Source organism: Cucurbita pepo, chromosome 4 (genome assembly GCF_057944985.1).
Source record: "Cucurbita pepo subsp. pepo isolate OVF chromosome 4, ASM5794498v1, whole genome shotgun sequence".
NCBI lineage: Eukaryota > Viridiplantae > Streptophyta > Magnoliopsida > Cucurbitales > Cucurbitaceae > Cucurbita > Cucurbita pepo.
Genome location: NC_141801.1, coordinates 13,345,467 through 13,616,005, shown reverse-complemented (window position 1 = coordinate 13,616,005; position 270,539 = coordinate 13,345,467). Strand labels below are relative to the sequence as shown.

The window sequence follows — 270,539 nt, the reverse complement described above, 5'->3', positions numbered from 1 at the left end:
ATTCACCAGAGACACTAGAGATTGTACTAAAACTGAACTGAGGACAAGAAAAGAAAAAACATGTGGTATGCGTTCAAGACTTTCCAACCCAAATGTGAACTTAATTGAAACACGTAGTTTTTGTAAGAGTCCAAGTCCATCGGTCGCAAATATTGTCTTCTTTGGGCCTTTCCTTCTAGACTTCCCCTCAAAATTCTTCTTTGAACATACATGGAAACGTCCAAAAAAAAGCTTCTTTATCGGTTTTGTCTCTTACGGGGTCTTTATCTCACAATTGTTTACAATGGTTAGATACCTATGAGTAGCTTTAAAATTGATTCAAATCGATACTATACATATCTCTCCTTTTTATTCTTCATTTTAAAAATTGTGCTAGGTTTCCATTTATCCTCGTTTACTCTTTCATACCCCGTCTAAATAGTAAATCTCGGCTCTAATGTATTGAAAAGAAAAAGAAAAAGAAAAAAAGAATATGGTTGGGTGAAAAGGGAAGGTCATGGTTGGCTTTAAACAGAAGCAGAATGGGCGGGCAGGTAAAGTCCTACTCTTCTTTCCCTTCCTCCACTTTCATTTCACTCTTCCTTCCTGTTTGTTTCAAGTTTGATGCATTCAGACCTCGATATATATATATACACACACACACACACATATATATATATTACCTAACCTACTCCCAAGAAAATGACCTTTTCCAACTCTCCAATTTCAACACAAATTTTGGATCTTGTCTCTATGTTCCAACTCACTCTTCCTGCTGTTCTTCCTGTTCTTCATGTTCTTCCTGTTCTTCCTCTTTCTCAGTGCGCATACACACACACACACATCCAAACCAACACAATTCACTTCTTTCTAAAACTCTAATAAATACCAACAATTATTCAATATCATAGCTTCTATTACATGTGACATATAGATACTACAACAACAACAACAAAACATAAAACCCATTACATTTGTCTGAATTTAGTTGTTGCACACAAGATTAAAGGACATACATAGATTTATACATATATATTGTCGGACCAGGGCGCTCGATTCCCCCTACCTTGCTTGGATGAGCTCAGGCAGCTGCTACACCAATTCTCCCCCGCCAAGCACCTCCAAATTCTTCAAACCATCCTCCATTGAGGGCTGGAAGAAGAAGAAGAAGAAGAAGAAGAAGAAGAAGAGGAAGAAGAAGAAGAAGAAGAAGAAGAGGAAGAAGAAGAAGAAGAAAAGGGCAGCGCTCCATTATAGGGTGTGTTTGAGAGAGAGAGCAGAGAAGGAGAGCGCATGAAAATGGGTTTATATAGTGAATGAAATTATTCCCGCATGCATATTGGGATTGGCTTTACATGTTAGAGTGGGTTCAAAAGGGATGGAGGGATGGTGCCCTAAAGATGTGCCTCTATACGCCCTCCTAAAACCAATACCAACTTTCCCCTTTTTCTCTTTCTGTCGCTTCTTTCTAATTCTTGTTGCTTTCCCTCCTCATATTTCAATAATTTCCTCCTCTTTTTTCATTCCTCTCTTGCTTTCACACCTCCTTCAATTTTGTCTCTCCTTCGTTCCTAATTCGTAATTCTTCAAGCTCACTGTGAGTACATATTATTCGATTTTGTCCATTACTATAGTCGTCACCCTCATGATTTTTGAAACGCATCTATTAGAGAGAGATATTTCATTCTCCTCACAATTCACCCCCTTGGGATGCCAGCTCCTCGTTGGCACACTGCTTAGTGTCTAGCTCTGACACCATTTGTAATAGTCTAAATCCACCACTAGTAGATATTGTCCGCTTTGACTCATTGCCCTCACAGTTTTAAACGCCTAAACATTTTTGTGTAGAAATCTCTCCCAAACAAACGCGTTTGCAAAACTGTGAGACTGATGACGGTATGCAACGGACCAAAACTGACAATATCTACACATTGGCTGACGGATGAGTAGAGGGTACGCCCTCTTCACGTTATAAGCTTACTATTCACACATATTGGCTGAATTAGGAAGAATGATGTTGTGTCATCTCCTACAAAATGTAGGGTTTATGATCAGAATCCATTGTGTTCCACGAAACCCTAAATCCAAAGACCAGAAGTGCGTCCAGAGCAATGGAAAAGGGACGCGTAAGAGGGGTGTCTGGCATGATGGGTAAGCATAGCCGTGTGTTAAACCAAGCTTTGCAATGAAGTCAATGGAGGTGGAGCCTGTTCGCTGACACATGTGCTGCGTATGCCGGCCACCAAAATTCCCCACTCACCGGAATTCCCTTATTCTTTTTCTCATTGCCTTTCTCTGTCTTTTTCACTTTTTCATCTCCCATGTTTTACCTTTCTAAGAAATTATACCAATTGCGAGTTTACAATACATCAACTTTAGTCTATCTTTTTTTTTCTTTTTCTTTTTTTTTTTAAAAAGTGTAACATATCGATCGAGACTGTAACCTTATAGGATCAACGAGCTAATTTCTACTTAGCATATCGTATCACGATCAAGTTTATACGAAAAGAATTGAGCTCCACTCACCGGGGTAGATTTCAATTAATTTAATTTGTATTTTTTTGAATAAAAATAAAGATTAATTAAATACAATTTACCCTTAAAATGTATATGAAATGAAAAATGAAAAATAAATAATAATAAATAGTGAACATACCCGAACCGACCCGACCGACCCGACCGACCCGACAGCGATAGTGGTGAAGCCGTGCCGTTAAACCCTCAAAGAACCCCAACTCGGAGATCTTCTTCATCTGAACATCATTTGGAACGCCGATTGGAGTTTCCCTGAGCAACCATGGCGAGAAGAAAGGCAATTCTGGCTTCCCTCACACTGGCAGACTCGCTCTTTTCGACTCGGTCGAGCTATTCCCAGGTGACTCGGTTTTTGCCCTCTTCTCTTTCTCATCAATCCCGCTTTCCCCCTTTCACAACAAATCATCGTATACTGTTTTTCTCATCGAAGCCTCATTCGCTTCTCGAGCTTGTTTTGGCCAACGATTGGTCGGAAATTTTAGAAACAGAGTTAGAGACTTTAAACCCTACACTCACACACGAAACTATGGTCTATGTCTTGAAAAGACTCGATAAAGAACCCCAAAAGGCCTCGGATTTCTTCAACTGGGCCTGCGGGAAAAATGGGTCTACTCAGAGTTCTCCGATTTATAGCATTTTGCTTAGGATTTTTGTTCAAAATGAATCGATGAAGCAGTTTTGGATTACGTTGAGGGTCATGAAAGAACGGGGGTTTTACCTTGATGAGGAAACTTATTTGACCATTTTGGGAGTCTTGAAGAGGGCAAAGAAGGCCGCTGATGCCACGGCTTTGACTCATTTTTACAATCGGATGCTGCAAGAAAATGCCATGGATAGTGTGGTGCAGAAGGTGGTTAACATTGTTTTACAGTCGGAGTGGAATAATGATGTTGCTGAAAAACTTGAGGGGCTTGGTATTGTATTATCAGATAGCTTTGTAATTAGAGTGTTGAAAGAACTTAGAAATTTTCCATTGAAAGGCTTCAGCTTTTTTCATTGGGTTGGTTGTAGACCGGATTATGATCACAACACAGTTACATACAATGCAATTGCTAGGGTTTTGGGACGGGATGACTCGATTGAGGCGTTCTGGGGTTTGGTTGAAGAAATGAAGAATGCTGGTCATGAGATCGATATCGATACTTACATAAAGATCTCTAGGCAGTTTCAGAGGAGCAAGATGATGGGTGATGCTGTCAAGCTTTACGAGCTTATGATGGATGGGCCTTACAAACCCTCATTGCAGGATTGCAGTGTGCTTTTGCGGAGCATCTCTGCTAGTGATAATCCAGATTTGAGCTTAGTGTTTAGAGTGGCCAAGAAATTCGAGGCGACAGGGTACAGTCTCTCCAAAGCTGTTTACGATGGAATACATAGGTCATTGACAAGTGCGGGAAAGTTCGATGAAGCGGAGAATATTGTAAAGTCTATGAGAAATGCAGGGTATGAACCAGACAATGTTACATACAGCCAATTGGTATTTGGACTTTGCAAGGCTAGGAGACTTGAGGAAGCCTGTGAAGTGCTGGATGAGATGGAAGCACAAGGATGCGTTCCTGATATCAAGACTTGGACCATTTTAATTCAAGGACATTGTACTGCCAACGAAGTCGACAAGGCATTAGTTTGTTTTGCAAAGATGATAGAGAAGAATTGTGATCCCGACGCCGATCTTTTGGATGTTCTAATTAGCGGTTTCCTTGGCCAGAAAAAGTTAGATGGTGCTTACCAATTGCTGATTGAGTTGGTGAATAAGGCTCATTTAAGACCATGGCAGGCAACATACAAACATCTAATCGGAAAGCTCCTTGAAGTAAGGAAACTTGAGGAAGCTATTTCTCTTCTTAGGTTAATGAAGAAACAGAACTACCCACCTTTTCCTGAACCATTTGTTCAATATATCTCCAAGTTTGGTACAGTGGAGGATGCTGCTGAATTCTTGAAGGCTCTGAGCTCCAAAGAATATCCTTCCATGTCTGCCTATCTTCATATTTTTAATTCATTTTTCAACGAAGGTAGACATTCTGAGGCCAAAGATCTGCTCTTTAAATGCCCACATCACATTCGAAAGCATAGTGAAATTTGTAAGCTCTTTGGATCTGCAGAAAGCAAAAGCACTACTCCTACTACTACTACTACTACTACTCAGTCTTCTCCCAATCCAATTGGAACTTAATCATCACGATTAACAACACATCGGATGCAGTTTCAGTTAGGCCGACGAGGATTAAGTCCACAGACTGGAGAAGTCCAAGCTCATGAATGCTTATATCTGCTCATGTAGCTGTTTTGGTTTGCAAAAAACTAGCAGGCCTGCAGTTGGTGGAGGGAAATAGTTGCCTCCTCGTCTTTGTCTTTTCGATTCTTCCCATCAGTTTGGATCATTCACTCATCATAGTTTATCTGCCTGCTGATATATCTAATTTCGTACCGCAGCAACAAATAGCGAGTTTTTTGGTTTAGGAATGAGAATAATGACTTGTCTCTCATCCCTTTTCTTTTGGTGCCTGTTCTTCTGTTTACATTCTTTTTGTAATCCAATGTTGCCATAAACGTGTGTTATGAATACTTCATATGCTCCTTAGCACATGATGTTAATGTATGAAGGGTTTGTCATTTTTTCTGTTCCTGTTTAGTTCATCCTATGCAAATATGCCCTGATGTTTGTTTTAGGCATAGAAATACTCTTAAATACGATGTTTTTAGCAGAAGTTCTTTGATGTTAGTGTTACGATTCCGCATGTCTACACTGAATTTATGTGGATCTTAAGGAGAATCCTTTGGCTTAGTTTCGTCAATCATCCATGGCCATTTCTTTTGCTCTGAACAGGACCATTTCAATACTACTTACAATTGATCCCTTGTTTGTCTGGTTCAAATTGAACTAAGCAGTGTAGAGGATTCCATTAAAGAATTCCTAGTCAATAGAAATGCGAATCTCTGTGCTGTTCTTGATCCACTGAATTGAACCATCCTATACGATATATAATCAAATTCATTGACAAGGATTAAGAACTATGGTTGCATGGTTGATATTCCTGGTCGAGATAGCCTACTTGAAGAAGCCCATCAGTTCATAGACTGCAGCCAATGATGTTGTTTGGAGGACACTTTTGGCTTCCTCCAGAGCTCATAGAAATGTCGATTGGAGCCTGATCAGTAGAGATTACATTTTCTGTCAAATCAAATACTTATACTTATTTGGTCACTGTGAGATCCTACATTAGATGGAGAGGAGAACGAAACATTCTTTATAAAAATGTGGAAACTTCTCTCTAGTATACGGGTTTTAAAACCACAAGGCTGACAACGATGCATGACGAGTCAAAGTGAACAATATCTACTAGCGGTGGACTTGGGTTGTGACAATCACCTATTCAAGCCACCATTAGAATTTCAAAAAGTCCAAGGATGTGCAGGGACTTGGGAAATATAAACCGATTATGTTTATTCAAGTATACCATTTAATAGATTAGGAAAAGAATTCTTATACAAGATTTTATTAGATCATGATATTGAGGGTCGAATCTCCAACATCATACATCCAAGCATCAGGATGCTCTTCTATTCCATCATGATGATGTAAGGCTTAGGCTGTGCTACAGATTGATACATGGTGGGGGAAGAAGGAAATCCTTAGTTGGATACAAAACCTGTTGTTACTCCGCCTACTCTCTTTCACTGCTGTTGTTTTTTTTACCACCATTCCAGAGCTTAGTAACAATCACTGGAGCAGAAGAAACAACCTCTGGCCTTATTTTCCATTTTAGCTTTTCGAGTGTCCCCCGAATCGTACCGGACTGCCATCAGTGAGCTTGTTCCGGGAGACTCGGGAGGAAACACCGTGTTCTCAGAAGTGAAAACTCGGGAAGGAATCATCGGCTCGGGGGGTGCAATGGTGTAAAAGTAAGTGAGTAGCATTTGGATGATTTGGGTGAAGTTTGGACGTGCATTTGCATCCTCTTGCCAACAAGATGTTAGAAGGATAGCCAGTTCCTCAGGAAGATTGTCTGCACTAGGCCTTACATTCTGAAACAATAATCATAACCCAAAATCCATCTTCCACAAAGATGAGATAGCAAACAGTTCGTTCATATGAAGGAGGGAGGAGGTATTACCTTAAAAGCAGCCGCATAGGCCGCTTGAAGATTTGACATGCCTTCAAATGGCAACTTGTTGTGTAGCAGTTCCCATAACACAATGGCAAAGCTAGAGGCATCCACTTTATGGTTGTAATGTTTCTTCAAATGGCAATTCTTGGTCCGACAAAGAGATGTTTGGGATCAATCAACCATTTGGTTTCCAATCTAAAGTCATCCGTAGCAGAGTAGAATGGAGTCCCAGGTTCCATAATTGTACAGAACTCGTAGCAGCTCCTATGGATAAGCTCTCAAACAATTGAATACATGATTGAAGTGGCTACAAAAACACATCAAAAACAGGCCTAGAAATGGACCGAAAAGTTGGAGGAAGAGAAAAGCCCCTCATATTCCTGAAAACCCACAAAGCCGCAGAAGGATTGGAGAAAGATCCGACTGAAATGGGATCTGCAGAGAGAGAGAGAGAGAGAGAGAGAGAGAGAGAGAGAGAAACATGTACAATGAAATCTTAGACTAGCATTTTCTGAAGGCTGCTACAAAGTGACTATATGCCTCAATCTACCACCACTATCAAATAAAGTAAAATTCCCCCAATTTCTCTCTCCAGACAAAATTAAAAACCATTCTTTTTCTTCCATGATTGTTGAGATTAAACAGAAACAGAAAGTGAATCGATCTCCATCGACCGAACCACGGCGACGAAGCTCAGGACGGCGGCGAAAGCAACAGCAACAAGCCCTCTTTCTTTAACCAACACGGCGCCCAAGTACATGGCTACATCAGCGGTGATCTGTCTTCCCTGTTTCACCAAAACCCGCCGTCGGTTTCCGGCGAACGCCAACAGCACCAACACCGTGATCCACGCCACCATGGTGGCTCTCGCGGCCACCACCGCCACTCCGGCAACCACTAACAACCCCACAATTGGAACCCATCGCCCCATCAAATCAAAATTAAGAACGACAATACACGAACCTGAAAGCAACAGAAATATCCCCGACAGCAAAACTGCCTCCGTCACCGGAGTCGACATTCTTCTGCGCTTTGCGTTACAGAGCAATCTGATGAGAGTATGTGCTTTTTATGCAAACTTTCCGTTTGTTATTTGTTTTTATATATGAATTATTATGACAACTCAAATGGATATTAATTGAATCTTGGATTTTGATTGATTATTTCAAAGTTGCTTCAAGATTGGTGCTTGGGAAAGGAATTGGCAGCCATGTGCTGCACATGGGGAGGTGCTCGACCTCATTATGTGGGGGCCAATATATCTTTTCAAGGTACAAAATTAATTTCTGCCTTCAATTCTTTTTTTTTTTCTTTAAAATATTCTTATAAAACTAATATTTAGTGAAAATTGAATACACACTTAATTTGACGAAATTTAAATTTATGATTAAATTTGATATAAATCCCTAAAATTAGGGATATAAGATGTTTTATAATAAGGTTGGTACTTGATAATGAGCTTTGATTGAAGTAGTAAGTCAACTGCTAATTGCATAATTTGGGGACTACTCTCTGCATGTGCCCACATATTTTTAATATAAATTTCATTTTTTTTTTTCTCTTTTATATCCTAAAGTTTTATATTAATGAAATCATATATTTATTGATTGTGACTAATTAGTGTTGCTAACTAGTATAACACAACTTAAATGGATAAATGATAGGAAAGTAAGTAAGTTGATCTGATCTAATAAAGAAGATCAAGTTGTTTAACGCTCAAGACATTTGTACAAATCAGCACTCAATTCTCATCTGAGAGGAAGGCTTGAGCCATACAATAGTCTTTCCTTTGCCTTGCTTGCCTGATGAAAGAAGATTTATATACGAGTAAATACAGAAAAATAAATAAAAAAAAAAAAAAAAAAAAAAAAAAAAAAAAAATAGGAAAGGAATTATGAAGGACCTGGTCCTCCCAGTTTGTGTTAAAAGTAATGAACAAAAGCAGAATGGATTGTAGACAACTTCCACATGTAATTCCCATCCATAGTCCCTGTCATTATCCATAATATCAAACTTTCTTTCTTTTATTTGTTACTTTTTAAAATATTAATTTTCAACCAAATTCAAACGAGAGTTTAATAATAACTATAATTATTTTAAGGTAATTAATAATTAAAGAAAGAAAATAAGAAATAGTAATATATATACCTTCCCTCCAAAATGCAACAGAAAAGTGAAGATTATAGCGCAAGGTAACCCAAGTAGGTAATATGCTCCAAGGTTCACCCATGCCCCTACCTTCTGCCATCCACATCCTCTAGCTATCCCTGAATACCCATCATACCCATTTATTAATAACAAATTACACCCAATATCTCTTACTAACTAGGTACCACAAATACAAAAAAATAATGTATTTATAGCACCTAGTTAATATATAGAAAAAACTGACGTGTCATATAATAAATACAGAAGTCAGATAAAAGAACTCTAGAAAATTTTTCGGGAATCATATCGTACCTGAAAGGACGCCTTGGATGGCATCCATAAAGTTGGAAGTGGCAAGTATTGGCATTATCATACTCAAATATTTCACCACCTCTGCTTCATTGGTGAACACATAACCCCATTCGTTCCTCAAAGCAATTAGTAAAATTCCTAATGCCATTCCTTCGGCGACCCCAAAAACCACCACTACCTTAGCTGCTAGCCTAGCTGCCGTTGCCTTCCCTGCCCCTAACTCATTCGACACTCTTGTGCTTCATTCATAACAGCAACATTACAGTTTCAGTTATATCAAACTATAAATTTAGTCTCCAAAACTTAAAGTTGGTATCTATTTGGTCTCCAAATTTATAAAAAAAAATAAAAAAAAAAAAAAAAAAAAAAAAAAATCATAAATTTTCAATTCAAATTTATAAACGTGTAATTTATACCTCACTACACTGCCGAAGCCATAGGTGATTCTGAAAACCAGCGAACTTGTGCTCAAGCTGCAACCAAATCATTTCACTCATAATAATTATAAGTCTACTTGATCATTGTGCTTACGCAATATGTTGACTACATTATCTAAGAATAACTGAGCTCAAAATTAACTTACAAAATGATGCTTTATTTGATAAACCAAGTGTTTAGTCGGTACATACAAAATTAAAAGTTTTAAACTAGCAAATATAATAGACCCAACCTGATCGACAGCATCGACGTTTCCAACTCCGGATTGGGAAGAAGCCCGGACATGAGAACTAAAAACTCGTACGACCAGTACTCCAAGCTGCCATTCATGAATTAAACAATATTATATCATGAAGTTTGGAAATGTTTATGTATGAACGATTAAAGAGTGTTCGAGTTGCAAACGATAAATAAGTTGGGAGATACCGACCGGATCAGTTACTTTACTCACCATACCATGAGTGAAGAAGGAATCGCCAAAGCCAAGAAGCCAACCAAATTCTTGATTCCATCAATGGAGAAGCCAGTCCAAGTCTTCTGACATTGAGGAGAAAACTTGATGTACAGACCCAAAACCAGCACATTGATCCAGTAAGTTATGGCAGAGGACAAAGCAGCTCCTCTGATGCCAAATCCAAATCCAAAAACCAAACCCCAACAAACAAAAAGATGGATCAAACTGGAAGCTCCGGTGGCAATCAGCAGTGGAGAAGTTAGATTTTGAGTCTGTAAGAATCTAAGTTGGCACTGAAGAAGGCCATAAGGGATGATGCTGGGGATTAGCCACTTGCCATAGATTCCAGCTTGCTCTGAAATGAGTGGGTCTTGTTTGAGAAGGGTGAAGATTTGTTGGATTGATGCCCACAAAAGGGCTATGAGAATGCAGATAATTGAAATGACTACCATGGCTCTTTGCATGTGGATCCCAAGCATGTGATATTGTTTTGCTCCATAGGCTTGTCCACATAGTGTCTCTAATGCACTGCCCATTCCTAGCTACAAAAATGTGAAATAAAGAAACAAAATTTTGTTGATTGTGAGAGTATTGATTGAACATTGGATTTCCATATGTTAATTCGAACCTAAAATGAAGAGGAGTTGAAAAGAAAACAATTGGCAATGGTTGGCAGTACAAGAAGGGAAGATGAAAGGAAGATAAGCAGCATACCAAGAGACTAAAGCCAGTGACTCCAGCAAAAGAGAATGCCATTGAAGCACCAGAGAGTTGCAGCTCTCCAAGATGGCCAATGAACATGATCGATATCAGCTGCAAACTATACTGCAAAAAACTCACCAAAACCAGAGGACCCGCCAGCCCTATCTGCTTCCTTATCTCAGTCATCACCTCCTCCCATCCCTCTCCATTATCCAACCCCTTCAAATCCCTCTCACACTCTGAAACCAAATGGGCTTCATCGAGATTAAGCAACTGTGTGTTGTAACCTGCATCCATCAAGATTAAGCAGCAGCAGACAGAAGTGTCAATTTCCAAAGAATGCAGAAGAATAAGCAAATAGGGCCACAAGAACACAATCCCAAGGCACTGCCTTTTAAATTGAAATCATGTCAGGTAGTTGCCAGTTTTAAATTAATAAGCAAAAAGGGCCACATGAACACCGAGGGGGATTAGTTTAATATAGAGAAGTAAACGCAATCACCACGTCATAAATAGCAATTGTTTATAGTGACAAACATGAAGATGGGTTGCGTGAGGAGGCAGAAGCTTCATTTATGTGACACTAATAAACTATAATAAAAGTTGAGTGAAGGAGACTTATCTGAGAAATGAACAGTAGAATCTCAGTAGCATTCACTTGGCGATATGCATGCAGTCGCAATGTGAAGCCTTGGATTGCAGGACAACGCAGCAAAGAAAAGGCTGAATTGTTTCATTTCGGTGGCAGTCCAATTTTGAAACGCAGACAGACTTGAGTGTTCAAAATTTCAAGGCACGCTCACGCCTCTGTTTTGAACACAGCGACAATATGATTAACCTTTAAATCACTCCAACCAGGATCAAGAAGCCTTCGAATCAATCACTCACATTTTACACCTAACTAAAAGTAGTTCATTTCTTTTATTTATTGGAAAGGCCAACCAAAGCAGGATCCGCTACAATGGATCTAATTATGAATGAAATCAACGTTTCCCTGTAGTTTATACACATACAAGATCTCTCTAGATTACACAAAAGTCAATCTGTGTTCAAACGTGACAAAGTGATCTAGAATATGTATATATACATGAAACTATCAAAAGACTAAAAAGTATATGTTTTCTTCTCTTCTTTCTTTATCCTTTACACGTACATATATTTCATACATGATGTGATAGTAATGTTAGAAATGAATAGCCAAAGATAATCGATGGCTTCAAAGTGTAAGGAAAAGAAGTTGATTTAAACTAAATATCGGAGTGAAAGAGAGTCATTCAGGTCAAACTGGATGGGAAAATATGGTTATTAGTAAGGAGAAATGTACAATGCGGCCAGTAATGAACCGGGGAGAGATGTAAGTAACCCAGCAAATTTCCCTCACTTTTCAATTGCCGTAGACACGCTACAAAAACACACAATAGCAAACTCATCCAGGCTTCAAACTCCAACAAAAATTGCTTATAATTGTGGCTTGTTATGAGTTCTCATGACATTATAAAGAATCTACTGAACCTGATCGAGGCCTATCATCAAGGACCCAAAATCAGTGTGGGGTGAAGGAAGCAAGGCCGTGATAGGTAAGAGGTGTAAGGAATGTAAAAAGGGGTGTAAGAGCTCCATCACATTATAGCTGCTGATCAAGAAAAGGGTCTTTCGGACTTTTAGGAGATCCAACAATTCCAGACACGGTTTCTGTAACCCCAGAAACGTAAGTCTTCACCCAAGAAGTGCTTCGAGTCAGCCATCCAGTCTGTCCTTGTTCTTCCACTGCAAGAGTTCTTTTGCTATCTTCCTCCTCAAGAATTTCTAGCCACCTCTTGGACATGAATGTCCTCACAGCATCCGGTCCTTTGTTTACGACTTCCATGGGTGGAGTTTCAAGAGGATTTTGCTCCAAGTTTAGTTTCTTTAAATTCTCAAGATGGCCAAATGTATCGGGTAGAGAGTGAATCTGGTTATTGCTAAGATCAAGTTCCCTAAGGCTGGATAAATCACCGAAGGTCTGTGGAAGTTCATTAAGGTCAGTAAAGTTACTGCTTAGGTTGAGATACTCGAGTTCAGTCAATTTCCCAATTGCCTGAGGAAGGCCATGAAGCTCGTTGAAATGAGCATCCAGGTAACGCAAAGAGCTCATACCACAAACAGAAGAGGGAAGTGAACGTATTTTGTTTAACTGGATAGCAAGCTTCTGCAAATTCACCAGTTCATGGCCAATATTTGTTGGCAAGTACGTTAGACTGTTGAAGCTCACATCTAACTCCACCAATGACCTACGGATTCAAGACGCAATAATAGAAGTCTTAACTTTGCAGCAGAGAATTCATAATAAAATCGCTGAATATATTTTAAAAAACGTGTGAAATGTGGGTACTGTACAGTCATGGAGAAATGCTAGAAAGATGACTTTTTGTTCAAAAACATGTAAAGTGAGGGATTTAAACGCTCTTGATCAAAGGAAGCAATTGATCTATGATCATATTGGCAAAATGATAGAAAGATGTTATTTCTTGCGTAGGTAAAATCTTGTACCTGCACTGGCATATTGTGTCAGGAAGGGCGTGCAACTTGTTCCCGGAGACATTCAGGAGTCTCAGCTTTTGCAATAAGCCAATTGAGTCAGGCAATGTACCCAGAAGATTGGATGAGGCATTCATCTCTTCTAGATTTTCTAAGCCGGATATCGAATCAGGGATAATCTGCAGTAGTTGTAAATGCAAGTGAAGAAGTAAAAAATATAATTGAAGAAACAAATCATACAAATAAATATTCGTGCATCTTCAATTTTTAATATGGCCAACTCAAATCCAAGTCCAATACTGACAGATCTGTGAAAAGCACATGCTAAGCATAGCAATGGAAGTTGAGAAGAGTATTATACAAAAAGCAAAAATAGCCCAACCACATATTTAAGATGCGAAGCATTAATAACTCAAATATTGATCTAACCTATACTTCAGGACAATCTCCTGCCATCTGCACCAATTATTTATAGACTTCTCTCCATAGATTTCAAATCATCATCATAGCAATGATGAATAATAAGACCATGCATAGTTTTCAAGTTGTTAAAAGTCCCTAGTAGACTTCTTGAGAATAATCTTTCTACCAAAGACCACCGTTCTTACATAGCGTTGTCCGTTGGATTCTATGCATCTTGGCATAAACCACCCATATCCAGCCCCCATCTTTTACAAGAGTGCTCTAAATGCCCTATAACTAGAGGACTATGACAAAGGGGAAAGAAATTCTTGGTCCTTAACATCCCAGTGTAAATTTCGATTGAAGGGCCTGCTAAAAGCACCATTGTACTAAGATCTAAATGGCCATCATTGACAGTAAAAGAATTTACAACAGCAGAACTTCAATGGAATGGCCCTCATCCATCTATCCCATCTCCAAACAGGAAGAAAATGATATCCTCAATATATTGAAATGTTAAACCAAGAGTCTAATAAGTGATTCAGATATCAACCTTAAGCACATCATTATTACAAAAGCAAACAACACTGAGGAGCTAAAAACCAGCCTTGAAACATACTGCACACAAGTCGATGTTAACGAAGACTTCTCAAACAGTCGGAACGATAAGCCATAGTTAAACCAATCGCGTGTTTCTAACAAAGATTCTAATCGTCATATAATCTACAAAAGCCCCTATACTCATATGAACTAATGAAGCCTTCAATTCAACATACTTCCACACACAAATGGTTCATTTCAAGAGCAGGAATTCATTATCGGTCGCTAGTATAATCTGTCACAGTGTGGTGATGATTCCACTACAGATGCAAAGAACAAGGCATTGAATGTAGTAAGCTAACCTTGAGTTGATTGCAGGAAATATCAAGCACAACCAATCCCCGAATACGTCCAAATTCTTCAGGCAAGAACCGCAAACGTCGGCCAGAGAGACTAACTCGATCAATTTGCTTCTCATTTGCCTCCTGAAGAATCCTCGCAACATCCTCATTGACCTCCTCGTTGACTGGATCCAAGCGTTGTTCCTCCGGCAGCCTTCTCTCCGCCGACTCGTAAATCTTCACCAACCTCTCCTCAGCTTCCTTCAACATCTTCTCATACGCCTCGTGCATCGCATCCAATTGCACAATCGCCTTATACACCTGCTTCTCTTTATCCGCCGCCTCCCGGCACTCGTTCTCTTGCTGAGCAAGATGAGCCCTCCACTCGAGCAACTCCACATCCGCCGGCCTAGACGAAAGCACGATTTCCTGGAGCTTAGCAGACAACTTGGATTCTACATCAGCAAGCTTAGCCTTAGCAGTATCGACAGCCTCATGGTCAGGTCTCTCCCCAAGGTTTTTGAGGACGGATCGGGTCTTAGCGACATCAGATATAGCGCTGGTCATAGAAGCCAATAACTTAGGGTCCGATAAATGAGGCATGTGATCGACGATTCGGGGGGAGGATGAGGAAGGATGGGAGGAATGATGCGGAGCGTTGCGGGACATGGGAGATGCAGGCTGTTCGATGTCGGTTTCGGTGCGCGGCGATCGAGGGCTGAGAGAGGGGATTCGGGCCAGGACATAGGAAAGGATGGGGAAACGTTTGGGGTTGGGATCCATCGCCATGGTGAGTGATCGAAGAACAATTGATCGGAGCAGAATAACAAAGAGAGTAAGAAGAAGAATAAGAAAAAGAAGAACAGAAACTGGAGGGAGCGGAGATATTACACTCAGCTCGGCCAAACCTTCACACCCGGATTCATCCACGTCATCCAAGTTCGTTACAACTGTAACAGCGGGTAATAATAAATTTCCCCATTGTCGAGTTATTGATAATTATTAATTTAAAACAAAATTTGACCATTTCTTTCATCGTTAACGCGTCCGTTGCTAATCCTTTCGCGTAAGATATGCGGTTATAGATTAGAGGAATTATGTGATTTTTATTTATTTTTTATTTGTTTGCTCTATTAATTATACAAATAATAAACACTAAACACTATATATCAAAAAGTAGAGTATGGGTTTCTAAATTTTGATAACCATATTGTATTATAACTTAAACATTAGGTTATATATGATTAGGTTATATATGATTAGCTTTATTGTTGTCATATTATTTATCCATCTACCGTTAAGAATGAGAGTGAGATACTATTAAGAAGAAAAGAAAAAACTGAGATACGGTTAAATAATTTGTTAATTGGTTGTTACCAACAAAATAGGGAAAAGATTAATATTTAAAATATACAACTAACTAAATATTGAAAATAAGATAAAATATATATGGTTAATCAAATAGTAACTAAATATTGTTAATCAAATCTTAATATAAAATATTCCGCTAACTAAATTTTAAAAATAAGATAAAATATATTGTTAATCAAATCCTAATCTAAAATATAATGTATTGTTAATCACATTCTAATATAAAATATACAACCAACTAAATTTTGAAAAAAAAATATTAACAGACTATTATATCTAAAATTTATACTATAATTAATTTTTATAATATATTTTTTAAATTTTATATCTATATAGATCACAAAAAGATTTATGATTTTTGTAATATATTCTTTAAATTTTATATCTAAATATAGATCACAAAAAGATTTATCGATTGAAATGCACATCAAATGAATATGGCTGTTAACTTTAATTAGTTGAATGAAAAGTTTAGTATATTTGAATTGTTATTAATTAAAAGCATTTTCGGAGAGTTCCATTATAAAATTCCAATAATTTTGGTGATTAAATTATTCAGAAGCCCCTCGGAGTGTATGAAATCATGAACCAACTTTTCGTGTTCTTTGAAGCCAAGTTGGACAAAATTTCATTGACCCCTCCGAATATGCGTCGACTCGGCACTCGTCGTATTAAAATAATTACACCTTAAAAAAAGAAAAAAGGGCATTTCCGTCAAATGACTCCCAAAGCCATCCCCCTTCCTTCGTCCTTGTGATGCCAACTAATATATGGCCAACCACAACGCAACTGACTCTTCTTATTTCTCTCCAAATTAATTTCATGACCCCACTTTACCCTCCTGCCTTTCTTTCTTTTAACAAATTTTTTCAATTAATTTTCAACGCCCGCCGGGTAACCGGAACCGCGACGGAGATTGAGATTTGAGAATACGAACTCCTTTCGAAAAACTTTCTGATGGATTAATCAATTTTCTTTTCAAGCAAACAATTAATGAATTCGAAAGCTTTTTAAAACTATGTCCCAATAATCAACCAATCACAAATCAAAACTAAAAACTATTTTGTTCTGTTTTCGCTTCTGTTTTCTCTTTTGTCATCATCTACCTAGGGTTTGTGCTTTATATGGAGTCTTCGCCTCGAGTTTAGGGATTTTGTATCAGTGCCAGTGAGCGCATGAGTACAGAGACCTAGGGCTCCCATGGCAACAATTTCTTCCATGGCAATTACGCTGTCCGACGAAGTATTTAGTTGGAGGCGAGGGGATCCGACGGATGTATCTGTACGAAGGAGAAGAGATCCGATCGTTGATTGCGTATTGTGGCGAGCTCGGAAGCGAATCCGCGCTGTAGCAGGGAGAATTAGGAAGATTGAAGTACACGCTCGACGGAGGAGAAACTTTTTTGAGAGATTTTGGAGGCGCAAGAACGGCTCTGATTTTAAGAGGATGCAACAACGACGAAGAAGCACGATCGTATTCCTCGACGATATTGGCCAAATCCTCGTCGGATCTAACGGTAATCAACGTTTCCAAGTCTCCGCCTGGCAATTGGCACTTCAACGTAACGGAAGAACCACAGAATTCTACAAGCTTCACCATTAACTCTGCAAAACGGAATTAAGAAAAAAACGAAATACATAAACACCTAGAGAAGAGAAACAAATTTCAAAAGATTAAAAAAAGAAAAAAAAAAAAACAGATTACGAACCAGAATACGAAACGGAATGATCGACGGCTAGAACTCTGGTAAGACCACCAACGTAACGAAGTTTACCGTCGGTTTGACGTGGAAGAATCTTGCCGCCATAGCTACAGAGAAACTTCATGGTTCCGGCTGCGGCATTAGACCTCATGGCTTCTATAGAAGTGTGAGTGAATTGAATTAATCAAGCTCTGTTGGTGGAAAGGGAAACGTAACCGAGGAGAGGTCAGGAGAAGAAGAAAAGGAGAGCGGGATGAAGACGAAGAAGAATGTGGGGAACAGGACTTCTCTTTGCAAACCTAAGGCAGTGATTTTGCCGAGTATTTAAAGGGCTAGAGGAGGTGGACTCTAGTGGGACCCGCAAAAGCCCAGTCCAAAATACGAATATTCTTTTCAAAATTCGAAGTCCACGTGTCGATCATACATTGGTCCACTGGGGTAAGTAAGCCCTCGTTTTCAGGCTTGAAATTTGGGTCAAGGTTCTCTTCTTATTATGCAACGTCTTGTTTCCTTTTTAATTTCCCCCCCTTTTTACTCTTTCCTATTTTCATACTAATTTTAATTCTGTTTTTAAAAAATCAAAAGTAAATATATTTTTATCAATAAGATTCCTTTTTCAAAATTAAATCAGAATTAGTTGCTAATTATATTATTTAAGTGAAATGTCATATTTGCCCCCGAGCTCACCATGAAACGTAAGCACAGTATAAAAAGAATTATGTAATTTTACGATTTAATTTAAAGGGCAAAATTCAAACCCCAAACATGCAACATGCCACCGGGGCCTACTTCAAACTGTTCTTTATACAAAATCACGAAAATATTGATTTTTTTTCCTTTTTTGTTGCAGATAAATAATCCAATCTTTAAATCATAAATTATAATTCAACTTTTTATTAAAAAAAAATAATAATAATAATAATAATATGATTCGAGGAAGTCTAGATTATTTGATTTTAAATTTTAAATTCAATTAATGGAATATTATTTATAGATTATAAACATTCAACTGTCAAAATTGGGATTTTGTGAAGGAATTGATTCGAAATCTGTAAGATATATGGAAAGTGGTGAGAGAGGAGAATAATCAAAATTAACGTAACTAAGTTTGTTTAATAGGACAAAGTAATATAATTAAAGCTGCTTTTTTTAGTTAATATATTAAATTAAAGAGGAAAAGAAATAAAGTGAAGGACTAATCGATCTTTCACGTAATTCCATCCACGTGGCACTCATGTAATGGTGCTGCCTTGTCAAACACTCTTTTGTTTTTTCCTTCTTGTTTAAATTAATCCATATATTTCAAATAAATAATAAATATTATTTACATTAGTCTTAACTAACATGTACGGGCTTTTTCCTATGAGGAGGATAGGGACGTTAACTGGCTCCAGAACCGACTATCCCCAACTACCCAATTTATACCATAAATTTTAGGTTGGATTACCTTTTACTTTTTGCTTTTTTTTTTTTTCTTTTAAGTTTGTGTCCCGTTTGAATTTCTGGAAAATCGAAAATTCAGTTTAGTTGCGAGTTGACGTTGACTCTCGACCAACTCAAAAGTAAAGTTACAACTCAACCCTACCCTACCTCTACCCTATTTTTAAGATTGTTATAAATATTAATAATATTTGACGTTTCTAATCAATATTACTGATATTTATACCCTACAACTCAAATCAATCAACCAAAAAATATATGGTTAGGTTGTGAACGGGTTACTTTCAGTGACCCAACTAAGATCTCTTTTAACCCAACCTGTGTACACTCTTAGACGAAAAATTTCAGTAAAATGTTGGAGAAACAAAATATATTAAATCACGAACATTAGCTAAATATGAATTGAGATAAAAACTTTATTTATAAATTATTTGATAAAGATTTGAACGTTCTGAGAAATTGTCCAAATTGACAGGAAAGAGTTTATTTGCACGAATAAAAAAAACCTATCTACAAAATTATATCATATCATATATGCATTAATTAGGAGGTTTGGTCTAATGAAAGTATTTAATTCGAAATTTGTGTAATGGATAGTTGTTAAAGCTTTATATATTGTAATGTATTATAGTATACTAATTTAAGACAAATAATTATATACACACATTTGTTGACTGTTTTGCAAATGATGTACACGTGATGTTCTCGGGTTTGTTTAAGTTGAATAAAACTTTTTATTCCCCTCGATTTTAAAAATACAAAATTCGTATACACAGATTCTATTCAATAAATATTTTGGACCCACTCGAAATTTTTTATTGCTGATTCAATCAATCCAAATAGATTGGATTGGTTGGTTCTCGACCAAAATTTTAAAAAAATTAATTCAACCCAATTTGAACACCTGACACAAATATATTTCTAGATGGGGTCGTTAGATTGAATTATATATTAAAGTATTGAATAAATTAAATAAAGTATTGAAACATGTGTGAATAGTTGGAGTATAATAAAGAATCTAATGCCACACGCATGGATGGAGCAAAATCAGCCAACGATGTTCGTTAGTGTTATTATAAATGTCGTTGGTCAAATAAATAATTCTATGATTAAATTTACAAATATATTGTATATATTTTCAAGATTATGATTCAAAGGGCCTCCAACTTTAGAAAAGCATTATTAGTCCCATAATCTTTTTTATGGTTAATAATGTTTATATTTTATTTTCCACCATCTTTTTTATTTTTTATGTCCATCAAAATAAGAAGATAAAATATTTTATCTTCTTTAATAACATGTGTTTTATGAGTTGATTTTAAATTTTGTATCTTTTTTATATATTTTATTTTCAAAAAATAATAAATGCCTATACCACCCTAGCGTCCAAAGCTGATTCCACGTGGGCTGGTCTATGACACGTGGAGGGGAAGAATAGAGTATAAATAAATATTATATTAATTAAATTTTAACTACGTAAGGGAATTGCATGTGCTGGTATGCAATGCATGCATCCATCACATCCACAGGAGTGTTTGTATTTTACTACTTTGTCCTTTTCGATTTTAATATATATATATATATATACAACAAAGTTATTATTTTAAATATAATAAAATTATGCATATATAATTTTATAATTTTATAAAATTCGTCATCAGTCATTATTTATGAGTATTTTAGGAAATAAATAATAATAATAAAGCGGAATTAAATTTAGAGGAAAAAGAAAAGGGTGGGTGGACTGGGGGCAAATTCGTCTGAACATTCGTCGGGATTTGGACTGAGTTTGGGGTTGAAAGTCTAGGACGGTTGCTGTTGGGCCCACGCGAAATGGTCAAATCAACACAATTCCAATACTGCCCTCCGAGGAATGCCTTTTCTGGGTAGCCTACGAGACTAGGACCATCGAGAGAAACAATGGAGGTGAGTGAACAAAGAGGACCATCGAGATAGTGTTTGTTGATTATAAACCCATGATCATTCCCTAAATTATTCGACGTGGGATTTTCATCCAATAGTATAGAAACCTCTTCTTAGCAGCGTCGTTTTAAAATTTTTGAAATGAAACTCGAAAGAGAAAGCCTAAAAGGAACAATATCTAGTAGCGGTTGACTCAAACGGTTACAAATAGTATTAGAGTCAGACACCGAGCGATGTACCAGCTAGGAGGTGGACACGAGTTGGTTGGGCTCGAATTTTAGATGTGATTGAACTCGTCGAACCTTACCGTTCTCATCCCATGCGTAATGGGCCTCAGAGCCCATCCTCATCGGCATCGACCCAACAATTTCATTACTTTTCATCTCCATGAACATGGGCTAATTCTTTGTGGTTCATTACCGGCAGTACAGTTTCAAATTCTAAATTCAAATTTAATATTTTTAAATTGGAACCCATAAAATAAAATAAAAATTATTATTTTTAACTCGTAATTAATATCAATATTTAGACTATTTAATACACATTTTTATTATTAATATTTTGATTAAAGCATGCTTAATTGCGTTTTAATTAAGTAATTAAATTATTTAATTTTCAAGTTAATGTTTAATAATGATTACTTATGTTTATATTAACTAGTTAATTCACTTTTTATTTATGATTATATTAATTTATTTTCTTACATTTAATTAATTAGTTAATTAGAGTTCTCATCAAAAGTATTTAATAGACATTAATTATTTTGCATTGATATTTAATACCCATACCCATATCCATTTACAAGGAAATAAAACTTATAATTCCAGGGTTATCTGTGTGCATTTTGAAGAGTACAAGGGTTTAATTGTAATAATAATTTGAGGAGTGGTTGAGCTAATAAATATGTGGTCGTAACAAAGACACAACTTAGGGTTTTTTATAATTTTTAAAAAATAATAATTATATTGTCAAACTCAAATGGGAGCATTAGAATCCCCTGTTTAAAAGTATTTTTTTAAAGATAAAAAAGTATTTTTATTAGACTAAATTGGTATAATATTATAGCCCTAATTGTCATTATTATTGATTTGAAAACTCTATTTTGTCCTCGCATGTACATATACTTTTATATTTGCATGTAGACTTATAATTAAATATCCGAAACTTTTATTTATTTTTCTTTATAGGTTTAAATAATAATAATATTATTATTATTATTTTATGTGTTATTTATGGTCAATCCGCCCAACCCAATAATTCATATATATATATATATATAAATTTATATCTAATAAGCGAATGCAAAATTTTCAAATTTACATTTAATGGTCGCTAAATAATCTATTCATTGAATAATTTTCTTTAAATAAAACATATTTTCTCACCACATATTTAACATGTCTTCGATCGACATCATTTTCAATAACAAATTTTGACTAAATGTCGTCGACAATATAATAATTAAATTTTTTTTCTAGATTCAAATCTCTTAATTTGCTCACGTCTCGTGCTTCTAGAGAAGTCTATAGCTGAGGTAGGATGGAAAACCCTTCCCTTTTTCGTCTTTGTCTCCGTCCTTACCTCTTAATTTGAATGATTGAATTAAAAAGTCTTTCCCTTTTCTTTTATATATATATATATATTAAAAAAAATAAATAAATACAAAAATATATGTATATTTCATATTTTAAAAATACAATTTTGAGCATCTACCATTATAAATCAAAACTATATCTTTCTTTTTTTTTTAAATCTCTCGCTTAAAACAACATTTATTAAAAATATAATATATATATATATATATATATATATAGCAAGTTGGCGCATTTGATATATTTAGGTGTCCAGTTCAGTATGATGTGAAAGGCATGTATCTTTCCACTGTCGAGGGAGTTCCTCTCCCTCGGGATTGTTCCTTATAATTTACAAAATATATATTTTAATTAAGTGGGTTTGGTGGCTACAAAATATCAACATTAAATCCAAACATTACAAATAATTCTAATCACCGCCACTTTGGGTTTAGGCTTTGTGTGTATATATAATAACATCTCAATATTTAAAATATATCTCATTTTTATGTTGCTTTCCTTATTTCAAATATTTATTATAAAGTTTTATTTCTACTCCAAACCCAAAACCATACAATATATCCCAATTTTTTTTTTTTTTTTTTTAATAATGTTCCACTAAATATCACCAATATAAAACTTTAATTTTTTTAATCTCCTAAATTATTTCAAACGCACCAATAATGTTTTATATTACGAAAAAGTTTAAGAAAGTAGAAACATACAAAACATTTGATTGTTAGTATCTATGTTATAAATATAAAAAGATAGTTGAAATTCAAGTGTTCAACACCAGAAGAGTCAACAAATAATTAAAAAAAAAAAACGAAATTACTAAATTGCACTTGGTAGGGCTTTGTGGGGATGGAGGTAGGTGGGTAGTGGAGATGAGTCAGCTTCGTAATTTAACTATTATAAGTGAGCCATCACAATCGAGTTGGAACTCAATTGTACTCCCAATACCAAATTATTATTGACTCATGGGTTCGTCTCGATGTGAAATTTAGGACGTCTCGTGAATTTCGAACGCTACCCATTATTTTCAGATCTGACTTATTATTGGTAACATATATCATTATTTTGAAAAGAGGGGAAAAAAATATTGGAAATAGTTGATATTATTAAAGATAAACTTGGAAGATTTAAATGATTGGATATAAAAAAAGGGAAAAAAACAGCGTGGGAAATGGGAGTGGATGCCAGCAAGATATTATAAATGACACGTCAGCAAAGAACTTAGTTCCAAAAGAGGTATCAATAATAGAGCATGAGAATGTATTATTAAATTTATTTAAAAAATATATAATAATAGAGTGTATTGGTGATGATGCTGCTGCTGCCCACTGGATTATAATTAACAACTCTTTCTCTCTCCTCTTTCCGATTCGGATTTGAGTTTGCTGCGTCTCGGTATCATCTACGCAAAGGATAAGACCCTAAACAATCTCCAATATTTCATGTTTTTTTCTCCTAATTTTATATTAAACTAATATTACTTAATTTAAAATATAAAAATTATTTTCCTTTTAGTTTTCAAAATTTTAAAGATTTTTTTTTTTAATATTGATAAATAAAATTAACGGAACAAATAAATTTATGGGTGGGAATAGTATTAAAACGCTTAGTATTGTCATCGTCTTATATTAAAAATAGTACTAAATAGCCTTTAACTTTATCTTTTATCTAAAAATTAATTTAAATGTTTTAATAATACCCACTAACTTAATTAATACACATATTTTCAATTGTTAATATTTTATATAAAAAATACTGTTAATTCTATATAAAAAAACGTTTAAAAAATATCTATTTTTAAAAATAAGTTTTGAAAAGTTTCATTAATATTATCTTTTAATTTTTTTCAAAAACTTCAAAAACATCTTTTTAAACTTTTTTTTTAACAACTTTAAAAATCTCTTTAAACTTTTTTATAATTTGAAAAAACAATTTAAAACTTTTTTTTTAAAACTTCACAAACACGTCTAAACTTTTCTATAAACTTAAAAAATACAATTTTTTTTTATAAATTTTATATATTTTATAAACTTCGAAAATACTATTGTCGTTGATACCATGTTTCTAAAATACTTGCAGACTTTTATAAGTAACATTAAAAAGTTTGGAGATAGTCTGTGAGATGTCGATAGACTATTTTTTTATTCATATATTGAGGGTAATAATTTTTTCGAACTTTTTTATACAAACCTAAAGTTCGAGGGTATTTATAAAATAACGTACTGTCAATTTATGTCTAAAACTAACGGTAAGGATAATTTTGATATATATATATATTTTAATGTTTAAAGATATGATTGAAACTTTTGAAAGTTGGTATTTTTTTAGACAAACTACAAAGTCTAGAGATATTTTTATTAATTTAGCGTGTAAGAATTTTTTAAACGTGGACCAAAAGTTTATGTTTTAAAAATACAAAACTAAAATAAATATTTTAAAAGTAGACCAAAATTGAAAATTCATGTATGAAAATAAATATTTTTTAAAATACGAAGACCAAAATGATGTCGAGAAAGAAAAAAAAAAGTCGGATTAATGAGATTTTAATTACTATTTCTATAAACAAAAAATAATAATAATTATTAGTTGGAGTTGTAGAGTATTATTTTTACATGGTATTTATTTTAGTTATAATATTATTGTATCGAAGCTATGGCTGAAAAAGAGATTATAAAATATATTAAAGGGACGACGTTACTACACGTCATAAAGTTATTTACAATAACTTTGCATTTACCTTATTAAATATTCTATTCGCTTGTTTCATAAGTAATACGAATTAAAATATTGAAATATTTTAAGATTATGTCAATTACTATTTTAGATTTTTTTTTTATTTTTTTTATAAATTGTATTTTTGTTTACACATTATTTCTTAAACTTTATTTTAAAAAATAGATAATAAAATACATTAAATTCTAGCTATATGAGTGTGGACCCATTTTTCATTAATAATCTTATTAAAAACTAATAAAAACATTTATTATGGAATAATAAATTAAACTAATACTTATAAATGCTGAAAATATTAATTTTCTTTAAAAACCATTTGACAGCTAAGAAAAATAGATCATTAGTGGCTACACAGCGTAAAAATATCTTAACAACAATTAAAAGGAAATATTCCTGAAACCATAATAATTACATGAAAATGTAGGGTCAAGAGTGTGATAATTCTAAAATGATGTCCTTATAATGCAAATAGTAAAAAAAGAAAAAAAAAAAAAATAATAATTGTGGTGACCCAATGCCCCTAATGACGAACTCTTTTGTCTATTACCAAAAGCTGAGGCCCCTATCAGCTATCACTTCCTCTCCCATTTCGCGCGCCACTTATCTAATAGACTTGCCCCTATCGCTCCTTTTATCAATTTTAAACTTTTAATGCGCATTATCATAATTATCGGTAATAATTAAAATTTCAATTTAATTATTTTTATTTTTATTTTTTAATCAAAATTGCTAACGAGAGGGGAGCGCACGTGGTGTCCACCTGTCACGGACGCCTATAAATATGCCCATTTCGCTTCCTTCTACTTCAGTAACAGTTCATATTTTCTCTTTTCCCCCTTTTTCTCAATCGGGTTTTTCTTCCCTCTCTCTTCTCAGAGATCGTCTCGTTTCGGTTTGCTGATCTGTTTCTTGGAGAAACCCTGGATTCGGGACGGGAATCTACTTCTTCTGGTTTGATTTTTCTCTCATTCTTTTTGCTTTGTTGATTGTGGTGTATTGAGAGGAGTTGGCATCGAAGAGAGTCTGTGTGTGGCGGCGGAGGAGAAACAGAGAAGGCAGGGTGCCAGTGATCTTGCTGTATGTCAGTGGATTGTGTTGAGACTTACTGTTGCGGAATTGGCAAGCTCAAGAATCCTTTGCAATGGCCTCAGCTTCGAAAAAAGCGACGTTTTCAACTGATGCTTGTTGCCATGCGAGTGGTGCCGGTTCTACTTCCGTTCCTCGAGAGGCTGCGCCTCTTGTTGCTTCCGCCAATGCCGTCCAAGATTGGAACGTGCCCTCGAACGATCGCGCCGACGATCGCCGTACCAAGAATGTTGCCATGCCGTCGTTAATTCGTCCTGTCGATGCGATTCCTGAATCTTCCACAAATGCTTCCGCCAAAGGCACGTTTCTTCTTCCCTTTCGATGATTTTTTGTTCTTCTCACGCTTATCTCCCTGATTGATGACCTGGAATCTCGACATAAAGCTGTGCTTGATATGACGTTCCGTGACTTTGATCTATTTTATTGTTTTTTCCTTGGGGGCCGAAATTGAGATTTTATTGTCATGTCCTTGTCGTTTAGAGCTCCGTAACGTAAATGCATTTACTGTGAGTTTATTATATTTCCGTCGGTGTAAGCATCGTTTGTTTTGTATGCTATTATTGAATCATTTGGGGGAAGGGAGAGAGACTGCGTGTGGGATTTCGCATTATCCTTTTCTGTGACTTTGGAGGCCGTAGTTACCACTTGCTTACCCTATCATACATTGTCTAAAATGTCGAAATTTACCACTTATGGGACCCTTCTTTTGCCTTTTCATTTATGGCCTCAAATTCACGACCTTTTATGAAAGTCAATTATGCAGGTGCCATGTGGAAATAAGAATGGGTTGAGCAAGGGAAGATAAAGTTGGATTGGTGAAATCTGACATTTTAGTAGCCACTTGTTTGTTTCTGTTCTTTTTCTGCCCATCCACCATAATGTTTTCTAGAAGCCACTATTTATTTTCTCCACTTCCTCGGTGCTTCTACTTTTTTCCGCATCCTCCTCTAGTTCATCTTATCATTGATAAATTACAGTACAGCTTACTGGATTTGTTCCTTAACCCTTGATTGTTCCCAGCTCCTTATTTCGTCCATTTTATAGGACGAAGTTTTTTTCACTTATACGTGCTCTATATTTTTTCTTACGTTTTCTTGATCTAATTTCTATGCTCATATCTCATACACTGTTGCTAGTCTGAATTAAAGGTACAGTAGATGATTGATGTTAGTATCTTCCATAGATTTGATCATGATTCCTTTTGTTCACAAAATATATTCCCCCACCCTTTTAATGATGGTACGAGCGTTTCTTGTAGATGATTTCTCATGCATTTCTGTTAATTGGTTGTACAGTTGTTCCCACTATGTTGAGGGCACAATCAAGACATCCTCTTGAGCCTCTGTCAGCAGCTGAAATCTCGGTTGCAGTGGCAACCGTCAGGGCAGCTGGAGCCACGCCAGAGGTTGTTACTGCTACTATGCAATCCATTTTATGGCTATTGAATTTGGATAATGGAATCTGTGGTATATTGCTTGTGATTGTGATGAGCTATTTTCATTGTTTCAGGTCAGAGATAGCATGCGTTTTATTGAAGTGGTGCTACTGGAACCAGAAAAACATGTTGTTGCCTTGGCAGATGCATATTTTTTCCCTCCATTCCAACCATCTTTACTTCCTAAAACTAAGGGAGGACCCGTTATTCCCACAAAGCTTCCTCCAAGAAGGGCAAGGATTGCTGTTTACAATAAGAAGTCAAATGAGACAAGCCTATGGATTGTTGAGCTGTCCGAGGTTCATGCAGTAACCCGAGGTGGACATCACAGGGGAAAAGTTATATCTTCTACAGTTGTTCCCGAGGTTCAACCTCCCATGGTATGTTTTTAACGCCTGTTATTTACTGCACGTATTTTCACAAATAGTGTCTTTATCATAGGAGTATTTGCTTTTTGAAAGCTCCAAAGCATCGTTACATTTACTTTTGCCGGTCACTTAAATTGAATGTGAAATATCAATAGTTGTTTGTTGCATTGCGGCTTTGTTTGGGGTGAAAACCTGTTAGGATTGAAAAATGAAGAACAACTTTTCATTTACAAATAATATCAGAATAGTTTTTCAATTACAAGGATATTGAGTGCTTGGATATTAAACTAATTTGCTCATTCCATCCTATTTTAGGATGCTGCTGAATATGCAGAATGTGAGGCTATTGTCAAAGAATATCCTCCATTCATAGAGGCTATGAAGAAGAGGGGTATTGAAGATATGGATTTGGTTATGGTTGATCCTTGGCAAGTATTATCAATAATCCAGTTCATTGTTTGTATTTGTCACGGTTTATCAAGTGCCACACCTTTGTGTCTAATATGATTAATCTCTCTTTGCTGCAGGTGTGTTGGTTATCACAGTGAAGTCGATGCTCCTTGTCGAAGACTTGCTAAACCTCTTATTTTTTGTAGAACTGAAAGTGACTGCCCAATGGAAAATGGATATGCTCGCCCAGTTGAGGGCATACATGTCCTAGTTGATATGCAAAATATGGTGGTTATAGAATTTGAAGACCGAAAGCTTGTTCCACTACCTCCTGCTGATCCATTGAGGAACTATACTTCAGGTGAAACAAGAGGTGGTGTTGATCGTAGTGATCTGAAGCCTTTACAGATAGTTCAGCCTGAAGGTCCAAGCTTTCGTGTCAATGGCTACTATGTAGAATGGCAAAAGGTGGATGTTACGGGGGTTTCTTTTCTTTAAAAAATTTATTATAAATTTTGCTTGGTTCATAATTTGACTTGATTTTTTTTTTTTGGGTCTTTTCTTTTCCCTTTTGACAGTGGAATTTTCGTATTGGTTTCACTCCTAGAGAGGGTTTGGTTATATACTCTGTAGCTTATGTTGATGGCAGCAGAGGGCGAAGGCCTGTAGCACATCGACTAAGTTTTGTGGAAATGGTCGTCCCATATGGAGATCCAAATGATCCACATTATAGAAAGAATGCTTTTGATGCAGGAGAGGATGGACTGGGCAAAAATGCGCATTCTCTGAAGAAGGTTTGAATTTATTTATTTATTTATTTATTTATTTATTTATTTTTGCTCCACAGTCATATCATGTGATCAAGCTATAGCAGTGTCTTTTTGATCCAATCCAATTAAATGTTGATAAATCATTGTCACAGGGATGTGATTGTCTGGGTTACATTAAGTACTTTGATGCTCACTTCACAAATTTCACTGGTGGCGTCGAAACAATTGAAAATTGTGTGTGTATGCATGAAGAGGATCACGGAATTTTGTGGAAGCATCAAGACTGGAGGACAGGATTGGCAGAAGTTAGAAGATCTAGGCGGCTTACTGTGTCCTTCATTTGTACTGTGGCTAATTATGAGTATGGATTCTTTTGGCACTTCTATCAGGTAAGTTGATGGCATTTCTTTCTCTTTCAAAATTGGTACTGACCAAGTCTTGCAAAATTCTTCAATAGCATTTTCGAATAAGATTTTAGCTTTATGTTTAAACAGATGACCTTAAATATACTGCTCGTGACCATGAAATATAGAATCGGGAAACACCCCACACAATGTTGATTTCCTCAAGTTGGGAAAATGAACGCCTCTTTGTTTTGGACAAAAGAACACCCTGGATTAGTAATGATTCTAATTTTCACCGGTGCTTTAAAAATTTAACCTGCTTGGGACAGGCAACTTTTCATATAGCTAAAGAATGTATAAAAATTGTTTCTACGGGAATTATATGTACAGGAATTTTGTTTGTGATTTCAGATGCTAGGCAATAGATATCAGTACAAAGTTTCTATTTTTAGTCTCTTGACATTTTCTCTACCAACGCTCTTTCTTAATTTTTTTCATTAGTGGAGGTTTGCTGATATGTAAATGATATTACAGGATGGGAAAATTGAAGCTGAAGTCAAATTAACTGGAATTCTCAGTCTAGGAGCCTTACAACCTGGTGAATATCGAAAGTATGGCACAATGATTGCACCAGGTTTGTATGCCCCAGTGCACCAACACTTCTTTGTTGCTCGTATGGACATGGCCGTTGATTGCAAGCCTGGTGAAGCTTTCAATCAGGTGCGTCTTTAACCTTGGAAAGTTGCCGAGTGTATATATACCAAATGCGCTAATGGTAAAAAGATATCTAATGGCTTTTGGATTCAATCATTCAAGCTAGTGTCGTATTAGTTTTCTATCAAATAATGTAGGATGGAATGATAATTTTCAGTTTTTTAACTTGGTGAATATAGAAAGATCACAGAGATTTTAGGAATCAGAAGAGAAAAGACCAATTGTATTTCATAATGAGTTACATCATGTAATAAGGCTTTCATCCATGGATGTTTTGAAAAAATCTTATACATAGTTGATTTCACTACATCGGTCATCGTTCTTCTTATATTAAGACTTTCCCACTTAACATGCTCGTAGGTAGTTGAGGTGGATTTGAAAGTTGAAGGACCTGGGGAGAACAATGTCCACAACAATGCCTTCTACGCTGAAGAGACATTGCTCAAGTCTGAAATGCAAGCTATGCGTGATTGTAGTCCTTTGACCGCTCGCCACTGGATAGTAAGGAACATTCTTCTGCTGGCTCAATACTTCTAGGCTATTGAACTCAATTTCATGAACAACATTAAGACTTTTGGAAACCAATGTTTTCTATTATATATTGTTCTTTCACTTTCTTTGCTTGTTCTTCAAAAAATGTTTAAAGAAATCATCTATTAAGCTAGAGACTTGTGCCTTCCAAATGTAGAGAAGACATAGATATATAATTTTATTTAGTTTTAAGATTTTCTTTATTGCTTTTAGTTTGACACTAAATTATTAGAAGGTGATTTCAATCTGTCTATCATATCATACGGTTGTGACTGAGTAAATATTGGTCCTTTTGTTCCAGGTGCGAAATACTAGGACTGTTAATCGAACTGGGCAGTTAACAGGGTACAAGCTATTGCCTGGTTCAAATTGTTTGCCATTAGCTGGTTCAGAGGCCAAGTTTCTTAGAAGAGCTTCTTTCTTGAAGCATAATCTTTGGGTGACTCAATATTCACGTGATGAGATGTTTCCTGGAGGGGAGTTCCCCAATCAGAATCCTCGCGTTGGGGAAGGATTGTCTACATGGGTCAAGCAGAATCGCCCCTTGGAAGAAACTGATATAGTCCTTTGGTCAGTTTCCTTTCTTCTTCTGTTTCCACGTAGACATATTAGCTGAGCTGCTTATTTAAGATTTTCTGTGCATGTTTTTGCATTCCTTCCTTGATGTCATGTTAATTTTCACCTGTTCTTTTTGTGCAGGTACGTATTCGGGATCACGCACGTTCCTCGGTTGGAAGACTGGCCTGTTATGCCTGTGGATCACATTGGCTTTTTGCTCATGGTATTTCTATCTATTTCTGTATCTTGTGCAAAGCATTAGTGTCAATTTGTGGTATAGTTTTCCTGATCCTTTTTGTTGTAATGTTTGTGGATGATGCAGCCACACGGGTTTTTCAACTGTTCTCCTGCTGTTGATGTCCCGCCCAGTACTTGCGAATTAGATTCAAAAGACGCCGACGCTAAAGAAAATGGAGTGGCGAAACCAATTCAGGCCCCCATTATGGCAAAGCTTTGAACTGTGTGATCATCACTGCTCCTTTCCTTTTAAATTTTATATTCTATTGTCCGTTCTTAAGTCCAGTGGGTTGCTTCCCCTTCCCCTTCCCCTTCCCCTTCCCCTTCCCCTTGTTAATAGAACAATATGTGTCTAGTTTTCTAAACACTTGAACGTTATCAATATGCATATTATGATGTTGACAGTAATGGCATCTACCTACAAAGTCTAGTTGTTTTGTTGAAAGTTTGTGTGAGGTGTCCTGTTTTTCTATGGCGGCAGGCAAACCACATATCCCTCTTCTTGTTTTCTCTGCCTCCATAAACCCATACAAGGACTATCTATCCTTCAAAGATTGATATCACTCAGGATTTTCTTTCCTTATCTTTGATCTCCATGATTGTTCAAACAAGGGCACAGCAGGCATCCTTTGCCTCGTCAATTAAAGTCAAATCTTAATTAGGATGGATGGTGTAACTTTTCTTCAACTTTGCCATTTAACTTTCAGGGGAATTTGAAGGAGCAGCCAGCCAGCCAGCCACACACACACACACCACCATCATTATATTTGTTGCGTAATCAGTGGCTCCTTGATTACAGCAAACAATTTGATTTAACAGTCCTTGAAACTTTGTGAAGCTTTACATATAAGATAAGAAGGCCGGAAAAGGCAGAGGCAGAGGCTTTTCCCTAAAGTTACGGACACCATCACTGTCAAATAGAACTCTCTCTTTTAGTGCCTTTCCTTACTGACTCATATTTAGACTATCTTCTTGTCGGCACACTTAATTTATTACCCAAAAAAGTTCGCATCGAATTGGGTGGTTGGATGGATGAATTTGACCAAATTGGCAGAGAAACCTTTTTGAAGACTCTTTGTTTCGGGACCAAACTTTAAAAGGCTTACATGAAAAACAGTTTAGCAGAGCATATGATTCTTATATGTAATGATTTTGCTTCTAATCTTGTATTTCAGTTGACCTTCAAAAAATTAAAATTTGAAAGAAAAACATATCAATCATTCATATGACGTAGCAAAAGTTGTGTGTGTGTGTGTGTGTGTTGAAAAGAGAGGGAGGGAGGGGGTCGGTTTGATTTGATTGGTTATTATTGAAAAGAACAATTAGCAGTTCCATCTTGTCCAACCCAAATTGTACCTGCGGTTGGTTCTGCCTTTTCTTCTCACCCATTTTTTCTCTCTTCATTCAACGAATCACAACCCATAATAATACCATCCTATCCAATTCACTTCCTTTAAGGATTCGTAGAAACAATTGTTGTTCATCTTATTATGATCCACTGAACCAACAAACCCCAACAAAATTGACACAAAATCAACGACGGAGCTCTGTTACGCTTACAGACAGAGTTAAAACATCTCTCTCTTACTTTTAAGTTGTAGTAGCAGCAGGTGTCTGTAGTGTACCCAGAAAATCAAAACGAAACGTACAGCAGAATCTCCTCCCTCTCTCCAATAATGGATCATACAATACAAACCAAGTATTACACCTTTTTGGAGGGCCTCATACTCCTAATTCATGCCCATCAAGATTCCACAACTAACTAACACATACTGTTTGTATGGAATGGAAAACAACCCATTATCGCTTACATTCATTCTTATTACAACAAGATGAAGCATAAGCAATATGGTTTTGTTTTCTTTTCACTCATTCAATCACATCAAATACCATTTCATTTCAAGCCTCTCTATGGGAAACCCTCTTTCACTATCAACAATCTCACTGTTAACAAAAATTATAAAAAAAAAAAAATACTGAAATGCAATCTCTGGTGGAAGAATTTACATTTCATATCTGATCGAACACTCCAAAGCTCCCTCCTCCTGCGTTTTCTGACATTGACATTAAGGGATAGCTTCCAAAATTTGATGAGTTATTTTGAGTTTGAATCATCTTTGTTTCTTCCCTTGAAGAACTTCCCTTCATCAATTCCATGTTTTTCACTTCATTTGTCTGAAACTGAAACAAACTCTCCAGTTTGTTCTCAGCTTCCCATGAATATCCCCCATTGTTCAGCTTCCCATGGAACCCTGAATAGTTGCTCACCACCGAGCTATTGCTTGAGCTCTCTTTCACTTCATTCATGAAGAATGAGCTCAACCCAGATGCTGAATTCTCTGAAAAATCTGTTCTTGACGTGTTCCCATGTTCAGAACTCGAATAACTTGGCATCCCAAAACTTGAACTTGAGTACAAAAAGTTTTGGTCACATGATCTGATGTTGGACTGGTGTTGAATTGGAGCACCAAAGTATGAGCTGAGAGAGTCGAATTCAATCTTGTTTACAAAGTGGTGCGATGAGTCTTCTATTTGTTTGTAGTGATGATTTGAATCATTTGAAGAAATGGTGAGGTTGGAGATATTCCCATGAAGATGATGAGGCGCTGCTCCCATTCTTGGCTTCTGATCTTGCATGCCTTCCATATTCTCCTCCAATGGCTTGTGGGTTGCCGGGTCGATTCCTTGCTTCATCAGCTTCTTTTTCAGACATGAATTCCAAAAGTTCTTAATCTCATTGTCTGTTCTTCCTGGTAATTGAGCTGCAATCTGAGCCCACCTGCAAAAATCCCACATAAAAAGGTTCAAAAACAGAGGCGGAAAGATCCATTTTGGTTCGTGATTCGAAATTCTTATGCACCTGTTGCCTAAAACTTCATGGAGACTGATAATGAGATCCTCCTCTTGCTGTGAAAACATCCCTCTCTTCAAATCAGGCCTCAAATAGTTTATCCATCTCAGCCTACAACTCTTCCCACACCTTTCCAACCCTGCAAAAAATCAATCAAACAGTAAGAAAAACCGATCAAAACCCAGAAATGGAGGAACCAAAGAAACCCAAAGCAAGGAGTTTTATATTACTTCTCAAAACCCGAACAAACCCAAATTAGAGAGAAAAGCTTTAAAGGGTTCAAGTTTTGGTCTGTTCTGAGGAGACGAAAGCAGGACGTACCAGCGAGCTTAGGGACAGAGCTCCAGCAGCCGACGCCGAAAGTGGCAATGTAATTGAAGAGCTTTTCATCTTCCTCGGGCGACCAGAGGCCTTTGCGGAGTTTAGACTTCAAGCAACAAGAATTGCGTCCCATCAGAAAGCGAAAAAAGCAAAAGGAAAAACAGAGGAATTTGGAAGTGTACAGAGTGAGAGTGGCAGTGGGTTATAAGTCAGGGATGTGGAATTTGATTTGAAGTTATATATTTTGTTTACATGTTTTTGGATTAGGAGTTGCCCAAATCACTCCACTCTAATCATACTTACCATTCTAAATCATACTTAAAGCAATCAAGTGGGTTTTACGCAATTCTGCCCTTCTTTTTTCCACATTTCTCACTTCCTTTCCTTTCTTACATATCAACTCATTCATAAACCTTCTTTCTTCCTTAATCCCTCTTAATCATTTAATCAATTCTTCTAATCTCTAACAAATCATAATTAGTATTTTATCTACCAAAATAGTATGTCAGATCCCACCTCGCCAACCATTTCTTGTAGGTTGTGAAACTCTCTCCCTAACATAAACCTCTTAAATAACTATATATAACGGGTCAAACCAAACAATGTCCGCTAATTTCTTGATGTAGTTTATTTTAGTTAGATGAATTTATTGGAAAATAAACTATTTTTTAATAGAAAAAAATGTCATGATGAATAAATTTAATATTATTTATCTCCAACTTTGTAAAATTACTAACACTTAAATAAATTATAAACTATACATATTTTATGTGGTTATGTTGAAGTATTAATAATGGAAAAATAAATTATTATTTAAAAATAGAGGATGAAAATGAAATAAATATATAAGTTCATAAATTACGGTATATTTGAAATCATAATCAGTATTTTAATATTAGAAAAATAAAATATTTTTCCCTCTTTCTTCTCTCGTTCCTATCATGACCAGCCGACATGTCGTCCGATAGTCAAAGATTAAATAGCAAAAGGGAAGCCAGAAAAACGAGCCACGAAGCGAAACACGAGTCGTCAGTGACTCAATGCGTGCCAGCTAATATTAGCAGTGCAAAACAATTTTAAAAAACATGTTTTTTTTGTTAAATTCTTTTTTTAAGAATAAATTTAAAACTATATAAATTATTAATTATGAAATGGAGCCGACCGACACTATTACATCAATCGATCCTGGGCCCACCCTCCTCTATTTTTCAATTTTGACTTCTAACATTTAATATCCACTAATCATTTTCCACTTTTATTATTATTATTATTATTTGCAATTTCTTCAATTATAACATACATACATCTCTTACAAAAATATTACATTCCGGAAAATAAATAAAATTACTTTTACTTATTCGCTTGGAGAAAAAAAAGTAGGGACCCACGTAATACACGTGGCAAGCAATATGGAGCAATAGATGGCTGAACACCTGGTGGTACAAGAAATTACAACGAAGCTTCAAACTCAATGATTGGTTGGAGGTCTGGTGATGGTCTATGAGACTGCCACGTGGAAGAGAGAAAATTAATTAAAAGATAAATCTTATCTCTCTTCCTTCACGAATCGCAGCCCACCACTCGTGTACGGCCGCCCTGCTCTCTACATTTTCTGTCGGTCTTTTCGATAGCAATCATTCCCTGCTCCGCTACTACATCACTACCAATATTTTACTCCAATCATCCTCTCTCCTTTCATCCGACTTTCGACTTTGACCCTCATCCAACGGTCACAAATACGTGATTGTATTCTGCCCATTATCTATTGCCTCGTTCACTCATCTTATATTAATATAATCATACAGAAAAGTTGGGATTTGTTTTGTTTTTGGATAAAATAACAATATATAAATTAATTACGCACCTAAATATTAATAAATAAATAAATAAAGTGAAGAGAGTTGAAAGATTTTATTTTCCAAAATTAGAATTATATAGCATATATTTTTCTCCCCTCAATAAATAAACGCATTGATTATGGGGCCACGAAAATCGTGGTTCACACGTGAAAAATAACATGTCGGAATATAAATGTTATGTACACGTACATTATATTCCAGCATTAATTGTTTCAATAATTTTTTTTAATTTCTTTTACAGATTTACGAGAAATCATTTATTATAAAATTATCCTATCCCAAAGCTTGATGTTTTTAATTTTTAAAAAGGGAAAAAGAAAGTTGCTTACAAAAATTAATTTGGTGGTTATTTAATGTGTATATTTTCCTTTAAATAAAATAAATATAAAGAATATAAAATTTAAATTTGATTAAAATGAAATTAATCATTTGATATAATTAAAAGCTGTACCAATCATGAAAAGTATATCATGATTTTGAAAACCCTTTGGCATAATTTTAATCAGTAACCCTTTTTCCTTTAATTTTATTTTTTATTTTTTATTTTTTATTTTGGACAATTTTGATTTTGGCCGAGAAAACTTTAAAAATGTTCTAGAAGAAATTGAACATCGTTTTAATTTTTAATTTATTTTTATTTTCATAATTTAAAAAAGCATGTAATTTATAAATTTTCAAGCTGCTCACCAAAAAAAAAAAAAAAATAATAATAATAATAATAATAATTAACTATAAATAATTTTAATTTTAAAGATATTTTTTTATTAATATGAGCGAAATATATATATAAATATATATCTTATCATATAATTGGAGTAAGGTAACTTAAAAAATAGGTAAAGAATCTATTGGGCTTTTAGGGTGTAACTAATCCCCACATTTTCCAATCAAAGTGGAGGCTTTAAATTACTTTGCCCTCACAACCAAATGCCTTCATTTTCAAATCACTATAAAAGTTTTTTCCCCAAACAAAAAGTAAAATAAAAATCCTAATATATCTCACGCTGGTTCAAACTCTTGAAGCTCTAACTTTTCAGGGGGCCCAAACTTGACTTCTTGTTTCAGCCCAGCCCAAACTTGATATGGGCCTTATGAGTTTCTTTATTTTGTGGGCCTTCTCGTTGATGGCCCATTAGTCTATCATGCATTAGGAATCATGGGCTACAGTTTGGGCCGATTTTGAGGCTTTGAACGTATTGATCCGGCCCATATTTAAACTGGTTTACTCACGCCTGTTGTCCGAGTTTTCGCTGAATTCAATCTGCTGTTGTTTGTTGTTGCAGGTTCTTCGTCTTAATTCTCTGTGTTTTCACTTTTCTTCAATCCGCAAGTGGAGTCGTCGACCGGGCGGCGGCGAAGAGAGGGTGGCTATGGCGGATGATACTTACGGCGGCGCTTCACTTCCGTCAGGTCCTGACGGCCGGAAACGTCGAGTGACCTATTTCTACGAGCCCACAATTGGTGATTACTATTACGGCCAAGGTCATCCGATGAAACCTCACCGTATTCGCATGGCCCATAACCTCATCGTTCACTACGGCCTCCACCGTCGGATGGAGATCAACCGGCCTTACCCTGCCGGTACGGAGGATATCCAGAGATTCCACTCCGATGACTATGTCGATTTCCTAGCCTCCGTGTCACCCGAAACGCTGTCAGATCACTCCTTCTCTCGCTATCTCAAGCGCTTTAATGTTGGTGAGGACTGCCCTGTTTTTGATGGCTTATTCGGCTTCTGCCAGGCCTCTGCTGGCGGCTCCATTGGTGCTGCCGTCAAGCTCAATCGTGGCGATGCTGATATTGCTATCAATTGGGCTGGTGGGCTTCATCACGCTAAGAAGTCTGAGGCCTCCGGTTTCTGTTACGTTAATGATATTGTATTGGGCATCCTTGAGCTGCTGAAGTATCACAAGGTAATTGTGTTCTCTTAAGCTTTAGTTTTGGCCAACTGTGCTGGATACTTAGTTCTTCGAGTTATATATTTTTCCAAGTTTTGAGTTTTTTTAGTTTATTTTCTTGCACTTCGAGTATGATTGATTGTTTAGCAATGAGGGACTTGTTGTGATTTGGCCGACTGAAATTTTTTGCTTGAAGAAGTCTGCTTTACAAATGAAGAGTTTGTGGTTGCTGGATTACACATTTACTTCATTTTTTTTTTTTTTTTTTTCTCTTGAACTTCGAGTACGATTTGTTGTTTGCGATGTGGAATTAAATGTGAATTGGCTGAGTGAAGAAAATTCTCTTCAATATTTTTGACCAACGCATAAGATCATCCTGTTAAAGCTTTAGCTAGCCTCAGCTGTGCTTCCACTTTCTAAATTGCTAAATATCATTGTGCAGCGTGTACTATACATTGACATTGACGTCCATCATGGTGATGGCGTGGAGGAGGCATTTTATACTACTGACAGAGTAATGACGGTCTCCTTTCATAAATTTGGGGATTTCTTTCCTGGGACAGGGCACATTAAGGATGTTGGAGTAGGGTCTGGTAAAAACTATGCCCTTAATGTCCCCCTAAATGATGGAATGGATGATGACAGTTTCCGTGGTCTGTTTAGGCCACTCATTCAAAAAGTTATGGAGGTGTATCAGCCTGATGCGGTTGTACTCCAATGTGGAGCTGATTCATTAGCTGGTGATAGGTTGGGGTGCTTCAACTTATCTGTGAAGGGCCATGCAGATTGTCTTCGTTTCTTGAGATCGTTTAACGTTCCTTTAATGGTGTTAGGCGGAGGAGGATATACTATCCGCAATGTTGCTCGCTGTTGGTGTTACGAGGTCTGTCTGGTCTTCCTTGTGTACTTAATTTTACATTCTTGTGGTTAAGATACTTCGTTACGAGTGGGGGGTTTTGTGTCAGCAGACAGCAGTTGCTGTTGGAGTTGAACCAGACAACAAATTGCCTTACAACGAGTATTTCGAGTATTTTGGACCTGATTATACTCTTCATATAGAACCATCCAACATGGAGAATCTAAATTCCCCTAAAGACATGGAAAAGATAAGGTGACTTGTGACTTTGTGTTGGTTTGATGCTTCTTTCATATGAACATCGTAAACTTAGTTCTGTTGGCAGAAATAGTGTGAGCAACGGATAACCCGTATTTACGAGAATAGATCATTTCTTGCTCATTCGTTTTATATATTAAGAACTTCTATGCTTTTGTGCTGTCTTACTGAAAATTTTAATATAGATAAGTTGCCTCCTGTATCACTTATTCTAGGAACACCCTGCTGGAGCAACTCTCTAGACTCCCACATGCCCCCAGTGTACCTTTCCAGATGACTCCTTCCTCAGAAGTTCCAGAAGAGGTGACACACAACCTGAACCATACTTTACCCTGCACATTGCTTCATAATTTCTGTTTTTCTTTTGTACTTTCTTTTTCTCTCTTGAGATTCATGCTGGTTTCTTTGGATGTCAGGTGGAAGAGAACATGGAACGAAGACCCAAACGCCGCATCTGGAATGGTGAGGATTATGATTCTGATGCTGAAGAAAACAGAAAGCGACCAAATAACAGTGAAGGGCCTGGTGTAAATAATCTGACGAGGTAAAGGCTTAAGCTCTATTTACTTTCTTGCACTATTTTACTGTTGCTGGGGAGGATGAGTGTAATAGCCTAAGCCCACCGCTAGCAGATATTGTCCTCTTTGGGCTTCCCCCCAAGGTTTTTAAAACGTGTTTACTAGGGTGAGGTTTCCACACCCTTATAAAGAATGTTTCTTTCTCCTCCCCAACCAACGTGGGATCTCACAATCCACCCCCCTTCGTGGCCCAGCGTCCTCGCTGGCACTTGTTCCCTTCTCCAATCGATATGGGACCCCCAATCCCCACCCCTTTCAGGGCCCTGGCACACCGCCTCGTGTTCCCCTTCTTTAGGGGCGTAGCCTCCTTACTGGCACATCGCCCATTGTTTGACTCTGATACCATTTTTAATAGTCAAAGTCCACCGTTAGCAGATATTGTTCTCTTTGGACTTCCCGGAAGGTTTTTAAAACGCATCTACTAGGGAGAAGTTTCCACACCCTTATAAAGAATGCTTCGTGCTCCTCTCCAATCGATGTGGGATCTCACAATGAGCGTGTCTCAACACTTATATTAAATTCTAAAGATGGTGTACTACATATATCTTGTGGTGTACTGCATATATCTTGTGCTATATTGAGGCTTTTCAATTTTTGCAAAGAACTTAGCTTTAATATCTGAATATCAGTACACGTGATGCAGGGACGAAGTAGATGGTATGGAGGAAGATAAGAACATGGACCATCAACCTCGTTGACAAATACTATGTGTAGATTTCTCGACGACCTAGAAGTCTCACCAGTTTCGTAAGAGACACTTAGGATCAAGTCATAGTTCTTAAAGCCTGGGTTTTGTCTTTTGATTAGGCATTGGAACATACCGATAATATTATTTTCTCGACATGAAATTTAGAATTTGTACACACAAGGAATACGTAAACAGGAATCAAGGGCATTTACATCGGAGACTTTTGTACAAATATTTTGGAGTTCATATAAACTTGGTGTTATTCTCTGGTGTTTATGAAATATACTGTTCATAATTAAAAGTTCTCATCACCATACACTTTAACTGCGTACATTTGCTGAATGATTATGCCTACTTTGCTGCATGTGTGTTTTTTCGGCATTATTGCCTACTTTGCTGTAATGTTGTCCCCTTGCCAACGTCTGCATTGCTCAACACTAATCGCCCTTTTCAAACAGCAGCCTTACCTTGCACAACACTCCATCTCACCTCACCAACATCATTGAACCTAGCTGTGCTGGTGTCCACATGATAGACACACCGACTGACCCGACTCGACCTCAACCCAAAACTAGGAGTGGTTAGCTTAGATTTTAATTTGGGGGCAAAGAAAAACTTGAAACTTTGTCTTGGTCATTATGGATCATGATTCAGTGATGTAAAGAAACTAGAGCTACTAAGAATAAGGTAAAACATTGGCAAAAGGCTCTGCAAGATTCCTTGAAATTATAGGTGTTTTCTGGCTAGCCTTGGAGATGCTACCACTGTTCTTCTATTCAATATCCGTCCCATCTGTATCTTAGCCTTTATTTGGAGGACATGTAATGAAAGGAGGGAAAAAGAAAGTAAGATAAAAAAGTGAAGACCTATAGAAAATGCCTGGCTTTCCATGCTGCTGATTCTGTCGCAATTGGCTTCACAATATAGCGCCCATTGTTTGAACTGCAAGAGCTTAGCCTGCCAGTTATAGTGCCATCAGAACCCGAATAGTCCATGCAAAATCTCCTCTCCTTTTCATGCCTCTTATAACCAGCTCTCTTCCTTAGACTCTGTTTCTTCAAAATAGAGCTCAACTTCGCTGTGCCATATTCAGCATTCACCGGCGTCGGCATCGCCTCGAGACCCATCAACTTGGCTACAACTCCTGGTTTGCGCCACACGACACTCTCTCCAGCTATCGTCGATGGCAACCGCAAGGCTGTTTCTAACGTCAAATTGAACTCGTTCTCATGAATTCTCCCTCTGAGAGCATACTCACAGCAAACTGATTTCCTCCCACCCTTTTCAGCAGCATCCCTAAATGAAGATCGATACATTGCATCCTTTCCATCGAGGGAAAACCGAGGGTACTGATTCAAGGCATTCCGTGCAGAGCGTAAGATATCCGAGTTGTTTACGCACGACATCCTGCCTCGCATCTCATCGTAGTTGCAGAGTTTAGTCCTTCTTGCCGTCTCCTCCTCCAGCTCCAGCTGAAGAATCATCTCCTCCAAGGATGGCTGGTTTTGTGTGCAGGGCATGTCGGGCGAGGCAGGGAAGGGATCCTGGTTGGTTTTGTGTTGGTTGAGCGTGGAGGTGGAGCCGTCGCCATTGCAGAAAGTTCTAAAGCCTTTTCTCATCTTTGCAGCCAGAGAGTTCTTGAAGAGAAAGAAGGATAACTCCTTCATTTTGGATCAAAACTTGGAGGTATGATCTGACTCTTCATTTACTTTTTTTCCATATTTTTTTTCTTTGTTTGTTTTGAAGATATCTTGAATTGTGAACACAAATTGGTATAGAACTGTGAGTTGAATGAATGAGAGCGGTGTGGCCTCATGTTCAAAGTGAGTACATAGTGTTAATTAATGGCATTCACGTTCCGTTTTGATTAAAGATGTTATCTTTCACAAGTAAGTTGATGTAGCATTCAAATGCCTTTTTCTGTAATCTCTCGTCAACTTTCCACTCTCATTCACTTCTCTTAATCCTTAATAATGAATGAGCTAGTTTGAATTAAATGCATTGCTTACATTAGTTTTTCAAAACTTTTATTAAACAAATAGAGAAAATTCACGTTGATTTGAGTTTTAATACCTCCAATTATCATAAAAAAATAAATGAAATTTCTTGTCGAGATCGAGATTGAAATAGGAGGAGGACTTTTTCATCCTCCTATCTCGTTCGGTGGACATCGAGAGGCCTTATATAATCAACTAACTAAAATGTCAAAAATTTAAACTCCCACGACTTAGTTAAACTAAAAAAAAAATGCTACCGGTTACATAATTCTCACGAAAAAGATGGAACTTTATAAAAGGGCTTATTGCCTATCTGTCAAAGAACATATAGGAGTAATAGATGGATGATTAGGTTCCTCCATGGAATAAGAATCAGAATCTTGTCTGGTGGGCCCTCATTGGGCCTACACTCATATATAACTTTGGGCTTACTTGCCTAGCATTAGCCATTAGGGTCTCTTTTTAAAACTAGGTTAAGCCCGATGACTCTCCTTCAAAATATCAACTATTCAATGGGATCCACATACAGACAACTCATTACTTCGTAGCCATAAAGCAATATGATTAAGATTTACATTAAACCTAATCAACCTTAATTAAAATATAATATTATTTTGTAATAATAATTCCCATGTTAGACTTGCTCGATAGAAAATTTATGAAAAAACAAAAAAAGAAACTTAGAATTGTACGATCCATGTGTCAATCTAAAATCACCTCAATCTATATCGTAAACAAGAATTTGTCTTAAGATATGAACTTGAGTATTGAATGAACACGTCAAACTGTTTACGGGGCCGAGACCATTCAAATAATTGGAAGGCATGAAAGAAAGGGAGTAACCCTAACCCATCCACATATATTTTTCAATATTGAAGTGAACATTAGAAAGAAAGAAAAATAAAAGAGACCCCACAGCCTCTGCCACTCTCACTCATCAGTTCTACAAACCCACCTCCCTCTACTACACTTTTCCAGGAGAGCCCGCCTGGACACCCACATCGCCCTAAAACCCTAACCTAAATCTAACATGATCTTCATTTCCTTAACAACACCCACCAAAATGGTGAAGATTTAGATTTGTACTTCTAAATCTCTTAATCGAGCATAAATGTCTTAATTAGTCGAATTCTACTTGAACTGACACAACGATAAATGAAGTAGTTTCTCCCGAATCCAATGAACAATGTCGATTGCGTGGGACTGTTTACAATAATCACGCCAAGCCAAGGAGAAAATTCAAAACCCAGTTACAATTTCATGATGGATCATCATATAAACACAAACAAGAGGCATATGATATTCTAACTAAAAACTCAGTCTTAACCTAAAATTCAGGTAAAGTTGGAGTATTTTCACTCTCACTCGTACTCGAAACGCTGTATAAACAATCATTTTTGGTCCAAGAGAGGGTATGTTTATGAATTGAGAATAGATATGAAGAGAGGGGAATGTATAGGAGTACTGAAAATACACATAAAATGGTAGCTACGAGTGTAATGGAGTGCATGAGAATAAAAGAAAGAGGAATAAAAAAAAGGGAGACAATCCCACATATCTGATAATATTATTGGATGCAGGGTCATAGTCATTCTTTAGTTAGTGTACCCACCATTTATTATTATCCTTGTCTTTTGCCTCCATTCTCTTCTCCCTGCTGCTTCTTCCCATCCACTAAATATACTCTTTCCCATCTTTCCTCCACTCAATGCAACCCTAAATTTCTCTATCTCTCTCTTTCTTTCTTCATCTTCTTTCTCCACCTAGGGTTTTGCTTCAGCTCCATCACAGCTTTGCAGAGCTCAGTGACTCATAACTTTGGTTTATCAAAGGGAAAGGAAGAAGGGTTTTATATCTCTATCTCTCTCTCTCTCTCTCTCTCTCTGGAAAGGTAAAAGGGACTTCCTTTTTTTGTTGTTTTTAATTGATTCTAAGGAAAAGGAAATGACCTAGATCACACAACAGAGGTAAGTTTATGTAGCTCTATTTTTTATATTATTATATATATATATATATATATATATATATATATATATATTATCCCCATAGGTAAGAAAAAGGCTAAACAGAGAAATTAATCTAGACCCTTTGACGAACATTGGCTAGGTAGAGCTTATTTAGGGCTCTTTCTTTCTTGTCCATTGTGTTATTATATATATATATATATATATATATATATATTGATGACTTTACTTTGTTCATCGGTCATGTCTCATCTTCTTCACCTGATTGCAGAAATGTGAAGCCTTTCTTTGTAGCTGCACGCAACCTTCTGCTTTCTTCTCAATTTACACTTTGAAAATAAAAAAGATCAGAAAGAGAGAGAAAAGGAAAAATAAAAATATAGAAAGTATATGCAACCAGCTGCTTCAAAAAAAATCCAGTGACAATAGAACTTATGGGGTCAATGAGTTGTAAAAATCTAGGTAATGGAAGAAGAATGAATCATAATTCATTCTTGGAAAACAAATTAGGGTCTAATCAAACGAATCTAACTATTTCTTTTATAATGATTGGATTTGAACCCCTAATCTCGACAATATCTAGTTAGGGTTGAAGATGGGAAGAACAGTAAATATATATATATATATATATATACCTGCAAATAGGCAGATATAGCAGAAGATGTTTGTCTGCAAATTTGATTAGGGAGTTGTACGAGTGTCTGTCCATGGGAGAGTTTTGTGTGAGTGCGCACGCGCGTGACAGACAGATAGAAGGTTTGGATCTTTGATTCTGCGCACATAAATGAAACTTGGGGATCAGCTACCAAAAATTCTCAATTACTTTCTTCTGAATTTCATCTGACTTGTTCTAGAAATTCCCTTACTTTTATCTACTCTTCACACATAGAATGAAATATAAACAAAAGAAGCAAAGGCTTTGAAGATGTTTTGATTAAAGAACGCAGAAAGATAGCAATGATTATTGGTATTGATGTTCTTACTTTGATTTGGTTAAGGAAGATGGCATCATCAAGTTGTTACAACTCTCCATGTGCTGCTTGCAAGTTCTTGAGAAGAAAATGCATGCCAGATTGCATTTTTGCTCCTTATTTCCCACCAGAAGAGCCTCAAAAGTTTGCCAATGTCCACAAGATCTTTGGGGCAAGCAATGTCACAAAGCTGCTCAATGAGCTTCTGCCTCACCAAAGAGAGGATGCAGTGAATTCTCTTGCCTACGAGGCCGAGGCTCGAGTCCGAGACCCGGTCTACGGTTGCATTGGAGCCATCTCCTTCCTCCAAAGGCAAATCTATAGGCTCCAAAAGGAACTCGACGCTGCGAATGTCGACCTAATTCGGTACGCATGCAACGAGATCCCTGATGGCGGAGCGAGTCATGTGGTTCAGCCAATCCCCGACCTACGCCCGAGGGCTTTGGATCAGTATCATACAAGAATTCTTGGGAATGAAGGGTCATCAAGTGGATATTATAATCAACATCCTCCTGCTTTCCCTATGGGCTATCCACTTCCTTGGAATGAAAACTCTTCTGGAAATAACATCAATGAAGGAGGAAGGGATGACAATATTTGAAGATAGCTTTTCCAAAACCTCTCAGCCCTTTTAGGGTTGAGTGAAAAACTTCTCTCTTCTCTCGTAAGTCACTTCCCCATATATATATATATATATATATATATGATGGGTTTTTCTCGCTAGATGATTTGGTTTCTAAAATCCCAAAATTTGTCCATTTAAAATCCTAAGCAATTTCGTATGAGTTTATGTTTTAAATTATGAGGGCGTAAATAAGGTTGCTTTGCATGAAGCTAGCAACATTAATGTTTATTATCGTGTGAGGTTCATTTTCTAGAGAGCTCTTTTAGCTTATTATTGTATCAATAATTTTGTATTGCAATTGTTTATGCTTAAGAATAAATGAAAAGAAAAGAAAAAAAAAACAATATTTTTATCTCATGTTTGTTGAGTGTTCTTAAAAAAGCAGATTCTCTTAGCCTCATGTATTTATATATTCATATATATATATATATATATGCATCTATGTGTAGCTTAGTCGTCCTATTTTTAACCCTATGTAATATTCTCCCCTTCCTTTTCTTTCTACTTTCTTTTGAGAGGACCAGGTAAGCTTTTCTTTTGTAATTGTCAAATGTCAATAACAATTTTAGCTAAATGATAAGGTTTTTAGCTATTTATTTGATTGAGCAAAAGACCTATAAAGAGAAATGCTTGAAGCAGCCCCAACCTTTGGCACCTAACAAATGAGCCTCTATGTTATGGCAAAGTTTTGAAAACTGAAGGAGGGTTGTGAAAGGAAGGATTTGAAAGGGCCATTTTGAAAAGAAAAAGAAAAAGAAATTTCCCATGGATGGGGTTTTCAGTTTCTTTTTATATTTCAATTTCTTCACCTACCTTTTTACTGTTTTCATCTCCCCATCACAAGTCCCAGACTTTGCAGTAAAAACCCTACACTACTCATATTCACAGTAAAAGCTTATCTTCCTTCTGTACTTTCTGTTTTGTTCTTTATTATTATGTTTTATCCTCGGGCTGATCAGAGTTTTCTTTTTTGTTTGTATATTAATGAAACTTTGTTTCTGCATGGGATTCATGAAAATAATACTAACAAATGAAGCAAAATAATGAGGCATGAAAACAAATTAGAGAGAAACAAATATAATGAATACTAAAAAGTACAAAAAAAAAAAAAAAAAAAAAAAAAAAGCCTTACTGATTCCTCTCTGAATGGCTTTCTGGGTTCCGGAGAAGAGCCCTAATTTGTTCATACTCCATCGTCCGAGATGTTTTTCTTCTAAGGAGTATAGTATTTGATTTTGAAGTGTGAAGAAAAGGGCACTGTTTGGGTTCAGAAGTTTGGGGTTTGGGATTTGTGAGTGAAACTGTAGTAATCTTAATAATCTTGTAGTCTGCAGACAGATGGGGAGAGACGTGGTGAAGAAGTAAACAGAAGCTGAAATTTGGCAGAAACTTCATAAGCCTTTCATCATATAAGGACAAATATCACCAGACCCTCCCTTTCCCTCTATTTTTGACCCCACCACAACAATTCTTCTTCATCTTTTTTCCCAATATTTTTTTGTTTTATCTTAACTTTTCCCAATTCCAAATTAGGAAATGTGTAATGGATCGTATTAATTATTAGTATATGACTAAAAGAATCAAACTACAACAAAAAAAATGGTATTATTAACACTAAACAACTCTTAATTTGAGATTGTGCAAGAACTAATACATATATATTATACTATCATTTTCAATATTCTTTTATACAAACTTAAAAGATATTGAGCCCAAAGAAGTAGCCATTTTGGGCTAACCATTGGGCCTATTGTTCCTTCCATCATTAAGGAAAATTGTAATTAAGAGCTCTGTAACAAAATGGCTCACATTTTCCCATATTTATGGGGTTTTAATCAAGATTCCCACTTAATTTTCAATTTTTTTCAATTTTAAAATTTGGTGAAATTTTGTTTCACACGTCCAAATCTTCCCACATTTATCTAACTACATCTTCTATCATTTAAGCTCTCACTTTTGTCAAATAAAATATGTAATAACTATTGTGTCCGTGTGCATATGAACCATGTTGATATCCATGTATTCAGAGACAAATAATGATTAATATAAAGAAGAACCTCTCACTTTTTTTTCTTTTTAGAATCATATTATAAATATTAGTATATACAAAGACATAATGTGTAGCTATTTTATCTACATCATTGGTATACATACCTTGATACGGTTCAATTATATCTACATCATTGGTATACATGCCTGATACGGTTCAATTAATGTATATATATGTATATATATATATACATTTAGATAACCTATCACATCATTTTTTAATAAGATAAGGTTAACTAATCATTATGTTTAATGATAAATAAAGCGTATAAAACTATTGATTAAAAAGAAAATAACTTTTAGACACTTCCAAAATGACTATCAAAGATTGTTCTTAATTTCTCCTTATACTTAATATCACATCATAATCTACGGCAACTGCTCTAAAAGTCAAACTTTTTCAGCCACTTCCAAAAAGTACATCCACCTTAGAAAATAGTATATAAGCTCTAAAATCTTTCGAATTAAAGGTAGATGAATATTCCTCAGTCATGAATAAGATATTTGTTACTGTCTCAAACATTAACGATTTAATTTAAAAAAAATTATAATACTATGGTAGACTTAATCCTTTTAAACAACATTAAATGGTATACTATTTTATTTTTTATCTCATACTATATTAATTTTTTTCTAACAAATAATAAATGTAGATAGGTTTTCAAACCGTATAATACTATCGATTCCATGCGTAATTATTGAACTTAGAAAAAAAGGCAAGTCTCTTAAATCCTACCAAATTGTGATAAGATTCAACCAACTCTGAAGCTAAGGATAGAGGTGGATACACATAGACCTCTATCTCACCTTTCATAATCTCGATTCACACCCACACAAAAAATATATAATATACACACACAAAAAAAAATATATATATATATATATATATATTATATATCAAAATCAAATCTCATATACAAAATATTTATTCGTCTTAGAATTTAGTATCACATGGGTGTAAGGCATTAACTAACAAGAACAATTATAATGAGCAAGTACCTGTTGTTTGTGCGACGGGGGGCACCATTCACTTTTTCTTTTTGTCACTGTAAGTTGGCCACCACAGCCCTCATCGCTACGCCAAAATGAACTAATTAATTACTTTAAGAATTTATGGGTCCGGTTGAAAATGAAGCAATTTTGAAACTAAGAAATTTACTCTTACCAGTTTAAGGCAAACACGTAGCCATCACAGCAGGTCGCCGGAAAGAAGCTCAAAATGCATTCTTGAGTGGAAGTTTGGTTCCATCTCACCATCAGTGCAGTCGTTTTCAGCCAAGGAATCCTATGACAAAATTAAACCTAATCTTTTATGGTTTGTCGGTAACCATCCCAATTCAAATTTGTCGTTATTTAGCCTCAGAAATGTATGCCCATTCTACTCTAAGTTACTGTGTTTAGTATTAACCATTAAACCAATCTATTCTTTTACAACTCATTCCCATTTGGTGCAGAGGTTGGTAACGCAGAATTTTCCATTTGCTAAAAGTGTGAGCAAAGGAATGAGAGTTTTTTTTTTTTTCTGAAGAATCGTCTAAACTAAAAGAAATTCTAGTTATTTCTTTCAAGTTCAATGATACGTTAAAGTGGAGACTCGAATCTTTAACGTTCGAAGAGAGCATACGACGATATAATAACTTAATAAATTGAATTTTGCTAAAATAAACATAAGAAAAAGTTCAAACGAAGTGTCCATCGGCTATGATATGTGTGGACAAGAGAAACTTACCTGTCATGCAATAAGCGTAGAAAGAATTAAAAATAAAAAGAAAAGAAAAAATGTCCAAGTACAACACCACTATTAATACTTTTTCCAAGTTTCAAAGCTTGTAGGCCCTCTTAAAAAGTGCCAGAAAATTACCTAAAGTTACCAAATAATACGAGCGTGATTAATTTTTTTGTAAAACTTTCTCATGTCAGTTAACACATATCAGATTCTTAATTCCAATGGGGTCACAGGTCAAATCTCCCTGTTTTTTCATGTATAAAATCATACAGTGACAGCCGTTCACGAGTCTCATAGACATTTCCACTAATCATTAACTCTGAGAGAGCTAGCTAAGTAAGAGCAGGGGATAAGCGAAGCCAATATAGATACCTCAAATGCAGCTCTCTTATGGAAGAGCTTTTGGACAGAGTTCACATCAAACACATCTTTGTCCCTCAATTTCTATCTATAAGACCAGCTTGAAAACTCACTCGGCAACCCAGAAAGGCTGAAGAAGCAAAGGCTTCACTAAGATGGGTGTGTGCTCAAGCAAGGGTGGGAGCAATATTTGTGATGATGATGTTGGAGGATTGAAAGAAAAGATAAGGCTGCTTAGGGAGGAAGTGAGAGGAGTAATGTCTGAGATGGATAAAGAGGTCAAAGCCCATGAAAAGGACATGGTGATGTTTGCATTTAAGGAAGCAGATTGGAAAACAGAGAAGAAGAAACTCAGAGAGGAGGTGAAGATGTTGAGGAAGAAGGTAAAAGAGAGGATGACAGAGATTGAAGAGGGAAATTTTGGAGAGAAGACTCCAACAGAATGGGAGATTGAAAGAACTCCAAATACCATCTTTGAGCAGATACAACAGGAAAGAGCACGCAGAGATGAAGCCATTGAGAAATGGAAGCAACTTTATCACGCTATCAAAATTGAGCTGGATGACCTAATTCAGAGAACACATAATGGTATGCCTATTCTAAATTTCCTTTTGTTTCTAAATTTTGTAGTCTATATATGTCTTAACTAGTTAAACTATGTTCAAGTTGAGAATTTAAGATTAGTCGAGCAGATTTAGATTTTCGATCACTAACAGGCGCTCAATACTTGCTTTGATAGGAGATGGATTGTACTGGGGAGCGAATGAGAGAACAGAAGCACTACAAACGGAATTGCTAGCAAAGGAGGAGACAATAAAGGCCCTCAAAGAACAAGTGGCTTCAATGGAGCAAGAAAAATATAAGAGAGACACAGAAATTGACATACTGAGGCAAAGCTTAAGAATTATGACCAGTAAGAAGGAAAAACAGATAGAAACCTTCCATAGCTGCGTTTGTAAGTAGCCTGCCAGTGAAGTAAGGAGCACGAAAACAGAAGTTCCAATGAAAAGCCAATTGAAAGTGTTGCTAGAAGCAAATGCATCCAGGAAGCTGTTACTTTTGCACCCCCACCCTTAATTTCAACCCAACTGTTATTTTCATAATCATTCCGTTGGGATGGTCCAATAGGTAAACTTTTTTGGTCTATAGACTGCAATGTTGAGAAAGTTCCAAAAACAATGAGAAAAAAGAGGCTTATCCTGACAGGAAGAGAAAATGGCGCATCAAATGTTCTCATTGAAATTCAGTGATAGATTAATCTCTTTCGATTCAAATTTACAATATGATGATAACTATTGGTCAAGTTCTACTCAATATCAACGATCTATCACACAAAACTAGAAATGTGAGACTATGGCTCTACCAATATCGTCCACGAATCAATTTTGGTGCCCAACCTTGTAACATAAGAATCATATTTCTCTTCGTGCAAAAATTTATGAGGCCAACTTAATTCTTAGGATCAATAGGAGAAATGCTTCAACTTATGCTAATGTCATCTGAATCATATGCACTCTAATCGCAGTTAACATGAATGATAAAATCCATCCGTAAATAGCATCGCAAGAGTTATTTTGGACATTTAGTCTAAACCAAACTCACCTTCGTTTCACCAGATCTGCAAAACAAATCGCTGGAGGAAAATGAAACTACCAAAGCTAGCTCTCGGCCGTCGAAGGATGCATCGCGTTCGAAATTGCTTGCGTCTATTGAGATATAATATCTAGAGTATATATTATTTATAGAATATATGTCAGTTATTATATCATAATATTCTTTATTTATGATTTGATTTATAGTATATTTTATTTTATTCTGGTATTTAATTATTTTATATTTTCCTCATTTGTACTAGTTTGTATCCTATTTAAAGGATATCAATATCAATGATAATACACACCTTCCCAATTATATTTTCTATCTCATTCTTAACATGGTATCAGAGCATAGATCTTGGTATTTTTAAATATCAAAATTTTCTCTATGGCGGAATCAGCCAAATACAGCTTCAAAAATTCGGATGTTGATTCAACACATCCTTATTATATTCACCATTCTGATCAGCCAGGATATTCACTTGTTCCAATCAAATTAAATGGAACAAATTATCAATCCTGGAATAAATCAGTTATGCATGCTCTCATTGCCAAAAAGAAAATTGGCTTCATTGATGGCACAATTGAAGAACCGTCTCAAGATGCAAATTCAATCGAATTTGAACTATGGAATCAGTGCAACAGTATGATAATATCTTGGTTAACTCATTCAGTTGAAGCAGATATCGCTGAGGGTATTATTTACGCCAAGACAGCTCGTCAAGTGTGGGTTGATCTTCACGATCAATTCTCACAAAAGAATGGTCCAGCAATTTTTCAGATACAAAGGTCTATAGGAATGATGTCGCAGGGAACCATGGCACTGTCAGTATATTTCACCAAGCTCAAAGCACTCTGGGATGAATTGGAAGCATACCGCACACCATTTACCTGTAATCAACGTCAAATACATATTGATCAACGCGAAGAAGACAAGTTGATGCAACTACTCATGGGACTCAATGAATCTTATAAAACGGTGAGATCCAACATATTGATGATGACTCCATTACCTAATGTGAGGCAAGCCTATTCATTACTTGTACAAGAAGAGATGCAGCGTCAGGTAACTTCTGAACCTACTGAGAATTTCTCGATTGCATCAGCAGTGCAGAAGAAAACAACATATTCAAAACTCGCGAAGGATAAATCATGTGAACACTGCAATAAAAGTGGTCATACAATTGATGAGTGTCGATTCCTTAAGTTTCACTGTAAATTTTGTGATAGAAGGGGACATACAGAATATCAATGTCAACAGAAAAATAATTCTAGAAGGGCAGTACGATTCAATCAACGCAACAATCGAGGATATCGATCATCTGCAAATATGGCCGATGTTTCTCAGTTGAATACAGAAGAACAGTCACCTAATTCCATCCCAAATTTTTCTTCTGGGCAATTACAACAGATTGTACAAGCCTTATCTGCACTCAATCATCGTCCTTTTGGTAATTCTGATAATAACATCAATGTTGCAGGTTTGTTTCGAGTATCTGCATTATCTGCATTATCTATTAACTCTACGAGTTCTAATCCATGGATTCTCGATAGTGGAGCTACAGATCATATAATATCCAAAGCTTCTGTTATGACTGAACCAAAGGCTACCACCATATCTACAATAAATTTGCCTAATGGAGGGACAGCACATGTGTCACATACCGGCAATGTTTCTTTTAATCCTGACCTTAAATTAAACAATGTTTTATGTGTGCCTTCATTCAACTTAAACCTAATGTCCGTCAGCAAACTTACCAATGACTTGAAATGTTATGTGACCTTTTATCCTGATTCTTGTGTTATGCAGGACTTGGCTACGGGGAAGATGATTGGCTCGGGTAAACAATCCGGAGGTCTCTATCATATTTCTTCATCTCCAATCAAGTCTTCAGCAAATCAAGTATCTCAGTCATCTGATTTGTGGCATTTACGCCTAGGTCATCCTTCTCCTTCTCGTTTTAAATTTCTAGCTGATCAATTGCACCTTAATAATACTACTCTTTCTCATAATTGTAGTATTTGCCCATTAGCAAAACAAACTAGGTTGTCTTTTCCAAAAAGTTCAATAACAACCCATTCTGCCTTTGATCTGTTACATTGTGATGTTTGGGGACCACATAAAATTCCAACCCATTCTGGTTTGCGTTTTTTTCTCACCGTTGTTGATGATTTTACTCGATGTACTTGGGTCTTTCTTATGCAACACAAATCAGAAGTACACCATTTGTTAGTAAACTTTGTTAAATTCGTTCAAACTCAATTTCATACTACTATCAAGATAGTTAGATCAGACAATGGGACTGAGTTCCTATCTTTGCAACCATTTTTTACTTCTTGTGGTATTGAATTTCAGCGCACCTGTGTCTATACTCCACAACAAAATGAAGTCGTAGAACGTAAGCATCGTCATATCCTAAATGTAGCTAGGTCTCTTCTTTTTCAGTCACAGGTTCCACTTAATTTTTGGGGAGAATGCATTTTAACGGCTGTTTATCTTATAAATAGAACATCATCACCATTGTTATCTAACAAGACACCCTTTGAAGCACTCTACAAACGACCACCTACATTTCACCATCTTAAAGTTTTTGGTTGTAAGTGTTATGCAACTGTAGTACATCCTAAGCAAAAATTTGAACCTCGGGCAATTCCTTGTGTTTTCATAGGATATCCTTGTGGTCACAAAGGTTACAAGTTGTATGACATGCAATCTAAAAAATTCTTTATTAGTCGTGATGTTAAATTTTGTGAAGATGATTTTCCTTTTTCATCAGCTTCACAGACTTTAACAGTAGCTCCTTCAACTCCCATTTTACCATTTCATGATCCACCCTACTCAAACATCCATTCTGATCCTTCGCCATCTCCTCCGCCTCCTATTCCTTCTCCAAATTCATCAGTTCCAGATTCACCAGATTCACCCACTAAATCTGATCTTATCCCACCTGATACATCAGTTCCACTCCGACGTTCTACTCGTACCAAACAACCTCCAGCTTATTATAATGATTATGAGATGTCTTCGGGAGCCAATCATTTAACCTCTAGCTCAAGTCTCAACACTGGCACCAGGTATCCCCTTCATCATTACCTTTCACTCTCTCGTTTTTCTCCTACTCAACGTGCTTTTCTAGCTTTTATTACAGCCCAGACAGAACCTAAAACCTATGATGAGGCAGTTGGCAATCCACTATGGCAGCAGGCTATGAACGATGAAATTGCAGCTTTGGAACGTAATCATACTTGGTCTCTCGTTCCTCTACCACCTGGCCATAAACCTATTGGCTGTCGTTGGGTGTACAAGATTAAATACAACTCTGATGGTTCTGTTGAACGTTATAAAGCTCGATTGGTAGCAAAGGGATACACTCAGGTTGAAGGTGTTGATTACAAAGAGACATTTTCTCCTACAGCGAAACTTACTACACTTCGTTGCTTACTCACTATTGCCGCTGCTCGAAACTGGTTCACTCATCAGTTAGATGTTCAAAATGCCTTTCTCCACGGTAATCTAGACGAGGAAGTCTATATGTCTTTACCACCAGGTATTCGCCGACAGGGGGAGAATACAGTATGTCGGCTCCATAAATCTCTTTATGGTTTAAAACAGGCTTCTCGCAATTGGTTCTCCATATTTTCTACCACTATACAAAATGCAGGCTACACTCAGTCCAAAGCAGATTACTCTTTATTTACTAAGAGTAAAGGTACTTCTTTCACTGCAGCTCTTATCTATGTTGATGATATTCTGTTGACAGGCAATGATCTCAAAGAAATTCAACATCTCAAGACCAGTTTACTCGAGAAATTTCTTATCAAAGATTTAGGGAATTTGAAATATTTCCTAGGTATTGAATTTTCTAGGTCTAGAAAAGGAATCTTTATGTCTCAAAGGAAGTATGCTTTAGACATTCTTCAAGACACAGGTCTTACGGGAGCACGTCCAGAAAAATTTCCTATGGAACAAAATCTGAAACTTTCTTCAACAGAAGGAGAAAAGTTGAATGATCCAAGTAAATACAGACGGTTGGTTGGCAGATTAATATATTTAACCGTTACTAGGCCTGACATAGTGTATTCAGTTCATATGCTTAGTCAATTTATGCATGAACCAAGAAAACCACATTGGGAGGCAGCTCTTCGAGTTCTGAGATACATCAAAGGTACTCCTGGTCAAGGACTTCTACTACCATCGGAAAATAACTTGAGATTACAAGCATATTGCGATTCAGACTGGGGTGGTTGTCGAACTTCCAGACGGTCTATTTCTGGGTTCTGCATTTTCCTTGGAAACTCAATTATTTCTTGGAAGTCAAAAAAACAAACAAATGTGTCCAGATCATCAGCAGAAGCCGAGTATCGAGCTATGGCAAATACTTGTTTAGAGTTAACTTGGTTAAGATACATTCTCCAAGACTTGAAAGTTTCACTGTCCGAACCAACATTATTGTACTGTGATAATCAAGCAGCATTACACATAGCAGCCAATCCAGTTTTTCACGAACGTACGAAACACATTGAAATAGATTGTCATATAGTTCGAGAAAAATTACAAGCTGGAATCATCAAACCGTGTTATGTTTCGACTAAAATGCAATTGGCAGATATTTTCACTAAAGCTTTGGGAAGACATCAATTTTATTTTTTGAAAGACAAGTTGGGTGTGATTGACATACACTCTCCAACTTAAGGGGGGAGTATTGAGATATAATATCTAGAGTATATATTATTTATATAATATATCTCAGTTATTATATCATAATATTCTTTATTTATGATTTGATTTATAGTATATTTTATTTTATTCTGGTATTTAATTATTTTATATTTTCCTGATTTGTACTAGTTTGTATCCTATTTAAAGGATATCAATATCAATGATAATACACACCTTCCCAATTATATTTTCTATCTCATTCTTAACAGCGTCGCTGGTTGTATTTTATCGACCATCATGAGAGAAGAAACGTACTGAAATCGCCAAAATGGATGCCTCGAGTAAGGGCATTGAGGCTTCGCGCCAAAAGTCGTTTAGTTTTGGGTGATTATAGTGGATTGCAAACTAGGTTTTATTTATAAATATGGTAAATCATTTTTTAAATAAGATTTTGTTATTCTTATTTTACCCTCTTTATATATATATATATATATATATATATATATATATATATATATATATATATATATATATGACTCTTGGCCTCGTTCTTGATTTTTCCACATGAGATCCTGAGCGCAAACCTTCGGTCCTGAGACTAACCTAATTACTTGAAAAACATGTAAAATATTCCGTAACAGCCTACCGCCTACTTGTAGGTTATTTATAGTGTCCATGGCTGAGGCTAAGGTACCATAATCTAGACTTTAACATAAGGCTTAAGTATAGAGTTGATTCTATAGAACTTGGTCCTAAAGGACCTATGTTTCGGGTCTTGAGCCCTTAAACTTGGTCAGTGTGTTACCTAGTTCGGGCTTATACACCTGTGTGATCCCTTGTCTTATAATGGGTTTAAGAGAGTGGACCCCAACCGATTATCCACCACAATGCATATCACTAGTCCTGATTCTAAAACACTATCCTAAAAGACCTACTAGGTCACACGGTCGGTAAACGACATAAGCTTAACGAAAAATCTATGTTCACAAGAATTTGGGAGATGAATTGGCCCACGATGGCTCCAACTTTCCCATGCGTCCCCCAATTAAGGGTGTTACAGTGAGTACCTTGAAGACAGGTTGTCCCACAAGGCAAAGGCATTAAAATAACCGTTGGGCTGTACAGCTTTTGAGGCGACATATCCAATGGCATTGCAGGTTTGTACATGAGCTGGGCTCCAATTACGGGTTGAAACTGGGCCCATCGGAAGGCCCAGAATCTGGGCTATAATGGATTACAGAAAACGTAGGGCAAGGGATTTGGAGTCCTATATTCAGAAGAATAATTTATTTTAAAAAATAATTATATTAATGAATATTTTAAACCTTGTTAACCCATTTATTGATTTCAACGGCTTCCAACTAACTAGATGAAGTAGTACAATATAAAATGGAACGATGAGCTGCAAAATAAAAATTAATAATAAATATTGCTCTTTTCCTTTTGAAATTTACATTTTGCAAGCCCAAAACCTTTTGTGTGAAGGGATCAGCAGAGTTTCAGAAGTCATGACCTGATCTGCGACAATCTTTGTATAAATAAATCATAGGTTTCTTCACGATCCATCATGCTAATTCGGACGTATTTCGGGCTCACACCGAAATGCTTCCCGCCTCGTGTGAGGATCTTATGGCGTCGGAGGAAGCTCTCGCAATCATCGACGTCAGCTCCATCGCATTTTAACCAAGCGAATGCTGCAGAGCAGAGGACAAACAAAGTCAGTCATCAAAGTTAAAACAACTAAAATGAATGTATTCAAACATTTAGTGGATGTTGTTCTTGCCAGGTTGAGATCCCAACTTGTTGTCAAAGAAGTTGCAATGTGCAGAAGAAAATTCAGGCAAACTAAATATGCCGCTACGTTTCACTGCCTCCCTTAGCATCCTCCATCTCTCAGTCATGAGGGCATGGCTGAAATGGAAGAATGATTCGACATGTTCCGAACCACCGGCCTGTTCGCAACTATCGGACACAACTTCGAGAACTTTAGCAGCTCGAATCTGCGAGTCCTTAGACACACCAATGGTATTCAGCTCAATGAATTTGGTCATTTTCTTAGCAACTTCAACATCCTTCACAAGAGCCCACCCAATGCGCATTCCAGCATGACCAGTAATCTTTGAGACAGTGAAGAGCGTCAAGTCGTTGTCAGCCGGGGACGATATAGGCGTATATTGCGGCCAATAATAAGCAAGGTCATGGACCAATATACCACCAGTTCTATTCACCATGGAATGTCGAACGAAGCCATCAGGATTGTTGGGGGAGGTGACCAATTCAATGTAGGGCTCGTCCTTGTTGAATACCTTCGCATCGCCAGCCCATTTGTGGAGCCCTGACTTGATGCTGTCGGTCATCAAAGGGTAACACTGTATGTATAAATCATGTGATTGGGTTAGGTTCCATTTCAATTATTAAAAAAGAACATTCATAAAAGCTCAATATAAAAAGCACAGAAAAACAACGTGGAGTTGATTCAGTTCACTTGACAAACTTTAATGGAAGGAACATGTCTTAATTCCACGACATTTCATATAAATACATATAAATTCCTGTTTCTCCGACCTCCCATTCATTAAAGAACATATCAGACAGTGCATGTGGAGTAAAAGAATTCAAAATAAATAAATCGCTGTTGACTTTATAAGATTCTTCTAATTTGTTTAAAAAAATAAAAAAAAAAAGGATCCAAAATACAAAGCAACAAACAGAATCAAACAGAAGCATGTGTCCCATCATAAACTCACCGAGTAGTATGGGGCTGCAGAGACCACGCTGATCGGGTTCGACGCATCTTGCGGGGCCAACGCATAGAGTGCAGCTGAGAAGAGCTGGGACGAGCCCGTCCCGACAACAATGTGTCGTCCCTCTGTCAGGGCGTTACCGACCACCTTATGCAGCCTCACAATTTGCTTGGCAAATTCAGGCTCCAAGAACCAACACAGGTTCTTCACATCAGAGAAATAACTCATTGATTGCCATCCAGGGATCACGATTGTGGCCTTGTCCCCCACTTGCTTCCAATACTTCTCATACATTGTCGGGTCACCACTGCATTTAAATCATATTACAATCCAACTTGCTCAAATCTTGATCAAATCTATTAAATTAAGATTAAATTTTCAGTTTATGTACCCTAAAACCTCCGTATGGAAGAGGGAACAAAACAGAGGGTCCGGTCCCGTCCCGTCCCTACTGGTTCTGCATCACTCGATCAACCATATGATCTCAATGTGGAGAACAAGTGGAGGGAAGTTAAAATCTAGATGGGACCCACAAAGTGGTGGAACAAGATACTAATTTCCAAACATCATCTTTCTTTTTTTTTTTTTAATTATTTATTTTTCTTTTGTAATGGGCGGCCAAAAGTTAAAAGAGAACCACAAAGATGGGGTTTTGGTGTTGCATGCAAGGTTGAATAAGCCACGTGGCTCCCACAAAAAACAAGAATCTTCCTCTTCTTATTCTTCTTATTCTTCTTATTCTTCTTATTCTCATTCTCATTCTCATTCTTGAATGGAGAACAATAAAAGTTATTTCAGTCCAAAAAAAGAACCACCATGATGCCATTTTCTGGGGTCAACTTCAAATCTCCACCGTTCATGGTGCATTCTCGAACTTACTAACACAATTATAATAATATTTTCCTCATGTAAAAATTTAAATTTAAATTTAAATTTAAAAATCGTAGCACAGCTTACAAAGAGCGAGGAGCTGTCTGTGTCTATGTTAGCAGCAAAACGGCATGGATCAAAGCGGCTTTTAGACAAATCCCAAAACACAGGGCAGCCTCGTTTCCAAGCCAGGGGGGCTTTAAATTGAAACAAGCCTAGCAGTTTTTTCTTTTTTTTTTTTTAGAGAACATGTTTTTTGTACGGTTAAATTAAATATATGTATTTTTTTTTTTATTTTCCCAAAATATCACTGACATCCCCAAACAGGTTCGTGGCTTTGACACCCCCAAAGCAAAGTCCACACCTAAAAAGCTGGGAAATTACGTGGAAATTACCCCCCTGCCCCTCCCCCCATCAGAAAAAATTTACAGTACGGTGGGGTTAATTCTGATGCAGGACGATGGTAAAGGTAAAACAGAATCCCATTAGATTTGAAACACAGAAGGTAAAAAAGCAGAAAGGGAAAATGGATTAAGAGTGAAGCGGAGAGTACTTACTGGTCAAGGTTTATAACTCTTTCTCTTCCATTTTGACCAAGAGGTTGAGTTGCAGGAGTGGCTGCTGTTGGCGATGACAGCAAAGGGAAGGACAAAAATGTCATTTGGGCAGCGTTAATTCCCTTCTGAACTGCCATTGGAGCTCTGTTATCCTGATTTATAGCTCTTAGAATCAAGCTGACGTTCAAAGCCATGGACAGCACGAAGAAATGCTTGAGTGAAATCACTTTGATTACTCTGCCCATTGCTCCCCAAAAAACAGAGCACAGAAGAGAAAAAAACAGAGCAAGGAAGAAGAAACACTGAACCAAAAAGGGCAAAAGTAAAAAAAGCAGGAGACGGAGAACACTTGAAGAAAAATAAAGTGGTAATCTCTTGAAAATTTGTAAAATCTTGCAAGGGTTAGGGGGAAAAGGAAGATGATTAGGTGAAATAGAAAGTGGAAATGAGTGAAACAGAGAAGGGGGGAAGTTAAAAAAAAACAAAGGTAAAGAGAAACAGAGGTGTGTGATTGAAAGAAGAAAGAAGTGATCAAATATTACTGCGTTTTGTCGCCATTTTTGAAGCTTGGAGGGAAGAGAGAAAACAGAGAAGAACAGTTTTCAAAACAGATAGAGAAGGAAGAGGAACAGTCTTGAAAACGCGTCCGACAAAAGATTTTTTTCTCAAGAATCAAGAAATCCCACAACGATTTTCAGGGAAAAGTTGCAGACTTTCGATGCTGGATCTTAAAAATCTCTCACACTTTAAAACTATAAGATTCACTGTTCCATCTTCAAATACAAGGGCTCGCATATATATATATATATATATATATAAAAGCTGCTCTCTCACTGCCACTACATGCTGTGCATTATTTTTTTGGGGTTTCCTCTGCTTTCCTCTGTTTTCTTTTTTATTATTATTACCTAATTTTCTTTTTATTTTCTTTCTGGGAATTTATTCTTCCATTTTTTCCATTTTTTCCTTAAACCGTATGTATTTTTCAATTGATTTATCTTTCCATTTATTACTCTCCCTGTCTCGATAATTTATAATACTTTCACATGATGCCCTAGTTTTAATAAATATTCTTAATAATGTATGGTAGTTTGGCTCTTTTCATATATAAGGTGGTTTTCTTTTTCTTTTTTTTTCTGGAAATTTATTCTTCCATTTTTTTTATTTTTATATTGACAATTATAATTAAAGAATATTCAGTATTGAATTATAGTTTATCAAATAAATATATATATATATTTAATCTTTTATTATAGACAAATATTTATATTACCATATATATTTTATTAAATTATAAATAGATAGCTTTATAACTTTCACACCATTTAATTTAAACGTGATTTTCAATTATTTTCAATTAGTGAGCAGTAGTTTTGGTGGCTCTTTGACCCCAACCACGTTGCCTTTCCTGTTTCAAAAATTTCCCACAAGAAATGGAAAAAATAAATAAAAACTTCCCTTCATTTTATGTCTCATTGTGTTATTATATGTTCCATTCTAGTGAATGAAGCTGACATTTTCAATCTAAATCACCTGTCAAGATCCACGGCAGAAAAAAAAAAAATTATATATATTGTTTTTATAATTTCATTAAATATTAAAATTGGTTTCTACTATTAGTTTATTTTTAATTTTTCTTAAAAAATTGGTCTTTATTATCTTTTTGTTAAATATAATATGTATTTTTTAATGAAATTTATTATTATTTATTTAACCAATTTTAGAAAATACCAACAGAGATTAATTGAAATCCAAAGTATATGGAGTACCAAGTTAGAAGATTTGAGGGAAATTACTAAGATGCACGAAAAAAAGCAATATTTTGTCAATTAAACTATTTTTTAGATTATTGTTAAAGCATATATATATATATATATATATATATATATATATATATATATATATATATATATATTATTTATTTATTTTGAATTATGACTTCCATAAAATTAATATAATATAAGAATTATCTGATTCTAGCATAGATTGACGTGTGATTTTAATATAATCAACTAATTTTTAATACATAGTATCTAGACAACTATGGTGAATTTAAAATGATTGAAATAAAATTGATTTAAATATGATGCAAAAATATAGAGACAAATATATAATCAAATTTTATTTTTTAAAAATATTATGCTTATATTACGTGTTATCACTATATTGGTCCATCTGTACCAAAAAAAATAAATAAATTCATGAAAAAAATTATGCAACTAAATTAAATCTTCCAGAATATTTATAGATATAAATGAGAAACAAATAATACGGTAAATAAGAAAACATATATAAAAAAGGAAATTAATGGTCACAAAAAGAAAAAAAGTCAGTTAAGTAATGCATTTCACCTAATGTCTCCACTTATAATTGTTATAATACAAGATTATTTAAATAATAACCTAATTCAAGTCAAACTAGACGCTTAATTTTTAATTGTTAATATCTTTGATATTTCAAAGGTCAAGGAAAAGAATGCCACGTCATCTCCTTCATCGAACGGACACGTAATTATAACTGTTTTTTCTAGGATTGACACGTAATTAATTAAACATTCTTAATTGGACACTAACTAGTGGAATTACTAATGTAATTTGACCCCTTATCCATTGATTACCTTCCAACATGACTGATTAACTGTATTTTACATATTTACCCTTCAATTTAGTCGCTTGTTTATGACCTTAATATGTAATTTAGCCTCACATCACAAGCAATAATGTATTATAAACTTCATATTATATGATTAATCATAGAGAGAGAGCGACATCATCATATGACCAATCCTAGAGAGAGAGCGACACCATCATAAGCTTACTTTTGCTCTAACTTTCGTATTGCATCTTTAACCACTTTGTTCAATGTTTCGTGTACATTTTTTTTTTTTTTTAATTTTATAGTTAAATGGTAATTATTATTATCAATTATTTTTTGCGGACACAAATAAAAGTAATATTAATTTTTTCAACATTTGAATTATTTGTTATTGCAGGTAAGATCCCAAATCAGCTTGACAGGAAAATTAAACATTGCTTATAAAAAAAACGAAACATTCCTTACCAATATAAAATAAAAATAGGTAGATATGATTGTTAATGCAGAACAAAAAAATGTACACTACCATGAAGGTGCATACTTCCTATAGTCACGATATCATTTCTATTTATAAATAATTGTTTAATTTTGTTGAACCTCACGTAATTCTTAAAAAAGACAATGAAGGTGACACAATTAATAAAAATAGTATCCATACCGAATTGTATTTTTATTTCATTAATGTCTTATAAATAAATATTTAGTCTACCCCAATAATCTACTCCTTCCTTAGGTTTAAATATTATTTTTCTTAATATGGGATGAGATAGTGATTGGTTTTTAGAGTTTCGACTTAAAGTAAGTTTTAATTTGAATTAGTTTACAAAAATTATTTATCTATGGACTATCCTATAGACATATTTTCCTAATACACTAGTCTATTAATACAAATATATATGTTGAGAGGCTTACTACACAAAATTTAGGCGTCTATTGAAAAAAAAAAAACGAAAATATAAGATCCTAGGTTAGGGAAGTCTAAAAAGTTATTATTTGTTGTCTACTTCTCGAACCTTTACAACTTGAATTTGGTTTTTTCGATGAATTTCGGTGCGTTAATGAAAAGCGAATCGTAGTGTGTGAATGAGAAGAGAAGAAAGAATGGAAAGAGACGGAATAGTCTAACCGTTTCCTAAGACACTCATAAGTAAATAAAGATGAAAAAAAAAAATATATAGTAAAAATAAAAAGACTAACACTACAAATTTAACGGTAAATAACTAGACGACAAGGGTGAAAAAGCAAGAAGAGGAGGGTTATTTGAAAAAAAAAATAAAAATAAATTGTGGAAAGTGACGGAACGTGAAAATTCCTTGGAAGGAATTAGAAAGGGGAAGAGGAAGAGATTTGGGTCCACAAAATCAGAAGTGCGAGGAAGAACAAGATCGGGGCTTTTATGTAAAGTAAAGTTTTATCGGGGACCATTTTAAAATTAGTATTATTTTTTTTTTAAATTTTTTTTTTTTGATTATTGTTGAGTTGTTGAGAGGTGAGGTGTGGCAATCTGCTTGGAAAACAAAGCCCATAATAAAGTCCACTTGGTCCAGCCTAAGTTGGTGTCTGCTTTTTAAGTGCAGTGCAGGTCACAATTCTAGCTCTTGCACAAGTGGTCCTTCCTCTCCTCCCTATTCACATTCAAAGCCCAATCAACACTAAACGCAATCATATAATATTCCCTTTCATTTTGATGGAAAGCATTTAGACTTTTAGTTTCCCATTTCCAAATTCACCTCGTCAATCTCATTTTTTATCACTCCAATTTCATACCTTACGTGGCAATCTCTTCTTCAAATAATTAGGGCTACGTCACTTTTTTTTTTATTTTATTTTACACTCTTTTTTTTTTGTTAAATTATAAATTATGTTCTTAAACGACTTTCCATACTTGGTCTCTAAATTTCATATTTAAAATTTTAATTTTATATCTAATAAATTATCTTTAAAAAAAAGTTTAAATTATAAAATTAAAGAATTATAAACCACTAACTTATTACTAATTTTATATTATCATTTATATGTCTAAAGTGAGAAAATTAAGGGGCAAAAGAAACGATGAATTTTTGTGGAGGGAATATTTGAAAGAATAAATCGAGAGTTTATGGAGGAAATAATTTAATTACATATTAAATAATATGAGGCCGAAAATAATGATAAGAAGTGGCATAAAATTGTGTGGAACATATCATATTTTGCAATCATAGAAGTTGTGTGTGGTCGCATTCGGAATTTAATAATAATTCATTATGGTGACACGAGCGTGGGTGAGAAATTCAATGATAAGATATTAATATATGAAAGGTACATGACACTAACCATTGCTTTGCTTTTTATTTAGGGGAAATATTGAAGTTAAATTAACATTATATAAGATAAAGTGATTGCAACAACTCGTTTAAATCAATTATTATAGGTCTTCTTTTGTTTCATCGATATCTTTTAGATTTTATAATTTTAGAATTGTGAAATCATAATTTATTCAGAGAATAAACAATATCTCCGGTCCAAACCTATTTTTATAAAATTGTTAAAATATAATTTAGTCGAAGGTTCAGTCCCTCAAAACGCACGAGAAGCGTCGACGTTGGTAAAGAAAGGCAAAGCCGAGAAAGAAGTGTGTAGATACGAGTTTCGGTAGTGATCTACTTGTTCAAAAAAAACTTAATAAACATTTTTTTTACTAAACGTTGCTAAATCTCTTATTTAACCGAATTATTAAATTTTAAACTATAAAATAAAATACAATCATTTTTCAAACTTAGGTAATGAAAAATATTCATCTTCAATGATTGAATCCTCAACATCATTTAGGGACAGAGGCACTAAAAAAGAAAATCAAGTACATTACATTTACATATGAATTTAACTAAAATAAAATCCAAAGTCAATAATATAATGGTCATTTAGAACATTTCCCTTTTAGGGTTTATCGTCATTATTATGTAAAACATATAGCCGCCGCCAATCATGATTCACAAATGCTTTTGATTCTCTTAAGTAAACATTTTTATTTTTATTTTTTTTATTTTAGGGAAACAATAATAAAATTAAGGGTGTAAAGAAGTCGTAGTTACCACAAAAAGACCGTGAAGAGCTCAAGCCCAATGAAGTGTTGGGCTTCTAACGGCCCGTATTTACAGGCCCATAATAGCCATGATACGGCCCAAAACTGGGTTGGATTTTGAATAGTATAAAATGCGCGGGGATAGAACAAGCCCGCCAAACAGAATGGAGCGCGCGACAGAGTCCGGTTCCGAGGAATTGCAGGACAGTCATTGCTCGTTCGTTTGGGATGAGAAGTCTCGGCTATACTTCCATTCCAGGTTTCTTTAACTAGTCTCTCATCTATTGATTTTGCTTTGCTGACTTTTCATTGTCAAATCATCGAACATTTGTACAACAATCTTTTGGAGAAGGAAACTTGCTATTTCTGAAGTTACAGATGATTTCGAAGATAATTGTAAAGATACAGGATCGAAACGAGCATTTTAAGATATTATGGAAAATGTTTGATTGAGGAGTAATATTATTGTTCTACAGCTTGGAATTACAATTAATTCGTAGTAATTTTGTTGTGTAATATATAACAATTTAATGTACTACCTAAAAACTTATATCGTATATCGCATTGTTAGATGATAAGTGTACCGGTACCTTCACACGATTTCTTCTATCCTCTGTGAAGTTTTTCATACTGTTAGTCTGTTATTTCTTTCTAGGAGGATGTTGCCGAATTTCAACAACTCTGCTTCTAAGTTGCCATTTCAAGTGCATTTTCTACTGCAAATTGTTACTTACTTGCATTACTTCCAACAGCAGTGGATTTTATCACGATCCTGTAGCCGATTGGTACTATAGCAGTCGAGATGGTTCTTATTACAAATTAGAAAATGGAAGCGATGTGCTTCTTCGGTCAAACGAGGTACTGTCTCTTGGTTGTTTATATGAGCATACGCCTGTCATAATCACTGTGGTCTTCTTTTGTTTTGATTTGAGATCACTCTAATTAATTTCTTGCTTTTTGGACATTGTAGCAGGTGAAGAATGTAAGATGTGTCGTGATATCCTGTTAAAGGCGAATCATGCAGATAAGTGTGTACTACCGGCAGCGAGGATCACTCTTCATTTGAGGCCAGTGGACTTGATAGTCTAAATGCAGAGGAACTGATGGAGACGGACTACCATTAGGTTAGTTATCAAAGCATCTAACACTCTTCAGCCTATTTTACTGCAGCTGCTTGTTTTCAATAGATTTCAAGTTTGGTCGTTGACAAAGAGCTGCTAATTATTTTATTGTTCTGGCCAATAGACCTAATTGATTACAGTTTCAAGTGAAGTTTCATATGCCTGGCTTGTTTTGGACCAGTACTGTGTATCCTTTCGATGATTGTTTAGATATTCCTCTTATCTTAATCCAGCCATGGATATTTATAAAATGCTTCCAGAGCCATTGGTTTTTAAATGCGAATATGCTTACTATTTTCGTCAAACTAGATGATTGGATTAGACTTTTCCTTTGTTAGATCCTCGACATATTCTGTATTTAAATTATATGTCAAGGCACGATAGATCTCTTTTTTGACAGCTGAACCAAAATCACTACTGTGCCCCTACTACTTGCCAAGTTTAACCTATCTCAAACGGAAGATATTTCTAAGCTTCTAAAACTCCACTGCCATTTTCTGCAACACCGTTGATGTTGTTGCTTCCATGACTATGCTTACTTGCAAAAAAAATTTATAGTCGGCTGTGAATTCACATTTGACGACTCTCACTAAATGACGAAGGATAGTTATATGACATATGCTAAGGAAGCTTTATTTTTTCATCAGCTCTTGATGCGGCCAATGTTGTCTTTTGTATTTAACTGACGAATATGTCCCATTTATTTTAACCGGAGAAACTGAGGTTGGCATTACTGTTCTTGAGCATAAGAATCATCCCACATCTTCAACGACTTATGATGCTAAAAACTGTTTGTTATCAAGTGTTTGTGTGCATTTTTATTATTATGTTGAAACCAGAATGACTTTTGCTGTAGTTCAGGCTATGGCGATACATAGAGGATAGAGGTGAATGTTACTACGATTAAAATCCTGCAATCATGAATTCTGGTCGAAGAGTGTTATGTGGAGGTAATGTGACTTCACTAGTTGAGAAAGTAATTTAATTACTATTGTGCAACTAATGACTTTGGCTGTGGTTCAGAGGATGATACTCAGAGGATGCAAGGTGAAAGGCTTCGAGACAAAAATCATACTATATTGAATCCAGGCGAAAGTGTATTTTTATGGAGGTAGTGTAACTCTACTAATTTGCAACCTAGCCTCAAGTTTGGGTTCTGTTGCATGCAATATTTTCGTTCTGTTGTGTCTTATATTAAAAGAAATTGGCACGTTTGATCAACTTTTAAATGTTACAGTCATTTACAAGTCTAAAATTCTTTTATAAAGTGTGAAGTAATTTGTAGTTCATTTAATTACTTGTACATTTTGAAATTAGAAAATATCAGCAACAACGTTACTAGATATATAGAAATATGCATAAATGATTCCTTTTACTATCAGCATCATACCTTTGATTTAATTAGTAACATTTTAAGCTAGTTAACAATTTTTAATATCAACATATTGTTTGTTCTTTTTCATTGTAGTATTAATTAAAAAAAGTTTAAGTCATGAATGATATATTTTCAATTATCATTCATTACACAATTAACTTTATTTTTATTCGATAATATATGTAATATAATTATTTGCTTGCTTTGTTTTATTTTTTGAAGTTGTTTTCTATAGTTGAAGATATTAAAACACTTTTCAATACCTCAAATATCATTTCTTAGTTTCACTCAATTTTAAATCTTGTGATAAGAAAATCAATTTTATATTTAGAATGTTGTTTTATCCCATGTATTAATTCGTTACAAATGACATTTGACAAGGAAATTAAGGTGATATACTTCTATATAGATTTGTTAGAAGTATGAGGACATTTTTATCTAAATCATAGTTCTTCTCTACTGACACTTTGGTATAACTTAGGTGTATCTATTTATTACTAGTAATATTTAATATTTAGTACTGAAATTAATATATTGACATTAGTTTAGAGATTTTCTAAAAGTAGGCATGATTATTCACAAAATGTTTTTTTTCACTAGCCATATATATTATGGATATACACATCTCATTATTCTATTACCAATTATCATGCTTCTGAAATCTAGCTACCTGATGATTGTACTTGAGCAAAAAAATAATTACCATTATACACGATTAATTATTGCTTCTTTACTACAGTCTACTCTATTGTCATATATGTAATCTCTTGCGAGACTTATAGAGGGATTAAAAGATGTTTGGATCTATAATATACTATATCGAATATCTCATCCATGTTAAAAGGTTTTCTTTGGCTTCTTTTGAAGGTGTTTCGATGGATGAAATAACTGGAAAGCCCCGTATGGTGAAGTCGCACATTATGGGAAATAAACAATTCCCAAACTCTCTGTTGGGGACATCTGGGACTGGTCGACAGTCTCAGAGTCCAGAACAGGGGAAAAGGGCAAAGCTATGAGGTTGGTTGAAAAACTGGTGAAAAAGTCTGCAAAGCTTCATCTTTCGGTTTCTCCAATGTTGCTCTTCTTAAAACAGCTCCAATATGTGAATCACATTTAGATTTGGTACATGTTGCAACAGGTGAGAACTGCCTCTTTTATACGGCTCATTTCTAAATTCTTGGTCATTCTCTACCAGTTTTTCTTTTTCTTACCATGTTATGACCACCCAAAATTTACTTTCAGGGAAAATCCACTTTCAGGGAAAATCTACAAGCTACAAAGTCCTAGTAAGAGGTAGTTAGGCTCCATGTAAGAAAAAGTCTGGAGTTTACTGATTTAATAGATAGGCCAATTGATCTTTGCTAATAGCGAGGCAAAATGTGCGGTTGCATCTACGTTGGTAGATAGTCTCTCTGCGTCTGCAAAGGTAAACTTCATATTTCAGATCAAATCAATAACGCGCTACGACTCTGTTTGACAAGTTTTGGACAAGTTTTGTTATGAGTTGGCTGAGCATGACCAAAACTTGTGTACAGAAGTTAAAAGCAAATAAATTAGCCGAGAGAAGAATCCTTCACGGTGGTTTAGGGGTGGATCTTGGACCGAAGAATTCATCGCGGTGATCAAACATCACCACCCCCTTCTGGCTATTCCGAGAGCACTGCAGCTGAAACCTTGAATATCTCATTTGGCGCGAAGTTACGCACGACAAATCTTAAAAAGCTTGGGGTGGAAAGAGGTCTGTTAAATCTATCCTTAGCACTTACTGCTTTGAAAATTTAATTTTTCTTTTTAATATTTCTACACCGTATTTTGATCCAAATTTTATTTCTAGTTTTTTTTTTTTTTTTTTTTTTTTTTTTTTGAAAATTGTATTTATTTGATTAGAATTTTGACTTGAATTTTGAAATTATATTTAAAAAGTAAAATAGAAAAACTAAAAATAAAAGGGTTAGAACTACTAGAATTCTTAGTCAAATTTTAAAACAAAATTAAGTTTTTAAAGTTATATTTTTTAGTTCAGAATTGACTTGGATTTTGAAATTATATTTAAAAAGTAAGACAACAAAATAGAAACAAACTAAAAATGAAGGGTTATCATTACTACAAATTACATCATGACAAAAAAACAAAGGCAAAAATTAAAATATGCAGTATTTTTCATATTGCTCTTATGGAATTTAACGATATTCATAGGCTAAAAACGAAATGTTACGATGTGGGAAATTAAATGTAATATACAGGTACAAAATTTAGAAAATCTATTTGATCTCAGCTTTCAGCATCGCCTGAAATAACCACCTCATCTTTGGGTGGCTTCTCGGCATGGGGTGAATCAACTTTATTCTCGACCGTTGGACTCCTCGGCTGCTGTAAAGCCTCCTTCAAGCTTTGAAGCTCCCGATCCTTCTCTGCAAGCTTCTCTTGCAATACGATAGCCTAGTTCATTGAATACGAAAAAAGAAACTGATAAATATAGAAATTGATTCAGAAAGTGACCAAAAAATATAACACGGATGATGCGCGTACCAATTCGTTTGACCTTTCAACGTCATTTGTCAGCCCCTCCATATATTTCTGCAAGGCTGCATAGATTTGTGGTGTTAACATAGTTTAGCAGTCAATATATCACCGTCCCAAGTAGTGAAAAATTCTGACCACATTATTTTAGGATTAACATTTGAAGTCAATTTTAGTGTTTTAAAAATCTTGTGTTTGATAACAAATTAAACATCGTGCAATCAGCTTGATTTATGATAATTTTTAAATAGTTGCTTTAAAGTCGGATTATGAAAAGAAAGTGACTCTAAACGAAAATTAAGGTGCTTAATAATTATTCATGAAAAAATCGCAATAACTTGAAGCATGCAAACTGTTCCAATTATGAACTTCAGAAAGTCGTGCAACAAAAATGAGTATTTAATGATAGATACTGACCTTCGTACTGATTTCTAAGTTCCGTATTTTGAGATTTCTGCAACGCAAGCTTTATTCCTAACTCATGCATCTGCAGTCGAGGGCGAGGGGAATGATTGCACAAACAAATGAAAGTAAAATTATCAGGGGGCACAATTTATCTTTCAAAACTCACCCTCCTAAAAAAAAACTCCATTTGAAAAAACTCCATAAAAGAGGTGAATGAACATAGAGTAAGTCACAACAGGTCGTAAATAAGGGACTATACCTTTCCTTCAGCAGCTTGATTTCCTATCTCTTCATTTTCCTCTTGCAGAGTCCTACATTTAGCCATCAGCATTTTACCCATCTTGCTTGATGGAGTAAAACTTACTGCGGCAATGTTATCTTGCAGCTCCTTAACCTTTTTGTCTTTCTCCTCAACCAAACTCTGCATGTCATGAGAAAGTCAAATAATTAATACTCAATTCACTAATCTTGATTTTGATTTCGAGTTTATGCCGTTATCATAGAATTCAAATATAATATTTCACTCACAAAGATGGCTCCTTGCAACTTCGGCTTTACTGTTTCACTCTTTTCAATCGGTCAAAAACTACTTTTCAAAACAGTTCTTGACAAACCCCCCCCCCCCCCGACTCTCCCTTGTAATTCACTCACAAAGTAACCCCTCCCAAAAAGTTTGTGGGACCGCCTAGGATCTTTTAGCATCCACCCTCCATTAAGTTTAACCATGAACGGAACATGAAGAAAAGATGGATAAATGACAAATGCTAAGATCTGGTCAAATTCGTATTCTAATTAAGCTTTTAAAATATCTGAGCTTGAATGAAAAGATGCGTACAAAGCGAGAGGTATCAACCATACATATCAAGATTGGTAGTTCATGTAAAACAGACCTTCAGACGAGTAAACTCTTCATGTATTGCAGGATCTATCAATAATCTTCTAGCCTGTTAAAGTTAGTTGTAAGAAAGTAAGTTAAACCTGGAGACATAAAGTAGAAGTTTTCTATAACTGACATTACACATCACAACTAGCACATTTGCAATTTATCCTAAATGAAAGGAAAATAGAAAACAATTGGCCCACCTCCACCCTCCAATAATTTTCAGAGAGGCCTTGACCCAAGGTCAGCAGATAACAAAGATTTTTCAATAATAGGGTTTTACGCCCAGAGGATTGAATTTAGGACCTCGGAAAGAATATCTAAACATACGAAGACCTTCGAACTAGGGTCACCTTGGGATTGTCAAAATGGTTGATCACCTTTCTCCTCACATTTCAGAGATTTCTAAGACCTTTAAGATATAAATTCACGGTTTCATAGCTTAACAATATATATAAAACAACAAGAACAACCATATATCATATTCTCATCAATCAATTCTAGCATATATAAGCAACTCAATGTCTTGCTTCGAACATTCTTTATATAAGGAAAAACTGAAAGGAAAAAACACATTAGAAATGTTTATAAAAGTACATGAAAAGTCAAAAAGTTGTGCTACGTTGTTCTCAATATCCAATCTTAGTACTATGCACTTCTACCAAACCAAAGTTAAAGCGTCATTAGTACCTGCATGGATGGTGGCTTCAACTGTGCTTTCAAGTCCCGGACTGCAGCCTGGATATTTGAACAATATTAGAGATGCCTGATCTTGAAAGTACTCAGAGTAATCAAAATTGTAATAGCAAATGAAGAGTTTCATAAATCAATCCGAAAGGAATTGTGAACCAAAATGCAAGCAGTAGAGTAATAACGATGAAAACATCTCCATTTCATACGTCACAAAAAGCATATCAGAATCATAAGTATCTCGGATGAAGCCATATTAGCAATTACAGACTTAGCAGTTCTGTTTTTGACTAAAACCTAGCGTCTTGTCTTGAATATGGATTAGGAAGCTTCAAGGTATCATGTTCAACTGCCTTTTACTTCGCGCAAAACTTTCACACAAAACTAAGGTTCCAAGTTCAAATTTTATTAACAACCGTATACCACCAAGGTTGATTAAGTCCTATAGGTTAATAAGAGCTGAAAATCATGCACGACAGATGAAAGATATTCCATTTTCATCATCCAAATACTTCCCGTATTTCAAAGTGGAAACAAATAAAATTTTCTGCCTCGAGTCTAAAAGGAAAAAGATGCACAACTTGCCTTCAACTCTGCAATCTCCTGCTCTCGTTTTGCAAATGTAACGATAAAAGCGGCTTCCTTCTTCTTTGCCTTTTCTAGCTGAAAGATGAAACACATTTTACATCTTGCATGAAAAAATATCAGATTCCTGATTGAATCTACAAAACCAAACATTAAAAAAAATATCGGCAAACCTGGTCTCTTAGAGACTCCTCCGAGAACTTCAGGGATTGCAGAAAGCTGATCACAAATTTAGGTTCTACATCGAAAGATCAATTGTTTTAAGGATGAGCAGGTCATAGAGGATGAACAGAAACGAGCATATCTCAGAGTTCAACAAACCAGGGGAAGCACCAGCAGGAATGAAATTCTCATTCTGAAATGAAGAAATCCACTTCTGAATCTCAGACTTGGCAATGTCAAGCTCTGTCTGAAACCAAGGTCAATCCAACAAGTAATTAAGCATCGCATATGAGCATCCTTGCATAATGCTTCAGTAAAAAGTAGTAGCTATCCAAACTCAAAGATAGACTGGTAGTAGGCAACAGATCATAGCGATTACAAAAAAAGTGTGAAACTAGACAATGATACCAGCTTTAACTACGGTACTGAGGATTAATTGATTAATACATAAACACGTTTTTTCAGCTCGAATAATAAGTTAATGGATTACAAGCCTCTTACATATCTAGTTTACAATTCTAGTTGATTATGACATTAGATTCAAGTAGGATTTTGGTTGTTATTCTGATTCTATAGAATTAATGTAGATTAGATCTCTCTACATAATCATAAACTATTAAACCATGTTAGGTTATGCTTTTCGAAAGAGCTAAATATTAGATGCACAAGGTGCCGTATATCAGGAACCAAAAGACAAAATAACAGAATTTCTAATGTTGGAAAGAAGGTTTCTAATACAAAGATTCATCGGACAGATGGATCTCCAAGCAAAACTAAGCCGAGAACTGACAAACGCTACGAATAGACAGGCAATGAAGAATGAAGACATGGAGATATGGTGAAATAACTAAAACCATACCCGGCATGCTGTGAGTGTATCCTCATAGCTTTTAAGACTGCACACGAGGTTTCAGAATATATAAATATACAAGGAACTTGAAGGATCGCTTCCTTTGAACAGTGCACGATATAGATATTCCGTAACATTTACCAATCACCGAAAATGATTCAATACCTCTCACGAAGTGACAGAATCATTCCTGTCGCTACACCTGGAGCAGTTTCTTCGACTTTAGCGTTAGCCTACGTTGAAGCAATTAGATTAAGCCGCAAATTAACATCATAATGAACAACAAAATAAGTAAAAATCGAAGTAGTAACTTAAGGTCAAATCAAAAACTAGAGAATCAGGTCGTATACCTTTTTGGAACCAAATAAGTCATCCTCTTCATCTTCTAGATCGCCAAAACCTCTCTTATTTCCTAAATTTTCATGAACATAGCACAAAATAAACATCAGTGAACAAATGCCAGTCACACACTAGCGATTAGATGCAAAGAATGTGAAATCAACCTGAATGACTATTGTTGTGCGTTCCAGTGAAATCGCCTCCAAAATCATCATCCTGAAAGAATTAAGAAATCAGAGAGAAACTCCAAGGAACAAACACCTAAAACTCGCGTGAAAAGCAAATCGAGCGGTGAAAATAAAACGGAGGAACTTACCTCCTCAAGATGACCGTGCGACGCCATTATAGCAAATTGCGCTTCTCACCAGAGAACTGCAACGCGCGAGACCACTATGACAATAGCGAGGGAAGCTAGCAGAGAGAAATAAATCCAAAAGGATGGACGATGTCACGCTTTATGAATCGTTCCGCTTTCGCAGCGAGGGACGGATTCCTTCGTTCTAATTCAATTTCCCTCCTTTTATCCAAAGGCCGAGCAACCGTCCACAATTAGGCCCATAATTAGAAGCCCAGTTTAGTAAGTCCACCGGCCCATTATAATGCCATAAGCCCAGTTTAGTAATTCCTTCGTTCTTCTTATATTTCCCTCCTTTTATCCAAAGGTTGAGTAACAGTCCAAAGCTAGGCCCATAATTTAGAAGCCCAGTTCAGTAAGTCCACCGGCCCATTATAATATAAAAGGCCATAAGCCCACTTTAGTAATTCCTTCGTTCTTCCATTCCCCTCCTTTTATCCCACTTCATACATGTTTTTAACATTTTTAAGAATTTCAATATAACGGAAATTCTCTGCAATGAGGGCAATACGAACTTGCACCGTCAAGCTTTCACAAGTGATAAATTAGCAACTGCACAATCTTTCATGTAAGTTCGAATATAATTATGAAAACTTAAGATGTAGACCAGATGGATACAACTAATAAAATCATAATCGTGTAAAATAATGCACATAAAAGCAAATCAGACACAACGGGCATACAACAGGTCATATGATTATGTCTTCTTCAACTTCAATTTTCAAATATGGAGCCTTCACACTTCACAGTAGTCAGAGAAGTTCTGGCAGATGTTGAGATCAGTACCCCATAATAAAATGTCAATTGCAAGGCATTCCATGTCATGAAGAAGGGCTATGCCCGTCAATCTAATGCATATTCAATCATTAGTAGCCTCCAACCTTATTTCCTCACCTGCCATACGTGATGCATTTGGTTAGGAATTCTCTCTTACATAACATTAATTGTGGTGCGGCGCATAAAATAAACCAAAACAGTAAACAGCTTGTTATGCATAGAAGTTAATAGTGTTATCTCATTATCATAAACTAGAGAATACGAAACATAAGCAGCAGAAACCAAACATTAAATTTGAATACCTGAAAACGAGGAGATCGACGCAAAGAAAAGGCAGATCCAGGGGATTGGATACCTGGTTTTTTTCCAGGTAAAAATTTCTTAGAACGATTGTTAGTTTCCTCAGGTTGAACATGGTTATCAATTTCTTGAGTTGAAGATTCACTTCCGTCAGTTGATGATGACAAACCAGGAGCTGACAAAGATATCATCGTTGAGTTTTGATGCAGAGACAATGCTTCGGCTCCAACTCCTTTTGAATAAGAAAAATATGACAAACAATTAGTGCAGAACAGATTGAACCCAACAAACTTCAAGAGGCACAACAAAAAGTGATCCGGGTCGTATGTATATTAACTACCAATGATTTTTCTGTGAAGTGAATAGCACCTTTCAAGCAGTAAGTTACAAATTCAGTGCGTACCTTCTGCTGCAGCCTCTTGGAACCTCCGTCTCATGACCTTAACGAACTTGAATAAACCATTTGTTTTATTCAATTCATGAATCAATTCTTTAATATCTCGCAAGGATGGGGTACAATCTAACACTGAAAGTTAAGAAAGAAAAAACTAGGGGTGTCAGAACTCAGAAGACGATGAGCATGACAAAACAACGTATTTTAAGTGCACAAAACTTACATGTATAAGTATCATTTGCATGACGAATGGTAAAAGAATATTCTTTATCAGGATTGTCCTTAATGATTTTCTTGAAAGAAAATGTTACCCCTGAAAGATCGAAATTTTTTTGTCAAAAACTTAATTTCTAGCTTTCATTCACTAAAAATGTAAAGATTCTTGAAGGAAAGAAAATTGAATTATCATACCACGTCCTCCTTCAATATGAAAACCCAAAACTCTATTGTACCAAGAAATAGCCTCTAGTAAATCACTTCTGCAATCGCTTTCTTGGGTTTCCTTGTGTTCAGAAGAAGATAAAGCTTTGATGGCATTGAAGAGAGAGGGAGAAGCAATTAGTTTTTGCATGAAAATATTGAATTTGGAGATTTCAAGGATGTGAAGTAAGAACTTGCAGTTACGTAGTAAATAAAGAATGCAGTATGCATTACTGTTGAGTTCCAAGCAAGACGTTTTTTTATCACAGGCAACAAGGTGCATGAAATTATTTTCTACCCAACATACTTGAGAAATAAACAATGCAGAGAAAAAGCATAACCAAGTCGCTGAATTCATCTTGGAGGAACCATGTGAAATTTGCACAAAGATTGGATTTAAGGGCTAGCAAAAACAGACCTAAGAGTGAGCATTCCAAAATAAATTAAGCTCACCAACATAGTTTACCTAAGGATTGCTGAGATATAATGTTAGAATATTTATCCCTCTTCGCTTTACAATCTTGTAAAGTATTCCTGAGCTTCTCGATTCTAGATCTTGAAGCTGCAAGGGAGTCTGTGATTGCCAGCCGTTTGGCCTCTTTGCGAGTCTTCACTACAAAAAATATGCAAGTATAAACGTAATCAGCCTTTACTGTGTATGCTAATTTCAAAGTAAGAAATGATACCAGCATCACAAACACCAACGTTTCGCCCATCACTCGCTCCAAATCCAGCGTTAAATGAAAGTAGCATAGTCTAATTCATACCTGCTAGAGCTTTAACCAATTCATCTTCCGCCTCCCTCAGCCTCGCCTTTAGTTCTCCCAGTTTCACTGAGAATTCAAAAAATTAAAGATCAAACAAGAAATTTCAGAGTAAGTTTTCGGGCTGTAGAATTACATTCATTTTGGGCCTTAAACGCTATCCCATTCCAAAGCCCTAATGATGACTTCACAAACACTTGTACTACCGACTAAATTGTTCCACTGGTCGCAGTGAAACGATTTCACACCAAATTCTTACAAATTCAATTGAATAGAATGGATGGCTCACCTTGACTTAGGGCATTTTCTTGCGACTTTGCAGAGATCGATTCCAGAGACTTGCGAAATGAATCGGCGAAGGACTCCATCTTTTCCAGCTGGAATGGAATTTCCTTTTCACGAACCATTCGAAGGGACTCCATCTTCGCACGAATTGAATCTTCCACCTTGTTCTCCATTCTTTTACAGAGAAGAAGAGTTACTGTACACACTCTTCGCCTTCGCCCGCCAAATTTGCTTCGAAGTTCAAATTCTTTTCATGAGAACCTCGACGACGATGATGGGTGTAAATGGGCTACGAAATGATTGTCCGAACATCTACAAGCGTGTCCAGTTGGGCCCTCGGTTTAGTGTAGCCCATAACAACTTTGGGCCGATATTTCGCCGGCCCGTTTCGTTGCTCTATGAGCCCATAAACCCGATCTCAACTTTCAATTTTATTTTTTTTAATCTCCAACGGTCGAATTTTTCCCTATCTCTTTATATATTTTATAGAAAAATAATTGAAAATAATTTTTATGATAGATAATTTTTACTTTTCAATATAATTTATTAAAAAATGTAATATATATATATATATATAAATGAGAAGGGTGGGGACATCATACAAATCATTAAAATGAACAAATCAAAACAAAATAAAAAGCTTTTAAAAGTAAGAAGCAAAAATTGACCCAATTATGTGACGTATAATGAAGAATAAAATAACTTAATTATTAACTATTCAAACAAAAAACTTTCACTTTGAATATTGATTAAGTGACAAAATAATTAATAAGAACATTATAAAAAGTTTCCATATCAACTTAGGAAGGGACATCTTCCGAATTTCGAGGCTTGTTGTGGAGCTAAAATGGGACATCCATTCTTTATTTTATCACTCTCACATTTCCTCAATTATTCTCCAAACAACCGATCTAATTGCACTTTTTTTTTTTTTTTTAATTTTCCAATATATATATATATATAAGTTTTCAAGTTCATATATGATATGGTTTAATATTCATAAATTATTCATTAAAAAGATAGGGTAAGTCTAAGTTCTACATGAAAAATATTATCAATTTAATTTTGTTGTTGGACTGAATTAATAAAACTAGAAGATCTCTAAGTGTATATAATTAAAATCAATTTTATTACTCCGTTAAAAAAATTTAATATTTATTTCGCCTCTTAATTTTGAATTTTGTGTTTAGTGAATTTTTAAATTTTAAATTTAGCACTTAATATCGGTTACATCTCATACCCTCCTTTTACATGTTTAAGATAAAATTATTGGTTAATAATATGTAATGAACAAATGGAATAAAAAGTAATAAAAATGGAAATAAAGAAGAGCATAATAATTAAAATAAAATCCACGTCAGGATCACGAGACAAGCACAAGGACGGATGACTTCCTTCTAATTTAAACCCCTGAAATCTAAATCATGATTCCAAATTTGGATCGGATTGGATTGGCCTCTTCTTTATTTTATCGACAAAGCACATGCCTTCTTCAAAATTTCTACTAAAGAATCAACTTTTCACTTCATCATTTTGTCAAAAATAAACAAATAAAACAGAGTAATGCAGCAGATTCACAGCCATTCGCATCCGTTTTTTTTTTTTTTTTTTAAACTTTCTATTATATATTATAAACCTCCATGCCTTCCTTCTGGATCTGTTCATAAATCTTGGATTTGTTATTAATGTTTAGAATCTATTGAATATAAAAATTAAAATTCATAAACAAAATTTAAAAATATACTTATAATTCAACTTAATTTTTTAAAAATAGACACGGTAAAAAGATTCAATTTATGCTCATACACTTTTCACTTATATCAACTTTCACCTCGATTTTCAATTTACCAAAACTTGGTTGAATGTTACCATTTCTATTGTATATCAAATTTTTACTAATTCACCTCTTAGTTTTAACAAAATAAAAATAAAAACCTTTCATAAACCGGCTAACATCAATCATATCAAAATTTTCAAAAATTTAAATAAAAATTTGAATTTGATAAGAAAACTAAATAACTTTATCAAAAACAAATAAATTTTAACAATAAAAAAGTCTTAATGTTGCTTCATTTTAAATTTACATATGAAATATATTTTTGAATAAAGTGTTCAAACATAATAAAAATCATTCACTTGATAAAATGTAAAACTTTAGTATAAAAATGATATAAATCCACAAATTTAGATGTAAAAATACAATTCCCACAAAAAAAAAAAAAAAAAAAAAAAAAAAAAAAAAAAAAAAATCAATTGCTTTAAGAAAAGAGATAATCTATTAAATAACTAAAAATACAAAATATTAAAAAAAAAACAATACGCTGAAATAATTGCATTAAATCTTTATCGAAAAAACAACCCACAAAGAAAACAGCCTTACGAAGAATGAAAACGTGAAGAAGAAGAAGAGCAATATATATATATATATATATAATCACACAGATTTTTTGGGAACTAGAGCAGAAGGCTATGAAATAAAGTTGGGGAATGATGGTTTAATGGCTGCCCTGAAAGCAATGCAGCTCATTTCTCCAGGTTAACAAAACCCCTACTTTTCTTTCAATTTCAACCCACTCACCAGAATCACTGCGTCTAAAAGCTTCTTGTAATTCGTGCCCTTCCTCTTTTTTTAAAGCTAAATTTTGAACTAAAATACTGTTTTCCTTTTCCACCTTCCCCCCACCTCTCCTGCTTGTGAATAAAAAATTTCAAAGGAAACGCCAACCAAAAATGCCATCTCCCCCTGCAATGGACCATCATGGCCTAGCTGTTCTTCTTGGATCCCAGAATTTCCGGGCATTTTTTCTTTTCTTTATTATATAGACTCCTAATTTAAACACGTCCTAGACCGCAAGACATGATTTGGCTTCTCTTGTTTTTGGCACTCCCTAGGCTCAAACCCTCTTTTTTTCTCTCTCCCTCCTTGGAGTTTGTAGTTTAGTTGTAATGCCTGTAAATTCATGGACCATCTCTTCATTTATCCTAATCCTATGCCTTTGTACTGTTTCCGCCATTAATGAACAGGGCCAAGCTCTGCTCTCTTGGAAGCTAAGTTTCAAGGGATCCAACAGGGTGCTAAGTAATTGGGACCCCAACAATGAAACTCCATGTGGGTGGTTTGGAATCACTTGCAATAAGAACAGACAAGTAGTGGAAGTAGTTTTGAGGAATGTGAACTTACCCGGTGAGCTTCCATGGAATTTCTCTTCGTTCTTGTCGTTGAACAAGCTCGTCTTGTCGGGAGCCAATCTCACCGGCTCTATTCCTAAACAGATCGGTGCTCTCAGCCAGTTGCGGACCTTGGAACTCAGTGACAATGGATTGACCGGAGAAATTCCTAGTGAAATATGCGCTTTGATGAATCTTGAACAGCTTTACCTGAATTCGAATGGTCTTGAAGGATCAATCCCTGCAGGGATCGGGAATCTCACGAACTTGAAGGAGCTGATTCTCTATGATAATCAGTTGAGCGGTGAAATTCCGGTTAGTATAGGGAATTTGAGGCGGATTGAAGTGATTAGAGCTGGGGGGAACAAGAACTTACTTGGCTCTGTGCCGGAAGAAATTGGTAACTGCAGCAATTTGGTGATTCTTGGGCTAGCTGAAACCAGCATCTCCGGCTTTCTTCCGGCCAGTCTTGGCTTTCTCAAGAAGCTTCAGACGTTGGCAATCTATACTACTCTTCTCTCCGGTCAGATTCCTGATGAACTTGGCGACTGCTCTGAGCTTCAAAATCTCTATCTCTACCAGAACTCGCTCTCTGGTTCGATTCCGATCTCATTGGGTAGGTTACGGAATCTTCAAAGTCTGCTTCTATGGCAGAACAATTTGGTCGGCGTTATACCGCCGGAGTTAGGTGGATGTGATCAGTTAACAGTCATCGACGTTTCGATTAATTCTCTGACGGGAAGAATTCCTTCAACATTTGAGAATTTAACAATGCTTGAAGAATTGCTGCTGAGTTCAAATCAATTAACAGGTGAGATTCCGAAGGAAATCGCGAAATGTTCGAGAATCACTCACATTGAGCTTGATTATAATCAGCTCACTGGTACGATTCCCTCTGAATTGGGGAATCTCGCCAATTTGACATTGCTGTTCTTGTGGCAAAACAAGCTCGAGGGAAGTATTCCATCCACCATTTCCAATTGTCGCAATCTCGAGGCCTTGGATCTATCACTGAATGCCTTGACTGGTTCAATTCCGACGGGAATTTTTCATTTGAAGAAGCTTTCCAAGCTGTTGCTTCTCTCCAATAATCTCTCCGGCAGGATCCCGCCGGCGATTGGTAACTGCTCGTCTCTATCTCGGTTCCGAGCGAATAACAACAAGCTCGCGGGAGAAATTCCGCCGGAGGTTGGGAATTTGAAGAACTTGATTTTCTTGGACCTCGGAAACAATCGCCTCACTGGAGCGTTGCCTCCGGAGATTTCTGGATGCCGGAATTTGACATTCATTGATTTGCATTCTAATTCTTTAACGAAATTTCTTCCAGAAGAACTCAACCAGCTTTCTTTCCTCCAGTTCGTTGATCTTTCAAATAACCTAATCGAAGGGGCGCCGATTCCGAGTTTTGGATCTTTCAACTCGCTCACGAAACTCGTTCTCTCAAACAACCGCTTCTCGGGGCCTATTCCGACTGAAATCGGTTCCTGCTTGAAATTACAGTTACTGGATTTAAGTTGCAATCAACTCTCCGGGAACATTCCACCGAGCTTAGGCAAGATTCCTTCACTCGAAATCGGTCTCAATCTGAGCTTAAACCAACTAACCGGCAAGATTCCGCCGGAGTTTGCAAATCTAGACATGCTCGGGTCATTGGACCTCTCTTACAATCAACTCTCAGGCGACCTCCACATTCTCGCAGAACTGCAAAATCTCGTGGTTCTCAATGTATCTCACAACAATTTCTCAGGACGCGTACCTGAGACGCCATTCTTCGCGCAGCTCCCTTTGAGCGTTCTCTCCGGAAACCCGGAGTTATGCTTCGCCGGCGAGAAGTGCTACGCCGATGGCCATGGCAGCGGCGCTCCCCACACGCTAGCGGCTCGAGTGGCCATGATTGTATTGCTGTGCACGGCATGCGTACTGCTACTAGCGGCAGTTTATATCGTTCTCAAAGATAGACATTCATGTCGGGGATACTTCAATGGGTCCCGCGGCGAAGATTCAGACGACGCCTTTGACAGCGACTTGGAGCTTGGCTCTGGCTGGGAAGTGACACTATACCAGAAGCTCGATCTTCCGATCTCTGAGGTAATCAAATGCTTAACGCCGGCTAATGTCATCGGCCGCGGCAAGACCGGCGTCGTGTACAGAGCCTGCATCTCATCAGGTCTAACAATCGCTGTGAAGCGATTCCGATCATCGGAAGTGTTCTCAGCGGCGGCGTTTTCATCCGAAATTGCAACATTGGCGAGGATTCGACATCGGAACATCGTCCGATTGCTAGGGTGGGGGGCGAATCGGAGGACGAAATTGCTGTTCTACGACTACTTGCCAAATGGGAATTTGGGTGCGTTACTACACGAGGGGAATGGGCGCGTGGGGCTGGACTGGGAGAGTAGATTCAAGATAGCGTTGGGTGTGGCGGAGGGATTGGCTTATTTGCACCACGACTGCGTGCCGGCAATATTGCACCGGGACGTGAAGGCTCACAATATTCTGTTGGGGGATTGCTACGAAGCGTGTTTGGCGGACTTTGGGCTCGCTCGGTTGGTTGAAGATGGTCCGAGCGGTTCGTCTTCAACGAACCCTCAGTTTGCTGGGTCTTACGGCTATTTTGCACCTGGTACGGTCTTAATTAGTTACAATTATTGCATATACTTAAAATACTTGAAAGAAACAAAATGAACTTCTTTATATTTTTTTAGTTTCTTTAATATTATGATTTAAAAAGAAGTATGCATATGCAGAATATGGCTGCATGTTAAGGATCACAGACAAGAGTGACGTATATAGCTACGGTGTCGTTTTGCTGGAGTTAATAACGGGCAAAAAACCTGTAGATTCCTCATTCGCAGAAGGCCAACACGTGATTCAATGGGTGAGAGACCATCTGAAGAAGAAGAAGAATCCAATTTCAATACTAGATACTAAACTTCAAGGGCGACCCGACCCGATAATCCAAGAGATTTTACAAGCATTAGGAATCTCTTTGCTTTGCACAAGTGACCGTGCTGAAGATCGACCAACAATGAAAGACGTGACGGCTCTTTTACGTGAGATCCGACAAGACCAACTATCAACAACAACAGATGCCGTTGACAAGCCGCCACAAAAGAAGAGCAACACGACAAGCTTGGACACAACGACATCGATTTTATCCTCATCTTCTATGGCGAATCATTTACCTTTTGCACTACCCGTTCAAGAGTCGTCACATTGCTCCTATGCTTCGTTGTCCTCGTTGGGTGCATATTTTTCACGCAACCAGTGATTTATAATTAGGGTTATTATTTATGCATTTGGGAAGGAAGTTTAAGATTAAGATTAATGTGTCAAATGGGATAATTAGAAAGGGTAATGTAAAGGATTTAGATTTTATACCCTTTTTCTTTAATAATTATAATAAGAGAAAATATTAAGTTACTTAAACATCATATCTTCATAAATATCCAAAGAAAATTTAAAATATTTTTTTCTTCTCAATAATGAATACATTTATTCACTTCATTTTCTTTACTAAATTATGTATATATTAATAAAGAGTTATTTAATCATTATATTTTCATAAAAGGTGTGGAACGAAGGATGCAGCTTACCACGTGACGCACATGCGACCTCATCTCATAGCCCTATTCACCACCAAAGCCAGTCGCTTTTGCAAATCGTACTGGGACCCACACAAGAAGTTCATCTTCTATAATTACATTTTTTTTTTTAATTATATTTCCATAACTCACAAACTAAGAGACAGTCTACTCTTTCAAACACAGAAAGCTCAGCCTTTTTAGAAAGTATCTACGACACAACTCTCTTCACTAAACCACTGCATTTACAGAGAAAACAACATAAATAAAAAGCACTAAAACGTTGTTTACCGAAGAAAATCCATACAAACCCCTGCACTGACTGGTTTTCACTTCAGCTGTAAAGATCATCATCATCACCAGCGGCTACAGCGGAAGAAAATGGGTCAGCAGCTCCTGCAGTTACGTTGTCGGTTCGATCAGGGAACCGAAATTCCGATCCAATCCCACGAGATGGCTGTAGGGTCTGAGCAAACAGCTGGTACTTCCTGATGTCTGCATCGCTGACACTTCGACGAGCATACTTCATTGACTCCTCAAAATGTGCTGCCTTTATCTCTGAGACTTCGTCGATGTCGTCTTCCTCCATGGCTTCTGGGTTTTCTCTTTCCTTTCTCTCCCTCTCAAGATCCTGATGATACCCATTCCATGGTTAACATGATTCACCAAAACCACCATAGTTCTCGACAGAATTTGTTAACCTTAATTTTCTCATAAGTTCTATCTCCAAAAGAATGGTTCTATTAACGGGCAAGAAAGTCAAGTAAAAGATGCTCACTCAAGAGTCAAAAGTGGCTGCCCAACAGATCAAACTGTAAAAATATGTTTTTCAAAAGAACACTGTAAAGAAATACCTTCTCGATATTTTCTCTAATGGCATATTTGCAGGCACGCTGACATATTTCAGTGATATCAGCTCCACTAAAGCCATGGGTGTACCGTGAAAGATCTGATAGATTGACATCTTTTGACACTGGCGACTTTCGGAGACATGCTTTGAAAATTTGAAGACGTGAAGACTCGTCAGGGAGCGGGATGTATATTAGTTGGTCCAGACGTCCCGGCCTGAGCAGCGCCGGGTCTATAATGTCTGGCCTGTTTGTCGCCCCAATTATAAACACGGTCTTCTTCGCAGTCATGCCATCCATTTCTGTAAGAAGTTGGTTCAAGACTCTATCTGCTGCACCACCAGCATCTCCAACAGAACTGCCACGCTGCGAAAATCAAACCGATTTACGATATTTTAAACGTATGTTTAACGTCAACAAAATCATACTTCGACCTAAAACGAGTGATATTTGATTAAAAAAACATAATGAGTTTCCAAATATATTAAGTACCTGAGTTGCGATAGAATCGAGTTCATCGAAAAATAGTACACAAGGAGCCGACTGACGAGCCTTGTCAAATATCTCTCTCACATTTGCCTCACTTTCACCGAACCACATTGTCAGCAACTCAGGTCCTTTCACACTTATAAAGTTGGCCTGACATTCATTGGCAATTGCCTTAGCCAGCAGCGTCTTACCACAGCCCGGGGGCCCATAAAAGAGGACACCTTTAGATGGTGACATGCCAAATTTTTCAAACTTCTCAGGATGCTCCACTGGATATTGGACAGTCTGCCATAAAACAGCCACATATAGACGAGTTCAGAGGGGAAAAAGACGAGCAATCTGAGAAATTAGACACCGAAAACACAAACTTCAAGAAGATAAACAGCGCACAGACCTCCTGCAGCTCTCTTTTAACATTTTCTAACCCACCGATATCATCCCACGAAACATTCGGAACCTCCACGACCTAATGGCGAGAATAGTCAGTCAAAAGGAAGGCAACATTATATGTAATTTTTATTAGAACATCTGCTCAATCTCTAGCAAGATATACGAGCAGATACTACTGAATAAAAGACAGGCTAAATATATGTTTTAGTCCCTAATGTTTGGATATTTTTTCAATTAATCCTTGATTGTTTGAAAGATTCAATTTAGACCCTTCACGTTCTAACATTTTTCAATTTAGTATCTCACTGTTGTTGGTGAAGGTTAAAATTTTCTGATGATAAACTTGGGATAAAATTTAGAGAACAAAGGTCATCAAGAGAAGAAAACTCAAAATTTATACTAATTTCTTAAAATTTTGGGTGAAGAATTAGAAACTTTCCTCTCTAGATGACCTTTTTTCTCCTCTAATTTTCGATCATGCTATGTAAGTTTGACCTCAGCTAATTTTAACATTTACCAACAATGAGATATTCAGTTGAAAAATATTAAAGACGAGGGACTAGAAACTTTTTAAACAATATAGACTACATTGAAAGAATAGCAAAACATTAGAGACTAGAATGGAACCGGAGACTCACAGTTTCCCGCAACGCCGAAGGATTTGAAGACCCTAAAGCAGTTTGGAAATGTTCATTAGTTACAGCCATGGAATTCAAAACCTCAGCATCAATTGTTTCATCTTCCAAGTCAATGACATCCATTTTCTCGCGAATACACTGGAGTGCTGCTTCAGTACAAAGAGCGGCGAGATCAGCACCGACATAACCATGAGTATCCCGTGCAACTCTTTCAAGATCCACCTGGAACAAACAGCTTTTTACGAAAATGTTGAATATAGAAAATATGTTAAATGAAAAATAATGTGAGATGGCATTATTAGCACGAGTCTCACATCCTCGGCAAGTTTCATGTTCTTTGTATGGATCCTAAGGACTTCCAATCGTCCTACTTCATCAGGAACACCAATATCAATCTCTCGATCAAATCTTCCGAATCTCCTCAAAGCAGGGTCAATGCTGTTGGGTCTGTTCGTTGCTCCGATAACAATAACATGTGCTCTAGTTTTGAGGCCATCCATCAAGGTAAGAAGTTGGGATACGATACGCCTTTCCACTTCTCCATGTGTTTTCTCCCTCTTTGGAGCAATGGAATCCAGTTCATCAATAAATATAATTGAAGGGGCATTCTTTTCAGCTTCCTCAAACGCCTTCCTCAGATTGCTTTCACTCTCACCTGCTAACTTAGACATTATTTCTGGACCATTAATCAGAAAGAAAAATGCACCCGTCTCATTAGCAACAGCTCTGGCTATAAGAGTTTTTCCAGATCCAGGAGGCCCATATAGCAATATCCCTTTCGGAGGCTTTACGCCAATCGATTTGAAAAGTTGCGGATGTCTAAGTGGTAATTCCACTAGTTCACGGATCTGAGCCATTTGCTTCCTAACTCCTCCAACATCATCATATCCGACTTCATTTAATCTCTCCTCATCCTCACGTTTGATGGGCTCTCCCTCACAGAAGATCTCGGTATCAGGTGCAACAACGCAGTATTCACCAGGGTCTGTCTCTATGACCTTGAACTCAACACTTCTCATTCCACCCCTGACTAAGAACAGGTCACCCTTCCTAACGGGTCGATATGCTTCCGAGAAATAAGCTAACAAAAACGGGACAATAAATCAGAATCAGATCCCAATCATATCGGTAATTGATAATCAATGGAAAATAATAAAACAGAACCCCTCACGTTTCAAATATGCATCAAATAGGTTGCCAGTAACACCCTCGATTGTATCATCAACAGGGAGGATGTGAACCCGCTTTCCGTACTTCACATCTGGACACTGATGGACAGATACAACATCTCCAAGACGAACTCTGAGATTGGCTCGTACAATTTTATTCATTCTGATTTTTGGCTCTTCACATTGCTCATCGGAAAGAACAACGCACACTGTATCTCTCCGCTTCTTCCCCTGAATAATCATAAAAAGGATGCAAGTAAGGTTAATCAATATTCTCATAGGTAAACAGACTGGTTTGCGAAAACATGCATGAAAATCACCTTCAATAAAATAGTATCTCCTCTAAAGAACTGCAGCTTTTCCATGGTAGCAGGATGCAAAGAAACCACAGAGTTATCATCATTGATAGCCTCATCAACAACTAAACGATTCGGAGACTTCTTGCGTTCCAAAATTGCAGTGGAAAAATCCCGTTTAGTGTTTTGCCTATTTACACACAAAAAATTACTCAACTACTCATCATAGAAAGGAAAGATCATCGCTGCAAATTGGATTTTTGTTTCGGGCTCAGAGGGCACGACCACAAAAACCCGCAATATCTAGCTCAGAGTAATTCGAACTTTCTGTCGTTAAAACTGCTGTTAAAAGAAATTCCAACTTCATTCCTAAACTTCTCCCCAATCCGCAAATGATTTGTAAACTTGATTGATTGATCAGTAAAAATGGTCAATTAAGTCAAAATTTACATAAAATTGTTGATTATATGATGCATAAAACTTTCAAATTCCACAAAATTCCTGAATATTCATAAGCTTCATCATCTCTGTTACCTAAATTCAATACAGTTTTTGCAGAAATCTTCTCCAACCAATCTATAACATAAGTTATAAAAATAATTGTAGAGTAACTAAAACTGCATGAACAATAGTTTCTGAACTACACGTATCTCCAAATCTTCCCTTATCTTATTTCATCAATATATCTAGCCGTTTGAAACCAAGGGAAATTCATAGGTAATTCTTCGCCTGAACAAGAACAATCACGATAATAAACAAAAACTTACTGGTCCGATGAAGAATGAGAGGATGCATGAGCCTTATCTGAAGCTAATGAACCTGTTGGGTCTGCCATTTTTCTCGGCCTTTTGTTCTTGAAAACCACCAGGGTTTCTGCAACCTTTCAGACAATCGGTGCAAATGCAGAAGGAAGATGCGAAGAATTAAAAAATAGACCGCACTGTTGTAGAGAAGACGGACCACCGAGATAGCCCGTTTCTATACAATGGCCGACTCCAATCAGCTCTCTCCACCTATACATGAAACTAATGGCGGGTCGCCATGGAAGCACCGTTATCGGTGATGTAGGCGCCATTTTTCAGTAGTAGGTGAAATCTAGAAGGTTTGGTTTGATGAATTGCGATTTATATACTGCTTGGATCCGCCATTGAATCTGGGCCTGGCCCAGCTCAAACCAGCCCAATTGCAATTTATAAACGGTTTGGTTTGGATACCATTGGTAATTATTAGTTGATATTCCCCTTCCTTTTCGAGCTTTTCCTCAAAGTTTTTAAAACGTGTTTAACCCTCACTGAATACTTAGTTCCTCCTCCAACTAATGTGAGATTTTACATATTCTCTCGAGAATTCTTGCATTGATTCAAAGAAAATGAAGAAAAACAGAGGTTAGTAGCGTATGGTATGACTTACAAGTGACTTTTTTTAGGCGATCAAATTGTGGATGCACCACAAAAGGTCACCATCTTTTATGGGCCATTGCTTTTTTCCTGATCCGTCCCCTAAAAGTGTGTTTTCCTTTTCTTTTGTTGCTAAAGCAAACTGTATTATTGCATGCTTTTTCAGAACAGGCCACCACACAAAAATCAAGCTATTAGCACGGGATTTACGGGCGTCTCCTTTTTTCTAGTTGCGTTATAGTCGTTGTCGATCTATTTAATTGTCGTGGTGGTGTGTCTTTAGCCTACTTGTTTAGGCGGCGTTAACCCGTCAACCTCATTCCAAAAACAAAATATTCATCGAGAAAACGATATTAGGAGAGTGATTAACTCGAGAGGAAGTTATTTGGATTATTATGTTAAGCTTTTATGCTCCTCTTGATTGTAAGATTTGTCTTATATATTGTATGCCATTTTGATGTGGTCATGGACATTGTACATTTTTACCAGGACCTCCATAGTAAAAATAAGTGCCCCAAAGCTTGTTTTTGCCTTGTCTAATGTCATAGCAATTTGGATGATCAGCCAAGAGACGAAGGTTCGAGACAGGAAGCAAGCTGTTGTCCCAATCAATTATTTGCAGATTTCTGAAATAAGAAGCTTTTCCATATCCTTCTTCTGCAAAATGCCCACTTCCCATCTGTGTCGATGTGTGGAACCCTGTTGATCTTGTGTTTACTACTTCTCCTCCAAATTGGATCATGCTGGCATGGCTTCCCAAGTGACTGAACAAATATGCTGGCCAGTACCCTACTAACACACCCTGCCCAAACTCCAGCCACCAGTTTCCGTGCCTCGGATCCTGCATCGAGAATCCATCGGTCAAAACCCGAAAACGAGACTTGATAAGTGATAGTTCATAAACTTCGATATCTTCGAAGTTGCAGGTCTTTTATGAAATTAGTCGAGATGTGCGCAAATGATAAAGTAGACATGACATTAGCCTCCTGATATGGAGCCTAAAATGATTACTTGACAAAGAAAATCTTGAAAATAATTGAATCTTTTGACTGCATAAAAGCAAATAGTGGATCCCCAAGCATCTGTCGGTTTGGGGAAAAGTCTCGGAACTAAGTGAGTTGAAGGTTAAGTGTAACAACTCAAGCCTATTGTTAGCCGATATGTATGGTTTGACTCGTTATGTATCGCCGTCAATCTTACGGTTTTAAAACACGTCAATGTCAATGGCAAGGGAGAAATTGTTGCTTATGAATGATTAAGGTTAAAAAGGGTTACTTTTTGTTGAAGCAAAGGTGAAAATTAGGTGTTCTATTCATTCAGTGACGGATCTCTCTCTCTTTCTACATACCATAGTTTGTCCTTTTTTGGGTTGAATTTCATTGGATATTGAAGAACACTCACCTTCCAAATCATTAAACCCATATCAAATTGTCTGCCATTGTAATAAGATCTTGGAGATATTGCAGCTCCAATGGCAATCTTGTTATTGGTTTGGACAAAACCAGAGCACAGTAAGTTGTAGCAGCCTGTTTCTCGGTATGCATCTGTCTGAAAAACCAGAAGCGACACACAGAGAAACAAGGTCAGAAAGAAGCCAGAAACTTGTTGAAGAATACTTCAAAACACAGTAAAATAAAACTCACCGTCCAGTAAGTGAAGAATCTAGGATAATTATCTCCATATAACTCAGGGCTAACCTGAATAAGTCATTTTTTTCAACATGAACAGATGAAAATTAAAAGAACAAAATGCAAAAGAATTAGAGAAAAACATGCCTGCCAACCAGCTTCAATGGTGTTCAGATCATTGTTGAATGATCCAGAAATAACCCAGATTTGAGACAAGCTGAACTCATATTCATCGCTCACATGGGGTGCCCAGACATTTATGTTTGCTTTTGCTCCATAGTATTGCTCTCCATTAACAAACACAACAGCATGCTGAAACGTCTTGAAAGTAAAATCATCTGAAAATTAAAGAAGAACAAGAACAAGAACAAGAGGAAAATATGAACCTCATGGCCACTGCCTGATGAGTCCCTTCTCACAGATTTTAATGGCTTTCTCCCAAATCTTTGGACAGAGCTTGCTCTTAAAATGTCTTGTTCTGTAGTTCTTCTAATAGGAATAGTTCCTTCAGGGCATGATTCACCACTCTGCCGCCATAGCTGGAAGCTCGCTGCAAGTGAATCGGCTGAGGAGTTGTAACCTTTTGGCCTATCTGGGGGACCCTGAAAATTGAAATGTAATTTGTTTCTCTCTGTTTCTAATGTGTATGTTCCATTTTGTTTACAGTAAATTCAAGTTACCAGTGGCAGTTGCTGTTTAAGTTTATAATGATCAAAAGCAGGTTGAAGATGAGAAAGAACACAATCGATTAAATCTCCATCTGGGCTCTGAAAATGAACAAAAAAAAAAACCCTTGAGAACCCAAAAGAAACAGAGGAAAAAGAAATGAAACCATACCTGAATTGTCTTGACGGAGGGTTTATTGATGTTCTTCAAGTGAGCTTCAACGCCGCTCAATTTCTGGAACTCTGCGGCGGCGGGTCTGAAATCCTCCGCCGCAATGGACGGTGCCAGCAGAACAGAGGAGGTCGAAACTATGAGAAACAGAGCAACAAAAGCCGCTAATAACATCGAGAGGAATGTTTTGGAGTGTCGTTTTGGTAGAGAAACACGTGTGTTTGTACGTATTGGGGTTGTCGTATTAGAGCAAAGAAGAAAAGAAAAGGTTTACAGAGCTTCTAAACACTTGGCTTCTTCCTTATTTGCTTCCAATTCTCTGCACGTCCTTACAAAACAGAACGAACCATTCTCCTCAGAAACAAAAACCCACATGAATTTCTTAACCCAACACCCCATTTTCTTCAAGAAAAGCTTCTTAGCTTCGTTAATGGCGGACCCAGATGACTGGGGAGCGAAGAAGAAATGGGCATTCGAAGATGGATGAAATGGACGAGACAAACATGGCATGAATCGTTTTGTAATGTTCTATTATTTCACCTGCAAGAACTGGTTCCTCTGTGATACAGTTGCTTGCAGTACACTTTCTTTTTCCCTTTTTATCTGAAAGCGCCACAAATTTCTTTCTTCTCCCGACCATACACACATTTTCCAATTAATCAACTCATCCCACTCAAATTCTGCCTTTTATGGTAACTATATGATAAATTTCTCAATTGAGTTTATTTATTCAGTTGGAATATTTTATTTTAGTTTCTTATTTTAGTATATATATCTATATTTTTCAAATCTGCTAAATTAATTAAAAAAAAAAATGTCTAAAAAATACCTTTTAAAAATTATTCTTTTAAACTTAAAAATAAAAAATAAAAAAATCATTTAAAGGGGAGAACTAGTAAGAAATAGACCACTAACTAGATGTCCAAGAGAACGATCTGAAGGAAGAACAGATCATCTAATTAGTTAGAAAAAGGTCGAAGAGGTGAAATCCAAGGAATCACCCCTTCCCAAGACACAGGAACTGTTTCATGATATGGAGGATATGGACTGCGATAAGGCTGGAAGTTTCCGCCCGAGACGATTAGCTAGTTTGTCAAATAAAGGCTATAAACTCCTATTTTGGCTAATTCAATGTAACCATATAAACGAAATTCCATATAGATGAGACAGATGACCTTCACCCTGGCAAGAAATGATCCATTGAATAGTCTAAAAAAAAAAAAATTTTGAAAAATACTTTTAACCTTAGTTTTAGGTTAAAGATTTGTTTAAAAAACATCTCTTAAAAAAAATAAAATTTTAAAATTAAAAAAATACTTTTGTCATTAATATCAGGTTTGAAAATTTTAACCTAATACTTGTGGGAAAGGTGTTTTTTCTTTTTTAAATGAAATGTTTAATCTAATTAAATGGTAATTTTAAAGCTTAATCTAATTAAATTGGAAAATCAAATGTTTTTAGAAAACAAAATGAAAGTTAAATATAAAAACTGATTCGGGCCCATTAATATTTGAGTTATGGGCCGATATTGTGGACTCGATTATTATAGACCGATTTTGCAGCGACAAAAAAAAAATATGGTACAGAGGTGGTCAGAAGCTTATTTACCTTTATTTTACACAAAATTAAAATTACCTCTCACCTGCAACACATACAAATACATTAATGTTAAAAAAAAAAAAAAAAAAAAAACAGCACATTAGTACCATACTTTTTTTGGTCGTAGTTAAAAAATGTATACCCGAGCGAGGGACATTTTAATGTATCAAAAGTTCTCCGTCACGCATAAAAATAATATAGCGATGTAACACATATTTTATAAACAAGAGACTAGACTATGGAATATATAAAGTTAACCAAATTTTTTGTAATCTGATATGTGAATTTTAATTAATTATTTGTTTAGAGAATTAAAAATAAAACATAGAACCAAACATCTAATTAATTGTTGATGAATCTCCCAAGAGTTCAATATAAGCCTGCGATCTCATCGCTGCTTCTCCGTCAACACTTAATCTTCTCTCCTGGTTGAAAAATGGCGGCACGTCTCAGCCTCACTCTACGCCATCCGTTTCTTCCCGCCAGTTATCCAATTCCAGCCAGGGCTACTCAATTTCGCAGATTAGCAGTTCAGAACTGCGTCTCCGACTCATATGATTCGCGCAAGGTACTAAGCTTCCACTCCATTGTCTACCAACTAATTCTAGTTCCCGTAAGGTTCTTATTGGCTGCCGAGAGATAGTTATTTTTCACGAGAATGCGATGTTTGAGTTCGAAGTAGGTCTAAGAACTTATTTATGTTTATATGTCTGTAATTTGATGAAATTTGTCTCGGAAGAGGAGAAGTGTGTTTAATTTCTGTCAATCGAACAATATGCAGCCATTATCCTATACAAGGTTTTTGCACATTTTGACGGGTAGTTATCTGAAGATTGACTGGCCTTGTATGTATATATTTATATGATGATGAACTGTATAGCTTATGGTTCTTGATTTCAAGTGTTGCAGCTCGTCTTGGAAGTGAAGGAGAAACTCGAAAGAGAATATAGTAGTCTTCCTCTTGGTCGGAATGGAAGGGACGATGAAGAGATGATACTCTGGTTTCTGAAGGATCGAAAGTTTTCCGTTGATGATGCGGTTGCAAAATTAACGAAAGCAATTGTATACACTTGAACTCCTTTTTTTTTTTTTCAAAACAGCATGTCTCTTGTTCATGTGGTGTTGCAAATATTTACATGGTTTATATTGAAATTCAAGTTAATGTGGGAACTGATAGTGTTCATTACATAATTTTATACATTTAACTTTCCCCCTTCTGTCTCAAACAGAACTGGCGTCAGGAATTTGGCGTAGATGAACTGTCTGAAGATTCAGTTAAAGGAATGGCTGAAACTGGGAAAGCATTCGTCCATGAGTTTCTTGATGTCAATGGCAGGCCAGTACTCATAGTTGTGGCTGCCAAGCATTTACCTGCAGTAAGTTTCATGGTTACCCATTGATATTTGACAAATTTTCTTTCCCTGAGTTACCCAATTCCATCGTTATCCATAGGTCACTTTTAGTACAATTGTCTTCCTCTATAATTGAAAATTTACTCCGTCATTGCAACTTGAAAGCTTGTGCTTAGTAACGTATAACTATCGATGAATTGATGACAAACCTACTGACATTTGCGGTACAATTGTCTTCCTTGTAATTGAAGATTTATCCTCTGTCATTGTAAAACTGAAAGCTCGTTATAACTTGTAACCGTCCATGAATTGATGATGCACCTACTCCTCCATGAATGGTAAAGTTTGACCTTATGACGCCCATTTGGCGTCTGTCCTTCCTCTAATCTCATTTGAATTACTCTCTTAACAATAATGTTGACTTTAGTAATAACTTTACCGCAGGTCCATGATCCTCTTGAGGATGAGAAACTCTGTGTGTTCTATGTAGAGAAGGCACTGAGCAAGCTTCCAACTGGAAAAGAAGACATCCTTGGAATAATTGATCTGCGAGGTTTTAGTACTGAGAATGCAGATCTTAGGTTCTTGACGTTTTTGGTAATTTTACAAGTTGAGATTTATCACGATCGATACACATTGGCAAGTTTATGATGAGATTCATATCTTAACCACTTGACACTAGCAGAAATATATGATCTGTATAAATTTTACATTTCTTTAGCATCACAAGCTTTTTGCTCACTTCATGAGGAAGCAGTCATTTCTAAAATAGTTGTCTATGTCAATTATAGATCTCAGTCATTTCTAGTGTAACTTATTCTTAGCCTAAAAAATGAAATTCCCTTTCCTCCTTACTCCTTTCCTTTGCTCTCCCGAGGGCTCTACAGTCGCTATGTTTCAGGTCTGTGGTGGGGTCAAGAGATTTTTGCCTTTTGATGGCTCCTTTGTCATTTGTCAATTATTCTTTCTGATCTATTTATGCTCTTTTCCCTGGCAGTTTGATGTCTTCTACTTCTACTATCCGAAACGACTTGGTCAAGTCCTCTTTGTGGAAGCTCCATCTGTGTTCAGACCACTATGGCAACTTACTAAGCCATTATTAAAATCCTATGCATCTCTGGTACGCGCTTCGCTTTTTAACTGAAAATTCATGCGTCCTTAGTTATAGACTATTAATCTAGATTGATGAATATATTTGACACAAAGTGGATTGGCTAATCTCGCTGACAATTCAAATCGTGGATCCCTTCACTTGCATCCATGTATGGAGTTGGCTTTTCTTCTTCCGATTATCAATGAAGTAATCTTGCATTTTCAATTTCACTCATTTTGGTCAGCAACCCATACATCCTGAAGATGTTTCACCATTTTAGTATCTTTTTGACGTATATCAACTCAATTCACATAAGAACTTGGTCACTTAAATATTTTTGGGCTTTTTGGAATTGTTGCTGTGTCTAAGCCCTTCCCTACCTCCTAAATTTGCTCGAGTATTTGTAATTTTTTTGTATGTTTTCTCTTTTGAAGGCGAGATTTTGTTCCATAGATACAATCAGAAAGGAATACTTTACTGAAGATACACTGCCTGCCATCTTTAAAGACTGAGGAACTTTGGCACTCTCGACAAACAGGTCCAACTTAGGTAGAATTAAGACAAAAAAACTTAAAATATTATAAAATTCCATCTGTTCTTATTTTTGGGGAAAAAAGAGGAAGATTATTTCAAGAACATTTGATATTCACTTTGCTAGTTGTTGGGGCTACTTTTCTCCAGAGATGAAGGTCAGTGTTAGCATAAGCCCATGCAACACACAAGTTTCTGTGTTCAATATCATTTCTTCATGATTTTCAGAAACCTGACTAAAAAACAGAAATGTGAATTGGTACTAAGTTGGAGGAATGGAGCTTCTTGATTGATAACAGGAATTCTGCATATCCAGGTTCACTGTTTGCGGTTTCTGCAATAATATTTCATACAAATGAAAAGGGGGTAGAATTCAACTTTTCTCCCCTCAACTTGTACGTTCTGATTGGATACACGATGAGGGATTCCGAGATTTTCGAGTACGGGTTCAAACTTGGCGTGTGGAGGTAAGTGATTCCACCTCAAAGAAGTTTTAACACATGATTTTTAAATTTTGTATCATGTTAAATTGTCAGCACATGTACTCAACTTCTATAATGTTATAAGCATGTTATTTTGCATAAAGAAAGGATTCTCATTTGCTTTCTCCCTCCATCCTTCTCGTGTGTTTTGTAAAGATATTATTTGGCTTTCCTCTGCAAGGCATTCAGCTATAGTAATAGAACCCAAAAGCTATAATCCAGAAGTGATAGCCACTTGAGTAAGCAAACACCATTATGAAAATATACTCTCCAGCTTCCACCTGTGCTTGCTTTTGAATGAAGCCTAAACAATGTTCGCGTACAATTCTTAAAGAGTAAAAATGTGTAAATCTTTAATCCAACGATTTTCTACTTGAATCTTCATAAAGTGTGACCGCAAGTCGTAGATTAGGAGGTTGAATAGTTTCTGTTTTATTAGTTCCTACTTGAGCTGTATGCAATCACGGGATGGTGTGATGATTTTTGGATTATAATTAGAAGTGTCGGTTTGAATACTCAAAGCCATGTCTATAGAAAGCTTACTGTGTTGAGTTTGCGTACTTCCAAGTTGTAAAGTAATGGATTTTGCTCATTCAGTTAAGTTTCTAAATCAAGATATAATGTTTTAACCAATTAAACTGATTTTAGCCTGATACATTAGTAAATATAAGTTTCATACCTATCACTCCGAGCTAAAAGATATTAATGGACGAGAACTAGTCCACCAAGTAAGGAGAAGAAGAGAGACTTGGGTCAAAGTCGAAATCCATGGTCGGCCACCTGTGAGGCTTTGAGCTGACTGCCTCCTTGGCTTGTTCGATTTCGATCCAATACCAAGTTGATCATCTTTTACACTAATTCTAAAGGAAATTAGAAAACCCTAATTGAAAGGTATATAAACACACTTTCGATGTAAGAGATTCTTGTCTATGCTGCGTTTGGCCACTTAAGAAGTAAATTTATATTAACTTGGGATGTAAGAGCTACACTAAATTTTTATTTAAAAAAAAAAAATGTAAGAGCTACACTAATTTTTTTTTTTAAGTATTAGTTAGGTTAATAACTATTATAATTCTTTCTAGCGTTCTGAAGCTAGGTTGTGCACGTATGGAATCTCGCTAGGTTGTGCACGTATGGAATCTCACACGTACTTGGATTAAAGAAAAAGAAAAAAGAATAAATTGAAAGAATGTTGAAAACGTTTTAAATTTAAACTATGGCCACACAATTAAAAGAAATACACAAAGAATCTTACAGTAAAATTAGCTTTATGAAATAATATAAAATAAAAAGAAAAAGAAATGGAGTAATTTTTAAACCATTCATCATCCGTAAAATACAATTTTTAGTGTCGTATTTTATAACTTAATTATTTTTAATTTTATATTTTCTATAAATATAGTTATTGTTAAAATTATTATTGGTATCGAATTTGTTAAAATACACGATGAGGAGGCTAAAATTTATTTTGAAAAAGTTAATAATAAAACTGAATAAAAAATTTAATTTGTAAATTTATTGGAAGTATACCAATTAAATCTAGACCTATACGAAATAAAATATAAGGAACGATAAAAATCATATTTTAATTCAGAAATTATATTAAAATTAATTTTATTGCGAATCAACAAAATAGGAGGGTATTTTATTTAATTAATTAATTTATTTATTTTGCAGACTCTAACATCTCATGAATTGACAAAGATAAATTATATGAATTATTAATATCTATATTATCAATTTATCACGGGCAAAGGCAAAACAAAAACAACTCGTCGTCCATTCTCGGACTCCTGCTGTCTACCCTTTCCGCCCGTCATTCCATATATTTTTGCTCCGATCGGTCCGTCACTCTCGAGTTCGCGTTTTTCATTTCCCTAGATCTCCTTGCCGGAACCCCCCATCGCGATCTCCGACCGATTCTGAGGTTCCGTTTGCTTCTTGTCTTCCCCGTTTCCATAATCCCTTTGTTTTTCTGAAATATCGACCAGCTACTTCCGCCCCATTTCTTCTCTAGGTTTTGTACGGAGCATTTGAAGCCTCTTTAATCTCAGGTAAGTCGTTCTCCGCTAATTTCAACATCGAATCGTCTAGCAATTTTCGCGCCTTTGATTTTTTTGGGAAAAGGGAAAACTAGTTGGAAAAGAAAAACGGATGAAGTATGGATGATAACGGAAATTTGCTCCTTGTATGTTTGGCTATTTTTCTTTTCCTGACTTCTAATCACGTTTAATTAGTTAGCAAAGTACCTGCGGCACTAGGGGTTTACATAAGTTATTTAAAGGGTCGGAGCCGGACTAGTCTAGTTTACAATACTATGTTATAACTTACGTATCTATCTGTTAAATTTCTCTCCGTCGAAGCCGTAATTACATTTTTTTTCTTCCATTGCGGCATGACTTCGTCGGATTATAGAGCATATTTGAATCGGGGCAGTGAGAGGTTTTGAACCGTGGTCAATAGAGCAGTGGGTTGGACTGATTGATTTCTCTGGGAATCGAACGTTGAAGTTTTAGATCGTCTTTTGCAACAAGGAACGTAAATTTGATGCAAAGAGAATCTTCCCTATTTTTGTGACTTGGGGAATAAGATTTTGGTCAATATAGAGCTTAGAGCAAATGCTTGACTGTGAAAAATAGGTCGGTTGCCCTATTTTTCATTTTGATCGCACCCATTGTGTGAGAGTGTGTGTGTGTGTGTGAGACAGAGAGAGAGAGAGAGAGAGAGAGAGAGAGAGAGAGAGAGAGAGAGAGCTAACAACGACGTTGCACGGCTTGAGCCGGTAGAATGCAGCAGATAATTTTCAGATTGTTTTTCTGTTGCTGTGAATCGAATAGAAGATTTGTTTAGTGAGGGAAAGTCCTGTAAGCTGAATCTCCTATGCATCGATCTTGGATGCCCAAATTCAATTGAGCAGAAACTGATTAATTAGTTTGGAAATGTTAATTCAATTCGGATAGTGTTTGAGACTTCAGCGTATATTTAAAGGTTACGACCAAGATGAAAGGATTGGTTTCCTGAATGTGTAATTCGACCGCACTGATTACTAATTTAATTATGTTGCGTATAGTGGATCCTAAAAAGGACTCATGATGGCTTTCCATCTTAAGGTGGTTCAAAATCTGATTGGAACTTTGTTATTGTGTTTATTTTGGCTAGCTTATTGATCTCAACAATTTTGTAAGGTTTTATTGGTGAATCTGGATGATAAAAATATGCATGTAAATTTCTATTCACATTTCCTATAGTTGATGTTCATGATTACTAGTAAATGTATTGATGGAATTTTTCCTCAGGTTGTATTAATTTTGGTTGAATGACCTTGCTGCAACTGTTCAATCATGACGTCAAGTATGTTGACTGGAGAAAGGAGGTAATTCATTACTTTCCTGCTGTATTACTGCTACTTGCCATGTTGGTATTTAATTAATTTGGATTCGTGAATTTTTTGTTTTCATTCATTATTTTTGATCTGATGTGCGACCATCACATGCATTTAGTAATTAGATTCTGCTTGGGCGAGAAACTGCTTTAAGCACAGATGATGGATGAAGGTCTTCTGGAAATCACTTGAATACCCGCTGACATTGTTTGCTGGAACTTATATAAATGCCTTGAATAATATGTAATTACAGAACCAAACGTTTTTCCCCTTTCCACAATTCTTGAGATTTTCTTTTACACTGGATGACTTACAGTGAGAGATTGGATTCAACCTATTCATTAACAAAATAGGAGACTTGCAAGGCTCCTTGAAATGTTATACATGCACACATATATGTTGGATACTGTCGAGGGAAGGGATGGCTAGGGGTAGAACCCTGTCAATGCTAGGGGAGCTACAAGAAGGTTTTCCAGCCAGCCAAAAGAAATAAATAGGGGGTTTCACAAATTTTGTTGTTGTGAAGAGCTCAAACAGAGGCATAAAACCCTTGATCCATCCCCCTTCAGCATCGCTACATCCCTGACAATACTTTGACTCTCTTAAAAAGAATAGTGTAAATAGCCTACCACCTAGGAATTATAACCCATCTCTAGCAAGAAAGGAAAAAGTGGTTTGATCAAGGAACTCTAAATGTTATTTAGTGTGTTAGTGTGTAAATGAGTTTGCTATTCCTTTTATTTATTGGCAAGTCAGATAACACTGAAATAAATGAAAAAGTTTACTCCACAAAAAGATGAGAACTAGCAATGAAGGAGTAAATGACAGTCTTTGCCGGCTTATTTAGGAAGAAAAAGAATACTCCACTGAAGGCACGAGCGAAGTGGAAGTGTTTGTTCTTGGATTGCTCTTTTTGAAGGAAAATTATAGATGTACCAGAATTTGTCCTAGAAATGATTGTGGAATTGGTATTGGGTTTTTAAACATGTGTGTATCTTCTATTGTTAATATATAATAATCTGATGTAGCCTAAAGCGAATCCTTCAAACATCTTATTCTTTCCATACTTGGCAGGTGGACATCAACCAGACGAGGTGGGATGACTGTTTTAGGAAAGGTTGCAGTTCCAAAGCCTATAAACTTACCCAGTCAAAGGTATTTGCTTCGTTGATCAATGACTATCATTGTTTTCATTTGTTATCTCAGTGTTGTAATTGACTCATTGCTATTAGATATGAATATTCCTATTTAACCTATTATGCCGCTTGCTCCTTGAAATCATGTCCTTTCCCTCTTTTTCAGGTTAGAAAATCATGGTTTGGACCCAAATGTGGAAATTGTACCGAAGTGAGTATGCAGTTATTTATTTGGTCATTGCTCTCTAGTTCTGTCTCTTTCAGATGTTATTAAAAAGAAATGCATCTTTTGGCTAAGTAATTCTATCACAAACCTTTTTATGTGTTTCCTGGTTGATTGTTTGTTGGATTGAATTGTGTCTATTTCCCCCAAACTTGACAGGGGTACCCTCAGTTGGGGCAATAAATCAACTTCATCTGCAACAAATGCATGGGGTTCCTCATCAGTTTCTCCGAATACAGAAAGTGCTTCTAGTTCGCCAAGCCATCTCTGTGGTCGCCCTTCATCTGCTGGTGGTGGCACTCGTCCATCAACTGCTGGTAGTGACAGGTCCCATGAACCTCATGGTAATGCGTGGGGCCCAAGTTCTAGACCATCATCTGCCTCTGGGCCTGTGACATTAAATCATGCATCACTCGCATCCTTACGCCCTCAGAGTGCAGAAACTAAGTCTAGTAGTTCACAATTGTCACGATTTGCAGAGACTTCTGAAAATCCAGTGGCTTGGAATTCTGCTGTGACTACAGAGAAAGTGGTATTGTGCTTGCAACCTGTATATTTATCTTAATTGTGTTATTTTTTTTCAATTATGTTTGCTTTACCAATTATGTAACCTTTTTTCCTAAAATATGAAAATAAAACCTCAATTTTGATTAAGATAAATGATAGGACAATGAAAATCTACAAAAAGCAGAGGCCTAAACAACAAAGAGGGACAAAAACATGTAATTACTGAAATTAGCTTCATCTGCCGGTAATTAAGAATAAAGGATGCTTACAATTTGTTTTTGAATAGGATTGACCCTATGAGAGACGTTAAATTGTGCCGAGTCTCACATCTTCTCCCACACCACAACCTATTCTAAACACCAAAAGGTCCTCCATTTCTTTGTTGCTCCATATCTCCCTGCTCGATCACTTAATCATAGAAATACCAAAGGTCCACCCCTTAGGCTTTTAGGATATTACTTTTTTTGGCTATTCATACAATTTTCTTAGTTTCATATATAAAAAAGAGTCTAACTAAGCCCCCAAAGGCAGTTCAAACTTTTAGCAGCTAATTTACACAAGACACACCACTTGGGCCAAGAACAATAGCAAAGGCTCCTTGAATGAAGTTCTAAGGTGTTATCCCTCGCGAGGAATGCCAAGCCATGAAATAAATCAAACCATCTTTGAGACTTGTCTGGCAAGATAGAAGAAGTTGGGGGAAGGGAAGTGGGATAATCCAACTTTAAGTGCAACAAATTATGTGTGAAAATCTTACTAAGTTCATGCATTTTGATCACTTTGACCAAAAGAGAGGTTGATTCCTCGAGTAATAGCGGGAAGGGGAGTGGATAATTGTGTGGAGGGCTAAGGAATAAAGGTGGAGAAATTGTGACCAGAGTGTGCCAATTTGAAGCAAGGATACTCTGGAAGTTGGACTCTACAACCCATCCTCACATGAAATCTAGAAAAATAAAATAAAACAAAATTTAGGGAAAAATCAATTCATACCCCCTGAATGTATTCAAGCTGTATCAGTTTCTACTTTAAACTTTCAATTTCATTGAATTGCATCTCAAACTTAGACAAATTTTGTCATCTTAATCTTAAACTTTAAAAATTGTTGCAGTTTTTATCCTCTAATAAGTTTTTGTTCGAAATATCATTAAAAAGTGTATCTTTATGTATTCAATGAATTATGAAGCATATGTACAATATAAATTTTTAGAAAAATCACTATTAGAGATTAATTTTTGTTGAAATTTGTAAGTTTTGGCAAAGTTATTCAACGATTAATTCATGGATTGATCAAACTTAATATTGTGCAAAACTCGATTTCATTGAAATTATTGCTATTATGGTTATTTATACATTATTTTATTTGTTAAAACTAGCGAGTGAATTGGCGAGAAATTGAATAGTTCGCAGTGGACAATTTCCTACCAAGTTCTCCGTTTTAAGAATTGAAACCTTTTCCCCTGAGAATTTTGTCCAATAACTTCCCTTCACATGATCATATGCTTTTTCTGAGTCTTTATTCAGTGGAAACTTCCTCTCTCTACTTGATGCTAATTTATTTATTTTTATGCTAATAGCGTAGATATATGCTACCTGAAGATGAGTTGGGTTGGGGTTTAGTGAACTGTTTTAGACAGGTGGTTTAGATGTTAGACCATATCCAATGTTGTCAATACTTGGGAGCAAGTTATTGTCAACTGCCTTTCCTTCTTCAGTGACTTCCCTTATTCCAGCTTGGTCTGAAATGGTCTCATCCATAAATTTTTATGCATGTAGGGAACAATGCCATGTAAGAGTGATGGGTTTTCTTTGACATCTGGAGATTTTCCTACGCTGGGTTCAGAAAAAGAATGTGTAGGAAAGGGTGCCGAGTCACAAGGTTCATGTTTATGGGTTTCTTGAACTCAAATCTCTTTTACCATTAAAGGACTATATTTTGTATTTGTGAACTTGTTTCATTTTTTGGTGCTCAATCTGGTTTGGATCATGTTATATTAATTCTAGCTCATTTAGTTTAATTATTAAAGGGGTGCTTCTTAATTTGTTTCACACGTTGCTTAACTTGTTTGTTTTATATCAGTTTGAAAAATCATTAATGAATTTAGAGAGCTTGAAGTATCTGTTGCGTAAAGTTTGATGTTTTTCTCTAATATCTTTAGTTAATCAAGCCTGGTGTTGTTTTTAAGTTGCGTCATGCATGTGTCAATGATAGTTTAAATATCATATCACCTGTTGGGTAGAAGTTCATGATATGATTTCTATTATAGTTTGTATTATTATGATTTTAACTGTTTCATTTCTTGTAAAAGAAAATTGTTCTTTAGCCGAGATTTTCTGCTTACAATTCAGGTTTTTGTCATATCATCTTTCTGTGAGATTTTCGGTGAGCAAACTGATGGATTTTAAATTTTCCAAGACACCTTACTAGTCAAGATCAGTTTCTGTCTTGTTCTCGTCATTTAAACAAATAATGCTTTTTTTTTTCTTTTTCTTTTTGTTATTACTTGTATGTTGATTTGTCAATGCCATTTTGATAATCATTTGGTTTTTTATTTTTGGTTTGGTGGAAATTGTACGTGAGAACTCTCTACCATAGGTTTTATCTTTCTTCATATAACATTTATTATGAGCCCAATGCCAAAAACAAGTTTTTGAAAGCTATTTTTTTAGCTTCAAAACTTGGCTTTGATTTTGAAAACTAGATAACAAAACAAGGAAACCCATACGTGGAAGTAGTATTTATTGGTTTAATTGTTAAAAACCAAAAACCAAAAACCAAATAATTATCAAATGGGACCTAAACTAAAGAATCACATTCCATTTCCTATGTAAAATGACATAAATTTTCCTTTTCACAGATGATATGTCCAATGGAGGAGCAACAATGAAAGAGATGACTGGAACTTCGGCAATGGGTATGTGGTATTTTTTTTCCTTCTAATCAGGATATTGCTGTGTTGTTTGCCTACTGCCAATTCCATCTGTAAATTCTATCCTTTTATTCTAAATTTCAGATGATCCTGAAAATATAACTGCAAATGTTTATACCTTGAGAAGTGATAATCTTCCACACAACGATGAGGGATCTAGGCCAAATGCTGAGAAATGGGTGGGGCATCCCCAACCTTACCCTGGTGCAAATATTCCTTCCCCACGTTATGATGGCTGGCATGGATCTCCAGTAAACAATCCTCAAGGTGGTGTATGGTATAGAGGTCCTCCACAAGGAGGTCCTCCATATAGAACTCCAGTTGCTCCTGGTAATTTCCCTATGGATCCATTTCTGTATTATCCTCAGATCCCCCCTGGTGGTCTTCCAAATCCCCACGCTCCTCATGGAACTGGACCCAGGGGTCCCCATCCTAATACTGGAGATATATACAGACCTCCTATGCATGATGGTTTTATTCACCCAGGTGTGTCAATTAGGCCTGGATTTTACCCAGGTCCAGTTACCTATGAGGGGTATTACCGTCCTCCCATGGGCTACTGTAATTCGAATGATAGAGATGCTCCATTTATGGGAATGCCTGCTGGGCCTTCTGGGCCTGCTGGTCCTGCTGGTTACAACAGGCACTTGGGCCAGGGCAAAAGTGCCTCTGAGCCTGCAAATTCCCATGGCTTATCCAGTGGACATGGTTCTAGTGGAAAGGCTTTGGTTCCAGAACAAGTAGAATCTGTTCTTCCTTGTGATAATCAAGGACCATACAAGGTTCTGATGCAGCAGGGAAACTTGAATGGTAAGAACGAAGAAGAAGAAAATAGGGTAAACCCAACAACTACTAATCAGTTGATTCTTGAGAAGGCTGACCAACAGAGGGCGTCTCCATGGGAGAATGACGGGGATCATAAAAAGGAAGTTGATGTGAGGAAAAGAACATTTGGGGTGGAACCATTTGCTCAGGCTTCTGCCAGCCATAAAGCTCAATCTTCTGAAAATATCGAAGGGAAGTCCTGTGGAAGCATGAGGACTGGTGATGGTTTACTAGAAAAATCAGATGCTGCTGCTTCTGGTTTCTCTGAAGTTTCCAAATCACTGGCTCCTGCCACAAAAGATTCAAGTCTGATTCAGAAGATAGAGGGACTAAATGCCAAAGCCCGGGCTTCTGATGTGCGACATGATGATGCACCTATTTCCAGCAGGGAGGAGTCAAATGAGCTTCAATCTAAAGATAAGCACTCTGATCATTTTGTTGCCCATGAAGCTGGTGTGAGTACTGTTCTTCCTCAAAATAGGGATTTTAATGAAGTCATAGACCCTGCCTCCTGTGAATTGAGCTTGTCCACTGGTGATAGGAACGTTAAATTATACAGTGGAGCACCCGTTCACAGGTTTGTTCAAGTCCTGCTTGATTAAAATTGTTGAAGATGTTGAGAATATGTAATATTTCTTCAAATATGCAGGAGGTCTAATCGTGGAATGCAAGGGAGAAATGATCACCATGGTCGAGGAAAAGTCAATACGCAAGAGGTTGAAGGGTGGCATAAAAGACCCATATTGGACTCCCCAGGCATGATAGCTACTCCCCAGGAGAGTTCTGTTCTTGCGAGAGACAACAGCGCTTTAGGGGCTATTGATAAGGCTGAGTCATTTCCTTCTGATAGCCATGGAGATGTACCTGCCCCATCCGTAGGTGATTCAAAAGACAGTCAAGCTCAGGTACATGTTTAATTTATGTGGTTGCTAGTTCTTTGGTGTACTTCTCTTCTTTTCTTTTTTTTTTTTTTTAAAAAGAAAAGAATATTGTTCTGTTTTGTTTTGATCAGCGTACAAAGATGAGAGAGCTAGCAAAGCAACGCACCAAACAACTGCAGGAGGAAGAGGAGGAAAGGACTAGAAAACAGAAGGCCAGGGCCTTGGCAAAACTTGAAGAGTTGAACAGGCGTACAGTAGCAGGGGAAGGGCCAACTCAGTGGTCTGAAAATGCATCTGCCATTAGAAATAAGATAGAAGAACCTCGAAATGTTGGTAACCCAAGAACGATTGATATGATATCTGGAGAGCATAACACAGTCTCTGATCTGCACGTGGTTGCTAACAATAGTGAGTCAACTATGGGCACTAACAAGAATTCTCCCATTGTATCAGAAAATACATCATCGAAGAATCAAAGTAGTGGCAGTAAGGAAAAGGTTGTGGCACCTATTGAATCAAGACCTATTGAGCAGGATGCAGTTCAAAATAAGAACGTCTCTGAGGTAAATGGGGGCGGCGCATCCTTGAAGCACAAGCGTACAGGAAATAAACAAAAACCAAATACTCCATCTGACAAGACTGGAAAGCTTCCCCATTTAGGTAAGGAATCGAAAAGTCAGTCCGTTGTTGCTGACATTCATTCAGTTGTAGAGGAGTCCAGCAATGTCACTACAGATCCTGTTGCTGAATCTTCGACACCTACAAGAAAGAAACATAACAAGAGTGGGAAGAACAAGCACAAAGTGGAAGAGGCCTCAATATCTACATCATTACCTCAAGTTTCAAAAGAAGCAACTCCTACAACGGAATATGATAAACAAACGGCTTCTCAATCAGTAATGAATCCACCTTCAGATCCACAACTGCCCATTAATAGAGATGATAATCAGTTCAGTTTGCAGCAACCTCTGTTGCCAGTTGTAGAGACACATGGCAAAGGTAATGGTCAATGGAAGTCTCAGCATTCTCGCAGGATGCCGAGAAATGCACAAAATAAACCAGGAGAAAAAATCCACGGCGGTGATTCTGTTGTCTGGGCCCCAGTGCGATCTCTCAACAAATGTGAAGTTTCCATTGAAGCTGTTCAGAAGAATGAAGCTGAGGCTGTTGCTTCATCTGTAAAGATTGATAACCAAGTGCAGAATATACCAAAAAATAAGAGAGCTGAAAGGGAGATATACGTACCGAAGCCAGTAGCCAAAGAAATGGCACAGCAAGGAACCTTCCATCAAGATTTTTCGCCCATGAACCAGGCACCAGATGATAATAAGGCAGATTCGAGTTCTCAAAGCTCTGATAATACTCGATCCAGTGTTGCTGCTTCAGGTATGGGATTTTCCACAGACCACAGAAATGGGGATGGTAGGCACCATAAACAAAGCAAGGCACACGCCTCATGGCGGCAACGGGGAGCAACAGAATATGGGCAGGGTTTACAAGATCAATCATCTTATGCTTCAAATGCTGGTAGTTATGTTAAAAAATCAAGTGAGTATCAAGTACCTGAGAAGCCTGCTGGAAACTCCACCAATGAGTTCGTGAGTCAGATTGATGAGTGGGATCCACCTGAAGGGTGGAATGATCCCAACTACTCCGCCTCTATCCCACCTGTCACTGCAGTCCTTGGAAGAGACCAGGGAGTGACTGGCAGGGGAAAACGATCCCAATTTAAGGGTCACAAGGGTATTGCGAACAATTATGATCCAAATGAAAGGAAACTTAGAAGTGGAGACCACGAAAAAATTTCCTCTGAATCTTCGATGCCTGAAGTGGATCAAAAGGATGCATCAGCTGCTGCTAAAGAAAGTCGGGGTGTCGGGGAACGGTCAACATCTCATTGGCAACCCAAATCACGGATGGTTCAACCCCACAATCATCAAGGTAGCAAGGCTAGAGGTGATCAAAATGTTGATGCTGATGCTGCACAAACTAATAAAACAGGATCTAGTCTATCTGCACATGGCACAAAGACGAGTGATGGTGTGGCCCAAAATCATGAAGAGGGAGCAAGTGTTGGGCATCATGGGTTAGGGGGAGATAAGAAAATTTCTTCCCGTAAAGACCGTCCATACTCCCCAACCCAAGGTCCAATCCATAATGCAGAGGTTGCTCCAGCAAATTCAGATGTGAGACGCCAGCAACAGTTGCCTTCATTTTACCATAAAGGTAACGAGATCAATAACCGATTTGGAAGAGGGTCGGAGTCTCGTCGGGAAAGGAATTCGTTTCAATATCATAAGCAGCAGCAGAATTTTCCACCTGCTAATAGGGACAGGCAAAGACAAAATTTGCAGTACGAGTACCAACCAGTTGGGCCACACAATGGAAAACCAAACATGGATAGACCTAAGGATAATACCACTCAGCATTCAGGATCAAGGTACATAGAGAGGGGCCAAGGCCAATCCAGAAGAGATGGTGGGAACTTTTACAAGCAAGAAGGTGGAGGACCAGTTTGATTACATATCTTCATATTTAGCATAATCTGGAGATTCCAATTACATTTTCTATGTTTGATCTGCACCACCCCGGTTTATACGTAGCAGCTTGATCTTCTATGGATCATCAGGTACTTGAGAAATACTACTTTTTGTGTTCGTTTTTTTGGATATTACTTGAGAAATGTCTTGTAAAGCTAAACAGCTGATGGTGTGGAATTGCATTGAGCAGGGTAGTAGGAGCCATATTTGACGGTGCAGGAGAAACTGTTTGAAGTTGGATAGAGGTGCCCGGACTTGTTTATTTTGTAGGCTATTCTGATATGAACAGTTCAATTTGTGCTCACAAGATGCATGTTGGGACGGACCCTTCACATAATTGTTTTTTTTTTTTTTTTTTCCTTTTCTCCACTCCACTTCTTTTAGCCTTGTATGTATGACATCTCTATATTTCCCTCACTTGTTTGAACGACAGAGGAAATGAATTAGAGAAGCATTCTGAAACCTTGCTGGTATCAATATATCTTTTTTACAGTTTAGCCAAAAAGAGGATCTTACTCAAAGATCTTGGAAATCATCGTGGTTTATGCCAAGCTCATCTTGACCGAAAAAGAATTTTGTGCTCAACTTATAATATCCTGTGACTACATAATCAATAACAAGGGAATAAATTTTGCCTCCATTTCCTTAAAAAAAAAAAGCAAATTCAATATAATCCTTATTGTCATTATGTATATACACATGAATTCACTTCCTAGCTGGAAATTACATCCTAAGCTGTTATTCCTGCGTTCATACTTTTAAAAGAAAGAATGACTTCTGCTTAAGGATACTTTTCAACTACAAATGTTACAGGGCATTATGCATAATACATGAACAGGCCACTTCCAGTAGCGCAGGCGATTAAGTTTTCTGTTGGATGCCACGCCAAATGTAGTAACTTGGAGTTCAGGTCAACAGAAGCTTCATTACTTCCCGAGCTTGAATGTTCATTGCCTGTAAAATACAAGATTTTTCAGAGTATTTGAGAGAGAATATCAAGTGTAAAGTAGAGCAGAAAGGAGGAGGAACTAACCGTGCCGAAAAAAATCACGTGTCAAATTGCTTAAGGATGATCGTCGTCTAGCCAGCCTAGTGGTTTGGAGATTTGGCTTCCTGAATTTTAATTTAAAAATGTGGGCTAGAAGCTGAGAGCAAATACAAGGCTAACTAGGGGAAGGGACAATTGTCCTATTTAGTTTGTCTTAAATCCAAAAAATATAGTGGAAGTTAGAATGTAAAATTTGGTCCTTCACTCCACTCCAAGAAAATTTATACTATAAAGGCAAATATCATTTATATAAAGGTCATATGTTTGAATCTCGACTCACGTATAGTGCTCGAAGTGTAAGAAATTTTATAGTATCCACTCATTTCATTCACATTGTGAATTTTCATCATAAATGACTTTTGGAAGTTATTGGAGAAGATGTTTGGCTTGAAGATTGGCCAGAGGCAGTCTTCCAAGCAGACAGTTCACACGAAGCTAGTTCAAGAAGCTCCCTCAGAGGCAGTCTCCCAAGTATCAGCCATGGTAACTCAACAAGATGCAAATTTTCAGTTCCATAGAAAAAACATGCGAGCAATTTCAGGATCTTATTCGACCATGTTGAAACCACAGGATTCAAAAGGATTACATTCAGTTCAGAAAACCATGAATACCGTTGAAAATAAAAGAGAAACTTACCGATCGGGAGTTTTCCCCGCTTCAGTAGTGATCCCTTCCGCACTTCCAGAGCCATAAGAGAACATCCGTAATTGGTTGCTGAGAGAAAAAGAGATAAAGAATGTCACTAAACTCGCGAACAAGTCAGTAAAGCAGCAATTGACACATGGAGCAGTCCAGTCAAATGTAAAGCGAATTTATCTAATATGATACAGAATTTCAGATAAGATCAGAGGTCAGACCTATAAGATCCAGTCGCAAAGTGAAGTCCGTCTGCACTTAGGCAACATTCAAATCTATCAAATATGGAATCGTTATCATACAGCTCACACAACTGAAGAAGAGATAATCAGTAGTCAGCTTTGAGTTGAGGATGTTAGCAACAACTTTTTTAGCATAGTAACAATCAACATTTGAACTCACCCTAGGTCGCAGGTGCTCATGAACCTTGAAAACTGCGACTGGAGAAGAACCCTTATGGATATCCCAAAGCTAAAATAAGAGACAAGGTATAAATGAACTCGTGATTGAAACACATATTAACAATTTTGTTTAATTACCCATCTTGCTCATGCACACATCCTTTTACCGATGAATTTTCAACTATGACAGACAAAAGATAAGCACTTGTGTTTCTCGACAATCAAGGGTCAAAATGGAATACGCCATTCAAAGATAATATTATTAGGAATCACGATTCTCCACACTGATATGATATTGTCTTTATTTTTAGTTTCCTCAAAAGGCATCACCAAAAGGCATCAATCCAATTAGCCAATGTAGGACACCCTCCCAACAATCCTCAACAAGTATCCCATTACCGAAAAGGTTCATGTCCTCAGCTACTGTGAGATTATAAAGCCAACATTTTTACGACTTGAGAATAAAAGTAGTTAACGGCGAGTAGATCCAAAAACCAAGTGATAGAAAAAGCAAGCAGCATTCAAGGTTTGATTCTAGTTACTGATAAGAATAAGAATAACAAATCCACAATAAAAAATTCCATCACTGAACCTTTAAATTCATGTAATCCCGACTAATGATGAACCGCCCATCACTTGAAAATTTTATATCCGAAATGGAAGAAATGATCTCCGTAAAAAATGATTTTGGTCGACTCAGTTCTTCGGCTCGTAATCTGCAAGACCAAACCAGCATATGTCAAATAACAGCATGATATCTTCAATATTATCAAATAGCAAGTCTGGTGGACTGGAATTTGATTGAAGATTTCACTATATCCTTACAAGGGATTGTACAAACGAGATGAACTCACAGAATTGCACTATGATCACATAATGCAGACTGGCGCATATCCACTAAACGAATAAAGCCCCTTGAGCTACTGTACGCAAGAAGATTACAGTGCAGAGGATGGAATTCAGCCGACGTTATGATCTCTTGATAAACATTAAAACATAAGTCATAATCACATATTTGACTTCAGAAATAGGCATAGCAAATGAAAACTATCTGCAATATATTCAAACTGCAGTGACAAAAAAACATTCCTCAATTTGTAATCATGATCTTGGTCTTGTTCTTGTATTCATTCATTTTTTCAATAAAATTTCAGTTTCTAACGAACAAAAAAAATTCCCAATTGCCATCATACAATTCGATAATACCCGTAAGGTGTATGGTCAGCGGTAATACCCGTAAGATCTTCCATGTTTGAAGGCTTCATGTCAATGATATTGAAACACTGATTACTAATCTCGAGGTTCCATAAGTTTATTCGCAAGTCATCAGCAGAAATAAACGTCTCGCCATCACTGCAAACAAGTTAACCACTTAACTCAGTGTCATTTTGCTTTCAAAGAGTTATTTCTCGCACTCGAATGTGACAACGAATGCTAATTAATAAAGAAAACATGATTAAATGGCCAGAAAGATATTTTCTTACCTATTGTTAGAAATGGAGTTAATATTAAAATCATGAGCATGACCATACACCTTTCGGCATCTTCTCCAAGAAGTATCGTCTAGATCAGGAATCTACATGGCAAAGCAGCCACAACTTGCATTGTACATGACATTAAAGTTTATAGTCCAATGAACAAGATAAAACTAATGTTATTATCCAACTAGTTACCCACCATGTCATTAATGTCTTTAGACGCTACCTTATTCATCGCCGTATTCTCTGAAAGATCCCGATGGCAGCCACTGGAAAGAGAGAATTTTCCTTGTTCACTAGAGAAACTCATCTCTGCCAAAAGTGCATTTTCTGAACTCACATATTGATCATGGTTCATCTCTTTAATGGTTTTCGCCTTATGCTCCTTAACCTGACCTCAAAAAAAGGAAAAGGAGAAAAATAATCGGCCAACGAGTCATAGTATTGTCAACCGTAGTAGATTTTTAAAAGAAGAAATCTTTGTCTGTTCAATAAAAGAAAGTTTAATGGCCAAACTTGTAAACTAAACAAAAAAATAAAATCTCTGGATTCATTTGAAAATACATTAATCCTTGATATTAAAAGATAAAGATGTCCTCCAATTACATGGTAGTTGAGAAGTTTATAAGTCCATACCTTCCATAGTTTAATAGTCTTGTCATTTGTTGAAAGGATGAAGCGAGATCCATTGGGTGATACGCACCACTTTACTTTATTGATCTTCTCTTCAATTTCCAAACTCTTCAAGTAATCAAACTGCAGAAAGAACATTAATATGAAGACACGATCGGCAACACTACTGGAGGCTGAAATTATTGATTGAAGCATACCTCAGGCTCATGACTCTGAAATTCAGTCTTGTATTGGTATTCAGGATGAGATGCAGGAGTAAGATTCAACTGCTCCAACTTATTCCGAGTATGGATATTTTTCCAAGTCTAAGAACCAAATGATTGGAGGGAAGAAAATCATAACCCAATTTTATCCAACGAGAATACAAACACCAATTTAAATGTGTAAGAAATCCTTACATCCTTCCTGTCGTTTCTTTCAAATATAATAACACGACCACCTCGATCGCCAATGGCAAGGTTATCACCACTCTTATCGAATCCAATTGCAGATATGATATCAACTACAACAGAGGCAAATTCGAGTGTTGTCAACATTAACTTGCTTTGGAGCCACTTAAATACAATTCTCAAGTTATTGTGGAATGCAGATTCATTTACAGAGTGATATACGGATAATTCTTACTTCAAGAATCAGTCATCATACGGAGAGTGATGGATGGATTATACAAAGCAACAGGTTCAGTGAGAATTTTGTACATAGAATACACATAATAAAAAGAAAGGAAGTGAAGGGCTCACCATCCTGAATATCCTCTCCGGCAACTCGTTCGCCGAAGACCTGAGAGAACTTCCATTCGAGAGAAGCGTGGGACAAGATATTGTCTACAGTCATAGCAACTGCTTCAGTTTCGCAAGCAAAAACAAGGAGAAAGGATTATGAAATTTTGACGACTGAGCTGAACAGGTCGAGGTGAGTGGAAGGCTCAAAGCTCTGGCTCTCTCAGCTGTAGCTTCAGGACACGGAGCCACCCACGAATCGCAATAGAGATGAGTAAGAGATGAACTTCGACCGCCAACCAAGTGGCGATGTCAGACTCAGACGTTCAGTCGCCATTAATTAAACCCGCAGAAAATGCCAAATATGTCTTCTTGATCTATTAATTAACGGTCGTTGGGTTCTCTAACAAAAGAAAAGGCCTTTTTAAGGCCCATGAAGGACATCACAGTCCATTGCCCGCGAACAAGTTACTTACCGTAATTCTGTAATAGAATTATTTAAATTAAAAATAAATAATAATAATAAAATAAAATTCAAATTTATACATTTTTACATTTAATTTCAAATTTTAAGAATATATATATAAATATATATATATATATATAATATTTGCTTAGAATAGAACAAGTTTAAACAATTATTTGTGAATTAATATTATACGAAGTCCGTTTTAATCCATGGAACACTTAGAGCTTACAAAACACCTGATTAGAATTCGAACAAAAAATTCAAAAAATGAAAATAATAGAAAAATAAAGTAATTCAGAGAAAATATATAACTTCGCTCTAACAGTGAAATTTATTTTTGTAATAAGGAGTTGTAAGCCTTGAGGATCTGAATTCTGCAAGTAGGGAAAGCTACAAAATTTGACGTCGTGTAGTTATACAAAATTAACAAACTCATATTCTTGTAACAACTTCAACAATCTAATTTATGAACCCATACACTCAAATCTACTTCCAATCTCTAACTGTTTCAATATATATATGTATATATGTATATATATATATATATATATATTAACGGTTAAGTTACATCTGTACCTGGAGATATCAAATGAGTAAAGGGGTAATTATTGTGCGGAGTGTTGGTGAACTAGACACGAAGATTATTCATTATAATCAACTGTACTGTCCCACATAGAGCTATATAAACATCTTCGTTAAAATGATTACACAACAGTTGATAAGTTAAAATTTGGTAATGTTCAAGAGAAATACACGTACACGTGAAGTTACCAATGAAAAAGGCTCATTCATCCATCACAAGGGGTCCGCCGTAAACACCCCGTGCACATCACCAAATTGCATATACTCCGATGCTTTCCAATGCCGTTTTCTCTGGTTTATGAACCAGTTGTTAATTTGTTTAGGGTCGAGCCCTGTCGACTCCGCCAACTCAATTTTGTCCATCTCCTGCACCAAAGTATGCCAACCATTTTCAGTTATCAAAGAAGCTTAGAGAGAGGGAGAGAGAGAGCTGTAGATTGTGCCCAAATACAACACATAAATTTATCATTTAGTAAACATATTAATTCTTTACTTATTATTTTCCTTTCAACATTGGCGCATACTATCTACCTTTCACTTAATTTTTCCTCAGGAAAATGAGAGATGAAGATATCATGTAAAATTTCATACATCACATAAAAAGCAAGAGCTTACAGTGGGGTAAGGCCATTTGCAATGGACATTCCACCAGTCAAGCAGGATCTGTCTGGATTCTTTTGGTAGTTTTACCTTCTTTTTAGTTTTTGAAAATTCTTGCTTTAAGCTACTAAGATAACCACCATACTTGCGTAGGAGTCGATCCTTCAGCTCACGATCTTCATTCGCCCACAGAGAGTCCTGCAATTCTACTTCTCCGGCACTTGCATCCTCTTCTGATGAACCACCAGCAGCTTCATCTGATATCATAAACGGAAAACACCAATCTATCATGACTCCTGCTATAATCGCAATAATAAAATTCAAGAAAATATATTTCTATACCTTAAAATTCTACGTTCAATTATATATTAAAAAATTACCTCATAATTCTGACATGTTTCAACATACACTTATTCAAGTATAAGTTGTAATATCTCTTTGACCTAACCATAAGACCTTTTGAGTACTAAAACCCTTAGAATATTGGACAGAGTGTCTAGAAATCCCTTCTTTCAAACTTAATCTTGACAAAATTAATCTAGACAAATGTCCAAGTCACCCTATTTTTCTATCGCCACCAAGATCAATTTTAGGTCCATCACTCTAAAGATTCCTATTCTAATGATATTTTTAACTCTTACAAAAAGGTCAATAATAAAAGAATAGCAGTATATTTTACAAAAACAAAAGTCAAGAATATTTTTTATCATTTAGCCAATTGTTAATTATGATAATATATTTTAAATATAACGATTAAATAACTGATAAAATATTAGAATAAAATTCTTTCTTAAAAATATTTAAATAAAAACTAAGATTTAACCCGCGAAGGCGTGATTTTCTTAATGACCTATCCAAGGGATTTGGAACACGAGTTCAACGCCTTGAACTAGGATTTAATTATAATAATAATTATTATTATTTATTTATTTATTTATTTTTATTTTAAGAATACTAAACTTGGATTTAGTAAACCTGGGCAGAGAAGCAGAGTAAAGAAGAAATCTAGGCTTTTCCCATAAAAGAAAAAAAAGGAAAAGATTGGGCGCGGGGAACAAGTAAGTGGGCTAGTGATAATCCCATACAAGTAGTGGGGTCCACTAATTCCCACGCACCAGTTCAAACATGACTCTTTCCAAATGGATGCGATGTATCGACTGAAAGAAAGCCAAAACTGCAAAGCGCAGTGGACACTGACGTGACACAGATGCGAGAAGGGATTCTGAGTTCGTTATGTCGAATCCCAGTCAGTGAATTGGGTTACTGTGAAACATTTATCGCTATACACCACGCCAAAATTAAAAAACTGGAAACAGAAGTTGTTTACCCCGCAAGTCTCGCACCCCCCAGTCCAACCTAACTCAGAGGAAGCTATAATGCGTGACGTTCAATGACTCCTAAGAAATTCAGACTGAGAAATCCTTATTCCAGCAGGCAATGCTATAAAAACTAGCCCAATAATGTGAAAAGCTGCCTATCCATTTACTTGCTCATGCTATCTTAATATTTAAACAAGAAAGTGAAAGAGTAGCGAATATTCATAAAATAAAAATCTCGAAAAGAGCTGGAGATAATTTTAATTTATTTGCGGTTCCCAGGTCTGCAGCAAAGGAACGCCTAAACTGCAGTTCTCTCATTTTCCCGCTCAAGAACTTTAACCTGAAGAAACATGACCCATCCACCATTTGGACTTGAGACCAAACCTAATATCAGCTACACCCCGTCGTCCCAATTCCTAATATTTAACATAGCTAAAGATGGACAAACTAAAAAGTTGCTCTTCAAAAATCTTTAAACTGGGAATGTTACTTTATGGCATTGCCGATGCTTATACAAAATTGGACTGAATCCTTAAGTTATCCAACTTCAATCTCAAAACAAAGTTAAAATATACGTGCACATATTGCTAAAAAAGTCCTTTAGCCTGTTTTCACAGGCTAAAGAAATAAACCAATTGCCATATGTGGCATGCAAAAAGCAAAGCATGTAATACAGTCAATAAGTGCAACAAAGAATTGATGTGATTTCTGCAAACAGTACTGTGCAAACGCTGGATTAACAACCCCCTACACACACACGACGCCAATAATGGAAAATAGGAAAGCAGCGTAATGACCAAATAATCGAAGTCCCCAATTCTATATAGAATCCACAAGTTAGGAGCCTAGTCTAGGAGCAACAAGAACAGCTAGGAGCCTAGAACTTGTATGTTAAATATTAGAAATGTGGCAGTACTTTTATAGCAGTTAAAGGGTAGGAGAGAGGTTGTGATTTCACACGTCGTGAGGAGAACAAACCACCATTTATAAGGATGTAGCAACCTTATCCCAGCAGTCACATTTTAAAGCCTTGAGTAAAAATCCAAAATAATAATATTTGCTAGTAATGGATCTAGGTCGTTATAGTTTATAAGATATATTTGGACTAGTCAGGATAATGGCAGTATTGGGATGATAACTACTACTAATTTCTGAATTTTGGGTGGGGGCACCGTTACTGCATCCAACTATAATAAATGCTTATAAATGCAGCATTTCCTTTCATAAGGTAATGCCAAATATAGGTTTAGCTAATAGTTGATGGTTGAATCTCTACCACTTTGTAATTGTCGGAATTATTAAAAAAAAAAAAAAAACATTTCAGATTATACAGTAAGTAATACCACTTTGGAAAGTTAGTGTGTACGTTTTAAAATATTAAGGGAGCGAAGGGGCCTTCTCAAATTCTAGGGGTACATTGTTGGTTTTTGCCACATCATGCCAAGTTGATTTAAATTGAAGGCAGGCATAAATATTTTTTGAGGATGGGATTTGCACCGAGCTCAAGGGAATTTGACCGAGGAAAGCAAGATGAGAAACTACAACCAATATGGCTAATGGGAGCGAGCGTGCACATGAATTTATCCTATGGCCTGGGTTTTTACGTACGTTGGAAAGGAGCAAAGAAGCATAAAATACCATAGGCACAATTAATAAAATATAATAAAAAAAGTTCGCCCACAGTACCCAGGCATATACACGAACGACACAAGTAAAGCAGTGATATAAGAGTGAATAAATCCCACAAAAATACAAACATCGACAAACTCCATAAAATAAGCAATTAATCGGAACAAAACAGAAAACCGGTGTGTGTATGTGATAGAGAGAGAATGACGAACCGAAAACGTAGCATCTGGTGGTGCCGTTACATAGCCTGTTTAACTTCATTTCCATGTTGTTGAGGAAGGAAGATGCTTCAACAAAGGGCTGGGAGAGATCGAGCTTGTACTTCGCCAGTATCCCGCAGTATGTTTCCTAATCCAAGGTGCCGACTAAACTAGTCAAAATATAAGCGACAGGAAAATTTAGGTCATTCTTTATTTTTTGTCCAAGAAAGAAGGGCGAAAAAATCGTGTACAATGTTATTGGGGATACGTTCTGTGTAATTAAGAAAGAAAACTGAAAAATAAAACGGCAAGCAAAGCAAACACCATGAACTCATCGAGCTCGGGATCGGCACCCAAGCGAGTTGAAACGCCGGAAATTCTTTCGCCGATATCACTTCCTCGAACGCTTCTGCCTAGGATATTAGCGACCTCCGGCGGTGCACCGATCTACAAGGCCACAAACATGAAATGAGAATAATACTAACGAATCTACACCTGAAGAAGGCAACTCGGAGTAAACCCTAACTGAACAGTGAAACAAACTGTAGCTAGCAGAATATAGATAGATTCGGAACTGTTCTTCCGACTAATATCTTCGGTTTTCGTTCATTTTTCTCCTTACTGAAATCCGATTGAATACCAAAAAAAATACCACGAAAAGGCCAGAAGATTTACCCTAGACTTCCAGAATACAAGAGGAACAGATTCGCGCAATTTCATCACTCAACATGTGAACGATTAATTTAAAAACTACTGAACTAGTTAGACATGTACTATGCCGTCTTTGAATTTATCAAGTCTGTATCGAGTTTTTGGACGGCGTAAAGAATTACTCATTCATACAAATTTCTTAAGAATCTTTCTTCGTTCCTCAACATCCAACCGTGAGCATTGCATTATTTCTTTGAAGTTTAGAACGTCGCGGCCTTAAAGCTTAGGGTAGAAAACCACCTTTTGGCAGTCAACAAACGCATCGACAAGTCTAGGGTAAAGAGGATGAGAAGCAATTTTCTCTCTAATTGCACCGGCAGACTCCTCCTCGGAAACAACCGCCACTAAAGCGGCATCGTAGTCCCCCGACGACACCGACGGTACGTGTCCCGATCCAAAAACCTGAAGCGGATGAGAATAATCTGAAGAAGCAAAATAGGCCTGATAGTTAACCGGAAGGAGGAGGTTGTCCAACGGAGCCGCTGAAGAGGACTCGTAGGAGTAGTCCGCGAGAGGATGGAGTCCGTAAAGATCCGCCATGGTTTACGACGGAGAGAGATAACAATGGAAGAATTATTTAGAGGCGCAGAGGGAGAGGTAGGGCGTAGGCTATTGAATGGAACTGGGAGCGATCGAGTGTGACAGCTAGTGGGAGTGCGACTGTAAGTGGCCTTTGGAAAGCGCGAAGTTAAGCGTACAAACAAGGATCAGCACTCGGCAGGCTACCTCAGGGCTAGTAGGCTACTGCTAATTTGTACCTTTTCATAAATTATTATTATTATTACTATTATTATCATTATTAAGGAACAAATGCCACCCAAATATTGTAACAACAGTTATTATTTTATATATATATATATATAATATATATTTCTAATGTTTAATTGATACCCGCCTAATATAGTTTAAATATAATGTTATAGAATATAAATATTTAAAAAACAACCATTTTTAAATTCATGATGAAAAGTATTTTTTTTTATTTCTTTTTCTAATTTTCACTTTATTTGTATTTTTTGTTATAATATATATATATATATATAAGTTAATTATTAACTTATAAATTTTTAAAAATATATTATATTTATAACTATTTTTAAGAATGTTATGTACTTTAGGTTTTCTTAGGGGCATTTCTGTAAAATTGAATTATATATTCAAACTTATATAACTTTATAAACATATGAACTAAATTAAAGTCGTGATTCATTATTATTATAGCTATGAAAAAATAAAATTGGTAAACAAAAGAAACATTATGATTTTCTTTGAAAATAAATAAATAAAAACATTTTTATTTTAGAAAAATTATGCCAAAGAACGAGTATGAAATCTCCAGGTTGCACGTGCGAGGGCTAAAAAACAATTACGGAAATTCAAATTAATCATTAGCTCAAAACTCTAGAAAAGTAATTACTTGTAGATTAAACCATAGGAAAAATTTACCTATTAAGGAATTTTACTTTGGGCATATTTTTAATTAACTGCAAAAATTTGAGCGTGGTACCCGAATTTAATTTTCACTCGATTTTCGTATTTTAAAATGTTGTAATTTTATTATGAATTTTATATTAACAAATTTAATTATTTACCATTAAAGTAAATAATTGCCAATCTTTTTTTATCACTATTAAAAAATAACAAAAGTCAAGCATAAAATCTTAAAATTTTAAAAATTAAATGAAAACTAAAGTTAAACTAAAGTGTGTGATGCTGGCAAGTTGCAAATTAGTACCATGTATTAAATAAATCGTGCTTACCACATAGCTTGGTCAGAAAAAAAGATATATTTGTGTTCCAACTTAGACACTCAAGCTCCACCATATAATCAACTTTAATGTATGGACGACATTGACACATTAACCGTTGTCCAATAAATACGAATTATTAAAGTAGGACAAATATTTGACAACAACTCCAAAGTAGAAAAGGCAAATACCATTTTTTAAAAAGATACGTACACCACCCTCGATACTAGCTTACACTTAAAGTTAATTTAATGAAAGGTACAAAGTGTTACTAAAACATAATTCTACCTTAAGTTCATTCCCTCGAGCTTTTGAGTGCAACTAGCACTTAATGCTATGTTAAGTTCGGGAATGCATAGGGTCAGGCTATAACAGCACAAACTTTCTGCTAATAGATATTGTCCACTTTGACCCCTTACATATCGTCGTCAGCCTCACAGTTTTAAACACACATTTACTATGTAAAGGTTTCCTCACCCTTACAAGAAATATTTCGTTTTCCTCTTCAACCAATGTGTGATCTCACACAAAATTTACATTGGCATCTACAAACCATTATTTTGACTGCCACAACGCACCTCTGATCCCTTGTGAAGTCGATGGCTTGATATTTTTGTACCCGATAATTTTTTGTAGATAAGATTTCATAACCAAATCGTCTTCATAACAATGTATGTCGACTCGAAATTCACTAAGATATGTTTTGATAAAGAAATTAAAAACTCGATAGCAACATTCGTGGCTTTGAACGCCTACACCGTATTCTAAATCCTTTGTTTTCTCACTATCAACAATTAAGTTTGTCATTCAAATTGTACACATTGCTTTAGAATGATTTAATCGTTGGCTACTCTTTTTGTTTTGTTCTATCAAATTTTACAACTTCATTAAGATGATTTGACGTGACCATGTTTTATATTGGCATTTACCAGATGAGCTATAGTGACATGTACCCCCCTTTCTTTCAATTTTATTATAAATTTAAATTCAAACTATTTAATAACTAATAAAATTTTAAATGCCCCCAAACTATTCATAATTTAAAACTTAAATAAATAAATAAATAAACGGCCCGAGATTGTTTTTAAAAATATATAGTTTCCTCCTTTATTCTGAATTAAAAAAAAAGAAGGTTAAATACTAATTGCAGTACAGAATTGGAAGGGTATAATTGTCAAAATATGGCTAATTTGATTTATAAATTAATAATTGTCACTATAGATTAAAATAAATTAAGACTTTTAGTTCTTATTTTAAATTTTTAGATAAAAAATAGACGACAGTAAATAATTATTTTCATTAGTTTGTGAAAGAATAATATTTAAATATGTCCAACTTTTAATTTCGTTAATATTATAAAGATATTTTTGAGATATTTATAAAAGGTAGAGATTAATGAGAATATAATATTTTTTTGAAATAATTTACAAATTAAAAGATTAGTTTTTATAATCTAGCCCAACAGATATGATCCATCGAAAGAGATTCAGCCCATCTTCCTATTGGAGCGGATCTTTATTAGGGCTTTACGATACGAGCATTGAATCACAAGATCCAGGCCCATGTTACATTTCACCTTCAGAAAGGTTGTTTGATGTTAGAGGCCGAACAAGATGAACCAGAAAATTGTCGAAAATTTTGGATGCTCGCTTCACTTGAGCTGCGTTTTTTTCCATCAATCCCAGAAAGAAAAAGAGCGATACTTTGATTTCGTCTAGCTTTGCTCTTCTGTTTTCATCTTGTATGACTTTAGATTGCGTTTCTTGAAGCTTAGGTCGTGTAGTGTGTTTTTTTTTTGTTCTGGCACAGGAGGTGTTCGACAAAATTCCTCACTGGGAATGAGTAGTTTTTCTGCTAACAAAACTTTGTATTGCGATTCAGGAATGGACGTTGCTCACTGTACTCTAGATGGCAATGCCGACGCAGTGGAATTTTGCCCGCACAGTTCATTTAGTAATGTTCTTGCGGCTTCCACTTATACACTACTAGAGGGTGATCAGCCCAGTCGATCTGGAAGCCTATCAATCTTCAATGTCAATGCGGATAATTGCTCTTTGGAGCTGCTTCATCACGTGGACACGGCTGGGATCTTTGATATAAAGTGGAGCCCTGTTGGTCCAACCGCTAGTCCTCTGCTTGCTCAAGCGGATGCTGATGGTTGTATCAGAGTTCATGCCCTCGAGCACTCTTCAAATGGTGCAGAAGGTATGGAAACGAGAAGCTTTTTCTGTCTTACTTTCTGGAAACACGTGGGATGAAGATGCTAAATGTGATAGATTCTATATGCTATTTGAGATTGAATTAAGTATAACATAGACTTTCAAGCCTTACCATGCATCTAAACCTCCTTGTTGCCCCGTGAAGATTATTTTAGAATATTTGTAATCAAGCCCTCGCTTGTTGCGTATTAATATAGCTATATTGTTGGACTTCTTAATGAGTTTTTTTTAAGTGGTTCATGACTCAGTGAGCTCATGAATTTTCATCAAGTATTAACTGCAAGATGAGTATTAGTTCTCATGGGGTTCTAGGAAAGAGTCTATAAAGGAAATGGGTTGTGGTTTCTACACTAACTAAACCTATTCCCGTTTTCTTACTCCCAACTTGACAAAGAGAGTTCTTAAGTTATGGGTATTGTTTAGTTGAAGAAAATCCTTGCCACCACACGTTAACGATTATGGATGTAGATTAGATTTGTTTATCTTTCATTCTTGATTCTAACCTTTCAATTTGCATGATTACTTGCCTTACAACTTTAGGTGGAAGTATAAAGCTTCCAAGTTTGAAGTTTTTATTGGTTTTCTTTCCAACATATTTATTTATTTTTCTTGTTTTTTTTTAGTTCAACATGTGCGAAAAGGCAATTTGAACATCTTACCTCTGGAAAGTATATATGTTTTAACCAAACCAGTTTAGCTATGCTTAAGTTGGCATCTATGTTTTCATCATAGTGCAGGACAATATTTAAAAGAGATGTTTTCTTTCCAACATATTTATTTATTCTTCTTGTTTTTTTTTTTTTTTTGTTCAACATGTGTGGGGAGGCAATTTCAACGTCTCACTTCTTGAAAGTGTATATGCTTTAACTAGGTTGACATTTATTATTTATTTTTCATCATAGTGCAGGACAATATTTAAAAGAGAGATGTGGCAGCAAAATCTCTTCCTCTATGTGTCTTTGCCTGGACTGGAACCCTTCGGCCACGTCCATCTCTGTGGGGCATTCAGATGGTTCCATCTCAATACTCTCTGCAGGAGAGTCCCATTTGGAAGTCCAAAACCAATGGAAAGCTCACGAATTTGAGCTCTGGGCAACATCTTTTGACACTCACCAACCTCATTTAGTATACACTGGCTCAGATGACTGCAAATTCAGCTGTTGGGATTTGCGAGACACTCCCACCAAAGCATTTCACAACACCAAAGCTCACAAAATGGGCGTTTGTTGCATCGCCAAATGCCCCAATGACCCTTACAAACTGCTCACTGGCAGCTACGACGAGCACCTGAGAGTATGGGATATAAGATCAATCTCAAAGCCCACAAATGAAACTTCAATTTGCTTGGGCGGCGGCGTTTGGAGAATCAAGCCCCACCCTTCAGTTTTTGACGTTGTTCTGGCGGCTTGTATGCACAATGGATTTGCAATTGTTAGAGTCGAAGACGATTCTGTTGAAGTGGTTGAAACTTATGACAAGCACAGCTCTCTTGCTTACGGTGCTGATTGGCAAAGAGGAGGTTCGTCTCATGAAGACAAAACGAAAAGGTACGCTGTTGCAACTTGTTCGTTTTATGATCGGCTTCTCCGGATATGGATTCCAGAAACTGACATATGAGTACTCATGCTACTTGATGATGCTTTATGGCACATGTTTAATTCTTACGGGACTCGTGTTGGTTTCCTCGATAGTTAAATCTTATTGTGATCAATATTGAAGAATTCTTCCAATAATTACGCGAGTACTTTTAATATGTTTATGAGCGATTTTATATCGTACATGTTTCTGATGTAGAAGTTGACATTATTCTTTTCCCTTTATTGGAGATTTTAGTAGGGATGGAGAACGAGTTCAAGCTCGAAATGAAATTGAATCGTTCTTGACTTCCTTTGTTACACATACAATGAACACACGTATTTTGGCTTGATTTGGAATGATATATTGATGAACCTAAGATTTATAGAGAGTATTCCTTGGAGTAGTTTTTTTTTTTTTTTAATAAACATTTTTTTTATACCGAAGACTTAAGGTTATGGTAGTATTAGTTGATTAAGATGGAAATTAAAACTAAATTTTTGTGATACAAAAATTGTGCCTCCTATTTTATATGAGTTTATTTTCAAACACTAAATTAAAATTTGCAACTTAGTTTTATTTATTTATTTAAATTACATTTGATTTTATTTCTTTAAAAAAAAAAAAGTTGTTGAAGAATAAATAATTAAATTTTTTGTAGAATTAAATAAATTTTTAATACATATTATATATATATATATATATATATATATATATATATATATATAATTATATTATAGAAAAAATATTTTTAAAATTTTAATATAAATTATAATTGGATTAATTCCAAACTAATTCTAGAATAAAACATGAACCAACTCATTTATATGAAAAGTTTGGTCGGATCTCACCGGTCTTTTCAACACCCCTATCCACAACATTGGAGGAAAAAACCGTTGACCAGGACTATTTTGTCGCCACTCGGCTTATTCTATTTTTATTTTTGAACAGCCCCGAAAAGAAAAGAAAAAAAGAAAAGAAAAAAAAAGCTGTATTTTCTGAACGACGTATCCGACCTTACAAAACTAAAAATTCTTCTCTCCCGGTTCCCGTTATTCGGATCCCCTCTCTTGCCGCCAGCACCAAAGCCTCACTCAATTTCGATTCTTTGGATGATCTTTCATCGTCTTTTGCACTCGTCGAAGTTGAATCCCTTAATTCCCGGATTGGCGATTATCATCCAAATATTAGGTTCGGCTTCAAATCGTATTGGCAGTCTTGTTTTTGACGAGCGTGATACAGTTAATCGGAGGTTTTCTTTGTTAATTTTCGTAGGGATTTTAGTTTTTGGATTTTGTTCTTCCTATGCTATCGTATTTTTTTCTTTAGTTCTTTTTCTTCATTTTAATGGTTACCAATGATCAATGGAGACGCTCCTTGTGAGGCCTTTTTGGAAGTCGCCTCTTCCGATCCGTTGGATTCGTCGTCACATTGGCGTATCCAGAATGTCGATGGTTGCTCTGTTGCTTCCCCAGTTTCTTCGAGGTATTCGTCCTGCGGAGATTCCGAGTTCGAGAGGTATAGCAGCGCGAACTCGGCAATGGGAACGCCAAGTATGCGTAGCACAATTACAGTATTCAACGACTGCGATTCTGAATTTGGGTATACGAGGAACTTTGGGTTCTATGATGATGGCGGCCTGGAGAACTTCAGTTTGGGAGGAGGGAGTGAGAGGAATTCGCTGGATACAAATGTACTAGGCTATAGAAAGATAGAACTGCGTGATGAAGTCACTTGTGAAGAGCCGAGTGTGAAGTACAGGTCTAGTGGGTCGAATTTGTATGGAACGGATGAGCTTATGGATTCAGTTGAAGCTGATGGGGAAATTTTGTGTTGGAAGGTTGATAGCACATCGGATTTATTACGTGGCATAGATGTGACCAATCGATCCGTGAAGGTCGAGAGCAGCAGAGATGTAAAGGAAGGCTTCATTATGGGGAAAGAAGCCAGTGAACTGGAAACGGGGGTGGATACTGTTCTTCGAGAAGTAACAAACGAAGAAATTCACGTGCGATGTTTAGAAGGAAGTACGGTTGAGAATGGTACGAAATTAGAACAGAAGTTTGAAGAAGGTCTTCTACCTTGCACGGTTGAGAAAGAATTTGACAGTGAATTGGATATGGGAGATGATAGATCCCAGAATGAGCATTCAGAGAGTGAGGATTCAATGAATAATTTTTTATCAGAAGGTGATCATAAGGATGAAACTTTCCTGCTTAATAATGCACGCTTTCTCCCAAACGTGGTGAATGAAAATCCATTGCTTATCAATTCATCTGTAGCTTTCGGTGCCGATGATTGGAATGATTTTGAGTGTGAAACTCAGAGATTTGCCAAGAATTCGACTGATGACGCACTCCAGGAAAGGAAACAGCCCAATATGAATTCCTTTTATCAGGCTGTAAATGGTGCTGCCGTTGGTAGCGAAACGACGAGAGAAGATGGGACAAAGCCGCTCTTAGCCAGCAAAGAAGATCAAGTTAGCAGAAATTTTCTGAAGAAAGTTGCCAGTAGTTCTGGGGATTGTATGATTGTGCCAACTGTTGAACGACCGAAGGAAATTATTCCAGTGAGGGACATTCCTGTGGCCATCTGTCAAGTCCAGCCTGCCGATGAGTTGGAGGAAATCACAAACAGTACTTTTTTAACTGGAGCTGATTCCTCATACGGTGTTGAATTAGATCAAGATACGAAGGATATATTTGTTGTTAATAATCAAGCCGGAGATGCTGATAAAACTGCATGTAGTAGTGAAAGTCTTGTTACCAATATTACTAGAGCTGGTACCGGAGGGGAGAAATTTACGTTGTATCAGCACATGTGCGCAGTTGATGGTAACTTCGTAAGGCAGCCTCAACCTCTAGAAATCGAGGATAACTGTGGAATGGTAAATCAAGGCTTAGATAGCCAAGGACTTGGAAATTTGAAGGCAGAATTGGACCCTCTTGGAGATATTTTAACTAATCAACTTTCTACTCATGCTAGTGAATGTTGTGAGGTTATGATACATTCCACTTCAATACCTGAATCAAAAGGTCATCTTTTTCCAGTTGAGGTCAGTATAAGAATCTTTGTTTAATGATGCTTGGTTTATTTTTAACCTTCACTTCTTTCCTGCCTTGAAAATTGTCTCCAATTGTGTAAAATCTTAAATCACGGCCCAGTTATGAAAAAAAAACATTTCTGTTCCACAAATGCTCCCTCAGCTGCAAGATTATGTCCAATGAATCTTTAGAAATATTTTATAAACATTTTAAGACACGTACTAGTGCGTGAGAGGATAGAAGGACCGTAGTGCACTGATAAAGTGGAGACTGTTAAATATAAGAGGAGCCATCAAACCAATGTATTTTACTTATTTTATCTGTCCATTCTATATTTCTTTTGCAATTGTATATCTGTTGTTTCTGCATTCATCCATCTCTTGTAAGTGTATGGTAATGCACATGTACAATTAGTGTTAGTTTTGAAATGAATAGCCATCTTGTGGCACTGACATTCTTGCATCTTTTTTTTTTTTTTTTTTTTTTAATTTTTTACTTGCAGTTGGAAAAACTTGAGCCAAATGATTTCTATGATGAGGTTGTTCATGAAATGGAAGAAATACTACTTGAATCTCGTGACTCTCCGGGGGCTAGATTTACTAATAGATATAAGATACCTCAGTCACTAACATCTTTACCATTAAGAGATGGAGGATCAACTGCTTCTATTTCAAGCACCAACAGTTCTGATCCAAGTAACCCAGATAACTTGAAATTTGATGGGGTTGAAGTGATGGGGGCTAGACAAAAGAGAGGGGATGTATCATTCAGTGAAAGACTAGTTGGGGTGAAGGAGTACACTGTATACAAAATTAGAGTATGGAGTGGCAAGAAACAATGGGAGGTTGAACGCCGCTACCGAGATTTCTATTCTCTATATTGTCTGTTGAAATCATCATTTGCTGATCATGGCTGGAGTTTACCCTCTCCCTGGGCCTCTGTTGATAATAGATCAACAAAGTTATTTGGGAGTGCATCTCCGGATATAATTGCTGAAAGAAGTGTCTTAATTCAGGAGTGTCTATCTTCTATTCTTCATTCAAGATTTTCTTCAATAAATCCAAGTGCATTAATTTGGTTTTTGTCGCCTCAAGAATCAAACTCCAGTTCTCCTGCATCAGATACTGCAGTACCTCAATCATCTGCCATTGCAAGTGTGTCTGACGCACAAAAACTGTCCTCTTTGGGGAATTCCATATCACTTATTGTTGAAATTCGATCATACAAATCTACAAAGCAAATACTGGAGCTGCAGCATTATACGTGCGCTGGATGTTACAAACATTTTGATGATCAGAAAACTCTGATGAAAGGCTTTGTACAGAGTTTTGGATGGGGAAAACCACGACTCTGTGATTACACCTGTCAGATGTTTTGTTCTTCATGCCATACGAATGAGATGGCAGTCATACCAGCAAGAGTTTTACATCATTGGGACTTCACTAGGTACCCAGTTTCTCAGCTAGCTAAGTCGTACTTGGATGCCATTCATGATCAGGTATTTTATGCAGAACAAATTTCCATCTATTCATTTCTAACTGTCCTTGTAGTTCTCTTTAGTTCATATAAAGTTTATAGGGATGTATGAGTAATTGGGATGATCATAGTTTTAAATGGGAGCATCAGAGGAAAACTCTCTCGTACAGCCTTTGCACTGCAGAACAGAAAGTTGTGTTGTGCTGGGTGAAGATTTCTATGCTACAAAAAATAATCATTTATGATCTAGAGGGAGCGATATAATTTGCTATGGCTTGTTCATTGCTTCTTTCTACTGCAGTAAATGCATGCTACTCGCACTGTTCATTTTATTATATTCAACGGCATTTGGATATTTCAAAACTTGATTTGATGGTTGGCCAGTTGGGTAGAAATTCTATTAAATGATGGCGAGTATTTCTTAAATCTTCTTGAACTTCCTTTGGCAGCCGATGCTATGTGTCAGTGCGATTAATCCTTCTCTCTTCTCAAGGGTCCCAGCTTTGCTTCATGTTATGGGTGTGAGGAAAAAAATAGGACATATGATTTCATATGTTCGCTGTCCATTTCGTTTGTCAATTAACCGAGGACTTGGATTCCGTAGATATCTCGTCGAAAGCAATGATTTTTTTGCCCTTAGAGACCTTGTTGATCTTTCTAAAGGGGCATTTGCAGGTTAGCTTTTAACTTTAGTTATGCCAGGTTTGGTTTAACGTTGTTGTGTTGTGTCGTGTCGTGTCTTGTTCGTGGTTATTCCCGTTTATCCGTCTTAAAACCTTTCTTTTCGCTGTATGCTTAAATTGTTCTTGCAGCATTACCTACACTTCTGGAGACTGTCTCGAGGAAAATCTTGGAGCACATAGAGGAGAAATGCCTTGTATGCTGTGATGCTGGTGTTTCGTGTGGTGCTCGACAAGCATGCAGTGCCCCATTGTCTCTCATCTTCCCTTTTCAGGTAAACATCTCAACAAATACCCCAAGAAAAAAAGAACTACGCTGAATTTGCTTATGTTAGTTATGATTTGAGTACTTTATACTGCAATGTCTTGTTTTAGCACGACTTTATGTCTTGGGTCATCGCTTATCGAACATTTCTTTAAAATAACTTTGTGTCAATGGGGATGCATTCATGTGCCATTCGGATCTAAGTGCTTTGTTATTTAGCTTTGAAAGCAAGAATCTAAGAGCCTTTCTGTTTAAAACCTTCAGGAAACTGAGATGGAGAGATGTGGATCCTGTGAAACTTTATTCCATAAACGTTGCTTTGCAAAGCTCACAACATGTCACTGTGGGGTACGCCTTAGAGTTGATGATGAGACCGGAAGGCTCCCAAGGACGGATGCTGAGGAGAATGGAGCCGTCAAATCAACTTCCATTTCGCCTCTGAGATCTCTATCAGCCCTATTTGCAAAATCAAATCAAACAACAGAAGATCATAAAGACGGTGAGAATATCATCTTGATGGGTTCTCTTCCTTCCAGCTCCCTCTGACTGATCACTTGTGCCTATTTCTGTGTATCAGTTCCCATATATTTTCTTTTATAGCTCCAATGCTCATTTCTCAAATCTGTTGGATGTGTATGGTGAAAGGATAAACCCGTTTGCTAATCAATGAGATGTATATTGTAGCAATTTTCTAGGTGATTAGTTAGTATGTCATTTGTACATTGATAGATTATTTTCTGTTTCCATTTCTCACTAAACATTTCTAGCTCCTATAGGTGAGTTCTTGTGTCCGAGAGTGCAGAAACTTCTCTCTAATAGACATGTGTTTAAAACTGTGAAGGCTGAACTAAAACGGACAGTATTTGCTAGCGTGAGCTCGAGTTGTTACAATAGTATTAGAGCTAGACATCGGGCAGCGTGCCAACAAGGATGTTGAGCTCTCAAAGAGAGTGGACTGTGATGTGTTGTAAAATAATAAAGTTGATGACAAGGCTGACGACGATACATAACCGAACAATATCTACTAGTAGTAGCCTCACACTATTATTCTATCTCATAAATCTTATTCATAAATCTTATAAATCTTATAAATCAAAAGATAGTGTACTTTCTCACTCACAAGTTACTGAAATAAAAGTATATTTTTTGGACATTAGTTAATGAAATAAAAGTATATTTTTTGAACAAATGTTCAAAAAATATATATGGAAAAGAAAAGAAAGGTTTTATTATTTAAATGCTTTTATTACACATCTATCAAGTGCAAGCGAGCAACATGCACATGCATGTACATGCAAATTTGGCTCATCTCATCTTGTTAACTTCATTCACTTGACTCATCATTTCTACTAAATCAAGTTCTTTTGTTACTTCAAACTCCATCGCTGCCGCCGTTTTCACCGGAGCACAATTCTGCAATTTCTCCATTTCAACATTGCTTCTCTGATGAAACTCAACTAATTCTTCATTGCCGTGGTATCTTTTCCGATCATAATTATTGGCATCGTCAGCGGAGGCGGCAGCTATATTCTCCATGAGCGTGTCGATGCTACATCCTTCTCGAAAGAAATTATCGTCGAGGTAAAACTCTGCTTCGTCCTTTAAATCGGAATTCGGAACCGTCCAATCATTAGGGCAAAAATTAGCGGTTTGTGGTTGACGATGATGACGATCGGCCAATTTCGATTTTGATTTGGTATCGTTTGGGCAAATTTTCTTCTGGTGGCGAGTTGTGTTGGAATCCAGGCTCTTTATGTAGTCCTGCAGAAGAGAGCACCTTGGATATTTGGATCTACATTTTCGTTTCGAATATTGCCTTCTTTTGGTTGCATTCCAGTGGTTCTTTATTGAATTTTCAGTTCTTCCTGGTAATCTCTTTGCAATTTCTGCCCATTTGTTCCCTATTTCTGCATGTGCTTCAATTAAAACTCTGTCCTCTTCTTCACTCCATGTGTCCTTCTGCATTCATTTTCAATCAATTTTGTTTAGTAAAAATGTGATTCACTTGCTAACATGAATGAATATAGCTCTCATTTGTTAAAATACCTACTCAAATTAACTAAAAGTTCGAAGTTAGATACAGATTTAGCTTCCTCGATTTGAACTTCGTTATGATTTCGTTTATTAGCTAATCATCAATTCTAAGACCAAAATAGTATGAACCAGATAGGTATCTATATGTAGAGATCGAACTAAATAGAAACAGAATTCACATCTTAGTTAAACAATTTAGATACTAGAGCCTGGGATCACTTTTGAGACAGCAACTAATCAAAACTTGGTCCAAATAGAAATTAAGTTCAAATTGGATTCGAGTTGTTTGATCGAAATACCTTGATGTCAGGCCTGAGATGGTTGTGCCATCTCTCTCTGCATTGTTTGCCTATTCTCCCAGGCAACGTCTGTGCAATATGAGACCATTTTCTCGTTCCATATTGTTCAACCAACTGAACCAAAACCCTGTTTTTTTCAACACAAATATCAAATCAACCACATTATATTTCAAAACAGATTTACAAAAGTTGAGATCTGTTGTACTGGCAGAACACTTAATTATTTTTCTTTGCTTTTTTCTCTGTAATTTTTACCTATCTTCTTCAACTGTCCACTGGCCTTTGATCACATTGGGCTTCTTTTGACCTTTAGAAGTTCTCAACAAAGATGAAAACTTCACATTCTTATTCGTGGTAGCCTTTTGGAAATGGCCATTTCCTGAAGTATTGCACGAGACTTCATCAGGTACAAAGAAACTCACAGGTTTTACATCTGGGAAATCCAGTGGAATTGAATTCCTTTCCAACCCCATTACGTCAATTTGATTCATTTGATGAAAATTGTAGTAATCTCCTGAGCTTTGGAAGTTGTCCATTACTTGTCCACACCCACCATTTTGATCTGCACAAGCTTTATTAAACTCATACAAGTCCTCAACAGCAGCATTACTGTTATTTGATGAACACCCATATGAACATGGATTGAAAGGATCCAAACTGCACAAGTTTTCGTCTTCGATTATGGGATTCGACGATGAATTGAGGTGGTGAATTTCATGTAGATAATTACCTTTTGATGCAAGAAACTGAAATGAAAGTTCATCTTCCCTGCAGGCTTGATTGGAGCTGAGATTTTCTGTAAGATTCAACTCGACCTCCATGAGTACAGGAATGAAGAACTTGGGAGGAAATTTAAAATTGTCTCGTGTTTATCTGGTTTATATTGTGTATGTGTTAAAATGACAAGTTTTTATTGCGGAGGTTTCATTCTTTGTTCCTCTTAAAGGACATTTATTACTGTTAATTTCTTGGAGAATTGCAGAGATAAAATGTAATTTAATCAGACAATTTATTTTCCTTTAATCTTGGTGCATATATATTACTCTGTTTAATTTCTTTTAATTTTAATTAAACAAATGGAAAAAGTGTTCAAACTTTTCAGCAATTTAAACAGCTCCAATTAGTAACCGACCAAAATAAATTCTCTGATAATTACACCAACTTTTATGTTACATTTGGTCATATTGATTAGTATGACCCATTGACTTTAAGTGTTTGACCACAGGCCCTGAGTTCAAATTAATATTAATTTTATTTCATTTGTATTGACAACAATTTAGAAACATTATCATCCATATATATATATATATATATAACTAATGAGTCTATTTTCTTTCGTATCTTTTTCGCTCGTTCTAAAATGTAGGACGACGGCTAGACTCGAGCAAATTTTTTTTGATATATTATAGTTTTTGTAATTTTAATCATCATATTTTTAAATATTTAAATTTTGTTTACATATTTAAAAAAAAAAATAATTAAACAGATAAATGCAATTAGTTTATTGTTAATTAATAAAAATGTGGTATTTATTGACCTTTTTCACCTATAAATTTTAAAAAGTAAATTATTTGGTATCTCTACGGTAAATGTTATTTTACACCGTCGGCAGTCAGCACCACGGTCTTCGTGCCGCCGAAACGTCTAAGCCTCGCGCCCTTTCACAGGTCATAGCCCCTTTCGTCTGCCAGACCATCCTTTTTCCCGCCATTCTAATGTCTTCAACCGATTCAATGCGGTCACAGAACTTCACCAGTTTGAGCTCTCTCATCCATTACTAACATCGGAGCATAGCAATCGGAGCAACGAACTCCGCCATGGTTACTTCCAGAGACGTCCAAGATATCGTTTCAAAGCTATCTTCGGTTAAAGCTAAAGCTCGCGAGGTAAGAATCACTTTCTTATACTTTCGACTTACTTTTCTTCTCGACTTTGTGAATATGTTTCGGAACTGTGTATTCCCAGCTCAAGACATGCACGATGCCAAAAGCTCTTAGAGTGCATCTCCTTTGGTTCTATGCTATGAGAAGTTTTATTTTATGTTTTCGCTGTACATTCAATCAATAGGGAGTTCGAAATATGCTGTGTATTATACTTCTTAGCATCCAGTTTTCACAATTTGCATCCTGAAAAATATTCTAATGTAGCCAGAAAGTTGCATCATCTATTATATCAATATTCGGTTTTTCTTGTTATTTTCACTTGATTACAGGAAGGGATAAAGTTGTTGAATACATGGCTAGAGGGAGAAAAAGCGAATGATTTCTGTAAATTTATTGGACAGAGGACTGCTAAGCTAAAGCCAGAAGAAATTCCACCTCGTACGTTCAACGGTCCATTTGATTTGCACACGTTTAATTGTTATTTCTCAAACACCGTGTTAAAAGATTAATTATTTTTATTTTGTCTTCAGCTGAAACATGGCCTTTCATCACAAAATTGTTGATCCAATGTGTGTCAATGGAGATATCTTCAAGCAAGCGGCGACTGCCTAAGTTAATATTTGCGAAGACACTGAGAGTTGTCGTTCAAAAAGCAGAAGACAATAAGTTTTCTGGTGAGTGATTGAAATATGTCATTATTGTAGCTTCTGTTGCGAACTTGCAAGCCTGTCTGTCCACAATCCTCATTGCCCCCCTCTGCAACGGTATGTATGTATGTATTTGTTTGTGTGTGTGTGTGTGTGGGGGGGGGGGGGGGGGGGGGGGGGGGAGAATTCTGTAGGCGAGGTAATGTAGTAGGATTATTTTGGTTAATTAGATGTTACTCTTGGTTAGTTCCTCTCTTGTATTCTTCGCCTTTTTGATTGATAATAAAGGTTCTTGATATGCTTCTTAGGATCTCTCCTTAGTCACCTAGGCTACATCATAAGAGTCAGTCTTTGGTTGCAACTTTTCCCTGGGTGCATAATGTACTAGAAGGGGTATAAAGGTAAATTTATCCCCTGACAATATCCTTTCTTTGTTGCTTTTGAATTATTTTTTAAAAAACGAGATAAATTTAGAAAACATTTTTAATAATTGAACATAATTCTCATACAGATCCTGTGGTTGTTGTTTTTGAAATGAACTTATGTTGGCACCACAAACGAAATAGGCCTATTTATTTCAATATTTTGAGAAAGATAAAGTAGTATAGAAGCACTTCTTCATGTTCTTGGCGAGGTAAATATTCATGAACCACATGGTTCAACATTCATACTTATTACTTTTGGTTATTAGTTCTGATTTGTGATTGGTTCAATTTTTTTGGTTGCATCCTTTCTGTTATCTTTTTCAGCAATGAAACTGCATATGTAAATATTACTTAAGCATTCTTGTCAGGACATCTACAAGTTATAACAATGATGCTTGTTTTTCTTGTCCCAGGCAATGTAGTACCCTTGATATCTGTGGTTAAGATGCTGTTTAGTCACATATGGGACGTGTTGAGTACTATACCATGCTTTCAATCTGAATATGGGATCATAATTAGGCATCTAGTAGCTGTAAGGGATTATCGTTTTCATTTGAGGAAGCGCATATATTGCAGTAAGTTCTGTCATAACCGCAACCTGAGAGATGAATATGCATGATGTTCACTCTACAATGACATATCATTTTGATTACTGTATGATGTTTAATTTCATCTTAACTTCTCTATTCCATGTTGAAAGACCTCGTGCTTTTATACTTGGAGAAGGTGGAGGGAAGCTTAGTTGGGAAGAATGATAACCTTTATACTCCCAAGGAAGAGCTTTTCCGGTGCATATTAACGCTCCATTCACTTTTGGAAAATCCTCCTGGTGACTTCCCAGATAGTATTAGGCAAGAAATTGTAAATGGAATTGCCAAGATTTTCTCCCTCGTGAGGTATGAAAATACTTGCATTTAACCCAATGTTACCATTCTGATTCTTTTGCGTCTTCTATAACTTGTGGACCTGATCTTGGTGTTTCCGTCTGTGGTCTCTTTTAGTGAAAGAATGAACGTTTTTCTTTTATTGGTCAGGGATGAAGGTAAAGTATCACGAAAACTTATTGAGTGTGTAAATACATACTTGTTAAAGGATGGTCCTAATCTAGGAAGTAACTTATTGGAGATCCACAACTCTGTGCAACAATTCGTGTTTCGGTGTTGGATGGTGACTCATGATCGAGCTCTAAAGGTACGAAATAAGTTGGACGAACTTAACTCTTATTTCATTCCATTTATTATTTTTAAAGCATTTTCCTGACTTGTTACGTTTGCAGGACGCTCTTGTCCTCTATGGAAGGTTACAAATAAGTCTAACAAGAGCTGATGATGAGAGATTTTTTGTAGAACAGCTACTTGATGTACTTTATAAGGAACTAGATCAAAGCAGCATCTCTAGTGTTGGGGTTCCTTGGTTTGTATTTTTAGATTTTCTCTTGATTTATCCTTTTTCCTTACATCTCATTTAGGTTGAATCTTGTTTATAATCTGATGATGTATGGCTACTGGAAATATATGATTTTTCAGGTCTGATACAAATAAAGATGATAAATTTGGAACTTTGAGTAGCTCACATTGTGGGTTGGTAGAACTTGCCGCGGCTGTACTCTATCGGGTACTCTAAACATACTGTACTTCTTTACTTATTTACCATGCTGCATTGACGGGAAGTTGTTGTTTTGACTCATCACTTAATACACTAGAAGAAGGTATTGCTCTAATGAGATACCAAATAAGTATCCAAAAGATTTTTTTGATAGGTAACTAAAATCTACCAAAATTTGCGTATTGAGTTCAAAATAACACACTAGCATTGAATTAGCTTGGAAACGTAAGATCAAATCAAACACTGTATCCCCTGCTGTTTCTCTTTCCTCTAGCCCTCTCAAACTTCCTACCCTTGGACCTCACATATGGTTTGGTATGGCTGTGTGGTAGGTACAGGACCAAAATACTTCGTGGCCTTCCGGGAGTTCTTAGGACCTCTAAGAAGAACCGTGTTCTGACCCAGTGGAGCCCTCAAAGCAAGCTGGTCAAATGTCAAACACTCCCCACCAGTATTTGGGAATTTCCCCCCCCTACTTCCCATTAATCTATTTTCTTTGAACTAGAAACAAAACTTTTCATTGATGAAATGAAAAGAGACTACGGCTTAAAAGTCACAAATTCGACAAGGTACTGAATAACAAGAATAAAAAAAGAAGATTACAACGAAAAAAATTACAGTATGCCAAATGAGACATGAATCTTGGATAGAACGTCCAACAAAGAGGATGGTGAGAGCACACAAAGAAGAGACCTTCACCTAAGCCTAAACAAATTGATCTGACCACTTGTTGGAAATCCTTTGGTTTCTTCCAAAACAAACTATTCAATACAAAAATTTTAACCACATTGATGCAAATGATGAAGAAGACACTTTGCTCCTTGAATATGACAAAGGAAGATAAGGGAATCTAAGGAATCATAATTATGTAGTTGGATTCTTTGAGAAATTCAAAAGACCAACCTTAATTGATCTAATAAGACGAAGAACCATGCAAAGAAACACCAATAGTGGACTTTAATCACCATATTCCATCGTAACAAAATTAAATGAATCAGCTTCCAAGAACCCCACTGTCGATGCATTAAATGTTTCTTAACCACCGATCACTATTGAACTCCCGCTAAGAATTCTTCAAACAAGGCAACAATTGAAACTATTCCTCAACTCCAACGACAATGAAGATAATGAAGGGTCAATGAAGTCGAGAGAAAATCTGTCGGTTCCAAGGGTCAAAATTAATACTATCATGAAACAAAAGCAAGAATAATATGCCTTGAAAACACAAGAAAATCTCAATAAATGCTGTCTTGGAAACAATAAAAAATCCCCAATAGTGAATGCAACTGGAATAACTTCTTGAAAAAAGATTAAAGCCAGTGACTTCTTGAAAAAAGATTGAAGCCAAAAAGTCTTAATAAAGGTGCAGCTGAACATCTTCACCAAATATTTCAATGAAAAAACTAAAGCTATTTTGAGACAATGCGTGAAATTAATGCTATCAAATAACCCTCAATAATTAATTCTGCTAAAGAGCTTCTTAGAAAACGAAAACAATCAATTAACCCCAATTATGAAGGTAGCGGTAATATCAAGAGATGCAGGAACCAAAAATGCTTTGCTAGATGAGGGAAACCTTGAGTATTCCAAGACAAAATCTTCATTGAAGCATTGAAAGGATTCCTTGTAAATCATTTTAGCATTTTCCTTAGGCATTTATCGAAGGATTTTTCTTCACATTTGTGATCCACAAACTCAATTAAAGATGAAAACTTGCAAGGAATAAAAGGTGAAAAAAGACATCGAGACTCTGAGATGTGATTGTTGACTCTTTAACATTTTTGATCTTGGAATTTTGCTGATTTGAGGGCTGAAATAAGGAAATAAAGGTCTCTGCATAGGATTCTTCCGTATTCTTATTATTCAAAGAATTAGCCTGAGCATCCAACTTCACATTCTCAAACTAACCTGAGATTCATTATCTGATTCATTATAAGGGACTGAGGTGGGAGCTGAATGAACATTAGAAGATCGTAAAATACTTTTGAGAAAATGTTAATCCAGCTAAACACTTGTTGCTTACGACGTACTTGCAATAATTCGTTTCCTTTGGTCCAAGTTCATGATTAGATTTTCTATTAATCTGTTAGATTTTCTTATATTCCATTTTAACTTTACTTTTATATAACTTTTTATCTTTTAATTTTAATTTTTTATTATTTAGAAACCTAACTTTCATTGAACAAATGGAAAAAGTATAAGGCTGTATTGAGTTCTTGAAACCCCGTTGCTTGTGGTATTTTTATATTGCAGAGATCTTATAATTATAATTTAGTTGTTTGAATAGTTGTTTATGGGCACTAGAAATTGGTCTGACTGGTTGCACATGGATTATTTATTTAGGCACGTGTTACCTCTAACCAGATGGATTATTTATTTAGGCATGTGTTACCTCTACAAAAGCAATATCAACTGAAAAGCGGGTTAAAAGGGACCCAGCTAGTGTTCATCTTAAAGAGGAGCTTGCTAAAGGGAAATGGTTATGGTAAATTTTAAGCTACGTGATTATGAAAACAGGAACATGCATTTCCTGGTTCATTTGTTAATTTGGCATGGGGCATTATTTTGTGTGACTTGATTGATTACCTTGTAGGAATGCGGCCTTCTGTTGTCTTGTCAGAAATTACCATTCCCGCATCAGTAAGGATCTTTTCACCTACTGGTTTGAGGCAATTTGCTCAGGTTTCGAGAGGTATTTAGGACTTCATGTTGTACATCTTTCATTCTGTGTTATCAAATTGTTTCTTTGTCTTATTGTTATCGTTACTTTGATCATTTTTTTAAACTTAATTGTTGTTTCCACTTTAAATTTCATCAAATGCTGCAAGGGTCGGCTTAAGATACAAATGAGGCAATCACCTTTGGCCTCTTAACTTTAGAGGAGTTTATTTTCTTCCAAAGCTACAAATTACCTTAGGCCATACCAACATATAATAAAATCGACAGAGATTTCATAATGAAACTCAATATAAATGTAGATAGATATTGAAGTGAATGATTCAATATACAAAATTGAAGGTCAAGATATAAATTTTGCTTAAAAAATTCACCAAGTCAACTTAGGCCGGCCAGGCAAACTTTATATTATGTCTTATAGTTTCTATAGTAATATATGTTCCAATAGTATCCTGTTAAAATTTGATTTGCACCTCATCTAGTTCGATATGACTCATGAGAGATAGTATCCAGATTAGATGACTTTTGCTTACGTTCATTGTCTTTCATAAAAGAATTTGTAAACTGTTAGTATCTTTCGAGATTTATTCTATTTGTGTTTGACATGAAAATACTAGCTTCACGTCTTTTCTTCATGCGTGTAATACAACATGATACATGTTATGAAAGCTACAAAACACAATCATAATTGTTCATGCTAACCAAAACTGCAAAGAATACACGTGAAAAAAAGCATCAGACCCAGAGTTTCAGTTGATTTAATTTTTTTGAGTGTGTTGCAGAATATTGAAAGATGCAAATGTGGGACATTCATATGATGGGTTATTGTGGACATTACGGTAAGCTAATATAACTTTTCATGTCTCTTTAAACTTACAGAATATACAAATCCAAGTTGATTTAATTCCACATTTAAGCTGCTTGGTTCATTCATATGACTTTTTATATATATTTCAAGTGAAAGTATATACTTCGGTTCCCTGTTCCATTGAGCTCATATGTCTATATCACATGATTTTGAAGGAGTCTGCAAGAACTTTCTTCAGTGTTAATAGATTCTACTGAACGGTCAGAAAGCTCGTCCGAGGAAAAGGTATGTTCCTCTTTTCATTGTATTCTTATTCTTTTGTTTTTGTTTTTGTTTTGTATGGGAAAGCAAAAGAAGTGCCAAGCTAAAAGAGGGGATTGAAAACTTACAAAAGAGATTTCCAACTTTTGGTAATAAAAAATAATAGATAATTCGAAAATAAAATAGAATTAGGAGTACCGAGAAGGTTCGAACATCTTCCTACGAACTATATACTTCAAAAAGAAAAAAAAAAAAAGAAAAGAAGACTCATATTTCTTTCCAACAAAATAAAGCACATTATGATGAAGAAACCTGTCTGACAGAGAATACGTGGTTTCTTCTCAAAGGAGGGTCTTGAACAACTTCCTCCTAGATACCATGAAAACTTGCCTTTTGTACAACAAATAGTGTAAATCTCTATAACTAGCGGATCCAAATTTTGAAACTAAATGGCGGAGCCTTAAAACATGGTTAGGGTTTTCTGCCCTTACATAAAGCATATGGGCCTAAAACAAGGGAGGTGACTGTCTGAAGGATATCGTCCATGGTGTCAATCCTTCTTGAGATAATGAGCCAAGCCAAGTATCATGATGTTTTTGGAATGAACCAAAATATAAATAAGCGTCTTTAGTTTGGCTCCTTTTTGGTTGATTTTTTTGTATGCCTCTTGTATGAAAGAGTGTCAACTGAAAAAAGGGGTCACTGTCATGGTTTAGTCTAGTAGTCAACAAGGGACAATGTAAATAGAAGGTTTAGAGGGAGTGAGATCATGCTATGATGGAACCTACCTAGGATTTATTATCCTATGAGTGACAAAATGTAGTAGGGTCAGAAGGTTGTCTAATGAGAATAGTTGAGATATCATAACTTGGCGTGACCGAGTACGCATTAAGGACCATGTAATAATGAATGGCTAAAGGGAATGCTTTCAAGCCATGATGCCCACCTACCTAAAATTTCATATTCTACAAATTACCTGAACAACCAAATGTAGTAAGGCCAAGTGGTTGTCTGATGAGAAACTGGCCTGAACACTCATGAATATAAACAATATACTGTTCCAAGTCTAAATTAGGCTGCTGTTTTTCTTATTAATTTCTAGAGAATTACATATCCCTTAAAATCTAAATCACTACATAATCTAAATAATCTAAATATGCTAGATACTAGTTAAAAGTAAATCTAAATAATAATCCCTAGATACTAGGCAACTAGATCTAAATAATAATCCCTAAGATAAATTAGGGAGGTCAACTACTTCCCTTATTTAATGGAATTACACAAATATCCTTTTGACACTCCTCCCCACTGAGTAATAGGCATTGTTTAATCTTAGCTTGGATACTAACTCATGAATTATACAAATATCTCCTAACTTAAGGCTAATCTTTCGACAAATACTTTTTACTTTCTTTATTTTGATGTAAATTTCAATAATGCTTCTAAATTTTGAAAAGTTTCATTTTAATTCTTGAACTTTGAAATTGTTGTAGGAAAAAAATTAAGAGGTTTTTCGTTAATATGATTATTAAAAATGGACACCATGGATGCTGATACATGACATCATTTATGATATCATTCATGCAAATTGACGTGGTAGCCGATGTGTAGAATTGATTATTTGAATGATGTTTTTCTTGCATGTCTAAATTGTCTTGCTACACTTATTATTTCAGAGAGGTACATGTCCTTTTATAATACAAAAAGCTAACTAAATCTCTAGATTCTAGGTACAATATTTAAATAAATCCCTAGATATTACTTCTCTCACAAATATTTCTTAAATCAAGGTCATTCCTTCAACCGTTGTAAATGATGTCAAGATAACTTTGAGTTGAAATGGATGGTAACAATCATTTTACTATTCATTGCAATTGAATTGTAAATGATGTCAAATATGATTCCCAATTTTTACCTATCGACAGTCATGTTAACTTCCAACTATCAGTTTTTTAAAAAAGTTCTCCCACGTATTTTCCAGAACTATTATAAAGTTCAAGGGATAAAATGTATCTTTTCAAAATTCTTGAAACTTGCCTTGAACTTCAGGGATATATATATATATATATATATATATATATATATTTATAATTTAGTTTAAAATAAATTGCATTGAGTGTGTTAATTGGACGCATTTTTTTTCTCCTTTTCTGCTTGGAGCAAGGATGGCCCTATTAAAAATTGATTGAATTTATTTGATTGAAATTGCAGTTGTATCAAGGCTGGCAATCGATATGGAGTTGTTTGATGCATGGACTGCCCATGTTTAGTCATGTGTTTGTGGTGGTAAGTTCATGTTTTTTGTTGTGGCTTTTGAAGAGGAAACGATGTATTTAATAGCTACTCTGTAAAGGATATCATAGACAATTGGTTTTGTTTTTGTTTGTTTGTTTTATTTATGGAAAGTTTGTTATGCAATGAGGGTATCTGCTTTATGCTTCTAATTGATGCTTTTCCTTAGGAGTTTGTAACGTCCTCGCCGTCCATCAATTAAAAGTTTGTTTCTTGTTAAAAAAGCTTGTTTCTTTTATATACAAATGAACTCAATGACAGTGAAAAGCCGAAAGAGTTGCAACAAAAGATCTCTAATTGGTCAGTATTGAAAACGGAGAGTAACTATAAAATATTTTCTATTTAAGACATCAAGATGAGGAAATAAGTGATAGAACCTCCCAAATCTGACGTAGGCCTTTCCTCCTAATATGTTTGCAAAGATTCGCTTTTGAGCCAATCTTCTTGGAACAATGCACAAAAATTGTTTACTTGTAGTTGCTTTCAAATATCTTTTAAGGTTTGACAAAAAGAACGTTGCATCATAAAATGGATTATAAGGAGTCTAGGACATTGCACCTAAGCTAAAATGCCCCTTATGAGTCTCTAGACGGAACAATAAGAGGTCTCTCTTCTCAGAGACAACACTGTTGAGGATTGAGGTATTCTCTGGGGTTTCTTTTCTGAACTCAATCATTGTTAAGGTCACTCAAGTTTAGAGACCACTGAAGAGTTTTGCAACTTCAAGGAACCTTCAAGCTCCGTAACTTCTTGCAGAAAGCTGGAATAAGAATAAGTCTGCTTGAGCCTGCTGCACAGAATTTAATAAAAACCATAGCCCCTTCTAAGCACCAACTTCTTGAACCAGTCCCTAAGAGAGGTTTTGACGATCTACATAAGGTGCTACCATTTAGCCACCTCTCGATCATAAAGAAGGCTCTCTAAAACCAATAGTCCAGCTGCTACTTACATTAGGCTGTTCATGACCTTTTTAACTTAGAGAAGTTTATTGGAGAATAACATGAAGAGCCTTAAAAGATTTTGTATAAAGTGGGAATTATTATTTATTTATTTATTTTTGATAAGAGACAGATTCATTGATGATTGAAATTTATAAAAGGGATGTAATATCCATTATGATTACAAAAAACCTCCCCAATTTACAACGAGGGAGGTACAACTATAGGAAGTAAAAATATTAGACAGCTTACACCAAAATATAGCTTGGTAAACAATATTGTCGAAGAGTTTTGTATAAATCTGTGTCATATGGTCAGAAGAAAGTATAGGGTCTATCTCCGATTTTAATCTCAGAGAAGCCAGTTAAGATGTCCTTTACCTCAATAATACTGACACATTGCTCCTAGAACTACTGTAGCGACGTTTCTTAGGCAGCCCACCTGTGGTGAGTGTTTCATGTTTAAGCATCATAATTTCTTTTCATGTTTGAGCATCATAATTTCTTTCACAAAGAATCAGGATCAAAAGATGCCTCAACCACTTTGCAAGATGGGGCTCCTTCCTCTCTTCGGTCCTGTTCATGCAAGCCCTCCCTGAAGCAAGAAATTTTTTTAGTTTTCCTATGACATCTTCTTTCTGAATTGGCTTCTTCCAATAGAAAGTTTCTTATACGTATATCAATTTTAGACTCAACCATCTTTGGAACAGGGAAGATGGGGAGTTAATAAATTGGCAGGCAAGCAGGATCAAAGGGAGGCAGTCTCCTTTTGAGATAGGGTCAGATCTCTACTTTTGTAACATAGCATTTTCTGCACCATGAGGTTTCATTATAACATGGATTCAAGCAAAACCTCAAAGGGCCAGGTGGAATTTACTGGTAGACCATTGGAAAAGAGCTTATATTGAATCTTGATACCTTTGCAACTCTAGAATGTTCCTTATTGTTGGTGTCAATGTCATTCATGACCCTCTGAGATTAAATAAACTTAGGACGTTACCTACTCCAAATTGCCATTGAAATATAAATTTACTAAATACTGGCTGACTAACCTACTGTACCAGTACTGAGTTCGTAATTATGATCTGAGTCAAAATTTTCCAATTGGGATCCGTTTTTGTAACTCCCAAGGTCTTGCCTCTTGGGGTTTTCTCATCTCCTTTGTGCATCTTCTCTTTGATTAATGAATATGTCTTGTTTCTTATATAAAATAACCTACTCTACCAAGTTACCTACTAAAGCATCTGACTTATATGTCCTGCTAAAACCAACTTCCTGCAATTATATGTTGCTGAGTGCTGACTATATAATGGATATTTATTTTTTTCTTACAAATGAGTAAGTGTTTGTTAGATCACCATAGTTATTTTGAAGTCATCTCAGGAGTGTGGACTTATCTCTTGTTACTTATAGACATACATTTTAATGCTATGCTATAATGAAGTTTATTGCATTTGAGAATCAATGCAGGCGGATGCTGCTCTGTTGCTTCTTGGAAAAATAATTGAACGAGTGAGTTCATATTTCCCAATGACTTTACTTGTTCTTTCTGTTGAGTAGTTAGAGTGAATCTTTCTACTGTATTGTTAACTTCCTAGAACTTTTTTTTGTTGGCTCAAGTCTCTCATGTAGTCCAATGAGAAGAAGTTTCATTTCTCTTAAAAAACAAGTCCCTCATGTAGCAGTTTCTTTGTTCAGGATTTATTGAAGACATGTGTGATTCCTCAAGATGTTTGGGAACATTTATTTTTCAAACGGATGCCATCAATGTAAGTTCTTATTTTCAACCTTTTTTTAGTCTGATTGAAACCTTTTTAATCCTCTATCATTTCCACTTTTTTTTTTCCCTTTAAATTATCATTATTAAAAAAAGAAGTTAATTTCTTGTTTAAAAAAGCAAAGAAAAAACAAGAAACACAATCTTGTGATTGAAACAGGAAAACTGCTTAGAAAATATTGTTCTCCTTAGGGATAAGTTATCCAAATGGAGAAATTCTTGAGGGATTTTGCATTATCTAAAGGAGGGAGAGTTACCTGGATTCTTTTGGTGTTGGCAGCTATTACGTTATATTTCTTGTCCAGTGTCCAAATGCCAAGAAAATTGGCAATTAGAATAGAGAAATATATGGAATAAGGCTTTAGATGGAAAACATGACCTGAAACTAAATCATTTTTTGAGCTGGTGTATTATGTGCGAAAGATGTGTCGAGAACCATTCATTTATTTGTCCATTGCCCCTTTAGATACTTTAGAACTTTGTAGGCAGCTTTCCCGATTTGAGAATATGTGGCTGAACCATTCTGAAGTTTTGCCAATGGTAGAATATTGGTGGAAGAATACGCCCCTCCGTGGACGGCCGGGGCACGGTTTCATCAACAAACTTAAAAGACTAAAAGAAGTCTTAAAGAAATGGAACAAGGAGGTTTTCGGTTGTATTTCCACAAAAAGAAACCAACTACTAACTCAAATTGCTCTCCTTGATCAGATGGAGGAAACTAACTCCATCCCTCTAGTTCAACACACACAGAAAAAGCTCATGAAAGCAGAACTTATTTCAAAAGAACTGTCCCTACATCACTATGAATTTGAGCTGCAATGTTTTGTAGTGAGAATGGGGGAGCATCAGTGGCATCTACATTTTCATCCTTTTGGAATGAATTCAAACTTTTGTTTGCATCATTGACCACATGGTTCCTTGATTTTATCTCGTCAAATTTCTAGAATGAAATGATTTCGAAGTCTAAGTGTTTATTTTCTTGAAAAGTTTGTACTACACGCATTTGACTGAAATGAGGGGAAAAATTTGGTGCCTGAGAGATGCGTTTTCATAATTCCAGTTAAGCTTTGCATGTTAACAATGTTATTCTAATTACATGGTAATGATGCCATCTAGAGGACTTGAGACTTGAGAGTTCGTGCTTGTCATATTTCATAGGATTTTGGGTAGAATATCACCTAATTTTATGTGGTATGGTTGTCTTGCAGATCTGCTTTGTACCTAATATCCTGTTACTTCTCGAGAAAAGGGTCTCAAGTAAGTTGCTTCAGCGGGAATGTCTGTCTCTGCGCATGTCATCTTGATCACTGTTTACCTTGCAATGCTCAGACTGCCAATTTGTCATTTGTCCAGTAGCTGTTATTGCTCTATCCTTGAGTTTGCAATATATTTCGGTTTCCTAGGGAGTATATATAATTTATAAGAAGTTAGATCTATCTACCAGATGGACAAATAAGTTATTACTTCTCTGTCTAAAAGTGGCCTCCTAAGCCTTGGGGCTAGGAATTGACAGAAGTCACCTTTGCAATCATTTTAACGACATATCATAATTCAGAAGTCAATCAAGATCATGGGGAGATCTCTTAGCACAATATGCTTAGACATAACCCTGAGCAATTACTAAGAAAAATCCTGATCTTTCACAGTTCGCTTAGCATAATTTCTCTTTTCTTGAAGTTCTTTTATTTCTATTTCATCTTAATATTAAGTTACCCATTTTGAGATATACCATGTTGCGCTGGTGGGAGTTTGATATCACATGTGACTATGAGATTCAATTGAGGAATGAACTCCTGACTCATGCAATTTTCTTTTATGTATTATTTTCATTCAGGGTGACCTTCGAGACATTTTCCATCTTAGAAAAAATCTTCTGAGAGCAGTTCTAGGTCATCTTAACTTGAAGGTTTATTCCTCCTCCTCTCTGATTTTCTAATTCTTTTTTCTTTTCTTTTTTTTGTTTGTTGTTGAATCATTAAATATGTGGCGGCTAATCTTCTAATAGTTCAATCGTGAAAACTTAAAACTTCGTTTCAATTTAAAGAGTGCAGTATAAAGACTTTCCAATTTTGCTAGAGAATGAAAATGATATGAACATCAAATGGATTATCATCTGTACTATTTATGAAATGGTTAAAAGGTTTTTTTTGAAAACTGTGAGAACTCCGATTCAGGGAATTACAAAAAAACCTCCCCAAATGGATAGTAAAAGGAAAAGCTAGAGTGACGAAGGAGTGAACATTTGCACCTAGAAGAAAAAACAATAGTAAAGAAATGAGTGATTGATGATTCCATGCCCCAAAAAATCAGCTGAGAGAGTAGATCGTGTGGGCCATTTGGGAGGGCAGTCTCCATCCGAATGTTGCAAAAATCTGCTGCAAAATCACAAGATAGGAAGATGTGGCTTTGGGATTCAGAGTTGTGTTTACATACGTTGCACTAATGGGGAGATAATCCATATACGGTATCCTAATTTGAGGCTTGTTGCAAGTCTTAAAGGCCTGGTGACTGAGTTCCCATATGAAGAACCTTACCTTATTTTGATATATGATCTTTCCATGTGGCACAAGGGTTGGCCGCATGCTTGTCCTTGTTAAAGTTTAAATTTCTTTCTTATAAGAAATGGGCAGTCAAATGGTAACTTTAAAGCAACTGGGGGATTATATAAAGAGAGATACTGTCTCCTTCATTTTCATGATCTAAGTCTGTATATTAATTCAATGAGGTAAGTGCAGGGAGTTGATTGTTGTCAATATCCTTGTAATTTTCTCAATTTTAGATTTAAAGCAGTAGCCATATTAGTACTGACCCCAAAGTTTTGATTTTTCCTAGAAATTTGTCTGTTGGCATTTGCATAAAATAACCTTGAGCCTTCTATGAGTGGCGACATTTCAGACCAAAATTCTTGAAGTCGATCCTGATTCTATAAGTTATATACGTTAAACCTGCTTATTTTTGGAAGTTAATAGTACATTTAGTTAGATATTTTCAATAAATGGATTTTCATTGCTTATTTAAGGTCCATTTACATTTTTATATCTCTCCTCTCTGGTAAAACTTGCCCGCATGTGGCACACAAAGAAGCTCACAATGTCGGATTCATTGTAACTGTCTTTTTAGCTATACAGATCATTAACTTGCTAGGGAGATTGTGAATGGTGCACTGACCACTGCTGCTGACTTTATGTAGGAGGTTGCTAATTCGAACGAGCAGTTGATATTCTGGTTGCCTGCAGCTGTTCATGCTCTTTGTGCGGGTTGTGCTCCCTCAGGAGATGTTACAAGGGTTCTAGATGAATGTTTGAAGAAAGATGTGGTTTGTTAATAGTACATTTCCACTATAAATAAAAGATAGATTGGAGGTTTTTCATGGTAATTGCAAATTGATTATATTTGCAGAAAGAAGAATCTTATCAGGATTGGTCGCAAGAAGTTTTTGAGTGTTCTGTGGAAGTTGTGGCCAAAATACATCTTGGTTCTAGTGTCAAGGTGGTGTTTTATTGTATGTCCTGTTTCAGAATTGACACCTATGTTGTTTCTCACTTTGTCTATAATTGTTGGTTTAGATATGCCAATCTCGAGGCCTTAAGGCTATTCATCTGCCTCGGCAGATCAGAGATCCATTACTGGATGAAATGGTGACTTCTGTACTTGGAGCATTGATTGATGTGGAGAGAGAAAAATTGCTGCCGTCTACTATCTTCATTTTATGTGCTTTATTGGCAAACTTCATATACGGTTCAACTTTGATAAGGTTTTCATCATCTTTTATGGCCAATTTTAAGTTTTGCATTTCTTGGGTCTTCTGACTTTAGAATGTCAGAATATACTTTTTCTTTTTCCTGGTTGCGAATCTTTGGGAGTACATTTTTCAAGCTCATGGATTTGATACTTCGTATGTGCACTATATGCTGACTTTTTTTAAAAAAAAGATTTTTTCATCATTGACCCTTCTTGAACTGTAATCTGTCGTGATGAAAGTTGTGGTTATCATTTTTATCTGAACTGTAGTATGCCTCTTCTCATTTTGTTGATTTTCATGGGTGTCGATTCTCTACTTTTTCAACAGCTGGTATTTTCTTGGTCTTATCTTCCTACTCTTAGGGAAGGGATTTTTTTGTTTGTTTGTTTGTTTGTTTGTTCAAAAAGGAACACAGTTTTCATTAATATTTGAAAGTTATATTTTGAGAAGAGAGACAAATTTCATTTAGAAGGCTCCCAACATTGAGAGACGAGTTACAAAATAGCTCTTCGATTAGAGATCAAAGAAGATAGATTGTTGTAACCTCAAAAATGTTGAAGGTATGACCTTGATGCAAGGATGTGTAATTCCTAGCCTTTAGGAGAGATTCATGGAATCCTATTAAATAATGGAAGTTGTTGATCTCCTAACTTACCTAGTATCTAGGGGTTTAGTTTGTACCTCTTTGAAATAAATATCAAAAGCAGCCATATAATTTTGACTTGCAAGAAAAAAGATGTGTAGTCTTGCACCAATTCAATGCATGGATAAAATTAATCCAAAAGTAAAAGAAATAAAGTATCTGTTATCCCCTCACACCAGAGTTACCTCTCACACCAGAATTACCAGAAGAAAACCGGGTTGATAGAGAGCCAGAAATTCATTTTCCTACTTTGGAACGGATGATCCACATATAGAGAAGCAAGGAAATCAAATATGTCATTTGGTAAAAACCATGGACCAACCAAAAGCATCAAGCACTGTTGTAATATATGAAAAGTTGCACCAGTAAATAAATAAAAAAAATCAATAGTATAAGTGATAGAACATACTAATACATTTTCATGAAACTACCAAGATAAGCTATGAAAAAGACCTACCAATTGCAATGTTTTGGTTATAGTTTTTGTATTCATAATAGCACTATTGTTTCTTATAAAAAGAGAAAAAAAGTGTTACTATCAAACTTGCGTGTGTTGTTGAACTATACTTATTGTGCTAACTTCATGCTTGTGTGGCCAAATAGATTAAAGTATCCTGTTAATTTTAACTTGGGACCTTTAATGTGTCTTTGAAATGTGAAAAAAAATTTCCTTTGACTTTCTTGGGCAGCATTTTCTCGTGCTCCTTATTCAGCCATACTCTTTTTACGTGTATTTTACATGTTTCAACAGGCAAAGGGAGCAAATGCCTCTGTTCATTTCCAGATTGGGCCAGTACATTTTAGAAATGACGAATCATGCTGTTAATGTTATCCAAGGGTACTGCAGGGATTTTAAACATCTCAATCTCTTTGGCTCTGATTCCTTCCTTGACATAACGAGTTTTGCTGTCACATGCTTCAGAAGTTTTGCTTCTAGTTCCATTTTCAACACGGGAACAAGTAGTAATTCTCTGGATATTGATCTACATGATGCATTGATTCTTTCGATGGAAAATCTTTTGAAAGCACTTTCTGAACTCTATCAAGAATATTCTATATCCAATAAGAATCTCCATTCCGGGGAAATCTTGAAAGATTTTGATGCACCTGCTTCTCCTTTGGGGAATTCTCCCCCCGTTGATGCTGAAGTGAGTAGGATTTTGGATATAGAATTGGATGTGAATGATGACTCCAATGACATAGATGTTCTGGCTGTTAAAAGGAGTATGGCCCCTGGCATGTCTTCAACAACAATTTGGAAGTTGAAAATGATATCACTTATTTCAAGTTTTTCCTCAGTTTTGCATGAAGTTACATGGGAGGTTCTTTTTGCACTCCTTGAAAATGAATGTGATTCAAAGGTGCATAAAACATTCATTGATCATTTATAACTATCATACTTTCCTGCTATAGGGGGTTTTTACTTGTGTATTCATTCTTTTCTAGGTTTGCGAAGAGATTCTGTACCATCTCAGTCAAAATATCTTGTGGTCGTCTTCTGAAAAAGTTCTGAACTTGGTAATTGGACTAATCAGCCAATGCATGAAATTGTTTCTACGCAAGTCTACCAAGAAGTTGGAAAAATTGCCAGTTTTACTGATGGCATTCTTTCGTCTTTATTACCTTTGCAGATAAATGTAATGGATAACTTGGTTAATACAAAGGTGAATCATAAGCTGGATTTGTCTAGCACACTTGATGCCGTTGGTGGTTTACTTCGGAACCTTTCATCCTTGAATAATGTTGTAAAGGGTCAGCATGGTGGTCAATTTCTTATGGCTGCGCAATTTGAGAAGGTAATTTCTTTATCGTGTTTTGTCTGGAAATTGATTGGATATCACATGGAAGAATATACAATATTACTAAATCTCATTTCATATCAACACTCTTACTATATTATCTCCCATTTTTAAATGGTTTTATACATATCTAGTAATAACTTCTTTTAGGAATTGAATGACTTGAAGATAAAGTAGAATTGTCCCCAAGTATTGTTTCTGTTGTTTGTAGTTCTTCCGTTTAGGAATCCTACATCCAATGTGGGGCAGAGATCTATGAACGTTGAAGTTTTTTTTCCTTCATCGGGACAAGCTATGGGACATGGGTGTCTATGGGATGATTCTTACCATGAAGGAAATCCCTGAGAGAGGTAGAAGATTTAGCTGGCTTGGGAGGAGGATCCTTGTGTGCTTTTACGGTTGTGGCCAGAGAAGAGATCGATGGTCCTTTGAGATGTCTAATGGAAGGAGACGAACTAGGAAATAGAAGTATGAGAATATTCAAGATATTGATGGATGACTTACAGTTGCATAAGATCCACTTAGCTAATGGAAGCTATACTTGGTCAGATCTAGGAGAATCGAGGTCATTCCAACGGATTCCCGATCGATAAATTTTTTGTGCACAGTAGAAAAACTAAAGGAATGTTTAAGACTGGAGTTTGACATTTTCAACAATTAAAAAAAAAAAAAAAAACGCATGTGCAAACATACTTGTATAACCTTTCCTCATTGAATTTCTCACGGGTAGGTCTGTATTTTAAGGAAGTTATTCTTGCTTAAACAGTTGCAGACTAGTTATTTGTGATTTCAAGTATACTGCTCAATCATAGCGTCAAATAACAATTCATAAAAACAGTTTCTGCAAAGTTTTTGGACTCTGGAATTCAAAGAAAGGCTCACTTGACATCTGTCCTATTGTGCTCAAAGTATTCTTTTTTAGGTTGATCCTATCCTTCAATGTTTGAGACCCCCTCTGCATTGAGGTCACATGAATAGCTATCGTTCTCAAATCCACCATTACAAATATCCATGAGATATTTCGCATTTATTTTTCTGCTTGTTCCATGTATATGCGCAACGTGTTTTCCTTTTTCTCGTTATAGCTCTGCAATTTTATATTTAAGTCAATAATTTAAAAACAAACAGCATAGTTCTATTAGGAAATAGATTTTCCTAATATTTGTGACCTAGGACGACATGCTTATTTATGTATGTCCAATTGACAACCTTTCAGACTAATGTTCTTTTCATAATTTTTCCCCAAATATTGTTGGAAAAAATCTGATCATTCAATTAACTAATGCTATTTTTTAATTTCAGAACTTGGTTCAGATTGGTAAAATAGTGAACATGATTGCTGATTCGGACCTTCTGGACTGGTTGGGGCGTGTTAAGCTTGTTGATTGCATTTGTGATTTTATTTTAATCAATCCACAAATTGGTCAGGTAATCATTTTGATGCATGAGAACACATCTTTCTTTTTATATTTGTAGCAAATTGCTAGATGCTTGGAACATTTTATTGAGTTTTTTGTCGTTGCACTACAAAATCATAGAATACAAAGAAAGGTCTGATGCCAACTTTTCACTATAGTACAACTACCAATAATTTGGTTAGATCACCAAAACAAACCTAGTCTTTTCAGCTTTATCCTCCCGGTTCTTTGCTTACAGAAATTCTGCCTTTCCAACCATTATTCCCACAGGTCACGACATAGTCTTTACTAGGCTTTCTCAAGCAATTTCCACCCGTTTCTTCCACTTAAAAGCCCCTTCATTTGCTGCAAGGTTATCATTTCCGAGTTGCTAATGAGATAGTTTCAAAACCCTTCATTTATTATGATGTCCTTCTAATTAAATTCATATGCGGGGGTTTTGTATACTTTCCTTGTCTTAGTACTCATCTTTTCTTGGCGCCTTCCCCCATTTATATAACACCTTCCAACAAGCGTCAATTACATTGTATGGGTAATTATAAAACAATATTGACTAAGAAAACTAAAATAGTAGCATGGCCTTTCGCATAATCTGAACCAAGCAAGTGTTTTTTCTTCAAAATTTTATTGGTCTCTTTCAAACCAGATATATTCCAAAGAAAGTTTTGTATCATTCCACGGGAACCTTACTGACACGAGAACCTTACTTCACCTTTCAGCATCTCTTCATGTAATATTTGAATAACGTTTTCTAAGTCTTTGTCCAAGACCCAAGAACAATTGTTTTCAACATTTATTATGCAGGAACAATGAACACGCAAATCTGTGTGTGTGTGTTTTCAATTTTTCTCCCTCTTCTTTAATACTTCCAATACTGTGAAGTTTACTCTTATTTGCTAACAATCGATGTTATGATGGGATCTATATAGACAATGATTCAAAGGTTATTTGTAATGCTGCGAGATCCTGAATATCGAGTTAGATATTTGCTGGCAAAGCGAATAGGTGTTCTCTTCCAGACATGGGATGGCCATGCGGAACTTTTCCAGGATATATGGTGGGTTTTTAGCTGTTTTTTAAAATTATATTAAATTTTTCCTTCGTTTTTTCCCTTTTATTGTGTCATAATGATATAAGTATTTAGATATCTCTTTATTTATTGTTTTCAAACTGAGACTCAATCATTGGATTTTAAACATTTAATGTATAAGAAAGTCTTGGGATGTTTTAATATGGAAGAAAAATACTCCAATATTATAAGATAATAGTGGCATTGGAAAATATTATTCACATCTAGATATTTGAAAGACCATTCTTTTGATAGTCTTTTTTGTTCATATTCCTAGTTATATCTTGGGCTAAAGTAACACCTTTTTCGTTCTTATAGCTTTGCTAGTCTTTGTCCAATTGAAGAAGTTTATTGTAACTCCCTTGGATTAGGACTTCTTCCTTCTTTTCTTTTGTAAATTTTATACATCAATAAACTTGTTTTTTTTACAAGGAAAACATTTAAAATGACGAGCGAGAAAATAATGAGAATTTTATAAAATTTTCATATGATGAAAGGATGTATGAAAGGCGTGAAAAAAGATAATGTAGAACGTAGTGTTGCTAGATTAAATTATCTTGCTTCCTTTTCACATGTGTCTTTTACAATACAGAAAGACTTACTAAATCCCTAGATACACTAGGTAAAAATACAGATAAATTAGGAAGGTCAATTTCTTCTCTTGTTTAATGGGATTACAAAATGTCTCCTAACTTAACGCTAGGAATACATAAATATTCCTTAAAATCAAGGCCATTTCTTCAACACATCGCTCAAGAAAGTCTGAACTAAAAAAAGAGGGAAACTAGATACAAGTAGTAGATGTAAATCTGAACACAATAAAAGGTTTGTAGAACGAAAAAATGGTCAAGAGAGGGAATGAATGGGGTTCGTAGATTGGAATCATAGGAAAAAGAAAATAAATAAAGTAAGTGTGATGATGAGGAGGAAGGGAACGTAAAGGCAAATGGTAACTTAACTAGAATAGGAAATGAGGAAAAGAGGGTGTTGTGGTGGTTTATTCAGGTTTTAGTTTAAACGTAGTATGATTACAAGTCAATTTTATACTTATCAAATAGTATTGATGAAAAAATTAGAAGTAAAACATTTGATAATATGGTACCTGATTAATCTCCTTTGTTTGGAATCCTTATCCAGTAAAAGTGTATGCTGCCTTGCCTATTCAGTAAAAAAATTGTCAATATTACAAGAGGAGTATTCGTACTTTTCTTGTGGATTAGGTTTGTTTTTTAATATAATATTATTGTTTTGATTTTATTTTTCCTTTTATGTTTAGGTTCTCAGAAGATGCATTTTACTTTCTAAAGGGTTTTTTTTTCTTGCTTGTAAATTTTCACTTGTGTTCGGACTTGAGTGGCGTCCTTTTCAAAGAAAGTTGAATGAGTGGTGATCGCAGAGGCTTAAATCTTGTTTTTGTTATCTCAGATTGTATATTTGCTGTTAAATCCTGCATATTGCCTCCATTTTTGCCATTTGCCAACATTATTTTTAATCCTAATGCATTATACTTAATAGGTTTTTTATTCTTAAATCCAGTTCTGGTTTTGGTGTTTCGTTGGTGCTGTTCTCTAAAGAAGAAGTTGTTACAGCAAGGGTGGTCCAAGATGCTGGTGTGCAACCTCGTCCTACAATGGAAACTATAATTGTCACGCTTGCACATCTTGCTTTGCATAGTGACGCAATAGAGTTGGAGGTAATTGTTTTTTTTAAATGCAATATTTGTTTAATGAAGACTTGGAGGTAGTTGCTTACTGCCTAGCTCTTGAAAGATCACAAGTGATGTGAGAACAGAGGTTGTTCTTTGTTTAAGGACCAAGCCTCATTATATTGATCAGTTTCTCACTTTCTATTCATATTTATCAGTTCTTTTTGGAAGTTGTACTTTTAGTTTCAAGTATTGGAAAGAAATAGATGAGCGCATTTGGGAATATTTGGACTTTTTTTCGTGTGTTTAGGATAGAACTGCAATTTTTACTTATTGTTGATTTTGAAACTGAATCGTTATTTTTTACATTTCCCATGCCCCCTTGTGTTTTAAATGGCAAATATTTTGTGATCTTTTAGAGGATTTATCATTCTTCTCTTGTAGTTACTTTATTTATATTTATACTACTTTGATTTCTGTGGAAATCCTGTCTGATAGTTTCTTTTGAATTATCACCAAATTAATATATATCAACCTCAATCGAGGAACCAAGGAGTTGGAAATTTGAGAAATAAAAGGATGGAAACTTTTTTTGAGTGTGCATTTCATGTCTAAATAATAGGTCTTTTCCTTCAATTCTTTCCAAAAAGAAAAGAAAAGAAAAAAAAAGAAAGAAAAGGGATATGAAGATGAGTTGGTTGTGGATTAAAGAATTTAAAATGAAGCAGTAGGAAGGGTGAATTGTTATAAAAAATCCTCGAATTCCTCCCCAGTTGTTTCAGTTTAGGGTCTGTTTTAGTTCGTCCAGTTCGGTTCAGGGTTAGGTCCAGTGTGTCCGTTTCAGGTTTGGTTTGGTTTGATTGTTAGTCTAGTTCAGTTTCTGTAGTATGGAGCAAACTTATCCGCTTTTGAAATTACTATTATCCAATTCACCTAATAATTCATGTGCATCCTTGGCACCTTCTACTGAGCCCAATTTGAAATTAGAAGCAACAAAAGAAGAAAAAATGAAGGACAAGAAACGATACTAGAAACTTGTGGGAAGATTAATTTCTTTATTTCATACACATATGGACATTGCTTTTGCTATAAGTATGGTAAGTCAATTTATGCATGCACATGAACCTACACATTTTAAAGCTGCGTATAAAATCTTAGGGTATTTTAAGATATTTATAAGGAGTTCTTGAAAAGGGTATTTTATTGAAAAAGAACCATCACTTCAAACTAGAAGTCTGTATAGATGCATAATGTTTGGAAGTACTACTAATGGAAGATCTACCTCTGACTACTTCTCCTTTGGTGGAGAAAATCTAGTTACATGGAGAAGCAAAAAGCAAAATGTGGTGACTAAGAGTAACGTTGAAGTAGCCTTAGCCCATGTAATTTGTGAAGGCATATGGATCAAAAGGATACTTGAAGAATTGATGTTCTCTCAAGCTAAGCCTATTCAAAATTTTTCTGGCAATAAGACTGTCATATCTATAGCTCATAATCCAGTTCTACATGATAGACCATTACATACCAAACATATTGAGGTTAACACATTTTAACACATTTTATTAATTGAGGGACTTCCAAAGAAGAAATTCGATAAACTGATTGACAAGCTAGCTATGGAAACATCTTTAAACCAACTTGAGGGAGAGTGTTGGAATATTTAGTCTTTACAATTGTGTAAATATTTGTTGTCAATATTTAGTCTTTGTTGTCTTTATTCTTTCCTTATTGTACTGAGTCTTTCTTCTATATAAGAAGACCTAGGCTGCACATATTTGAATAACAAATTATTATTCTTCTCAATTTAAGAAAACAGCTTCAAAGGAAAAGAATTTCACTTGAGATGTCGATTATCCTTCTAATTTTAAGAGAATACTCAGTTCACCTTGAAAACCAAAAACAACTTGAACCAACAGTTCAAAAGAAGAGCATCCAAAAAGAGATGGTTGAGATAATTCCATCTTCACTGCAAAGTACTGAAGGCATAAGAGCACAAAATGGCAATTTCGGTTGTAACAACTCTGTAGTATTAAGTTGCTACATTGAAGTTGTCAATTTTGGATCATTAGTGTTTGGTGGCATTGAAGTTGCTCTCTGATCAAGTTTTGACTCATACTGAGAAAACTGGAGCTCAAAAGTTGCTTCGAGTTTGTTATTAAAGATTCGTCAGTAAGCAGCTCAGTTACTGTTATTTGATGTTCTTGGGGTTGTATTCTTAGCTTTAGGGGGGAGGGTAGAGGAAAAATCTAAGCCATTTTGGACGTCTGGTCCAATATTTTGATTCACACACTCGTTTTTAATGAAAATTTCTTGCAAGCACAAATAAGTAGTAAGAGAGAAACAATAAAGGATACTTAAAGTGAAAACTTCATATTGGTTATTCATTTTAAATAATGAGTATGACAAAGTACTAAATATGTCTTTCAATTATAGTTTATCTGCAGAAGCTACACTTTGAGGTAAAAAGTTTCCTTTTTTTGTCTTACATTTTCTAATAAAGAAATAGGCCGCACTTTTTCCAGCAGTTTTGTGATTCGTTAATTTGATATTTTATGGAACTGCAGGTTGTTTTTATGATGTGTGCAATTTCAGCAATGGATCCTAGTCAAAGGTATTCATTCAACTTGTTCCAAATTTGTAATTTACTCGTGGTTTTTTTTTTTTTTTTTTTTTTTTTTTTTTTTTTTTTCAGTTCATAGCTCTTTTGTTCTCCTTCAGGGAAATGGTCGCTACCATGCTTGATAACCTGGCCAGACAGCTCAATTATTCAGGAAGACAGAAGGTGAAATTTATGTCTTCTTTGTGCTAAAGTTCTTGACATATTTTTTCAGTTCAGTTCAAAGTTTTTTCTGGTTATTGATAGTTTTCTAATAAGAATTGTGGACTTCAATTTAAAGGACGGTACAATCTTGAAGAAAGAGCTAGAGAATATTAACTTTAATGGACAAAATACATATAAGTACCCAAGTTTCAACAATTTTAAAATTCTGAACTTTTATATTGCGTACTCATGAGATTTTAAAATGTTTTTGCAGTACTTGGAGGAACTCATTGGGTCACTTCTCTTTTGTTGGGTTACTTGTGGTGTAAGCTTACCTGCACTTGTTGAGGTATTGATCCATTTAATCTCGTTTATATCTCTCATGTTATGTGCTTGGAACAATTGATCTGCTTCTCTTAACATCAACCGTTGCATAGGGTAAAACTGATCTCTCTCTCTCTCTCTGTTAATTATTACGACTATTGTCATTAATTTATTAAATTCTTAAAGAAAAAGTTGTCTCCTGTGAAAATTTTATAATTTCTCACTGTCTATTTAGATGTTGATCTTATGGCGTTAAGACTTAATTTTGCGATCCATTGTTGCCATGAAGGAGTTGATGCTCTTTCTTTAATTTTTTTTATTTGTTATTTTTTTGTTTTTATTACTTGCATCTAACATTTCCTTTACTATTTGTATACCATGGAGCGGGGGCTCATTATTGCAGGAAATTATTTTTATTGACTGGAAAGTTGGTTGAATAGATAATCGGCAACTGATTATTTGACTAATCTATATAGTTCGTAAAGTTTTCTTGATTTTGGATTTCATGTATCTTCATAAAATGAAATATGAACATTCTTCTTTCCGTGGTTCATTTAATATTTTATATTCTCGCTAATTTAATTTTTTACAATGTATGCAGATAAGGCAACTTTTTGTCTTGGACGCTGAACCTAGTTACTTTATTCAGTATTGTTGCCCCTGGCTTCTTCCTGCTCTTATTCTGCAAGACGATAGTTACAACCTTGGCTGGATTGCTAATGTAAGAATATTTTGGAACATTTTTTTGTCACACTTTGTCTATTTAGCAAACTTCGACAAAAGCATATAATGAAAGTTTTTGGTTAAGGTCATTCAATAGATTCAAAAACTTACTGGGTGCCCAAGAAGTGTAGATTCATGTTTAAACATTGTGGATTCAAATGTAGGATATTTTCTTTCATCTATGTTTTGCACTATATGTATTCTTAAGGTTTATTCTCTTTGTGATATTTGTATTAACTGAGGTTCTTTTATTCGCTCCTCATAGATTTCTTGGTATTTGAATTGGTACTTCTATCTACTTTAGTTCTTGTAAGTTTGTATGAGTGAGAATTTTGTCCTTTTCATTGATCAATGAAAAATTTGCTTCTTGTTAAATGAAAATCGACAGGTTGCTGGTGAACCACTGGAAGCTTTAATTAGAAGCTATTTTGTGCCAATATTTTCTTTTTGTATGGCACTACATTGCAGCAAGAGATCCGGATGTGAAAAAGGAGCAGTAGTTCTTCAAAGTTCAATGTTGCGTTTTTCCAGAATAACTGAGAGTGAAAGGGATCTACTTATAAAGAAACATATGGTTTATCCTTCCTTTCAACTAATATTTAAGATTCTATGCTTTCATGTTCTCTTTGAATTTGACCATCTTTATGTTGACGAAAATACTTCAGTAAATTATTTGCTCCTTCATACCTATTGAGATGTCATCAGTAGGTATGAAGGAGAAAATAATCAAGTCTTGTTTGAGGTGTCGTCAACAGTTAATTATTTAACTTTATTTATATCATCTCATCTTATTTTACCTTATTTATATCTCTTCATAAGGAAGAAAGTTCCACTAAAGAAAAATATCATCTCATGTTACTTTGTGGGTTGAAGGTTTTAGCATCTTTTTGCTTGATGCTTTCTTTAGTCTACGTTTGGTAATCATGCCATTCTTGTTCTTTTTTTATAGCTTTTCAACTATCAATGAGAAGTTCTTTTCTCTTTAAAAAAAAAAAAAGGATGAGAGTCCTGCTTTATAATACGCATGTCTGTTTTGGAGAATGCTTAATGTTTTCATTCTTTTTACTTCATTTTTATCTGTACAAATGATGCAGTCTAGCTTCAAGGAGAGACTTCTTCAAGATCTCTTTTCCAATGTCTTTATTGATATGGAAAAGTATTCCAATGCAAGAAATTAAGCTGTATATTTCTTGAAACCTTCCCATGAGCAACACGCCCTAAAAGTTTGCATCTTCTCTGGAGCTTTCACATCCTTTTACCAGGGCCAAACTAAGAAATGTTTAATGAAAACACCAAATGATTAAATGATATTTAAATTCCAAATTGCAGAAGTTTTCAGACTCCAAATTCTTTTTTGCAGAACTACTCTTTGAAGAAAGGTGAAAACCAGACTAGCTAAATCACAATATTAGAGTTAACATTGGTATGAAAGCCACTAAAGTGAATGGATTTTGTAGGACCTCTGTTATGTTAGAAGGGGTGTTAATCGTACTACTCTGCGTTTGTTTATATGTAGGTCTGTTCGTTTAGCTAGGTATGTCTTATTTTGAAAGTATTCTGGCGGTAGTAAGGAGAGTTCCCGCCCTTTTCTAAGGCTGAAGTTGTATTTCTTACCTTGGAATCCTTTTTGAATTATTGAAGTAACTATTACAGACTATTTTGTGAGTTAGAAACTTTACAGGATTATTCAGAGTAAAAGAAGATTAGAGTTCACGAGATTAAAAGTGAAATGAGAAAGTCAATAAGAATGATAAAATGCAAAACTGGCATATTTTAATCAAGACTTCACCCAAAACAACACAATCACTGTGAATAAAAATAAGTTTAGAGAAACCAAATAATTGATCTTCTTTAATTCATCTAATTGGAGAAATCTGTGATTGCTGCATGGTATCATTTTGAATTTGAGGATTGTTGACAAGTGGGGATGCAAGCAAACCCCTCATCCTACTAATTATCTAGCCTCCCCCTTTGTGGCAATTCCAAATTGTTGGATTTCTTGGAGCCTGTGGTGCAGAAAGTAGCCAGCTGCAGTGTTTCTTGGAGAACTTTTGTTCTAAAGGAGGGAGACTTTGTTCTTTCGTAGACTGTGCTTTCCAAACTCCTAATTTACCTGTCGGTCTTCAAAGCCCTTTGTGACATACTAAATCATTGAAAAGATAAACGAGAAAATGTTTTTGGGAGGTAGAGAAGAGTAGAGGCTCCCTTCTTATCAACTGGAAAACAGTTACCCTTCCCTTTGTCTCACTCTGGAGGAGGGTTGGGAATTGACAGAATTCAAGCTTGCAGCAACGAAACCTTGCTCACCAATGGCTGTAGTGGTTGGACAAAATAGACTCTCTATGGGCCAAAGTTATGCGGGTGAACGATTCTCCCTCTGAAAAGTGTCCTGCCAATTGTTGCTAAGAACTCCTTGGAGAAATCGATTGAAATTTAAGATTTATACTGAAGATTCTTCTTTAGTGTTGCAAGGGATGGAAATAGAAGTTGTTTTTGGTTGGACAATTGGAGTGCAGAGGAGTCTTTGGGAGCTTTATCCAAGAATGTACAGACCTGTCACGAATGGAGAGTGTAGAGCTTGTGATATATGGATAGATGCTTTTACAACCTTTTATGGATAGTTTGGCTAATGTAAAACAGGAGAGTTTTCAAAGACGAGAGAAGTTCACTTGGCTCCTTTGCGATGACATTGATCTCTTTAAGATTTTTGTGATAGTGTGCTTTTAGCCGGCTTGAGATCCCTTTTGTAAATTGTAACTCTCCAATTTTCTTTTAATTGAAAATTGCCTCCCCTTTCTTATTTAAAAAAACGAAAGAAAGAAAAAGAAAAGGCATAGGAAATCTTGTAACCTATTTGGATGAAAGTTGTTAGTGGATGTTTGATTAACTTAATAACTTTTTGAAGAAAACAGAATTTTCTAAAGATGTTCAATATTCATTTGTAGTTGTTATTCCCTGCTTGTAGGTGTCCATTTTCTAAAGATGTTCAATATTCATTTGTAGTTGTTATTCCCTGCTTGTAGGTGTCCATTATCAGCCAGATCTTAGCTTTAACATCTTGTACTTCAGAACCTATGGATCCATTCTTTCCAAAGGATACCATTGTGTTTGCTGTTCGGACAGTTGTTGATGGTTTCTTGGAAATGTCAGATCTTCTTATCTTGCTCCTCTTCTTCTTGATACATTTTCTTTTATGGCTTTTCATTTTTTCTGTTTTGCAAACATGACTATTTTTATTGTTAACTTGGTTCTTGAAGGGAGAACAAGGAAACAACAATTGGCGTTATTGACAGAATCAATGTTTTCCGTCCAGATAGAGTATTCATGGTATTCTTATATGTTAAATACTTGAGAAAAGCATATTATGCAGCCTGTAGTCTTGTAGTGTTTCATTGCTTCAATTTGAGAAAGGCATTTGGCATATAGTCTGGCTTACCCTTGGTTATTGTAAATTTCTTCTAGCCTCTGTAAAGTCTTATTCCTGCTTTGAAATAAAGTGTTAAATCACCGATGAACCCAAAAGTTCAAGCTTATAGGCGATGTTAAATTGAATTGTATCAACACTCCAACCATTTCCTTCACTTGTGTGCTTGGAAATTTTTAGAAGGCGCAATAAGTGTAAATCAATATTAATTGGGGAGGAAATAACATTACTGGAGTTAAAACTCACAACTTCTTACTCTATAAAATGTTAAATCAATCAATCAACCTAAAAACTTAACCTGATGGATTATGATAAATGTAACTATATCAACACTCCAACCTAAAGATTATTTAAAAAATTTCTTCTATGTTTGTTCTTGTTAGTTCTTTGATTATTTTCCATGCATTTTACCAAATAAACCTCTGTTGTGTTCGTGCAGTTTATTGTAGAGATGCACTACAAAATTGCAGAAGCAACTCATCATAGGCATAAATCTCATCGATTGGCAGCAATTGAAGTGCTGATAAATATTCTTGGTCACAGAGCTGCAGTTTCTAGCACGTCAAAGTGAGTGCATTTTTAATGCATGATGTTCACTTTAAAAAGATATTTGTTTGTGTTAATAACGTTCTAATATGAAGTTTAAAAAAAGTTCTAATATAAAGTTGATATTTGATGTGGTTGAAGAAAAAATTATCTCAACAGATTAGAAGGAAACAAAAACTCATATTTTTTGCATCTTTGTCAGCAAATTATACGAAGTGTTAAGCATTCTATAATCTGCTGGTTTCTATACGTAGAACCGCCAATATTCATTATGTCTTGGTTTCAAAACTCTATACCTTGAAAATTTTATTTATCTGTTGCTTTGGTCATTTGAATTTCTCCTTTGCTTTATTGCCTCTTTCGACATCATACAAGTAGATGTTAGAACTTATTAACTTAATGCAGCTATCTATTCAATTTGATTGGGCAATTTGTTGGTAATAATTCGTTACAAGACCAATGTTGTCGCATCTTTTCAACCTTGTTGGAAACTTTCAAATCTAGCCCAAGCAAAGAAATCACTAGAGTCCTCGGAGAACAACTTCAGGTCTGTACAATCTTCTCCCTTTGTTCTGGAGTTCCACCTTGTTGTTTGGACTGCCTTCTAATTCATTGCGAACATAGTTTCTGATCTCAAAGTTGGTGGCATGTTGCATCCCCACCGAAGCTGATGGGGAGTCTCTTGGCAATAGATCGTCTCTCGTCTTATCCTTGGTTCACCAACTTATAATGGATTCTGATCCATCTCTCCATGATTACATCAAAGTAGGTTTCGTCCATTTGGTAAACATGAACACTATAGATTGATTTTATTTTATTTTTCCTCTAGTTGATCTGCAATCATAGATTCAAGTTCTTAGTGAGGACAAAATTTCCAAACTGTGATTGAAATATTTCCCATTTGATCCTACTTGCGACAACGATTTTTCCCATTTGATCAACCTGCATCTCCAATTTTATTTGGGTGAAAACTCAATTACTGCAACACAATCCTCTTTGTAAAGGATTCTTAATCCTTTTTTCAGCTTATTGTCAAGTTTCAGTTTCCTTAGAAAAAGATTTGATTTTTCTTTTTATGAACATGATGGATTCATTTATAATCACATGGCAAAGTGTCTTTACATATAATGTTTTATTATTTTTAGAATCGTGACCTTTTTTTTTTTTTTCTTCTCATGGTGTAGGAACTGGAGCCCTTTCCTGAGATGGAAATCTTTGATGATATTCGAAATTTCCATCAGGAACTATGTAGAGGGTACTCTGCAAGGGATCATTTATTGAAAGTAAGGTGTTTTAAGCTTTTGGTTTGAGATCATCTTTTCAATTGAAGGATTAGATTAGATCTCCCTTCTGGCATTTTTAGGTAATTCCTCATGTCCTATGTCTCATCTTTTCTCCAGTTGGTCAAGCGTTCTGACAACCTACCACCAAGATTACTATTATGGAGGTAGATTTAAATTTGTTGCTTATCTTGGAATATTTTGTTTACCATGAGGTCCTTGTTATTATATTGACTGCCTTAGGTCAATATAGAGAATGTGCAGATTGCAGATTGTTTCAGTTTTTCTTATTTTCTTTTTATTTTTTATATTGAGAACTTATGACATTCAAGATACAGATTGTTTTTATGCCATTGCTTTTAAGCTGCTTCTGAGATGTCTTTAACAACTTGGTTTATCTTGCAGTTTAAAAGCATTGCATAAGAAGCTGATTGGGGGTCAGGTTTTTCACAGTGAGGATATCCCAAGTATTGATTGGCACAATGATCATGAAGTGGAGCAGGCAGTCTGGAAACTTATGCGAATATGTTGTTCAGAATCTTCAGATGATACAAGTTGTATAAGGGAGTTGGTGTCAGATTTTGTATCTAGGGTATTGGCTTTCTACCTTGTTCAGAATCTTCAGATGATACAAGTTGTATAAGGGAGCTGGTGTCTATGAGTTTTGAAATATTTTTTGTCCTTTCATTGTTTTTGCAGGTTGGTATAGGTGATCCACATTGTGTTGTTTTCCATCTGCCTGGGGAATCCAATACCATTCACATTTTTCGGCCTGTTGTTAATAGCAGTGCTTCAGAAATAGACTTCAAGATTGAAACTGGCATATCTGAAGATCTTCTGATTGAACTTTTAAAACATTTGAAAAGGTACCTGATGGATGACTCTGTCAAAATAGTTGATATGACGTCTCAAGTTCTCCAGGTTAGTTTATGAAGGCCCATTCTAGTTCTCTCTTCTCTTTGTTGAACTGGAAATTGGCTCAATAAGATGCTCATTTCATTGGGTTTTGATATTGATGCTATGGAAATATGCTCTTGATAATAATGGAAATAGCTATGGAAAAAAGTGTCGGCTTTTATGCTTTATTATCATCATCATCATCATCATCATCTTCTTCTTCATTACTATTATTATTTCATTTGTCCTTCCCTTATACTTTGATCCTCAGAAAAGTTCATGTTTAATCGAACCAATTTTATATTTTTTTCACCCTTCTTAACCAGGCTATACTTTCCACTGAAAAAGGTCAAAGTATTCTGCTCACATTTGATTCTTATGAGAGATCGCTTTTGGAGGCAAGTTTTAATCTCCCTATTCTGATCAATACTTAGTTATGGAGTGTTCATGTCCCTCGTTCATAACTAAGAATACTCTTTGTTTTGTATGAACTACATCCCTCGTTCATAACTAAGAATACTCTTTGTTTTGTATGAATAACTACATGTATGCTATTGGCAGAGATGAGTTATCCAAAAAATTACATGGTTTATAATGTTGACAATTACTAGTAGGAACTACTGGAACTTCATTGTAGCAGTTCCTTTCCATGCCCCATTTCGTAAAACTAGTTGTCACCTACAACAGGAATGTGGTGGGGAAATGGTTTTATTTGAGTAAAATTCTTGTTGGGTTAAGCGTACTACCAAAAATTTGAATTATTTAGGTTGAATGTGAATGACACTTGCTGATGTGTTCAGTTTTCTTACTGGTTAAGTTAATTGCAATTTCCATTTTTGTTATGTTTGTAACAACCTTTGTTATTTAATTAGTTTGCAAGGTTGTTAGTTTGTTGAGGCCTAGCTGTGACCTTTTCTATGTAATAGGACTAAGGCTTGAACTAAATTCACTTTATCATTTAGTAAAATTCTCTCCAAGGTTTGGTTTACATTTCTTGCAAATGGGTTAGTCCATTTGAAGAGATGGGGAAGCCTATTTGATAGCGCTACAGCATGAACTTTGAAGGGGAATTTGGTTAAACTTTCTAAATAAAAATAGAGAAAAAATTCAGCATCAAATGGACTGCAGTCTTTTCTTTTTTCCATCTATCCCAGTCGGTATTAAGTTGACCTGGGCCTAATAACTTGGAGATAATGGTAATATTTTTGGAACTGGAATGTAATGCTAGTGGTTTCAGTGGATGGCAAGGAAAAGGGTACTGACGTGACTATTGCTATGGGAAAAGGCTTGCTTGATTATGAATTTTTAGTTTGTACCATTCAATCTGACAAACAACTTTGAATATACGTTGGATGAATCTATTGCTCATGTATTCCTTTATATAACTTAGGTCCATTCCAAAGGGCTTAACATTAAGCTGGTAGATGGGTACTTGTTGGATCTTGAAAGGAGATTTAAAGGTAAACATGTTTACTTCTTTAATTGATGACCCTTATTTACAATTTTAATTGAATCATATAAACATTTGATTATTTTTCCTTTCGCCTATATAAAAGAAATCTAAGACTTTTGTGTCAGTTATGGTCATGATTGTTATGATATTTTTTTGCAGATTATGCAAAAGCTTATAGAACACTATAATTCTCCTCTTGTATTTTATAGGTTGCTATTGGTTGGAATGATCATTTTATTGGTTGGATTGACATTACGTTTTAGTTACATTTTTCATTTTCATAGATCACTATAAAGTGTACAAGTATAATTGATGACCATTGGTTCAAGAATAGCAGCATTAGTCTATTCGGTTTGATGTTATACTGACAGTCTTCTTTTCTGCACATAATTACTTAACTTTAATAACAGCTGAGGCTATTTCATTGGAAAGTTCCACCGTGTGGGAGACCAATGGTAAAACTTTCGAGAGGTGGATTTGTCCATTAGTGCACTCACTAATTGGTCACTCGAATGATGTGATTCTAAGGTTTTGTCTTTTCTTTTCTTTTTCGTTAGCTCACTTATTATTATGAGATTGTGTGAATGGGGTTGATTCTCTGTTTTCAGATTATGTCTAGATATTGTGTTGGTAAAAGCTGAGATTGCTGAGCTTCTCTTACCGAGTGTTGTAGTCAATCTAGCTGGAAGAAAAGATATGGATATTGATCTTCACAAAGTAATCTCACTGCAGGTAATGCATTGAGTATTTATAATGAGAGCATTGGCGTTATATTCTTCTTTGTTTCTTTGCGTTTTTTTTTTTTTTTAAATTTTCTTTTTAGGTTTTGTCATACTTAAGTAAATTTACTGCTTTTCATACATATTCTTTGCGTGTCTTTCACGTGTTGATATTTTTTCTTACTTGGATATTCAACTCTCTGGAAAACAGAATAGCAGAACAGTAGATGGAACTCCACTAGGCAGTTGGGATTCAGTGAATTTTGAGAAATTCTATTTGTTTCTTGACCTTGAAATTTATGTTTCATGTTGTCAAGTTACTCTCAACCCTTTCCCTTAATTGGGGGCTTGGAGTCTTGCATCTATTTTGTAATCAATAATGTCACTGAACGAGTGAAGAATTTTGATGCTGTCATCAAGCACTTTGTCAATAATTTTGCTTAATTACTGAAATTGCTTAGACCAGAAAAAGTTTACTTTAAAGAAGAATATGAAAAGATAAAGCATAGGCACCTTCCTAAGGTCCTCCATGCTCTTTACACAGAGAACACCATAGGTTGAACCTTGAGGGCATGATCCCTTCCTCAAGTTAATAGTGCTTGCCGATTGATTTGGATCTTTCTGTCAGTTACATAATTGGATTTGTTTTATTTACAAAATAAAAAAAATAAAAAAAAAACCTGAAATGGATTCTATATTTGGTGGAAGAGAACAATGAATGCATTGGGGTCACTTAACCCTGCAATGGTACCAGGTGCTTTGCTTCACGTTTGTTAACTGTGATTAATTTGCAGGTACAAGAACACATATTTGTAGAATCAAACAAGTTGATCAAGTCAATTAAAGTACTTCTGAATACCCTCAATGAACTTCGGCTATGTCATGTAATGGTACAATCTGTAGTATCTTTGAGGAAAGATATTACTAAGGTTAGTTATAGTCCTATATTGAATCTTCGGGATTTTGTATCCTTGAATATTTTTCGATCTTTTGTATCCATAAGTAAAAAGTTTGTTTCTTGTTAATATAAAATTATGCTAGTTTATGGATGATATGTTAGCTGAGATGTTCCTGGTTGAAACATAAAAGTAATGCCGTAGACGTATCTACATGAAAATTTATCGTACCTAGAAATACATGAGATGTTTCCTGTTCTTTTGTTGAAGAATGCTTCTGATGCCATTTCACATCTGCAACCAAGAAATTGGATGTAAAGTTGAATAAAATCAATGTTTTCATGCTGGCCTTAAACGAATCCAAGAGGGAAATTTCTCTTTCTTGATTGCATCAAGAACGAATCTTAATATTGTAAGGGTATTTCATGATTTCTTTTAAGAAGTTCATCGTTAAAGCTAATAAATGATGCTTCTATTTGCCTCATTCCTTAGAGAGAGGCATTCTACTTCATTTACTAGCTTCAGACCCATTAGCTCGAATACTACCTGATATAAGATTCTAGTCAAAGGTACTAGCAAATTGAATATATGGTGCTTCCCTCTATCATCTACTTTTGTAGCATGCCTTTGTGGGAAACAAAAAAGAAAAAAGAAAAAAAAAAAAAAAATCATTGGTTCCATCTTTGCAGCTAATGAAGTTGGTTACCATGTCTTGAGGAAGAGGGTGGGTGTTGTCTTTACAGTGATACACTGGTTACACATTGTTTTTGTAGTCTCAACATTATCCTACTAAAATTTTTCTTTTTCTCTTTTTTTGTAAATTTGACCTTTTGTGATTTCTAACAATTGGAGGGACTTTCTGTAATTCCCTTTTTCTTATGGCCTTTTTCCTTGCCAAAATTGTTTCTTATCTAAAATTAATAATGCCTTTTGATTCTAGTTATTGTACATGGTTTGAAATAACAAACGTTGGTCTTTAGTGTGTGTATTATGAGTCTTCATTTTTAGCAACTTTTTGAGTGTTGATTCTTTGATTTTATTTGTTACTTCTAAAGCAAATAGTGCCTCTTTGCTCCTTCTCCTTCAGTCTTCTAAGGCATCAAGTAAGAGCACTAGATCCCGTATGTCTAAAAGTCTTAGAGATCCAGTGGCTGCATCAAATGCTTCTGTGATGTCACCATTCTCCTGGGACAAAGTATGATTCACATGTCATATCTATGAATAAGGATCAGCCATTGATTAACTAGCATAGTTTACCAAAGAAAATCTTTTTATCTGACATGTTATTTGCTTTTGCAGGTTTATTGGCTTTCCATTGACTACCTCATTGTTGCTAAAGCTGCAATTGTTAGTTCAATATCAATATTTTCTCCTTAATGTTAAGTATATAGTATCCATATGCCAGTTTTTCTTATATTCAGTTTTGTTTTGTAGTATTCTGGTTCATACTTTACCTCGGTTATGTACGTTGAGCATTGGTGTGAAGAGCATTTTGGATGCCTTACCCTGGGGAACCCAGATTTTTCTTTTGTTGAAACGGTGAGTTGTGCTCAAAAAGTGCACTTGTACTTTTTTGGTTTATTGGTGCATGGTTTTCCCTCGGGCTGTAAATAATATAACAAGTTCATAACTATTTGTTAATTGTGAAGTAATCAATAAATAGGAGTCTCTAGAATCATTAAAGAGTGCCAATAATATTCTGCATTGTTTTCCGATGTGATCAAAGAAACTTGTTAGTCTAATTGCTATATATCTCTGTCTCTTTCATGCATCAGCTACCACGTCATATTGAAATCCTCGTCTCTGCGGTCACTCAAATTAACGAACCCGACAGCTTGTATGGAATTATACGCTCTCACAAGGTGAGCTAGCATATATTTGCTAGTAGCTCGAGTTAATCATGTAGAGGTTGCTATTATGCTTCTAGTAATTACCTGTATCAACCTGTTGCAAGATATTCATATTACAAGCTCTTTCATTTCCTCCTCCATTTGTTAAGCCATTGAAAATTCAGCATTCCAATCCCAAATTGATGAACATACGTAGACTCAAACAAAAGCAAGTTATTATTTTGAATAATATCCTCATTTCTCTTTATCTGCTTGTATAATGGTGACTATTAAAGTTGACGTCACAAATCATCACCTTTGAGCACGAGGGAAACTGGAGCAAGGCCCTAGAATATTATGACTTGCAAGTACGATCAGATTCCATGCTTCAAGAGAATGTTGTTGTTAAAAACATTTCTATGGAGAAGCAACCAAAACATCATCAATCAATTTCTACCTTGGAAGATGCGTCAGGACATTGGAAACCTTATAAGGGTGTTATTAGATCTCTGCAGAAAACTGGTTGTGCACACGTGCTGGATTTGTATTGCCAAGGACTAACATTCCGGGATGACCATGTTCAACATGATTTAGAGTTCATGGAACTGCAGGTTTACCTTCTAACTCCCAACATTTTTTTCCTTGTGTTTTGTTTGGTTATAACTCTGTGTCATTATATCATAAACACGACGAAGTGTTGTTAGATGATCAGCTTTTTTCATTGTTCATTACGTATCCATAATTGTATAATTTAATTATGCTGACTGTTGTGTGATTTTATGGGTATAGTATGAAGCTGCCTGGCGTGCGGGAAACTGGGATTTCTCCTTGCTTTATGCAGGACCTGATTCTGGTTCATCGAGTTATCAGATCAAGAATATTCATTTCAACGAAAACCTGCATAGGTACTTGATGCAAAAGCCAAAGTTGCAAAACTACCAACTCATTTTTTAGTCTCTTATCATTAGGCTCTTTTTTCCACTTAAGTTCCCATGAAACCTAGCTTATATTATACACTGAAACAATTGTTTTTCACGGCATAGCAAGGCTGCTGTCCAACCCCACAACTTTCGTCCCAATTTGTTTCAGAAGTGTTGTACGTTTTTACTAATTTTTGGTTTGCTATCCTTTGTACTCGTATCAGTTTCCCTTCTCACTTGGTTTTCATTATATTTTCCCACTCTTGTTGCATTTCATAACCCTACAAGCCCTTGCACACTCTCTATCATCAATCTGTACATTATGTGCCACAAATCGAAAGAGTGATCAAATAGATTTTGCACTCTCTCACATTACAGTGGTAAATATTTAAAAAGCAATTGCATGAATAATTTAAATAATTATTCAGTAAAATTATTGTTCAGAAAAATATTTCTCGTCAATTGTATGAAAAAATATATCTTTCTTTTTTTTTTTTTCATTTAGAAAATATTACTTGCTACTTTCATGAGTAAATATTATGATATTTTTATTATTCTAAATTTAATTTGTAGTTTTGTTCTTGATATGTCAAATGATGAATGTATTGATTATCTAAATTAGTTAAGGAAATCATTCCTTTGTACGATCCAAAGTTATATTCTACAGCACATACAAACTCAAGTTTAATGAAATCATTCTTTCTACAATCATTCCTTCTCCTAATTATGAATACCCAATACAAACCAGAATTTCTACTCGCATTTGCCACACAGCCCGAACATGGTCTAATTAACCCAAACTTCACAATCCCACCCTTAATAAATCGCAAGAAAGATTTATCAAAACTGTGGTCAATTTTTCCTAATAATAGCAGTTTATTTTGTATCTAGCACTGACACAAATTTTCTGGGTTCTGCATTCTAAAATATTAGTTGTTTGCGGGCATTGCAAGAAGGAGACTTTGATGAATTTTACAGAAGATTCAAAGATTCAAAGCAGGTAATATTTGTCTCTTTTATCTGCATTGTCCGAGCTCAGATGTATATGTTTACTCACTCATAATATATTGCAGGAGTTAGTGTGGTCCCTAACTCATGCAAGTGAAGAGAGCACCGAATATATATATTCAACCATAATTAAGCTCCAGGTGGGTAACTTTTATCTTGCTTCATGGGATAAATGGTCCTGGAGGATGCACCATCCCGTCAATTCCCAGAACTAGGAGAACAAGTGATTTTCTTGGTTTGAGTGTTTCACTCTCACCAGATATTAGCTTTTAACGATTTCCCATCATGCTTTACAGCACATTGAATGAATTTTTGCATGTTTTCTTTTTTGTCAAATTAGTCCTTTTAGTTGGGTCTGATTTTCAATTTAGTCACAATTTAGTTATTATGATTTGGATTTAATTTCAATTTGATCCCTATGGTTTGATCGCAAATTATTCTTGTAGTTACCCAATCGAATATGTGGCAAATTTTCTATTTACATTGTAATAAGTGTGTTTTCTTAATTTGGTTTAGCTTCTTATATTAGGGTAATTTGAGTAAAAACCAGAGAAAATTAAGTGAGTTTCTGGGTAAAAATTGTAGGGACGAGTGGTATAACCAAATTATAAGGGCCAAGTTGAAACATTAAAAACCATATTGACCTCATTGAGACTTCTAAAAGCATTAAAACCCAACTGGAACTGAAGTTTTTTTTTCCAATTTTGATTTCTCTCTTTTTCTTCGTGGTGGAAGGAGGGAGTTATAGAAGTCACTAATTCCTGCCATTTCATTGAATGATTACTGCCTTCTAGATATCTCTATGCTTGTCAAACTCATGTGTCTGAACTATCATTATTAATCGACTGGAGATATAAGATAAAATATGTAAAACAAGCCTTCTAACCCATTTTTTAATGGACTGCTCTTAATGGAAAACAGTAAACAGAAAGGAAAAGTATAAGATTTTGTCCCATTTCTGTTTACCAATGCAGATCTATCACCATCTTGGTGTGGCATGGGGCTTACGTTGGACAGATTCTGAAGATTCAAATTTTTTTCCTGGGAAGCCGAAAGTGTTCTCAGATCATGTAATTCCTACAATGGACCAGGTAATGTTGTAAATTATGGCCAAAGTTAGGGTAATCTTGTGTTTTGCATTTTAGAGTTAGGAGGCAAAATTGTATATGTATCGGAGGGGTAGTACCCGTTCTTTGTTCATCAACTAGACTATAACCCCAAATTGTTTGAATTGCTCAACTGATCCTGTCATCTAATTATTCAAATCTCCCTGACAAAATGAATGTTAACCTCTATTTTATTCATATACAAAATGCCATTGCCTGACATAAGTATGATGGTTCAGCGTATGTTTAATTGAGGAATGTTAACCTCTATTTTATTCATATAAACTTTTTGTTCGCATCTCAAGATACCTATCAAAAATTGAGGATTGTTGTTTGATAAGGTTTAACTATTGATCTAGTTATCATTGCTGAATTCTGATTGGAGCTGCATTCTGAAAAAGACTCAGCTACATATGGATTTGTTAGAACCTTTTATAGCATTTCGTCGAGTTCTACTTCAGATTTTGAGGTGTAAGGAATGTATGGTGCAACATCTCTTGCAGTCTGCTTCCACCCTTCGCAAGGTACATGAATACAATACCATCTGGAAGCTGCAGCTTAGTTCAATTTTCTGATTTCTAGTCTTCTAATTTTCAGGGATCTAGGTATTCTCAAGCGGCTGCTGCCTTACATGAGTTGAAGTCTCTCTGTCTTCGAGAAGAAGAAGAGAATTCACCATTGTATTGGCTTGGAATGGTATACAACTTTTATTCCTCTTGTGAATGTAAAATATTCTGTTCAACCGTGTGCACAAAACTCAAAAGTGATGGTGGTTTTCTTTTCACCTGATCCAATATTAGAAAATTATGCAATTTGTCGTTTGCACTGGCAGCTTGAAGAAGCAAAGCTGTTGCGTGCCCAAGGTCGGCATTCAATGGCAATTAGCCTTGCAGAATATGTTTCACAACACTTCCAACCCAACGAGGAAGCTTCAGATGTATTACGCTTGGTTGGAAAGTGGCTGGCTGATACTAGATCAAGCAAGTAATATATTTTGTCCATGAATGAAGGAAGTCCTATCTTTCAATTGTCTTGATATATTTTGTCTTGTTTTATTTTATTTTGGTGACAAGAAACTGGTGAAACCTTTTATACTATTATCTGTTTTTAACTGTAGCTATTTGTGTGTCTGGCCCCAAATGCAGTTCAAGAACTATTTTAGAGAAGTACCTAAAACCTGCAGTTTCCCTTGCTGAAGGTCAAGAGTCCCTAAATAAGAAGTCGGTTGGGAGACAGAGCCAGACTCATTTTCATCTTGCACACTATGCAGATGCTTTGTTTAGGAGTTACGAGGAAAGGCTCAACTCTAATGAATGGCAAGCAGCAATGCGTTTGAGGAAGCATAAGGTACTAACTCAAGAAAAGTATGGAATCAAACGTCAAGGGGATTTGTAATGAACAATTAATTATCATTTTGAACCAATATCTTATGACCATACAGACAATGGAGTTGGAAGCACTCATTCGACGACTGAAAAGTTCAACAAAGGTTCATCTCTTGTTTTTCTCCTTCTCAAAACTATTTGCCCACCCGACTATATTACATTTTGTGTTATTTAGTCATTTCACTTTGTGCAGTCAGTAAATAGTATTAACACGATGACCATCAAAGTTTGGCTTTTTCTATTTTTTGGGCGTTGGGGTGGGAAGCCTTCTTTCATAATAATTTTGTTTCTATAAAGTCTTGTCAAGAAATCCTAAATAAAAACTTGAAGTGTTTTTAGTTATCACTTTTTAAAATATACTTGAATCTCTGTCAAATTTCATCAGTGAAAAATAGATGTTGGGAAACATTCTTTTTTCAAGTTATACGAAGATTTAAAAAATCAGAATAGAAAACCAGTAATATTTAAAAGTAGAAACTAAAAAATAAATTATTATCAAACTAACCTCAAGGTACTAAACATTTTAACTTTATATTGTTGTATATATATGAGGAGATATATTACCTTTATTGGTTTGTTCTCAATATATATTAGTGGAAAATATTTATGTTAGCTGTAACAATTTATTGTTCATTTTATTTTATTTTTCATGCATTGGGATTTTTACCTAATATTATAAGACCATGTATTTCCTTCTTTTTCTTTTTTTATATACTATCTGAATACAACTATTTTATTCCTTTTTTATCTGCACTTTGATATAGGGTGAGAAGACTGATTTAACAGTAAAAATACAAGAATTACAAAAACAACTTTCCATGGACCGGGAAGAGGCCGACAAATTGCAGGTATTTTTGACTCTCCATTGTTGAAAAGTATTCTAGTTAAGCTTTGCTTTCATACTTTACGTTCAATTTGTGATTTGACCATCTGAAATATTACTCTAATGCAATCAGAAACCTGTTGTACAATTTTCAAATTGCAGGTATGTTGATTTGTGCTTTTGTCCATTTTTGGAGCATGGACAAGGACAAATATTTTAACTGATAATTCAATATTTGTAGACATGAAATACATTAAGCATTCCAAAAATTGTCATTATTACTCTCTTTATATCTATTGACAACATATATATATATATATATATATATATATATATATATATATATATGTATGTATGTATGTGTGTGTGTGTGTGTGTTTGTATGTGTTAAAATATTTTTTTAATAAAAAATGAAACTTTTCATCGAGTAAATACTACAAGACTAATGCTCAAGGATATCAACCTGGACAAAGTAAGCAACCTGAAAGAAGAACAAAAACGAAAATCCGAAGAAGACACCAAAGGAAATGGCAAAAATAGATGATAAACACAAAAAAGACTAAACAACCAGAGCCTAAGAACACCACCAAACCACCTAAACTAAAAAAGAAAAAATAAAACCAAACACTAGAGCATGGAAGAGCTTGAGAAACCACACAAAAACCAAAAACAGTCCACTGAAAACTTTTAAGGCCAACAAAAACTTTTAAGGGGACTCCACCAAACCACCCAGGGAGTTGAGAAGATCAAAGGAATGTGTTAAAGATTTCATACAGTTTGGGGACCGTTTCTTCTTTTTGTAAACGAAATATTGTTTATCTAAGTGACCAATAATTGTTTTATCTTTTATCTAATGTTTCTATATTTAGTATTTTTTAACTTTTTTTGCTCATGCTCATTTATTCGTTCATATCAGCATGTCCAGCCCATCCGTTACTGCTAAAATTGAAATAAATTATACACTAATGCAATATTGACACTCATCTTGGGACACTAAATGGCTGATGAGCCTCTTAGAGTAGATTAAGCAGTAGTTTGCTATGTAATCGGAGGGTCAAGCCTTTCTATGTATAGTAAAAGTGTCAAGGGGCATGTTGCAGACTCAGGACATGTATCCAAAATAGAATCCATGCTTCACGTCTTCATGTTTCTATGGAGCTTTAGACTCTTTGTTTTTACATGCAACTTCATCAAAGGCTGCTGTTTATTTCCTGCAATTTATGTATCAGGATGACCGAGACAATTTTCTTAGCCTAGCATTAGAAGGATATAAACGATGCTTGGAGGTTGGAGACAAATATGACGTGAGAGTGGTATGTACTAATTGTCCAGTTCTCCATTCAAGGCAAAGTCAATAGGCTAACTGAAGTTTTCTGATGATTGGTCAATTTTCTCCGTTAATGAGATACACTGGTTCCAGGTGTTTCGGCTAGTTTCACTATGGTTCAGTCTTTCTTCTAGGCAAAATGTCATAAATAACATGCGAAGCACAATTGCTGAGGTATGTCAACAATTTTTTTGTTCAGTATACTTTTCACGTTGTTTTTATGCGGAGCACAATTGCTGACACATAAGCTGCAACTAATTAAAAAAAGTTTTTCTTGTTATGTTGAGAATTTAACTAATGTCATACCCTTTTTTCCCATCAAAAGCAAAAATCCTTTGGAACAATGCATGAATGGCAATTCTCTTATGGGCTGTTTTGTTTGTTTGTTTGTTTGTTGGGAATCTAGATAACTGAATCTTTAGATGTTTGGAGTTTTTATAATTGTGTCTGTTTATAAAGAATAATTTATAAGAATGTATGAGGATATTTGAAAACTGTGTGTTTTGCAAGATTTGTGTATGAGAATGTCTTAATATTATTTGTTATACCAATAATGCCCTTACTAATCTCTAGGTAACCTACATGTTAGTTTAGTACAATTTAAATTTATATATTTTATATTTATTAATTTTAATGTTTTATTTTTATATCAATTTAGTTTATACTAATCTTATTTGTTATTTTGGGGAACAAATTAATTAATATCAGTTTCAGACTTTTATAAAATATTCAATATAGTTAAATGTAAAATATAAATATAATTAATTACATAGGATTGTTTATTTGTGCATAAATACATTAATTTATTACTAAATACAAAATTAAATGTGAAATAAAGAAAAATGATGAAAGCAGATCGTATAAAAAAAATGAAGGGCTAAATGTCACTAGAGGTATGGGAATCTTAAAAACCCATGATTCAAAAGGACATCCAAAATTAGTTAGATGCCTTCTTTATAGGCATCCTAAGATGTCTGAGCATCTCAAAATACCTAGGTGTTACTATATTTCTGCAAAACAAACGTAGTAATCCAAATGCCCATTTCATGGAAATCTTGCATCCCCTCTGAACAAACGGCCCCTCGAATATTTGGTTTGAAGGAAACCAAAGATCTTGAAGATAGCTCCTTGATTAAAAAGATTGTTTCGAACTCATCAACATCAAAGCTTCTCGTGGTGTTCTTTATCTCAAGTCTTTTAAGGCTATTCATTCTCTGATATTTGTTCAAAGTTTCAAACTGGAAGCCATTTTTGTAGGACTTTTTCTACTGTTATTTTAATTTTCGTTTGTTTCCTTTTATTTTTCTGTCTATACTTTGTAGAGTTGGCACTTTTGTACTCTTTTTAACTGGTCAAACACTGATGAAAAGTTTTGTTTCTTGTTAAAAAAATTCATGTCATATTTTAAGAAAAGAAAATAAGTGTCTAATATAATTTTAAAATCTTGTAGGTTCAATCGTATAAATTTATTCCTCTAGTTTACCAGATTGCTTCAAGAATGGGCTGCTCGAAGGATGGTCAAGGCACAAATAATTTTCAGGTTCTTAAGGCAGTAGTAAGTTTCTATTGGCATTTGATGTATGGGTTTATTTTGACGAGACCTTCCAATTGTGCAGGTAGCGTTGGTTTCTCTCGTGAAAAAAATGGCTATAGACCATCCGTACCACACAATACATCAGGTATTTGACTAAATTTTTCTGTCAATGTTATACTTTCACTTTGCTTTTTAGACATTTTTTTCAACTGATTTTTGCAGCTTCTTGCTCTGGCAAACGGTGATCGTGTCAAAGATAAACAACGCAGCAGAAACTCATTTATTGTGGATATGGACAAAAAACTTGCAGCGGAATATCTATTAAAGGAGTTAACATCCTACCATGGAGCTCTGATTAAACAAGTATTTCATAAAACTTTGATTTGTTCTTTAATATATGGTTATGTTGAAATTTCACGTGTATGCATATATAAACTAAACCTACTAACATAGGTCAAGCAAATGGTGGAAATTTATATCAAGCTTGCAGAATTGGAGACAAGGAGAGAGGTCAGTCGTGAAAAGAATTTGCAATTATGTTTCTTTCCACCCTGGGATAAAAAGTCCTAGTTAGTTTTCTTTTCAATATTATCTTCGACTTTTTAAAATTTTCAATATTATCTTCGACTTTTTAAAATTCACCCACCGTGGGGCTCAAACCTACGACCACAAGGTTAAAAGCCTTGCGCTTTACCAACTAAGCTAGACGAACTAGTGTAATATTATCTTCGACTTTTTGTGAAAGTTTGATTGTTTTTTTTCCCCAAATTGCACGGCAGGATACTAATAAAAGGATGATACTTCCAAGAGAACTGCGTAGTCTTCGGCCACTGGAACTTGTAGGTTTTTCTCTCTCCATTTATTAGGTTAGGGTTTTTGGTTAATATTCGTAATTCAATTCATGATTCAAGATGCATGTTTAAAGGAATGTTCTTTGATCGTATCAGTAATCTAATTATTTTTCCTGGAAATCAGAGAGATTTTATTTAATATAGTTTATCTGGTAAATTTTGATCTATTTGAAGACATTCAGGCCTTGCCTGTTCTCTATACATTTGTTTTTATATATTTTTTATTTCCAAGAAATTGGCTGTGAATTTTGGTAACATGATAGCCGGAAATTCCACATCGATAACTCAATTTGCCCGGTAAGACCAAGTCTTTCCTTGAGGAAAGAGTCAAGTATAAATATTGTTTTTCATTTCCTAAATTTGGTATTGAATGAAGAATCATGAAATAGCAATTCTTTCCTTTGAGGCTGTAATGATGAATCCAGTTCTATGTTATGGCATCAAAATTAATTTCCAATTCATAAATTGATGTCTTGTATTCTTGAAATGAAAAAAAAAAAAAAATGAGTTATCTAATGAACTAATGTTCTCATCTTTGGAAAGCACCTGGGAACGTCCATATTTTTTCTTCTTTGACATCTGTGTATATAAATTAAAGGTCATTATCTTGTTTTCTTCATGGTAGAATGTTTTAACTTCTCTTCCACCTTGTATTTTGCTATCAGGTACCTGTCGTGACGGCTACCTTTCCAGTTGACAGAAGTTGTCAGTATCAGGAAGGCTCCTTTCCATATTTTAAAGGCTTGGCTGATACCATCAAGTATGTGTTTGTTATTCTTTCCTTCTTAAGACCTAGTTTTAGTTTAGAAGTTCTTTGTGGTATCTGGAAAAATTCATCGAGTAATTTTTAAAAAAAAATTATGCAGGATAATGAATGGCATAAACGCTCCAAAAGTGATTGAATGTGAAGGTTCTGATGGCCACATATACCGGCAACTTGCAAAATCAGGAAATGATGATTTGCGACAGGATGCTGTAAGAATTTAACCCACATTTTCATAAAATTTTATTAAAAACATAAACCTGGCATATTACACGCTGATAATTTCTGAACTGAGTAAAATTAGAAAAATTTAACTCTGCATATTCCATGGTGGTAGTTTCTGAACTAATTTTCATGCTTTGAGTGTTTACAAGCTTCTTTTGCTTAATTACATTGTATACAGATCATGATTTAGTGTACGAGTATCACCCTCAGAATTGGGGTACTAACTTAAATATCACAAATACAATCACCCAATTTTATTTAGAGAAAGAAATCGAATGATGGAATCTAAGATTAATTGAAAATAAAATATGGAAATAAATCTGGAGAGAATATCTTAGGAAATTGACTTCACTCAAGAGACCAATGACTCAACCATATTAAACAATGAACATTGATCATGCAAATAAATCGTATGTCAAATATGAAATAATGGACTTGCATGTAACTCATGTAAGATTATAAAACTGACATCTGTATTTAGCTTTTAATAATATACAAGAATTTAAGAATTCTTCTCTTTGCAACCTCTAAAGGAATCGTAATCATTGACATGTCGAAACAACTTTCAACAATGCAATTAAATTCTAGTCTAAATCATCTTTTATCAAGCATAAACTTGTACCAATTATTCAAATAATCTATAGCCAAAAGATTATAAGCAATAAGCACATAAAATCATGAATGGAAGAAAAGCAATCAAAAAGCATTTAACGAATCGAATTATATATGTCTAATGGTTACATCAATGCCTAAGATAAAGCGTTAAGTCACTCGTATACTCTTTTTATCTTTTGTATTGTTACCTGTGTATTCTTTTGTTAGGTTACTTTTCCTTTTTTTTCTTTCCATGAAAGTTTTTTTTTATCTAAAAGAGGAAAAAAAGAAAAAAAAAGGAAAGAAGGGAAAATTTTAAAAATTAAATTAATTAAATTTTTTATCAGGTGTATTTATGTATGTGTTTGGGCATAAATGTCTTGCCATGGAAGTCAAAAACTTTTGATCATTTGCAGGTTATGGAACAATTTTTTGGATTAGTTAACACGTTTCTGCAGAATCATCGAGACACAAAAAGACGGAGACTAGGAATACGGACATACAAGGTATCCCTCTAAAAAGATGAAGTTGAAATTCCTTTTGGCATAGAAGTTTAATTATAAGTAAAAAACTTATATATATATATATATATATATATATATAACTATTTCCGTTCTTTTTCTCTCATATAATTAATTGGTTTGAAATGTTATGTCTTAAACTCTTATGCTTTAGATTCTTACTTTTCTTTCATTGAAATTGACCTTTTAGCAACCCGACTACTCAAATTGGCATATGAGTCATCTTATATTATATTGGCATCTTTTCCGTTCTGGCCATTTCCGTGTCCATCTGCTCATATCTCCAAGTGCCCAATGTTTAGCACAATCTTAGATCTTATTACATGTCAAGGTGGAAGAATGTTTTCATTAAGACTCCAAGTTTAGATTTGGGAGTGTGACATTTAAATTGTATAATTGATTTTGCTTATCATCTGCCCAATGTGTCTTTTTTAATCCCACCTCATTAAAGATTTTTTTCTTTTTCTGAGTTCAACAACACAGGAGAGTTGGGATTCAAACTTCTGACATTTAGTCAATGATACAATGTCTTAATTAGCTTAACTATGCTCAAATGGACAAAATTAGCTTTGTTTTATCTGCCTAGATGAACAATGGATTGTAACTTGCCAATAGGCTATGTTTCTTTGTTACTTTCAACTATGTTAACATAATAGTAAATTGATCTCACAAAATTTTGAATTTGTTGTGAAAATGTGCAATGTGGAATCATATAGAAGTGTAATATATTTTCTTCAACATGTAAATAATCCAATAATTTTTTATTAATTTTATTTATCAATTAGGTCGTTCCCTTTACTCCAAGTGCTGGTGTTCTTGAATGGGTGGATGGAACTATTCCTCTGGGAGAATATCTTATCGGGAGGTTAGTAAATTCCAGTGGTGTTTACTCATTCGTGGGATTGGTTCTTTAAGTAATTAGATCCTCAAAACTTTTCAGCACCAGAAATGGAGGAGCTCATGGTCGCTACAGAATAGGAGATTGGTCATTTCTTGAATGCAGAGATTACATGGCAAAAGCAAGTACTCTATGCTTGTTCCTTTTATTTATGTCATAGCACTCATCTCATTTTCTCTTTAATATTTTTATTCTGCTGTATGTTCTCTGTCCTCGTTCTACGATCTTTAAGTGACAAAAACTCCTAGTGTTGAACATCATTGCATAGGTAATCTTCAGATGTGTTTAGACATTGTTCTGCTCTAATTAATTACTTCCTTGTAAAACCCCATAATGACAAAGGTGACTAAGGTGGTTAGCGGCCCTGTGAATACTACACATCTACCACATTAACATTCTTTTTTTTCTAGATTAAGGATTGTTCAAAAACACCCTGTGCTATGATGCAATCAACTCTAAAGTAACAAAACGTTGATTTGATTTGTCTCGGTCTATACTGGAGATGATCTCTATTTTGTTACTTCTTTATTTTCATCTAATTCTTCTATTAGGAGAAGAGAGAAAAAAAGAACAAAAAAAAAAAAAGAAAAAATTGGATCGGAGTTCTCGTTCCATTTGAAGGGATTTCATCTCAAAATTGTCCACGGTAAAGCTAAATCGTAATCATTTTCACAAAAAAAAATTTCATATGCCTTTTTTTTTTTTTTTTTTTTTTTTTTGTAATAATCAGTGGTATTGTTTGGATCACATATATCCCAGTCTTTGAGGTTTAAGATGCATTTAGATGTTTATTTTTAGACTATTAATTAGAGTCTATTTTTATCCTAAAATTGATTCCATGTTCTATTAGGAGAAAGACAAGCGTAAAGCATTTCAGGAAGTTTCTGAGAATTTCAGGTTTGATTTTTTTTTTTTTTTTTTTTTTTTTAATGACTAGAAACCGTGGATGCTGCATTTTATCCGATATTTGAAACTGATATAACTCATACAGGCCCGCCATGCATTACTTTTTTCTGGAGAGGTTCTTACAACCAGCTGATTGGTTTGAGAAGAGGCTTGCTTACACTCGAAGTGTGGCTGCTAGTTCAATGGTGAGCAATTGCTCTGACATGATTAGTATTTAAAAGCCAGGTTTTCTTATATAAAGAAAGAACCAACCCAACAGAGAAAACGCAAAACAAAATAGAAACACTAAATAATCCGCCCATTTCTACTTGTCCTGACCTATGTATTTGTAATGGGAGGCCTAACATTAACTTTGACCAAATTGGTTTGAATCTTTTGATGTAACCAAAACAAGTAGATGTAGTATGTAAACAGGAAAAAAAGATTTATGAACCTTCTTCAAAGTAATCCTCAGCTTGATGCCAAAGAAAAATAAGTGCCCTCAATTTCATCTTCATAAATATTGGTTGAAGTTATAGGGAGGGATTTAGTTAAACATTATATTTGACTTGTGATTTTAAATGATGTTCCTCAGGAGTAAGTTCATACTAATTTGGTTGCAAAACTGAAAAAAATTCAATGCTTCAGGTTGGTTATATTGTTGGCTTAGGAGATCGACATTCCATGAACATTTTGATTGATCAAGTTACGGCTGAAGTTGTTCATATTGATCTGGGAGTTGCCTTTGAACAAGGCTTGATGCTTAAGACACCGGAACGGGTCTGTTACACTACTAAAATTTATCCTTCATTTTTTTTTTTTTTTTTTTTTGGTACCATCAGAACTGACATATAGTATGATCATCATTCTTTGTTTGTTGCTTCAATCAATTATCTTAGGTTCCATTCAGGCTTACAAGAGATGTGATTGATGGTATGGGTGTTAATGGAGTGGAAGGGGTTTTCAGAAGATGTTGTGAGGAAACTCTCTCCGTTATGCGGACCAATAAAGAGGCACTGCTAACCATCGTTGAAGTATTACTCACGTTCCCTTAGAAAAAATGATTACTATTCAACACTTGTGTTTTTTTTTTTTTTTCTTTTTTTCTAAACATGCAAACTCAATTCCTTGCAGGTTTTCATCCATGATCCGCTGTATAAATGGGCTTTATCCCCTCTGAAGGCATTGCAGCGTCAAAAGGTAGTATGTGAATTGCTAGACCTTAGGATACTGTTGTAGAATGTAAAATATGTGTGGGATGTAGACACTCCCCAAATTCATGTTGGACAAATGGTTAAGAGATTTTAGGACCTTATTAATCTAAAATGATAGCAATTAGAGTTGAAAGGGGTACAGTGTAGAATACCTTCAACAAAAGTGGTACAGCTTTTACTCAATTTCATCATTGAATGGTGCAGCATTTTTATGTTTATTGAACAGATGCTTACCTATATATATATCTCGATAGGAAACTGATGATGACCTGGAGACTAGTCTAGAAGGCTCAGAAGATGAATACGAAGGGAATAAAGATGCTGCACGTGCATTGTTGCGAGTCAAACAAAAACTAGATGGATATGAAGATGGCGAAATGAGAAGTGTGCATGGACAGGTAACTTCCTATTTTTCTTCATCCACAATGCATGAACTTAGAGTGTGTTTCTTCACATTCCAAGTTCGTTTATGATGAGATTGAAGGAAGAAAGCTTGTTCTATTGCACCTTTTTTAGATTTTGACACTATAGTAATATCTTTGACCCCCTCCCCCCCGAAACAATAGGTCCAACAGCTTATACAGGATGCTATCGACCCCGATCGTTTGTGCCACATGTTTCCAGGCTGGGGAGCATGGTTGTGATGAAGGATCTTACTTATTCACTGCCCCATTTGAGCACCCAATATCTTGTACAGTCGGCTTTTCTTTCTCTCTGTTTGTGCCACATTTTTCGATGATTTTATGATTTATTAATTACAGTACATTAGTTTTGGAGCTTGGTTTGCCATTTTATTTGCATCTTGCTGTGCGCATGAGAGCTTTTAGAACAATCTTCACAAAATAGTATCAAGGGCGCCACCATATGCACAGGAAAACCACCTATTTCATCATCTTTGATTGGTCAACCCTATCTGTTTCACAAGTCATCCTCTCAGCACTTCCTATATATATATATATATATACATACATACATACATATATATATATAATAAAGATCAGAATCGCTCAATGGGAAAGCTCTTGCTAATCTATAGCCTAGGAATGAATATGGTTTACGTGTTTGCTTACAAATTTGATAAAATATTAGGGGGTTTTTAGATAATGATTCTCTTTAATTTTTTATGCTCCTAACAACCAAATTAGGAATTATCCTAACATTACTAGAAATTCTATGGTCAAATGAATATATTTTTCTTTTCCCTGTATGTTGCATTATTCATATGGTATTACAATAAGCATCTTAATTTATAATACTTTCAAATGTCAATATAAATAATAATAATAATAATAATAATAATGAGAGGGTCTAACTTGTACTAATTTAAAACAAACCTTATTGAATAAAATAATACAATCACAAATGGTGGAAGATTTTGGTTTCAGTTCCTTCCTTACCCTCATAATTAACCATCATTATTTTCCTTTTTTTTACCTAAACTATTTGTTTACCAAAAGAATTAAATTATTAATTATATGAAATCAATAATCTCCATAAAAAAAATATTTAAAATGAAAGGAGTTCTTATTTTGGTGTTACAAGCTGGTCTATTCTTTTGATATTTCCAAAGCGAGAAAAAGAAAAAGAAAAAGAAAAAGAAAAAAAGAAAGTTAAGTGGGCCCAGCCCAGTGGGCCAATATGCTAACGTCACGGTCCACTTTTTAAGCCCGCAATTTTGTTCAAATTTCAAAGAGGGCGCAAGGCGCTGCGCGTTGACTCCATATCCATTGCACGTGTGAACAAGCTTGGAGCGACACGTGTTACTTCGAATAAAGGCAAGCTGCCCGTCTCTGTCAGTTGTAACTAAAGCGCGTCAGTTGTAAAGAGGTTCGTTCGTTCGTTCAATCGTTTTATTCAGACGCTCTGCCGCCTTCTCCATTTTGAGTTTCACCTATAAACCTTCCTTTAAAGCGTTCGTTTCCTTCACTTTCCACCATTTTCACACAGCTTGCTTTTTCTGTTTCTCTCTCTCTCTCTCTCTGTGAAGCTGTAAGAATCGCGATTGTGAGTTTTCAGGCGATGGAGGCTGAAAAAGGTCCTACGTATCTATCGCTTTCTCCAACTTTTAGCAGCTATTCTTCGGGTAGTAGTAGCCTCGCTGAAATTGCGGCCAGAGTAGTTAGAGAAGTTGGAGAAGAACCGTTTGTAGATGATGATAATTACGGCTGGGAGGCTCAGGGTTCGGTTTACCGTTTCCGAGAAAATTTGTCCATTGGCCATGCGCGGGAATCAGCGGAAGGAGTTACAATTGATGACTGTGGTGAAAATGGCGGTGATGATGATGAATTCGAGTTTGCTGTCCTTTGCAGGGAACCGGACGCGTCTACGAGCTCTGCTCATGAGATCTTCTACAATGGCCAGATTAAGCCGGTCTATCCGGTATTCAACACGAACTTACTGCTAGATAACGCTTCGCGTGTAGACACGGGATCGGAGAATCCGAAGACGAAGCCAGCTGTGCGCCGTTCCCCGTTGAGGAAGTTGATGAACGAAGAGGAGCGTAACACGACGTCGCTCTCCTCGTCTGAAGCGGACAATCTTGGAAGCGTTTCATCAGAAACGTACTGCGTCTGGTCTCCAAACACAGAGAAAACATCGCCTGGAAGGAGCAATAAAAGAATCTCTACAGGATCATCCAACAGATGGAAATTAAGGGACCTGCTATACAATTACAGTCGACGACACAATGAAGGAGAAGATGCAGTCATGATGAGGAAGGCGAGCATTGTGAAGAATGATCAACCTGGAAATGTATCGAAGGTAAATGAAGGTAGTGGATCAGGCATAAGCGTAACATCATCTACTAGTTCGAATTCTGGATCCACATCCTTTCCTTCGCACACCGCTCGTTACAGAGCGGTGAAAGAAGCGGGAAAGAGGAGGTCCTACTTCTTCCCATACAGATAAGTTCGGCTGATGCGAACACAACGATCTAGAATTTACATCCAATCGCAGATTTGGATCTGTTTGTGGTTGAATTGATGAAACGCACAAATTTTATTCTGAAAGAACACAAAATAGCTTAGTTTGCATTCAGCTTTTAATTTGGTTCGTCCTCCTCTCTGTAAGTTTATATTCTATTTCTCATCGAAAATGTAGTTTCCTTCAATTCTGTTGCTTTTTAGGAAAAATATATTTTCTTCATCTTCTCCAAATCTTGTGATGCTAGTGAAGTAATTTGGTAAGCATTAGAACATAAGTGGTTATAACTCTCTCCAATTGGCTCTTTAAATTTTCCACTTACCTCCTGCATTTGATTCGCTCATCTTCTTTTGTCCTCCTTTTCAAAATAAATGAAGTATGAATTCGGTTCATATTCTTCTTGTCAGGCACACCGGAGAGCGGACCGGTAAATTATCTTCCAAATCAACTTCATCAAATTGAGTACTAACATCATTGCGGCGTGAGTATCATCTTCCAGATTGATAGTTCCTAAATTTTCGTCTTCCAATTAGATTAAATACCAACTGCTTTTCGATTAAATGCCCCCTCCTCGATTTCAGACAAAATTTAAAGCATAATCACATCCACATAATTTTCACACACAACAGTTGAGATCACACAAAACAACTGAAGGTATGAACACTACAAGCATGAATTTACACGAGATTGTATATTTGTGGTTATTGTTTTTCTTCCTTCACTTTTGAGTGTGTGTATATATATATATATATATATAGGTCGGGTGAGTGGAGAATTAGTGATTCTATTTTTGGAGAAATCCTCCTGCTTTCTTCATCCTGAAAATGTTCATAATTTCCCGTCATAATGAATACTAAGTGCATTATATGAACTGAGAAGGAAATTACGTACAAGGAAGAAATAGTCATAATGAATACTAAGTGCATTATATGAATACTAAGTGCATTATATGAACTGAGAAGGAAATTACGTACAAGGAAGAAATAAATACAAGGCGTTTCATTTCTGTCTTCCATGGCAGATTGCGAGATTTGAAGAAACTTTAGATTAGAAGAACTTTAGATTAGAAGAGACCGTGCAAGTTTCTGATGATTTTTAGTTCTGAGGTTAATGGTTGATCAATTTTTCATTTCTTCTTTTTTCTGTTTAATTATGATGATTATTGATTCTGTTCTCTTTATTTGTATTTATTCAAAGTTATAATTATATGTAGAGAACCAGAGGTCATTTTGAAATACAGCCCACCACATTAGAATGGTTCTTTTTCTTTTTGATATCGTACTATTATATATTATATTGTAATACAAGAATATTTAATTTGGTCAATTAATAAACTTTTTCTTTTGAATTTACCCATCCAATTTTTTTAGTCCAACAAATCATTGGAAGAAAATTTAAACTATAATCTAAGTCATATATATCTTGATAAACTTTAAACTTTAAGAAAAACTTTTTTTCCTTAATGCCTACCTAACTTTCTATTCAAATGTGAATCTTTGAATCAATGGGTATTAATCCAAATGATTTCAGAGAACACAGAGATGGTAAGTTTCTTTGCAGACTACTTTTCGGATTCTAAATTTTATTTTGCTTTTACAATTCGAGAAGGTTCTTTTAGTTTAATACCATAGGGAGGAATTTGAATCTCACCTAATAACATCTTAAGTCTGTCTCTTGTCTTACAAAAACAAAGGGAACTAGGATGTGCATGTCATATTTCCATAAAAAAAAAAAGAAAAAAAAAAGAAAAAGTAGTCTATCACTTCTTCATGTCCTCAATCTTTATTTATGTGAGATATTGGAAAGGTGGTTATTTTGTTCTAACAAAATTCCTTCATCAAGCTTGCCTAAGTAGTCAACTATTTTAGGCACGCATTTTCTATTAAAATGACCAAAGTTTGAATTTCCACTTTTAAGTTGTAACCCAATACCTCCACTTTTGGTACTCATTATGCTCATACATAGATAATAATACTAAGGGTCTCTACTAACTTTGGACATCTATTTGAACAAAGCAGGTCATTCAAATTTCTTTTAGAAAAGCAATTGTCCTTGAAAATAATTACTCCGAATATAAAATACACACATATACACATATCCGGGAATTAGGGACTGTTTTTGAAGCCCAATGATGGTCAAAGAAAGTAACTTTATTAAAGAGGATGTGACAGGAACCAGAAATTGAGGGAGAACTTAAATGATCATTTGCTACTAATATTCAAAAGCAAATTATAAAATTCTCCAAAACATATCCAAATTTTGCCCAACTCTTCTTTATGTGTAACTACTAAACTAGTAAATTCCTAATTTTCTTTCAATAATCATACTATCAACATACATTAATGGCTGAATATCATAGTAGTTTAAAACTCCGAGGGGAAATCAATTTTTCCCCGTAAACTACATCGGTTGAATCAAAAATAAAATTATTTATAATATTAGCTATTTCTATCTTAAGCTTTCAATTTCATCAGCAAAGGAAATTTCTCTAGAGGAAGGTAACCACAAATTGAAATGGGTTATGTGTAACCCTTACTTCCTCTCCTTGCTTATATCCTTCGCTTTGCTCCAAGCTTGAGAGGGTATGAAATTTTTTCGTGGGAGGACATCCATCCAAATGGGCATTAGATCTCATTGATATCAAAAACTTGGCAAAGAGTATCATCATTGAAACGACCATCCATAATGGTATAGAGACAAACATTGAGCGGTGTGTCAGCGAAGACACTAGGCTCCCAAGGGGAGTAGACTATGAGATCCCATATCAGTTGGAGAGGGGAATGGAAACCTCTCTCTAGTGTAGACGTATTTTAAAACCGTGTGGCTGACGCCGATACGTAACGGGCCAAAGCAGATAATATCTGTTAGCAAGATTTTACGATCACCCTTATGTGACTTTAAAGTCTTGGTACTTTATGCCGCATAGTATCATTAGGAGTAGACTTAGGTGTTACTCTGCCAAGAGGGGATGGGATATTTATGTCGTGATGTAGGCCTTTTGAAAAGTCATTCACAACGTTTCCCTGTTTTTGTGAAGTGAAGGTCTTGGATTTTCTTGGGGAAGGATCATTAGATTGACAATAGTAAACTGTTTCCCAGATTGAACCATCTAAGATGTTTTCACTAATTGAATTTCTTCAGCTACTTTCACTCTCTTGCATTACTTCCATTTCAGGATGTTCCTTTCTGATCCTGAATCTATGAACCCTATATTCGCTACCCTTGTTGCATGGTGTCCTCTTCATCCAAATTCTAGCCACTAAAATCCTAGATACCTTCTCTTTCAATGTCTTTTTTCTTCCCAGATTGAACCATCTAAGATGTTTTCACTAGTTGAATTTCTTCAGCTACTTTCACTCCCTCGAATTCTTCCATTTCAGGATGTTCCTTTCTGATCCTGAATCTACGAACCCTATATTCGCTACCCTTGTTGTTGCATGGTGTCCTCTTCATCCAAATTCTAGCCACTAAAGTCTTAGATACCTTCTCTTCCAATGTCTTTTTTCTTCCCTTTAATTGCTCGACCCTATCATTCCCTTCCTTTTCCCTGCATCTACATTACTCTCGAAGTCAAAGGGTAAAAGTTTCAAGAAGATGAAATTTACTGGCTGGTATGTAGGGGGAGATCTTAGCCTCTAGTTTTAACACTTCGGAGGCGTGTTGATTAGGCACGCCTTGAAAGATCTATATCATAGAGTATTTGGGTTTAACTTGGCTCCATAGAAGAAGCACCATGGCTGGATTTTTGCTTTAAAAAAAAAACGCACAAATGGATCAAAAACCAGAGTGTCGGTATTACATGACGACAAGAAAGGATAAAATGTTTTTCGAGCCAAGTTAGAGAAATGGATGAATGGAGCCCTAAAATATCTAAAGAGACATAGTGGTCTTTGTTGATGGTTGTTTCGGTTGAGCATTCTCTTTCCTTTGTCAAATTCTCTCTTACCAAACAAAACTAACTTCTAACCAACCTACAAAGGGCTGTGAAGTTGGACCAAATGCGAAGAACGAACAGATTTGTGTGTGGAAGTTGTAGGCCGACAGCTGCTCAACTGTTCAAGCACTTTCCTTTCTTCTATTATTCAAGAGAGGTGGTTGGCTCCGATTCAACAAAGGGTATAGTATGGCTCTTGTGAACCAGAGAGTCTTTGAGTATTTTCAGGTTTTTAGAGTTTGTGCAGTTGCGAAGATCACAGATGCAAAAAGAACAAGGAAATCCACATAGAAAACAGTTTAACCGGGATTCAAAATCAGTTACGACATCCAGGTATGGAACAAGATTTTAAGAAAACAAAACAAAACAAAACTTCAGTGTACAATCAAATATATTGTAACTTTATTCTATAAATGGAAAACACGACAGGATATTATTTTGACCAAGCAACAAAGTATAAGGGCATTTTTAGGAAATGATATATAGCATTCTTTCATCTATTTCTATGAATTTAGAAGGAAAAAGTTCATAAAACTATACCTGCAGTTCATGCGTGATCATTGTCCCCCAGAACCGTATTCTTCCACTTGTATCTCACTTGAGCTCACTCCCAAGTTCTCAGAATCGATCGCTCCTCCAGTTTCAGAAACTTTGGTGGCTTTTTGCAACTCATCAGTTACATTTGGTTGGGTTGCTAACTGTTCGTCGGTCAACTGCTCTTTCTGGATAGTTGGTTTTGGACGTCGGATGGCTTCAGCTGCTTCTGGCAATGCAACAGGTGGAGGCTGAGGAGGAACCCATGTACGTTGAACTGGTTTCTCAGCAGTGAATACACTGGAAGAACCTGTCTTCAACTCATTATTGTCGCTCTCTGTAATATTAACATTTCTCTTCTCCCACCAAGGCAATGAAGCGTTACCATTCTGATAGGTAACGCCATTGTTTCGCACCATGTAATTCAAACCTTCATCTTCTTGAGTCTGGGAGAAAAAGGCAGAATTGTTTTGCGTACCAACCTCCCAAGGCTATTACATTCACACAAGGAAAATTAGTAAACAATTTATTTGTTTTAGTTCACAAGAGAACAGTTAAAACAAATATATAGCAGAAGTCCCTACTTGTGGAAGATCTAGGTTTTTTTTTTTTTTTTTTTTGGGGGGGGGGGGGGGGGGGGGGGGTGGTTAAGCATAGCCAGTTGATTCATGAAAGATACCCGAGTACAATATCCATTTCTGAAAAATGTCCGACCACTGTATTTGACATCCATTAGAAGTGTACCAAACCAAATTCACATATTGGAGAGAGAATTAAAACATATATGGATTTTAAAAGAAAAAAAAAACGAGAAAGAAATAAAAGAAAATTCATGACATTTACAAAGAAAAATGGGGAACCATTTCCCACCACGAAGAGAAATTAATCAACATAGATGATTTCCGATGTTGAAATGAGCTCACAAATAAGGAACCATTATCCAATCCAAAATTTTGTGAACGATGAAAATTAAGAGGAATGACTCAATACTTCTCCCTTCATTTCAATGTAATGTCCTATGAGTCAAAATGACCCTAGCGACGAGCATAAATTGAAGGAAAACTTTCATCAAACAGCCTTCGCTCTAGGAGCTAGGCGAGGATTTGATGGCTGTTGATTTGGTTTAGGAGGTAAATCATCTGTCCTGAAAGGAAGCCTATGTTAAAAAAACTTGGAACAAATCTCACGGGGAGTCCAAGAGTTTAAACAAAAGAAGGTATGCGCAACTACAATTTAGTCCTCATAGTAAGATATTGATTTGATTTCTCCGTTTCCTATTTAAGAGAAAAAGAAAAAAAAGAAAAAAAAAAAAAAAGGTGTCCACCTATTTTTTATTTTTTGCATTAATTTGACCCATGGACACTACCATTCAATTGTAATGATGTCATTTCTAACAAACGCAATAAAGCCAACTGCATACCAACACCACCTTGCTGATGGAATTACAAATATCGAACACAAAGGAAAAGCCAGACTTCTTACTAATGACGTGTTAATGTAAGGAACCAATTTGAAGGTCAAAGTCTATTCTACACTCAAGCAATGTATTACTTACTCTAATATTAGATGGTTTTTCTCCACTCCGGACGTTGGCCATGGTCTGATAAGAAAAACAAGAAATTTGAATCAGTACACAAAAAGCTTGACCAAGATATTATCGAACACATCAATAACCAGCAGTAATAATTAACTATTAATAAACAATTAACTGCGCCATATAAGAAATCTGCAACTACGTAGGTCAAAGCATGGTAATCAAATTCTCTAATCTGAGGTAATTTTCAGTTGAATTGCCTATTTATTTTGGAAACAAGTGTTTTATGGTCAATGAATAATAGTCAATAGTAGCAACAATTTGCCAAATAGAAGCCAGTTTGCTTTTGAAGGATTGGACTGTGTAAGTTTACATATCTACTTGGAAGACAGCATGCTTTAATATGGGAACATACTCATGAACAAAAGAAATTTATTATCCAGAAGTGCCATAGAAGATTAAATTACCTCCATGTAAGACTTGGGATACGGTGCAACTGAGGGTTCAAAAGGTGTGGCAGACAAGGAAGGTGTAGCTGCATATAAAAATTTTAGGCATATCACAGTGACGTTTGTGTTTCAAAACAAAAAAATACTATACACAGAACAACACTTAAACTGCTAATAACAACCTGACTGCAAGCTATAGTCCACCTTGCCATTGGAATATGGCTGCTGCAAAATACTCAAGTGAATTGAGGGTCAAAATTCAGTAAGTAAAAGAGATCAGATACTATAAAACAAAGATATCATCTTAAGCCAGAAAAAGTTGCTCATTCTGTGACCACTTCTAGCTCTCACCTTTGAACTCATGGCAGCAATTCGGTAGTCTTCTTGATCAACAGTAGCAGTTCTTCCATACGTGGTTGCTACCAATTATTATACAAGAATTAAGAAAATTTATAATTAACTCAATATTCCTGATAATTGAACTATCATTCGCAAATATATTTCATGGTGCTGATTTGCTTATCTCCTTTACCAATAACGAAGTTCTTCCATTCATTCTCTCTGCTGATAATTTTAATGGAATTAGGAGCACCTATCAGCTAAACTCAATATTTCTGAAAGCTGAAATGTCATTTGTAAATATGTTTTAATCACATGATGTACAAATCAAGCGCATGCATATCCTATGATCTTGAAATCTAAATACCATTACCATCCAAGTAAAAAGGTGTAAAACTTCGAACGTGTTACAGTAATTCCATTTCTCTTTATTAAAAATTCTTCTCTCGGATAGCTAGTCAGTAGTACCTTCCAATTTCTGAATGGCATTCAGCATCAACTTCATCTGCCCAAGCTGAGCATCCAACAAGTTGACACAGTTCTCAAACTTCTTTTTCTCTGAAAATTGTTGAAAAATCTTGTCAGTCAAAACAACACAAAGAATTAGGAGACAGAAGAATATAGCTTAAACCACCTTCATTTTTTGCATACAGCATCTCTTGACTCGCCTTTGCCACATCAGATGCTGCTGCTGCTGCTGCTTTGGCTGCAGCAGCTGCTTCCTCAGCTGCACTTGGTTTTGAATCAATTTTCTTCTCAGCGTCATCATCTTCCTTCACAACTTTGCACACCCAAGATTTCAACCTAGGAATAATAGATTTCTGAAACAGAGTACATCAATCAGATCTTACAGAAACATTACAAATATAGAGTTATTAAAAGAAGCACTCAGCACTATCAGTCAAATCTCATATAGAAGTTCAGCATTCACATGCCAGAAATCTTCATACAACAGCAAGAACATACAGAGTTGAAAGTTTGGCTCTTGAAATAATTATATGCAATGGAAGGGTTACCTTAATTACTATAGCTGTTCCAGCCCCCGAAACAGCCAGTACTCCTACAGCGAGAAGGGCATGAGACCAGTGGAATCTAGACCGTGTGATGAAACCCCCACTAGATCCACCAGCAGCAGGCGGAGCGACACTGGCAACTGGTTGAAGAGATTGCATAGAGGGCTGTGGCTGAACTGTGCTCACCTTTCCATCTGTTCATGATAAGCGCATAAAACATATGAATCATGGTATTTCAATAATCCTCAAAACATAGGCTGAAGATGAAGAAAAAATAATGAGCTCTATCTTATTCCTCGGAGTACAATGGACCGACTAAACTAAGAGAGATTCATTTTAATTCCTCGGAGTAATCATCACCTTGACTCACAGTAGCTGTCTGTGCATTAGAGGGCGGGTCCTGTTTTCACACCCCCACAACGCCCAAAGAACAAATAAAGAAAAAGCAGCAGTTAGAAGCAGCGCGCATATAAGCAAAGGAATCAACGCTAAACGAATATTCTATAAGACGTCTCAATGGTAAAAGAATTGGCTTACAGGCGCACGCCTGAAGGCTTCATCAATCTCCTCCTTCGTCAGACCTTTTCTTTCTAAAAACGATCGTCTGTAAACAACAGGAGAGCCTCTTACTCTTGGGTGTTGAAGAAACTTCACAGCATTTTGCACCTGATCCTCTCTCATTGGTTCAGAGTTCACAAACACAGATGGCGAGGAGGTTTGCTTCTCAACCTCCGCCATCTCATCTCCACGATCCTCGACCGTAGCTCGTGCAGGAGCTGGAGCTGAAACAAACACCAACCTTCAGCTACTACTTGCATGAGAAGAAAACTAAAAGCCAATACCGAAGCTCAAGGCTTCGACTTGGCCAAATCCAAGTAACAGTATACAGTGAAACCAAATTGCAAAAAGAAAGAATGAAAAAGAGAATCAAACCTGAATTCTGGGAGTTATTGTCATCTGATGGAGGAGGAGCCGATTGAGTTGCCGCCATTGTAGTTCCTTCAAGTTTTGCACATCAAATCCTTTGGGTCACAAAGAAATCTCCGAGAGAGGGAAAAGGGACGGACGGTGTGAACCGAAAACCGAACCAAATGAATAATTGGACGGAAGAATTGGACGGAAGAAATTGAGAGATGGAGAGGAAGATAAAAGGGGAAGAAATATCAGGTGAAATCCCCGCTTTGCAGCAGAGACTGGATTTTGCGCATTACGAAGCGCCTTATTATTATATATATATATATATATTTTTTTTTTTTTTTTTTTTTTTTTTTGGATCGAAAATTTAAAAAATAAATAAATAAATAATCGGATAAATGTCATCAATATTCATGTCCCACCAAATGGAAGGGAATATCCTGCCGAATTTCTCAAAAGCTTCCTTCGAAATTACACTGATTTTAAGGGGAAGGCCCATTTTATTATTTAGAATTACTTCTTTTTTCTTTTTTTTTTTTATCACAAAAAATTAGTGAATACATGTTTAATTAAAGTATTTCCTTCTAAATGACTGTTCTTGAAATTATTCTTCTTCTTGAAATCCTGGATTTGTAGGTAGTTTCAAGCTAATTGATCTCGCGTATTGGTACTTGGCCTCAAGTTTGTTTTGCTATATACGTACAATCAACCATGAAAATACTACTCGAGACATTAATGAGTTCATAATAAATCCAATGAATTTGGTGAATTTGTTTCTGAAAACTATACGATCCAAAGAAGTGAAATTTGTACCTTGAATTATTATGAAAGATTAATATGGTCTGCTTAATTCATACTCAGTACTTGTAGTTCTTTCTAGGTTGTGGACCAAATAGCCAATAACTCATGGGAAGTGGAGCACATTGCCATTAAACTTGAGAGTTAATGAATATAATTGAATCAATTTTTTTTTTTTTTTTTTCAATTCTGGTTGGAGAGGAGAAAAGAATTGATTAACAACTGTTTCCTAAAACCCATTAGCTAAATGATACATCACTAAAAATGTAATTTAACAAGCAAAAGATTCTAACCCTGAAGATTACAAGACTTAACTTGATAGCTTTAAATTATTTAGGAGCTTGTCCACCATGATTCTCTGTTGGACCCCACTCAGAGTTTCTGAGTTCATTATTGCATTAGAAACAACAATGGTTGTGGACGGGGAATCTGCATTAACCTGAACAGTAGAGATAAGCAAAGATAAGAAAGTTTATTTATTAGTAAAATTGGTACAAGAAATTACACTTTCAAATTTCAAAGAACAGTAAAAGTGAAGGGCAATGCCAAGAGTGAAGACTAATTTCGACAATATAATGACTCTTGTGTAAGGTCAATGTGAATATAGTACAATTGATTAAAATATATACTCTCGACTTCATACGTTAGAACTCAAAAAGAAATATATATTTTATATTTCAAATAAAGAAATTTTTTGTTGAAGAAAATATAAGGTTAATATGTGCTAGAAGAGATCATGGGAAGAGAATTATACAGAGTAACGACCAATGTCTAGCAACAAAATCTAAGGATTGAAGAAACATACCCAAACTCGGCCATTTATACCAACTGCCGTCTCGAATGAAAGCTTCTTCCCAAGAGATTCAAGAACAGGACATGTTGGCGAGCTTAGAAGCCTAGAAGAGAGGACCAAATCAACAATGTGAATGAATGATTAGAAGAGTGACTTAAAGGGGGGGAAAGAGCAATTAAGAAAAGCAATCTAGCTTACATTCTTGATAAGCCAGTTGAACAGTCAAAGATGTAACCATCCTTTAGGAGGCCAAATCCAGCTGCTTTCCCACTAGCTATATCAAGCAAAATGATAATCACACGAGACAAATTCCATGTAAATCACAACAACCAAAAACTGAAGAGAAACATGAACTTGCATAAAGTATGCAGGCCCTGCCCACCCCTCTTCAGAGGATGAGTTCACAGGAACATCACTATATTATATCGATCGACTGTTTTAACCTTCAGACGATTTATTGGATGCTGAGAGAGGGAGGATTTAACTAACCATCAGTGCATGCCAGCTCGGGATTCATACCAGGGTTTACCTTCACCACCCGCACATAAAGAAGGGCACCCATCTACAAGACAGGGAATCAAGAAGGCATGTTTAAGGAGGATAAAAAAGTGAAACTGATAACTTCAATTGAATACACTTATGATACATATCCCTGAGTTAAGGTAAGTAGATTGCAAAGAAAAATAAGCCAAATTCAAAAGGGTAACAGAATACAACTTTACTGATATGCAAAAGATATTTCTCAACCATCCCCACCCAAAAAGGTAAAAGAAGAAAGAGACAAGCATAACCTCTCGGGATAATAAATGAACTGACAATGCATAAAAGCTTCTATAGAAGGAAGACAGAGGCACAGCTACAGGTCATATGGTTAAATTAACAAAAATATGTGCACAAAAGTTTATACACACCTCAAACTTGGGAATGTTTCGTCTTGTTCCTCCTTCAAATGCAAGAACAGGAAGAGAGGCCAATGAAGGACCTTTTATGTCAACAAGAAAATTCTGCATACAACGTAAAAAAAATTATAATATGATAATTAACAAGGTAATCAGAAAAATCATCATTGGTTTCCTAAGACTCATTAGACATGGATACCGGTCAAACCATCCAAGAAAATCAATCAGAGAGAGTAGTAGCCAGTTATTTCGTAATTGAACAAATACATTTAATTCAAACAATAATAAAGAAGCACTTACATCGGATCTAGAGTCAACCACGATTCCAAGTACGCAATCTTCTGCACATGGCACATACTGGAAAATAGCACATTTTTATTAAAATTAAACACGGGAATAATATTGATAGTCGTTTCAATTGAAGAAACCCACCGAAACTAGCGGTTGAAGTTCACAATACGAAAGTTAACTGAAACAACAAACAATATAAGGATCCCCATAATCGATTGAAGAGAATTGGTGCTACTGACCCTTTTCTGTGAGCTTTCAACCCAATATTTGTTTGGTTTTGAGAACCTCAATTTTCCAACTTTGGCCACAGAAATAGCATCATGGTCCTGAAAGATTGTTTTTAGAAAAAAGAAAAAAAAAAAAACAAAGGTAAACAATCCCGTAAACAACACTAGTGCAAATGCAACAATGCGAACTTCGATTGTCGAAAACTAAACGACATTTGAAGTATTCGATTGTCCGCTCAAAAGCTTATGGAAATTAAATCTACAATCGTTGAGGAAATTAATGGTTGCTAAAACGGGATCAGAGACATATATGGAGACGCACAAACATTGAAAACAATAAAACCCTAACAAACACCTGTCGAAGACCGCCTCCAAGCTTGATGGTTTCGTTGGTCATGTTTGAGAGGTCGAGAACCACATCTCCTGGAACCTAAGCAATCGAAATTCCAATAAAGATAAACGAATACGCCACGAACAGGCAAAAAGAAGAGGAAAAGGAACAATGAGATTGATTTCGAACTTACAACTGGCTGATCAACCAGAATAGATGACGAACTAGAAGATTTTTCAACCATAGTTACAGGTACAATCCCTTCCACGAAGCAAACGAGATGTTTCAACAGTCAGCGACCGGAGGAATTGTGAGTGGAAGAAAGAAACCTATCTAGTGGGCGAGAGCAATGAACACGAAAGAGAAGTAATACGCCCGAAGGAGGCAGACCGAATGGTTTCGTGGGTAATTAATATATTCGAAAAAGATATTTATTTTTCATTGTTGTATCCATTTTTATTTTGATTTGTGAATTAAAAAATAAATAAATAAAAACAAAACCTTTTTATTTTTGTTAATTGAACGAAAATTGAACAAAAAAGTAAAAGTATGAGCATTTGTCTAGTCTAGAGTTTAATTTGTTTTTAAAAAAATTAATTGTATTTTTAGATTTAACTACTTATTATCACATTACTTGATTCAAGGTTACTTCGGGAAGGAGGCAAGCAAATGAAGGGAGGCATTATGGTCGACTACAAGAAGCAAAGCTTCGTAAACTCAACAAGTTGCTCATAGAATGTCAACTACTAAGTTCAGTCTTTCCACTTCATAGAAAAAGGGAAGAGAGAGAAGCAAAGATTAGCGAGCTTCCTGCCGTCCACCCTACCTAAACAACCGAGGGAGAAAACTCTTTAAGCTCCCCTTTATTCGTCGTTAAGCCAAGGTCCCAGGTCTCCAAACCGGCCAGCACATTTTGGACATACAACCTAGTAGGCCTTCTCTCTCCGCACGAGCTGTGGGGCATATTATATATATATATATGCTCTAATAATAAAGAATATAGTTTAATTAGTTATGGAAGACGGGGTGGAATTATGTTTTTATGGTCATCATCCTAGGAGTTCTCATTAAAAACCTGTATCAAACAATCTTATAACCCCAGAAGAATGTGATATACAAAATCATAATGTCATCACTTCCGTGTAAGTGTAAAAATATACAGAACAATATAACTTCATACACCAATACAAGATAGCTTAATCGACAATGCAAACAAAATGAACGCCACATTCTAGTACTTGAACAACCTCAAGAATCAGGTATCTACTCGACCATAATTAGCCATGATTTTGAATCGGATCTAAACTCGGCAACGATGTCGCTCCCGTGATGTGTATAATCTTTTATCAAACCTTAATACCTTTACTGTTTACAGGATGAGTATTGGCATCAAGAAGAGTCTCGAGTGATCTCGCCTTTCGGCTCCGAACTCTACCAGCTTCTTTCAACAACTCGGACAACCTCCTCTTCTCATCGTCGACATCAGGATTGGCAGTCCCGAGTTTTTCCTCTCTCATGCCAACAACATACTCCAACATTTCAATTGCATCATCCAACCTGTATAATGTCATGGGAGGAGAACTGATCAATGTATGAAAAACGTGTAGAGTTGCATCAGCTGTTGCTCAAAGGACTAGATTTCTAAACATTTCTTAATGAAAATGTAACCTCCCAAACCCATCGCTAGTAGATATTGTCTTCTTTGGGCTTTCTCTTCTGGACTTCCCCTCAAGGTTTTAAAACGCGTCCACTAGGGAGAGGTTTCCACGCCTTTCTAAGGAATGCTTTGTTCCCCTATCCAATCGATGTGGGATCTCACAATTCACCCTCCTTGAAGGTCCAACGTCCTCGTTGGCACACCACCCAGTGTCTAGTTCTGATACCATTTGTACCAGCCAAAACTCACCACTAGCAAATATTGTCCTCGTTCAGATTTCCCTTTCAGACTTCCCCTCAAGGTTTTAAAACGCATCCACTGAGGAAAGGTTTTCACATCCTTACAAGAAATGTTTCGTTTCCCTCTCCAACCAATTTGGGATCTCACAGAAAATATTGAATATCGGTGGCACAATAACGAAAATGACTTGGTTATGGAGATTTTCATAGTTCCAGACAGAGATTATGGGAAAAGGACAACTTCAATTACAGTACTGATCATTCTATGGTAATAGAAGGATGGTTACATTACCTGCCAATCGCATCATATGCTCCAGCAAGGTTGCTATAGACTCCGAGCGTGTCGGGATGATAAGGCCCGTATTCTTGTTCTAGTATGCTCTTGGCTTCTTCAAATAGCTCCACAGCTTCGTTAATAGCATATTTCTGAACACAAGCAAGCCCCATTTGATTAAGAGCTATCCCAAAGAAAGCAGATTTTTTTTCTCCGTTGTTGCGAAGCTTTGGAATTGCGTTCTTGAAGGAGTCATAAGATTCAGAATAGCTCCCTAACATATAATACAACACACCCATCTGGGCTTCAATTCCAGCAATGGTGCTTTGCTGTCCAGGGGCATTACTATATATCTTCAGTGCCTTTTGTAATAATTTGACAGCTTGCTCAGCTTCATTCATTGATTCATAAATAGCAGCAACATTAGTGAGACCACTAGCAATCTCCTCAGGAGGAATCCCAGGGATAGGCTTTTCATAAATTCGAAGGGCGTTTTCACAGTACGATACCGACTCCCTCGTTTTTCCAGTCTTGTTGTATAAATCAGCAAGACGAATATATACTGAACCAACTGCTGGATGGTTTTCTCCCTTGGTTGTCTTGAAAACAGTGAGAGCTTTCTGGTAAGCAAAAACAGCCTCGTCGTAACGGGACAGGGATAAGTATGAATCTCCAATACTGCAATCAACTGCAGCCACATCAGTCTCTTGGCCATTCGCCACCATAGCCATGCTGGCTAAAACTAGATGCTCGAGTGCAGCTTCATGATCTCCTTTTGTTTCACATATGAGACCCATAAGCCTCCTATCTGCAGCCTCCTCAAGAGAAGCAGGACCGACATTCTTTTTGTGTATATCGAGAGCCATTTGACAAAACTTCTCAGCCTCATCAAATTGCAAAGCTTGAACATGGGCTTCAGCTAAATACCTATAGGTCTCACCAACTCTGGGGTCTGCTTCTCCAAGGACTTGTTTCTGCACCTCTAACCCAGTTGTATAACAGATTAGAGAATTTTCCAGCAGGCCCAGCATTGCATAGGTATCACCTAGCTGCATGTGACCTGCAAATTTGGCCAGCGCATGTTCCTGGCCTTCCTTGATGGCAGGAATCTCAATGGAATGCTCCAACAGAGGAATTGCCTCACTGTACTGGCCTAGACTACAGTAAATAGCTGCTGTAACGTGCAAACACATAACGAGTTCCAAGCTCGGTTTCCCATTTGCAGATAGTTCAAAAGCTTTTGCAGCACGAAGAGCTAATAAAAGAGCTTTCTGCAGATTCTCCCCTGAAGAAACTAAACTCCTAGCTTGCTTAAGCAGATAGGGTCCTAGATCAGGATTATCCATCATTGATTCATTGAAATCCTCGGTTCCATTAAGTATTTTCGAGCCTCCCAAAGGTGAATCTTTTTGTTTCTTCGAGTTAGAAGCAACCGGACTAGTTTTTTTCGAACTCTTTTCATTCTTTCTGCTAATAGGGGGCTTATCAGACAAATCCTTGCCACTGGGACTTGATTTTGGAGATGTCTCGTGATTCAATTGCAAGTGAGAAGCTTTTTTTCCGGAAGAAAGGCGTTTTGAGCTTCCAGGTTGGGAATTTTCTGTGTTCTTATTCTCTACAGATGGTAAATCTTTCACAGAATCCCTGGGAAAATCATTTTCAGTCCTCTCTACAATGTCTTCTTCCTCCTTTATTATCTCTACCTCCCTCATCTCTCCTCCTACAAGATGATTCAGTTCGGAATCAATCCTGGATTCCCCACCATCTGATCCAAAGCTACGCCTTGAAGGAGACTGATCTGAACTTTGCATATCATAGACATTTTCATAAAGTTTCTCAATAGAGGTATCAACCAAGCCATCAACAGGGAAATCAACATTAACACTTCCATGGCTCTGAACACTCAACCCGCTCCTAGGCGACTTGTTTCCATACGACTCTTCCATATGAACTGAAGAACCGTTATGTTTATTCACAGCCCTTTCTTCATTAATTTCATCCATGACAATTCCCGGCATCTCAATTCACCAAAATCAGCAAAGAACACAGAAAAAATAGCAATATATCTGCACACCCAGAAACGAGAATAGTTCATACATATTCCAATACACACGGGAAGCAATATCAAGGTGAAAATGATGAACAAGATTCAATAATAAAACAAAATGGCAACCGCAAAGCAGCTCAGTTGTGGGAGAAAGCACAAATAAAACAAAGATCGACTCATCCAAATTCGATGCGCGCAATTATCGCAAATAAACTCACCCAACTAACACAGGACTCATAATCATCAACTTTTTTAACCCAAGCATTTCCACAAACAGCTTGCAGGCAATAAATGCAATCAAATAACAAATAACCCAAATAATAAATTCAATGCCAGCGAAATTGGGTATGAAAAGAAAACATAAACAGATCAAGCAATACTCAGAAATATAAACAAACCCCGCACCTCAAAAGAACCCCATGAAGAAGAAACACCTAGTGATTGCGTTCTTCGGAAGAAATAACAGCGAGAGAGCAATATAGACAGATAGATACAGATATATATATATATATATATATATATATATATATATATATATATATATGTATAGAGAGAGAAAGAGAGAGAAATGGGGTGTTTTATAGGTGGGAGACTAAGGGAGTAAGATGGAGAAGAAGAGAAAATCGGGGGATATGAAAAGGATTGGGTAATCGGATTGAGAAGAAAGGATAAGAGCGTGAAAGTGATGATATGAGCGGGACTTGGCGCCCACCGGGGGCGGCGTGCAGAGAAAGAGCGCGACCTCTCCCCCACCGGCTACGCCTGCAACTGCCGATTTCGCATTTTTCTGTTTCCAAAAAGCTTCTTTTATTACACATTCTCATATGTCTCCGCTGGAGAATTTAATTCAACGTGGCATCACTATCCTCTGGGACCGAAATGACGATCCTACCCTTCCAACACTTTTCCTAAAATATATTAAATCCTTCCTTAATCTTAATTCTCCAATGTTTCGTCCCTAATTTGTTTTAGTTTTTCTTAAAATTTATAATTAATATTTATTTATGGATGAATTAGTGGATAATATTTTATTAAAATACACATATTTTTATATAATAGACGCAATATAGAATACCATGTCGTTCACGTTTGTATTGTCACTGTCGAGTGGGTGGACAACACGTATACAAAAATTGAGGAAAAAAAATGCTCGCCCAGTCACGTGAGGCAGTAATTTACAAAGTACTGAGTGGTCCTATCTTAATTCCAAAATTCTCCTTCCTTATTTACCCTCCGCACAACATTTTTATTTTATTTTATTATTTTTTTTCACCAACTATTTAAATAATTGATTTCTTAGAGTACTAATTATTCATTATTTTATTGTACTTTATTTGCCATTATTCAATGATTTATTCGACATCATACAGTAATTATTAAGATATTAATCAATAATTATTAAGTTAAATCTCATCATACACATAAATACTGTATTTATGGGTACAGTATTTTTGGGAAAAAGAAACTTTTTGGAAGGTGAGAAGGGTAGTTTGGGAAATAAGATTGGATTCAGGCTGGAAGTTCATGGGATGGAGGAATGGCAATCATTAAAATAAATATTTTTAATATTTTATATTTAATTAACCCAACAGAAATTAATGAAAAAGGAAAATAAATATTTATTTAGTCTATGAAATCTAACCAAATAAATAAACTAATATTTGAAGTGCGAGAAAAAAAAATGAAATTACGACTTTACTCTTTTGGTACTTTGACTATAATTGTCTATCAATTAAATTCACACCCATTGAATTTTTCATTACATCTTGAAATTTTAAATAAATAATAAAAATTGAGAAAATATCGAAGAAGAAGAGAAACTTCAAGTCTTGACCGTGGAAAGATAGGGTGAGGAGACGGATTTGACAAAACGTGGAGCATCGTATGGGGATGCCATTGGCCCAATGGGCCCACCTCACCTGCCGACTTTTCTCTCTCCTTCTATATTCATTGTCGGTGGATAGAATCTTTAAGAAGGGATGGGCTTTAATCTATTGGGCCGACGGCGGCCCATGTTTTAACAACAAAACTGAATTAAATAAAATGTATTGACAGCTGTGGGATTTGAACCCACGCCCTTTCGGACCAGAGCCTAAATCTGGCGCCTTAGACCACTCGGCCAAACTGTCTTGGTGATGGGATGTCCGTCCTATTAAAGGAGGATGTTATTTTTAATTAATAAGAAGAAAATTCAATATGATTTTGTTAATGATTAAGTTTTATAATTAAAATTGAATGCCATTTAGACAAGTAGAAAGAGCAATAGAAGCTTCATTTATATCAATCCAACAATTTACAATTTGGGTATCATGTTTATTGTAAGGGCAGAGCTATAGCTATGATGTCTATATACAAACATAATAAAAAGAATAATCTTGGGGTGACGATCAATATAAATTTTCTCTTTGAAAGGAAAAGAGAATGAGGGTGAGATTTTTGTATCATGCAGGATCACGGCTACAAAGGTTGTAACCAGAGATAAGCGAACTAACAGCAAAAGCAACGAAGGCAAGGAAGGACATGCTGACTGATGCACTGGCCATCTGTGTGAACTCATCTTTTCCCCAATTCGATTGCCAGTCGTCAACACGTGTCGCAGCGGAGGAAGACGACGATATGAGAAGATATGCCAATACCTGCCAATATAATTGAAAAAACCAGGATTGCATCATTAGTTGATGTACAACAGAAGCAAGCAGAGTGGCTAATAATCTTGGGATATCAAGAAAATTCTCGTTCAGATTCATGCGGGAGAAGACTTGATGATAAAACACAATAATTCCATCATAGTGATTTAGATATTTGAGAAAGACATAAGCCTGAATGATCAATCGTTAAGTTAGTAACGGTCTAAGTTCATCGCTCGCTAGCAGATATTGTCCGTTTTAATCTGTTACGTGCCGTCAACTTCACGGTTTAAAACGCGTTTTCTAGGGAGAGGTTCCCACACCCTTGTAAATAATTGCCTTGTTTCCTTGGTGGGATCTCACAATCCACCCCTTTGAGGGCCCAGCGTCCTCGTTGGCACAATGCCCATTGTCTGACTCTTATACCATTTGTAACCGCCCAAACTCACGGCTAACAGATATTGTTTTCTAGAGAGAAGTTTTCCTTACCCTTGTAAAGAATGTTTCGTCAGATTGTGGGGCACCAAAACGATTCTCTAAGCAATCAAGCGAGTTTCTTTTAGCCTATGTATCCTATTAGTCAGGTAATAGAACTGTACAAAACAGACCTTTAACCATTGAAACACATTCATTGAAGCAGAGCAGCAGTGAAACACATGTCTATAGACATTAAACAATATTCATTCAGACCTGCAGATTTGCACAACTAACCTGATCCATGAAGAAGTCGAAGTAAGAACGGACGCGATGACGTATCATATGTTGCTTCTTGATTAGAGTATAGACAAGATCAAACGCTTGAAATGCCGCATACACGAATGCAATTATATTAACAGTGAGGCAGTACCTGTTAACAAATGGGCATAATCAGATAATATAAGACGGGCAAAATCATATAGACCACTGGAAAATTGCAAAAAGAGATAACTTCAAATCATTTGAACAAAATATGAGATATATCCTATAATTTATGTATTCTTCCAATACAAGGGAAGCTAGAATAATGTCACACATGATTGATCACAAAAAGGCATGGAAATTATGCGAAAATCCTGACAGTGAGATTGCTTCCACTATAATCCTTCACTCACAGTACACACACTTGAAATTATACCAAAAACCAACATGAGAACTAAGAACTTGAACTCAAAGCAGCAAATGACTCGGGGAAGACAGAAAAGTGGCCATGTCAGAGACTCAGAATATGCTTTAAGTTGTGGGTCACTGAATTAAATAGTCTAGCAAAGGAATTCATTTGGACAGTGTGAATCATTGAAAACTTGGCAATCAATAGGTTGGAACGAAGGCGACGCCTCCATTCTTAACATGGCATTCGTCATTTACAATGAGACGTACCTTGAAATTGAAGACTACATTTAAAGCACCTACCTCATGTGATGACAATGTGGTAGACAAGCAACAGAAGAATTTCAAGATCATTTATCACAATAATTGTTTCAAGCTATGACTCTCCTTGGAAGCAAATTTATAGGATTCAAATAATGGAAAGCTAATTGGTATGGTAAAAGATTGACAATGCATGTCTCAGTTGACGCTAACTGAACAATGAACTAAATAGTACTGTGCAGCCCAAGGAATTGAGGAAACGACAAGTCTAGTCAATTCTGAAACAAATCAACAAAATCAAAATGTACAAATTCCTGTACAGCCAAAAGCAAATCCAACTTACGATATTCTCTAGTGTAATAGACATTAGGCATCGAGTAGATTGTAAGAAGAAGAAGAAACCTGTATTCCTTGTAACGATCGAAGGAGTCGCCGCTCCATCCCTTAGTCTTATCAGACGCCATAACGGAAAACGAAATCAAGCAAACCGCCACTTCACACACTCTAAAACCTAAAGCCGCCTTCGTCAACGCATCGTCCTTCGACCTCCTCGGCGGCGGCGGCGGCGGCATTTGCTTCGGCGATCTTCCACCACCACCACCATCCTCCTCGACTCCACCCGCAGCCGGCCCTACCTTGGTCACAGACTGCGGCACCTCCTCCTTCATTGCCCGATTAAACATAACCTTAGACGAAGTCAACCTATCTCCAGGAAAGTTTGCGTACTCCGGCAGCTTCCGAGAACCAGCATTGGGAGACCGAAGCGGCGAGAACTGAGTACTCTTATTATCAACATCAACAACAACAATCGACTTGGAGTTATCAGGCAGCTTCTCAGGAGATGCATACGGAGAAGCATAAGGAGACGTTTCGGGAGGGTCGCCGACGTCAGATCGGAGCGGCGAGTGGAAACGCAGCGGCGAGTGAGGAGACTCCATATGACTGTGAATTGACGACTCGGAATTTCTGGACGACGACTTCTTCATGGACGAAGAGTCGTACGATCTTTCAGCTTTCAATTTCGTCTCAATCATTTCTGCTTCAAACTTTGACAGTTTTTATTGAAGGATTTGCAAGAAAAATTCTTTGAGAGAGAGAGAGAGAGGAAGCAAAAATTACAAAAAAGAAAAAAAATGCAGTTTGGGGGAAAAAAGAAGGATAGTCCACGTGGCATAATTTGATTATTCATTATCAAATCATGGGAGAAGATTCCGTGTATTACAGTGTACACAAACAGGATTGGAATAATCAAACGGCGCTGATTACACGTAATGTTTTGTATGACGTGGCAAAATTTAATTTGAGGAAAAGGGTTGCAAACAGTGGGTTCTACCGTATTTTAGAGCCTCTCCGACAAAGTAAAGTGAGTTCAAGCCAGTGATTCCGTTTTCTTCCCTCTTAATTTCTAACCCCTTCTTTACGACGTCGTTTATGCCTTTTTCCTCCGTTCATAATTTAATGTATTTTATTTTATTTTATTTTATTTTGTCGACCTTATATTATTCTTAAATACTGATGTTACAGCAAATTATGGAAAATTTTCTATTATATTCTATAAATAATGTATAAGAAAGTAAATATTTTTTTTTATAAATACGGTAAGTTTATTTCAAGTACTTCTAAGTTAACTATTTTATAATTATTAAAACAATATTATAACTCGAGACTAATTTCTCTAACACAAACGACATAAACATTATTTGTGAGCATTCGAATCGAGAAAAAGAAAATCGACCCAGCATTGGCAGCTAAGGTCTAAAGATTCAAACTCGAGTTCAAGACCTACGATTCATATCTGATCGACTAGATCCAATTACATGATCAAGGAACTATTCATGCATAAGAAGTTCCAACCAACCCAATGAGAGTAATAACTAGCGTTATAGGTCGTTGGGCTGCTAGAAGGTTACCACGACATAAGTCCGTTTGGGGTGAACATCTCGACAAATCATCCAAGACAATTTTTATGAGATCTCATATTGGTTGGAGGGAGAATAAAACATTTCTTATAAGAACGTGGAAACTTCTCTCTAGTAGAAGCGTTTTAAAACCGTGAGGTTGACAATAATATGTAACGAACCAAAATGGACAATATCTACTAGTAATGAGGTTCGGCTATTACAATTTTCCCGCCTTGCAATACCAAGTTGTCAAAGGAATTTCAATAACTTAAGGGGTGGTGAGTTGAAATTTGATATTGCTCCACCAGCCAACAGAGCACAATTCATAGTATAGCTTTATAAGAATGGCACATAATAATGGAACATCAAGAAAAGCAAGCAAAGATTCCAGTTTGAACGCTATACTATAAAGGCATCAGTTTGTAATGTTATGCAGTGGACATTCCTTACTTACCCACTCACTTCCTTCACACACACCAAGAAAAGCATCCTTTCACAGTGACCAAGCAATTCATTCTGTTCAGCAAAAAGGAACCACTAGCAATGCCTTCTCTACTTTAAGCCCACCGTTCACTTTTCATTCCCAACCCAACTCTTGAAGTTTGGAGTGATTTTGATTAGAGAGGAGAACGAATCATTCCTTATAAAAGCGTGAAAACCTCTCCCTAATAGATGCATTTAAAACCGTGAGGTTGACGACAATATATAACGGACTAAAACGGACAATATCTACTAGCGGTGGACTTGGGCTATTTCGAATGGTATCAGAGCCAGACACCAAGCGATGTGCCAACGAGAACGTTGGGTCCCTAAAGATGGTGGATTGTGAATCCCACATTGGTTGGAGAGGAGAACAGAGCATTTCTTATAAGGGTGTGAAAACCTCTCCCTAATAGGCGCGTTTTAAAACCATGAGGCCGGTGACAATATGTAACGAGCTAAAGTAGACAATATCTACTAGCGGTGGGCTTGAGCTGTTACAACTATAGTTTCAGGTCGGTTTCTATAAATGGGCAGGGTCTTTCTATATACTAGATGTAGAGCATGTTCACAGGCAAACAACAGGGTGCACACAAAAACTCTTCCAGAATCACACCATTATATGTTAAAATCATCAAAATTTGATATATACCTCAGGGGAAAAGGTAGTAGACATTATTAAAGACTCAAAATTTTTACTGAAAGAAGTAATGCAGTGGGGAGATAGATACATAGCTGGAAGAGTCTTCTTTGCTTGAACCTTTTGTTACTGAGGCTAGAATTTTCTTCCTGTTGTCAAGGCAAGCACTGCAACTCTTTCAATTCAAGAACGGAATTTGAAGCAGGTCGTGAGGTGAGAATCGAGCATACTTCACTCCGGTAACTTCAAACGGTTGAATAGTACGAGGAAACTTTGCTGAGGAACGACATAGAGGAACCCGAGATCTGCACCTTTGACGTATGGACCGATACCCTGCAGAATTGGAGATGAAATCAAATGTACTGATACAAGTAGAGCATGGTTCTTGTTCTTAATGAAGTTGTTATCAGTTGAATTACCCTGCCATTTAGTTGGAGAAGTTCTCCATCAACCCATTGAGGATTTTGGAACCCGAATTCAGCTATTCGTCCTTGACCTTTATAACTAGCAACCTGCATAAACAAGTCATCTCTTAAATCACCCATGTTTGAATTTAAACGAGTTAAAAACCGTTTCGCGTTTATTCTCGAAATGTTTTGTAAAAACTAATATTTCTGAGCTATTTTTCTTTTATTCTCTTAATCAATGTTCTACACATGAGATGATAGTTTAGAAAACAACAAAGAAAACACACGACAGCAGTAAGTGAACGGAAATGCTATTTTTCGTTTTTGACGTTTTCCCCGAATTCAGTTATTCTACAAAAAATCCCGTCAAAACCTCCCACATAGTTCTGAATTCATCAGTAAAACTTTGCAAAGTGCATAACATATACAAATCTCTCGAGAGATGATGATGGTTATGCTTATGACAAGAGGTAAGAAGTTGTGAGATCCCACGTTGGTTGGAGAAGAGAACAAAGTATTCTTTATAAGGGTGTGGAAACCTCTCCCTAGCAGACACATTTTAAAACCTTGAGGGGAAGTCCAGAAGGGAGAGCCCAAAGAGGGCAATATCTACTAGCGGTGTGTCAGTGTAGACTCACATTGGTTAGAGAAGATAACAAAACACTTCTTACAAGGGTGTAGAAACCTCTCCCTAGCAGACGTGCTTAAAAACCTTGAGGGGAAGCAAGAAGGGAAAGTCAAAAGAGGACAATATCTACTAGCAGGGAGTTTGAGCTGTTATAGAAGTCGAACACGAACACTACAGACTAGAAAAGCATACATTAGGAAAAGGGAAGTAGAAAGGACAGATGGTACATACCACTCCCAGTTCATCTGGATACATTCCACGGCTGGCAGAGCGGTTTCCTCTCCCAATTTTAGCCCGAAAAGTGACCTGAATTTTATAAGAACATCAGAGCGAGAATATGAATGTTTATCGAGACGTGCAAACAGAAAACTTGTCGTTTTACTGAACCAGTAAAACCATAACAATATTGGAATTCAATTCAGACCTGGCCTGCAGGAACATTAAGATCACCAGTCAGCTTTACTGCTTCCACATACTCAAAGAACTCCATATCTGAAGGCTTGTCCTTGTCCTCCACATCATTCCAATGTCCGAATTTTCGCCTCAACTGCACCACCTCAGTGCCATAAGGGCCAAATGCACCAACGTAGAGACCTGTCCCACAAGAAGTGTTATAACACCATCTAGACATGTGGGTGCAACTAATTTCAAAACAAAAACAATAAACTCACCATCAAACGGATCTCGGTCTCCCCTCGATGTGATAATCCGATTGAACGTAGTATATTCAGATAGTTTACTCCGCTTCTGTGCTTGACTGACGGCCAGTTTGACTATCTCACGAACGTTCCTCGAAATCTGGTGAATAAAAATGGAAATTATTTTGATTCCTATAAAAGGAAAAAGCCATTTCTGAATAAAAATGGATATCAATCTCACCTTTGGCGAAACCTTATCGACACCCCAAAATGCCTTGGCAACATCAGCTGGCATAAGCTCGGAAACACCTTGGGCTGCTAAAGCTGCGACTTTGACCTTCGAGACTTTATCTTCTGCAGCATCGAGATCTAGGCCTCTTCCAGGAATATGCAGCACAAAAGAATCTCTATCCATATCCTTAATATTAGCTGGATGGCGAACGTACTCGTCCTTTGTAGGAGCCTCTTCGCTGTTATGTACAACCCCACCGATATAAAGCTTCATATCCAAATCCTTTTCGTCGTCACTGGCACCACTATTCTCTCCTAACGAAACCGTCTCAGGCTGAATCTCATCCAACTTGTCCATTTCATCATCAGAACTGCCACTGGTCCCTGTTTTCTCATTATCTTCTTGCATCAAATGCTCAACAGAGTTAGCATCCTCTATGACTTCCTCAGGAGCATTGATATTCATTACTTTAACTTTCAATCCTGGAATTTTATCTTTCAAAAAATTTATCACACCCTTTATTCCCTCCTCGGTAGCTTCGTCCAAATCAGTGCCCTTCTCCTCACTTTGCTCCCTCGTGACTTCGTTCTCAGGAATGACTACAACAGTTTCATTCTTAACTCCGGATGTGGACGGGCTACTTGAAGGTTCTGATGGTGGACTAGTTGAGACTGTTGAATTTCCTTTGGATCGTTGCAAGTACGCTACCTGTAGCGAATACATAGTGAAATAATCTCTAGTTAATATCAGATACTGGTAATAGATGATAGCATCAGCTCCTACTTCAGAAAAATTAGACATAAATGTAGTCTTTGTTAGCTCACTGAACATAATAAAAGAAAAAACGTTAATAGCTTTCGAAGTGAGGATTCAGCGTAGCACCTGTATGACATATCCCCCTTCATCATCTTTGACAACAAAAATCTCAAACAGTGGAGTTCCTGGCGATGCAGTTACCAACTGTCTGTGAAGACAATAATTATCAGCCGAGTGTTTCGGAAATAATAACGATGTTTTCACAAAGGAGACAAAGATCTTACCTAGGACTGTAACCCCTACCAATAAACCTGCCAACTCCAGGAGTTATACGGATTAATCTGCCAAAGGGATCCTCTGCATCTTGAGAGTACCCCACCCACCAGCCCACCTGCTCAAAATGGCTCAGAGGATGTTAACAAAATTTCATTTACAAGTAGATAGAATTGATTTCAGCAAACATCATGTCCTAGTCTAGGACACTATTGTAACAGCCCAAGCCCACCGCTAGTAGATATTGTCCTCTTTGGACTTTTCCTTTCGGGCTTTCCCTCAAGGTTTTTAAAACACATCTGATAGAGAGAGAGGTTTCCACACCCTTATAAAGAATGTTTCATTCCCCTCTCCAACCGATGTGGGATCCCACAATCCACGTCCCTTATAAAGAATGTTTCGCTTTCAGGCTTCCCCTCAAGGTTTTCACAACACGTCTGCTAAGTAGAGGTTTCCACACCCTTATAAAGAATGTTTCGTTCCCCTCTCCAACCGATGTGGGATCCCACAATCCACGTCCCTTGGGGGCCTAATGTCCTCACTAGCACATCGCCCGATGACTAGCTCTAATACCATTTGTAACATCCCAAGTCCACTGCTAATAAATATTATCCTCTTTGGGTTTTCGCTTTCAGGCTTCCCCTCAAGGTTTTCACAACACGTCTACTAAGTAGAGGTTTCCACACCCTTATAAAGAATGTTTCGTTCTCCTCCCCAAGCAATGTGGGATCTCACATCTATGGTCGTATTGAGAAAAGCCAATAACGACACGTTGATAATTTATAAAGAAAGCTCATCAGATGGTGAGAAGAAAACTAAAATGTTAATTTAAGAATGTCACGAGAGACGGTCAATTGGTTCAAATTAAAAGTTTATAACTAAGAATCATTTCAGTTACATTGTTCACTAGTAGCTTGCAGTACTCATTCGCGGTGAACTTAGAAAGATAGGAAGGAAAAAGCATCCTGATTCACTTAAAGCAAACAGTGACAAATTAAAATGTTTAGGGGCAGAATCCTCCAAGATTACCAGTCCACTTCCTGTGCATTTACACAGCATCGATGCATCTTGGTATCGCTCCTCCTCTATTGCACTCTGCAATTGTATAAAAAAAACATTAAGAGGTGACCCAAATTTGACAATCTTGTAAATCATATAAATCTTGTTTTGACCTTCAGCTGGGACATGATTTCAGCAACACTATCCTTTTGTGTAGTGTCAGCTATAGCCAGTTTCAACTTTGCAGCTTCTTCAAAATCTTCTTTCTCCACGGCCTCTTCAAGTTGAAACTGTAACACACCGACCAGACCTCATGAGCCAATAGCAAGTAAACTAAGATTGTTTAAGCTACTACCCACAGACATATTTGTTCGAATTACCCTACTGAATCATGTTCAAAAGCTGAATATGTAAAGATTAATTCAACCAACGAACCCCAAATTTTGATTATGAAGCATTAAAAACTCAACTCTAATCATCACCTAAGCAACGAACCAAAACCCAGTTGATAAGATCCACAATCAATCCAATCTTATGCACACAAATAATGATAGAAAGAAGTGCACCTTGAGAACAGAGGCAAAGCTCTCGGCCTGTTCCATTTCAGAGAAATAGCGGCTCCACCGACTCCAATCCCATTCCAAAGAAGAAGAGCTAATATTACTGCAACTGCCGCTGATATTATTGTCATTTCCAGTGCAACGACAATACAAGGGGGAATTTCTGGAATTCCTAGTCGAAGTAATCGAAAGCTTGCCCTGATTCTTAATAGCGCAACCCCAACCCATAATCAGCCTCGAATCATTAGATTTCTTGAAGGGTAAATCGAAGCAGCAAAAGGGAGTGAATTGAAGCATGGGTATAGCTTGGCCGGCAACCCATGAAGTATTAGCGACCCCCATCTCAAAGATTTCACCGTTTCTTCTTCTTGTTCTTGTTGTTGTTCTTCTGGGTGGTGTTAAATTATTTTTGTGTGTAGGTATGAGATGGAAATGAGAGAAAGAAGGCTGTGATCGATGAAAGGATAGAATCCTTCCCCTCTTGGATAACTTTTTAGCCTATTAGAATAAGAATACCCATCAAGTTTGTAGGTTTCTTACGTGATTGTTCCCCACGAAGAGAAACAGCTCTCGTGCCACCAAAAAGGAAAGGGAAGTTTTTTTTTTCTCTCTTTTTTTTTTTTTAAATGTTCTTTTTAGTGGTTGGTTTAAATCTTTTGTTCATATTCCAACTTTTTATTCATATATGATTCCAAGTCTTACACATCTTAATGGATCTTATGTAATAAAATCACTTTACAACTTGTGGCTATGTTAAAAATGTTTTTTTAAGTTCATAATTTAGATTCGAGAATATTAGATCATATATATTTTTTTGGAATAAAATTTGTTGTTGCTTTTTAGTATTAATATATAATTTAAATAATTACTCAAATTAATATTAAAAAGAGCTATTCAACCAAGTAAATGAAGCTGATGTATACATAGTGGAGATGTTCATTTAATATACGATACAATCTTCATTTATACGGAACGAGAGAAAAAAATTGGAAGAAAAATCCTTCGAACCTTATATTCCTCCTCCCGGTCTCAATCCCCAACTATTTCCCAAATTATTTTGAATTGCTAAAAATTACAGTGTGCCGATCTTAATTATTCACTTATCAAGTAAAATAGTATAGTGATCATTATGAGTTAACAACATATATTATATTAGATTATTGAGAGCCATCTAAATCGAGTTAACAACATATATTATATTAGATTATTGAGAGCAATCTAAATCAAGTATGACACATGTCTTATAATCTTTTTAATCCAAAAACAGCCGCTTACCAGAAAATAATAATAATAAATAAATATAAATCATTTCAACGAATTCATCTTTAAAGATCAAATATCAATACATTTCCAATCACTTACTTTGAATTCTTCACTTGGTATTTTGACTTCTATCGTTGAAAGCTATTGATTTTATCTTTCATAACTATGAAGATTCCAACCGTCTAATTATTTTACAAATAAAGTGTTTGATTGTATAAAATATATTGTTTCCTTGAACAAACTTATAATTAAAATAAATATTCCATAATAATTAAATACATCAATTATTGGGCACGTTTTTTTTTTTAATAAATAACATGGTGAATAATTGAAATACATATACACACCAGATAAATAATTTCAGAATTATTAATGACATGCAATATTTTTATGTTTTATTTTGTATAATTTAGCCTAAATTATACAACCCTTAAACTATTAAATTATTTAAAAGTATACATACTCATCATTAAAACACAAATGGGAAATTAAAGAATTTTAAAAAATACAAGATATTACACACACCAGTAGAAGATTAAAATCGTTATTATCATTTATTTAATCTAAAAAAATATTGTTAGCATCACTTAGTGTGAAAAATATGTCATAATTCTTCTCATTTCTTTTTCACAATTTGAAAGAAAAAACATACAATGATATCTTTTGGAATTAATTTCAAAGTATAAAAATAAAAATAAAACTTTACAAAATATAGGAACATTTAACAAATTATGTAATGTATTAAATATATATATATATATATATATTTGGATAAATTATTTCTATAATTGTCATAGACAAACGTGTCAGCTTAATAGTGATGACCCTTCATAGCGATGACCCTTTTTTGTACTTGCTGATTGGTCTTTTAGTCACAAGTTTCATCATATTAAAAAAAGAAAAAGGGATCAGAAAAATATACTTTCCTCTCATCAACCCGATGCAACGCCCCAGGCACATGCACAAGAACCCTACAATGTCTCGACAATTTTAGCAAAGTTTATATAATTAATAAAAATCGTGGATTATTTAGCAAAAAATAAAATTGTATAAAATTATGTTTTCACAAAAATAAATAAAATGTGCCCAGATTAGTTTTTTTTTAATATTTAATTTATAAAACAATTAGCAACAAAAAAAAAAAATAATAATAATCTTTTAATGCAAGGCCCTAAAACAAAATCGAATTATACTTTAAATTAAACTGCCAAGAAAACGTATATTCAAATTCATTTAATGGGTTCTTGACACAAAACGTATATTCAAATTCATAATTTCAGAAACAATCATAATTTTTAAAAAACAACCATAATTTTCAAAAACAAAAAAGGAAATATTTATCAAACACGCTCTAATTTCAAATCTGCCAAGGAAACAAAAGTCTACGATAAGAAAGTGACAACCAAACCTGGAAATGAATAGACATACTCCAAGGCAACTCATGGTTCGAGTGGTGGGGCTCCTTGTAGATGTTGTGGCCAAAACTGGAAGCATACCAGCCAGATCAGTTGCTTTCCCCAATAACCTAAATCCACGGACAAGATAAAACCAAGAATATTAAGAGGAAGAAAAGTTCAAACATCTCTACAAAATTTCAACCCTAATTTCTTTAATGAAATTCTAGTCTGCTCCTAAATTTTGTATAAATATTATTTTAACATTTCAATAATTTTCAATCATTATTTAACAAAAAATATGAACAAACTATGAAACTTGATTCACGATTTATTACATGGGACTTCAATTACAATAATTTATGCAAGTTAGAATTATATATACAAAAAGGGTGAAGAGAAAAATAAGGGAAGGCTGTCGGTCACCACATTTGTTCAATAGGGCTGGCTCCACTCGGTCATTGCCACATTGCTGATGGAGAATGGAGTGCTCGTCAAACCAGACAATTTCCGATGACCCCACCTAAAGAAGCAAGCACAGACAAATTAGCACTAAAATAGGTAAATTATTATCTCATTTTCTAATAACGCCACCCTTTTCTGCCACATGCTTTGGCCTCCTCAATTTAAGGGAATTTCAAAATAGCCTTCTATATAAAGTAACAGTATTTATTCCTGGAGTTGACATTGTTTTGTTCCTCACAGTAAAATCTGCGTAAACCAGAGAATAGGAGTGAGAAACAATAATTAAAAAATTGGAACAGTAAACACCAACCTGTCAAAGTAGAAGCTTCTCGAGTGGAATTGCAAGGTATGCGTCTGCAAATAGCACATGGGCAATCTCCCTACACAGATGGCTGAAGAGTCCAGTACTAAGATCTAAACAAATGAAAGATTTGAGTTTTGCTAGAACGTAAGTAGATTCCTTGGATACAAAAACCAAATGTTCGAGGTTTACTATTACACAGTTGCCACGATTTGCAAATGGCAAGATGTGGACGCTTATCATTTAGCTTTTACAGGAGTAGTTAGAAGCAGTCAAAATAGCAAGGGAGAAAAAAGCCACAACTACCTAGAGTTGTGGTGTAGACTGACTTAAAGGCATGGGTCTTACGGGAGACCGTTCTGGTAAAGTTTGGTCATGGGCGGACCCATTCTCAGTAACTTCCACAGGACTAGCAGATTCTAAATCACCATGTGTACCCGTGTTTTCTGCGCGAACAGGTCGAAGCAGACCCTGCAGTCTCACTAGATAACTTTGGCTCAAAGGATGAGATATCATATAGCTATTGGCTGTAACAACACTTGCAGAAGGCCTATCGGTATCAGAACGAAGATTGGACAGAGCACTGAGGTCAAGGTTCGGGAAGACCGAGCAACGACATCTAGGGCATTTCACATTCAGTCGAAGCCACTCATCAATACATCCTACATGGAAATTATGAGCACAAGGGAGGCCACGAACCTGCACCAATTTATAATGCCCGCAACTTTATTTTCAATAATTCTCCAACAAAAGATGATACTTCATGTATTTATAAGCATTAATCTAGGATTCCTCGAACTTCCCCAGCTCGAAGAAGCAGTACAATACAAATCATAAATGAATTGACAGTTTTTCTTTTTTTTTTTTTACCCCTACAAGTTTACCAAACTTCTGTAAATCAAATGGCACGGCATGAAAAATCAATTACCTCATTCCCTTCATGGAACTCTTCTAAGCAGATAGGGCATTCACTGCAATCTGTTGGAACAGCCTTTAACCTGAATTTGGGAAGTTCCTCAATAAGTGCCTCCACAGCTTCCCTCTGTTCAAGCATCAATGAGTAGCTTGACCATCAGATTTCAAAACAAAAGATTCTATCATAAATTTGAACCCACAAAATGGCTTTACAAAGCAGGCAATTTATCTATTTTTTTTCTTTTTTTTAAAGATTTAGACAAAATCTCTCATAAAATGCTTAAAGGCTGAGAGCCTAAGGCACAGAGCCCTCTTTGCAAAGAGCTTCAACTACATTATGCGGTCATGTCGATCAACTTCCCTCAAACTTTTAAACTAATAATTTGTACAGCCACTGAGATGGGAAAATACTACGAACAGTACAAAACTACTCTTAAGCTACCAGACAACAGGTGTTGGGGAAATGTCAAGAATACTGACACCAAAATGTCAACTCAAGCGCTAATAGACTTACCTGAGCTGGAGTCAAGTAAAGTCCGGGATGAGGATGGTAGGTAGCAGCATCTTGACCCATTACCCTTGTTTCTATTCCTGCAGCTTCAAAAGCCCAATCAGGTACTCGGATCATGTCAACCAAGACCTGTAAAGAAAATTGCTCTCTATCAGTTCCATCACGAGCAAGAAGTATATTTTCCCTAATATGTCATTTCTGGCATCTAATACAAGAAATTAAAGCTTACAATTTCTTTTTTTTTTTTTTTGAGAATAGAACCACATACCAAAAAGAACCTAAAGAGCAAACGTAAGGATAGATATACTAATTACAGCTATCCCCCATTTCTACTTCATTCACAATCAATCCATCGTATATGTTCGCCTTTGGAAGAATCATCAGGGTAAAAATTGAATATTTTAATTGAAAGCAGAGAATATATTGTAGAAAAAATTAGATATACAGATGGATGTCACTGAGAACACAAGGTAAAGAAATTGATGACATAGAATGAAAATTTATGCACGGAGTTAAGTTCAGAAATTTTAAAATGCAGGAAGCTTAACTGCTTACCCCATATTCCGATACAGGGATCCCTTGTTGTGCCCGAAACAAGAGTGCTTGTCTACGAGTTAACCACTACAAGAAGGGTTCAAAGGTAACTACGTGAATTTCATGTACAGAAGTATATATAGAAAAACATTGAGAAATTTCAACAAGAACTGTAAAAGAATGTAAAGGTCGTACATAAAACAACTGATAGTTGAGCTACAAACAATTAGAGAGTACCAGACATAACTCATAAGAATAAACTCCAATAATAATCTACAGAGTAAACATAGTAGAACTGACCTTTCCCAATGACATGCAAGCAATGCATACGAGGGCACAGTAGCTAAAAAGCAACCAAATTAGGAATCCCCATTTCTGACCTTGCTCAGGAAGCTGACACATTTAAACCAATAATTCCATAAAAATTTGTAGAAATATGAAGATTCTGGTGGTGGCGATGGGAATTGAAATAGAATAACATACACAATTATGGGCCTGCTTAAACCATAAAGTACCAATGGCAGTCCAAACCCAAAGAAATGGAAATAGCAGAAGCGCTAGGACTGAAAGGACAACAATTCTTCCACAAAATCGAGCATATCTCTGCTGCCACCCAAAGTCCCTAATGGTACACAAATTTAGAAGATAAGAAGATCTCAAATGGCATAAACTATACAAGAAATATTGAAATAGAAGATTAGAGAGAGGAAAATGCATTGCCAATTACGGTTAAGAACATCCATTCGGATGATAAGCCAAACTGATCAAATTATAAGATCATAACTTTCTTGTATTTAATGCAGCAGTGAACCAATGTTTCAATCACAAGATGGGTTAAAAAAATGAGAAGTGTGCATGTATTTACTAATTAACTAATTCGGGGGTAAAAAAATTTCTCAGACCTTCGTCAAGACCTACTTGGTCAAAGTAACTAACTGGTATGGCAAAACTTGTGCAGACTCCCAATTCCCAAGAGGAAATAAGATCTATAATAATTCTACCAGAACCAGAAAGTGAACATTCATTTCTTGAAGTTTCACATTTAAAGTCCCAAAAGAACAAAACAAAATTAGCAAACGCCACAGGATTCTTTAAATTAGCAACAGATGTTCTATGTTCTATTCTTTTGTTTTCCTTTCTTTTTCACACTTTTGTCACCATGCTTCTGATAATGAATCAAATGCTCACAAATCTTTGCATGTCAGAATCCAAGTTTGTTTTGATCTTTCCCCAAAAGAATTACAGCTTTAAAGCTCAACCAATACCATTCATAATAAAGGCATTGGAGGAACATTTTACTGCTTTAATTCATTTGCTGACACCAAAATATCTGGAGGATTAATAAAAGAAGTGTAAGATTTTGCTGCCCTAAATTGACGTAAAACTAAAAGTTGAAAGCCTTACAAACCCATTCCAGCGGCAAGTCCATTGTCTACAAACATCAGCAGGCGAAAAAGAAAGACGGCAGTGTAATCAACCTGTACCAATAACTGACTATCATTGACCCCAAAAAAAATCACAACAGATAAAACAAACAATAGTAATAACATGTAATACTTGTTTAGAGTTAAGAATAACGTACCACAATCCATATATGCAGGGGATGTACACAAGTATGATACCTCTTCCAACTGATCGAAACTATTACTCTATCAAGCAAATAGTTAAAGAAAATACACAAATAAAATACGTAAAGAGAAATACATTGCTCGAGATTTTAAAGCATAGGATATGAATACGTTTCCAACTCTTATACCAAAGCATGACACACGATAAGAGGAAACGCAGTCCATGCAAGTAAATGCATCCGTTATCATGGCAACACGATAAGTGGAATCACAGTCCATGCAAGTAAATGCATCAAACACGAGTTATCACTCAACCATTCTAACAGACTAAAAGGAATTTCGTAGAAAAAACTTCAAAATTCCCCCAAAACACTGAAGGATACACACTAGTCGCGAGCATCGACAAGAAAAAACCGTCATACCTGCAAGAATCAAGTACGGCGTCCAAAACCTATCAAGTTGACTACAAACGACTGCTCTTCTCCATACAAGAGAGTACATCAATACAACAATTCATTGTTTTAGATAGTGAGAGGCCTTACCACTTGAAATCGACGCCTCGAGTAGCCATAGATGGGAGAATTGTTCACTAGAACAAGCTGGTTGGAGAATCACGAACCGCCATAGGACGGTGCAGAAACCTGATTGAATTTTAAAGCAATGAATCGAAAACAATCACGAGAACAATAGCTAATTCTCGTAAGATCGTGGATGGAAAAAACAGAGGCGAAATTTCGTGGAGGGAAGAAGCGAAATGAGAAATGTGAGCAGTAGAGAAGGGCGAGAGACACGAACGGAAAAGTAACGGAAGTGTACGAATATTCCGAATAGAGTTACTAACTGTAGCGCCGTTTCTTCACGGCGTCAACTCTCGTACTGCTTGCAGCTTTACGACACGTGCCAGTTGGCATAATCGGCCCAATAAGCCCAATCCCACGTCGATTTATTATTTTCGTTTTATTTTAGTTTCTGTAAATTAAAAATAAAGCTTTATGGATAATTTAGTGTTATAATTGATATTTTTCTGTAAATTTTAAAAACAAGGCTGATTTTCCTTGCTTGACGTACGAGAGTTACTGGGCCTTGGCCCACAAAGAGTCAAAGTATTTGGGCCTTGGCCCACATTAGTTATTCAGTTTAGGAATGTAATTAATTACGGTCTTCAATTTCAGATTATGCTCCACTCTTAACATTAATGAACAAAATTAAATATGTAATTTATAAATACATATAATTCCCTTTATATATAGAAAACAAAAAAATCCATTGAATACCATAAATTTAATATGTATTTTATGAAATACCCTTATTTTTCATTTGTTAACAAATATGGTATAAATTGTATTGTCTATATTTAAAAATAAAACATATTTAGACGGTCAAACACAAAAAATAATATAATTATTAAACGGACTTTAATCTTAATCTTTAAGTATAGGTGTACCATTATTATTTATTCAAATCATTCATATAATATTTTTGTATTAATAAAAAAATAGTGTATTATTGTAGGTGTTTAACCTAATTAATTATATAATAAGAAGACGATGAAGAAGAAAAATATTTATAATAATTTATAGTAAGATAAATAAATGGCATTATTGGACTCATTTCAAACCTAAGTTCCTTTGTTGGTTTATAATAATAGCATTATTTTAATTAACAAGCAGTGATGTGTTAATTGGCTGGGAACTGGAAAAGAAGAAGAAAATGAAAGAGAGAGAAAAATAATAAATAGAGAAGAAGACCGAAGTGGGTCAGAAGCACACGTTATGAGCAGGCAAATTCATGTGCCCACATGGATGATTCGAGAAGCCATTGCAGAATTTGTGGAAACGAAGAGCAGCCAAGAAACAACAGCGAAACGAGCAAGAAGAAGAAGAATCACCACCGAATGCTTCCTAGATATTCTCAATTTCTGAATTGAATCATTTAATTTTGTTGATTCCAGCCACCGATTCCTGTCCATTATACTGCTCTGATTTGCCGCCAACTTGAAAGGAATCGAAATCGGAGATGAAGGATAACAATGATGGGTTTGTGCGAGCGGATCAGATTGATCTCAAGAGCTTGGATGAGCAGCTTGAGAGGCATCTCAACAGAGCCTTGACGATGGAGAAGAACAAAAAGAAAGATGAAGATGGTAACAGCTTTCTCACTTCCGCTGCCATGGCTCGCAGTAGGTCTACTAAAGTCGCTGCTAAGGAGCGGCTGGAGTGGGAGATCGATCCGTCCAAACTGATAATCAAGAGCGTCATTGCTCGTGGTACTTTCGGCACCGTCCACCGCGGCGTTTACGACGGACTAGATGTCGCCGGTAAGCCACCGATTTTCACCAGCAACCTTAAATTTTGCCCTATTTTTAACTATTCTCTTTCAGTAATTGCTTTGTTTTGAGTTCTTGCTTCGTGCATCGTGATCGAATTCCACACTCCTGATCTTTCAGAATGCTTACAGACTACAGTTTATGCCTTACTTTACTTTGCTTCTCTACTTTCTTTTTTGAGTTTCCTTCCGTTCGTTTTCAATTGTTTCAACACCATTGTTATCTGCTCTTAATCGTCTTAAACATTCATGATGATCATTTTTGTATGTACTCCTGAATTTGTCTGAACAAATATGGATTTGATTGACTATTAGTTCTTTGAAATGTTGTACTGATTTTGCACCCTCTTCATTGGATCCTATACAGTGATTGTTTAGGCTTCTTTGGACTAACTGTTTATTTTAAAGACATGTTGCTACTGTCAGGAAGTGGTGATTGGCCATTTGAACTCTCTTTTAGATGATCCGTGATGCATACACGAGATTGAGTTGAGTTTGTTTATGACAACGATGGCCTGAATGACTTTCTGTAGATAAAGTTATAAACTTTCATGTGATTCCAGCTGTTGGATAAAATTTGTCCTGGAAAAGCTGTTATTACGAATTGGCTATTTCTGCTAGCTGCTACGGACTTGTATTTTTTTCTTCATCTTTATCATCATTATCATCTACCCTTTTTAATGCTATCATTATCACTGAATTATTTCAAGATCTGTTTTACTCACTCCTTTATTTTCAAATGAAAATATTATCTTGGTTTATAGTTTGATAATGTTACTGGGTTGTAGTTGTTTGCTACCGTCCTCTGAAGTTTTCTGTTGGCTTTTTTAATGCATTAGTCAAGATGCTGGATTGGGGAGAAGAGGGTCACAGGACAGAAGCTGAAATTTCTTCACTAAGGGCAGCTTTCAAACAGGAAGTTGCTGTTTGGCATAAACTCGAGCATCCCAATGTTACTAAGGTCATTAGCAACTTCTGCGACTATTCACCCACTTGTTATGATTCTGAAACTTGAAATGAATGTCTTGTCATATGCTTGTTCCAACCCTCAATTCTATTGCCTAGCCTGATTGATATTGAATCAATTGAGTGTATTTCTAATATTGTTTCTCTTTTGGAAGATGCTGACAATATAGAAAATAGATGATCAATTAGATCCCGAATAGTTAATGATCCAATAACCAGAAACCGTTCTTTTTCCTCCCCGCTACCTCTTCTTTTCTAATTTTTGTGAAAAAGGATTTGCTTTTAATTGTCTCAAGCCTTCTGTATAGGCCGCTGAAAACTCTTCTTGCCCGAACTTCAAAATCGAACTAAATCTTTTCTTTTCTACTGGAAACATTCAGTTGCATTACAAGATTCCGTCTAGAGTTCTAATCTCTCACCACCCTTCTACTTTTGTAGAAGGGAAAAAAGTCAACTGAACTAAATCTTATCCTTGCTAGAATAGAATCAGATAAGGCCAAGAAGCATGTTGCTCACTTTGGAGGGCCTCAATCAGATGAAGAAAGTTTTGACATCTTTGATAGTGGAAAACTAGGGTCTTTATCTAGGCTCTCAACTTGTCATCGTCCCTTCTTTTTCCTTTCCCTCTTTTATCTGTCATAGTGAATGGGGAACTTTCAAGTATATGTATTTTAATGTTCAGATTTTGATATCTCAAACTCGATGTTTTTATCCAATAAGTAATCTATTAAGTTGTGCTATTTTTTTGTGGTTTTGGTCGATAGTTTTGGATTTTTTACATTTTTCAATTCATTTTCAGTTTATAGGAGCAACAATGGGCTCAGCGGAGTTGCAGATCCAAACTGAAAATGGTCTAATAGGCATGCCAAGTAACATATGTTGTGTTGTGGTGGAATATCTCGCTGGAGGTGCCTTAAAATCTTATCTCATAAAGAACAGGAGAAGGAAGCTAGCTTTCAAGGTGGTTGTCCAGTTGGCACTTGATCTTGCTAGAGGGTACCCCTGCACCACTATTCCTATCCCTTCTGTTCGCTAATCTTAACCGTATATTTGAGAATAGTATGCACTTGTTTATATTTGGCTCTTAGAAAGTGTTCCATTTATTTTGTAGGTTGAGTTACCTTCATTCACAGAAGATCGTTCACAGAGATGTAAAGACAGAAAACATGCTGCTGGACAAAACACGTACGGTTAAAATTGCTGATTTTGGCGTTGCTAGAGTTGAGGCCTCAAATCCCAATGATATGACCGGGGAGACTGGGACACTTGGTTACATGGCTCCTGAGGTATGCACTTTTCGGTCAGCTCTACGACATTTAGGTGCATTGGCCATAAAATGTTTCCTTTTTGATTCCATAGTTGTGTCGCTCATTCCTTACATGGAAACCAAAGAACTTCAGTGCCAAAAATGTAGCTATCAAACACATCAGAATGATGATTTTGCTAAAGTTATAGCGCTCTTCTGGTTACAGGTTCTCAATGGCAACCCATATAACAGGAAGTGTGACGTGTACAGTTTCGGTATCTGCCTGTGGGAAATTTATTGCTGTGACATGCCATATCCCGACCTTAGTTTCTCCGAAGTGACTTCTGCTGTGGTTAGTCAGGTAGATTGCCGATTCTTTCACCCATAGTTCTTCATATCTGCAGACAATGTGCGCTTGAGAAGAAATCATTCCATTGTTTTCAACCTATCATTAACTCTCCTGAAAATGGTAAATTTCAAAACTGCAGAATCTGAGGCCAGAGATACCGAGATGTTGCCCGAGCTCTCTAGCAAATGTGATGAAGCGATGCTGGGATGCAACCCCGGACAAGCGGCCCGAGATGGACGAAGTAGTTTCCATGTTGGAGGCCATTGACACATCCAAGGGTGGAGGTATGATCCCTGTTGATCAAACTCAAGGTTGTCTATGCTTTCGAAAATATAGAGGGCCTTAAAGATTTGTTTGTTTGAATTGGATACAGAAATCTGGTAAAATTATTTTGAAGATGAAAGGGAAAAATCATAATGTGATTGTGGTAATGACAAATAGAAGTAGGAATATATATATAGATATATATATATCTATTGAGGTGAGGCTAGTAGTATAATAGATTATGGTGGTGGGTACATAAACCAGGGACTTTGCTGCCTTTCACTTTGCCATTTGATGTAAGCCTTTTGTAATGACATCAATTGAATGATTGTATGATTAAAATGCAAAAACGGTATTGTCTTCATCTTTCCATCTCCTCATTTCGATTTTCATACACTTGAGACTGTTTTAGCTTTTACTCGTAAGATCTCACAGTTGGGGAGGAGAACGAAACACCCTTTATTAAGGGTGTGGAAATCCTAGCAAACGCGTTTTCGAAAAATCTTGAGGTAAAGCCTGAAAGAGAAAGCCCAAAGAATATTATGAAAGGATCTTCGTTGTCGTTGTCATCCGAATATCTTTGTCTTTCTCCATTGAATAAGATTTGAAATTAATTAACAAAATTCTTTGATAATTTGTCTTTTAGTCCTTGAGAAGAGTCGATGTTCAATCAAATAATTCAAGAGGGATGGCTCAGATTAAGAGGTAGATAATATTGGGCTCAACTTGAGTACAATAACAGAAGCCCTGTTTTTTTTTCTTTCTTGAGACAGAAATAAAAGTTTGTTTTTTGTGCAAATAACAAAGCTGAAACTGAAAATAAAACATTATTCTAGTTCACTGGCATTACTCCCATTCTCATAACCATGCTGGATTCTTCAGAGGAGTAACTACAGCCTTCACCTGCAAGTAGTTTTGGAGGCTGTAAATTCCTTTCTCCCTCCCCATTCCGCTCATCTTATACCCACCAAACGGTATTGCAGCGTCGAATACGTCGAAGCAATTGACCCACACTGTCCCTGTTCTCAATCCTCGTGTTATGGTGTTGGCTGTGTCGAGGTTTGTAGTGAAAACTCCAGCTGCTAGACCGTAACGAGTTGCATTTGCCCTTTGAATAACTTCATCAATGTCCCTGATATTGACAAAATTCATGAAGAAATTAAGTCGAATGAACAGTGATATGATGTGTTTCGAGTTGTTGGCAACTCACTTGAATTTCAGGATGGATTGTACCGGGCCAAAGATTTCGTCCTTTGCTATCAACATATCGTCCTGATCGATCAACGAGAAAAACAGGTCGAAAGGTTAGTTTACATTCTTTAGAGCAAGGAAGCTAGTGAAGACAAAGAACAATCACCTTAACATTTGAGAAAACTGTCGGCTGGACGAAGTATCCCTTGGACCCAAGTCTGTCACCCCCACATTCCAAAGTAGCATCACTTTCAATGCCAGATTTTATGTATCTTAGGACTTTTGCAAACTGCTCCGAGTCGATCTGGACATGATTGTGACGTTCAAAAAGGGTACGTCGATTATTGTTAGTCTTAACATGAATGATATGTTTTTCTTCTCATGGATTAGATGGGGAAAGGTAAATGGAGAGAGTTACCTGAGGACCTTGTTCAACACCCTTCTTGAAAGGATCACCAACCACACGTCTTTGGGCACGTGCCCTCGACTTCTCGACAAACTCGTCGTATATACGCTCATGCACAAAAGTACGAGATCCAGCACAGCAACATTGCCCCTGAAAATGAACATGGAATGGTTAACAATGAGTTCAAATCCTACAAATCCATGGCAAAAGTGACCCTTCAGACAAACCTGATTGAAAAAAAGAGCAAAATGAGCAAGCTCCACGGCCTTATCAACATCTGCATCCTCACAAACGATGAAAGGCGATTTCCCTCCAAGTTCGAGCGTTACCGGTTTCAAATTGCTTTTAGATGCCAATTCGAGCACAACTTTTCCCGTGTTCGTCGATCCTGTAAAGGCTAGCTGCAAACCGATCGTTGTTGTGCAGAAATATGTAGATCATTAGTTCATGATAAATCTCTAATAGGAAGCTACAATTGAACATGCCAGATATGAGTTTCAAAAAGAAACATAAGAAGCAAGATGGTTTCAAGATTGTGCTATCACCTTGTCCACATCCATATGGCTAGCAAGGGCAGCACCGGCGGTTGGACCATAGCCCGAAACGACATTCAAAACTCCTGGAGGAAGACCAGCCTATTCGATTGATCGACCGAGGGAGGATGAATATTAGTCGCGACATGGACACAGAATATCAGATCATTATAAACCGAACGATCGGGAAACAAACATAGCTTAGAAAACGCTACCTCGTGGAATAACTTCGCGACATAAAGAGCGGTCAGAGGCGTTTGCTCTGCAGTTTTTAGGACAATGGTGTTGCCGCAGGCTAGAGCAGGACCAACTTTCCAAGCAAACATAAGGAGAGGAAAGTTCCATGGAATTATCTGTCCTGCAACTCCAATTGGTTCATGTAATACTTGCACATGATATTTCCCATCAGCTGGAACGGTCAAGCCATGGATTTTGTCCGCCCACCCTGAACAAACCAACACCAAAACCACTTACAAACCTACAAAAACAGCAGGACAAGGGCTGATACGCCACCATGCTGCCATGAACTAACCGGCGTAATAGTGAAACAAGCGCACGAATATAGGTATTTCGGTCCGAGCCGATTGTTCATAAGGTTTGCCATTGTTCCATGTCTCCAATGCTGCAAGCTCCGTGCTATGTTTCTCAACCAAATCAGCAAACCGCAGTAATATCCTCGATCGTTCCTGAAAATCGACACGACGAGCATCGATATAGAATTCAAATAAAGGCAAGAGGGGGAGGGAAACAACAAGAGAAGTTGCAGCCTGCAGGAATGCATTACATAAGCAGTCATCTTTGGCCATTTCCCCTCGTCGAAAGCCTTGCGAGCTGCCGATACTGCCCAGTTGATATCCTCCGCCTCACCCTCGGCAACATGAGCAATCACTTCCCCGGTGCGAGGATCGTAGGTCGGAAACGTTTTCCCTACAATCAAAACATATCAAATTCAACCTTATTTCCATCCATCAGATAACTTTTGAAAGGTAAGATTATAACAAAAACACAATTTCATGATCATACGAAAGCTAAAACAGTATTAACTCAACCGGTTAAGATATATATGATCAACCAAAAGGTTAGATATCGAAACTCACCTGATGCAGCATCCACAAACTGCCCATTGATCAGATTCTGAGTGTAACTTATCTGAACAGGAGGAGTAACAAGTTCCTCCTCCGCCAAAGCAGATGAGCTGAACCTTGAAACTCTCCCTGAAACCCACAATTATGAATATCCATTACAACTTCAAAGAACATGGCCTCAAGAGATATCAAACAAAAAAAAGAAAGAAACCCACCACGAGATTGAAGAAAAGAACCAAACCCATAACCAGAAGAAGAAGAAGAACAAGAAGATGATAACAGAGAACGAGATAGTAAAGAACAGATTCCTCTCCGAGCAGCCATGGCCACAAAACACAAAAGCTTCAAAGCACAAACCACGAGACCCCTTCACACGTTTAAGCTCTCCTATCCAACACCGGTTAAGTAGATGCCAAAACCTGTCGTTTAAACGCCATTTTAGGCCATAAATTAGGAATATCAGAACAACAATTAAAACCCCAAATTAGAAGGGTAGTTTCAAAGTCATTTTCACATTTCCTCCCTCAAAAAACAAGGTGTAAATTGGATGGGAAAGAAAGTAGATGGCAGAAACAACAACACCCACATGTTGTGTTCTTTGCTTTTACTGTTCGAGATTAACAAAGGATGTTTTCTTGCCTATTAATAAACACATCGCTGTAAAACAGAGCTGGAGTTTCCATTCAAATGGGACAAACAAGAACAGGACAATATCATAAAAGTAATTTGTTTGATTCCCTAAAAAGATTGGTCTTTCTGTTTCGAGATCTTCATCTCAAAGCTCTGATAAACATTGATTTTGAAGCAAAATTCCGAGTTTCAAGGTATCAAAAATCTGTCTTGTTTGGGATCCTAAACAGAATCGGTGAGGCAGATTTCCAAAACATATTCATTTCTCTAAGAAATAATACATCTTTTTCAAAAGGGTCAGATTTTTTTCGGTTAAAAAACAATTTTAGCTCCTAAATTTTAATAAAAATCCCTATAATAATTTATTTTCTTTTGTAATGTATTTGAGGGAGTAGAACACATCACTATTTACTTACAAGGGTGTGGAAATCTTCTCCACGCGGGTTTTAAAGCTATGAGCTAAAGCTCGAAAGAGAAAGCCCAAATAAGACAATATCTGCTAGCCGTAAATCTGGGCGTTATATTTTTGTATTTATAAATCCATAAGTATACAATAACTTGATTTTTGTGGTTTATGGGAAGAAATTTAGCTGGATTGCTTGGCCGGACTACAATTATTTAGCCATTGGTTAGTTCAAGCGAGATCATTAAATGATTGACATTGAGGAACACTTAACAAAATTTATGATGACATTGATTTAAAAAGGATGAGAAGCCAATTAATGTAAAGACCCTCTTTTATAAATATGACGTGGAAATATAATTAATTATATATATGTGTTCATTATTGACAGTGAAATCTGGTTAAAATAGTTGGTCTCCTTTGGAGATTATTTAAATTAAATTAATAAGTGAAATTAGTTTGATAAAGGACACTATTGCTTACCTAATTTTTTTTTTTTTATAATTATAATTAAATGATTTAAATCTTAAAAATTGACGTGTTCTAAATTTATTATTGAAATTTGAAAATTTTCTAACCAAGCTTCACAAATGATTAAATTCAAGAATTTTGAGACAATAATTCATTGGTCCAAAGTATATAATTAAGATATTTACATATTTGGTTACTTTTTAAGCTTCTTACTTGCAATTAATTAAGTGTTGAATAAATAAAAGATTTTGATTGGTTCTAAATAACTTTACAATAATTACGGTTTAAATTATAATATTTCCTATACTTTTTAAATTTTTTTTATAAAGATTATGAATTGTTTACTGATAAATTTAATGAAATTTTATCTATACGTTAAAAATTTGTTTAAATATCCAATTTGGTAAACGTGATTTCCAATGTTTTGTCTATTTGTTTATATTTACAAATGTTGATGAGATTAATATTTATATGATTACTTTAATCGTTTGTCAATTGTTTAATATTTTTATAAAAAATTAATTGAATCCGAATGTTTTTGTCGTCGAATCCATTTGGAATTTGATTAATGGATGGTTTGTGAAATATGTGTTCGTATATGTTGTATTGAAAAGAGCTCCACCAATATTGAAAAAATGGTCTGTAAGAAGGAGAATTTGTGGTATTCATCTCCTTTCTACATTCTATCTGCCAACACACTCATGCTGGCGCTGAATGGATGCCACATACCAAGCAGCTCCTATAGGGTGCACCGACAAATCTCAAAGAATTACGCAATAGTAGAACTGCAAAGGACAAAATCAAAATCAAGAGAATACTTTGGATTAAATTGATTAAAATCAACAGTTCCATTTCCCCAAAATAGAGATCCAAACCAGATCTCGGATAACAACCGAGCAACATTAAATTTTGCTAAACCCTAAATCAAATCCCTAATTCGATCAGTTAAAGAAGAATCGATTCACCTGAGGCAGGGGAAGCATGGCGGCAAGATCGATGACAAAATCCTTCTTGAGATAGCGCATAGAAATATCCCTAGAGTCCATAGCAAGCTCCTCGCGGCCAAAAACCCTAGAATTGGGCGCAACGAAGGCGGTGCGGAACTTCATAAGCATTTGAAACAAGGAGAACAAATCGACGATGGTGAAGGACATGACGACGATGCCAAATCCAGTGTTGAATCGCCTACAAGCAGGGCCGCCAATGATCGAGATATAAAAGAAAAAGAGGATCGACGAAAAGCGCGATCAAACAAGTAACGAGGAAGATGCGATGCCATCGGACGACGAAATCGGAATCTGGTTCGAGGATATGATCCCACAAAGGCACTTTCCGGTCGAGAGCAAAGGATTTGTGAATCGAGAATGAGCAATGTTATGCATTTTTCCATTGCAAAGACGAAATATGATCAGAGAGAGAGAATTGAAGACCTGTGGAAGATGAACAGCGGAGTACGGTGAGGCAGAGAAATTTTGCAGAGCGCTTGTTCTTCTTTTCTTCCGGTTATTGCTTCTACGGATATTAATATCGCGCGCCAAAAGTTCTTTACCTAATAAAATTTAAATATAATATTTTTTAAATGTCAATTTTTATTTAGTTCTATAATTTTAAAAATTTTTATAACTTCTACGAAAAATCAATTATATACGAAGATTTTACAAAATTGATTTTAACATTTAAAATTATAATAATTATTCTATGATTTAAACTCTTGATAATATTATATAAAACTAAATTGTATAAGTCGGAAATTAGGTTGGTTGGTTTAGGGCCGGCCCAACTTTTATGGCCCAAATATCTCAGTAAATATGGGCCGCGCTAGCCCATTTGATGTCATTAGAACATATTTTTAAATGCTTAAAATTAATTAAAAAATTGAAAAGAAATGGCGATGAATAAAAAAAGGAAAAAATATAAGGACACGTCATGCGAAGAAAGGATAAGGTAGAACATTCGATTATCCCATCAAATTAAAAGGTAATGGGCCCACTTTCTTCCTTTTAGTGGATAAGGACCGAAAGCCAAATTCCTTCTTTTTTTAATTAAAAAAAAAAAAAATCATTTATTCTCCCCGATACTATTATTTAAATTCAATTATTTATTTTTTTCTTTCTTGCTTCTAAAAAAATGTTTTTTTTTTTTATTCAGGTTTAGTATAAGATTTATAAATATATTTCATTTATTTAGGGATAATTATTAAGAATTATTTTTTATAATCATTTGGAGTACTCTAATAGGTTTTTATAATAAAATATGGAATAAAATCGTATAAATTGATTAAGATAAATATTAAATCTAAAAATAACAATAAGCTTTTTGGAAGTTTTTGAAAAAGGAAAATTAAATTCAGAAAATAATGACGGTATACGTGGATGGTGTTTAGGTAATAAGCAAAAAGAAAGTGTGAATATAGAGAGAGATGAGAATGATTGTTTAGGTAAATGAGGACGTGGCGAGTGAGAGGCAAAGGAAATTGCAATGGTGGGGAGTGACGTGGAGTATTACGTGTGTGGCGTGAGTGGGGTCCACGTGGGGTGGCCATGGTTTTTTCCTTTTGATTTTTATTTTATTTGCTTTTTATTATTAATTGCGTGTAAAAAGACGGTACGAGATTATGAGAGAGAAAAGTGCGTGGAAAAGGCATGGAAAATCATTGTCCCCTTTGCTTTAGATTCTATCCTCATCCAATTCCTCGTTTTTCTCGTTAATCCACCTCGTTTTTCCTTTTATTTACATTTTTGCCACTCTCTCTTGTCTCTCAATTCCCTATGATTCTGTTTGCTAGTGCCTTGTAAAGCTATTTATTTTTTTTATATTTTTATTTTTTTATAACAATATAAGTTCACTATTGATCAATTTCGTTTTATTTAAGTTTTTTTCCAAGTTTTAAAATGTATTGTCAGAGAGATTTTTCATACACTTTTATAATGAATGTTTCATTTTTCTCCTCAACTAATGTAAGATCTCACAATTTATTTCATTAGAATTCAGCGTCATCGTTCATACACTGACTAATGTCTACTCTGATAACATTTGTAATGGTCTAAGTCTATCACTGACTGTTATTTGATTATTTATTTATTTACTATTATTATTTTTTAAGGGCAAGGCATCTCATGAGACGGGAGAGGAAGAAATTAAAAAAAAAATGGTAATGAAACGGAAAGGGTAGTTTGGTAAACTGGCATGGGATGCGAGTGGTCGAGCGGCCGCGTGCACCGTTTGTCGGCGCACTCCCAACCAAATTAATTCCAATACAAGGTTTTCTTATAGTTTGGCTCAAACATGAATCATTTTTTTTTTAATTGTTTGAAATATTTATTATTAATTTCATGATATTAGTAGCTAGGTTTAATTTCAATTTCAATTTGATTCTGAAGTTTTAATTTTTTTTTTCAAATTTTAGTGTATTTTCCATTTAATTTCGTGAATTTTTACCATTAATGTTAATTTTTTAATAATTTAACATCTTATTATATAGATTTATTTTACAAACTAACAATATAAAATTAACTCAAATAACCATGTGGTCCTTCCAAGCTATAAAAATGAGTGATAAATAAAAATTTGTTACTAGTATTTTGAGATCATGATGTCTAATAAGAAAGCTAGAAAATAAAACTCGAAGAATGAATAAAAGAAATTCACAAATGCATCACGAATGTCAAATCCAACATAATCGTTGTTAGTCAAAATAAGATTTAGTTTTGTAGGTTAAAACTAGACTCTTCGTGGTTGAAAGAAGTCCAACTAGTCATGAAGCATGAACCAAATTCATCTACCAATTACAAAATATAAACTAAATAAAAAAAATAATATTTTAAAGATTTAGTCCCTTACAAAAATAGAATTATACGTAATTTAAATCATGATAATTCTTTTAACGGTCCAAAAATAACAACAAGTTTTTATTCCACAAACCATTATCAAACTCATCCAATTAAAATATGATGAATAAAGAAATTAAAAAAAGAAAGAAAAAAGAAAAAGATAATGTTGTTTATTTGAATTGATTAATTAAAAAATATTGGCTAATTTAAAAAGGAAAAAATAAATAAAATTCAAACTTTATTGGAAAAATTATTAATTTCTCCCTCTTTCCCCGGCAAATTCGGTCCTTTTTTCTTCAAATGTGAACGCATTTGCCCACAATTTTGACTACTTTTTATTTTATTTTAAATAATAATAATAATGTTTCCTCAAACATTAATGGATATATCTTTCAAAATAAATTCTACCCATTTTTTAGATTTTTTTTTAGAATTTTTATATTAATACAAAAAAAAAAAAATCTAAATATATCTTTAATTAATGGAGATTTAAGACACTAAAATATATTTTTCTCTCAAAATTTAGAAATTTAATTTAATTAACAAAATAAAATTTATGTGAATTTTAAGGGTAATGATTTTAAAGAAATATGAGTCGATTCTACAACGTACGACCAATGCTGGTTGCTGTCCAACTGTCCCTTCACTCCTCGCTCCATCTTTTTTGACTGTTCGTCTAAATCTCAATTCATTAATTCCCTTTTATCCAATTCATTTCCATCTAATCCCTAAACCCTTCTTCTTCTTCCTTTCTTCCCTCTGTAATGGCGTCTCCTCTTCCTCTGTTTTGCTTCCCAGAAGCTGCAGGACAATAGATTCAAGTTTGTGGGGTCTCCTTCTTCCATTCCCTTTCTTAGCTCAAGTTTCGAATACCCTTTTCCTCATTCTTTTCTGGGTCTTAACTTGTTTTCCACGCTTCCCTTTCTTCTTCAGCGAATCAGAGCATTTGGGGAACATTCAAAACAGAGCTTCTTTCGTTCCTCTGTTCTTGTTTCAGGTAGCTTTCGTTTCTTTTCTTGTTTCGTTATGATTAACTTTTTCCCCGATGGGTTCGAATGAATATGTTGGATGATGGAAGTCCCACATCGACTAACTTAGGGAATGATCATAGGTTTATAAACAAAGAATACTCTCTCCAATTGGTACGAGGCCTTTTGGGGAAGCCCAAAGCAAATTCAAAGTAGACAATATCATACCATTTTGAGAGCAGTGTTCATTCCAACGGAATGAATGAATGAATGATCTGGAAATCCAAGAAGTGGGGTTTGTTTATTGTTTGAGTTTAAAGTGATAGGGACAAAGAAAAGATGAATTGCAATTATTATACACTTTCGTTGAGTGAGGATTTCAGTAACTTCAAGATAAGGATAAGTGCATGACCATTTGACATTTGTCCTTATCTTGTTTTTCAATTTTAAATTCTTCTTGTCGGTATGGATTTTTAAAAAAGTTGGATCTGAAAACGACCAATTATTATGTCCTTTTGAAACTGTTGGTTTGAGATTAACATAGTCACTTCTGTTTAGTTGATGTTTAGAAGAAAATATATTGGAATTTGGAACCCAATGGTTGATTTCTTTACTGTTCTTCAGGTTTTTTGTTGTTGATTATGTGTTTGTAGCATTGATTATCATCAATGACTGGGAGCATTTGATTGTTTGCTGTCCTGCTTTCGAGTTCTTGCTTGAGTTTGTTAGAGTTATATCTGTGGATATGTTGGATTTTCCTCCTACACCGAGAAATGTTCCACGGGCGATGACTGCGTCGGGGATAGTATCCGATAAATGTCGAGGGAGGACGATAATAGTGGCAAATTTCCTTCCTGTTCATGCTAAAATGGATCCAGATTCTGGGAGATGGTACTTTAGCTTCGACGACGATTCGCTTTTGCTTCAGCTGAAAGATGGATTCTCATCAGATGTTGATGTTGTTTATGTTGGATCATTGAAGGTTGATGTCAATGTCCAAGAACAAGAAGAGATTTCACAGAAACTACTGGAGGAATTCAACTGTGTACCGACTTTCGTCCCGACGTCCCTTCAGAAACAGTTCTATCATGGATTCTGTAAACAAAATCTATGGCCACTTTTCCATTACATGATGCCGATTTCGCCTTATCACGGATCTCGCTTCGATCGACCTCTTTGGTTAGCGTATCTTTCAGCTAACAAAAGGTTTGCTGATAAAGTTATGGAGGTGATCAATTTGGAAGAAGATTATGTATGGATTCATGACTATCACCTTATGGTTCTCCCTACTTTTTTGAGAAAACGTTACAGTCGAATTAAGCTCGGATTCTTCCTTCATAGTCCGTTTCCCTCATCAGAGATCTTCCGAACTCTGCCTGTTAGAGACGAGATTCTGAAAGCGTTACTTAACACGGACCTAATCGGTTTCCATACGTTCAGCTATGCTCATCACTTTCTATCATGTTGTAGTAGACTGCTCGGTTTGGAGTATGAATCGAAACGTGGCTATCTCACGCTTGACTATTTCGGACGGACGATATACATCAAGATTTTGCCTGTTGGAGTTCATATGGGTCGACTCGAATTCGCATTAAATCATTCCCACACTTCAATCAAAGCCAAGGAGATCAAAGAAAACTTCAAAGGAAAGAAGGTTATTCTTGGTGTTGATGATATGGACATATTTAAAGGTATTGGTCTGAAGTTATTAGCTATGGAAAAGCTGTTGAACCAGCATCCGGAGTTGCGGGGCAATGTCGTTCTGGTGCAAATTCTAAATCCTGCACGGAGCAATGGGAACGACGTCCTCGAAGCGAAAAGGGAAACTTACGAGATAACCAAAAGGATTAACAAGGTTTTCGGTTTTCGGGGATATGAACCTGTGATCTTGATTGATCATCCTATTCCTTTTCATGAGAAGATTGCATATTATGTATCAGCAGAGTGCTGCATTGTAAATGCTCTCAGGGATGGTATGAACTTAGTTCCATACGAGTACATTGTTTGTCGACAGGGAACTTCTCAAATCGACGAAGTTTTGGATGTCTCCCCGGATTCACCTCATACCAGCACGATTGTCGTGTCGGAATTCATAGGCTGTTCGCCATCTCTAAGTGGTGCGGTTAGAGTAAACCCTTGGGATTTTGATGCTGTAGCTGAGGCACTTTACGAGGCTGTCGCAATGCCTGCTTTAGAGAAGCAACTAAGGCACGAAAAACATTACCGATACATTAGCTCTCATGACGTTGCTTACTGGGCTCGCAGTTTCTCGCAAGATTTAGAGCGAGCATGTCAAGATCACTACAGTAAACGATGCTGGGGAATCGGACTCGGTTTAGGCTTCAGAATTCTGTCACTTTCACCAAGTTTCAAGAAGCTTTCCATTGAACATATTGGCTCTGCATATCGGAGCGCTTCTAGGAGGGCGATATTTTTGGACTACGACGGGACTGTCGTTTCCCAAGCTTCGTTGGTCAAATCCCCGACACCCGAAGTCATTTCTATACTCAACGACCTTTGCAAGGATTCAAAGAACACTGTGTTTATAGTTAGTGGCAGGGGGAAAGATACTCTTGGTTCGTGGTTCGGTTCGTGTAAGAATCTCGGTCTTGCCGCTGAACATGGATACTATTTGAGGTACCAAACTTAGCTTACCGATTACTTTCCTAGTCGTAGGACGAGTTTCGATTCTCGTTTGAACTCTTGATTTACTTGTAGGTGGAATAGGGACTCTGAATGGGAAGTTAGTACATTAGCTGAAAACTTTGGTTGGAAAAGGATTGCAGAACCTGTGATGAAACTATACACCGAGGCGACCAATGGCTCGTCCATAGAGCCCAAGGACAGTGCCTTAGTATGGCATCATCGAGACGCCGATCCATGTTTCGGTTCATGCCAGGCCATGGAGCTCTTAGATCACCTTGAAAATGTTCTTGCTAACGAACCCGTAGTCGTCAAAAGAGGCCACCAGATCGTCGAAGTCAAACCACAGGTATTTACACGTTCGGCTCACTTCTTCCTTCGTTTCGATTCTCATGGAGGCTGAGCAATCATCTGTTTTCAGGGTGTGACTAAAGGATTAGTTGCTGAAAGAGTTCTTTCCACTATGATCGCCTCTGATAAGGCGCCCGACTTTGTGATGTGCATCGGAGACGATCGATCCGATGAAGACATGTTCGAAACCATATCATGTACAAGCTATAGCTCATCCCTTGCTGTTCCTCCAAAGATATTTGCCTGTACTGTGGGGCAAAAGCCTAGCAAAGCCAAATACTATTTAGACGATACCACCGACGTTTTGACCGTACTTCAAAGCCTGGCCACCTCTACTAACGGTAAACTTAGGTCAGGTTTCGAAGCTCGTGTTTTGTTCGAGGATGATGTTTGATGTGGAAGGTTCGGTCTGTCGTTTCAAGATGAGAATGCTTGTTTGACTTGATTTCCTTTCCTAGAGATCCTCTAAGGAGTCGGGTTTTGCTTACATTCGAGATTACTCGATTCTTTACTGGTCACGGGTGCTAATGGATTCACATTCAGGAGATGCCTAGAGTAAGTTGGTTTGGTGGTGTAAATAACCGTTTCACGAAACTCGTTCTTTGCTTCTTCCGGTTTTGAGGGTAGCAGAACAAGATCCACAGATATAGTGAAGATACCGTCTACAAATAGCCATAGTTCTTACACGATAACCATTCTTTTTAAAAAGTGTTCCTTCATGTTCATGATCATCTTCTTACTTTAGTTCAATTAAGAATTTGTTCTTCGTAAAAGATATAGAACTCATGTGTTCGAGTATGAACGGTTGAATCTTCACGCATCTGGACATGGACATGGACATGTGTTCGAGGTGTGATATCATCATGGATCCAATTCATAAAAATAACTATCACTCGAGACGAAGGTGCTTCTAGAGATTGAGCATCAACTCCTGTGCAACACTACTAGAGATCAATAACTCCCTTAAAGTATTCATCTCACGTACTTTTAGAGTTCAATACTCCCGTGCAGCACTCATTTAAGACACTATTAGAGATCAACGCTCATCTACATTACTACTAGAGATCAACGCTCCCATCATTTCACAGGCTATTAAAGATCAATACACTCCTTACTATTGAGAGTTGGTTGGTGATCCCCTAATTGTTCCACACTTTCAACAACATAATCCTATTATCTCATCTCATTCCACCCATCGGGTTCCTAATCCGGGCCTAGTAATTTGCACGACTAGTGTTGAGGATTGTTGGGAGGGAGTTCCACGTTGGCTAATTAAGGAGATAATCATGGGTTTATAAGTAACGAACACATCTCCACTAGTAAGAGGTCGTTTGCGGAAACCAAAAATAAAGTCATGAGAGCTCATGCTCAAAGTGAACAATACCATCCTATTGTGGAGGTCGTGGTTTCTAACATGGTATCAGAGTCATGCCTTTAACTTGACCATGCTAATTGAATCCTCAAGTGTCGAACAAAGGGTGTATTTTGTTTAAGGACGCTAGAGAAAGGAGTCGAGTCTTGATTAATGAGAGACTATTCGAGGGCTTCATAGGCCACAGTGTAGGCTCTATGGTGTACTTTGTTCGAGGGCAGGTTGTTGAGAATTGTTCGAATAAATTATATAAAATGTTTAAAAGAAATATTCAATATAAAAAGAGTAAAATTAATAATTTATTTCATAATTTAGCTAATCAACCAGCGTTGATTAATAAAATTGGGATCCACTTCAATTCAGTGATTGGATACATCGAAAATGGGTCCCAGTTTTAGTCTACTTCCGAAACACCGGATTATAATTCCCGCTTCCCTCCAAACAACAGCTCAAACGTCCGTGGATATACTCGAATGACCGGTAACTCCCAGTGAATTTGGATTGATTATCGCTTTAAATTCGTCTTGGAGACCGGAAGTAGCCGGTCACATAGGTCACAGCTGGTTTCCGTTTCATTTTGATTGCGCTGTATAAAACTGCTCATAAAACGCATTGTCAAATGCGGTAATGGCGTATGCACATGCAGAAGAGCCTCCTTCTTGTGAAGCGGATAAATCTAATTCTCTGTTGCCCACCACCAGCTGCGGTTGTTCCCGGTTATCATGCTTCGGATCTCGCCGAACGGCCGCCGGCGGGCCGTCATGGTGGGAGCGGATTAGGGCGTCGGAGGTTCACAACGAGGGGCGCTGGTGGGCGCGAGGCGTTAGGGTTCTTTTGAAGCTCCGAGAGTGGTCGGAGATCGTCGCTGGACCGAGATGGAAGACTTTTATTCGCCGATTCAATCGGAATAGAAGTGGTGCTACTGCTGCTGCTAGGCCTGGAAAATTTCAATACGATCCGTTGAGTTACGCTATGAATTTCGACGAAGGCTCGGGGCAGATAGGGGAATTGGACGACGATATCGATGATTTCAGTGGATTTCGAAACTTCTCTGCTCGCTACGCTTCGATTCCGGGGTCGTTGAAGACTGGAGGAACCCCTGTTTTGGGGAAGGATGCTCCTACCGTCGAGTAAAGGTGTGCTATATCTACTAAAATGCGCCCTGTTTATTGTTGTTATTGTCCACACATTGAGCTGGAAGGTTGACCGTGTGACATCACCGGCGGCGCCACCTCCATTAGATTTTTCTTTATAGTCTGAAAAGTAAATACACATGTTTAAGCAAATTTTGGGGATTTTCCTTTTTTCCTTCTTCGTAATTGGATTGGTGGCGCATCAGGATCACTGAACAATACAATTAGAGGAATTGTTTATTATAATTATTCTTTTATATTAAACGATACCTTGATAGGATATAATAATATTGATTAGGTGCTTGTATGTATGAAGTGGGGGTAATAAAAGGCCTTAGAATATATGCATATGGATTGGGATTGTCCTTGTATGAATTGGAAAGTGGGTTATGATACTTGTTTCTTCTTTTGCACTGCTCTGCAATGAGATTGGGTTTTTGTGGGAGGGACAATATAGAAAGAAAGTAGCTTTGAATTTAGGTGACATGTCCTTTCAGTCTTTTCCATTGGAAGGGAATGGGGAACAAGAGAACCCATTAATAATGCTGTTTGGTTCAAGATATTTTAAAGAATCTTCACAGAAAGATAGAAGATTAGGATTGTGTTGGATTACCTTGATATACTGCACTAGTTTGGCTTTCAAACAGCTACCTGTTCTTTCTGCTTGATGTTTCTTGAAGTTCATTGCGTTTATGCTGAACAAATATCTGAGGTAGAGCCAAATTCCTCACTGTCCTCTGAAACAATGATCTTTCTGTATAAAGGGAAACTCGAAAAAATCTCTGAGGGCCTGCAAATGTTCTTCAGAGATTTTTTCGAGTTTCCACTAAAGATTATTGATGAACTCTAGATTGCAGCTGAATCTAGAATTCATCTTTGATCCAGAAATCTTTTTGTATGTTCTTGGCACTTGTTTGAGCTGCAAGAGGAAACTGATTCATCATAAGAAATTTTCAGTACAATACAAAGATTCACAAGGCATGAGTAGCTTTCATTCAAAATCCTTCAAATGATCACCATAGCCATTGTAGACCATTAGCTTTAGAAGAAGTGGATTCAATTTCTCACCTCCCAAAGATTACCCAGCAATTTCCAGAATCCTTCAAGCTTGTAGCACTTGTCTTTGTGCCACAGCCAGAATCCCACCCTCCTCTCTCGGGCATAACCCAAGCTTTGACGCCATTCCAGGACCCCAGACCCCAGAACCCAGACCCCAGACCCCATTAAAAAGAGCGACAGTCAATGGTCGGGAGAGCCAAAAATCTACGTACTTGAAACACCTTCATTCCTTTTTACGAATTTTCATCTATCTCATTCAAACTTCAATTTGCAAAAATACATAATTTTCATATAAATACTAACTTTCAAAACAAAACCTATAGTTATTTTATTTATTAAGATACTATTGTTTAATTTATTTTAATATAATGTTTCTGTATCAATCCAAACAAAAAAAAATTAATTAGGAAAAAAAAAAAGTGATTCCTCTCGTCTCAACCAATCAAGTGTGGCTAAAATCCACGTGACAAAAACTTTGGTGTAGCAAAATCTACTCTATTTATCTATTATTATTATTATTTTGGTATGTTTTCAAAAAAGTTAAATCAAGTTTTGAAAACTAAAAAAGTAACTTTTAAAAAGTTATATCGACTAGTTGAGAGGTCTGAAAGAGAGTGTAGTTCTAGGAGGAATGATACTCATTAGTACCGAATTTTCCGAGACAACATAACAATGTTCCTTTCTTCACGATGGGCTAAGCAAACCAAAGTTTCACATTTGTATAGTCTATTTCATTAACTAATAAAATATTGTCAACTTGCTTTGTGTCCCCTACTGGACCGTTTTTACATTTGAAGTCACTTAACACAGCATTGCCATGAAAATCTAAGAGACATCTAAACTCTGTTGGGCATTTTCGATATAATCGTACAGCCAGTAAACCTATGGAAAGCCAAACATGTAAATTTAGTTGTTGCTGCTAAATGGAGAAACGATCGATATAATGACTTAGCTTTCAATCATGGATCGGCATGTCGAGTAACATCCCCGTCACTTGAACTGCTTTCGTTATCACTCATTTCATCCTCTTCTTCACTGTCATCTTCTGCTGTGTTCTCCTTTGCATACTTTTCGCAGTACTCTGTATCCACATGGAAGTAGATACCGAGTTATTATAGAAATGGTGTCAAAGTCGACTATATATTCGACTGCGAGAAATATATACCTTTAACTTTTTCATCGTACTGCTTCCGGTCCTTCATCATAAGCGATGCTGCATCGCCGTTAAGGGGGTCTGAAGGATTGGGATAAAGAAGAAGCTGGGGAAGAAAAACCTCGAAAACGTTTAAAAGATCTGCAGAGCCCAAAAGAAAGTGGTAAGAATAGACACAATCATATGCAAACCCAAATATATGTAAAATGAGGGCCAAGTTTAGTCCTATATTTTGGGAGTCACAATACAGTTCATATGGTACCATGGATCATGAACTTTAAATTATATTTCCAAACACATCAAAAGATATTGTGAGATCCCATGTCGGTTGGGGAGGAGAATGAAGCATTCTTTATAAGAGTGTGGAAACCTCCCCCTAGCAAACGCATTGTAAAAACCTTTTAGGGAAACCCGAAAAGGAAAGCCCAAAGAGTAGTGGTGGAGTTGGACTGTTACAAATGGTGTTAGAGTCAGACACCGGGCGATGTGCCAGTGAGGAGGTTGAGCCCCGAATGGGGGTGGACACAAGGCGGTGTGCCAGCAAGGACGCTGAGCCCCGAAGGAAGGTGGATTGAGAGGTCTCACATCGATTGGAGAAGGGAATGAGTGCCAGCAAGGACGCTGGCCCCGAAGGGAGTGGATTGGGTGTGGAAATCTCTCCCTAGCAGATGCGTTTTAAAAACCTTGAAGGGAAGCTTAAAAGGGAAAACTCAAAGAGGACAATACCTGCTAGCGGTGGGATTGGGCAGTTACAACTATGGTTTAATATCATCTAATCACAGAACACATAAACAGAAAACACTCGAGTCTAGTAAGGTATTAATAGAGGTTTAGTGAGGATGGTAGATAATTACCGAACATCGGACTCCAAGACTGATTAATCACATCCAAGCACACAGAACCAGATCTGCAGGGTAAAACTCGTACGTAAAATACTTTGCTACGAAACGTGAAGCATTGAACCGATTTCATTTGATGGTTTAAAAGAGAAAAGATACTTACAGTTCATCAACATTTGGGTGGAATATCTTGTTCACAAAGCCAATTGAAGGAGACTTATATGGATACGCGTCGGGAAGCTCAACACGGATTTTCCAAACACCAGTTTCATATAAGCCTGCAGGGACCACGAAACTTAAGAAAACGCTCTAGATCCAAATGTGGTAAAAAATCGTTCATCGAGTATGAAAACATGCAACTAAACTAGATGCATTTTAAGAGTCCATAAATTACACAGGAAAGCAGTAGAAACACCTCGCTTCAAGGATAAATTTTCAGGAGACTCCAAATAAGAAAAAAGAATTGGCTTTAGACTGCCGGCATGTTTGCTAAATTGTTCATTTGCAATCCAATAAGGCTCATACACACCCACAAACAAATAATTGCTATTCCATCGACGACTATGAAATGCATATTTGACAGAGGCGAAAGACGAGCAATACTTTCTTTGGGACCGTGGAACTCCACGTTGAATTCGTTTAGTCCATCGTTTATCATCTCCACGTTGTAGTCACTCATCATCCTGAACAACATAAACCACAAGATCAACCAACAGAAATTTATGGCCGCCATCGTACGATATTAGGAACCTAGAACCTCGGTTCCACATTTACGAGTAAGAGATAGCATGTGTACAAGTGTGGCTTCTATACTATAGCTATACGGCCCAAGCCCACCACTAGCAAATATTGTCCTCTTTGGGCTTCCCCTCAAAGTTTAGGGAGAGGTTTCCACACCTTTACAAAGAATGTTTCGTTCTCCTCCCCAATTGATAGCATTAGCCATTCAGTAGGCTTAACAGTGAACGATATTCAAACTCAAACCCGACCACTCCAATGCAGGGCCAGTTCTTGGCCAGCATGCTAACATGTTTTCTAGTACATAATAATGACAGGATAAGGTTACTTTTGCTGCAACCATATTTACAACCCCAAGTTTGATCAAATCTCAGCCACAGCTCACTACATTCAGGAGCAATAAACACACACCATTGAACTCACCTAGCTTTTAATGATAAATAACACACTTAAGTACTGACCAAACATGCTTAGAAACATTACTATAAAGAAAATTAACAGGTTACTTTCCTCTAACTTATTGCACTACTAGTAGATCATTTTCGTTTTCGAAATAGCATCTTCTTGGTTGTTGGAAGGCTCAAAAACAGCCATCCAGACGACGTAGAAGAACCACAACAACCAATGACTGAAATAAGTATACGAAATCTCGATAAATAACAAAGCCTCTTACAATTTCATGACATCCATTTCTCTCCTTTTGCTTGGAGAAGACATCTCGAAAGAGCGGTACTTCGAAAATCTGCAACAGACACAGATTCTTGAACTTTAGAAGTTACTAACGGAGTTCACCTTTTAGATGTAAGGAAATGAAGTGAAAAATACATGGGAATGAGAATGATTAAGAATAAACCTGATAATATTAAAGACACTAGCTAATACACTATGCAAACCCAAAGCCTAACCATGAGCAGTGAATGAATCAACACAAAAGTTACCAGTTTCAACAAATGCCAGAAAAGCATCTGATATCATTGAAATGTTGCATTTCTAATTCAAAACAAGCCAGCTTCTAAAGTTCATGTGCCAAACATCAGACAACAGAAAACGTGAAGATTAGGTACCAACTGGTTCAACAATTACCACATTGTTCTTATTCATAACCACTCACCACTAAATAAAACAAGTGATACTAGCCAAACAACTAATAATGATGAAGAACGAGGAATTCCTGGATCAGGAACAAGGCCTGGTGGGTGATCAAAATTTGATCAGACTAGACAATGTCTGGTGGGTTTGAATGTGATCCTCCACTAACAAAACCAGTTTGCATGATCCATTTCTCTCTCATTTATAAGTCGACGAACACAGACAGAAGAATTGATATAAACATGAAGATCTGTGGGTAAAATTCTCAAAAGTTTAGATAAACATAAATTACACAGATGAGTACCTCAGAAGAAGCAGAGAAATTAGGCAGTGGGTAATGGAGAATCGTTGGAAGCGAACGCAAAATTGGGAAGGGACGAAAGGGAGGGGGAGGGAGAGAATATATATGAAATTGGATTGGGGGATTGAAAGTGGAGGAAGAATTGAGATGTAAATGATGGAAAAAGGAATCGGGTACGTGGCAGAGTGAAGGTTCTGTGGGGGTTATGGTTACAATTTTTGAGTGTTTCCTGATTGCCATTTCAGCCCGCAGTGGTTTTCTCGAGTTTGAAAGTGGGATTTGGCATGGGCGTCGAAAGCTTCACTGTCAACCATGACCGCCATTAACGTGGAAATTAGGTTTTGTTTTAGCCGCTTGGCCAAGAAAGCTACCCATTATGGCAACGTTGTGTGGGTTCGGAAATTGAGCCATTCAATAACGCGCGAGATGCTGCAGATGATCCATTCATTCATCCATCCATGTAAAACTAATTGTTGAAAAAAAATTTAAAAAAAAAAAAACTTTCCTGTTAATACATACAAAATTCTAAATTTTTTCTTTAAATTTATATTTTATCTTAAAAAAATGGTATTCAATATAAACATTTTGTTAAATTTTTTATAATTTTTTTTTTTTAATGAAATTTTAATTTTTAAACTTTTTCATAACAAAATTACCGATGATTTATTTAAAAACCGTCCAACCCTTCATTTTTCCAACCTCATAAACCTACATTGTTTGACACTCGTCTTGTGTCCAAACAAATCGTTTCCTGTGTCCAAACTCTCTTATGCTCCTATTCATCTCGTTTCAACCTCCACTAGCGCAAGGTTATCGGCCAATCTCATTTTCGAGGTGAGAGAGTGTAACGACTTAGATCCACTTCTAGCAGATATTGTCCTCTTTGGGCTTTCCCTTTCGGACATCTCCTCAAAACTTTAAAACGCGTCTGGTAGAGGAAGGTTTCCACACCCTTATAAACGGTGGTTTGTTCTCCTCCCCAACTAATGTGAGACATCACAATCCACCTCCCTTCGGGGCCCAGCGTTCTCGCTGACACTCTTTTCTTCCTCCAATCGATGTGGGACCGCCCTCAAATCCACCCATTTGGGGCCCAGCGTCCTTATTGGCACACCGCCTCGTGTGTACCTCCCTTCGGGGAACAGCGAGAAGGCTGGCACATCGTCCGGTATCTGGCTCTGATACCATTTGTAACGACCCAGATCCATTGTTAGCAATATATTGTTGTCTTCTTTGGGCATTGAGATGTCTCACATTGGCTAGGGAGGAGAACAAATCACCATTTATAAGGGTGTGGAAACCTTCCCTACCAGGCACGTTTTAAAGCCTTGAGGGGAAGCCCAAATAGGATAATATCTGCTAGCAAATCCCGTGTGGAAACGTTCTCTACCAGACACGTTTTAAAGTCTTGAGGGTAAGCCCAACAGGGAAAGGCCAAAAAAGACAATATCTGCGAGCGGTAGATCTAAGTCGTTCCACGGAAATGGGCAAGTTAGATATTGAGAGAAAATAAAATTTTAGAAAGAAAACAAATGTGAATATGAATATATATATATACACATAAAGTAAATTGGGGCTGATCCAATTTAGGGTTTTGAATTGGGCCAAAAATAAACAAATAATTATTTGAGCCCAAAGTATGAAGGAATTTTAATAATTATTTGTTAATTCATTACTAATAATTTCCTTTACAACCATAATCAGTGTATTTTTATTTTGTGTAGTAACCGCAAAGCTATGTAATTTATATTTTGATTAATTGTAATTATTACCATTTTACCTAACCTAAATTACCATTATATAAATATATATATTTCTATTTATTTAAAAATATTAAAGATAAATTGTATACAGTCATGCTCGAGTTTGAAATAGTTTAGTCTACAATTTTTTATCAATTATTTTATTACAACTCGAAAAAAAAAACATTATTATTATTATTATTATTATTAATAAAAAAAAAAAAAAAGGGTTTAGTGTTGTGTACTCATAATGATTATATGAAAATAAAAATGTGAAACTTAGGCATCACAACTCATCCAAAGCCCCACATTTGTATGATTAATCCTTAAGCTTAGGGTTTTACATTTATTCTTTTTCTAATTTAATTAATTAATTAATTAATTTTGTATTTTTATTTTCATTTTAGTTGCCCCTGCCCTTAATTATTATGTTTGCTTCATCTTTAATTAATTTCTTCAACCCAATAATTCCAAATATATATATATTTTTGTAGGCTTCCCTTTTTAGCCTTCAAATTTTTATTACTCATAAATACAAAATAGCTTACCTCCTTATTTATTACTTTCATTATTATTATTATTTTCTTTTTCCTAAATTATAGTATATAATACAAAATAGCTTACATCCTTCGTTTTCCTGTTCAACCTACGTGCCTTGTGGGCCCAATGTGGGATCTCAATGTTTCAAGCCCCTCTTCAGCCGATGTGGGATCGCATAATCCACTTTTTGGGATCTCAATGTCTTGCTCTACTATAATTTGGAACAATCCAAACTCACTGCGGTTAGATATTGTCATTTTAAAATTTTTCCTTCTAAGCTTGTGATAAATGTTTTAAAATACCTCTTATAAGTAATAATTTGTTCCCCTTGTTCGGATCTCAAATTAAGGGAATGAAGAAAAGAAAATGAATTAATAAATATCCTACCTTTAGAGCTGACTTGGACCACACTGCCCTTGCTTATCTTCTACATGAAAGAAAAAAAAAGAAAAAAAAGTGAAATCCTTTTAGAAAATTTGAAAATTTATGGGGGTGGTCCTTGACTTTTCCACTAATCCAGTTCTTTATCTCTTTTCCTTTTCTAGCCATTTTTGAATATTAATGTATTTTACGATTTACAAAACATTGCACACTAGCTCATCATTAAGATCAAACAACAAAGATTTTACATAAAATAAAAACAAATCTGACAGTTCGAGATCTATCTCTATAATGGGTTTTCTTTGATTTTGTTCGTTTGTTCGTTGATTTGTTACCGGAGAATTTTGATTGGGTAATAAACACCAAAAGGGTATTGCTTGTTGATTGAAATGATTCATAGCAATATACCCAAAAGATGATTTTTTTTTCTTTCTTTTTTCTGAAACAAAAAAGGCATTCAATAATGAAAACTGATACGATCTGATGTGAATTACGATATAAACTCGCAATCAAATCCAACCCCAAAAAAAGAAAAAAGAAAAAAAAAAAAAGGAGAGCGGGCAGGAATGAGTGAAATTAGTGAGAATCATGTGATTTACCACTCTTTCCCTCGCAGCCCTCTTTCTATTTTCTCTCTCTTTTCTCTCTAATAGACGACTCTGTAAACGCCCCTTTTTGTTTGTTTTTTGTGTACCAATTTCCATTTCAGAACGGTTTTAGAGTCTGAGAGGTTCTTCTTCGCCATCTGGGTTTTGGTTTTTACAATGGCTTCCACTGCTTCAAGGTTCATCAAGTGCGTTACGGTCGGAGATGGGGCGGTGGGGAAGACCTGCATGCTTATATGCTATACTAGTAACAAATTCCCCACTGTATGTTCTTCTTTTCATCAAAAGATTCATCTGGGTCTGCCTTAATCTTAACGTTTTCTAAGTTTCTCCCCATCTTCTCTGCTGCTTATTCTTGTGTTTTTGTTCTGTATTTCTCATGATTTTGGGTTTTTTCTTGGGGGTTTCTTTTAATTTCTTGTCCATGTATGGTTCTTGTCTTCAGATTGTCGTTTAATTCACAGTTGTTCTTGCTTGCTATGATCATAATTGCCTGTGTTTTTCAAACAGAAAGCATAATCAGTTGTGTTTATCAGGATTACATTCCCACGGTGTTTGATAACTTCAGTGCAAATGTGGTGGCTGAAGGTACCACTGTCAATTTAGGCCTCTGGGATACAGCCGGTACTATAACTCCTTCATTGCCTTAAACCAAGCATTCAAGTTGTTGTATCATCTGTTCATAGAAATTTTAGAATATTCAACTTGGTTTTGGTTATAATAATGCATATAGGTCAAGAAGATTACAATAGGTTAAGGCCATTGAGCTACAGAGGAGCTGATGTTTTCATCCTTGCCTTTTCGTTAGTTAGTCGAGCGAGTTACGAAAACGTGCTTAAGAAGGTGATTAACACAAGCTTTTTTTCTCTACTATGTTCTATCATCTTCATGTTTGCAACTAGGAATTTCTGATGGTTTGGTTCTTGATCAGTGGATTCCAGAGCTTCAACATTATGCACCTGGAGTCCCGGTGGTATTGGTTGGCACCAAACTGGGTAGGCCATCCTTTTCTGATTGTAGTTGACTGTAGGTAGCTATTGGTTGTGTTTGTTTCAAACTTTCTTCTTTTTTCTTCCTTTCTTTATCCACTAAATGAGGTACACAACCAAAGAAAACGTTATCTCTTTATTCTTTTTTCCTTTTCATTTGAATTTGTTGAAAATAAGGTAGAAGGTGAGAAGAGGCTACCTAAAGTAGGAATGCTTGCAAACAAGAAAGTCCTTGACAACAAACCCTCTTGTTTAGAGTACTTGCGGGCCCTTGTGGGATTTGGATGTGAGTTCCGGTTCACGCCCTCAAGCGGGATGCTGTTTAATTAAGGAAAAACTTCATTGTCGCTTGGATCTAGTTTAGGATGTGTGAAGTCTCTCCCGATCGTGGGATAGGGTTGATACTAAGAGATTTGTAAAGATGTGGTGCTTGCAATGTTTAAATTGTTGAGAGGACTAGCATATGTTGTGACAACCCAAGTCCACCACTAGTAAATATTGTTCTCTTTGAGCTTTCTCTTTCGAGCTTCCCTTCAAGGTTTATAAAATGCGTCTGCTAGGGAGAGGTTTTCACACCCTTATAAAGAATGTTTTGTTCTCCTCCCCAACCGATGTGGGATCTCACAATCCACCTCCCTCAAGTCCAAGCGTCCTCTCTGGCACTCGTTCCCTTCTTTAATTGACGTGGGACCCCCAATCCACCTCCCTTTGGGGCCCAACGTCCTTGCTGGCACACCGCCTCATGTCCACTCCCCTTCGGGGCTCAGCCTCCTCGTTGACACATTGCCCAGTGTCTGGCACTGATACCATTTGTAATAGCTCAATCCCACTGCTAGAAGATATTGTTCTCTTTGGGCCTTCCCTTTCGAGCTTCCTCTCAAGGTTTTTAAATGTATCTGTTAGGGAGGGGTTTCCACACCCTTATAAAGAACACCCTTATAAAGAATGCTTTGGGGTCTCACATATGTACTTGCAAATGAGTTAGAAGTTTGGAGGAGGCCAAATAATATTACTAGTAGTAGGTGCTGCACAGCATGGCCACAAGGAAAGAAGAGCTACTCAGGTTCTTCCAAGAGACTGTTTTCCTTGCCACTGTGAGCAAAAATGCAAAGAGTTTAGCATCTAATTATTGTTGAGAATTGAGATGTGGGCCCGTTTTAAGTGATTGTTTAATACCTTTTGAGACCAGACCCATTCTAAAAGAATTCCAAGTAGTCAGCTTGACCAGGTTGCTCAACTCCCTAGATCAATGTCTGGACAATGTGTCTTCTCTTTTGGCAATCTCTACATACAAAGCCTTAATAATTGCTAAGCACCAGCAACCCTACTCGGTAAAGGGAACTCTCGAAGCGAACTTCCTGTCATATTTGATGCAAATGTCTATTTTTCAGCTGTTATGTGCACTTGCATCACAAAATTTTGTCCTAATCCTCTCACTGTTGGAATGCTGATTCTCTTCAAGCTAAATGATTTGTTGTGTTCCTTTACTGTATTTTCTGTCATTTGCGTTTCTTGGTTGACTTGTGGTCATTTTCGTTGCTTAGATCTTCGAGAGGACAAATTCTATTTGGCTGATCATCCTGGATTGGTGCCCGTAACCACATCGCAGGTGATTTTCTCATTGTGTAACATGCTTAGGAAGGGAAAGTAGGAATCGACGCTGCTTGTGTTTGCCTCGTGATTATGATGAATTTTAACTCTTGGTGTTGATGGTTCGATCTAATCAGGGTGAGGAACTCCGTAAGCAGATTGGTGCAATGTATTATATCGAATGCAGCTCAAAAACCCAGCAGGTACTCAGACTATAACATTTTTTCTTATCTCATGCGCACCAAAATCTTGAGCTATTTTAGTAGATCTGATCACTTACCACCTTAGAAAAATAATTCGTTTAATTTAGTAGCCGTTTGATTGTGAGTGTTGAGTGGCCATTGCAGAATGTGAAAGCAGTTTTTGACGCAGCAATAAAGGTTGTAATCAAGCCGCCACAGAAACAAAAAGAAAAGAGGAAGCCACACCGTGGATGCCTGCTGTTAGTTCTCTCATCATTCTCTCTAATTTATAAAAATTTAAGCCCCAACTCGGGATCGAGATTGGGATTGGGTTATTCAGTTGTTTCGAGTTATAGAGTCATTCACTCGTAGTACACCTTCCTAGGGGAGGCTGCTTTGCAAGTAGAATGAACTTCAAAACTATGATTGATCTGTCTGCTTATGCTTTGTTTTGGAATGAATGCAGAAATGTAATTTGTGGAAGAAACCTTATGAGGGAAAGTTGAGAGCAGCTTTACTTTACAACAAAACAACAGAGGGTTGTTTGAAGCTAGGAAAATATGTTGGAAGCCACCAATGTTTCATAATGTTAGTAGCTGTTTTTAAGTCTGATTTGTATCCACTTTTTTAAGGTTCTTTTAGTCGCTTCGTTGTATACAATTATTTTTGGGGGGAAGGATGTGGCGTGTGAACTCTGCTTTCTCTTCCTCCATTCGGCGGTATATTGTACAATAATAACTCTAATAGGAACTGCCTTTATAAACCTACCGCCGCTGCTGCTGCTCATAACCTGCCCATGATACATTTAACATACAACACTGTTTTCATAACCTGGCCATTGATTATTTGCAACACATAATTTTAAAAAAAAAAAAAACGAGGGTATCACTCTGGCTTTCAGGGAAAAAAAAAATGAAATTATAAATATGCTCAAGGCAATTCACCGGTTCATATTGGTGAAATAGCTGCAAAAAGGATGGGAAAGATTTTGAGTTCAACAGTATATTAAATTGATGCACTGAACACCTTTATCGGCACCAATTATCAGATAGAGCATGCTTTTCCAACAGTTAAATATCTACAAAGATGAAATTATCTGCAGCCAACCCAGAACAAATTCAAGTGACAAGAAGCTTGAAGGCCCCAGACATTCTTTTTTTTTAAGTCACAACTGATACAGAGAAAAGGTGTGGGGTTGGAGACCATGAAGAACATGAGATACTACTCACCACCTCCTCCAAAAAGCACACAAAGATGACAACCAGCAGTGGAAGTCAGCTCAATGCCAATCCTCAAAGCACTGAAAAACAGATAATTAACACTTTCAACATTAGAAAATGAATCATGGAATATACATGTATTCATATTAAAGCGCCATCCAACACCATGTACCCCCATCCCACCCTTACAACACCTTTCCCCCGCGGTCAAAACTAGAAAGATATAAACAAACTCACCAGCTTTGAGGATTCAACAGGATCTTTCTGCTACCATGATGACTGTTTGTACCCATCCCACCCTCCCTCTGGCTCTTTTCTCTTCATCATGCCAATTGCTGGCTGGTAAATCCTCATATGCTCCTCGGTGGTGGCTTGCGAACTGGCAACAGATAGTTGCCTTGGTACCAAGGACGATGATTCCTCTCTTCCTTCAACGTCTGGAACAATAGGGCCAGCATTTAGATCTAAACCTTGTCTCCCCCACTTTCTACTACTATCAGAACTAGTATTGTTGCCGCCATCTGAGTGACTGACAACAAAAGGTCTTGGATAATGCGTTGAAACTGCACCGGGAGGAGCTAAGAACTGTGAAGCGACTGCAGGGAAGCAAAGCCTGCCACCAGATGACGAATCAACATATGTTGTTGCGTTGCCTGAAAATGTGGCCGAGGGTAGAGGAAAGCTGTTTCCAAAAGACAGGACAGGATATTGAAAAGTTGAAGGAAACGGCACTGCAGGAGAAGATGATAATACTTGGCCTCTAAAGACATCGGTGCTATATGGACTGGTACCACTTGTGGGTCCCAAAATCCTGGGCGGTCCATTTGTTGCAACTGGAAAAGCCTGTTCTGCTCTATCAGGCATAATTGATGGAATTGCAACAGCTGAATAAGCATTTCCTGGAGGAAACCAGGATGGAAAATTTCCTATTTCTGCATTGTTCATCCAAAGGCCAGAAACAGTTGGCTGGGATGGCATATGGCTTCTAGCATGCTGAGGAAATATTGACGGTTCAGTAGTGCTCTCATCAGCAATAGGCCCATTCAAATCAAAGTCCCTGTGAAAATTCACCTTGTCATTGAGACGAACAGTTGATGATTGAACACTAAGAGGAGTTTCTATTCTACGACAGTTGTTCAAGGAGAAGCTGCTTGGATCAGGAGCATCATCAACTCGGTTTAAGTCAAGATCTAGTCCTCCAGAACAACGCCCATGTGTGGAACCTATATCACGTGCTAGATCACGATTATTAACCAGGCCAGACTTAGAAGCCACCTCCTCAGAAAATATCTGGGGATTCATATCCTCAAGAGTCCTTTCATCAGGAACATTCAAGTCAATATCCAATGGGGGTCGTGAAATTTTACTGGCTGCAGCATCAGGAAGTGAAGCAGTTGGAACACCTAGTGGCATTTCTAGAATTTTTCTAGGTTCAGCAGGTCGAAAAGCACTTGTGGCGGCTGATCCTTTCCAGCCAAGTTCCCCTTTACTCCTCAATAGATCATCAGGTGGTACAAAGGGTCTTTTTGCTGCAGCTGCAACTGTAATTGAAGCAGGAATGTTGCTTGCCACATTAGATATAGATACAGGAAAGGGTAATGGACTAATTAACTGAACAGTTGTAATTGAAGCAGGAATGCTGCTTGGCTCACTGCATTTTCCATCATCTACATTAAAGCCTTCATTCAAATCAAATTCCAACTTAGCATCCATATCTGGCGCTCCTGAAGCAGACATGGAACCAGCATCTGCAGCAGTGGATGTAGACTCCTCTGCTTCTTCTGCTTCAGCACCAGCTAATTTGGACCTCTTGGATGGAAGAGGCTGCTCAGTTTCTCGAACAGGAGTGAGAATAGATTGCCAATGATGTGTTTGTCCTCCATTTTTCTCCTTATTAAATTTAGATTCCAAATTCTCCTCCATGTGCTCGCCCTCAAGGTTGGTCGCTGAACATGAGCCACCTACACTTCGGGATTCAGATACCATAGGATCCAGGTCGCTTTGAGGTTTTTCAAGTTTCACATCTGCTGATGTGTTGGTTTCATCATTCTTCTCGCCCTTCATCTCACTTGCACTTACAGAAATCAAATTACTTGAAGAGCCTGAAGCCTGAAGTAATTCATCATTCCTTAATTTGGCAGAATCGCAGTTCAACTTGGAAGATAGCCTTCGGTCAGATGTACTAACACCATGCAGTCTATCGTTTGTATTGCCATCAACTTCTTGCAACCTATGCAAAGGGTCATTAACAACATCCGCTTCAACTTCGCGATTCGAGATACCATCGCCAACCACACTACCATCAGGCAAAGAACTGCTTGGCTTAGGTTTAGATTTTGGACTGCTATCTCCATCAACTACATCAGCTGCCTTACTGTCTTCAACTGGTTTAGCCCCCTCCATCTCAGAGCCCTTCTCTGGCATCCTAGAAGGAGAGATAGGCCCTCCAGCCTCGTTCATTTTTATACAACCATCTGGAAATGGCACAGCAGTTGGTTGCAAATTTACACCAGATGATTTTGAATGACCACTCAGATCTCCAACCGGTTTCTCTTCAGATTGTGAAGCACACCTTCCATCCACAATTTTAGCTCCAAAAGAAGTAGTGATCACGCCCTGCTCAGGAACATCCATAGCATCATTTGACTGGATGTTTTCTCTAGCATCCTCTTCAGGATAAGATGCTTTATCTTTACAATCACTGCTTCTGGAGGTTCGGTCAACTGCAGTGATATTTCCTTGTGTATCAGAAGGCAAAACAAAATCAGACTTTGACATCTCAACGGCAGCTACACTAGCAAGTAAATTCATTCCAACATTATCCATGAGTGAGGTAGGCATACTAGCTTCGGAGCATTTAATACAACTCTCAATTAAAGCATTTATGGAGCTCAAAGAAGCTTCATGTAACTTCCCATTTTTATGATCATTCGCCCTTGAAACTTTTATGTCCTCAACAGCCTGACATCGATCTTCACCATGTACAGCAGCAGGAGATCCATCGCCATCATCAGAGCCGGTCACCATATCCTTTACATCACTATTCTGCCAGGACTCGACATTCACATCTCCAGTAATATTAGGTTGACAGGTATCACTCTTACTGTGATCAAATTGATCATGCTTCTCTGAAAGTGGAGGAGAAGAAGCCCTGCTATTCATTATTGAAGGATCTTCAAACGATCCACCACTAACACTGTGTGCAGGACTCCGGCCACGATTGGTGATCTTAACTATCAATTTAGGACTGTTTCCCTCACCAATAGGTCCATCAGATGCCTTTTCAAAGGTCGTTCCCGATTGTGATGATCTCTCTAAAACTGTGTTTCGGTGCAAAGAACTTTTTCCTGACCCTACATCTCGTTGAGCCCCGGAGAGAACAGTGCTAGGAAATCCATTGACTGATTTGCGCTGTCGAGATCCACCACCTGAGATCTTATTCACACTCATTGAACCAGCAGTAGAGCTTCTGGCATCCTCCTTCCCTAAACCACCACTTTTACCATGTTCACTAGAACAAGATTGACTATTATTATGGGACTGACTGGAACTGCTACTCTTTTCATCCCTGGCAATAGTTTGAGAAAGATCAGCTGTGCCACAAACACCAGGATTTCTGGATGATCCATCTTTTGAGTTAATACTTGCTGATGCCGGTGATAAAACTGGTTTCATAGAACCAGGAGAGGCAGATGCAGATCTTGTAACACTATCATCCTGAGCGAGCTTAACTGAAGCAGATTTGGATGTAGAAAGCTGAGAAACCGAGCTCTTCATGGCAACTTCAGAGGATGCATCTTGGTTCCTCCCACCATGAGCAACTTCGGATGATCGAGTTCTTGCACTCCATGCAACAGCTTGGTTTGAACCAGACTTTGCATCATTAATGTTCATTTCAGCTTCAACGCGTTTTTTCCATGTGTCCACTAAGCTCCTTGCTTTCTTCTGAATTTCCAAGTTCTTATGTGAGCGTAAATGATTCACAGACTTTCCAATATGGCACATCTGCAAAGCAGGAAGATTTACAGGTAGTTTATCAAGGGCTCGAAGCAAAATCAGTAGAAATTCCTCAACTGCTTTATCGCTATCCTTGGGGCTACCGCCACTGCCAATTTTTCCCTTGTGAACCTCTTGGAGCCATTCATCAAGCACAGGTAAACCCTTAAGATGTACAAACTGATTAAGGCACTCAACCTTATCTGTGGCAGCTATCACACCTGCAAGTGCTGATCTGCCAGCCAAATCAATTTTTTTGTCACTATCAGACAGCATAAGCTGCACCAATTTCTCGACAGCTTCAGAATCAACTAAGCTTCCTTTTTCAGCAATTTTTGTGATCTCAAACTTTAAAGTATTTTCCAATCTGCAGTTAGCAGAATCCCCTTCATCAGCTTTTACGATGCGTTCACGTTTAACAGATTCTAATCCCTGGTCACTCCTCTCTCTTTTCTTGCCTTTCGTGTGAGAAGGAAAAGCGGCTTGAACACTATCTGAATTAGCTTTTAACTGAGATGTTGATGTTGGACCACTAGTAGGCTTAGGTGATCGGCCACCAGGTTGGACTGAAGCATGCATTTCTAACCTCGTCTTGTCTAATAATTGATCCACTTCTTCCCGATGTTCCTAATAAAACAAATACAATTAACCTAATATCACACCATCTAATAGAGAATAATGAATAAAGCATCAGGAGCTTACATTAATATAATCCTGATCAGTTAGCCACCATAAACACTTCTTCCTTATGTCATACACTCTCCGGCACACAAATGACGAAATTCCTGATGGAAGTTTGATGTCCTTAGGAAGGAATGCAACTTTACACGGGTGGAGTAAAGATGCAGCAGGAATTTCATCCTTGTGAAAGGAATAGAACACTTCGTTGGGCGCAGCTTCCAAAAGGATGCCTTTGCCGAGCTTTAATTCAGAAGATCGATAAAGCCAACTCACACCCAACTTCAATTTATTCTCCTTACCAGTAGTCAACCACCGGATTATGCCAATAAAAGGTGGGGAGTCTTTGGGGGGTTTGAAAAGAGCACAATCACCAACACTAATCCTGCGTCCACCCTGTTCAAGGATAGTAGAGAATAGTGAGAATAGTGAGAATAGTGAGTCATCAAAAAGAAGTGCCTGCCAATAGACATTTGAAATTTTAGGGGGTAACTAAAATATTGGAAATAGCAAGCAAGACTAGAGGAAGCTACATAATATTATAGCACATGATGTATTCCTTCCCAGCTCCCAAAAAAAACCCATGAGGGGGAAAAGCTTGCACCTTTTAAGTATAAAAAACAGCAATGTTTTCCTCATGAGAACAATTCCCATATATCAGCATACGTGGATTCAATTATATCATCTAATACATGTCCAAACAATATTTTAAGAGAAAATGTTTGTTGAAACACATTGAATTGCTTCTTGATTCAAACTAGTCAATAAATGTCTTATTCGATCACCATATACAAACCCATTTCTCAAAATAAAAAAGGTAATAAGAAACCGCTAAAGTTAAGTTCATGAACATCCTGCCCCTGGTGAAGCAAATATGCCTTGGGATTAGCATCAAACCTAAAACAGATGGGTCGAAGGCAAAACATCCATCATCGGTTGGAAGGGAAAAAAAAAATTGGCTAGTTTCAATGAATTAACGCCCCGTCCTAAAGACAAAGAATCTACATTCGCATTCGGTAATGCCGAGCAGAAAATCAGTTACATATTTTTTTGTAATAATCATGAGACTTTTTCTGAAGCCTCCAGACCGCTCATCGAGTGCCAAGATCCACAAAATTTAAATTAAAAAAAAATCCATGCCGCACCCAAGGCTTCAGAGACATTTTACTAAATTCCTCCATAGAGAAAGAATGAACATTAGAACTAAAAACAATTCCTCCCTCCAACATTGACGCAACCAGAAATTTCTTCAACCTTTTCATTTCCCTACAACAGCGAATCCTTTGTTTGCCAGCACGAGCTAAAACAAGCACAAAGAAAGCTGAACCACAAAGGGAATACCTTAAAAAAAAGGACAATCGGGATAAAGAAACAGAAAACATTACCTTGCAAAACGAAGTAGGTGCAGATGAAGACGATGACGAAGAACCATCTGCTTCTACGATCTGGGTACCGCGTGTGGGGACTGTCCACATGTGCCGACTCCGTTTCCAGTTCTCACCTCGACGCCCATGCATAGCCTTGCATTTTCCCCAATTCCAACCTCGATCCCACCTTCACGCCGAACGAGTACCATCAATCCTAACCCTAATTCATCAGACGAAAGGCAATTCAAAACTATCCGCTTACCGAGAAACCCTAGATCAATACAAAACGTTGCCCTGGTATCATGTCCCGATAGAGGAAAGAGGGATTTTGCGGAAATCCCACACCGGCGTACCAATAAATACGATTCTAGGGTTTACCTTATCTAACCAAGACTGATCCAATTAAGGTCCCGATCCAAGCAGACGCAAGAAGAAGACGATTAAAGATTTCGAGCCGCCTTTCAACCTAGAAAGAGAGAGAGAAAGAGAGAAGAGTGCGAGAATCTAGAGAGAGAAAATCGAATGCGCACATAGAACGGGGGATGATGAGGGAGAGGAGTAAGGGAAAAAAAAAAAGAACGAAAGAGAAAAACAGAAGGCAGAAAGGAAATGTGTACTTGGTACTTGGTAGGGAGCCGAGGCCGGGCAGTCCCGGGCAGATCGGGCAATTTGGGCTGAGTAAATGATAAATAGACATGGCGGTGATGCAACTCCCCCCCCACAGCCCCAAGTGACTTGGTACAACGTGCCCCAAAATGCTTCTTTTTTATTATAAAAAAAAATAATTTAAAATTTGACTTTTGATTTTAATTACTGGGCTCTGACATTCAATCCAAGGGCCTTCGCTGCCTGATTTCGTCATTACATGGGTCCCACAACCCCTTTCCCATACGGGCACTCTCTTCCAAGGGGTGATTGGGTTACCCAGTCGGTGACCCTCGACCCTCTCTGTCTGTCACCAAAGCCCATATAATGTACAATTTCCTGAGTGAGTTTTGAGTACATCGCTCCAATAACATTGCTCCACGTGGCAAATCTTGAAGAAGAAGAGGAGAAAGAAAGAGGGGTCCCTCATGAACATAAACAATCTTGATTAAGAAGCTAATAAAAAAGCAGAGCAAGTCTAATCAACATACTCTCATTTTCCCAACACAACAACATCAAACCATCATTATTTCCCCTTTTTTCTTTGTCAACTCTTTCATTTTCAGCACACACATCACATCTAAATCTTCTACAATAATCTTCTCCATCATCATGTTCCCACAATTCATAACCATCTCCAAAGCTTTCAATATCGCCGTTAAAACTAGATTAGACTCCTAACGAGATCCTCGATTACATAATCAACTCAATTGATAGACGCCCAACTTCCTCCCCGTACAAGGCTGGGTTCGAATCATTGATTAGCTTATTATCAAAGGGCATTTACCATCCTCTTCATCTCTGCGGATCTCCGAGGATCTGGTTCATCGATGGCTCTCTCCGTAAGTACCTGTTTGATTCGACACATTGACTTCCTCACCTAAATTACGATCATCAGCAACCAACGTTGAAATCAGAATAGAGAAGTAGTTAAACGATAGCTATTAACAGTTCTAAGGGAACAGACATAACAAAACATAGAAAGCAAATTGCGCCTCTATTTACCTTGGGAATGCGTTCTGGATTAGGAAACCTTAGATTTTGTGCGTTAAGCATCTGCCGCTGTGTCATCAACATATTCTTCTCCTTCAACAGGACATACCATAACTTATTAAGATCGTCCCAAGACTTGAGCCGCAGTTCTGAAGCCTTCCAACTTCGACCTGACAGCATAGACATTGCAATGAGAATCTCAATATTGTCTTTGGAAGAAAGCACAAGATCTCAGCCATGAGATTCTAGTGGACCCACTTGTTCTAACTACTAAATTCTAATGAAGGGCCTTTTCTTGCCTTCCATTTTTCAAGAAAAGTGAGTTTTGTCTTTTAACCCACAATTGTTTATCTATACTATATATTTCAATCAGTCACAATACTGAAGAAAATTACCAAGCAACAAGTGCCATTTCTGTTTGCAAGCATCCAGAACAAACCGTACGTCCATGAGCTAACCGTACAGAGTTATATATCAAGAAATTCATAAGATACAAAAGTATCTAAGCCTATAGTAATGGAGTCAAACAACTTTAAGGATGTTCCTATCCTACATAGGTGGCTACCAAGAAAGAGAACCTTCCAAATCTCATTAGAATTTTCTATTACATACTCTGATTTTGATTGTTTTAACTTTTAAAAGACATCGTTATTCCTCTGAAGTAGGGCCTATATATATATATGTGTATGTATAGCAACTTTGTGCAAAGATCAAGTCTGAGAATTGAGATGAGGAAAGTATGCATCTAAAATCCTTAAACAAAAGCCTCTTGACAAAGAGGAAGCATTCAAATTTGTACTATGAGAGTAACTGCACGAACAGACACCATGCTAGAATATTAACATAACACTTGTATCTCGTGTGCAATCATACCGAGAGCAATTTGTAAAAATTTCAAAACTCCACATAAAATTTTCAAAGGTCGATCATATGGCACACATTACACAGTTTCAGCAATAAGAAAGCTGTGACAGCCAAAAGGTATAGAAGCTAAGCAGATAAATCAGACATGATTTTGGCAGCCGACATCTGTTTAAAGTCCTTGCTCCTAATTTCACTTTGCAACGAATCAGGTAATTCTACAAACAACCACGTTTTCACAGAACACAAAGAAGGAGAATTCTACCATGAAACTCAATATATATGTTATTATGTTCTATCAATGAAGCCGAATCCAGAGTCCCCAGCGACCAATTATTCGAACCTTGACCAAGTACTGGGTAGTCCATAGCCACTACTAATCTTGTTTTCTTAAAAGATGCCTTCAGACTCCATGCACAACAAGGAGGGTATTTTCTTGTAGCATGGTGGCTGTATCTAAACAATATGTATTCATTCCCATGAGTGAGTAGACCCTCCACGACTTGAAGTTCAAATTCCACTATATCCGACCAGACACCCAGGTATATATTTTTCATCCCCAACAAAAAGTATATTGAGGCAAATTTTTGCAAATTGAATGAACCAAAATACAAATTTATTAATGGTTAACAAAGGCCAAAGCTCAAGGGAAATATCAGACTATACCATATACAACAGGTTTGTCATCTTCTGGGCTTCTATGTGCCTCAAAAAACTCCTCGAGCGGATTGTACCCTGTCCTAGCTGTAGAGCCAGCAGAAGCTTCTGATCTAGCAGCAGCTAGAAATGTCCGCCCAAATATTCGTGTCAGAAACATGCTGCACCAATGCTGCTTGAATTCAGAGACTAAAACAGTGAGTCTACAGACAATCCAAAAAACAATCAAAATACATAATCTGAAAATGAAATACCAACTTTAAATTTAAGCTTCCTGAAACCCTAACAATTAGTGCTGGACATAAATTTGGTTTGGTTCAATTAAATTTTCTACAAAATTCTTTTCCCTCTGCTTGAAACCCCAGATTTTAAAAAGATTTCAAATCAGACCAGATTTCAAACTTGGACAACGAGAAGAATTTTATTCTATATTCTTTTATGAGCATACTTGAAGAACGAGACCAAGCAATGAGGGACTGCCGAAGAAGACTGGCGTGAGGCGGCGTCCGGTTACACAGACTAAATGGAGATAGGAAAAGAATAACGAAAATTAAACTTCCGATGGGGCCGTGCCGGCGAGCAGCAACAACTGAGAAGGAGATCGCGAAGAAAAGAAAACAACGTCTGTCCCAAAATGATGGCGAAGGCTCCGATTCACTCACCTCCGATTCTGAAGGTCGTAATCTTATTACAGTTCGACGGACTGTACCCAGAAGAGATATATTATGAACTGCTAAAACAAGGCTTGGACCCAGGAAGCAGCAACGATCTGGGTTCCGGCGAGTAAACGGCGACGAGGTAGCGGTGGTAACGCGGGAGTGCGTAGTGCGAGAGAATTTGAGAACTGAACGCGGTACGTAAAATACCACAGGTTTTATTTATTTATTTATTTTCTTACAAATATTAAAAATTAAACTAAAATTTAAATTAATTAATCCCGAGTGGGCCTTTTCACATATCCAAGCCCAAATTGTTCTGAATTACCCAGATCCAAAGCCCAAAATGAGTGTCAGCGTTGGGCCTAATGGCCCGTTGTCATTGTAAATGGACTTTTATCAAATTACTAATAAGGGCCCGATAATAGCTAGTGGGCTTTTCTTCTTAATTAATGTAGGCCCAATAGAGAAACTCATTGGACCTGTGCATTTATTATCCACTCACATGTAGCAACCCACACTCCAAAAAATAAATAGAAAAAAAAAGTCAAAATTTAGAAATTTAATAATCATTTTTTGTTATATTTTAAATAAAAAAATTTAATAATTTATTCCTTCTTTCAAACATTGTTATATCGGTTCAGAAAGTAGCTCAGGTCATATCGGTTCAGTCACTTTACTTACTTTGTTCAATCTGGTTCAGGAGAAAGAATAAGGATAGGTTCGGTAGTTCAGTCTCATTCATCTTTGTTACAGTCGAGTACAAAGAGTTCAATCTAGAAGTACAATTTTGTAAGTCAAAAATCATAAATTAACACTTTTATTTGTAATTTGAAAAAAAAAACTCGAAATTAGAAACAAGAACACGAGAAACATGATCTTCGTAGAAAGTTCTATTTTCCAAAAATCGAAAACCATAAACATAAAACAAACCGAGATACACGAACACACACACATATTATATATATATCAAACCACCATTTATAAGGGTGTGGAAATCTTCCCCTAGTAGACGCGTTTTAAAGTCTCGAAGGGAAGTTCAAAAGGGAAAGCTCCAAAGAAGAATATCTGCTAGCGGTCGATCTGGGCCGTTACACAAATATATATATATATAAATAAATAAAGGGAAAGAATTGGAATTGAAAAAAAGAAGAAAAGAAGGGTGGATTCTTTGAAAACCCTAAAAATTAGGGTATATCCCTCATCCCACTAAAGTAAGGGAAAGGCAAAAGAATGAGGTTTTGGATTACAAAAAGGGCAAAAAGGGAAAAGAGGAAAAAGAGGCACAGAATTTGCAAAAGTAGGGTGGTCCCCAGCTTCGGTTGAAAGCTACTTCCACTTCCACCTCTTTTTCTCCCTTCTTTCTTTTTTATTATTATTATTATAAACAAATTACATGACTCAAATTCAAGATTTAAATAAAGTTAAATAAATTCAAAATTAAAAGAGATTAAATTTTGCAAATCCTAATCCCATAATTAAGGTGTGATTTGATTTAAAGTAAAATAAATTTAGAAATAATTAAAAAATTGGGTGGGCCCCAAGTGGGCCACAAAATAAAAAAGAAAACAATAATAAATAAATAAATAAATAAAAAGGAGAAAGTAAAAGTAGGTAAAGTATTGATTAAGAAAGGGGATATGCATATTGCATATTCTGAAGGGAGGGTTTTACATTGACAAATGTGGTTTGTGGACCATTCAATTTGTTTTTAAATATTAATTTCTTTTTAACCTCCCATAATTCAAACAATCATGTGGGCGTTGGAAAATTATTTGCTACTCCACCCTTCTTTCTTCAAAAACAATTTTAATTAATTTAATTAATTTAATCTTAAAAAAAATAATAATAAAAAGGAATATGGCAAAAGGATAAATATAAAAGGGAAGCTTCCAGTGACAGCCGTGACATTATTCGAATTGCTTTTTAGTCCTACTCTTGTCTTTATTTTCTCCTATGGTCCCTCGAGCCAAATGTGAAGTTCGCACGTGTCATATTTTCGCTATTTTTCTTTCTTTTTCTTCTATATAAATGGAATTAATTACATTAATTAAAAGGTTAGTTGATCACTTCATAAATGCTTCCAATGTAGACAACCTTCATAATTCAACTACTTTTTCCCTCTACAACTAAAATATTAATTCCAAATTATTTTACCAAACAAATATATATATATAAATTACTTACCTCCTTTGAACATCTTTTTTAGTTTTAAAAATAATAAAAAAAATTCTCATCCATGATTTTTAAAAAACATATTCTAACCATATATCCGAGGAGAAATGTATAGTTTAATAAAGTTGGTACGATATATCTACACGTAAGTATAGTGAGCTTTTTATCAGCACTTGCATTATTATTTTTTAATGTGATATTATATAGGCGACTGGTTGAGATTCATAATATTGTCCTTTTTGAGTTTTTACTCCTGAGCTTAGCTCAAGATTTTAAAAACGCATCTATTAAAAAGAGATTTTCATGCTATTATAAGAAAGGTTTGTTCTCATCTCTTACCAATTTATAAACCAAATTTGATTAAAAACATGAAATATCTAATTTAATAAAAAATATATAAAAAAAAATAATCAAAATAAAAATAGTATATTTTTAAAAAATTTAGAATTAAAAAAGGTAATTACGTGGAAGGGGGAAAGATTGGGTGCGGGTAAAAGCATGGTAATAAAATAAAATAACGCGGTGGACAAAAAGACAAGATCGAGCCATTGCCAGTTGTTTGACAAGATACGTTTAGTGTATATATTTACTCTTTTATTTCTTATTGGGTAATAAAATTATTTATTTTTTTATCCCATATGAATTAATTTAAAATTAAAAAATTTCTTGGTAATAAAATTATTTATTTTTTTATCCCATATGAATTAATTTAAAATTAAAAAAATAAAAAGATAATAGTAAAATAGTAAATAAATTATAAATTTTATGAACGTAGGGATGAAACTATAAATTATCCTAAAATATAATCCCACATGGATTAGAGAGTTATTAATTTTTGGATTTATATAATTAATGATAATAAAAGTATATTCGACTTTTTATTTATTTATATTGGATTATAAAATTTTGGAAAAATAGGGATGTGGGAATTTTGTCGGCGGGTTCTTTCCTATTCGGGTGCCCCTACTCCAGGCCCGCCCGATATTCCTTTGTTACACCTCGCACGTGATCCCCACTCTCCCAATCTCCAAATTACCCTTTCAATTATTTGCATTCGTTAGTGTATTAACGCTACATCCATCCAAGGGC

General features: G+C 36.2%; 41 protein-coding genes, 5 long non-coding RNA genes, 2 other non-coding genes and 1 pseudogene across 81 annotated transcripts; 21 read left to right on the top strand and 28 right to left on the bottom strand.

The window, feature by feature from the left end:
• Positions 1–2,718: 2,718 nt before the first annotated feature.
• BIR6 (Pentatricopeptide repeat (PPR) superfamily protein) lies at positions 2,719–5,141 on the top strand. Its single transcript, XM_023674978.2, has one exon. It carries the CDS (start codon positions 2,777–2,779, stop codon positions 4,688–4,690), a length of 1,914 nt encoding a protein of 637 aa, XP_023530746.2. The 5' UTR covers positions 2,719–2,776; the 3' UTR covers positions 4,691–5,141.
• Positions 5,142–5,937: 796 nt separating this feature from the next.
• On the bottom strand, positions 5,938–7,267 carry LOC147793031 (uncharacterized). The gene is made up of 2 exons (XM_087123361.1): positions 6,633–7,267; positions 5,938–6,543 (listed from the first exon to the last, which is right to left on the bottom strand). Exons 1-2 carry the CDS (start codon positions 6,669–6,671, stop codon positions 6,229–6,231), a joined length of 354 nt encoding a protein of 117 aa, XP_086979487.1. The 5' UTR covers positions 6,672–7,267; the 3' UTR covers positions 5,938–6,228.
• Positions 7,268–7,458: 191 nt separating this feature from the next.
• Positions 7,459–7,925, top strand: LOC147793030 (uncharacterized). Its single transcript, XR_015420747.1, has 2 exons — positions 7,459–7,684; positions 7,798–7,925. It is a non-coding gene; the product is annotated as an uncharacterized LOC147793030 (long non-coding RNA).
• Positions 7,926–8,262: 337 nt separating this feature from the next.
• On the bottom strand, positions 8,263–11,469 carry LOC111793204 (protein DETOXIFICATION 16-like). 2 transcript variants are annotated; one of them, XM_087123360.1, is made up of 9 exons: positions 10,693–10,834; positions 10,428–10,520; positions 9,976–10,333; positions 9,757–9,843; positions 9,503–9,559; positions 9,087–9,325; positions 8,775–8,893; positions 8,530–8,616; positions 8,263–8,428 (listed from the first exon to the last, which is right to left on the bottom strand). In XM_087123360.1, the coding sequence occupies exons 2-9, from the start codon at positions 10,489–10,491 to the stop codon at positions 8,375–8,377; spliced, it is 1,065 nt and encodes a 354-aa protein (XP_086979486.1). In that variant the 5' UTR covers positions 10,492–10,520; positions 10,693–10,834; the 3' UTR covers positions 8,263–8,374. The 2 variants fall into 2 exon arrangements, with proteins under 2 accessions (XP_086979486.1, XP_086979485.1); XM_087123359.1 differs by having other exon boundaries at positions 9,976–10,520; positions 10,693–11,469.
• A 433-nt stretch (positions 11,470–11,902) lies between these two features.
• Positions 11,903–15,372, bottom strand: LOC111793202 (plant intracellular Ras-group-related LRR protein 9). Its single transcript, XM_023674979.2, has 3 exons — positions 14,502–15,372; positions 13,210–13,376; positions 11,903–12,950 (listed from the first exon to the last, which is right to left on the bottom strand). The coding sequence occupies exons 1-3, from the start codon at positions 15,267–15,269 to the stop codon at positions 12,305–12,307; spliced, it is 1,581 nt and encodes a 526-aa protein (XP_023530747.2). The 5' UTR covers positions 15,270–15,372; the 3' UTR covers positions 11,903–12,304.
• Positions 15,373–16,791: 1,419 nt separating this feature from the next.
• Positions 16,792–17,842, bottom strand: LOC111793377 (protein PAL OF QUIRKY). Its single transcript, XM_087123118.1, has 2 exons — positions 17,560–17,842; positions 16,792–17,455 (listed from the first exon to the last, which is right to left on the bottom strand). The coding sequence occupies exons 1-2, from the start codon at positions 17,702–17,704 to the stop codon at positions 17,010–17,012; spliced, it is 591 nt and encodes a 196-aa protein (XP_086979244.1). The 5' UTR covers positions 17,705–17,842; the 3' UTR covers positions 16,792–17,009.
• Positions 17,843–26,032: 8,190 nt separating this feature from the next.
• On the top strand, positions 26,033–32,076 carry LOC111793197 (spermidine copper dependent amine oxidase 2). Of its 2 annotated transcripts, none has more exons than XM_023674974.2 (12): positions 26,033–26,620; positions 27,617–27,726; positions 27,831–28,136; positions 28,440–28,552; positions 28,652–28,982; positions 29,093–29,308; positions 29,437–29,673; positions 30,163–30,348; positions 30,703–30,843; positions 31,175–31,443; positions 31,573–31,654; positions 31,754–32,076. In XM_023674974.2, the coding sequence occupies exons 1-12, from the start codon at positions 26,377–26,379 to the stop codon at positions 31,886–31,888; spliced, it is 2,370 nt and encodes a 789-aa protein (XP_023530742.2). In that variant the 5' UTR covers positions 26,033–26,376; the 3' UTR covers positions 31,889–32,076. The 2 variants fall into 2 exon arrangements, with proteins under 2 accessions (XP_023530742.2, XP_023530743.1); XM_023674975.2 differs by lacking the exon at positions 26,033–26,620 and adding an exon at positions 27,170–27,469.
• A 1,238-nt stretch (positions 32,077–33,314) lies between these two features.
• LOC111793210 (uncharacterized) lies at positions 33,315–35,130 on the bottom strand. The gene is made up of 3 exons (XM_023674989.2): positions 34,841–35,130; positions 34,529–34,658; positions 33,315–34,447 (listed from the first exon to the last, which is right to left on the bottom strand). Exons 1-3 carry the CDS (start codon positions 34,971–34,973, stop codon positions 33,679–33,681), a joined length of 1,032 nt encoding a protein of 343 aa, XP_023530757.2. The 5' UTR covers positions 34,974–35,130; the 3' UTR covers positions 33,315–33,678.
• A 2,812-nt stretch (positions 35,131–37,942) lies between these two features.
• LOC111793206 (histone deacetylase 6) lies at positions 37,943–41,258 on the top strand. Of its 2 annotated transcripts, none has more exons than XM_087123244.1 (6): positions 37,943–38,612; positions 39,040–39,480; positions 39,566–39,708; positions 39,927–40,014; positions 40,128–40,255; positions 40,919–41,258. In XM_087123244.1, the coding sequence occupies exons 1-6, from the start codon at positions 38,070–38,072 to the stop codon at positions 40,941–40,943; spliced, it is 1,368 nt and encodes a 455-aa protein (XP_086979370.1). In that variant the 5' UTR covers positions 37,943–38,069; the 3' UTR covers positions 40,944–41,258. The 2 variants fall into 2 exon arrangements, with proteins under 2 accessions (XP_086979370.1, XP_023530751.1); XM_023674983.2 differs by having other exon boundaries at positions 37,944–38,612; positions 40,933–41,258.
• Positions 41,259–41,631: 373 nt separating this feature from the next.
• Positions 41,632–43,091, bottom strand: LOC111793216 (uncharacterized). Its single transcript, XM_023674997.2, has one exon. It carries the CDS (start codon positions 42,642–42,644, stop codon positions 41,844–41,846), a length of 801 nt encoding a protein of 266 aa, XP_023530765.2. The 5' UTR covers positions 42,645–43,091; the 3' UTR covers positions 41,632–41,843.
• Positions 43,092–44,548: 1,457 nt separating this feature from the next.
• Positions 44,549–46,589, top strand: LOC111793215 (LOB domain-containing protein 25-like). Of its 2 annotated transcripts, none has more exons than XM_023674995.2 (2): positions 44,549–44,865; positions 45,937–46,589. In XM_023674995.2, the coding sequence occupies exons 1-2, from the start codon at positions 44,549–44,551 to the stop codon at positions 46,508–46,510; spliced, it is 891 nt and encodes a 296-aa protein (XP_023530763.2). In that variant the 3' UTR covers positions 46,511–46,589. The 2 variants fall into 2 exon arrangements, with proteins under 2 accessions (XP_023530763.2, XP_023530764.2); XM_023674996.2 differs by having other exon boundaries at positions 44,724–44,865; positions 45,941–46,589.
• A 2,891-nt stretch (positions 46,590–49,480) lies between these two features.
• Positions 49,481–51,747, bottom strand: LOC111793219 (uncharacterized). Of its 2 annotated transcripts, none has more exons than XR_015420592.1 (3): positions 51,608–51,747; positions 49,749–49,868; positions 49,481–49,673 (listed from the first exon to the last, which is right to left on the bottom strand). It is a non-coding gene; the product is annotated as an uncharacterized LOC111793219 (long non-coding RNA). The 2 variants fall into 2 exon arrangements; XR_015420591.1 differs by having other exon boundaries at positions 49,481–49,658.
• Positions 50,535–51,872, top strand: LOC111793218 (uncharacterized). The gene is made up of 2 exons (XM_023675000.2): positions 50,535–51,257; positions 51,409–51,872. Exons 1-2 carry the CDS (start codon positions 50,825–50,827, stop codon positions 51,630–51,632), a joined length of 657 nt encoding a protein of 218 aa, XP_023530768.2. The 5' UTR covers positions 50,535–50,824; the 3' UTR covers positions 51,633–51,872.
• A 1,001-nt stretch (positions 51,873–52,873) lies between these two features.
• Positions 52,874–54,508, top strand: LOC147793029 (uncharacterized). The gene is made up of 2 exons (XM_087123573.1): positions 52,874–53,745; positions 54,075–54,508. Exons 1-2 carry the CDS (start codon positions 52,911–52,913, stop codon positions 54,107–54,109), a joined length of 870 nt encoding a protein of 289 aa, XP_086979699.1. The 5' UTR covers positions 52,874–52,910; the 3' UTR covers positions 54,110–54,508.
• A 3,731-nt stretch (positions 54,509–58,239) lies between these two features.
• On the bottom strand, positions 58,240–61,964 carry LOC111793207 (tryptophan aminotransferase-related protein 2). 2 transcript variants are annotated; one of them, XM_087122971.1, is made up of 5 exons: positions 61,096–61,964; positions 60,060–60,125; positions 59,672–59,975; positions 58,708–59,293; positions 58,240–58,618 (listed from the first exon to the last, which is right to left on the bottom strand). In XM_087122971.1, exons 1-5 carry the CDS (start codon positions 61,338–61,340, stop codon positions 58,431–58,433), a joined length of 1,389 nt encoding a protein of 462 aa, XP_086979097.1. In that variant the 5' UTR covers positions 61,341–61,964; the 3' UTR covers positions 58,240–58,430. The 2 variants fall into 2 exon arrangements, with proteins under 2 accessions (XP_086979097.1, XP_023530752.2); XM_023674984.2 differs by lacking the exon at positions 60,060–60,125 and having other exon boundaries at positions 61,096–61,960.
• A 4,954-nt stretch (positions 61,965–66,918) lies between these two features.
• On the top strand, positions 66,919–68,722 carry LOC111793222 (uncharacterized). Of its 2 annotated transcripts, none has more exons than XR_015420770.1 (4): positions 66,919–67,010; positions 67,407–67,609; positions 67,722–67,875; positions 68,520–68,722. It is a non-coding gene; the product is annotated as an uncharacterized LOC111793222 (long non-coding RNA). The 2 variants fall into 2 exon arrangements; XR_015420769.1 differs by lacking the exon at positions 68,520–68,722 and adding an exon at positions 68,273–68,509.
• Positions 68,723–70,130: 1,408 nt separating this feature from the next.
• Positions 70,131–71,084, top strand: LOC147793028 (uncharacterized; annotated as a pseudogene). Its single transcript, XR_015420741.1, has 3 exons — positions 70,131–70,385; positions 70,507–70,673; positions 70,783–71,084. The product of XR_015420741.1 is annotated as an uncharacterized LOC147793028 (transcript).
• A 245-nt stretch (positions 71,085–71,329) lies between these two features.
• LOC111793209 (FKBP12-interacting protein of 37 kDa) lies at positions 71,330–76,180 on the bottom strand. Of its 2 annotated transcripts, none has more exons than XM_023674987.2 (14): positions 75,995–76,180; positions 75,843–75,894; positions 75,690–75,751; positions 75,505–75,572; positions 75,349–75,385; positions 74,649–74,736; positions 74,501–74,565; positions 74,328–74,405; positions 73,743–73,790; positions 73,063–73,116; positions 72,432–72,593; positions 72,185–72,254; positions 71,777–71,832; positions 71,330–71,686 (listed from the first exon to the last, which is right to left on the bottom strand). In XM_023674987.2, the coding sequence occupies exons 1-14, from the start codon at positions 76,019–76,021 to the stop codon at positions 71,519–71,521; spliced, it is 1,035 nt and encodes a 344-aa protein (XP_023530755.2). In that variant the 5' UTR covers positions 76,022–76,180; the 3' UTR covers positions 71,330–71,518. The 2 variants fall into 2 exon arrangements, with proteins under 2 accessions (XP_023530755.2, XP_023530756.2); XM_023674988.2 differs by having other exon boundaries at positions 74,661–74,736; positions 75,995–76,176.
• Positions 76,181–76,562: 382 nt separating this feature from the next.
• Positions 76,563–79,257, bottom strand: LOC111793212 (kinetochore protein SPC25 homolog). The gene is made up of 8 exons (XM_023674991.2): positions 78,978–79,257; positions 78,692–78,757; positions 78,391–78,537; positions 77,916–78,029; positions 77,728–77,817; positions 77,514–77,636; positions 77,113–77,342; positions 76,563–76,927 (listed from the first exon to the last, which is right to left on the bottom strand). Exons 1-8 carry the CDS (start codon positions 79,144–79,146, stop codon positions 76,916–76,918), a joined length of 951 nt encoding a protein of 316 aa, XP_023530759.2. The 5' UTR covers positions 79,147–79,257; the 3' UTR covers positions 76,563–76,915.
• Positions 79,258–81,175: 1,918 nt separating this feature from the next.
• LOC147793027 (uncharacterized) lies at positions 81,176–82,658 on the bottom strand. Its single transcript, XR_015420593.1, has 2 exons — positions 82,518–82,658; positions 81,176–82,425 (listed from the first exon to the last, which is right to left on the bottom strand). It is a non-coding gene; the product is annotated as an uncharacterized LOC147793027 (long non-coding RNA).
• On the top strand, positions 81,920–85,570 carry LOC111793196 (uncharacterized). Its single transcript, XM_023674973.2, has 2 exons — positions 81,920–84,764; positions 84,889–85,570. The coding sequence occupies exons 1-2, from the start codon at positions 81,920–81,922 to the stop codon at positions 85,410–85,412; spliced, it is 3,369 nt and encodes a 1,122-aa protein (XP_023530741.2). The 3' UTR covers positions 85,413–85,570.
• Positions 85,571–85,684: 114 nt separating this feature from the next.
• Positions 85,685–90,649, bottom strand: LOC111792631 (cell division cycle protein 48 homolog). The gene is made up of 9 exons (XM_023674166.2): positions 90,323–90,649; positions 89,580–89,745; positions 89,262–89,490; positions 88,405–89,171; positions 88,091–88,312; positions 87,457–87,528; positions 87,066–87,347; positions 86,580–86,939; positions 85,685–86,356 (listed from the first exon to the last, which is right to left on the bottom strand). Exons 1-9 carry the CDS (start codon positions 90,388–90,390, stop codon positions 86,060–86,062), a joined length of 2,463 nt encoding a protein of 820 aa, XP_023529934.2. The 5' UTR covers positions 90,391–90,649; the 3' UTR covers positions 85,685–86,059.
• Positions 90,650–91,317: 668 nt separating this feature from the next.
• LOC111792632 (protein neprosin) lies at positions 91,318–94,069 on the bottom strand. Of its 2 annotated transcripts, none has more exons than XM_023674167.2 (7): positions 93,418–94,069; positions 93,261–93,347; positions 92,967–93,182; positions 92,728–92,892; positions 92,596–92,649; positions 92,354–92,500; positions 91,318–91,793 (listed from the first exon to the last, which is right to left on the bottom strand). In XM_023674167.2, the coding sequence occupies exons 1-7, from the start codon at positions 93,589–93,591 to the stop codon at positions 91,416–91,418; spliced, it is 1,221 nt and encodes a 406-aa protein (XP_023529935.2). In that variant the 5' UTR covers positions 93,592–94,069; the 3' UTR covers positions 91,318–91,415. The 2 variants fall into 2 exon arrangements, with proteins under 2 accessions (XP_023529935.2, XP_023529936.2); XM_023674168.2 differs by having other exon boundaries at positions 93,261–93,302.
• A 1,342-nt stretch (positions 94,070–95,411) lies between these two features.
• Positions 95,412–98,607, top strand: LOC111792634 (uncharacterized). Of its 6 annotated transcripts, none has more exons than XM_023674171.2 (7): positions 95,416–95,584; positions 95,926–96,078; positions 96,246–96,392; positions 96,813–96,965; positions 97,366–97,488; positions 97,896–97,999; positions 98,309–98,607. In XM_023674171.2, the coding sequence occupies exons 1-6, from the start codon at positions 95,453–95,455 to the stop codon at positions 97,971–97,973; spliced, it is 786 nt and encodes a 261-aa protein (XP_023529939.2). In that variant the 5' UTR covers positions 95,416–95,452; the 3' UTR covers positions 97,974–97,999; positions 98,309–98,607. The 6 variants fall into 6 exon arrangements, with proteins under 6 accessions (XP_086979220.1, XP_023529939.2, XP_086979219.1 ...); XM_087123093.1 differs by having other exon boundaries at positions 98,221–98,607; XM_087123092.1 differs by having other exon boundaries at positions 97,896–98,010; positions 98,221–98,607.
• Positions 98,608–100,232: 1,625 nt separating this feature from the next.
• On the top strand, positions 100,233–111,357 carry LOC111793687 (protein MODIFIER OF SNC1 1). 2 transcript variants are annotated; one of them, XM_023675687.2, is made up of 11 exons: positions 100,233–100,528; positions 101,771–101,847; positions 102,931–103,011; positions 103,159–103,203; positions 103,375–103,747; positions 105,496–105,598; positions 106,578–106,634; positions 106,734–108,051; positions 108,124–108,379; positions 108,487–110,984; positions 111,086–111,357. In XM_023675687.2, exons 2-10 carry the CDS (start codon positions 101,816–101,818, stop codon positions 110,872–110,874), a joined length of 4,653 nt encoding a protein of 1,550 aa, XP_023531455.2. In that variant the 5' UTR covers positions 100,233–100,528; positions 101,771–101,815; the 3' UTR covers positions 110,875–110,984; positions 111,086–111,357. The 2 variants fall into 2 exon arrangements, with proteins under 2 accessions (XP_023531455.2, XP_086979177.1); XM_087123051.1 differs by having other exon boundaries at positions 111,059–111,357.
• On the bottom strand, positions 111,233–116,146 carry LOC111793695 (serine/threonine protein phosphatase 2A 55 kDa regulatory subunit B beta isoform). 2 transcript variants are annotated; one of them, XM_023675699.2, is made up of 14 exons: positions 115,832–116,146; positions 115,490–115,593; positions 115,289–115,396; positions 115,095–115,214; positions 114,658–114,849; positions 114,465–114,556; positions 114,215–114,333; positions 113,835–113,958; positions 113,573–113,696; positions 112,982–113,050; positions 112,801–112,892; positions 112,580–112,657; positions 111,929–112,008; positions 111,233–111,849 (listed from the first exon to the last, which is right to left on the bottom strand). In XM_023675699.2, the coding sequence occupies exons 1-14, from the start codon at positions 115,923–115,925 to the stop codon at positions 111,713–111,715; spliced, it is 1,533 nt and encodes a 510-aa protein (XP_023531467.2). In that variant the 5' UTR covers positions 115,926–116,146; the 3' UTR covers positions 111,233–111,712. The 2 variants fall into 2 exon arrangements, with proteins under 2 accessions (XP_023531467.2, XP_086979178.1); XM_087123052.1 differs by having other exon boundaries at positions 114,685–114,849; positions 115,832–116,145.
• Positions 116,147–116,974: 828 nt separating this feature from the next.
• LOC111793691 (homeobox protein knotted-1-like 6) lies at positions 116,975–122,012 on the bottom strand. Its single transcript, XM_023675693.2, has 5 exons — positions 121,561–122,012; positions 120,934–121,056; positions 120,622–120,757; positions 117,477–117,718; positions 116,975–117,227 (listed from the first exon to the last, which is right to left on the bottom strand). The coding sequence occupies exons 1-5, from the start codon at positions 121,858–121,860 to the stop codon at positions 117,075–117,077; spliced, it is 954 nt and encodes a 317-aa protein (XP_023531461.2). The 5' UTR covers positions 121,861–122,012; the 3' UTR covers positions 116,975–117,074.
• Positions 122,013–124,848: 2,836 nt separating this feature from the next.
• Positions 124,849–127,256, top strand: LOC111793690 (Transducin/WD40 repeat-like superfamily protein). The gene is made up of 2 exons (XM_087123084.1): positions 124,849–125,273; positions 126,195–127,256. Exons 1-2 carry the CDS (start codon positions 124,907–124,909, stop codon positions 126,902–126,904), a joined length of 1,077 nt encoding a protein of 358 aa, XP_086979210.1. The 5' UTR covers positions 124,849–124,906; the 3' UTR covers positions 126,905–127,256.
• A 584-nt stretch (positions 127,257–127,840) lies between these two features.
• LOC111793688 (Phox (PX) domain-containing protein) lies at positions 127,841–133,060 on the top strand. The gene is made up of 5 exons (XM_023675688.2): positions 127,841–129,917; positions 130,409–131,404; positions 131,832–132,057; positions 132,195–132,337; positions 132,592–133,060. The coding sequence occupies exons 1-5, from the start codon at positions 128,220–128,222 to the stop codon at positions 132,871–132,873; spliced, it is 3,345 nt and encodes a 1,114-aa protein (XP_023531456.2). The 5' UTR covers positions 127,841–128,219; the 3' UTR covers positions 132,874–133,060.
• A 500-nt stretch (positions 133,061–133,560) lies between these two features.
• On the top strand, positions 133,561–135,683 carry LOC147793026 (uncharacterized). The gene is made up of 2 exons (XR_015420804.1): positions 133,561–133,908; positions 135,435–135,683. It is a non-coding gene; the product is annotated as an uncharacterized LOC147793026 (long non-coding RNA).
• LOC111793375 (transcription factor MYB98) lies at positions 134,044–135,133 on the bottom strand (the record flags this gene model as incomplete). The annotated part of the gene is made up of 3 exons (XM_087123101.1): positions 134,916–135,133; positions 134,661–134,787; positions 134,044–134,286 (listed from the first exon to the last, which is right to left on the bottom strand). Coding segments are annotated over exons 1-3 (588 nt in total), but the record flags the coding sequence as incomplete, so codon positions are not given.
• A 567-nt stretch (positions 135,684–136,250) lies between the features above and the next one.
• On the top strand, positions 136,251–187,969 carry ATM (Serine/Threonine-kinase ATM-like protein). Of its 3 annotated transcripts, XM_087123499.1 has the most exons (79): positions 136,251–136,546; positions 136,873–136,981; positions 137,074–137,217; positions 138,029–138,190; positions 138,316–138,511; positions 138,650–138,806; positions 138,892–139,028; positions 139,142–139,229; positions 141,602–141,705; positions 141,814–141,912; positions 142,679–142,735; positions 142,920–142,989; positions 145,177–145,251; positions 147,665–147,706; positions 147,893–147,963; positions 149,180–149,228; positions 149,806–149,877; positions 151,162–151,287; positions 151,371–151,460; positions 151,538–151,725; positions 153,108–153,717; positions 153,803–153,874; positions 153,988–154,152; positions 155,458–155,583; positions 156,503–156,630; positions 158,179–158,335; positions 160,852–160,898; positions 161,006–161,069; positions 161,323–161,397; positions 161,974–162,093; positions 162,484–162,669; positions 165,119–165,240; positions 165,353–165,422; positions 165,959–166,086; positions 166,471–166,612; positions 166,690–166,830; positions 167,250–167,348; positions 167,466–167,512; positions 167,751–167,937; positions 168,045–168,266; positions 168,569–168,640; positions 169,633–169,702; positions 170,106–170,223; positions 170,304–170,427; positions 171,209–171,343; positions 172,398–172,505; positions 172,610–172,657; positions 172,745–172,849; positions 173,086–173,172; positions 173,436–173,750; positions 173,929–174,044; positions 174,993–175,059; positions 175,133–175,207; positions 176,042–176,158; positions 176,533–176,697; positions 176,771–176,869; positions 177,006–177,157; positions 177,319–177,520; positions 177,615–177,662; positions 178,323–178,406; positions 179,611–179,694; positions 179,802–179,882; positions 181,159–181,248; positions 181,325–181,387; positions 181,465–181,605; positions 181,696–181,752; positions 182,022–182,081; positions 182,759–182,853; positions 182,960–183,068; positions 184,092–184,181; positions 184,982–185,061; positions 185,137–185,215; positions 185,945–185,991; positions 186,086–186,185; positions 186,628–186,759; positions 186,879–187,013; positions 187,114–187,179; positions 187,448–187,591; positions 187,760–187,969. In XM_087123499.1, the coding sequence occupies exons 1-79, from the start codon at positions 136,478–136,480 to the stop codon at positions 187,835–187,837; spliced, it is 9,051 nt and encodes a 3,016-aa protein (XP_086979625.1). In that variant the 5' UTR covers positions 136,251–136,477; the 3' UTR covers positions 187,838–187,969. The 3 variants fall into 3 exon arrangements, with proteins under 3 accessions (XP_086979625.1, XP_086979626.1, XP_086979627.1); XM_087123500.1 differs by lacking the exon at positions 162,484–162,669; XM_087123501.1 differs by lacking the exons at positions 136,251–136,546; positions 136,873–136,981; positions 137,074–137,217; ... (6 more) ...; positions 141,814–141,912; positions 142,679–142,735 and having other exon boundaries at positions 142,971–142,989; positions 147,654–147,706.
• TRNAK-UUU (transfer RNA lysine (anticodon UUU)) lies at positions 181,882–181,954 on the bottom strand. The gene has a single exon. It is a non-coding gene; the product is annotated as a tRNA-Lys (tRNA).
• Positions 187,970–188,990: 1,021 nt separating the features above from the next.
• Positions 188,991–191,078, top strand: LOC111793692 (uncharacterized). The gene is made up of 2 exons (XM_023675695.2): positions 188,991–189,953; positions 190,523–191,078. Exons 1-2 carry the CDS (start codon positions 189,213–189,215, stop codon positions 190,544–190,546), a joined length of 765 nt encoding a protein of 254 aa, XP_023531463.2. The 5' UTR covers positions 188,991–189,212; the 3' UTR covers positions 190,547–191,078.
• A 3,351-nt stretch (positions 191,079–194,429) lies between these two features.
• LOC111793689 (peroxisomal membrane protein PEX14) lies at positions 194,430–199,123 on the bottom strand. Of its 2 annotated transcripts, none has more exons than XM_023675691.2 (11): positions 198,852–199,123; positions 198,456–198,700; positions 198,279–198,318; positions 197,922–198,112; positions 197,540–197,726; positions 197,374–197,463; positions 196,918–196,985; positions 196,749–196,788; positions 196,585–196,652; positions 196,139–196,183; positions 194,430–195,074 (listed from the first exon to the last, which is right to left on the bottom strand). In XM_023675691.2, exons 1-11 carry the CDS (start codon positions 198,907–198,909, stop codon positions 194,607–194,609), a joined length of 1,500 nt encoding a protein of 499 aa, XP_023531459.2. In that variant the 5' UTR covers positions 198,910–199,123; the 3' UTR covers positions 194,430–194,606. The 2 variants fall into 2 exon arrangements, with proteins under 2 accessions (XP_023531459.2, XP_023531457.2); XM_023675689.2 differs by having other exon boundaries at positions 196,749–196,791; positions 198,852–199,122.
• A 656-nt stretch (positions 199,124–199,779) lies between these two features.
• LOC111793693 (uncharacterized) lies at positions 199,780–202,570 on the bottom strand. The gene is made up of 9 exons (XM_023675696.2): positions 202,366–202,570; positions 202,197–202,271; positions 201,854–201,940; positions 201,624–201,680; positions 201,336–201,428; positions 200,914–200,986; positions 200,623–200,698; positions 200,437–200,527; positions 199,780–200,070 (listed from the first exon to the last, which is right to left on the bottom strand). The coding sequence occupies exons 1-9, from the start codon at positions 202,414–202,416 to the stop codon at positions 199,942–199,944; spliced, it is 732 nt and encodes a 243-aa protein (XP_023531464.1). The 5' UTR covers positions 202,417–202,570; the 3' UTR covers positions 199,780–199,941.
• Positions 202,571–203,233: 663 nt separating this feature from the next.
• On the bottom strand, positions 203,234–206,917 carry LOC111793096 (protein KINESIN LIGHT CHAIN-RELATED 3). The gene is made up of 3 exons (XM_023674827.2): positions 206,795–206,917; positions 204,361–206,408; positions 203,234–203,729 (listed from the first exon to the last, which is right to left on the bottom strand). The coding sequence occupies exons 2-3, from the start codon at positions 206,358–206,360 to the stop codon at positions 203,519–203,521; spliced, it is 2,211 nt and encodes a 736-aa protein (XP_023530595.2). The 5' UTR covers positions 206,361–206,408; positions 206,795–206,917; the 3' UTR covers positions 203,234–203,518.
• A 1,521-nt stretch (positions 206,918–208,438) lies between these two features.
• On the bottom strand, positions 208,439–208,518 carry TRNAL-UAG (transfer RNA leucine (anticodon UAG)). The gene has a single exon. It is a non-coding gene; the product is annotated as a tRNA-Leu (tRNA).
• Positions 208,519–208,638: 120 nt separating this feature from the next.
• Positions 208,639–211,484, bottom strand: LOC111793114 (CASP-like protein 4A2). Its single transcript, XM_023674848.2, has 3 exons — positions 210,766–211,484; positions 209,728–209,863; positions 208,639–209,025 (listed from the first exon to the last, which is right to left on the bottom strand). The coding sequence occupies exons 1-3, from the start codon at positions 211,395–211,397 to the stop codon at positions 208,831–208,833; spliced, it is 963 nt and encodes a 320-aa protein (XP_023530616.2). The 5' UTR covers positions 211,398–211,484; the 3' UTR covers positions 208,639–208,830.
• A 1,847-nt stretch (positions 211,485–213,331) lies between these two features.
• On the bottom strand, positions 213,332–218,468 carry LOC111793113 (protein EXECUTER 2, chloroplastic). The gene is made up of 11 exons (XM_023674847.2): positions 217,884–218,468; positions 217,491–217,607; positions 217,348–217,413; positions 216,330–216,436; positions 216,172–216,253; positions 215,299–215,997; positions 215,091–215,217; positions 214,844–215,013; positions 214,651–214,725; positions 213,804–213,896; positions 213,332–213,717 (listed from the first exon to the last, which is right to left on the bottom strand). Exons 1-11 carry the CDS (start codon positions 218,217–218,219, stop codon positions 213,616–213,618), a joined length of 1,974 nt encoding a protein of 657 aa, XP_023530615.2. The 5' UTR covers positions 218,220–218,468; the 3' UTR covers positions 213,332–213,615.
• A 2,967-nt stretch (positions 218,469–221,435) lies between these two features.
• Positions 221,436–225,589, bottom strand: LOC111793600 (E3 ubiquitin-protein ligase SIS3). 2 transcript variants are annotated; one of them, XM_023675556.2, is made up of 10 exons: positions 225,371–225,589; positions 225,212–225,250; positions 224,843–224,909; positions 224,665–224,738; positions 223,744–223,882; positions 223,561–223,653; positions 223,282–223,347; positions 222,730–222,855; positions 222,229–222,342; positions 221,436–221,999 (listed from the first exon to the last, which is right to left on the bottom strand). In XM_023675556.2, exons 1-10 carry the CDS (start codon positions 225,397–225,399, stop codon positions 221,607–221,609), a joined length of 1,140 nt encoding a protein of 379 aa, XP_023531324.2. In that variant the 5' UTR covers positions 225,400–225,589; the 3' UTR covers positions 221,436–221,606. The 2 variants fall into 2 exon arrangements, with proteins under 2 accessions (XP_023531324.2, XP_023531325.2); XM_023675557.2 differs by lacking the exon at positions 225,212–225,250 and having other exon boundaries at positions 225,371–225,588.
• A 912-nt stretch (positions 225,590–226,501) lies between these two features.
• On the top strand, positions 226,502–230,342 carry LOC111793739 (serine/threonine-protein kinase 52). Its single transcript, XM_023675765.2, has 6 exons — positions 226,502–227,145; positions 227,993–228,114; positions 228,919–229,115; positions 229,231–229,405; positions 229,592–229,726; positions 229,854–230,342. Exons 1-6 carry the CDS (start codon positions 226,845–226,847, stop codon positions 230,058–230,060), a joined length of 1,137 nt encoding a protein of 378 aa, XP_023531533.2. The 5' UTR covers positions 226,502–226,844; the 3' UTR covers positions 230,061–230,342.
• A 301-nt stretch (positions 230,343–230,643) lies between these two features.
• On the bottom strand, positions 230,644–233,713 carry LOC111794107 (aldehyde dehydrogenase family 2 member B4, mitochondrial). The gene is made up of 11 exons (XM_023676247.2): positions 233,409–233,713; positions 233,206–233,322; positions 232,893–233,035; positions 232,641–232,794; positions 232,324–232,553; positions 232,121–232,210; positions 231,803–231,976; positions 231,588–231,725; positions 231,336–231,473; positions 231,189–231,250; positions 230,644–231,110 (listed from the first exon to the last, which is right to left on the bottom strand). The coding sequence occupies exons 1-11, from the start codon at positions 233,515–233,517 to the stop codon at positions 230,837–230,839; spliced, it is 1,629 nt and encodes a 542-aa protein (XP_023532015.2). The 5' UTR covers positions 233,518–233,713; the 3' UTR covers positions 230,644–230,836.
• A 5,439-nt stretch (positions 233,714–239,152) lies between these two features.
• On the top strand, positions 239,153–243,287 carry LOC111792176 (putative alpha,alpha-trehalose-phosphate synthase [UDP-forming] 10). 7 transcript variants are annotated; one of them, XM_087122922.1, is made up of 5 exons: positions 239,153–239,348; positions 239,461–239,524; positions 240,120–242,132; positions 242,214–242,487; positions 242,560–243,287. In XM_087122922.1, the coding sequence occupies exons 3-5, from the start codon at positions 240,241–240,243 to the stop codon at positions 242,881–242,883; spliced, it is 2,490 nt and encodes an 829-aa protein (XP_086979048.1). In that variant the 5' UTR covers positions 239,153–239,348; positions 239,461–239,524; positions 240,120–240,240; the 3' UTR covers positions 242,884–243,287. The 7 variants fall into 7 exon arrangements, with proteins under 7 accessions (XP_086979048.1, XP_023529280.2, XP_023529282.2 ...); XM_023673512.2 differs by having other exon boundaries at positions 239,153–239,357; XM_023673514.2 differs by having other exon boundaries at positions 239,252–239,352; positions 240,149–242,132.
• A 1,173-nt stretch (positions 243,288–244,460) lies between these two features.
• On the top strand, positions 244,461–245,336 carry LOC111793374 (uncharacterized). The gene has a single exon (XM_023675217.2). The coding sequence runs from the start codon at positions 244,489–244,491 to the stop codon at positions 244,993–244,995; it is 507 nt and encodes a 168-aa protein (XP_023530985.2). The 5' UTR covers positions 244,461–244,488; the 3' UTR covers positions 244,996–245,336.
• Positions 245,337–246,748: 1,412 nt separating this feature from the next.
• LOC111793162 (ubiquitin-conjugating enzyme E2 5) lies at positions 246,749–250,585 on the bottom strand. Its single transcript, XM_023674921.2, has 7 exons — positions 250,177–250,585; positions 249,457–249,525; positions 248,649–248,728; positions 248,209–248,323; positions 248,061–248,113; positions 247,219–247,347; positions 246,749–247,134 (listed from the first exon to the last, which is right to left on the bottom strand). Exons 2-7 carry the CDS (start codon positions 249,498–249,500, stop codon positions 247,013–247,015), a joined length of 543 nt encoding a protein of 180 aa, XP_023530689.1. The 5' UTR covers positions 249,501–249,525; positions 250,177–250,585; the 3' UTR covers positions 246,749–247,012.
• A 2,780-nt stretch (positions 250,586–253,365) lies between these two features.
• LOC111793161 (rac-like GTP-binding protein ARAC8) lies at positions 253,366–256,969 on the top strand. Its single transcript, XM_023674919.2, has 8 exons — positions 253,366–253,705; positions 253,978–254,065; positions 254,175–254,284; positions 254,373–254,436; positions 255,975–256,039; positions 256,158–256,223; positions 256,368–256,462; positions 256,669–256,969. Exons 1-8 carry the CDS (start codon positions 253,601–253,603, stop codon positions 256,706–256,708), a joined length of 633 nt encoding a protein of 210 aa, XP_023530687.1. The 5' UTR covers positions 253,366–253,600; the 3' UTR covers positions 256,709–256,969.
• A 128-nt stretch (positions 256,970–257,097) lies between these two features.
• On the bottom strand, positions 257,098–264,081 carry LOC111793160 (uncharacterized). 4 transcript variants are annotated; one of them, XM_023674916.2, is made up of 5 exons: positions 263,726–264,081; positions 263,482–263,650; positions 262,121–262,492; positions 257,660–262,045; positions 257,098–257,502 (listed from the first exon to the last, which is right to left on the bottom strand). In XM_023674916.2, exons 2-4 carry the CDS (start codon positions 263,611–263,613, stop codon positions 257,690–257,692), a joined length of 4,860 nt encoding a protein of 1,619 aa, XP_023530684.2. In that variant the 5' UTR covers positions 263,614–263,650; positions 263,726–264,081; the 3' UTR covers positions 257,098–257,502; positions 257,660–257,689. The 4 variants fall into 4 exon arrangements, with proteins under 4 accessions (XP_023530684.2, XP_023530682.2, XP_023530683.2 ...); XM_023674914.2 differs by having other exon boundaries at positions 263,482–263,734; positions 263,842–264,081; XM_023674915.2 differs by having other exon boundaries at positions 263,482–263,683; positions 263,842–264,081.
• Positions 264,082–264,537: 456 nt separating this feature from the next.
• LOC111793163 (uncharacterized) lies at positions 264,538–267,489 on the bottom strand. Of its 4 annotated transcripts, none has more exons than XM_023674925.2 (4): positions 267,193–267,489; positions 266,629–266,791; positions 265,114–265,271; positions 264,538–264,988 (listed from the first exon to the last, which is right to left on the bottom strand). In XM_023674925.2, the coding sequence occupies exons 2-4, from the start codon at positions 266,777–266,779 to the stop codon at positions 264,881–264,883; spliced, it is 417 nt and encodes a 138-aa protein (XP_023530693.2). In that variant the 5' UTR covers positions 266,780–266,791; positions 267,193–267,489; the 3' UTR covers positions 264,538–264,880. The 4 variants fall into 4 exon arrangements, with proteins under 4 accessions (XP_023530693.2, XP_086979120.1, XP_023530694.2 ...); XM_087122994.1 differs by having other exon boundaries at positions 266,629–266,780; XM_023674926.2 differs by having other exon boundaries at positions 267,282–267,489.
• Positions 267,490–270,539: the final 3,050 nt, after the last annotated feature.

Bases quoted from the DNA above. Each gene is read 5' to 3' on its own strand.
- LOC111792632 (XM_023674167.2), bottom strand. From the start codon at position 93,591: ATGTTATTAGCGGCTTTTGTTGCTCTGTTTCTCATAGTTTCGACCTCC. The intron at 93,348-93,417 runs GTATGGTTTCAT...GTTCATTTTCAG, and splicing joins CCTCCGTCAAGACAATTCAG to AGCCCAGATGGAGATTTAAT. The intron at 93,183-93,260 runs GTAACTTGAATT...TTCAATTTTCAG, and splicing joins TTAAACAGCAACTGCCACTG to GGTCCCCCAGATAGGCCAAA.
- LOC111794107 (XM_023676247.2), bottom strand. From the start codon at position 233,517: ATGGCTGCTCGGAGAGGAATCTGTTCTTTACTATCTCGTTCTCTGTTA. The intron at 233,323-233,408 runs GTGGGTTTCTTT...TGTGGGTTTCAG, and splicing joins TTCTTTTCTTCAATCTCGTG to GGAGAGTTTCAAGGTTCAGC. The intron at 233,036-233,205 runs GTGAGTTTCGAT...TTTTGATTGTAG, and splicing joins GTTTGTGGATGCTGCATCAG to GGAAAACGTTTCCGACCTAC.
- LOC111793693 (XM_023675696.2), bottom strand. From the start codon at position 202,416: ATGGTTGAAAAATCTTCTAGTTCGTCATCTATTCTGGTTGATCAGCCA. The intron at 201,941-202,196 runs GTGTTTGTTAGG...ACAATCTTTCAG, and splicing joins TTGGAGGCGGTCTTCGACAG to GACCATGATGCTATTTCTGT. The intron at 201,681-201,853 runs GTCAGTAGCACC...GCTATTTTCCAG, and splicing joins TTGAAAGCTCACAGAAAAGG to TATGTGCCATGTGCAGAAGA.
- LOC111792631 (XM_023674166.2), bottom strand. From the start codon at position 90,390: ATGGCAGACCCAACAGGTTCATTAGCTTCAGATAAGGCTCATGCATCC. The intron at 89,491-89,579 runs GTGATTTTCATG...ATGATTATTCAG, and splicing joins GAGATACTATTTTATTGAAG to GGGAAGAAGCGGAGAGATAC. The intron at 88,313-88,404 runs GTGAGACTCGTG...TGTTTGTTCCAG, and splicing joins ACATGAAACTTGCCGAGGAT to GTGGATCTTGAAAGAGTTGC.
- LOC111793163 (XM_023674925.2), bottom strand. From the start codon at position 266,779: ATGTTTCTGACACGAATATTTGGGCGGACATTTCTAGCTGCTGCTAGA. The intron at 265,272-266,628 runs GTATAGTCTGAT...CTATGCTGTCAG, and splicing joins TGACAAACCTGTTGTATATG to GTCGAAGTTGGAAGGCTTCA. The intron at 264,989-265,113 runs GTAAATAGAGGC...ATCGTAATTTAG, and splicing joins ATCCAGAACGCATTCCCAAG to GTGAGGAAGTCAATGTGTCG.
- LOC111793210 (XM_023674989.2), bottom strand. From the start codon at position 34,973: ATGGGACGCAATTCTTGTTGCTTGAAGTCTAAACTCCGCAAAGGCCTC. The intron at 34,659-34,840 runs GTACGTCCTGCT...GATTTTTTGCAG, and splicing joins CTCTGTCCCTAAGCTCGCTG to GGTTGGAAAGGTGTGGGAAG. The intron at 34,448-34,528 runs GTGCATAAGAAT...GGATTTTTGCAG, and splicing joins CATGAAGTTTTAGGCAACAG to GTGGGCTCAGATTGCAGCTC.
- LOC111793374 (XM_023675217.2), top strand. From the start codon at position 244,489: ATGGCGTATGCACATGCAGAAGAGCCTCCTTCTTGTGAAGCGGATAAA.
- LOC111793209 (XM_023674987.2), bottom strand. From the start codon at position 76,021: ATGGCGTCGCACGGTCATCTTGAGGAG. The intron at 75,573-75,689 runs GTATACGACCTG...GCTTCAACGTAG, and splicing joins ACTTATTTGGTTCCAAAAAG to GCTAACGCTAAAGTCGAAGA. The intron at 73,791-74,327 runs GCAAGTTGTGCA...TCAAATATCCAG, and splicing joins AGGAGATTGCAGAGTTGAAG to GCTGCAGTCCGGGACTTGAA.
- ATM (XM_087123499.1), top strand. From the start codon at position 136,478: ATGGTTACTTCCAGAGACGTCCAAGATATCGTTTCAAAGCTATCTTCG. The intron at 141,706-141,813 runs GTAAATTTTAAG...ATTACCTTGTAG, and splicing joins GCTAAAGGGAAATGGTTATG to GAATGCGGCCTTCTGTTGTC. The intron at 145,252-147,664 runs GTAAGTTCATGT...GAATCAATGCAG, and splicing joins TTAGTCATGTGTTTGTGGTG to GCGGATGCTGCTCTGTTGCT.
- LOC111793212 (XM_023674991.2), bottom strand. From the start codon at position 79,146: ATGGAGAACAAGGTGGAAGATTCAATTCGTGCGAAGATGGAGTCCCTT. The intron at 78,538-78,691 runs GTATGAATTAGA...TATTTTTTGTAG, and splicing joins ATTGGTTAAAGCTCTAGCAG to TGAAGACTCGCAAAGAGGCC. The intron at 77,343-77,513 runs GTACGCACTGAA...CTTATTCAAAAG, and splicing joins CCAAGAGGCTGCAGCAGAAG to GAGTTGGAGCCGAAGCATTG.
- LOC111793207 (XM_087122971.1), bottom strand. From the start codon at position 61,340: ATGGGCAGAGTAATCAAAGTGATTTCACTCAAGCATTTCTTCGTGCTG. The intron at 60,126-61,095 runs GTAAGTACTCTC...CGAGTGATGCAG, and splicing joins AGAGTTATAAACCTTGACCA to AACCAGTAGGGACGGGACGG. The intron at 58,619-58,707 runs GCAAGAACAACA...TCTGCTCTGCAG, and splicing joins CAAGTTGGGATCTCAACCTG to CATTCGCTTGGTTAAAATGC.
- LOC111793739 (XM_023675765.2), top strand. From the start codon at position 226,845: ATGAAGGATAACAATGATGGGTTTGTGCGAGCGGATCAGATTGATCTC. The intron at 227,146-227,992 runs GTAAGCCACCGA...TTAATGCATTAG, and splicing joins CGACGGACTAGATGTCGCCG to TCAAGATGCTGGATTGGGGA. The intron at 229,116-229,230 runs GTACCCCTGCAC...TTTATTTTGTAG, and splicing joins GCACTTGATCTTGCTAGAGG to GTTGAGTTACCTTCATTCAC.
- LOC111793215 (XM_023674995.2), top strand. From the start codon at position 44,549: ATGCAGGGTCATAGTCATTCTTTAGTTAGTGTACCCACCATTTATTAT. The intron at 44,866-45,936 runs GTAAAAGGGACT...GATTTGGTTAAG, and splicing joins CTCTCTCTCTCTCTGGAAAG to GAAGATGGCATCATCAAGTT.
- LOC111793114 (XM_023674848.2), bottom strand. From the start codon at position 211,397: ATGATTGAGACGAAATTGAAAGCTGAAAGATCGTACGACTCTTCGTCC. The intron at 209,864-210,765 runs GTTTCTTCTTCT...ATTTGTTAACAG, and splicing joins GATCGTTACAAGGAATACAG to GTACTGCCTCACTGTTAATA. The intron at 209,026-209,727 runs GTTAGTTGTGCA...TTATATTGGCAG, and splicing joins TCGACTTCTTCATGGATCAG to GTATTGGCATATCTTCTCAT.
- LOC111793689 (XM_023675689.2), bottom strand. From the start codon at position 198,909: ATGGCGGCAACTCAATCGGCTCCTCCTCCATCAGATGACAATAACTCC. The intron at 197,464-197,539 runs GTGGTTTAAGCT...AACAATTTTCAG, and splicing joins GCTGTATGCAAAAAATGAAG to AGAAAAAGAAGTTTGAGAAC. The intron at 195,075-196,138 runs GTAAGTAATACA...TGAATGTAATAG, and splicing joins AAAAACCATCTAATATTAGA to CCTTGGGAGGTTGGTACGCA.
- LOC111793690 (XM_087123084.1), top strand. From the start codon at position 124,907: ATGAGTAGTTTTTCTGCTAACAAAACTTTGTATTGCGATTCAGGAATG. The intron at 125,274-126,194 runs GTATGGAAACGA...ATCATAGTGCAG, and splicing joins CTCTTCAAATGGTGCAGAAG to GACAATATTTAAAAGAGAGA.
- LOC111793692 (XM_023675695.2), top strand. From the start codon at position 189,213: ATGGAGGCTGAAAAAGGTCCTACGTATCTATCGCTTTCTCCAACTTTT. The intron at 189,954-190,522 runs GTAAATGAAGGT...TCTTCTTGTCAG, and splicing joins AACCTGGAAATGTATCGAAG to GCACACCGGAGAGCGGACCG.
- LOC111793688 (XM_023675688.2), top strand. From the start codon at position 128,220: ATGATCAATGGAGACGCTCCTTGTGAGGCCTTTTTGGAAGTCGCCTCT. The intron at 131,405-131,831 runs GTATTTTATGCA...TTCCTTTGGCAG, and splicing joins TGGATGCCATTCATGATCAG to CCGATGCTATGTGTCAGTGC. The intron at 132,058-132,194 runs GTTAGCTTTTAA...TTGTTCTTGCAG, and splicing joins TTCTAAAGGGGCATTTGCAG to CATTACCTACACTTCTGGAG.
- LOC111793600 (XM_023675556.2), bottom strand. From the start codon at position 225,399: ATGGCTACTCGAGGCGTCGATTTCAAGTG. The intron at 225,251-225,370 runs GTAAGGCCTCTC...TGATTCTTGCAG, and splicing joins CGAGGCGTCGATTTCAAGTG to GTATGACGGTTTTTTCTTGT. The intron at 223,883-224,664 runs GTAAGGCTTTCA...GTGTACCATTAG, and splicing joins CTTGCCGCTGGAATGGGTTT to GGACTTTGGGTGGCAGCAGA.
- LOC111793161 (XM_023674919.2), top strand. From the start codon at position 253,601: ATGGCTTCCACTGCTTCAAGGTTCATCAAGTGCGTTACGGTCGGAGAT. The intron at 253,706-253,977 runs GTATGTTCTTCT...TGTGTTTATCAG, and splicing joins CTAGTAACAAATTCCCCACT to GATTACATTCCCACGGTGTT. The intron at 254,437-255,974 runs GTAGGCCATCCT...TTCGTTGCTTAG, and splicing joins ATTGGTTGGCACCAAACTGG to ATCTTCGAGAGGACAAATTC.
- LOC111793687 (XM_023675687.2), top strand. From the start codon at position 101,816: ATGACGTCAAGTATGTTGACTGGAGAAAGGAG. The intron at 103,012-103,158 runs GTATTTGCTTCG...CCTCTTTTTCAG, and splicing joins ATAAACTTACCCAGTCAAAG to GTTAGAAAATCATGGTTTGG. The intron at 103,748-105,495 runs GTATTGTGCTTG...TTATGCATGTAG, and splicing joins CTGTGACTACAGAGAAAGTG to GGAACAATGCCATGTAAGAG.
- LOC111792634 (XM_023674171.2), top strand. From the start codon at position 95,453: ATGGCGGCACGTCTCAGCCTCACTCTACGCCATCCGTTTCTTCCCGCC. The intron at 96,966-97,365 runs GTAATTTTACAA...TTTCCCTGGCAG, and splicing joins TTAGGTTCTTGACGTTTTTG to TTTGATGTCTTCTACTTCTA. The intron at 97,489-97,895 runs GTACGCGCTTCG...TCTCTTTTGAAG, and splicing joins TAAAATCCTATGCATCTCTG to GCGAGATTTTGTTCCATAGA.
- LOC111793206 (XM_023674983.2), top strand. From the start codon at position 38,070: ATGGCGGATGATACTTACGGCGGCGCTTCACTTCCGTCAGGTCCTGAC. The intron at 40,015-40,127 runs GTGACACACAAC...TTTGGATGTCAG, and splicing joins CCTCAGAAGTTCCAGAAGAG to GTGGAAGAGAACATGGAACG. The intron at 40,256-40,932 runs GTAAAGGCTTAA...CACGTGATGCAG, and splicing joins GGTGTAAATAATCTGACGAG to GGACGAAGTAGATGGTATGG.
- LOC147793029 (XM_087123573.1), top strand. From the start codon at position 52,911: ATGATAATATCTTGGTTAACTCATTCAGTTGAAGCAGATATCGCTGAG. The intron at 53,746-54,074 runs GTTTGTTTCGAG...TGTGTTATGCAG, and splicing joins TAATAACATCAATGTTGCAG to GACTTGGCTACGGGGAAGAT.
- LOC111793162 (XM_023674921.2), bottom strand. From the start codon at position 249,500: ATGTCTTCTCCAAGCAAAAGGAGAGAAATGGATGTCATGAAATT. The intron at 248,729-249,456 runs GTAAGAGGCTTT...TATGTTGTTCAG, and splicing joins GAAATGGATGTCATGAAATT to GATGATGAGTGACTACAACG. The intron at 248,114-248,208 runs GTAAGTATCTTT...TTTACCCTGCAG, and splicing joins CACCCAAATGTTGATGAACT to ATCTGGTTCTGTGTGCTTGG.
- BIR6 (XM_023674978.2), top strand. From the start codon at position 2,777: ATGGCGAGAAGAAAGGCAATTCTGGCTTCCCTCACACTGGCAGACTCG.
- LOC111793204 (XM_087123359.1), bottom strand. From the start codon at position 10,977: ATGGATGCAGGTTACAACACACAGTTGCTTAATCTCGATGAAGCCCAT. The intron at 9,560-9,756 runs GTTGGGTCTATT...ATTTGGTTGCAG, and splicing joins ACGTCGATGCTGTCGATCAG to CTTGAGCACAAGTTCGCTGG. The intron at 8,617-8,774 runs GTATATATATTA...GGATAATGACAG, and splicing joins TGTTGCATTTTGGAGGGAAG to GGACTATGGATGGGAATTAC.
- LOC111793216 (XM_023674997.2), bottom strand. From the start codon at position 42,644: ATGAAGGAGTTATCCTTCTTTCTCTTCAAGAACTCTCTGGCTGCAAAG.
- LOC111793202 (XM_023674979.2), bottom strand. From the start codon at position 15,269: ATGGCGATGGATCCCAACCCCAAACGTTTCCCCATCCTTTCCTATGTC. The intron at 13,377-14,501 runs GTTAGCTTACTA...CAACTACTGCAG, and splicing joins TTTCCTGCAATCAACTCAAG to ATTATCCCTGATTCGATATC. The intron at 12,951-13,209 runs GTACAAGATTTT...TTGAATCCGTAG, and splicing joins GACACAATATGCCAGTGCAG to GTCATTGGTGGAGTTAGATG.
- LOC111793197 (XM_023674974.2), top strand. From the start codon at position 26,377: ATGGCCTCAGCTTCGAAAAAAGCGACGTTTTCAACTGATGCTTGTTGC. The intron at 31,444-31,572 runs GTCAGTTTCCTT...CTTTTTGTGCAG, and splicing joins GAAACTGATATAGTCCTTTG to GTACGTATTCGGGATCACGC. The intron at 31,655-31,753 runs GTATTTCTATCT...TGGATGATGCAG, and splicing joins ACATTGGCTTTTTGCTCATG to CCACACGGGTTTTTCAACTG.
- LOC111793096 (XM_023674827.2), bottom strand. From the start codon at position 206,360: ATGCCGGGAATTGTCATGGATGAAATTAATGAAGAAAGGGCTGTGAAT. The intron at 203,730-204,360 runs GTAATGTAACCA...GACATTATACAG, and splicing joins GCATATGATGCGATTGGCAG to GTTGGATGATGCAATTGAAA.
- LOC111793691 (XM_023675693.2), bottom strand. From the start codon at position 121,860: ATGGCGGATCTTTACGGACTCCATCCTCTCGCGGACTACTCCTACGAG. The intron at 117,719-120,621 runs GTTCGTCATTCT...TTATGATATCAG, and splicing joins CACCAGATGCTACGTTTTCG to ATGAAGCTGCTGGTGGTTCA. The intron at 117,228-117,476 runs GTAAGCTCTTGC...ACTTTGGTGCAG, and splicing joins GCAAATGGCCTTACCCCACT to GAGATGGACAAAATTGAGTT.
- LOC111793196 (XM_023674973.2), top strand. From the start codon at position 81,920: ATGCCTGTAAATTCATGGACCATCTCTTCATTTATCCTAATCCTATGC. The intron at 84,765-84,888 runs GTACGGTCTTAA...ATGCATATGCAG, and splicing joins TTACGGCTATTTTGCACCTG to AATATGGCTGCATGTTAAGG.
- LOC111793377 (XM_087123118.1), bottom strand. From the start codon at position 17,704: ATGAGGTCTAATGCCGCAGCCGGAACCATGAAGTTTCTCTGTAGCTAT. The intron at 17,456-17,559 runs GTTCGTAATCTG...TCCGTTTTGCAG, and splicing joins TCATTCCGTTTCGTATTCTG to AGTTAATGGTGAAGCTTGTA.
- LOC111793695 (XM_023675699.2), bottom strand. From the start codon at position 115,925: ATGACTGTAGACAATATCTTGTCCCACGCTTCTCTCGAATGGAAGTTC. The intron at 115,215-115,288 runs GTATGCTTCAAT...TTCTTTCTGCAG, and splicing joins TTCAGAGTCATGAGCCTGAG to TTTGATTACTTGAAGAGTTT. The intron at 113,697-113,834 runs GTGAGTTCATCT...TTGGTCTTGCAG, and splicing joins TGTGATCATAGTGCAATTCT to ATTACGAGCCGAAGAACTGA.
- LOC111793218 (XM_023675000.2), top strand. From the start codon at position 50,825: ATGGGTGTGTGCTCAAGCAAGGGTGGGAGCAATATTTGTGATGATGAT. The intron at 51,258-51,408 runs GTATGCCTATTC...TTGCTTTGATAG, and splicing joins AATTCAGAGAACACATAATG to GAGATGGATTGTACTGGGGA.
- LOC111793113 (XM_023674847.2), bottom strand. From the start codon at position 218,219: ATGGGGGTCGCTAATACTTCATGGGTTGCCGGCCAAGCTATACCCATG. The intron at 217,414-217,490 runs GTCAAAACAAGA...ATACAATTGCAG, and splicing joins AAATCATGTCCCAGCTGAAG to AGTGCAATAGAGGAGGAGCG. The intron at 215,014-215,090 runs GTGAGTTTATTG...CTTGTGGGACAG, and splicing joins AGACCGAGATCCGTTTGATG to GTCTCTACGTTGGTGCATTT.
- LOC111792176 (XM_087122922.1), top strand. From the start codon at position 240,241: ATGTTGGATTTTCCTCCTACACCGAGAAATGTTCCACGGGCGATGACT. The intron at 242,133-242,213 runs GTACCAAACTTA...ATTTACTTGTAG, and splicing joins GAACATGGATACTATTTGAG to GTGGAATAGGGACTCTGAAT. The intron at 242,488-242,559 runs GTATTTACACGT...ATCTGTTTTCAG, and splicing joins TCGTCGAAGTCAAACCACAG to GGTGTGACTAAAGGATTAGT.
- LOC111793160 (XM_023674916.2), bottom strand. From the start codon at position 263,613: ATGCATGGGCGTCGAGGTGAGAACTGGAAACGGAGTCGGCACATGTGG. The intron at 262,493-263,481 runs GTAATGTTTTCT...ATCCTTGAACAG, and splicing joins CACCTACTTCGTTTTGCAAG to GGTGGACGCAGGATTAGTGT. The intron at 262,046-262,120 runs GTAAGCTCCTGA...TTGTTTTATTAG, and splicing joins CTGATCAGGATTATATTAAT to GAACATCGGGAAGAAGTGGA.
- LOC147793031 (XM_087123361.1), bottom strand. From the start codon at position 6,671: ATGTCAAATCTTCAAGCGGCCTATGCGGCTGCTTTTAAG. The intron at 6,544-6,632 runs GTAATACCTCCT...TTATTGTTTCAG, and splicing joins CCTATGCGGCTGCTTTTAAG to AATGTAAGGCCTAGTGCAGA.